Here is a 288358-nt window from a genome sequence, read left to right as displayed (position 1 = left end):
ATAACATATTCTCCATTGCATCATCCAAGTAACAATCTGTTTGAAGAAGTTCGAGTACTAAAATTTTCCGCCCTACGCGACTATAAAATCTCCCTTCTAGTAAACTGCATGTTAACAACTAACTCTCCACTCCCGATGAGCTTATTCACTTTGCCTGTTCGCAACACAAGACATGCTGCTAATGGTAATTTTAATCTTCCGATCCATCACAACACATACGGTGAGAGATTAATCGAGTTCATTGGGACGAAAGTCTGGAATACATTGCCATTGGAAATAAAGCTTGCCAGAAATTTTAAACTATCTTCTAAATTATATTTCTTGCATAATCAAGTAATCATGTGATTTCCTTTTTGTGTTTCTGTGTTTCTTAAAATGCCGGTGTATGTATACCTTCCTTGTACGTTTGCCAAAATGCCTTGTTTTTGCATGCGATCGGACACTGGATGCTATTGCTGTGTTAATTCGCTGTTTTCATTTTTTTTTTCACTTTACATATTGAAGTGGTTGCCTAAATGCCTAAATGACTTGATTTGTATTGGACCGGACACTAGCCATGTAGGCTATCGGTCCAAATATTTTGTACAATTTTTTTGTGAATTATGAAATAAAGCTTCCTTTGATTGATTGATTGAGAGGTAATATTTGAGACAGCAGTTTATTCTGCAGACTTCCTAATAAGAATCACTGGCCCTTGCGTCTTGAAACTGCTTCCAATAATCACGTGCCTAATATTAGTAAAGCAAATTTTGTTTATGATCAGGCGTTCTTTGAAATTCGAGCAAAGCTCAGAATTTTTTTCTATTAGGGATGCGCGATTCGTGAAAAAAAAACTGATGAGATTATCTTAGTTCCCACAGGCGCTTTCCTCTTGCAATGTGCATTTCAACATAAAACTCGTAACAGAACTTCGCAAAATTAAAAATAAACCGTCATGTGCTATGTGAACTTATGACTTCACTTATAATATTTTTCTACAAGGGCCAACGGGAAAGGAATAACAAAAATACGTTGCTATACTTTAGGACTTACAGGATACATAGCATACAGGCCGATGCACGTACTCGCCCCGCTCTGGTGAGCAGCATGGCAGACCAACCACGCTTTCCGGCTAACTTAAGTTTGGAGCTGCGCGAACTGTAGGCAGTCCCCTCCTTCCGGCGCCTAGTTTGGAAACTGTACGTTAAGCTTTGATTACGCAGGCTAATTTATCAGCGCGTGTTAACGCGGGGAACGGAGTGTGTAAAGAACTGTAAGCATGAATTTCAGGTTGTGTTTTGATACCTTATGGTTCAGAGCAATGACCCTCTCAAAACCTCGGTGTCAGTTAACGGCTCCATATTTTTGCAGCCCTATTGCCTGTAGTATGGTATGTGTCGATAATTGCTCAGACCATGCGCAGTAAGTCCCCTGCCGCATTCAGCTGGATAGGGGCGTTGCGCAGACAATTGCCGGCCACATGTCTCTGGCGTATTTTTCAGAGCGAGGACACCGTAAATATATATACCTGCTCTCAACACAACTTCTTCCCGATTCTTCGTACGGGTTGCAAAAACTTAGCGCGTTCTGGGTTAACTCAAAAGGCGTAGCGTATAAAAGCGCAATGAACTAAGGACGGAGTGAGCATCAAGAACAGTATATATCTATATGTATTGTCACGTGACAGCTAACCGATTGTGAGATGAGATGACATTTGGCTACAGAATGATTTTAGTGGCAGACGGTCTGGCGCGAACACTCGTCGTCTTCTGCTCCGTCACACCACCTGGGACATCCTGGGGATCGGCCCGATCGCGAGCGTGAATTTCGTCACGGAAGATTAAATGTTGTTGATGACGATGGGCTTGAAAATTGGTTGAATATAGAAGAAGGAGGTGAAGGGCTTGCCGCTACGGTGGATGAGACGGTCGGCGAATGAGTCCCGGTCCACGAAGCATGTTGGCCGCAGGTTTGCCAGGAGCCGAAGGCCGAGGTCCTTGGACGCACAGAATGGCAGGGGCAGGGGGGGGGGGCGGTGGCCTAATGTTTGGGCAGCGTCTCAGGTCGGTCAGGTCTTATGTTCCAGTCGCGGCAGCGCCGATATTTGGTTGTATCTGGTGGTCGGGGTGGCGCACGGGGCTAGAGTGAACGGTGAGTTCTGTTCAGGTCTGGTTGGCTGGGACACAGCCGGGCGGGGCAGATCAGGTACCCATGACCGATGACCGCGGCAGGCGCAGGACGCTGAAGCTCGGGGACCTGGATTGCGATGAAGGGACCCCAGCACCTCACACCAAATGTTAAGTGACGTGGTAAAAGAATGCAGCGCGAAAAAAACAAGGACGAACAGAAGTGGACAGGACAGGGCAAGCAGATGAATGTGATGATTATCTACTTTGTCACAATTTGTATATGTATGAAGATACAAATATATATATATATATATATATATATATATATATATATATATATATATATATATATATATATATATATATTTATTAAAATGGGGAAGACGACTTTGCGTCACCATCGACGACGATGAAGACGTTCAGCCGGCCTCGGCGACTGGCTGCCGCGCGCGTTGGAGAGCTCGTGCTCGCTCTGGAAATCCGTACTGGTGCCGCCGCTGCTGAGTCAGTTTGTGCAACGGCTACGCCGTCAGACCTCACAGCTCTACAATAAACCGCTTTTCACATGGTGGACGTTTGCTTTCCCGTCCTCGTACCGCTCTGGACGTCCCGCAACCGCACGCTACCGACCCCGTTATACCCGCTCAGCCCGAAGCCAACCACCAACCGTGCAGGTGGGCTCCCCCGTCATCTGCTCCGGTGCCATCCGGCAGCGAGACCTCATAGATTTCAACGGGCACTGCGATCAAGATGTTGAAGACTGGCTGGTCTCGTACGAGCGGGTGAGCCGCCATAACAACGGGGACGACAGCATGAAACTCAACAACGTCATATTTCACCCGAGTGACGTCGCCAACCTCTGGTTTCTTACCACGAGGCTGAGATTCCAACCTGGGATAATTTCAAGACGACGTTTGCAGAAGTTTTTGGCCGTCCCGCAGTACGGAAACTTCGCGCTGAGCAATGTTTGTGCGCGTTCGGGTTCGCATGCGGGGGAGAGCTTCACCGTCTACATCGAAGATGTTGGCGATCCCTGCAAACGTGTCGACCCTTCTATGCTTGAGGCCGACAAGATCAAGCATATTATGAAGGGAATTGACGACGACGCTTTCCACATGCTGGTGGAGAAAGGTCTAACTATAGTCGCTTCCGTGTACAACCTCTGTAAGGGCTGCGATCAGTTGCGAAAGCTATACGCCTTGGCTCTCGTCGCTCACCCGTCGTACCTGGCGAGTCCATATCCGGCTTGGACGTCAACAGTGACCTGCTCGGTCCAATCAAAGGCTTCGTTCGCGATGAAGTGGCCCGGCAGTTTTCACTCCTCTCGGGCACACGCACTTCGCCCACGGTCATGACTCCTGAGTTGCGGCACACCATCGCCCAGGAGGTAGCCGATGCACTTCCAGCTCGTCGGCAGCCGGTTGCCGTAGCTCCTCAAGTGAACCTTCTCGAGATGCATCCCGGTCCTGTTGCTGCACCTTTGGGCTACGGTGGAACCGCTGCGATGCCTCTTGTCCCCATGGCTGGGCTTCTCACATATGCCTTAGTCGTCGCACGTCCATCGCAGCCGCAGGCCTTGTCCTACATTCCCGCACCAGTGCCTCCGCCTGCTGCTCCCCGACTCGACCCAGCGCCAGCTGCGCACAATCCTTGGCGCACGCCTGATAACCGGCCGATTTTCTACGCTTGCGGTCTACCGGGCCATGTCGCGCGCCTCTGTCGCCGTACTCTGCCTGCCCCTGTGCCACATCAGCCGGCCTACACCCAGTCCTGCCGCACCTTTCGCCCACCTTCAGGACCACCACCCCCAGTGTCCCCTTCTCACCCTATTCCCGGCCTCCAGCCATTCGCTTCGCAACGCTCACCTTCCCCTCGCCGTCGCTCCTTGTCACCCATGTGGCGACACAGCGCTCCCGCGGAACCGGAAAACTAGGTTGTCGCAGTTCCTGGGGCACGAACGGCGCACACTTCGACCAGCTCAAGTCCTCGCCTTTCCCCACCGAGCTTTTTATATGTGTTAGCTGGCGCCGTTCGAGCTCTTGCGCTTGTGGACACAGGTGCTACCGTTTCTGTTATATCCAAAAACTTCTGTCGTTCGTGGCGTTAAGTCAACAAAACACCGTCGGGACTATCTCTTTGCACAGCTAGCGCCGAGACTTTTCGTCCTTCCGCTCCTTGCACAGCACGTGTCCTGATCGTGGATGTTTTGTATGTCGTCGAATTCTTAGTACTCAGATCTTCTTCTCATGACCCCATCCTTGGCTGTGATTTTCTATCCCGCCATCATGCCGTCATAGACGGTGCCCGTGCTCATGTGGCATTCTTCGTTATCCCTGATACGCTCGCCGACAAACCGCCGTCTTTCTCTGCTACCAAACTTCTTGCTCGCGACATCGCATCCTTCCTCCTCCATCATTTCATCCTGCGTCACGGCGTCCCCGGAAACTTCTCTACGACCGCGGCCGTGTTTTCTTATCTGACGTCGTTCATAACCTACTGCATGCGAGCCACACCGTTCATCGCAAGAGCACTGCCTACCAACCAAAAACGAATGGCCTCGCCGAACGCTTCAACCGGACTCTTGGAGATGTGCTTGCCATGCAGATTTCCTGCAACGCCTGCAATTGAGATCAAGTACTTTCATTCGTCACTTATGCTTAGAATACTGCCTCTCAAGCCACAACCGGTTTTTCTCCGTTCTTTCTTTTATATGTCCGTGAACCTTCTTAATTTTCTACTGGATACCATCCTTCCCTACTACCACGCCAGGTCGGAATGCAGTTTTCTCTCTAACGTTGCCCGTCATGCTGAGCATTGGCGCCAGCTGGCTCGCGCGTTGACGAGTACCACTCAAGGCCTCTGCACATATGCGAGTGACCACGGCCAGACCGCCCATGACTTCCCCTCTGACTCGCTCGTTTGGTTGTCTGAGCCGGCAGCCTCAAATTTTGAAGTTTAGACCTGCCGTCACCCGGAAGTGGCCTCAGCTCTGCGATTTGCTTCCGCAGCCAGAGTGTCCGATATGTAAACACGAGGAGATTGACGCCGATTTTAATTGCTTGGTGTGGGACTGCCCAACTCTCAAGCCGACAAGTATCCGGCACCTGAATGTAGCGGGTCTTCCAACAAGCAACCCTGCTTCATACATTGCCTGAATGCAGGGACCGTACCATCTTTCTCTACTGGACTTCATCAAATCAGCTAGCCTTTTTTCATATCATTTAATCTCTACTAGATATCTCATCACACCTTCACCTAATATTTATGGCCTGCGGCAATAAATTTCGCTAAAAAGTACCTCTGCCCTTACCGTGTCTTGGAGCGCACGTCACCTATGAACTACACCGTTGAGTTATTTACCCCCTCTTCGGATTACCGCTGTCGAGGCCGCGAAATTTTATGAGTCAGCCGGCTAAAGCCTTACTACGACCCCCTTGTCATCTCTTCGCCCTGAGCCGCTAGGATAGCTTCCTTTTGTTGCCGAGGGAGTAGCAATTAAGACGATGACAGCGCGCTACCATCGACGACGATGAAAAGTTTCGGCCGTACTCGGCGACCGGCTGCCGCGCGCGTTGGAGAGCTCGAGCGCACTCTGTGAGCCCGTACTGGAGCCACCGGTGCTGGGCCAGTTTGTGCAATGGTAATGCCACCAGCGCTTTCAGCTCTACAATAAACCGGTCTTCAATATATATATATATTGTGATTCCGAGCAACAAAGATGAAGTAAAGATCGGAGGCGCGGAGAGAAGAGGACAAGGAAGTGACATTAAATACCAGGCATTCGAGTGAAAGGCCGTGTCTCAGCTTCAGTCCTTTACAATGGCGCAGTCGCCTCAGGGAGGGCCTGACCCGGACCACCCCGACCCGCTCCACCTTCGCAGCGGCCGGGTAGTCACACACCGGGCTCACTCGGCACCTGAGGCCTCTCTCCTGTCCGAGAACGGCGTCCACGCCACCTCGGCGGATTGGGCTCTAGCCCTCCTTCCCGACGCCATCATCACCATCCGGGAGTTATCCGCCTCTTTCACTGCAGCGCTTGGCCTCGCTTCGCTGTACCCTGGGGACCCACTACCGTGAGTACACCTTCCGGAGTTTCGTGGTTTTTCTGATGACGCTGAAGCTTGGATCCAAGTTGTCGACGTTCTTTCCCGGCGGTCTGGCTTGTCTTTCGCCAACGCGCTCGCCGTCGCGGAAGACCATCTCCGTGGTGCCGCCCGCGCCTAGCACCTCTACGAAGGCCGCCGCAACACCACTTGGTCGACCTGGACAGCTGCCCTTCTTTCCGCCTTTCCACTCCTGGTCACTGCTCATGACGTCAAATTCACGACGATGAAATCGCGGCGACAGGGTCCAGATGAAGACGTCGCCCTGTACATTTACGACTAGGTCCGTCTTTTTCAGGTCTGCAATATCGATTGGCCCATGTCCGCTGCTAATCAGTGCGTCTTCGAAGGGCGTTAAGATACCACCCACGCATCAGCTATGTCGACGCTGGACATCGACAGCCTCTCCATCGTTGACCACCGGGCGGCCGCCTTGCACGACACCGCCAGTCGTCGCGAGATTCTTGCTGCCGCCGCGACATCTTCCGCAGCACCACAACAGCGCCACGGTTGCTTTTCGTGCACACGACTTGGCCACATGTACAAGGATTGCTACCCGGCCGTGCATTCATTTCCAGAACCATCCCCTTTCTTTCCTTCCGATGCTTGTCTACGGCATCGGGGAGTTGACCGCACTGGTTGATACCGGTGCCCAGCGAACAGCCTTGCTCCAAGAGCATGCACCGGTCCCTCTTAGTCAATGGAGCTCGTCTCCACTGCAAGGCTTGGGGGTAAGCGCCGTTCCCGTTGGTGCAGTCGATCTCTGCATTACGCACTGAGGCCGGGAGCAAGGTCCTGCTGGGCGTCCCGGTGTTTGCGAACTTGTCTGTCAGCCTCATCTTGTGTGCGGACTACCTCATGTCCGGGGACGTGTCTCTTTTCAAGGAAAACAGCGAAGTGCAGCTCCGCTCGTGCCTTACCGCCCCTAGCTCACCCGTGGACGAGCACCCTCAAGGTGAGACTTCCAGTCCTCAAAACTTGAGTTCCCTGCTGCAACCGTACGGTGCCATTTACGCGGAGACTAGTGCCAGCTTCCTGGCACTGACTTGATTGTTCACCGCATACCAACCGCCAATCACTCGCCCATAACTAGACCGCTGCGGAGCTATGCAGGGCGCGAGCAAGCGGTCAACGCTGACCAGGTATGCGGCATGCTGGTGTCGTAAGACCCTCATCGAGCCCTTGGGTAGCCACTGTTGTACTCGCGCGCAAGAAAAAAGGCACCTTGGGGTTTTCCGTTGACTCCAGAGAGCTCAATAAGCACAGAATACAAGACACTTACCCGCTTCCCCGCATCGACGACGCCATTGACGCCGTGCGACACATAAAATACTTTTCACCTCTCGACGATTCGGGTATTAGCAACGTCGCCGAAGAGGATAACCACAAGACTACATTTCGCACCCCTACTGGGCTATACGCCTGTATGCCTTTCCTGCTGCGTACAGCTCAAAGCGCTTTCCAGTGTGCCATGAACATGATTCTCGGTTCTCTCAAAGATCACGCCTGTATGGTCTACCTCGATGACATTTTGGTCGTCGGTGGCAGCGAAGGTGAGCATCTCCGAAATCTAGATAACGTTCTGGCCAGGCTATACCGAGCTGGCTTCCGTCTGAACCACGAGAAAAGTAAGTTTTGTCTGTCGGTGATCTCCTACCTCGGTTACAAAATTTCTGCGAAGGACATTCACCCGCTGCCAGAGCGGATAGCGGCCATCACGAATTACCCCACACCAGACAGTGCGAAGCAGCTACAAACATTCCTTGGCATGGCTTCGTATTTACGGAAATTTGTCGCCAATTCTGCCACCACACCAGCTGCCCTCAAGAGTTTGTTGACGAGAGAGAACTTCATATGGGGTGAACGGTAGCCACGAGCGTTTCAAGCGCTCAAAGATCAACTGACTCAGCGACTGGTACTTAGTCACTTTAGCGAAGACTGGCACACTGAAGTGCACACTGACGCCAGCCATGTCTGCCGAGGGTCGGTCCTGCTCCGGCGCGACTCGGGGTGCTCAGCATGTCGGTGCGTACGCTAGCCGCAAACTGTTGGATGCCGAAAGCCGTTACCACTCCAACTAGTTGGAATGTCTGGCGGTGGTCTGGTGTTTCGGCGACAAATTTCGCCACTACGTCTCCGAACGGAAATTCAACATTGTAGCGGATAATTCCGCAGTCGCCTGGATGTTCATGAAGCGGCACCTGAAGCACAAGTTCGCTCGCTGGATAATTACTTTTCAAGAATACCCATATGATGTGCGGCATCAGGCCGGGGCTCTTAACCGCATTTCAGACGAATTGTCGCGACACCCCAGTGGTGACGGCTGCTCTCGACCTCGGTTCAACGAGAGTTGGCTCTTATTTAGTCAGCAGGATTTAAAAAAGGCCCAAACCGATGACCGCAATTTGGCGGCTATCATGGCTTCCCTTGGAGACACCGGGAGCAACTCCAAGTTTGTCCCGCCGACTACGTTGTCCCGCCGACACTGGCTCGAAAACAGCAAGAGCAGCATCTCCTCGTACTTCCTTCTGCTCTGCGCACGCAGGTGCTCCGCGCCATTCACGACTGCCCCACAGTAGGGCACATTGGCCAGCGAGAAACGTTGCGAAAGGCGCAGGAATGCTTCTGGTGGCCCAATGTGGGCAGCAACATCCGTACATACTTTGCCAGCTGAAGTCTTTCAGCAGTACAACCGTCATCCAGGATGCTGACCCGGGATTTTCGCGCCCACCTCTTTGCCTAAGAAAGTATTTAACACTATAGGTTTTGACCACTTTGAACATCTGCCAACATCAGCAGTGGGAAACAGGTATATATTAGTGGCTGTAGATTATTTGTCAAAATTTGTGGAGGGTGCCGCTGTGCCCTCCCTCGCTGCACACTTCGTCGTTTACGTTTTACAAGACCTGTTCGAATAGCGGGACGGGCTTCTCCAAAAACTAACATCGGGCCGGTCGACCACCTTCTTAGGAGTCGCGAAATCCGTGCCTACCTGCGCCGGGCGGGGGTTGAGCACCACTTTGCATCGGTGTACCACCCTCAAGCGAATGGACTGAACGAGCAGACGGATCAGACCGTACAATCGCGACTCACTCCCTTCTGCATGAATAACAAAACAGGCGAGGCAGACTGGCACCAGCACCTCCGAGCGGCAGCCTTCGCTGTCAACACTTCTGTGCAAAGTTCTGCAGGAACAACGGCTTACAAAATTGTGTACGGACAAGAGCCTCAACTGAATGGAACGTGTAACTTTGAAACATGTATAAACATCAGGACCCCTGTGCCAGGATGGGCAGCTTGTCAGCGCATCAGGTCGGAAGCACGGAAAAGAGCGTCCTGTGTACAGCACGCGCAAAAGGGCAACTTCGACCGCCGACAGCGACCAGCTCCTTCCTATAAAGTTCTAGACGAGGTCTGGCTGCGACGCGGCCTACAGTCGGCAGGGCGTAAACTGACCGCGAAATACGATGTGCCCTTCGTCAGCACTTAACGGTTAGGTGACAATACGTGGCGTGTGTGTACTGCAACGTTCCAGGCAAATTCGGACAGGCGGAGGAGAAACAATTTCGCAGTGCACGTGCCCCGGTTGAAGCAAAGGGTCGTTCGTGTGCAAGACTGAGTATGTTGTGGACAGAACAAGTTATGGTGCCTCTTGCAACTACCATGGCCGCCAGAGCTGAAGCGAAAGTGTTCGCATGGTTCGCTTAACGTTGTTGTTCAGCGCAACTGTCATTTCGGTCGCAGTCGTTTGCAGTGCTTATACGATCTCTGTGCGTCGATATGATTGTCCCCTGTTGCCTTCGGGCTTTCACACACGTTCGTTGAGTCCTCCCCGTAATAAAGCGCAGTATTCGTAAAGGACTGTGGTGTTGTCTCTTCCTTTCAGGTCTGCAGTCGTGTCCGATTGTGATGCCGGGACAAGAAAGACGAACTAAAGTTCGGAGGCTCGGGGAGAAGAGGACAATGAAGTGACATAAAAGGCTAGGCTTTCAAGCGGGCGGCCGCGTAGCAGCTTGTCTTTTACAATATATATATATATATATATATATATATATATATATATATATATATATATATATATATATATATATATATATATATATATATATATATATATATATATATATATATATATATATATATAGGTTTAAGGAAAGTGGGAATTTCTAGAGAGACACATTTATTTGTCAACGTATCGGCCTCGGTGCGGTCTTCTTCAGGTCTGTAGTGGTCTCGCGTCAGATGGACGTTTTAAGTTTGTCAGCTGCAGAGGAAAAAGGAGAAAGGAGTGTAACAAGAAAGTATCAACAAGAGTTGAAAAAATTGAACAAAAAAATAAAAATGGGGGTGCGGGCAGCTGGTAGGGACAAGATTGGGGGAGGAAGCACAAAATAGAAAGAAAAGAAAAAATGGGGGAACTAGTATGGTAAGGAAGGATGGGGTAAAAAAGGAGATGGCGAAACGAGAGAAAGGGAGTGGAAGACGGTGCGGGGGACATAGGCAGCGCGAGAACCACAGTCGTACGTAAGCAAAACGTGCAAACAAAACAAACAAACAAAATGCACAAAAAAAAAGATGGGCGCCGCTGCAGATCGGTGGACAAAGAGGCGCCGCTAAGACAATGACACTGGCAGCGGCGAACAGGCCAAACCAGGTGCCTTTAGGGGGGTCTCACTAATTTCCGGTGATCCGAAGGCTAGAACGTTAAGGAAGGAGTGGGCTATGTTGTAACGAGCACATGAGTAAGATCTTACACAGGGGATCTGGGTTTCACTGAACAGTGCATCCCTCTCCCTGGTCGGGTCGTTGAACCGACTTCGTCGTTATTTCTCTAGTGGGACTCTGAAATCAACACAGACGCTGCTCCACGCTAGCACTCGTATATGGCTGCGGTCAAATCACACCTGTTCAGAAACGAACGACACTTGATCCCCTACCTCTATTTTTTCTTACTATTGCTCTCCCTTTCTCTCCCTCTCAATGTCCACTTATTGCCGCTAGTCGCAACTAACGTGCTTCAGGTTTTAATGGCAGATACCGCGGCTGGCAACATCCTCCCTTCCATTGCTACTTTATTAAAGCTTCAGCTTTACTGGCCGCGAACTTGCGATTTTACCGTGGCGGTGCTCCGAGGAGGCACATGACGTCACAACGCGCGCCTCGCCGCAGATAATTCTCTCCCCTTTCCTCAAAATCCAGCTTTCAATCCTCTCTTTCTTCTTTCCCTCCCTTCTTTATTCCTTTCTTTACGCCGCGATATGGGTGTCTACCGAGATATTGGAGACGGTTGCTTTGCCATTTCCTTTCCTCAAAAACAAAACAAAACAAAGGGCTGAAGGCGTTCATAGAGTTCCTTGGCGTTGACAAATTTGCAAAGGCCGTTTATTTCTACGAAACGAAAGCGCGCAACCGGCTCCCTGGGTTAGTGGAGACCCCATTCTCGCTTTTATGTGCGTGGCGTTGGTGTCCAACCGCAAAAGTCATCTTTAATTGCGTTCCGCACAATGGTTAGGCAGTGCGCCCTCCCTGCCGCCCTTAGAGGTGGTATGCAGTTAATGGTTGACCGCGAGAGATTGGTCACCAAATGAACGCTGCCACCTACCCATTGCTGCAGTTCGGCATGTCAGCCCCAACGCTGGTATGCTAATGCATTTAGGCCACATCTCTCTCTCACCACCGCCGCATGCATCAAAGCACGAATGAGGCGCCCTATTAAGAAGGGAGCCAGTTATGCGCCCTTCGTTTACTGAAAGCCATCGCCGTCTAGGACATTGACAATGAAAACGCCAATGAACACAGTGAACGCCATCTTTCGCTTTGTGTATCCTGTATTAGCTGAACTAATCGACATTATAATTTTCAATAAATAGCCACTAACAACCACTACGACGCGGAAAGGTCGCCTACGCTCACGCCATCTGCCTCGCCAGCGCCATGCATGGCGAGGCGGGGGGGGGGGGGGGCGTGTTGTGGGTGCTACACGATGGCTATATGACAGCACGCCAAACACGGAGGAAATTTACTGGAAACGCACGGTACTCGCTTAATTCGAACATCTGTAATTTGCATGCTCGTAATTATCTATGTACTCAAGTACAGATCTCGAAGCTACGTTTCTAAGAAAACCGTGCATTCACTAGACGCGTAGTTATTCACGTTCAAACGTCGAGCCGTCGTGGCAGAATGGAAGCATACCGGTAACGAACGCCAAAGGGCCTGGTTGGGAAAATTTCAGGGAGGAACTTTGTTGACCCAAAGTGAGGTGAGGCGAAAGCCTTTAGCGTGGTGCTGCTGCTTGTGTCGCTGATGTGTCGTGATGTTGATTAATACTACAATTGGTCGATTCACGACACTTTCGCTGGCGTTAATTAGAGCGCACATGGTTGCTCGCTGGAAACACAGGAGAGCGTTTAGGCGGCATCCTTGAAATATTTTTGGGGGAGGTGGAGGGGAGGGGAAGGAAATGACACAGTATCTGTTTCAAATATAGGTGGGCACCTGAACTGCGCCGTAAGGGAAGGGTCAAAATAGGTACTCAGAGAATAAAGGCAGAAAGTAGCCGATTCGGAGTTCCCGGGTTCGAATCCGACCGCGGCGGTTGCGTTTTTATAGAGGAAAAATGTTAAGGCGCCCGTGTGCTGTGCGATGTCAGTGCACGTTAAAGATCCCCAGGTGGTCGAAATTATTCCAAAGCCCTCCACTATGGCACGTCTTTCTTCCTTTCTTTTTTCACTGCCTACCCTTCGCTTACGGCGCGCTTCAGGTGTCCAACGATATGTGAGACAAATACAGCGCCATTTCCTTTCCCCAAAAACCAATTGTTGTCGTGAGGCGTCCTCCAGCTTTTTTTTTGTCCACTGTGCATTTCCAGAATTTTAAGCTTTAATTTCTATATATTCTGTATTTTATATATCAACATTTTTTTTTCTGATTTAACACCTTTGCGCAAAATACGCAATGCAACGTTTTGTTCTAACTTGGCACACATTATTGCGAAACGAGTTCTATAGAAAGAGGCGATATTTTATTCGAGCTAGTCTACGATATGACGCCCTGTGTGGTCACTACAAATTTTTTTAATCTGAAATAGCGGCTCCATTTGCAGTAGGGAAGCTCCACCAATCATTCATTGAACTATCGAGAACCGGGGCAAGGTTATGAACTTGTGCAAGAGATGAACAGTGATTAAATTTATTATTCAACAAAAAACTTTCTTATGGTTTTCCTCCGGTTAAATCTAGTGTGTACGCGATACCTTACCTGACGAAAACGCGGCTTCTCTTGCGGATTATCAATGTCGTTTCTTGACGCCGTCGTTTCGCGAGCCGTTCCTCTCTTCGTTCCGGCGTCTTGGCCGTGTGCATGGCATTCCTCACTTATTGGGCTCGTTAGTTGTCTTCAGAGGTAAGCTATAGGTTGAAGTAGCCTTGCTTAGTCTGCCGGCTATTGCCTCAACGTAGCCTCACTTATATGTTAATAACAACCTAAACCCTGTCGGATCAACCCCGCTATGAGCACAGTGTCTTAGAATAGTACATATTTCATTCTCGCAGTCAGCATCTATGCACACAATTACTCACAGCAGAACAAAGTCCACTCGAAAAGTCACCACCTATGCACATGTTAAGTAACAGTAGAACATAGTCCATTGCAGTGCCACCATCCAAGCACGCATCCCCTCCCAGTATAGCATTGTCCACTCTAGAAGACACCACCTACGCACACATTCATCCGCATACCATAGTAGACAATAGTCCGTTCTTGCTGTCACAAAATTAGAGACGAGAACAATGTCCTGCAGAAATGTTAAAAGAAGGCGTGATTTTTTACGCGTTGTTGACTCGACTTATACCACGCCACAACTTCGGGATGCGTCGACGTGTCTTCCCGCGGTCACCGTTGATGTCGGTCGCAGTATACACGCCGACTTTCCGCTTCTTATCATTTGTAAAGGTTTAGCCCGTAAAGCCAATTCCTACTCTCTGTTGTGAATACTCATCAATAAATGTTTTCCACCACCGCCACGATCTTTACCCATGGTTCCTCTGAAGAACGAGCGTTTCGCAGCTTCTGTTTATAAAGCGGCCAAGACACGACGCGCCTTATTGCCCAACTCCGCATGCGTAGCGCGCCTGTAGCTACTGCGCATGCGCGACGCACACAGCAACGCAGCGGAATCCGCGGCGGCAACGACGACGGCGGGGGTACTGTCCCTGCACCTCTTTCATTTCATTTCTCCATTCTGTGTGCTATCCTTTATTTCCGCTACCCCAGCTCTGGTGCTTCAGTATCGATGGCAGATGCCGGGGCTAGGAAAAACCTTTTCCTTCGTTTTTTTATTATTTTATTATTTTAATAAAAAACACTACTACAACGACGACCGCGCAACTCTGTCACCACGTGCGCCGCACTTGTTGCTCGGCGCAACAATATAGCGGAGCCGGCGGCGGCACAACTCTGACGTCACGCGCGGCGCACTTTTTGCTCGACGCATGCGCATTAACGGCACCCGCTGGGCCCGATGACCGCTTCAAAAATTAGGCAAAGGTTTAACCCTGTAAATCTCAGCAACCAAAACGAAAGGTTTGAAAGTTAAGCTTGGCTAGACTTGGTTGTTGCTTGGCGGTAATATCTGAAGTTTAGCAACGGTTTACCAAGCTCAACTTGAAAGCTTTCGCTAAGGTTACTCACTTCGTTTCTGTAGGGCAGCCTTTGGACGAGCTACGTCCACTGGATAATCGGATATAGCCGGTCGTCTTCTCAACTTCTGAGATGCAGGCAGTTAACGAGGCGTCTCGCCAGGATCATGCATGACGACTGCAGCCGTTAAATTGTTGGGGCCTGTTGCACTCCGTTGGTACCTGCTGACTGGCAGCGGAGGCTGTCTAGACAGGAAGGGACGCTGGATGGCGGCTGAAATAAGCGGATGTGCGTCGCATTTTTACCGCAATTTTTGAACAATTTTGACCGGACCAACTCTTCATTAACACCGGATTTTATTCAGAACGAAAAGATCGCAAGTGCTGGATCCAGTCGGTAACACCTTTCAAGCGGTAGGGGCAATTTCCGGCTTTCTACTATACTTGATGTTTTCAAAGGGGGCGCCAGGCCGCTAACCCTGACGGTGCGCCCAGCTCGACATCGGGAGTGCATGGGTTGCTCGGTCTATCGACGACGCCAACGTCTAGCATCGACGCCGCTTAGAAGACGGATCATACAACGTGGCCCAACCAAGCCAAGGATGGGTCGCTTCAACCACTTTGCAAATGTTCTACTTAAGGAATTCCAAGAGATGGATGACGCTGACTTAGGAGACGCTGACGAAGGAATCCCATCCGGCTCCTCGTCGGAGACATCCGGGTACAACAATGATGCCAGCTGGGAGCTTGTACAATCCAAGCGCAAAGAAAACTTCAAACGCAAGGACAATAGAAAGGCACGGGAACGGGCCAGGCCGCCCAAACTCACGTTGGAAAATCACCATTCGATGCGACCGGCTGCAGCATAACTGGACCGAGGGAGGGAGCAGAATAGGCCTAAGCGAAGAATGCCGCCACTCCCCAGAGGTCACTTCAAAAATCATTATTCGACCTGCGTAAGGACTCACTGTGAAATCACTCATCACTCACCAAGTAGCGCGCGCCATCGCCGCAGCGTGCGACCAACAATGCAAGGACGAGGACTTCCTTGTACGGGTATTGCTTCGCACCGGATCCAACAATACTATCGTTAGCACACTGCACAAGGAAACGGGTCAGATAGTGCGGCACATTAGCCATCTCAAGTTCGCCGGAACGGCTTTTGATGTAAACGATTACGTGGCAGCTCCGTAAGACATCTTCCGCGGCGTAATCCACGGTGTAGAGCCAGACACGTATCCCGAAGAGATCAAAGCACGCCTACGAGTCAGAGCTCAAGGAGTGACCATACTCCAGGCGAAGATGCCCGGGAAATCCAAGACGGCAGTGATCACGCCCGACTGCACGATCTTGACGAAATTCACGTACTATGCAGGTGAAGAATCGTGCTAGCAGCATTGCCCCACGAGGCAAGCGTACCACGTCTGCTTCCAGCCAGGAGACCGCTCCGACGTGTGCCCGCACGAAAATTACTGTGTGCGGCCTGTGGGGAGTGCAAAACCCGTCCGGCGACCACGTGTGTGCGCCCAAGTGTGGAATATGCGGTGAGGCACACCACACCGAATCAAAAGGGGTTGCGGGACCGACTGTAAAAAGCAACTCAAAAAATTTCTAGGACGCTTAAGTTTCGCCTTTATGAGCAGGACGCGAGCAGGACCGTATTGCCGCATTTCGAAGGAATCCAAGGAGCGCCATCCTCCATCGGTGCGACCCCTTGCCCGGACAATTTAAGGAAAGGAAACACATCTTGGTGTCCACCTGAACCGCGCGGTAAGAGAAGGAAAATGAAAATCAAATTTTTTAAAGAAAGGAAAGGATGCCTGTCTCTCATATCTCGGTGGACACCCGAACCGGGCCGTAAGGGAAGGAAAATCCCTTCCCTTACGGCGCGGTTCAGGTGTCCACCAAGATGCACCATTTTTCTCTCGTGGCAAAAGACGCCGACGACACCGGCTTTTCTGCGACACGAGCTCAACGCTGTGGCGATAAAACCCACCGGAGGTGGACGCAGCGACCAACGCGGGTGACCGCACAAGCGATAGCTTAGCTCAGAGGGCGGGACATCGAGGAGCTGATCGAGGTCTCCTGCCCGCCTCGGCCCCCAGCCGACCCACAGGAGGGGAACAAACAAGAGCAGATGATAAAGAATCTACCTTGGCCAGAGAGAGAGAGAGAAAAACTTTATTTGGTCCATTAAGTGTTTAGCGTTCGGTCTTCGTCGGCATCGCTGCAGACTCTTGACCTTCATAGCAGGGTTGGACCCCTAGTCTAGGTATCCACTGAGTCGCGCTGCTTCACTTGCGTGCTGCACCATTGCCCTTTGGGCGACGAGCTCGCAGCTGGTGAGCCGGTTCTCCCACTGCTCCGCACTCGGGGCTTTTTGTTGGTGAAACGTGTAGTTTCTCTTAAACTCCCAGGTTATATGAAAAAGCGTGGCGATTGCCCCAATTCCCTCACGTCGGTATGTGCCATGTTTGTTGAGGTGATGAAGAAGAGGAAGAACAAAGTGGCAGCAAGCTAACAAATATCTTTCGCATGTCCAAAAAAGGCTAGATTGATTCTATTCCGGATGACTCATACCTCTTGATTTCATTTTGTTTTTCCATTTTTTTTCTTGATTCAGTTTTCTGACGTTTCCTTCCCCGCGCAAATGCTTCATTGACATTCTACTCTATACCTTGGCCAATCCCCCCACGTGGGTATGTGCCATATTATTTGAGGAGAAGAAGAAGAGGCTAAGCTTGGCTTCTACCAGTGCTTCGCACTCGGTAGGAAAGGGTAGTAACACAAACCACACAAATACAAACAACACAGGTAATCTTGCAACAGAAACGAAATAGGCGAATAGCGATGAGCTCAGACTCTAGAAAGAGCTCGCTTGAACTAAAAAAAATGAGCTCGAACACAAAGTGAAGGAACTCACAAGAACACTAAAAGAACAGCGGGAACTCGACACGACTAGAGCCCTTCCAAAAAGACAACGGGCGTCCAACGAGGGAAGCCTTGAATCACGAATGCAACAGATGATGCAGCAAATGATGCAGGATATGATGCAGCAGATCCAATCGCAAATACAACAGATGGAAACACATTTCCCAGGGCAGATCTCAGATATCAAAAGCGCAGTCCGAAAGCAAAGGCATCGAAATCACTAGGGAAAGAAAATACAGCCGTCCAGCGCTAACGGATTTCTCTAGTGAACATGACAGCACCAGCAACATGTAAACATGACGAACACGCGTCAGCAAGAACAAGAATATTTAGGTATTTCACAATGGAACTGCAGAGGCTACCCCACAAGCAGCGTCTCATAAACCAATATCTAAACACAGAACTCACCCACCTCCCCGATGTAATCGCGCTCCAAGAAAATGGTACGTGAAGCTAAAGCGGCTGGCCTTGTCACAAAAGCCATCACCGCCATCAGGCGCGATACCATCGCCGTCACCGATATAGAGCACGCGCTTGTAGAAATCATTCCGAGAAAGCGATAGGGAGGGAGGATATCGGTAGGAATGTACACACACCGCCGAGATAAAGAAAAGCCAAATTTGTCGAAATCCTTCTCCGAGCGCACAAGGTGGCCAAAGAAAATACACTCATCTTCGTAGTATATCTCAATGCCATGGGCAGGAGTTCGGGATACCAGAAACAAGACATCAAGGGAAGAACATTCGTGGATGTAGTGGAATACTTTGGCTGCAGTCTAATCACAGATCCTGCGAAACCCACGGTAATCTGGAATACTGTGGTCATGGACACTTGCCCGGACGTCACCTTCGTAAGGAAGACCAGAGATTCGCATTGGGAGAACACGACGGAAAACATAGGCAGTGATCACCTTACCCTCCGGAAGCGAATAGCATCGGACAAGATAAGGCGCCAGACTCGACATGCAAAAATCACAGACGCGTTTCGTGGGGAGGGCAACTGATCTGAACGCGATATCGAATCACTGGAGGAATAAAGCGGCATGCTTGAGAAGCACGGGAAAAATACAAAAATATAAGAACTACAACAAAGCTTCAAGTAAACGGGTACCTCTTCAGATCCTCATTATATGGAAAGCCAGACGCAGTCCCACCAAAAGAAGGCTGAAGCAAAGGAACGACAGGAAACCAAAACTAGAGACGCAGTCCCACCAAAAGAAGACTGAAGCAAAGGCACGAGAGGAAACCAAAACTACAGTACTCCCTCCCTTATCCCTTCCCTTACGGCGCGGTTCAGGTGTCCAAAGATATATGAGACAGATACTGCGCCATTTTCTTTCCCCCAAATCCAATTATATATATATATATATATATATATATATATATATATATATATATATATATATATATATATATATATATATATATATATATATATATATATATATATATATATATATATATACATATATATATATAGACAACAGAAATCTCGGCAAAAGCTAAAGAATACGCGACGCAACTGGCGAAGCAAAGGTGGGAAAAACTTAGCTACTTGCTTAGGGGAAGTCTAGGCACGGCCAGAACCTGGAGACGCCTAAGAGCACTATTCGATCCGACCAAACGCAAATCGAAAAACAAAAAAGCTATCCAGAAGTTCATCCACTCCTTCGAGGGATTTTACACCGCCCTCCTAGAGAAGGCAGGAGCAAAATGTTTCGGCGATTACAACCTCCCCGTGAGAGCAAGGAACGTATCGGGGAACCAAGAACCAGGGACACGACAGCCTCTTAACTGTGGAAAAAGCTTACGCGGCCATAAGGAACCGGACCAGAATCACTGCAGCAGGAGCGGACACACTCGACAGCGCCTTCATCCGCAACCTGAGTGACGACCTCGCAGAAGAGCCCGTAACTTTCTTAAACACTGGTCGGCGGAAACGCTTCCCGAAGATGGAAAACGCGTCGAATAATGATACCTAAACCTCGTAAAAGCTCCAAATTTAAACTCACAGGCCCATTCCGCTCACGTGGCGCCTTGGCAAGCTTTACTAGCGGGTGGGGACGCTTAGACTGCAAAAATATCATGGAATAGAATGACCGCGTACCCCAACCACGTTCGGCATCAGAGCAAAACATTCGGCATAAGACGTGCTCCTTCAAATACAAGATCTACTCCGAAACGTGCCTCGAACTCTTTAAAATATCATAACAGCCCTGGACATCAAGGGGGATTCGATAACGTTAGCCACGAAGCGTTCCTAACGGGCCTAGGTGATCTGGACTGTGGAGGCGGTTTCCACGGCAACGTCAAAGTCTTCCTCTTCGATAGAATTGCCACCATCGGCATGGGAGCCCTTCAATCGGACAAAATTCACAGGCCAAGCAAGAGAACACCCAAAGGGTCAGCCATTTCATCCATTCTTTTCAACATTGCCATAATGAGCCTAGCTCGAAGACTAGGGTAGATCGAAGGCATCAGGCACGCAGTGTATGCCGACAACAGTAGAGTCTGGACAAACACCGGCTCTCTTAGGGAGAAGGAAGACAGGCTACAGGAAGCGGCCACCCGTGTTGATACATCTCGTAGAAAGAGCACTTGCATGCTCTACAGAGAGGTCGGAACTGCTGCGAGTCTAGAGAGGCAAGCAAAACCGGACCATCCTTACCAGTGAGGACCTGAAACTCAATGTGTGCCATAAAGGAACGCCTATACTGGAAGAGACAACAATACGATTCTCGGCCATGTAGGTTGAATCCAACCAAGCAGTACTCACTTTCACCTTGCTCAAAGCACCAAGGCTACAAGTCACACGCATGAAGTCTTGCATCGCAAACAGGTAATATGGCATGCCCGAATAGGACACAATAAAACTACTCAGACACCTGAAAGTTTGCCGAATCGCGTATAGCCTACCCTACCAGTGCATGAACAAGAGCTAAATAGAACACGCGGAGGACCTGCTATGCAAAGCGTATTAAAGCGCTCCGACTTTCACGCAACACGTCTAAAGAAAATACCATGGGCCTGGGATTGCAAAACAGCTTCGAAGAGCTACGGGAGGCGCAGCTTGAGTCGAAAAAACTCGTACTGCTGCATACGACTGAAAGAGCGCTTTTACAGAAACCAGAATGCCGCGAGCAGATACTATAAATGAAGACGGAAACCATCCCCGACGAGCTTTGCAAATCCCTCTAGGTAGCAATGAACAATTGGACAATGGCAATGGGACATGGACTCCAACCTCCAGCAAAGGAGAAGAGAAGCGAGGGCAGAATTTATTCAGAAAATATACGCTCCTCACGACATGACCGTGTATGCAGACTGGTAACCGAGAGCAGGAGGCACCAAAATTGCAGCGGCCACGGTAGTCGATTCATCTGCGTGAAATGACCAGCGCACCTATGCGAAAGAGCACGGTAGCAGAGGCCAAGGAAGTAGCCGTTCCTCTAGCGGTGGCGGAGCGCTATATAACCCGGCAGGTTACTAAGAGTACTCACGGACTCTCAAACAGCCTTCCGACATTACACAATGGCAGTGTAGGTCGTCACGCACTCCGTATACTCCTCACAGCGAGGGACACAATTAGAAATCACGAAGAAAAGGAATAGAGCAAACTCAAAATCGTGGGGTACCGGGACACATGGTGGTGGTAGGGAACCAAGAGGCTGTCAGGATAGCTCGATGATACACTGTTTTCCGAGCATCCGCCGAGACCGTGGAACTCTGCCAGCACCCAAGGAATACTGGGCCATAATCCAAAACTATTTAAGGGAGAAGAATCTGATATCCGCCGCCGCACAAATCTCTCATCAGAGAGGAAGCTCTCACTTGGAGAGAATTATAGACAGTTTGTTACAAAAACCGACACATACTTAACAAAATTCCCCCTACGGTATAGCGGGCAAATGTCTCGGGTGCGACGAAAACCCCACACTATATCACATCACGTGGGCCTGTCAAAACTTAGACGTGGTACCAAAAATACAAAACCATCCGCCGCGGTGGCTGAGTGGTCATGGAGCTCGGCTGCTGGCCCCAGAGACGCGGGCTCGATTCCGGCCGCGGTGGTGTTGGGATTCAGGCAGCGTGACTGGGCCGGAAAAGAGACGAGGACGATCGAAGCAAGAAAACGTGGAAAACTTTGCACAGACTATTTACATAATGTACGAGTAAGGGCAAGTGAGAGTACCGCACAGTAAAGGGAGCTTCTTAGCGGTCGAGAGTCTCTCCCAGCAAAGGGTAGCTCTCTAGAGGGGGGCTCCCTTCTGGTACCAAACCAGCAGCTCGTTAAATACTCTTCGTACATTTCGAAGAATGATGTTCAATCAAACGATGGCACTGATGGTACCACCCACGGCAGGGCGGTCCTTATGTTCACTCGCAGCTCGGTCGATGGAATGGGAACAGGACCCGGTCACGTTGTCGTCCACGCGGCTTCCAGGTGGGCGCGCACGTGAGTCCGGACTGCGCCCATGTGGACCCGGAAGGCGCCTGCGTGACACAGTAATGCGGGCTGTCTCCCAGCAGGGGTTGAAAGATCTTGTACTTCGTCGTCTGATGACCAAAACGCGGAACCTCTGTCGAAGGCGCAGCTCTCGGGCAATTGTTCAACCCCAGCGTGACTGTAGAGGATAACACTCGGTTCGTCGACGCGATGGCATGTTCGAACATGTGGGGACGCTATTATCGTCTAAGCTTCCAACATTCCCGCAGCCACGTTTCTTCCAGAGGGCTCATTCACCTTCGCGGTGGTTTTCAGGGAATCCTCCCCATGTCCAAATTCGCCGAACTCAACAGCAGGAAGGGAGCGCGAGCACAACAGCACCCCCGCTGCCAGATTGATTACAAACGTCTTTATTTCTTCAATGTTCTCCGAACATGTGGGTGGACCGCCTAGTCCGGTAGTCCACTGGCTGCTGCTGCTGCGCTGGCCCTCCCCACCAGCCAGTGCTGACGGTCAGGATCATCGCTGAGCAGAATAGCCTCCCACTGCTCCTCCGAGGGGTTGGGAATGGGGTCAACTAAGGGATTATATTGGCATGCCCACACCATATGGTAGAGGTTAGCTACCGCTCCACAATGTGGACACTGTGGAGAGTATAGTGTAGGGTACCACTGGTGTAATTTAGCTGGTGTTGGGTAGGTGTTGGTTTGTAGTCTCCTAAGGGTGTTCTCTTCTAACTTGTTGAGGGATTTGTGTGGTGTTGGGTACTCCTTTCTGGCTGTTCTGTATGGCGCAAGATTGTCAGCATACACTGCTAAGCCTATTAGGTCGCGGCACCCTTCATGGTCATCAGGGGGAAACGTCCGGTATAGAAGAGCTCGGGCATGCCTGTGGGCGGCTTCGTTTCCTCCTGGTAGTTCCAGGTGACCGGGGAACCAGATTACTGAGACCTGGTTGGGTGGATGCTTAGTCAGCAATGACAACCCTGACTTGTGAATTAATCCGTTATTGAAGTTTCGACAGGCGTTCTGGGAATCAGTGAGCACAACGGCGTTGGGGTTAGATGCTACAGCTAATGCAATAGCTGCCTCCTCTGCGTGAGTGGGGTTAGATGTTTTCACCGAGGCGCAGTTCACCATCGACCCTGAAGGCGTTGAGACCACAATAGTCATGACTCCATTATTTGGTCCTGCTGCGTCCACGTAAAGGGTATTAATTTGCTTGTCCCATTTCTTCTGCAGGGATTCACCTCTTGCTTTCCTCCTCTCGGTGTTATATGCGGGATGCATATTCCGCGGAATGGGGTGCACGTTTATGCGTCTTCTCACATCGCGTGGGACCTCTTCCCTTTGGTCAATTGTATAGGGCAGATTAACATGGATTTTATCGAGCAGTTCTCTGCCGGGTTTTGTGAGTGCGAGCCGATTCAGTTGTGAGAACCATTGTGCTTCCCACATCTCTTTGAGGGTATTATGTACTCCTAGAGCCATGAGCTTTGCTGTTGGCGTGGAGTTTGGTAGCCCCAGTGCCGTCTTGTAGGCTTTCCTGATGAGTACCTCCAACTTTTCAATTTCCGACCTGGAGAGGTTAAGGAATGCCGTCCCGTACATTATCCGAGAGATCACGAAAGCTTGCACTAAGCGGATGGTGTCCCTTTCCTTAATGCCATGGTGTTTATTTCGGATACGATGTATCATGCGGAGGATTTGCTCGGTGGATGTTGTAAGCTTCTTCATAGTGGTGGTGTTCTGTCGCCCCTGCGGGATATACTGCCCTAGTATCTTGATCTCCGTGGGTTTCTGTACTGGGTGGTTCTCTATATACACCGAGATGTTCTGCGCTAGGGGTGTCCTCGGGTTCCTCAGGATTAGCAACTCGGACTTTTCCGGCGCACACTGGAGACCTCTCTCCCTGGCGTACCGGTCCACCGTGTCGGCTGCTGCTTGAAGACGCTCCTCGATATCGGCGTCACTCCCCGAGTTGCACCAGACAGTGATATCATCCGCATATAATGTGTGTTTGACGCCGGGGATTTCGGAAAGAAGGCCTGGTAGATCTTTCATAGCCAAATTGAACAAGAGGGGTGACAGTACCGCCCCTTGCGGAGTTCCCCTCGGGCCTAGAGTGATGGGATCTGATTTTATTCCACCGAAGTTTATAGTGGCTTGCCTGACTGATAAGAAGTTTTTGATATAGTTGTAGGTTCTTGCGCCACAGTTGGTATCGGCGAGGCTTTGCAGGATGTTTTTATGTAGAACGTTATCGAACGCTCCTTTCAAATCAAGTGCCAGGATGGCCCTTGTCTGTGACTTGGGAGGTGTCTCAAGGAGGTCTTTGTACAGGTACAAGAGGGCGTCCTGTGTCGATAGGTGAGGGCGAAAGCCGAATTGAGTATTAGGTAGGAGGTTGTTTTCTTCTAAGTATCTACTCAGTCTCGTGTTGATGACCCTCTCTATGAGCTTCCCCAAACACGAGGTCAGCGATATCGGTCGTAGATTATCCAGTTTAAGGGGTTTGTTCGCCTTCGGAATGAACCGAACCTCGGCTGTCTTCCAGGAATTTGGTAACGTTCCTGTAGCCCAATGCTGCTCGTTGAAGCATTCCACCAGCGCGGTGATGGTGTCATCGCTGAGGTTAAATAAGAGCTTCGCTGTTATTTGATCTGGACCTGGAGCTGCATTTTTTCTCATGGCCGCGATTTCTGCTTTGATTTCTTCTTTCGTGAGTGGGAGGTCCAGCTTGGGATTTGGCAGTCCAGGATACTCCGGCTGTTCCACGACTTGGTCCGTGCACAGATACCTGGTCTTGAGCTTTTCGATCAACTCTGTGTCCGTACCCGGGGTGGTGTGTACGATCTTCGTGAGCCTGTCTTTAGTGGCCGAATTGCTGCTGCTGGGGTCGATTAGGACACGTAGGAGCTTCCAAGTCTTTGACACACCTAGCTTCCCCTGAATACCATCGCAGAGCGAATGCCAGTTCTGTCTGGTTAAGGATATGGCATAGGATTCTGCCTTTTTGTTTATCTCCTCTATTTTTTTCTTGAGTTTGCGGTTAAGCCGTTGTCTGCGCCATCTCTTTGTCAATGAGTGCCTCGCTTCCCATAAATGTAGAAGGTGCGGATCGACCGCTGGGCAATCTTCTGTCGTGCAGACCTCTTTTGTAAAGGCTTTCAAAGAGTGCACCTCATCTTTAACCCATTCCTCTAGGTCGGTAATAGTATTTGCAGTAGATGCCTGGGCCTTTCTCCACCTGTCCCAGTTCGTAACTCTTGCGATACCTATTTTGCGCTTGCACGCGTTTGTGCTTATCTCCAGAGAGAGTATGAAGTGATCGCTTCCAAGGTGCTGTTCGGTATTCTTCCAAATGGCGTTTTGTATGTTCTTGGTGAACGTCAGGTCAGGACATGTATCTCTACTGACACTGTTTCCCAGCCTCGTAGGGTAAGTGGGATCGGTGAGGATCGATAACCCCTCTTGCGCCACTACTTCTTCTAGTTTTCTGCCTTTCGGTGTCGCCGCCGGGTAGCCCCATGAAGGGTGTGGTGCGTTGAAGTCGCCTCCAATCACGCAGGGGGCATGGCCCGCTAAGGTCAGAAATTTCTTTATGAGGGAACCCAATTTTGCGTTCCTGTCTTTTGGAGGGCTGTATACATTCAATACGTGCGTGCTTGCCGCTCCTCTCTGGAGAGGAAGAATAGTTATATAGCAGTGCGCAACATCCGGCTCGAAAGTGTCGTGCAATATGGCAGTGTATAATTTGTGCACTAACGTGGCAGTTAACTGGTCGTGCTGATAAGTCACATAGTCTTGGAGCTTCATAGGCATTAGGTGGGGTTCTTGAATTAGGATAGCTGCCGGTGGGTCAGATTTCTGAGATAGAAGGAGATTAAGAGCAGCCTGCTTTCTCCTGTATCCCCGGCAGTTCCACTGCCAGATCTTTACTCTAGGTTTGGCTGGCATGTTGAATCCGTATCGGATGGTTCGTCCACGTGCATTGTACGAGCGAATTTCGACTTATGCCTTTTATACGCAGGTTCCTTCCGAAGTCCAGAAATTGCCGTCTCCGTGTATCGTCGGTTGTTTGCAATCTGATTTCGAATGTCTTGGAATTGAGCGTTCACATAAATTGGAAAAGCTTGAAACTCCTCCTTGAAGGACCTCAGTTCTTGGATGATTTGTTGGTAGACCTCGCCTAAGGCAGGCTGGGAGCTAGGTACTGCCTGCTGTTTTTGGTTTTCAGGAGTCGGCTGAGCTACCGGCGTTATTGCGTTAGTAGTTGCTCGCTTAAGCTCTTGGTTTTGGATTGTTAAAGCGGTCACTTGTTTTTTCAGACTTTCTATCTCGTTTTTGAGTGCTGCTAACTCCGTGTTATTCTGAGGGGAGGAGGAGGGAAGGGGAGGCCATTCTGCAAAGCTCACCTTCGAATCTGAAAGCTGGCCCGAGGACGTCTTCTTCAGCGCCCCGATGGGCTTGTTGAGGTTCTCCTGCCCTTGTTCTTTACCCGCCTCCACTTGACTGGCGTTCTGGTTGGAGCCTGTTGCCCGGCGTCTTGAGCTCGAACGGCCGCGAGAGGCGGAACGAGAGTGGGAGACTGATGACGACACTCCTCGCCGTCGCGATGTAGGCTGCCTCTTCTGCCTCGTCCTGCTCCTGCCTTCTTGATCTTCAAGTTTTGTTGTTGATGACGCGTTTGATGACGCGGTACTAGTGTTCTTGTTCAGCGGTCTCTGGAATTTCTCCTTGCAGTCTTTTGCGTAAGTCTTGTGTGGACCCTTGCACAGCGCGCAAACGGGTGTACACTCGTGCGTCTCATCTGGACTCGGCGTTCCACAGGTTTGGCAAGCAGCCCCCTTGGGTTTCGGGCAGACGTCTGCTCGGTGACCTGGCGTTCCACAGTTGATACAAGCAGCCGTCGTTTTACGGTAGATGTAGCAGCGGCGCTCTGACCACCCGTAGTTGACCGTGAAGGGAACCTTCTGCCCGGCGAAGACGATGACTGCCGACGTAGTCTTGCCCAGTCGGCGCGCTCCCAGGATTGTATGGCTGGGTGAGGAGACGTCTTGGAAGATAGAGTCATTACTCACTTCAGGCTTGATATTATGTATTACACCCCTGCAAACATCCTCTGGCAAGGCAACGTAGGCGGTGATCGTTATACTCTTGCCGTCGAGGTACAGACAATTAAGCTTGGCGAGACGGAACGTGTCTTCCTCACAGTGAGTACACACCATTATAATGTTCTGCTGGCTAACAACGCGCAGCGTTGGCTTTTCTTGTAGAGGGGTGTTGAGGGCTGCTTGGATCCCTAATTCGAGATCGTAGGAGCGTGGAGCCACAGATTGCAGATCCACCGTGGTTTTAGGTCGGATGATGACTTTGTATGGAAAATTCTTGAGACTCGGTAGACGCGGAGGTCTCGGTGCAGGAGGCTCTCGGCGTTCTTTCTTCTCCTGCTCTTCCTTGGGAGGTGTGGATTTAGCTTGCGCCGCTCTGTCGTTGTTGCGCCGGGACCATATGTTCCAGCCATGGCTGTTGTCGTCCTTCGGAGATCCTGCGGGGGCATCAGCTGCTGCTGGGATGTTGGTACATGACTGAAGTCCATCTCCGTCGGGTCGTAGCCTCTTAGAGAATTCATCGTGGTCGTGGCAGTCCTGGATGAAGCGGGAGCACTCACTGGCGAGCGTCGTTAGACCCGCGTTGCGCGAACGCTATGCCGCGCATCCGCGGGCGCACCGGCGTCTCCGCGGCGATAAGGCACCCCAACCCCTTGGCCGTTAGGGTTAGCGCTCCTCACGGGGTGACGAGAAGTAGACAGGCTGTAGCGCCGAAAATGTGGCACTCACAGGCTCACTGGTGGTACCAGGCCGTGTCAGGCGTTGAAGGCAACTCGTGGATGATAAATATATGGTGATCCAATATTCTAATCCGCCACAATCGAAGATTGTCAACGGAGCCCATGAATCGCACGTCCGCTCGTGACGAACGCTTGCAGCGCCCCCCCCCCCCCCCCCCCCCCCCCCGCTGCCAGATATTGCGCCCTGAAGATGAACTGCTCGCACGTAGCTCGGCTGACTGGGTGTGCCAGGAACCACATGCTCACTGCGAGTCTTCGGGTGACCTTCAGTGCCGAAGCTCGGCATCGCTTCCCCTCGTCAGATGGCCGTTTTGGGAAATTCTCTGCAATGCTAGCCAAAAGGGGTCACAGACGCCAAACCACTCTTGACAAAAGCGAGCGCCCTCAGAACCCACTCATCCCGCCAGACCAACACTCGGGGCGAAAACTGCATTTAGCTAAAAAACTTCAACTAAACTTGAAGAGATCAAATTTTTTGCCTGAATGAACACATGGTGTCTCCCGATGAAGAGTTTAGACATGGTACCTGTCCAAGGCTGTGCGCTCCCGCTCAAGTGCACTCGGAAGGAAAAAATATTGCTAATGAAATCAGGTTTGTGCTTAGGGGGCACGCGGGTACGGGAATAGGTGACAGGTTTTTGCCGACGTGCGTTAATTTTTGCCCGCGCCAATACCTCAAAGTAAAGGTACGTTACACCACTCGATCTTGCTTATCTTTGGCCGAAATAAGGAAAACCTACTCCTAGGTATGTTACCTGATTTTGAACTTTACTGCAAATAAAGTGGGAGATATACGCTCTTCATTAAGAAGAGACCATGAAATAAATCTTCAAAACTAAAAACTTCGGCGACATCCCCTTTTGGTAAAATCTTTACCAGGTAAAAGGCTCGGCTTAGCCAGTCGGCATTTGTGTGGAGCTTGCCTTTCTTGTAGCGAACTTCGAAACTGTGGTGCTGGAGTGCCAGGCTCCACCTCAGTAGACGACCATTTTTGGGCGACATATTTTGCAGCCAAGTCAAAAGGCAATGGTCCGCTTCTACAGTGAAACGGGACCCGGAGACGTAGCATGCCAGTTTGTCAATAGCCCGAACGAGGCACGCGCATTCTTTTTCAGACGTGCTATACGCCTGTTCCCGCATGCTGAGCTTGCGGCTCAAGTAAAGAACAGGCCGCGTGTGCCTGCCATTGCTTTCCTCGCAAAGAATACTGCCTAACAAGCGGTCGCTGGCATCACAGGGTTTCGATAAAGGGTTTCGAGAAATCGCGCTGCCAGTATTGGGCGCTGGCTTAGGGCCGTTTTCGGACTCTGAAATGCCTTCTGTTTCTTTTGGTCTCAAGAAAGATTGGTAGGCTCCCTTTGTCTCCGCGCGTCGGTCAGGGGGCTGGCTAAATTGTAGTAGTCCTTTACATAATGTTGATAATAGCCTGCTAGGCCAAGAAAAGCCCTGAGGTTCGATTTTGTGGTTGGGCGCCGGTACTCAACCACGGCTGCCACTTTAAGCTCTGCGGGTCTGCGTTGGCCTTGTCCAACCACGTGCCCAAGATAGTTCACTTCGGCGCACCCCAGGTGGCTTTTTCGCGTCCTTACGGTTAAACCCGCCTCTAGCAGTCGGCCCAACACAATACGCAGGTGTTCAATGTGCTCCTCCCTGTTTTGTGAGAAAACGGTCACGTCGTCAAGGTAGGGGAGAGCGATATCTGTAAGTCCCCGCAGCACTTGGTTCATTATCCTTAACTTTGAAAAACAGTACGCAGCATTTTCAAGCCGGAGCTCAACATTACAGGGCGAAACATGCCCGCGGGTGACACGAATGCTTATACCTTCTGGCGCGCTCAGTGCGTGGCACCTGCCAGTAACCACGAACTAAATCCAGTGTGGATACATATTCTGATTTAGCGACTGTTTCAACCCTCTCCTCAATGTTCGGAATGGGGTAGGTCTGGTCCACTATGATTAAATTCAGTCTCCGGTAGTCCACGCAAAGTCTCGGATCCTTGCCTGGAACCTCTAAAATAATGATTGGTGATGTATAGTGACATTCTCAGGGCACTATGACGCCAAGTTCACACATACGGCGGATCTCCGTCCAACGATTTGCTTTTGACTTGGAGGGACAAGGTACGGTTTGCTCCTGATCAGTTGTTCTCTGGACAGCTGAATGTCGTGTTCGATGAGGGTTGTTTTTCCTGGCTTGTTTGAAAACACCGGCTCCAAGTCGCGGACGACGTTTTTCATGTCTCCTCGTTGACTTGATATCAAACATGGCTCTCTGTCGATTGAAATAAGCAGCTCATTCGTTGCTTGCTCGTCCTCATGTGGGAAAGTTATGTCTGAGATATCTTCCTCTGGCATGTTCAGCGCCATGTTAACCATGGCCTGACGCTGTACATAAGGCTTCATCAAATTACTGTGGATTATCGGATTGTGTTTCTTCTTAAATTTTACCTCATAGTTGGTGTCCGAAAGCTTAGACACCTCCTTAGCTGATCCTTCCCATTGCACCTCAAGCTTGTTCCTTTTTGACGGACGCAGCAACTTCACCTGGTCGCCAAGTGGAAAGGCTCGCTTGCGTGCCGATTTGTCGTCGAACACTTTAGACAGTGACTGCGCTGCTCTGACATTTGCTTCCACGAAGTCTGTGGTTTTGGCAAGTCTTTCCAGTAGCTTTACAACGTATTCCACTACACAGGGATCCTCTCCTTAACCCTTCCATGACTCCCTCTGCATACGCAACGGGGTCCTCAAGTCACGCCCGCAGACTAGTTCAGCGGGGCTAAATCCTGTGCTTTCGTGGGGGACGGATCTGTTTGCAAAGAGTGCTGCTGGAATGCACCCTTCCCAATCTCCCTTATGCTCAAAACACAGAGACCTAAGTATCCGCTTTAGCATTGAGTGCGTGCGCTCGACTGTATTGGCCTGAGGGTGGTGAATGGAACTACAGATTATTTTAATTCCACACTGTTCGAAGAACGTTGTTGACAAGCAGCTTGTGAACATGCTCCCGTTATTGCTTTGTATCTCTGCAGGGAACCCAACGCGAGAGAAAATTGTCAAAAGGGCACCTGCAAACATGAGGAACTTAGCTCCTTCAAGGGAACGGCCTCGGGAAATTTGGTTGCCACGCACAGTGAGGTCAGAATTTAGCGACAACCAGAGTTGGACGCTGGCAGCGGGCCGACAGTATCTATTACAAGACACCGAAAGGGCTCTGTAATGATGGGAACTAGTATCATGGGCGCTTTCCATTTATCCGTCGACTTGCCGACCAGCTGGCAGGTGTCGCAAGATCTAACAAGCTGTTCCACATCCTCCTTCCAGCAGCCAGGCCAGTAATATTCGAAGGCTAATCTAGCTTTTGTTTTCTTTATGCCCAGGTGGCCCGCCCATGCATTTCCGTGTGCGAGCTCTACAAGCTGCCGCGGGTACTTCTCAGGTGCCAGGAGTTGCTCATATGCATGTCCCTTTGAGTCGCAGTATTTCCGGTACTGAAGGCCTGATTTTTCATGAAATGTGATGTTCTTTCTGGCGACTCTCATTCTCACATTATTGCTTACAGCTCTTAATGATGGGTCGCTTTTCTGCTTTGCAATGAGTGCTTTGCTATCAACCTTAGTCAACTCCTACCAACAAGTCGAAGCAGGTGTTAATATCGAATCCTTCGCGTTGGTTCCTGTTGCCCCATTCTCTACGGAATCGGCAGTACCTTGGATTTCATGAGCTACCGCTGGTTCGGGAACACCTTCTTGGTCATGCTCATGCGGTTTACACGGATCAGTTTTCCTGCAAGAATCCCCCGGCTGCTCGGGAGGATGGTTCGGTACATACTCATTTATCGGAGCGCAGTCGAGCTTCTTTGTGAGCTCTCGCGCGCGATAACGCGTTAGCGCCATGCAAGCCAAGCCTGAGGTGAAAGAGAGACCTTTCTCTTTCAGCAGCTGCTCGGATTTATTCGAAAACAGGTAGGGCAAGTGTGTCGGCAAGTTTGCGCTAACTGCCGCTTCTGTGTCTAGCCTGCCAAAAGTAACATCTAGGGTCACCTTCGCTATAGGCAAGCATGCACTCTGTTCTTCGGCGACCTGCTTAATCCAGGAGCATTCGCCGGTGTAGTCCGTGGAGGAAACACAGGGCGGGTGAGCAACATTTATGGTAGCCGCTGAATCACGCAGTGCCCTGAATTTCTTGCCATTTATAACCACGTCCCGCATGTATGGCTCCAGAAATTTAAGGTTTTCCTCCTACTCTCGCATGCACGCGAAACCCATCTTTTGCTGTTTTCAGTTCACTGAGATGTGACCCTCCTTGTTGCAATTATAGCAATGGGCTTTCGCGCTTCAAACGCGCGAGCTGCTGGTGCCTGCTGTTTCGGCGAATTGGTTGATTTGGGTGACTCAATCTTTTTTTCGCTACCTCCTCCTTTTGATCCCGCATCCTCTGTCCGGTTATCCCGGTGTGCTGGTGGCACACTTCGGTCGGGGATTCTCTTTAAGTAGGTCTCTCGCTTTCCTAATTTGTTGTCGTACCCTGCCTTGCTTTGGAGGTTTCGGCGAACGTAATATTCGTCTGCGAGCTGTGCCGCTTTGTCTAGGTCTATATCTGTTAGCCAGTCTTGCAGCCATATCCTCAGAACTTCTGGAATCGCGCTATAGTACTGCTCTAGTGTGATGCACTCCAGTACCTTGTCTTGACTTTCGTGCACCTCAGCGGTCTTAAGCCACATGTTTAAGTTGACTTTAAGCCGGCACGCGAAGTCAGTATGCAACTCTCCGCCTTTATTTGCCTGCCGGAATCGCTGCCTAAAGGCTTTAGCAGAAAGGCGGTACTTTCTAAGCAGTGCGCTCTTTACCTTCTCGTAGTCATCACACTCTTCCTGTGAAAGGCGAGCCACCACTTCGGCCGCTTCGCACGGGAGGATAGGAAGTAACTTCTCCGACCATGCGCTCTTGTCGATGTGCACCTTGCCCCATGCACGTTCGAAATTTACTGAAAAGAGTGAAATATCGCACGGTATGGTGAGACGAGATCCTGCAATCTCTGCCTCCCTTGCTCCTCTTCCGAAGCTACAGGGCTAAGACGCGCCATATTCCCTCCGTTCGACGCGATTTCATGCTCCTTAATTTTTTCGAGCATGTTCTCTAGCTTTTTCCTCTGCCTCACGGACCTACCGTCTATTTTTAGCCAACCGAAGCTCTTCTTTTTCTTTCTGCTTGAACGACATCCGTCTTTCTTTAAGCAAAACGAAGATCTTCTTTTTCTTTCTGCTCGCACAACTTCTGCATTTTCTGCTCCTCTTTGCGTCCAACAATCGTTTCCCAAGCGTCTTCGACCTCCTCAACAGTCACCTCCTCTTGCCGCATAACCTCGAGAATTTCGTTTTTCTTTTCGCAGAACGTAGCAAAATCCCCAGTTCCTGGCATATTTCGAGCAGCTCCTGCACATTTAACTTCTCCATCATGAGTTCCATTATGCGTTAGCAAGCACACTGAATCAGAAGCCTTAGCTTGAAGTGAACAGAACAGTTTCCCTAAATCAAATCCCAGACAACAGGAATCCGCACCTTGCATCTGCCTGTGCTAGTACGGTCTGGCGAAATGAACGGAAAACATTGGGCACTCACCCTGCCAAGGTATAGCTGACGCCCGTCAGTCCTGTCTCTGCCGAGGTCCGTTGGAGCCGGTAACTTCACACGGACGTCCCACAGCTACCATCCAGTTGTTGGGATTCTGGTAGCGTGACTGGGCCGGAAGAATAAAATTGGGAAAACTTTATACAAAGACTATTTACATAATGTACAAGTAAGGGCGGCTCAGAGTGCCTCTAAGTAAAGGGAGCTTTTTAGCGGTCGGGAATCTCTCCCAGCAAGGGGTATCTCTCAAGAAGGGTGCTTCCTTCTAGTACCAAACCAGCAGCTCTTTAAATACTCTTCGCATTCCCCAGATCCCTAGCTGGGGAATACATTTCAAGAACGATGTCCAATCAAACGATGGAACTAATGGTACCACCCACGGCAGGGCGGTCCTGGTGTTCTCTCGCAGCTCGGTCGATAAAAAGGGAACAGAACCTGGTCACGTTGTCGTACACGCGGCCTCCAGGTGGGCGCGCACGTGGGTCCGGACTGCGCCCATGTGGAACAGGAAGGCGCCTGCATGACACAGGAATGCGAGCTGTCTCCTAGCAGGGGTTGAAAGATCTTGAACTTCGTCGTCTGATCATCGGAACGTGGAACCTCTGTTGAAGGCGCAGCTCTCGGGCAATTGTTCAACCCCAGCGTGACTGAAGAGGAGAACACTCCGGACGTCGACCCAATGGCATGACCGAATACGTGGGGACGCCATTGTCGTCGCTGCTTCCGACATTCCTGCAGCCACAAGGCCTCATTCTCCTTCGCAGTGGTTCTCAGGGAATCCTCCCCATGTCCAAATTCGACGAACTCAACAGCAGTAAGAGAGCGCGAGCACAACAGTGGTCGAATTTCAATGGAGGCGAAATTCTAGAGGCCCGTGTACTCTGCGATTTCAGTGCGCGTTAACGAACCCCAGTTGGTCGAAATTTCCGGAGGCCTTAACTACGGCGTCTCTCATAGCCTGAGTCGCTTCGGGATGTTAAACCCCCATAAACCAAACCAAGATACAAAAACCTGAGTGCGGAGCTATGGGAGACTCTGCTGTCCAGCTACCGCTGTGAAGACCAACAAGGTCTGGTACAGCGAGTGCAACGGGCGGCAGTGGCCAGCAGAGCCCTGAAAATTCCCCAAAACTGCAGAGCACCTCAAGTTTTTTCCTCTTTTCCTCCTATTCTAGACAGTGCGAGATCACGGCTCTACCGTAGCTGCAGTTGAGTGATGTCATGGTTGTCACGTGACTAGGCAGACGCGAGTGCCGAGTTTCAGCGGCAGCGGCCGCAACTGGTGGACGTCATAGCTGTCACGTCGTTTCTCCTCGGTTGAGGAAATTGAAAATTGGTTTTTCAGGAAAGGAAATGGTGCAATATTTGTCTCACATATATCGGTGAATACCCGAACCGTTGCGTAAGAGAAGAGAGAAGGTGAGAGCGAAAGACGAAAAAGGATCTGTAGTGAAGGGCTCCGGAATAATTTCGACCACCCGGGGATTTTTAACGTACACTTCAATCGCACAGTGCACGGGCGCCTTCGCGTTTCGCCTCCATCGAAATACTGCTGTCGCGGTCGGGATCGAAGCGGCTCATTAGCGGAGCGCCCTAAGCACTGAGCTACCGCGGCTACTTAGGTTCAAGATCAAGGCTCGCGCACACGGCGCACCCGGCGAAGAAGCTACGGATGAGTGTAGGAAAAGCTTCCGCGTGTAAAAAACTCCGCCAAAACTGTCTCTAGTGTTCGCCATAAGAGTATCGCCGATTTGTTTTATCCTTTCTAATTTACATAGAGCGCCATTTATTTCATAGATTTTTCACTACAAATGTTATTTACAGCCACCTCGCTTTATCCGGTAAATTTCCTCGTTATATCAGTTCACTACGATGTCCCTCATAGCCTGAGTCGCTTTGCGACGTTAAACCCAAATGAACCATAAGCAAAATAAAAGAGCACAACTTCACTAGGTACACTGGGTCCCCTTTACATTCACTAGGTGCACTTTTTATTCAGCTAGTACAAACCAACGAGCCACCATGGCGTGTCATGGCTTATGGCGTGCTACGGAGGCTCGTTGGTTTGTATGACATTTTTTTTAATCATCGAACACGACTGCATTGTGAAAGTAATTTAGAAAGGGGGTAAAATGGCTTATAGGAGCTGTAGTACGAATTTGGTTGTTAACCGAGACCTCACAGGCAGAATTGCCGTGAGAGCATCCGCACGGCAAGGCTGCCCATTGCCACCCCTAGTTTTCGCTCTGTACCTTGAGGCACATTGCCGGAATGTAATAATTAACATCTCTATTCGTGGTTTGAACTAGAAGCATGTGAAATTAAAGTATTGGCTTATGCCGATGATGTGGCAGTTTTTTGTAGTGGCAACAGCCGCATAGAACATACGATTTCGGTTGATCGCAGGCATTATGATGTAACCAATAGCGTTGTTAATCTGGACAAACGTGCGAGCCTTTTGCATGGGAACTGGACATCGGCGCCTTCGTTTGATACAAGTGAAAAATGGTCACACGACCCTTCCAAATACCGATGAGCTCCTGTAGAAAAGTATCCTGATAACGAGCCGCGGTGGCTCAGTAGTTATGGCGCTGGGCTGCTGGCTCGAAAGACGCGGGTTCGATCCCGGCTGCGGTTGTCGAATTCCGATGAAGGCGAAATTATAGAGGTCCGTGTGCTGTGTGATGTCACTGCGCGGCAAAGAACACCAGGTGGTCGATATTTCCTGAGCCCTTTACTACGGCGTCTCTCATAGCCTGAGACGCTTTAGGACGTTAAACGCTTATAAACCAAATCAAGATAACGATGACTTTTGGAGGGAGCAAATTCAACAACTGTCCACGCGTACACAGAAATGGTCGGGAAAAGAACTGTCCAAATTTGCGCTCGCAAACATACGTAGTGTATACCTGGTTTCAAAAGTGTGCTATTACTTGGAGGTTCTTTCGTGCAGTTTCATTGTCTCTTCGCAGTTTTTGTTTCGCAATCCTCATGGGAGAGGCCTTAAAGTGATCATTTATTTCTGCGTTTGGGAAAACGGGGTGTTTTCCTAGCCACACATGTTGCTGAGGAAAGTCGGTGTCAAGATTTATGTTTCTTCAAGATCAATGCAACCCTTTCTCGTGGACATTTATTCAATTGGTGCTTTCTTAGGCTTTGCCATACTATCTTATTTCCACTGTAGACGAAAAGAGATACAGTGCAACTAGATTTCTGAATGAAGTGAGCTTTGCTTTCTGGTTTCTAAATGCTCGGTTTACTTTGGAATAGCTTTCAAATGTCACGCGTAAGAAATTGCTATAAGATTTGCTTGACTGTGTCTTCCCTGAGACAATATATCGATCTAGGTATCGATCTAGGAAGCCAGTGAGGAAATGTTTTAAAAAGAGTCAGAAAAATCGTGGTGCTAGCGGGCGTGATGACGGTTTTCTTCAAGTTGCACACTGGTACGTTGCCGCTTAAAACATAGATGGAGGAGAAGAAATTGTTTTTACCATGTTGTGCTGACTGCTTCTTATGTCACAAACCAGAGTCAATAGAACACTTCGTTATTGATTGCTGGGATTCGTTGCTCTTTTGGGGCATTTGGCGAAGCAGGATGGCTGTACGACAATGCAATGAAAATGCGCAGTCTGTACGAGATAACTTCAAAGAAAAAATGTTTAAGCTGCGTGAAGTGTACAAGGAGCTACGTTTTGGAAATTAAGTTATCCAGTTGATCGGACAGTTCTGTTCGTTGAAACAGTTTTAATTTTCTCACGTCAGTGAAACGCAGGTCCGCTCTTGATGTTTGAGAATGTAGCACAGACCATGTATGTGATCTGTTGTGAACGGTCGAAACAGGCAATTAAAGACAAAAAAGAGCTGGCGTGGCAGAGTGGTTAGCGTGCTCTTCTCGCAATTCGGATGGCCTGGTTCGATTCCCCAACTCAGCCAATTTCTCTCCCGGTTGTATTTATTAACGCTTCTGGGATTTTTCGCTCACAGCCAACGCCGCAGACGCCGCGAAGACACTGGCTATTCTGCCACACGGGGCCCTTAATGCTATCAAATTAAAAATTGTTTTTCGCGTAAATAAATGGCCTAGTATCTGTCTCACATATCGGCGGTTTATTTCTGAACTCACTCCCCGCTCACCCGGCAGCGCCATGTAGAGTTGATATGGATGCCGGCGTACTCAGGTATTCCCTGATATGAGGCCGCCAATGACCACGCCAGGACGCATGCTCACCACGCGGTGGTGGTCTCCGAGCTGGGCTCTTCCCGGAAATGCGTGCAAACCTTCAGCGAGCTGACGCAAGCCTATAGAGGCGGGTTTGAGTTCTACCCCAATCAAACCCCTTCCTGGCTAAATACACCACCCGCCGCAGTGGCTCAGTGGTTAGGGCGCTCGACTACTGATCCGGAGTTCCCGTGTTCGAGCCCGACCGCGGCGGCTGCGTTTTTATGGAGGAAAAACGCCAAGGCGCCCGTGTGCTGTGCGATGTCAGTGCACGTTAAAGATCCCCAGGTGGTCGAAATTATTCCGGAGCCCTCCACTACGGCACCTCTCTCTTCCTTTCTTCTTTCACTCTCTCCTTTACCCTTCCCTTACGGCGCGGTTCAGGTGTCCAACTATATATGGGACAGATACTGCGCCATTTCCTTTCCCCCCAAAACCAATTAATATTATTATTAATATTATGAATACACCAGCTCCTGAGGAGACTTCTTCAGAGCCGCACCTCCCCAACCCCCTATAACCTCGCCCGGATCCACCCGGGAACCACATGCCCACCTGTTCTCTCTGCACCCTCCCACTCACCACACTCTCATCCTCTTTCAGTGCCTGGCGCATGGGGCTGTACATGCCCTAAACTCCCTTCGGCGTTATAAAGTTCGCCCTCCATTCCTCCCCAGGTGATCTAAATTTGTTCGGAGGCATCCACTATGGCACCCCTTTCTCGCTTTCTTCTTTCACTCCCACCTTCGTTATTTCCCTTACGACGCTGTTCGGTTGCCCACCGAGATGGGAGGCAAGTACTGCGACGTTTCTTTTCCTCAAAAGCCAATTTTCAAGCCAATTTCATTACTGTTTTGGGGGAAAGGAAATGGCGCAGTATCAATCTCATATATCGTTGGACACCTGAACCACGCCGTAAGGGGAGGGATGAAGGAGGGAGTAAAAGAAGAAACAGGTGCTGTAGTGGAGGGCTCCGGAATTAATTTCGACCACCTGGGGATCTTTAACGTGCACTGACATCGCACAGCACACGGGCGCCTTAGCGTTTTTCCTAAATAAAAACGCAGCCGCCACGGACGGGTTCGAACCCAGCTGCGTTTTATTCCGGCGCCCTCCACTACGGCACCTCTTCTTTCACTTCCTCTTTCATCCTTCCCCTTACGGCGCGGTTCAGGTGTCCAACGATATATGAGACAGATACTGCGCCATTTCCTTTCCCTCAAAACCAATTATTATTATTATCTACGCCATTTTTCTTGTTGTACACGTGCCTATCATGCCTGCGTTGCACAACACAAAATAACAAAAGGAAATAGTTAAGTAGGCTAATAGATATTTACATGACGGATTTAATTACTTTAGCAAATATACTTGATCCAACAAATTAAAAACTAATAAATTAGGTTAGCAAAAGCTTTCTTTGGCCTGATGCTCAGCTTATTAAGGGTGAAAGGCTTGGAAATGGGTCTTTGACCTCACCTTAAACAAATGAAAATACCTTGTGCAATGGCATTGTTTGGCTGCATAAGCTCTTGCGCCTTCAAAATTCACTATCATCATCAGGTTAGCGAAAGCACTATTTCTTACTATACAAACAACTATGCGATAATGTGTAGCACGATGAACACACGCACTCTTCATAAAAGCTGACGCTGGCGGACGCATTTATCGCACATTCGTGGCCGAAACAAAAAATGTCACACGTTGATCGATCATGAACAGTGAGGTTATTTCTGGACGGCGAATACAGTTATAGTTTATTGTTCTATTATACCTTCCCTCATTGAGTCGCATTATTCTTTTAATTTGCTTGAGGAAATGAAGGGAGCCCACGCGACAGTAACAACAAAATTATGCCATGCCAATGAACAAATACCGCACCTAGTCCTCAAAAGCACAGGCCGAAAGAGGGGCACTGAACAGAGGAGGTAAACAGAAGGAACTGTTGACAGGAAGCTGGGGGGAGGAGGGGGTAGTGGTCAAAAAGCCCCAGGGAATATGCCACTGATATCTCTTAGTTCAGTAGCGTGCGAATGCAGTTAGGCGGGAGCTGGAATTCTCTGAATGCCCTCAGGTGCCAGTTTGCCCTCCAGTCAGGCCTCGACGCTCAGCTGCATTGGTTATTGCTTGAGTTTTTCATTTTCTTGGGCAGTTCTTCCAGGGAGCCCAAACTTGTTAGAAAAACTCGGCTTCTGTACAGCGCTGCCTCGGGACACGCATCTGAGTGTACTCGCGGAGGTTGGAAGGCCGGGAAGTGTGCCGAAACCGAACTGGACAACTTGATGTCAGCAGGTAAGCGACGGCGTAAGCAATGCAGGAATAAAGTAGTAATTAAGCAATCCGGGTTAGAGACCATTGCAAGAGAAGCAAGAGAGACAATTGAATCTGTTTGTACAGATGACCAACGGAGATAAACATCGCTTTCTGCGAAAGTGTGCAGTGAGACTTTCTGAGAAAGTGTGCAGTGAGACCATAGGGGCCTGTTACTCTGCAGAAAACTAGGAGTGCCAAAACCAATGTCACATTCAGGCCGACTAGTTAGCGAGATAACAAGAAAAAGCTCCATAAAATATCACAGTGACGATCGTGAATTAGGGTTTCTTCAAAACAAAGAAAACATTGTTAACGATAACTTGTGGGCCTTGACTATTTGTGATATTATAGAAATAGTCATAATAAAAGCAGATATGTATCAGGAAGTACAAAATCTGGCATTTTGTTGATAAATTTGTTGCATAGCGTACTGAAGGATGAAGTATGCGCACAGTCAGGAACAACGCGGTGATGACACTTTCACAAATGTCTTGGAATTGAACGCAAGTTTACTTCCGTACACCAAGCATCTCGGCATCCACTTTTCGGCACCATTGGCATGGATTTCTAAAACCGTCCATATCCACGGAGGTTGATGCCGTAATGTACCAACAAAAATGTATCCTATGCGCCCATGCGCACCAGATAGGCAAATATAGAGTGCGCGAATATAACATGTAAACAGCGCATTTGAGCAATGATTTCTGCAACCTGTCCTGACCGAATTCTACTAATGTACGAACCTTGCTTAGGCGAAACGATTCTCACAGGTGGTTCAGCTATCATTGCATCTAGCAGTATAGCTTTTACGACTGTTCTACAAGGTACATGTAGAGTGGTACCACTGCTTGCATAGAAACCCATACGTTCAAAACATGGCTGCTTATTGTGCAGAGCCAGCGACATTTTGAAAAGGTGGGGTGTACTGAACTATCACGTCATAACTAAAAGCCAAAATTTCATGTCATGAGAAAGATTTTTAAAGGTAAAAAAAACAATATACCCGTCGCGGTGGCTCAGTGGTTAGGGCGCTCGGCTACTGATCCGGAGTTCCCGGGTTCGAACACGACCGCGGCGTCTGCGTTTTTATGGAGCAAAAACGCTAAGGCGCCCGTGTGCTGTACGATGTCAGTGCACGTTAAAGATCCCCAGGTGGTCGAAATTATTCCGGAGCCCTCCACTACGGACCTATTTGTTCCTTTCTTCTTTCACTCCCTCCTTTATTCCTTCCCTTACGGCGCGGCTCAGGTGTCCAAAGATATATAAGACAGATACTGCGCCATTTCCTTTCCCCTAAAAACCAATTATTAGTATTATTAAAGGTAAAAATAAATATTCAAATACGTCGCGGTTCCTTCCGACAAACGACACAAGGGCGAAAAAGACAATAATAATAATAATAATTGGTTTTTGGTGGAAAGGAAGCTGTGAAGTATTGAGAAGTATATCGAAAGGAGTAATGGTGCGATGTCTTCCATTGTGGCAACGCAGTTTTTTGCCTAAATGCAGAAGCTCAGTCGAGGAAGGAAATCGGTCAGAGAGCTTTGGAAATAGTACAATTTTAAGAAACAAATAATCGTCCCACCTTGATGGCGGCTTACAAAACTCCGTTTCGAAGGGGACATTTCTAACAACCATCCATTCATCTATCTTGCGTAGAAAGCTACGTTCATATACAATGGTGCCATCCCCTTCCCAGAAATCAGCGAACTTCGGCATCCGCATTTAGGCCCGCGTAAAAACCACAGACCATATTCACAGTTCTTTTGAATAAGCATTTTCAACAAAATCATTTAAAAGCACTTTTGTCTTTTTTCCGTTTTCAGCTTTGTCTTTTCCCCCGTAAGCAACCACTCAACCCCCCCCCCCCGCCCCCGCCTCCACACAGGCCAAAGATCCCCAGGTGTTAAAATTGATTCCGACGTCCATTCTTGTGTGATGTCAGTGCACGTTAAAGATTCCCAGGTGGTCGAAACCTGTCCGGAGCCCTCCACTGCGGCACCTTTCATTTGCGGTCTTCTTTCACTCTCTCCTTATCCCTTCCCTTTTGGCGGGGTTCAGGTATCCTCTATATGTGACATATACTATGCTATTTCCTTTCCCCAAAATTTTTTTCAATTTTCTCCACTGCGGAGGTTGTTTATTCCTTTCTGCAGTCCCTCCTTTATTTCTCCCCTTACGACGCGGTTCGGGTGTACACTGGCATATGCGAGAGAGTTAATGCACCGTTTCTTTTCCTGAACCAAAACCGGAATTTTGACCTTTAAATCCGTTCAAGTCTACCTTTACACTGTCTCTTTTTAATATCTCGGTGGAAAGATTGCAGTGCAACTATATTTTGATCTGACACAGTGTATTGGTCATACAACTGTGCAAGAAAAACAAGTGTCTTTCATTGAACCCAGCCCCATGTACACTTCCCTGAAGAGGAACAAATTGCTTCATTTTGACGCACTGGCTTCTTCCCACTGTTGGTATGTCTTGTTCCGGAGCACAAGGAATTTCTTTTCTCCTGAGTGGCGTGGAGAAAGATGCCCACACGGGCTGTCAATCATGATGTTTATGGTAAATAAAACAAAAAGATGTTGATTAAGCATCAATTTATGAGCAAAATGATTATAATAAAAAGCATAAATGAAAAAATTTATTCGTAAAACAAAGGAAAAATATATAACATAAACAAAATGACAAAACTGAATGAATAAAAAACGCAGGTGGCTTAGCTAGGCAGCGAGAGGTCCGCTCTAAAAAATGGTAGTTGTAGTTACTAACTTTCAGGGTAGTAACCGCTTGTCACATATGTTACTACCTATGTAGTAACTGTAGGTGGTAACTACAAGGTATTAACGGTTACTACCTCTGAGAGGTAGAAGCAGGAACCACCTTGAGTAACGTTTGCTGCCCTTGGGGTAGTGTCTTCAACTATCCTTGACTGCATTTAGCACCTCAAAAACTTAGGAAGAGCAACGACGTTTAATTCCAATTACTACAATCGGTGGCAGTTAGAGGAACTACCTTTAGTATCATTTGCTACATCTGAATGTAGTAATAGGGTCTACAGTTAATTTCATTTAATTTCTTTGAAAGCAGTTACAGGAGCAACCAATAGTAACGTTTACCTCTAGATAGCAGCAACAGCATCCCCTAATCAGAAGTTTTTCGGTGTTTCTTTTTTGTTTATAAGCGAAGAGTGAGAGATAAAAACTTTATTATTGGAGAGAAAGTCGGGGCACGCCCCTGGGTCTCCGCACGACCCCACTGCACTCAAGTGTTTATGTCCCCTAAGGTCCATAACACTGGCAGCCCGGCCGGTGGCGATTGTCTGCACGGCCGGGTCCTCCGAGCGCAGCAGGGTCTCCCAGTCCTCCCAGGTCTTGAGGTCCTCTAGGCTGCGCGGGGGAGGGTCCGCCGGGCAGAGGGAGAGGATGTGGAGGGAAGAGGCGAATGGTTCTGGGCACAAGGTGCAGGCAGGAGTGGGGAAGGAGGGGTGATAGTGGGCTCGTGTCAGAGGTGAGGGGAGTGTGTGTGTCCGTAGTTTGCGCCAGAATGTTGCGTATTTGTTATCTAGGGAGAGGTGGGGTGGGTGGTAGAGCTGGCGTGAGGCTCTGTAGGCCTGCGTCATCTCGCTGAACGAGTGCATTCGCTCCCTCGCGAATCCAAGATCCGAGGCCACCTGAACCCGGTTTAAAACACCTACGTGCTAGAAGGTTGGCGGCCTCGTTTCCGGGATCCCCGGAGTGCGCAGGCAGCCATATAAGCTCTACATGGCGGGGTGGGGGTGCATCGGGCGATCCCGGTGTGCCAAAAGCAGGGACGGGGACTCGGATTCGCGCAAAATTTAAAATTGCAGTTTTAGTCTGTTAAAATGTACTGGGCTTATGTGCGGGTGATGGCAATTGAGATGGCGACTTCCTCTGCAGCCTCTGGGGTGGTGTCAGGGGGGAGATGTAGTGTGAGGAGGGCGGATGAAGAGCTGTCCACCACGGCTGCGGTTGCTTCGTCACCCGTGCAGGCGGCGTCCACCCATACGGCGTCCGGCTCGGAGCCGTACACTCGGTGCAGTGCCTTCGCACGGGCTCTGCGGCGCTGTTCATGGTGGTAGGGGTGCATATTTTTTTGGCAGTGGCTTGATGACCAGCTCTCGGTAAAGGGATCGAGGAATGGGGAGGAGGGTTGGGTGGTTGGCCGATATTCTGATTCCGAGGGAGTCCAGGATATACCGGCCTGTGGAGGTTTGTGTAAGCCTTATGTATTGTGCCTGTCGATGGGCCTTTACGAGTTCCCCGATCGTGTTGTGGAGGCCCAGGCCTAGTAATCTGTCTGGGGGGGTGTTCAGGGGAAGATGAAGTGCGACTTTGAATGCGTTGCGGATCAAGGCATCCAAGGTATTTATGTCGTGTTTGGATAGTTCTAGGTATGGGGTAGGGCAGAGCACACGGCTGAGGACAAAGGCATGAATTAGGCGACAGAGGTCGCGCTCCTTCATGCCTTTATGATGGCCCGAAACTCCGGGGATGAGATGCGATATCGCGCCTGCTACCTGCTTGAGTTTCTTGAGGGTGGTGGTGTTTTTGCATCGTTCAGGATATGCAGGCCCAATACGCGGAGGGTGTAAACCTCCGGTACCGGGTCCCCATTCAGTTCGATGACAATGGGGAAGCGGGGGGAGCGTTGGTTCTTAGGTCGGATGAGGAGCAGTTCGGACTTCTCTGGGGAACAAGACAGTCCGATGTTCTGTGCATAAGTTTGGGTGAGGGTGGCTGCTTCCTGTAAGGTGTCCTCTATGTCGCCGTCACTGCCATGGGTGGTCCACAGTGTGATGTCGTCGGCATAAAGAGTGTGCTTAAGGTGGGGAATAGTTGCCAATTTTCGGGCGAGGGAGACGAGGGTGATGTTAAAGAGGAAGGGGGAGAGGACGGACCCTTGAGGGGTTCCGATACTCTGAAGCGTGTACGAAGGGAAAGAGAGAGGTCCAAAATGAAACTCAGCCATGCGGTCAGTGAGAAATGTTTGAATGTAGGCGCACGTGCGCGCACCCACATTCAATGGAGATAGGGCAGTCACGATCGCCTGATGTTCGATGCGATCAAAAGCTTTGTAGAGATCCAAAGCTAAGACTATCTTTGTCTGACCAGGCAGAAGCGGGTCGAAAATGTCATGTGTGAGTTGCAGCATGGCGTCCTGTGCGGACTGATGGGGGCGGAATCCCACAATGCTATGCGGGTATACATTTTTCTCCGAAAGGCGGTGTGTCTTGCTAACACAACATGCTCCAAGAGCTTTCCGAGGCATGAGGTTAGAGAAATCGGGCGAACATTCCGAATTGTAAGTTATTTGTTGGGTTTGGGTATGAATATTACCTTCGCGTGGCGCCAGGACTGCGGGGGGATACCCTCCCTCCAACACTGGTTGAAGTATTGCGTAATTTGGGTGATCGATTGGTCGTCCAGATTACGGAGCATGGAGTTCGTGATTTCGTCTGCACCAGGTGCGGAGTTGGTTCGGAGAGTCAGGAGGGCTGCTCTGACTTCCGTCTCAGTGATGTCTGTGTCGAGTGTTGGATTGGATGGTCCTGTGTAGGTGGGTAGAGGTGTGGGGGCACCCGGATAGGTGTATGTGTAATGAAGTGTGTTTATGAGGGCCTCGTGATTGTCGATTTGTAGGTGTGTGAGAATTGTCACGTGTAGTTGTGTTGATGATTTGGTGTTTGTGGGGTCGATGAGGTGTCGGAGGAATTGCCATGCGCGTTTGCTGGACAGGTTTCCGGCAATGCCGTCACATATCTGTCCCCAGTTGGATCGGCAGAGCTCCTCCGAGTTTTGTTGGATTTTTGTGTGCAGCGCGGCCAGCCGCTTTTTAAGTGTCTTGTTATATTTATTGCCTTTCCAGCGTTCCAGAAGGCTGTGATAAGCCTCCCAGAGGTGGGCTAGGTGTGTGTCCAGGGTAGGGGTTTCGGTGGTCGTTTCAATGTGTTGCGTGTTGTGGTGAACGTCATGCTTGAGTGATTGCACCCAGGTGTCGATCTCTGTGGTAGGAGTGTCTGGGTGGGCGGTGCGTGCACGAGAAGTGCGTCCCAGGTAACCAGTTTATGTGTTGTATAGGAGTGAAGGGGTGGTTTGTACGGGACAGTGATTTGTATAATGTAATGATCACTGCCCAATGTATGTTGAGTTCTCTTCCAGGTAACACCGTGGATGTAGCGGCTCAGAGTCAGGTCCGCACTGGTGTCCAGGCTGACACTGTTGCCGATCCGCGTGGGCATCTGAAACGTGTTGTGAACAGTGAGCTGGAGGTTCTGCAGGAGCAGCCACAGCCTGCAACCTCGATGTGTGGTGGTTGTGTATCCCCAGTCAGTATGCTGACTATAGAAGTCCCCACCAATTAGTAGAGGATATTTCCCTGCTAGGTGGTGTAGCTCTCACAGAAGTGATTCTAACGAGGCCATCGGCTGGGACGGGGGGTGGTATATATTTGCTATAAAGATTGAAGGAAGTGTATGTGTGTTATGTATAAGTTCAGTGATCTCGCAGGGTGTCTCAGACGTGTTGTGATGAGTTTTATAGGTGAGGTTGCGGTAGATGAGTGTGGACTCCCTGGGTTTGCTAGTGGTGTCTGAGTGTGTAGAGGTGTAGCTGGGGAGGTTGCCCGGTGTGCAGCCTCCTGGAGAAGAAGTATATGGGTAGTGGGCGTGAGGGTGGGAAGGCGAAGTTGCAGAGGTGCGCGCTTGGCCCGGAAACCGTGGCAGTTCCAAGTTAAAATAGGGAGAAAATTAGTGTTCCGCCCCGCCATATTGGAGAGTCGGGGGGTTGAGGAAGCCAGTGAGACGGGTGTGAATTGGTACGTGTTCAGCAAGATGGGTTTGTGCTTGCGGAGGTAGGGGGGAAGAATGGAGGTGGTCTGAATTTTTTTGAAGCGATGGGTAAGGTTATGTTCCATGAACTCCATCATCTTGGTAAGCATAGCGTCCATGCCCTGCTCAAGTTTTTCGGTGAGGGTGGCGGCAAGGTGATTGAATCTGGCCTCAATGCGGGTGTCTAGCTCTTTTAGTTTGTGGTCAAATTTGGCATCCAGTGCAGCGAATTTAGCGTCTATTTCTAGGGCTATGGGAGGCAGTGTGGCGTTTGAGGTGCGCTGCTTCTCTGCAGGAGGGCTGCTCGAAGTGTCTGTGGAGGGGGAGGTCGGGTTAACGAGAGGGGGTGCGGGTTGTGTAGGCAGAGAAGGGGTGGGGCTGCTTAAAAGAGAGGAGAGACGGCTTACCTCGTCGCGCAAGGCCCGGAGTTCCTGGTCTCTCGAATCTTCTTGGGAGGACTGGGGTGGCGGGGGATGACGGGTGGCGTTGCCGGAAACGCGGTCTGCCCTAGTGAGACGTGAGGTGTTTTTGCTGCTGTTCTGTCGGTTTCTGGAACTTGACCGGGAAGCCGTCGAGCTGCGTCCGTTGGTTGTGCTTTGTTGATTACGGCGAGACAGCCGCTATTTAGTCGGAGGAGAGAGAGCGTTCCTCGGGGACGGTAGTTTACGGCCCCGTGCATTGCAGTTCCCGGTTCCGGTCATATGTGGGCCCCCACAGAGAATGCAGCGGGGGGTACATGATGGCACATCTTCTTTGGGATGGGATTTCCCGCAGCAGGGACCTTTATGAGATCTTGCCTGGACACACACATCCGCTTGGTGGCCTGGGACTCGGCAGTGCGTGCAGGGGTCTATATGGCTTCGGTACGGTGTACACCTGTGGAAGGCTCCTCCATAAAGAATGTCGCGTGGCACAGGCCCAGCACGAAAGGTGACTAGAATGGAACGCGTGGCCCCCATTCGGCGGGCGTCCACGATGGGGGCTTCCGGGTTGCCGGTGATGAGGTCCTGGAGAAGAGCTGTCGGGGTCTAATTCCAGTATGCATTGGAGATTACTCCGCGTACCGCTCCGTCCGGTGGCGCTATATAAGCTGCGACTGTGAAGTCCTTTGCTTGATGGGGAATTTGGGTTACGCAAACCAGCGCGAGTGCGTCAGCTTTTAGGGGCGTGCTTACTGTGCACGTGTTGTTGACTGGGTGAACCCTGATTTGGGTACGCGTTGGTTCTTGAAGCTGGGACGTCGCTCGGAGGATTGTTTCCCGTAGTAGTGGGGGCGTAAGCAGGTTCAGCTGCAGCCCGCCTCGAGACTTGAAGATGATCTTGTAGTCAGGAGTCGGGAGCGGCGGCTGCTGCCGCAAACGCTTCGCAGCTGCGCGCGTTGCTTGCAGGTGCGACTTGTCAGGGCCTGCAGTAGGTGAGATGGCGGCACCGCTTGCAGACGGTTCGGTTTCCTGGTTTGCTGACATACAGCGGTCCCTGGAGCGGGCAGGCACACTAAGGATATGAGTCCGGTCCGTTGGGACGTAGTCGCGGAGGTGAAGAATCTCTCCCTGCACCTGCACCTCCATGGTGGTGCGTTCACGGGGGCGCGACTACGAGCGAGCGCGGACACAGGAAGAGGAGTCGTTGGCGCAGCGCGCTTGTAATCCCTATAAACAAAATAATTACAAAGATTTCTTTATTTTGTCGTCTCCTATCACACGCCAATAAATCATTAATCTCTACCACCTCAAATTAGCAAGACGCATTTTTTTTTGCGCAACGCGCGTCTATTGCCTACACGTGCTGCTAACTATGCCGACGGCTTTACGACCGAATGAGCTGTATACGCCTATCTCGTATAATCACGGAATCATGTAGCTTCCATGAAAAAGCCTTCGCCTTGGAAAGGGTGTTTCGAACAAGCCTTGACGAAGACGGCACCTCGAAGAAACAGTGGAGACCGCTCTTACAGTGAGCCTCGGCATAGTCGCCATGTGTCTGCGTTATCAGGCATACTGATGTGCATGTTGGCGAGTTGTTCTGGTGTGAATAATACTGCATAAACTGGGAACGTAAAACTGCTAAACCCTGGGCTACACTTAAGGCACTTCGAAACAAAAATATTGCAGAGCGCTTCAAAAGTTAAGCTACACTACTCTCACCCGTAAGTACAGTTTCCGGGCAGCTACCCATTTACAAATCCTCGATAATCAGCGCTGTGATATACAAGAAATTCTGTTTTGTTTCAGGAATATTATTATTTGTGGATTGTTGTACTTGTCAGCCAATTCGATGAACAGTTCTATTTTGAACAAATAAAATGCATGTGCTGTTTCCGCGGTTAGACTTTTTTTTCTGAGAAAGGAAGTAAACTAGGATTTTTAAAGGAATGGATATTCTTCCGTAATAAATGTACTCTCAGTGATAGACAAAGACAAGATATCGGGTTTCAGCCCAAAATGGCTGTAGATGGCGTCATCATTCAAGTTTGTGAGCCTTTCCTGCAAGCATTTTATGACAGCTGCACACTTTAAATGCCTTGCAAAGGCTATAGTGGCTTAGGTATAGTCTTTTTAATGATTTTATGGCTTTATGTTTTACAGTTGACGCTACAGGGGGTGAGGCAAGAAATTCTATTTGATGACAACCTAGTCGAGATCAAGATAAAGAAATGGGCTTGATCAGGGTATGTATTCGAAGGAAGGATAACCGCCGGTCCTTAACGGTAACGGAGTGGATTCAAAGAAAAAGTGAGTGTAGCAGAGGGCGCAGGAATTTAGGTGGACGGATGAGATTAAGACATTTGCGGGATACGGTGGCCGCAGTAGTCAGAGGAAAGGGTTAACTGGAGACACATTGAAGAGGCATTTGCCCTGCAGAGGTCATAGTCAGGCTGATGATGATGATGACGCAGCGTTCTCTGTCAACGCCGCGTTAGATGAAAGCTCGCTCTCTGCAAAATCTGCGACGAGGACGCCACTTTAACTTCCCAGGCGTGTCGTGGTATATGCGTGCAAGCTGTTCGTGAGGCGTGAGCAGCGCAGCACTATAGGCGCCATTACGCTATGAGGCATGAGCATGCATTCCAAGGCACGCGTGATACTTAAGTCTGTGTCCAATTTTTGTAAAATATTAGGTACGGAAATCAGCGACTTCAAGATTGGCATAACTGCATATAATCTGGTTAGTACTTGTTGAGGCGAAGGAGACTGCATGTGGTTCATTTTAGGCGCATATAAGCTAGCTTTGCTGATATTTTACGTTTCCAATTACCTAGTGCTCAAGTTTCAACGATATGAGTACCCAAGCTGTTAGGATTATATCAGCATAAGGTATGGGTAATCGAAGCAAAGATGTACTAGTGAAAGTATGGAGAGAATACTTTGGCGAAAAGGCGAGATGTCGTGATATTTAAACGAATAATTATGTAATTACAATAGCTGTGCAGTGCTGAGAAGTTCATGGAAAGGAGTAATGGTTTGAAGTCTTCAATTGTGGCAATGCAGTTTTATGCCTAATTGCAAAAGCTGAGTCGAGGAAAGAGAGCTTTGTGAGAATTAGCGCTATGCGCTCAAAGCAAAGCCACTAATGAGGTAGTACAGTGAAATGTCGGCTGCACATTGTTTGAACCATCGGAAACTCTGAGTTATTTGGCTGATCATGATGGCGAGCTAAGGTACATAGATACTTGTGCAGAAAGAATATTCGTTCACAGTAAGCAGAATGCATAGAGAAAATTTGAGGGACGACATGAACTCTAAATGCCGTTTACAAATTCTAAGTATATAAGAACTGAACAAATTCAATGAAGAAAACTCACAGGACGGTAAAAAAATTGTAATCCGAATGTGTGAGTCCTAGCTTTGCTGAGAGCGTTAAAATTTTTCCAGATATCCATTCTTTTTCTCGTATTGTGAGACTGCCAGAGGTGAATTCCGAGTTGCTCAATTTTGAAGCAATGCTCTGAAATCATTTTTTGTTCATAGATAGCTTGCAGTACTGATAGTCCATCTCTACCCCTGTTTACTCAGGCTTGCTAGAGCACGTCAACTTGAATCCCCCGTGAACGCAGTAACACAAACCACCTCTACAGGCCAAGGTTTAACTAACTGGTCTTGCCCCCTAAAGGGCACATCCGGGTTTTCGAAACCTATGGCAGCCACACACCCGTGAGAATGTCGGGCACCGAGCATTCGTATCGAAGCACCGACCCCTACCAATCAAGGAGGAGGAGGAGGATAAACATTATTTTTGTCGGAAAGGGTAGCAGTTCGTGTGGGGTTATAGCCCCGTCAAGTGGCCACGAGTCCGAGGCCTTCGGCGACTTCTAGGGCTCTTGTCACACCCGGATCTGTGTGTCCGTGTTGGAATTGAGCAATGCGGCCTCACACTGGTCGGGATTCGAGAGCTGCAAACCTCGCGGAGAGGAGTCTTCAGGGCAAGCCCTGAGTATGTGGGATAGAGTGGCATGGGGGCCACATTGTTTACAGGAGGGAAAGTAGACCCCAGGTTATATGCGGGCTTATATCGCGGATTTGGGGAATGTATTCGTTTGGAGTTGCCGCCATGCAGCCTCTTAGGGTTTGGTTTGAGAAATATGTGCTGAGGGATATAAAAGTCAACCTAAGCGGCAGTAAATGGTTATGTCATGAAATGTAACCATACGATTTCTTGCCATCCGCAGCACGGGCGACAACATATCTCGGTCGACGAATCCTCGGGGATGATTGTGGGCCGCCTCGTTCCCTGGATGGGATGAGTGCGCACAGATCCAGATCAATTGGATCGGCAGGAGTTTTTCCTTGGTAGAGCGGATGAGACATAGGGTGATGGGGGAAACCCGGCCTTTGGCGAAATTACGAATCGAAGATTTAGAGTCGCCGAATATGGTTTCTGCAGAGGTGAAGACCACCGCCAAGGCTATGGCCGCCTCCTCAGCCTCTTCAGAAGATCTGATGAAAATGGAGCACGCAACAAAGCTAAAGAGCCAAAGCTAATTTTAGCTGTACAAACCGAGAGCAAGGTGCGTATATACTCGTAGGTAGGTGACCAGAATTTATAAAAGATAGGTTAGCGAGAATAGCTCCGTGCGAGACATTGTCATATGCTTTAGTTAAATCGAGCCCTATAAAAGCCTTTGTGCCCACTCTGGTATAGGGACATAGTATCTCGCTAGAGATCTGGAGCACAATTTCGTGCGTAGAGAGATTTGAGTGGAAGCGAAACATGGTACGAGGTGGGAAATCATTATCTTCAACATAGTGATTCAGACAGTTGTGAATGACGCGTTCATTCAGTTTCCCAGCAGAGGAAGTGGGGGAGAAGGGGCGGAAATGTTCGAGACTAGTCGTTTGCGTGGCTTGGGTAAGAAAGTTACGTGTGCATTTTTCCATGCTGAAGGAAATTAACCCTCTCTCCATCAATCATTCATGATGACATTTAAAAACTCAATGGCGGGGTCATCTAAATTACGGGGAGTTTTGTTGGAAATGCCGTCCGGTCCCGGGGCATATTAGGGCAGAACTGAATGAGAGCGAATCTTGCCTGAGCCTCCGAAATCTCCGCATCAAGGGTAGGGTTGGCACAACCCATGCAGGGGGGAGAGGGTCTAGGGAAGCAGCATTGATACACCGGACACGAAGTTCATCGAGCGATCCTGGCCTGAGCTGGGGCGTTGATGGACTATGCGGGAAATGCTGTCTCGTTGTGATGCTTTGCAACCGTAAGGGTCTAAAACGCATCGGAGAAGGTGCCAGGTGCGCCTTGGCCCGACCTGGCCACGCATGTTGTCACAAACATGACCCATTTCTGGGTAGCCAATGAGAGAGTGTGCGCCTCGATCTGTTTGTCTATCTGAGCTATTCGATGCCGAAGCGTTCTATTGGGGCGTTGTGTTTTGCAGTGGTCTTGCGTGCTTTCGCGGGCTTGCAATAGGTGGTGGAGGCGGCTGTCTATACTGGATTGATCAGCCGTGGCAGGTGATTCCTGAGTACTTTCACAGACATCTCCCTGGAGATTGGAGATACACTCGTCGAAGTTATTAATCCGGGTGGGGGCGTTCTGAGCGCATAGGGAACGAAACTTCTCCTAATCTGTGATTAGGCTCGGGCGACCTTTCCGTAGGTACAGAGACGTGCTGAGGGTGGTCGCAAGGATATAGTGGTCACTGCCATGGGTATATCCTGTGCTGCGCCAATGATCGATCAGCACGTTTTCACGGAATATTAGGTCAGATGAAGTGTCAACAGACACGCTGCTTCCTACGTGGGTGGGAGTTTGAGGGTCAGTAACAAGGGTGAAGCCCAGTTCCTGCGCCCGTAACCAGAGCTTGTTACAGTTTTGGTTGGCGGAGCGGTAACCCCGCTTGGGCATTGTAATCTCCTACAAAGAGGAGACCTGAATGGTGCGCGAGCTTGTTGATACGCCAAAGAAGAGAGGTGAAGTCGAGTCTTTGGTCTTTTGGGGAGATATAAACGTTAAGAATGAAGAGGCTTTCGTCACCCCTTTTACGAGGGATGAGTTCGAGCAAGACGCTGTCTACGCCAACGTCGTGCAATGATTGTTGGACGGCCGGCAGATTGCGTAGAATCAAAATCACGGCGTCGGAAGCGGTGACTTCTAGGGCGGAGTATGATTTATAGCCAGGTAGGTTCATTGGGCTATGAGTTTGCGGGAGGGCGATGATATCAGGGGGATCTCCGAATTTTGGACGTACTGCTGCAGTATGCTTCGCTTGCGACGAAACCCCCTGCATTTCCATTACCACACGTTAATTAGGTGGCGGGGCGCCATGGAGAAGTGTGGTTGAAGATAAGATGCGTTTGGGGCCAGGAGCGGGAAGCAAGTGATCGTGTGGTTTAACCCGTGTCGTGAGGAGGGCGGCCGCTGCGTCTACCTTAGCTTCAAGACCTGTGACGCGTGTCTGGAATTGTTGAATGAGGGTTTTAATTTGTTGAAACTGGTGCATTTGCGGTTGGATTTGTCGGGAGAACTCAGCATATTTCGCTTCGAGCTTAGCATCAATTTTATCCTCTAATTTGTCTTCTAGGTGAGCCTCAAATTCCTCGAGGTCGGAAAAATTAACGTATCATTCAGAGCGGGAGGTAGCTTTCCGCTAAGAGGGAGGACTCGAGATAGTATCTTTTGATTGCGGTGGAGTAGATGTGGGCGCCTGAGGCGAGGTCGTGGGAATAGGTTGAAGTGGTATAGTAGGATTTGTTTGAGATGGTGGATCGGGTGCAAAGGGTGGATGCTTTAAAGAAGCATTTTCTTTTTTTTGCTCTTGTCTATTGTTGCTATCTTTAAGGGCTGTTACCTCGTCGCTCAGGGCTTGCAGTTTTGAATCGCGAGACTGAGACGCCTGAGAGTGAGATGCCGCGACTGCCGAGCTCACCTGATTTTTTGTGGAGGACTCTCGGCGAGGAGGCAATCCGTAGTCCAGGGGTAGGAAGGACTATGAGAGACTCCGGATGGAGCACCGGTAAAAGAAAGAGGAGCGGTCGGAATCCATTTTGGCCGAGGTGTTCTCAGCCCCTTGTCGACGGATTCGTGTTCGGGAACGATGGAAAGAGGAGGAACTGTCTGAGTTCGCAGCGTGCAGCTTGCGTTGCAGTACGACAGGAGGCACTCTGTAGCGTCGTTTACACTTGGAGGAAACAGCCTGGTGAGGACCAGAACAAACTACACAAGTAGGGGTGCATTCACGGGCCTGGCCAGGGTCGCGAGCTCCACAGTGAGGACACTTGGAGAGCTTAGCAGACGGGCAAACGTCTTCTCGGTGTACCGTTTTGCGACAGTTAAGGCAGGCTTCCACCTTGTTCTGGAAGATGTAGCAGCACACAGCGCAGCTGGCGAAGGAGACTTGTCAGGGGACCTTGGTCCCTGCGAAAGTGATGACAATAGATTGGGTCTTGCCTAAACGGCGGGCGTATAGAATGCAGTGTAATGAATTCTGGGGTATGAAGTACTCCATGATTTCTTCCTTCGTCTTATCCATGTATTGGTGGTGAATGATACCAAGGGCGTCTGCGCCTGGTGGGGCCAAATAGGTGGCAACTGGGTAGCTTGTCCGACCCAGGATGATCTCGGTCCTGGTTCGGGGTGCTGAAGTTGAGGTTGTTGTGAAGTTTCCTCCCAATCAAGGAAAACGCCCAAATTACTGGACTACCGATCAACCTCCTTTTTTATTTTACTAACCAACGTTCCTTCCTCACCGCATTCATAAAATTTAAGAGGGGGTTTGTCTCTGTCCGCTTGTTCACCCTTCGTCTCACAACCGTTCACTCTCTTTCCCCTCTCACTTTGCCTCCCCACTAAAATTGGCAAGGGTGATTTTCCTGCCTCCCCTTTTCCACCTGAGGCAGGACGCCGATGACAACGGCGCGATACTGAGGAATGAGGTAATAAGAGCTAACGCTCTAAACACAGACTACACAGCTTCAGATAAACTGCAAAAACGCAAATTGTAATGCACGAAATAATTATTCCAGAGTCTGTGCCTCACTATGTGAAGCAAGATCATTGACTCTTATAAAGTGCTACAGCATAAATTTATTTACTTCGAACATTTTTTCATGTGCAGTGGGTCATGAATCTGGTCGGTTTCGTTTGTGGGGGTTTGAAGTCCCAAAGCGACTCAGTCTATGATGGCCGCCGTAGTGGAAGGCTCCGGACAATTTAGTCCACCTGGGGTTATTTAGCGTGCATTGACATCGCACAATAAACGGAGCTCTAGCATTTTGACTCCTTTGAAGTGCGAGCGCCGTTGTCGGGATTGAACAAACATGCTTCTTTTGGGTCGTGTATATGCAAACTCCACCGCGGCGGCGTGGTCGTGAATCTGACACGAAATTGCTCATATTTTACTAAAATGTGACAGTATGCCGCCTGCGGATGAGATAAACTTTTCTTAATCTCACTGAGGCAATTTAGCTTTAGAGGGTGTTCGAACATGCTAGTTGGTAATTCATGCTTAGAAAGAACCACGCCAAACCACCAACAACTTTTTGCTGTGGTGCGTTACCTTCACACTCTTTCTCACAGGCTAAAAAGAATCGGGCGAAAAGCAGGTGTCAGTGGTGAGTTCTCATAGCCAGAACAGCTCTAAAAGCTTGATCGCAGAGTTGCCGCGTAAGCTCTGCGACAGCCAACCTGCCCTGTTAAACACCAGGCACCTTTCGTTCCTTGCGAAGTTGGTTTGGTCTACAAAATTCCTTTGAGATGTAACAAGGTCTATGCGGGGAAAACCGGGCGGCTCCTCAATGAGCGTATTGTGGAGCATTCCAATAATGTGTACAACACTGTAAAAAGAAACCTGCGAGAGCACTGCCTAAAGTGCTCCTCCCTTTCCTGTCAGCCCTTCCTGCATGAATGCGCTGTCATTGCGAGAAATGCGCAACAGCTCACACGTGAAACGACAGAAGCCGCCCACATTACCAAAACAGGAGAGGATTGGGTAAGAACACCGTCGATAGGTCTAACAAGACAGGAATTAAACTATTTGAGCCAAGCTTCCTTAGGGTAATTAAGTTGCCCTGCCCTAACTTCGAAATTTTATGGTTTCTGAATTCACCTTTAGCTCATTTTGCTTTTAAGGCCATTATTGTTATTTTACTGCTTCTTGTTGTTTTTATTTCATGTAATTGCACTTTGGAACTGGTTATTTTCGTCCTTCTGCTTTTAACAACTTTTTCGGCTATTTTATTGCATTTTATTATCATTCTTTTTTACGGACTTTTGCCTATTTATCCCTTTTTTTCTTTCATGTTGTTGCTCTGTTATTGCCTACCGGCGTCTTCCGTTTACCGTCCATCCAATTTTAGTCTGTTCCCAGGTGTATCTCGTGTCTTTTCTTACCTCGTGTCTTTTCGCGTGCATGACCGGCAGCTGTTCCTCTGTTTTCCCGCCCACTTTCTTATATAAACCGTGTCGGTCTGCAATAAAAGATCTACTTGGCAGCGCTGTGTAGTCCTATTTTTCTCAGTACATATGTTAAGTTTGCAGTGTTTTCTTTCCAAACATACGCTTAGTGATATGCGGTGGATGCTACCAAAGAGACATTCGAAGATTGGTGGCTGAAAAACAGAACAATGAGTTAACAGTACAATTTCAAGAACAAAACCGCCACATCCGCCTTAAACGGCTAGATCCGACGATGACCTTTTCAGTTCCTCGCGGAATACCTCGCCCTATTGCATGCGTTATCCGTAGACTACGTTTAAACGTGGCATTCACGCGCAAATACTTGCACTTAATAGGACCAGCGGACTCCCCGGAATGTACCACATGTGGCGTGCTAGAGACTATAGAACATGTTTTAGTGGCGTGCCCAGCGTATGCACGTGAAAGACTCATACTCGCATCTGCTCTGAAGCCTATGGACACATCGCTCCTCTCTGAGGATTTGATCCTCGGTGCTTGGCCAGATAGTTTTAGAACTGTAAAGGCAATGCGAGCGCTCTCACGCTTTTTGAGCGACACAGACCTTGTCTCGCGTTTGTGATGTCAGAAAGTGTGCCTCGTTTTTTTTTTTTTCAAGTAGTTTTTCATCTGCCTGCTCCCATCATCATCGTCCCCCATCGTCACCTTCTTTTATCTCCCCTTCCCGTCCCACAGAGCAGAGTAGCAGGCCAGATATTTATTTTTCAGGCCAACCTCTCTGCCTTTTCCTATCAATAAACCCCCTCTCTCTCAAGAACAAAAATCCGTACCACCTTGATGGCAGTTGCCAAAACCCCGTTTTGAAGGGGACAATTCTAACAGCAATTCATTCATCTATCTAGCGTAGAAGGGCACGTTTAAATACAATGATACCATACACTTTCCAGATATCTGCGAACTTCGGCGTCTGCATTTAACCATGTGTAAAGAAGACAGGCACAATCACAGTTCTTTTGAAGCAGCATTTTCAACAAAATGACCCCAAAGCAGTTTTGTCCTTTTTCCGCTTAAAGGAACTTTCCGTTTTGAGAGAAAAAGCTCTACTTCATTACAAAGCCTGCAAAAGCCGGGCTATCGCTGTAGTCTTGACCTTGATCATTCATGAATAAATAAAAAAAAATACGGCTGTGACTGGGATTCGAATCGTCTGCGGCGCGAACAGTTCTGATCAGCTTAACCTCGATAGAGCTTAACCGGAGTCTAATATCGTAGCCTGACGTGCCGATGACTCAGCATAACAAAACCATGAGCCAAATTGATTAACATGCTTTCGCATGCCTACTCGGTTTGACGGCCTTTAAACGTTACCATATTTTGTGCGCCTAGTTGAGTACAAACTTGCTACGAGCAACAGAAAATAAGCTTTAGAGTGCGTACTGAGAGGTCCGCTTATAATCACGGGAAATGCATCGAAAAGAAAACGAGTACTATATCGAAGAAACTTTGACCACAGGACACAAGTGAACAGCGCATGCCTTGTGATTCATGCTCCTTCAATTTCGTCCTCGTTTCCTACACTGCCATTTTCATGATAATTAACCGATTATCCCATACAAAGGTTATTTATCTATTTATACTGCTGTAGCAAGCTGCCCGCTGAACACAACAAAGGTAAGTGCGAGAAGACTTTATGGAAGAAGCAGCCCTGCAGCAGCCCATACCTCGCTATGATTCTAGCTTCTACGCTATAATTCGCGTCATCAGTATTTTGTTTTCGTTGGACACTTGAGATGGTGCATACCCACAGCAGAGGATTGACCCGGGTTTAATGCAGTCAAAGTCTAAAACAGGACGTGGAACGTCACTACTCAGTTTACATAGGAGCACTAAATACATTAATGAAGAACTTAGTATTAACTGAAATGTTATCAGTGTGCCAATGCTATTTAGTCCTATGCTTCTCTTCTTCCTCGCGATGACTCCTCACGATCAGCAAGTTTAGCTTTCGGAGCCCTGCACTGGGGTGCCCTCATACCTTGAGACGCTTTTGGACATTAATCCTCCGTAAAACCAACTAACCAGTTTTAATTGAGACGCAACCGTGCAAAATTGTAAGATAAACTTATAGTTACAAAGTTGGGAATGGCCTAATATGGCTATGCCTAGCAAGGTGTTGCTTTTAAAGGTGGTCCTTCGCTAGCTCAAAATAGATAAAACTGGTTTTCAAAATCAGTGCGGTGCATTTTTCAAATTATACAGCAGAAAGAACAACCATCCTGAAGATGGATCTGCGGATTATGAATCGATATTGCGCAATCATTTGATACGCGAAAAAATTGTGCTTTAGAATAAGTTCCTTTGAAACAAGTGCCCTTTTTCAGCATATACAGCATGCTTCAGGCGCAAAGAAAGTGAAAGCTAGTTTAGAGCTATAGCCAAAAAATCTTTCAAACTTTTTCTCATCTTGCTTTGAACGACAGCGGCACGTCTGAGAAAGCATAGAGCAAATGGGAAATTAAAACGTAGTGGAGGTTCGCTTTGAAGCTTGAAAGTAAAAAAATTCAGTTCACCGCAGATAAAGTGTTGAATATGGAAATGATAATGGTAAACAACATTTTAAATTAACCGAATGAGAGTGGAAGTCATAGGTAATATTTGGGACAGCAGCTTATTCTGCAGACCTCCTAATGAGAATTCCTGGCCCTTGCGTTTTGAAACTGCGATGAATAATCACGTGCCTAATATTAGTAAAACAAATTTTTTTTATGAGCAAGCGTTCTTTGAAATTCGAGCAAATCTCAGAATTTTTTTTCTATTAGCGATGCGTAATTCATGGAAAAAAAAACTGATGAGATTATCTTAGTTCCCACAGGTGCTTTCCTCTTGCAATGGGCATTTCAACATAAAACTCGTAACAGAACTTCGCAAAATTAAAAATAAACCGTCAAGTGCTATGTGAACCTATGAATTCGCTTATAATATTTTTCTACCAGAGCCAACGGGAAAGGAATAACAAAAATGCGTTGCTAAACCAAGCACGCTTTCCGGCTAACTTAATTTCGGAGCTGCGCGAACTGTAGGCAGTCCTCTCCTTCCGACGCCTAGTTTGGAAACTGTACGTTAAGCTTTATTACGCAGGCTAATTTATCAACGCGCGTTAACGCGGGGAACGGTGCGTGTAAAGAACTGTAAGCATGAATTTCAGGTTGTGTTTTGATACCATATGGTTCAGAGCAATGACCCTCTCAAAACCTCGGTGTCATTTTACGGCTCCATATTTTTGCAGCCCTATTGTCTGTAGTATGGTGTTTGTCGTTAATTGCTCAGAGCATGCGCAGTAATTCCGATCCCTCATTCAGCTGGATAGCGGCGTTGCGCAGATAACAATTGCCGGCCACATGCCTCTGGTGTATTTTGCAGAGTGACGACACCGTATTTATATATACCTGCTCGCAACACAACGCGTTCCCGATTCTTCGTACGGGTTGCAAAAACTTAGCGCGTTCTGGGTTAACTCAAAAGGTGTAGCGTATAAAAGCGCAATGAACTAAAGACGGAGTGAGCATCAAGAACAGTATATATCTATATGTATTGCCACGTGACAGCTAGCCGATTGTGAGCTGAGATGACATTTGGCTACAGAATGATTTCTGTGGCAAACGGTCTGGCGCGAACACTCGTCTTCTTCTGCTCCGTCACACCACCTGGGACCTCCTGGGGATCGGCCCGATTGCGAACGAGAATTTCGCCACGGATGATTAAATGTTGATGACGATGGGCTTGAAAATTGGTTGAATATAGAAGAAGGAGGTGAAGGGCTTGCCGCTACGGTGGATGAGACGGTCGGCGGATGAGTCCCGGTCCATGAAGCATGTTGGCCGCAGGTTTGCCAGGAGCCGAAGGCCGAGGTACTTGGACGCACCGAACGGCAGAGGCGGGGGGGGGGGGGGGCGGTGTCCTCAAGTTTGGGCAGCGTCTCGGGTCGGTCAGGTCATATGTTCCAGTCGCGGCAGCGCCGATATTTGGTTGTGTCTTGTGGTCGGGGTGGCACACGGGGCTGGAGTGAACGGTGAGTTCGGTTCAGGTCTTGCTGGCTGGGACACAGCCGGGCGGGGCAGATCAGGTACCCATGGCCGATGATCGCGACAGGCGCAGGACGCTGAAGCTCGGGGACCTGGATGGCGATGAACGGGCCCCAGCACCTCACACCAAATGTTAAGTGACGGCAAGCAGATGAATGTGATGATTATCTACTTTGTCACAATTTATATATGTATGAAGATACAAATATATATATATATATATATATATATATATATATATATATATATATATATATATATATATTAAAATGGGGAAGACGACATTGCGCCACCATCGACGACGATGAAGACGTTCGGCCGGCCTCGGCGACCGGCTGCCGCGCGCGTTGGAGAGCTCGTGCTCGCTCTGGAAATCCGTACTGGTGCCGCCGCTGCTGAGTCAGTTTGTGCAACGGCTACGCCGTCAGACCTTACAGCTCTACAATAAACCGCTTTTCACATGGTGGACGTTTGCTTTCCCGTCCTCGTACCGCTCTGGACGTCCCGCAACCGCACGCTACCGACCCCGTTATACCCGCTAAATCCGAAGCCAACCATCAACCGTGCAGGTGGGCTCCCCCGTCATCTGCTCCGGTGCCATCCGGCAGCGAAACCTCATAGCTTTCAACGGGCACTGCGATCAAGATGTTGAAGACTGGCTGGTCTCGTACGAGCGGGTGAGCCGCCATAACAACGGGGACGACAGCATGAAACTCAACAACGTCATATTTCACCCGAGTGACGTCGCCAACCTCTGGTTTCATACCACGAGGCTGAGATTCCAACCTGGGATAATTTCAAGACGACGTTTGCAGAAGTTTTTGGCCGTCCCGCAGTACGGAAACTTCGCGCTGAGCAATGTTTGTGCGTTCGGGTTCGCATGCGGGTGAGAGCTTCACCGTCTACATAGAAGATGTTGGTGATCTCTGCAAACGTGTCGACCTTTCTATGCTTGAGGCCGCCAAGATCAAGCATATTATGAAGGGAATTGACGACGACGCTTTTCACATGCTGTTGGCGAAATGTCCAACTACAGTCGCTTCCGTATACAAGCTCTGTAAGGGCTATGATCAGTTGCGGAAGATATACGCCTTGGCTCTCGTCGCTTACCCGTCGTACCTGGCGAGTCCATATCCGGCTTGGACGTCAACAGTGACCTGCTCGGTCCAATCAAAGGCTTCGTTCGCGATGAAGTGGCCCGGCAGTTTTCACTCCTCTCGGGCACACGCACTTCGCCCCCGGTCATGACTCCTGAGTTGCGGCACACCAACGCCCAGGAGGTAGCCGATGCACTTTCAGCTCGTCGGCAGCCGGTTGCCGTAGCTCCTCAGGTGAACCTTCTCGAGATGCAGCCCGGTCTTGTTGCTGCACCTTTGGGCTACGGTGGAACCGCTGCGATGCCTCCTGTCCCCATGCCTGGGCCTCTCACATATGCCTTAGTCGTCACACGTCCATCGCAGCCGCAGGCCTGGTCCTACGTTCCCGCACCAGTGCCTCCGCCTGCTGCTCCCCGACTCGACCCAGCGCCAGATGCTCACAATCCTTGGCGCACGCCTGATAACCGGCCGATTTGCTACGCTTGCGGTCTACCGGGCCATGTCGCACGCCTCTGTCGCCGCACTCTGCCTGCCCCTGTGCCACATCTGCCGACCTACACCCAGTCCTACCGCACCTTTCGCCCACCTTCAGGACCACCACCCCCAGTGTCCCCTTCTCACCCTGTTCCCGGCCTCCAGCCATTCGCTTCGCAACGCTCATCTTCCCCTCTCCGTCGCTCCTTGTCACCCATGTGGCGACGCAGCGCTCCCGCGGAACCGCAAAACTAGGTTGTCGCAGTTCCTGGGGCACGAACGGCGCACACTTCGACCAGCTCAACTCCTCGCCTTTCCCCACCGAGCTTTTTATATGTGTTAGCTGGCGCCGTTCGAGCTCTTGCGCTTGTGGACACAGGTGCTACCGTTTCTGTTATATCCGCAAACTTCTGTCGTTCGTGGCGTTAAGTCAACAAAACACCTTCGGGACTATCTCTTTGCACCGCTAGCGCCGAGACTTTTCATCCTTCCGCTCCTTGCAGAGCACGTGTCCTGATCGTGGATGTTTTGTATGTCGTCGAATTCTTAGTACTCAGATCTTCTTCTCATGACCCCATCCTTGGCTGTGATTTTCTATCCCGAAATCATGCCGTCATAGACGGTGCCCGTGCTCATGTGGCATTCTTCCTTATCCCTGATACGCTCGCCGACAAACCGCCGTCTTTCTCTGCTACCAAACTTCTTGCTCGCGACATCGCATCCTTCCTCCTCCATCATTTCATCCTGCGTCACGGCGTACCCGGAAACTTCTCTGCGACCGCGGCCGTGTTTTCTTATCTGACGTCGTTCACAACCTACTGCATGCGTGCCACACCGTTCATCGCAAGAGCACTGCCTACCAGCCAAAAACGAACGGCCTCGCCGAACGCTTCAACCGGACTCTTGCAGATGTGCTTGCCATGCCGATTTCCTGCAACGCCTGCAATTAAGATCAAGTACTTTCATTCGTCACTTATGCTTAGAATACTGCCTCTCAAGCCACAACCGGTTTTTCTCCGTTCTTTCTTTTATATGTCCGTCAACCTTCTTAATTTTCTAGTGGATACCATCCTTCCCTACTACCACGCCAGGTCGGAATGCAGTTTTCTCTCTAACGTTGCCCGTCATGCTGAGCAGTGGCGCTAGCTGGCTCGCTCGTTGACGAGTACCACTCAAGGCCTCTGAACATATGCGAGTGACCACGGCCAGACCGCCCTTGACTTTCCCTCTGATTCGCTCGTTTGGTTGTCTGAGCCGGCAGCCTCAAATTTTGAAGTTTAGACCTGCCGTCACCCGGAAGTGGCCTCAGCTCTGCGATTTGTTTCCGCAGCCAGAGTGTCCGATATGTAAACACGAGGAGATTGTCGCCGATTTTAATTGCTTGGTGTGGGACTGCCCAACTCTCAAGCCGACAAGTATCCGGCACCTGAATGTAGCGGGTCTTTCAACAAGCAACCCTGCTCCATACATTGCCTGAATGCAGGGACCGTACCATCGTTCTCTACTGGACTTCATCAAATCAGCTAGCCTTTTTTCATATCATTTAATCTCTACTAGATATCTCATCACATCTTCACCTAATATTTATGCCCTGCGGCAATAAATTTCGTTAAAAAGTACCTCTGCCCTTACCGTGTCTTGGAGCGCACGTCACCTATGAACTACACCGTCGAGTCAATGACCCCCTCTTCGGATTACCGCTGTCGAGGCCGCGAAATTTTATGAGTCAGCCGGCTAAAGCCTTACTACGATCCCCTTGTCATCTCTTCGCCCTGAGCCGCTAGGATAGCTCCCTTTTGTTGCCGAGGGAGTAGCAATTAAGACGATGACAGCGCGCTACCATCGACGACGATGAAAAGTTTCGGCCGTACTCGGCGACCGGCTCCCGCGCGCGTTGGAGAGCTCGAGCGCGCTCTGTGAGCCGTACTGGAGCCGCCGGTGCTGGGCCAGTTTGTGTACCATATATATATATATATATATATATATTGTGATTCCGAGCAACAAAGATGAAGTAAAGATTGGAGGCGCGGAGAGAAGAGGACAAGGAAGTGACATTAAATACCAGGCATTCGAGTGAAAGGCCGTGTCTCAGCTTCAGTCCTTTACAATGGCGCAGTCGCCTAAGGTAGGGCCTGACCCGGACCACCCCGACCCGCTCCACCTTCGCAGCGGCCGGGTAGTCACACACCGGGCTCACTCGGCACCTGAGGCCTCTCTCCTGTCCGAGAACGGCGTCCACGCCACCTCGGCGGATTGGGCTCTAGCCCTCCTTCCCGACGCTATCATCACCATCCGGGAGTTATCCGCCTCTTTCACTGCAGCGCTTGGCCTCGCTTCGCTGTACCCTGGGGACCCACTACCGTGAGTACACCTTCCGGAGTTTCGTGGTTTTTCTATTGACGCTGAAGCTTGGATCCAAGTTGTCGACGTTCTTTCCCGGCTGTCTGGCTTGTCTTTCGCCAACGCGCTCGCCGTCGCGGAAGACCATCTCCGTGGTGCCGCCCGCGCCTAGCACCTGTACGAAGGCCGCCGCAACAACACTTGATCGACCTGGACAGCTGCCCTTCTTGCTGCCTTTCCACTCCTGGTCACTGCGCATGACGTCAAATTCACGATGATGAAATCGCGGCGACAGGGTCCAGATGAAGACGTCGCCCTGTACATTTACGACTAGGTCCGTCTTTTTCAGGTCTGCAATATCGATTGGCCCATGTCCGCTGCTAATCAGTGCGTCTTCGAAGGGCGTTAAGATACCACCCACGCATCAGCTATGTCCACGCTGGACATCGACAGCCTCTCCATTGTTGACCACCGGGCGGCCGCCTTGCACGACACCGCCAGTCGTCGCGAGATTCTTGCTGCCGCCGCGACATCTTCCGCAGCACCACAACAGCGCCATGGTTGCTTTTCGTGCACACGACTTGGCCACATGTACAAGGATTGCTACCCGGCCGTGCATTCATTTCCAGAACCATCCCCTTTCTTTCCTTCCGATGCATGTCTACGGCATCGGGGAGTTGACTGCACTGGTTGATCCTGGCGCCCAGCGAACAGCCTTGCTCCAAGAGCATGCACCGGTCCCTCTTAGTCAATGGAGCTCGTCTCCACTGCAAGGCTTGGGGGTAAGCGCCGTTCCCGTTGGTGCTGTCGATCTCTGCATCCGCACTGAGGCCGGGAGCAAGGTCCTGCTGGGCGTCCCGGTGTTTGCGAACTTGTCTGTCAGCCTCATCTTGGGTGCGGACTACCTCATGTCCGGGGACGTGTCTCTTTTCAAGGAAAACAGCGAAGTGCAGCTCCGCTCGTGCCTTACCGCCCCTAGCTCACCCGTGGACGAGCACCCCCAAGGTGAGGCTTCCAGTGCTCAAAACTTGAGTGCCCTGCTGCAACGGTACGGTGCCATTTACGCGGAGACTAGTGCCCAGCCCCCTGGCACTGACTTGATTGTTCACCGCATACGAACCGCCAATCACTCGCCCATAACTAGACCGCTGCGGAGCTATGCAGGACGCGAGCAAGCGGTCAACGCTTACCATGTATGCGGCATGCTGGTGTCGTAATACCCTCATCGAGCCCTTGGGTAGCCACTGTTGTACTCGCGCCCAAGAAAAAAGGCACCTTGGGGTTTTCCGTTGACTACAGAGAGCTCAATAAGCACACGATACACGACACTTACCCGCTTCCCCGCATCGACGACGCCATTGACGCCGTGCGACACATAAAATACTTTTCACCTCTCGACGATTCGGGTATTAGCAACGTCGCCGAAGAGGATAACCACAAGACTACATTTCGCACCCCTACTGGGCTGTACGCCTGTATGCCTTTCCTGCTGCGTACAGCTCAAAGCGCTTTCCAGTGTGCCATGAACATGATGCTCGGTTCTCTCAAAGATCACGCCTGTATTGTCTACCTCGATGACATTTTGGTCGTCGGTGGCAGCGAAGGTGAGCATCTCCGAAATCTAGATAATGTTCTGGCGAGGTTATACCAAGCTGGCTTCCGTCTGAACCACGAGAAAAGTAAGTTTCGGCTGTCGGTGATCTCCTACCTCGGTTACAAAATTTCTGCGGAGGACATTCACCCGCTGCCAGAGCGGATAGCGGCCGTCACGAATTACCCCACACCAGACAGTGTGAAGCAGCTACAAACATTCCTTGGCATGGCTTCGTATTTACGGAAATTTGTCGCCAATTCTGCCACCACACCCGCTGCCCTCAAGAGTTTGTTGACGAGAGAGAACTTCATATGGGGTGAACGGTAGCCACGAGCGTTTCAAGCGCTCAAAGATCAACTGACTCAGCGACTGGTACTTAGTCACTTTCGCGAAGACTGGCACACTGAAGTGCACACTGACGCCAGCCATGTCTGCCGAGGGTCGGTCCTGCTCCGGCGCGTCTCGGGGTGCTCAGCATGTCGGTGCGTACGCTAGCCGCAAACTGTTGGATGCCAAAAGCCGTTACCACTCCAACTAGTTGGAATGTCTGGCGGTGGTCTGGTGTTTCGGCGACAAGTTTCGCCACTACATCTCCGAACGGAAATTCACCATTGTAGCGGATAATTCCGCAGTCGCCTGGATGTTCACGAAGCGGCACCTCAAGCACAAGTTCGCTCGCTGGATAATTAGTTTTCAAGAATACCCATATGATGTGCGGCATGACGCCGGGGCTCTTAACCGCATTTCAGATGAATCGTCGCAACACCCCAGTGGTGACGGCTGCTCTCAACCTCGGTTCAACGAGAGTTGGCTCTTATTTAGTCAGCAGGATTTAAAAAAAACGCCCAAACCGATGACCGCTATTTGGCGGCTATCATGGCTTCTCTTGGGGACACCGGGAGCAACTCCAAGTTTGTCCCGCCGACTACGTTGTCCCGCCGACACTGGCTCGAAAACAGCAAGAGCAGCATCTCCTCGTACTTCCTTCTGCTCTGCGCGCGCAGGTGCTCCACGCCATTCACGACTGCCCCACAGTAGGGCACATTGGCCAGCGAGCCACGTTGCGAAATGCGCAGGAATGCTTCTGGTGGCCCAATGTGGGCAGCAACATCCGCACGTACGTTGTCAGCTGAAGTCTTTCAGCAGTACAACCGTCATCCAGGATGCTGACCCGGGTTTTTCGCGCCCACCTCTTTGCCTAAGAAAGTATTTGACACTATAGGTTTTGACCACATTGAACCTCTGCCAACATCAGCAGTGGGAAACAGGTATATATTAGTGGCTGTAGATTATTTGTCCAAATTTGTGGAGGTTGCCGCTGTGCCCTCCCTCGCTGCACACTTCGTCATTGACGTTTTACAAGACCTGTTCGAATAGCGGGACGGGCTTCTCCAAAAACTAACATCGGACTGGTCGACCACCTTCATAGGAGTCGCGAAATCCGTGCCTGCCTGCGCCGGGCGGTGGTTGAGCACCACTTTGCATCGGTGTACCACCCTCAAGCGAATGGTCTGAACGAGCAGACGGATCAGACCGTACAATCGCGACTCACTCCCTTCTGCATGAATAACAAAACAGGCGAGGCAGACTGGCACCAGTACCAGGCTTTTGGTTAAGACATTCTTGAGTAGTATTAAACTTCTGGATAAAATAGGAATCACGCTGTTCATGTTCTCGCCTGTTTTTGAAGCCCAATTGAATAATAGTTACTTTTAGTTGGTCAAATTGGTGTCCTTCTGAGTTTACATGCTTGGATAGAGGAAGATTTGGGAGACACTTGGTGTGTGCAGCTGCAGCTCACAAACTTAAAACGTCCATCTGACGCGAGCGAGACCTCTACAGTCCTGAAGACCTCTACAGTTCTAAACGTTGATAAATAAATTTGTCTCTGTAGGAGTGCCCACTTCTCTTAAACCTTAATCCTGCGGAGCCAACGCAAACTACGTTCTTAATATGCATATATATACATACATATATATATATATATACATATATATATATATATATATATATATATATATATATATATATATATATATATATATATATATATATATATATATATATATATATAAACGCAATAGAGTGGGAGCACGGTGGAAAAAGTAACAATCTTTATTCTAACGTTTCGACAAGGGTCAGGCCTTCGTCAGCGTATATGATACAGGCGAAAGACACAGCTTTTATAAGTACACGGACGTGGTGATGGAAACATTCCGGTTGGCAGATAGCAGCGGCAAACATCTCAATGTGAGTCGGCAGTGAAAGAAAAAGTGTTAGTAAGCACAGTCAAAGATGGTTAATGAATCGCGAAGGATGATTGCAATCAGATCTTTGCAGAAGAATTGGTGGTGTGCTCAAATGCACCAGAAAAGGCGAACAACAACAGAAAAAAAAACAGATAGGTGAAAGTACAGATGAATACCATTGTTTGAACAACATCTAGTGAAAAACTATGGGGTAAGGTGCTGAGATGTGATATCATTCCAGCGATAGATGAAAAGAGTGCAAAACTGTGAGGAAAAAATGATCAGCGTAAATGAAACGTCGCATGATGCCGTTAAGACGCAAGGCAAGTCAGCTTTCCAACATTTTCATTCAGACCGCAAGAGACAGTGTTGAACTTGTGTATGAGAAATGATTGGCGAACTTCGCGTTCATGGCGGGCCTTGCAGCCCGATTCCAGTAAAGCTACTTGAATTTTTTTCAAAAGGGTGCTTAGTATCGTTCACGTGTTTAGAGATAGGAAGGTTAGGCACTGTCTTGCAATTAGCTTTATGATTATCGAAACGATATCGGAACGATGTTTCTGTTTGGCCAATATATTGAATCTTACATATTGAACATTCAAGCATATAGATTAAGTTGCATGTGCCACATGAATAGTTACCTCGAATTTTCACACTAAAGTATGATGCTGCGCTGAAAGCCATTGCTGATGTCGTAATCTGCGCGCAGACGTTGCAATGCGATTTTTTGCATCGGTGACAGCCGATTGGCACACTTTTGCTTGTTTTGGAAGAAGTGAGAATGTCACTGAGGTTTTTGCCACGGCGGTAGACAACAGGGGGTGCTTGATGAAAAATGTGCTTGAGTCGATCACTTTGCATTAGGATGACATGGTGTTTTTTCAAAATGCCTCCGACGTTTGGAATCGATGACGAGTGAGTAAGCATCAGGTTGTTTATGATTGACTAGATGATTGGTCTTCTGCTTTGAGGAGTGCCTCGCGGTCAAGAAGGCCTGCGCGTTCTACGCATCGTTTATTAGTCGCGCTGGGTATTTCCGCTTAATCAGGGCGTCTTGGAGGTTGGTACAGTTTCTTTCGAAGTCGTGCTCGTGAGAGCATATCCGTTTAAAGCGGACGGCTTTTCCATATGGGATGCTAGTTTTCCAGTGTTTAAGATGGCTGCTTTCGAAGTGTAAGTATTGAGTTCTGTCGCTAGGTTTCCGGTATACATCAGAGATAAATTTGCCATTCCTTAATGATACTGTTACATCTTGAAACGTAATTGTGGTTGGCGAGTAAGAATGAGAGAAAGTAATGGCCTCATGCGCATTATTAAGACTAGAGATGAATGATAAAAGTTCTGCTTCACCATGCCGCCAAATGAGAAAATTGTCGTCAATGAATCGCTTGCAGTAGACGGGTTTTAATGGATGTGTAGCAGGAAACTGGTCTTCTAATGAACCCATAAATATGTTGGTATAGTTAGGACCAATCCACGTACCCAGTGATGTTCCGTTTATCTGAACATAGTGTCTGCTATCAAATTCGAAGTTGTTAAGTTCCAGTATTAATTTTTACAGTATAGCTAGCGTGGGGTCATCAACATTAGAACTTAAGTTTTGTTTCTCAAAAAACTGCACAATTGACCGGATGCCATCGGAGTGAAGAATGTTGGTATAGAGGGACGCAACATCAAGGGTTAAAATCAAGGCAACCCGGGGGATGTTGAGTTCGGCTATGACGTATAGGAAATGTCCTGTGTCCCGTATGAAGGACTGAAATGTAGCAGGAGTTTTATTGATGATGGTGGCAACGTAGATCGACAGCCTTTAAGTTACGGTTCCTATTTTGGAAATGATTGGTCGGCCAGGGTTGTTGGGTTCGTAAATTTTGTGCAGTAAGTAAAATCTGCTTGCTACAGGGCTGAGTGGAATTATTGAATTGACTGTACTTTTGTCTGGTTTATTACCCAGAATGAGATTGGATAGCGTCTCTTCCAAAACAATTTTAAACTTGGCAGTTGGGTCGCAGCCTAGGAGACGGTAAAATGAGCTATCTGTGAGCTGAATTTTGGCTTCAGCCCTCCACTTTGGCATCTCTTTCTTCCTTTCTTCTCTCAGTCTCTCATTTACTCATTTCCTTGCGGCGTGGTACAGGTGTCTCCCGAGATGTGAGACAGATACTGCGCCATCTCAGTTCCCAAAAACCAATTTTCAACTCGCATTTTTTTTCTTTAACGTGCCCTGACATTACACAGCACACGGCTGCCTTAACGTTTCGCCTCCATCGAAACACAGCTGCCACGGTCGGGTTCGAACCCGAGACGGTGAGGTTTCCGGGTGGTCAAATTTATTCCCGAGGCCTCCACTGTGGCACCTCTTTCTCTCTTTCTTCTCTCAGTCCCTCCTTTGCCTGTTCCCTTGTGGCGAGGTTCAGTCGTCCGCCGAAATGTGAGACGGATACTGCGCCAGTTGCTTTCCCCCAAACCCAATTTTAAGTTTTTTCTTTATTCGTCATCTGCAGCATAGTCTACCCCTGCCACTACTGTCACGTGCGCCGCAAGCACGACGAAGCTGTGAACAGCATTTTAACTTCAGCGTACACAGCAGCACTGGCGCTGCCCCACTGCGACAACACACATCTCCTCCAACTTGGCATATACAACGCTCTCTCAGAACTCATAGGGGCACACAAGACCGCCCTAATCGACCGCCTCTCCCGTCTCCATGTAAACCCCTCACGCGACCGCCACCGCACGGCCCCCCTTTCGGCAGGATTTCATAGCCGCCTTGTCGTCAAACCAGTTCCCTGCAAAGTGGCTGTGGTTCAACTCAGCTAAGTTGAACTCAGCTGTGGTTCAGCTCAGGATACACAGTTTAGCTTTCTTTCATCTTTGTTGTTTCAACACTTCAGCGAGCTTAAATTGTTTCGAGAGCTAATCACGTGTACATCACGCGTCACAAGTGCGATAGCGAGCGTCCAATGCGGCGCTCCGCGCCGCGACGGACGTGACAGCCAAGCACAAGGGTGAATCACGTGTCACAACATATTCCACAACTAGCGAGGAGGAGCAGCAGAGTCGCAGCCAGCGCAGCGCCGGACGTGGCTGCCAAGCACGCAGCTGTGGCGACGAAGGTGAAAATGAAGAACGCCTTCCACGAGCGATTTTGCACATGCGGCGCGCCTCCCGTTAGAGGTCAAATCTAAGAGCCAGATCTGCTTCAGGCTCAGCATGGGAAGAGTAGGGCTTTTCGCTCTAAAAATGATTCATGTGTGTTGGTGTGTGCCTCTCTGACAGTACACTGCTGGATCATTTAACGACCTTGACGACCAGGAGCAGTCGAGAATGAAATGGCTGCGGCTTAGCTCAGCTGAGCATAGTTATGCAAGATAAAAGCTTAACCGTTCACAGCTGCTGCGCACAAATCCAGACGGATTACACGTGAAGTCACTTTCTTAGGCTGTCGTGGCCCTGATAGACGGATCACTTGGCTCGTTGTGCCTCCCGCACTGCGAGAGTTCACTTCCAGCGGCTCCTCAGTCTCCGCCTTGTCTGCTTCCAAGGCTCGTCGCGGTCTTCTTTCGGCACATTTCCCTCTCCTTTCAGCCAGCGAGACTCTCGCTCTTCGTCGGTTTTGGCTCCCCGTTTAGCGCATTTAGGCTCCCTATCGATTGCTAAGTCCTCTCTCGCACGGTTGGCAATGTTGAAGGGATTATCAGACTCGGCCCGATGTGTGCCAGTACCCGCTCTCGAGAACGCCGGCACCGGCTGCCTTGGTTCGTCCATAGCGAGACACTGGATAGGCAGAGAGCAGCGGCCGCTGCGAGTCACGTGGCTACGCAGCGCCGCTCCTCCTGTTTCAGTCATTCGTGCAGACGCAGCCAAATTGACGCCGCTAGGTTAATAAAGCTTTTGCTTTGAAGTCAGCCGACGCCGAGGCAACGATCGAATATCGAGCGTTAATATGCCTTGCCTAGTACGCCAGTTCGAATCACTGCAGCGTGCTATAATCTAACTTAACTATTAAGTTTTCTCGTGCTTCAGTATCGATGGCAGATGCCGGGGCTAGCAAAAATCTTTTCCTTCCTCTTTACTATTATTTTTAATAAAACCACTACCACCAACTATTAAGTTTATGCTGCACGAAACGCGAAATCGCGTGCCACGACCCCGAACGCTCTAGAACAAACGGTTGAGGCCCAATGTTCATATTATTATTGGTTAAGGCGTGGAATTGGGGTGTGGAATTGGGTTTATTGGTTCGAAACCCTGTCAGGAGCTAGTCTCTAACTTAACTAGCATGCATATGCTGTAAAAATGCTTAATCGTATTACGCCATCTGGAGCATTCTGCGGCAAACGCTTGGCGCATAATTATTACACGAATGTCGGGACTGAGTGGCCCCACTCCGACACCTGCCAGGCACGCATATATATATATATATATATATATATATATATATATATATATATATATATATATATATATATATATATATATATATATATATATATATATATATATATATATATATATTTTTATATATATATATATATATATATATATATATATATATATATATATATATATATATATATATATATATATATATATATATATATATATATATATAATTTAAGGAACCACCTCAGTAACCTTAGCAACCACTGGGATACATTGTGAGAATGCCACCAGTAGAGATAAGGCAAAAAAATTGCTTTCAAAAAGGCTTTTCTCCAGACTTCACTACGTGCGTCAAGGCATACGAGGGGAATGGGTTTTGAATGGGAATGGGAATGAAACAAGGCGAATGGCTGCCTAAAAGAATGAATATTTGCTGAACAAACGAAGGTTAAAAGCAATTGATCATGCGGTCCGTGCGCGTAACGACCGTAGGATGAAGAACTGTCTGGCCAAAGGTCTTTGCGGCCAGATACTGGATTCTTGTCTATTTTTCAGCTGGGCTGGCCCACAGTTTTCAATTGGTAGCAAGGTGTTGGAAGTGGTAAGGAAAAAAATCTACTTAAGGCAGGTAGTGACCGCAGATCCTTATCACGACAGCCAAATAAGTACTTCATAAATTTGCAATAGCGCAACGCAACGAGGACAAGAGCGAGAAATGAGACAAAGGTGGGTCGCTGATCTTACAACTATGCTTGATTGGAAAAACATGCATCAATTTATACATTGCGAAAACATCTATGCACATGCGCATCGTCAGTCAAAGCATAACATCCAGAAGCGTTTATCACGGATTAAGTGTGTAACTTCTCGCTATTGTCCTTGTTGTGTTGCGCTGATGGAAAAAAATGATGAAGCAGTACCAACTTGTTCAAACTTCCGTTCTTCTAAGAAATAACTAGAGAATGGTTGGTGTGGAGTGCATAGAGCAGGTTCTCTCAGATGACGAATGGCAGTTTACCGCTATCTCTCACGAGAAAAGTATATTACAGCTATACCTTACCAGTAATCACCTGTGGGGCAGAAGCTGGAAACTAATGAAAAGGGTTCCGCTTAAATTAAGGACAACGCAGCGAGCCATGGAAAGAAAAATGATAGGTGTAACGTTAAGAGGCGGCAAGCGGGCAGAGCGAGTAAAAGAACAAACCCGGGTTAAGGACATCCTGGTCGAAACCAAGAGGAAGAACTAGGTTCGGGTACGGCATTCGATGCGAAGGCATTAAGGGTAACGGAGTGGTTTCCAAGAGAAGGCAACTAGCGTATCAGGTTGCGGCAGAAAGTTAGGTGGGCGGATGAGATTAAGAAGTTTCGTGGACAGGGTGGCTGCAGGTGTAAGTGGGTAGGGTTGATTGCAGAGATGTGGCAGAGCTTCTCGTCCTTTGAGTGGGCGTAGTCAGGCTGACGATAATTGTGATCCCAAGCACATGGTGAAAGTCGGCTGTGATTAGTATACTGGGCGCCGGAGGAGGGTAAACAAGCCTCGGAAGTGAAGTGGTCACGTACGACTACCAAAGTGAGTGCAACCCCGACTCTTATAGTCCGAAGCGGAATCTCCTCTTCTAGGGTGAGGCCGCGAGTGTGGGTTACGGCCTCCGGAAAGACATGCGCCTCGACGGAGATATCTTTCGAAGTCATTAAGGCCGTTGGCGGCTCTCAGATTCAGGAGTGGAGGCAGCATAGAGAACGGGATGCATAGGCGGCCCACCTTGCCTGATTTTGTTTGCGAACTCTGGCGGTCCAGAGAAAACCACAGAAATCTATTGACTGCAAATGTGAGCGGCCGTGCGATATATACTTGGGAAAATTACGGGTCTGCTCTTCACGCATCGGGATAGGCGTATCCATCGCATTAAGGACCAGAGCTAAAAACACACAGAGAGGACGAGACGAGACACACATGTCTTTTCGTGTGTCTCGTCTTGTCCTCTGTGTGTGTTTTTTAGCACTGGTTCTCATTGCGACGGATCACAACCAACTCGCCCAATCATCAGTTCTTCTGCAGTAGGCGTATCAATGAAGAACGCCGGTGAGGATAAAAATGCGTGCCCTTGGAGGCAAGGTAAGTAAGGCCTCAAGAGTAAACGACTCCTATACACCTATCAGCTAAACACAAAAGGAGAGAGGAGTGTCCACTCGTGTGACCCTTTACGCCTTGTGATAAATAGGCTTGCAAGCCCAGTGCACTGCTTTTGTTATTACACGGCCTATTGTGCTGGCATCCGCATAGAAAAAGACGAAACCATTGGCAGAGGTCTTTAGCTCAGAACTGCGGTCGAGAAAAATTTGACGCCGCGTGTCCGCATACAGGTTGGTCCGAAATCAGGAGCTTCTCTAACAAGGTGCGAGCTATTGTACTTATAGCGCAACCTTAAATAGAAGCTTACTGGCAGCAGTCGTGCTTTCAACTGAATAATTCATTCACAGTGCGGTTCTTACTGGCTGCTCGATCCTAGCCTGATGACGCGCACTAAGCTAAACGCCGAGCGACGATTAGGAAACCCCGAGAGCACGAAAGCCGTGATATGATTTTCGGAAACCAGGCTCAATAATGAAAGTTCACTTTCTTCTTTGTTGTATTCCAGGTTCAACCTTCAATTCGTGATGAGGAACGAAACATTTTTTTCTTTCGTGCTTACCTTCGCGGAAGGAAATTCTGCGCACTCTTTCGTGCCCCCTCTCAATATATGGTCTTTTTATATACGCTGGTCAGGGATGAAGTGAAGAAGGAAACAGCACCTATAAGACGTATAGTTGAGATGCACTGAACACGATGATAAATCGATCGATTCCAATGCGCTACGCCTCAGATCGATTCCTGGTCAGGAAACCGGTGGTGCAATGATACCACTTCCTGAAAAATAAAGACCCCGAACGCCAGCACATACCTTCCTTGCTTGTGTGCCTCTGCATCAAGAAGAAATATAAGAGGCGTATGAATCTACTCTTCTCATTTTGTGAACAGTCAGAGTGAAGTAGGACGATTGAGCGCTAAAAAGGCGGTGTTCCAGTTGGTGGCCAAGGAAAGGACGCTGCTACGACGGGGTCACATTTAGCACTGCAAGACACAAAGCAAGCAACAGAAACGCACGAAATGTCAACAGCTCCTTGGCTCTTGGTTCTGCCTGATCGACACAAAACGTATTAGAAAAGCATCTCTATGGTTGGCCATATTATGGCAATCATTCACTGATTTATTACAGACAGCTAAATTTTACAGCTTTTGTAAAGAATAATTTATTATATTTTGACTTCTATGGATGCGTAACTATCCTCAGTAGTTAATTATCAAAACCCTCTAATCATCTAGCTTGTCGAAAGTAATACAATATTGCATTATATAACCTATACCAGGTGTTTCCAATTTTATTAAATAAGCTTTTGCAAGTATGAAGGCGGCTTCTGCGGCACAATGATACCTGCATCAACATACATCAGAAAACATGGAAATAATGTTGACTTTTTAGAAGCTTAACTAATTTATGATAATTACTTTGTTACCCTCCAACATTTAGGCTACTGGTTGCAATTAGCGACTCGTAGCCGGCTCTTAGTAATAGGCATATCAATGTGAAGAATTTCTATAACGAGATTACCCTGGCCGCTGTAGCTCGAAAAATTTGGCTGCATATTGCGAAAAAACATGCTCTTTCGAAAGCATTGAGGCAAAGTAAACCCTCCAGTGCACGCAAGTAGTAAAAAAAATTCAAACCTTGTAGAACCAAAGCGGCTGACATAATCGCATTCTCGAAATTCTAAATACTGATATGGCTATTACTGACGGCCGCCTAAAAATCTCTATTTGCAATCATTAGCCTAACTTTTATAGTAAAAAAGTTAATTATCAGAAATTAGTTAACCGGCTAACAAGTGAACATTATTTACATTTTGTCTGATATCTGCCAACGCAGTTGTTATAGCGCCGCAGAAGCCACCTTCATACTTGAAAAAGACTACTGAAAAAAATGTTTGTTCACTTAAAGCCGAAACACACGGTATACTAAATGTCCTGAGCTTTGACGGGTAAGACCTGAAAAGACTTACAAATTAGGCCGCAAGCTACATAATGGGCGGATCTGAACTGGACCTGAAAGTGGGAATATTCCACACCATGATCATTGTTGGCAAACTATCAAGATTAGCTTTGATGTCGCCTACCAAACGAGAGCGTTGGGTTAGTGTTACAGCGGTCGCATGGACTTGGTGCTGCGCTGCACGATTGGTCTGAGGGAAATATTTGCCGTATTCATCCACTTAAATAAGAGCTTTGTGGAGGCATTGTCTATAAATACACCTGTCCTTACGTTGACAAAGGCTTGTTACATTCACCGCGAAAAGTTTAATTCGTTTTTCTGGAAGACATAAAGGCTAGTACTACTCAACTAGACACTAAAATATACGAATCAAGATCGGACATACGCGTAAAAAGGTGGGTTCTGAAAACTTAGAACAAATTGTTGAACATTGATGCGCGCACTATTAAGTCTACAAGAAACATTGGTGTGGAGCCTTAGGTCCCCCCTGTCATTCACGAACTTCAGATTACTCACTTCTGCCTGCTCTTTAAGAGCATACCTTCACGAACACAGCTAAAGCCGGAGGTACGCGCCTCTACCCGTTACTTTAACCGAGCGGAGATTAATGAAATGAAACCGATAAAATGGGTCCGGGAGCTGTTACTTTCAAAGAGAGAGGTGGGGCTTGGAACTGTTTGGAATAAGTGGAGGTAAAATTCTCCCGCTTCATTTGGTGTTCATAACACGCGGGCAAAAAAGACTCCGCGTAATAATGAGAACTTTGCTCCTCATTGGAAATCGAAAGAAACAGTAGACTCTGCCTTTGCAAGCGTTTGTGCGTGAAATATGTATGGTTACCCGTCGATATCTTCCATTGAACTGCAACAATAACCATTGATTCACCCTGGACTAATCATTGCGTTTCCAGCTCAGCAGAACAGACTGGGAACTAGTGAATATCTCGTTTTATTTAATGCGCAAAAGATTTTTTCAATAAGCGTAAATTGCAATGAGGTCCATCGATTTTATACGAAATTTTTATTGCTTATCCACCTAAAATTTCGTTCATGAACACACTCTGTGCTTAAACATTTATTAAATGCTTTTTGAACTACTCATGGGCCACTTGTTTTCTTCGATAGCAAGCTATGTTTTCCTCCAAGAAGGATTTTGTCCCCCGTAGTCGCACCAGCGTCAACTTGCATTTTATTACCTGTTTAAATATTTATATATTTTTATTCCACTTTATACTTGACTGCACTTTTCTTTTGCATGGAACACTTTTTGTTTCCTTTATACCAGGTTTTTATAGCGCACTTCTGGTTCTCGATGAAATATGTGTTGATATGCTTCAGAACCAAGTGTCATATAACCACGTTTATGCTCTTTATCTAAAGGATTTCTTGCACGGAACAATGCATGCGGACAGTGTGTATGCTTTTTCCCTTTACTTAAGAACGTTAAGAAAAACATTTACTCTTTTTTCTCTTACATAACAGAACTCACGAGGATGCATCCAGAACAAATTAGATATATTTCCTATTTTATGGTTAAAAAGAGTACCGAGGAAAAGCCAGCAATTTTTATTAGGCAATCCCTTTTTGCGAGTGTAATGTAGAGGTAGACTTCGCACTGACCAATTGAAGTCATCACAACCTGATCACCGTGGCTACACGTGCATTTCCTCGACGCTTTACAGAGAATCCGTTCGGCGGTGTGTGTGGCGTTTGTGAACGTCGTCATGCGAAAAAAATTCTCTCTTCTCACCAAGGTTAATCAAAGTTTAGGCTATAGCTAATTTTTGTGCCTATTTACTGACACATTATATTTGATAATTTAGAGTAAATCCACGAAGAATGGTTTTCATTAAAAAGAGCAAAGAAAGAGAGCGAGAAAATCCTGAATTTAAATTTTTGAAATTACATGAACGCCGCAAGAGAACGGACTGGACGAATGGAATAATGGACAATGTAGCAGCCTTCATTGCAGCAATTGTAAGAGCAGTAGTTGCCGACATGGGGCATGCAGTGGCCGCCACGAAAGCCCCTTCTAAAGGCCCGAAAGTACAACTTGAAGACAGTTGCATAGTGCATTCATGTATCCGCCGACATATTCGCCAGGCAAGTGGTGAAGACTTCGAGACATTTTGAAGGAAACTTCGAGCACGCGAAGGTGAAAGTGCGTCCAGAGTGCCAGTACACGATGCCCGCTTAGGTCACTTTGCTGGCGTTTTCGGTTGCAGAACTGCGCACAGGCAGTCATAAGCCTTGTCGTAAAGGGTCTTTGACCCAATCTTGAGTAAAAGAAAAAAATTGTGGCTGCAGTCCACGCTGCGATGGTGGTTGGAAAGCGAAGCTGTAAAACGACACCTAATTACCCACTGCGCACGTCACTTAAACATTCACACAAGTGGCTCTAAAAAAGAGTGAAACCAGAGACAAGCTAAATGTACTTATATTACCCTTTATTGCATGACAAACGACTTTCACGATGACTTTATGATCAGTATGTGATACAGCGAGATTTTCAGTTATAAATTTAGAGATTTTCTTTGCTAAGGTTAAATCAGTGCATGAACTATGAACGGTGGCTGGCTGAGTTGCCTTTGTGAAACGGTGTTCTCTTTGTCCACACGCGCCCTATCATCGCTGTGAAGGTGGTCGCACAGCGAAGCTGTAAAACGACGCCCAATTACCCACTGTGACGTGAATTCAAAATTCACACACGAGGCACTACAAAGAATAACAAAGAGTTTGAATAAGCTAAGACATGTTTTTCAATGGAGTATATTTTCCGGTTGCTTTTTTATTATAATTTATTTTGTGTACGCTTCGTTCCTTATTGTTTTTTCTAATGCTGTCCTAATTAACCGTTGTTCCCAACCATTGTTTTTATTTTTGCCTGCTTCTGGTGTCTGTAATTTGCATGTTGCCTGCCGCACTGCTATGTAGGGGCTGAGGGGCATGTCTAGCCACAATTTCTGCCGCTTTTCTCGGCACTCAGCATGTGTATATGGGAAAAATAAATTGAATTGAAGATGAATTTAATTGAAATCAGAGGCAAAATAAATGTACTTAATTACCCATTATTACTCCACAACGACATTCACGGCTGTGTTATGATCGGTATGATATACACTGCTATGAACCATGAGCGGTGGTTTAGTTTCGTTTGTAAAACGGTGTTCCCATTGTTCACACGCACCTTATCATCCATCATGTGGTCTAGAGGCTTGTTTTGTATTTTTGCAGTGATAGCTACATTAAGATAGCATATAGAGCCTTCAGCTTAATAGCACCGTGGCGGTGGCGGTGCCGCTACCGCCACGTGGGGCGGAGCAGCTGCCACCGGCGCGGTGCCGTGGATGGTCACGTGGTTCGTCACGTGGTTGGTCACACGGTCTGGAGCAGCTGCTCCTGTTGGCGGGGCGGCGCGCCGGCGAAACCAAGCTGCAACAGCTGTGCGCATGCGCCGTGTCAAGTGGGACGAAGATGAAGAAGGAACGCCCAGAGAATCGGAGCGGTGAAAGACTGACTTTGCAATTAAACTGAGCAAACTCCACTCGGCCAGCTGTAGCTATTGCGTCGCTCCAGGTTTAACCAGAGCTAAACCAACGCCATTTCTTTTTCTGAATGTACACGGAGTACTAAGTTGTATGCAGTATGCCGGTTTTGAAAGTTTTACCATTTAAATATATATATATATATATATATATATATATATATATATATATATATATATATATATATATATATATATATATATATATATATGTATCTTTTTATTTTTTGTTTTTATTTTTTCAGTTTTTTAAAATAAAAATTCCATCTTAATGTATATATGCATATAAATTTAAATATTTTTAACTTTTTATTTACAATGTTTTTATATTTCAGTCTTCATTGTTGGGTAATTTTTCACTCGGAGTAACATTCAATTTTCTGCATGGCGTATATTGCTGACGACGCCAACGGCCCGAAAATATCCTTGGACGATACAGGTATACAGCTTCGATGTAAATATACCTTGTGCCATGGCACTCTTTGGCGCAGAATACGTTGTGCCATAAAAATCCATTCTCATCAGGAGTTGCACCGAGACAATGGTGTACCGCCGCTGCGCCGCACCTCGCCTTTCCTCAGAACCTGCCGCGGTGGCTCAGTGGTTAGAGCGCTCGGCTACTGCTCTGGGACTTCCGGGTTTGAAACCGACCGCGGCGCCTGCGTTTTTATGCAGGCAAAACGCTAAGGCGCCCGTGTGCTGTGCGATGTCAGTACAAGTTAAAGATCCCCAGGGGGTTGAAATTATTCCGGAGCTCTCTACTACGCACCTCTTCTTTCAGTAAAGCAGAAACTTGGGCTAGTTGGAAATTGTTTGAACTCATATTTTCTAGCGCTTAGAGAACACAAGGGACAAAAACACAAATACACAGAATGTACGCTAGTCCTAGGTACGTCCTGTGTATTTGTATTCTTGTCCCTTGTGTTCACTAACCTCTTCTTTCCTATCTTCGTTCACTCCCTCCTTTATCCCTTCCCTTACGGAGCGGTTCAGGTGTCGAACGATATATGGGACAGATACTGGGCCATTTGCTTTCCCTAAAAACCAATTATTGTTATTATTATTTCCCCAATACAATAATAATAACTGGTTTTTTGGGGAAAGGAAATGACGCTGTATCTGTCTCATATATCGACGGACACCTGAGCCGCGCTGTAACAGAAGGGATAAGGAGGGAGTGAAAGAAGAAAGGAAGAAAAAGGTGCCGTAGTGGAAGGCTCCGGTATAATTTCGACCAGCTGGGGATCTTTAACGTCCACTTACATCGCACAGCACACCGATGCTTTAGCGTTTGGCCTCCATAAAAACGCAGTCACTGCGGTCGGGTTCGATTCCTGGAACTCGGAATCAAAAGACACCTGCCACGGCGGCTCAGTGGTTATGGCGCTCGACTGTGATATGGAGATCCCGGGTTGGAACCCAACTGCGGCCGCTGCGTTTTTATGGAGGAAAAACGTTAAGGCACCCGTGCGCTGTGCGATGTCAGTGCACGTTAAAAATCCCCACGTGGTCAAAATTATTGCGGAGCCCTCCACTACGATACCTCTTTCTTCCATTCTTCTTCCACTCCCTCCTTTATCCCTTTCCTTACGGCACAGTTCAGGTGTTCAACTATATAGGAGACCGATACTGCGCCATTTTCTTTCCCCAAAAACCAATTATTATTATTATTGTTATTATTATTGTCTAGGGGGACTCTGAAATCAACACAGACGTTGCTCCACACTAGCTCTCGTATATGGCTGTGGTGAAATCACACGTGTTCAGAAACGAACGACACTTGATCCCCTACCCCTATTTTTTTTGCTATCGCTCTGCCTTTCTGTCCCTTTCCCTGTCCACTTATTGCCGCTAGCCACAACTAACGTTCTTCAGGTTTTAATGGCAGATACCGCAGCTGGAAACATTTTTCCTTCCATGGCTACTTTATTAAAGCGTAAGCTTTACTGGTCGCATACTTGCGATTTTACCGTGGCGGTGCTCCGAGGAGGCACATGACGTCACATCGCGCGCCTCGCCGCAGATATTTCTCTCCACTTTCCTCGAAATCCAGCTTTAAATTCTCTGTTTCTTCTTTCCCTCTCTCTTTTATCCCTTTCTTTACGGCGCGATTCGGGTGTCCACCGAGTTATTGGAGATGGTTTCTGTGCCATTTCCTTTCCTCAAAAACCGAACAAAACAAATGAGCTGAAGGCGTTCATAGAGTTCGTTGGCGTTGACAACTTTGCAAAGGCCGTTTATTTTCACGAGACGAAAGCGCGCAACCGGCCCCCTGGGTCAGTGAAGACCTCGTTCTCGCATCCAAGTCCATGGCGTTGGTGTCCAACTGCAAAAGTCTGCTTTGATTGCGTTCCGCACAATGGTTAGGCAGTGCGCCCTCCCTGCCGCCCTGAGAGGTGGTATGCAGTTAATGGTTGACCGCGAGAGATTGGTCACCATATGAACGCTGCGACCTAGATATTGCTGCAGTTCGGTATGTCAGCCCCAACGCTGTCACGCTAATGCACTCAGGCCACATCTCTCTCTCACCACCGCCACATCTATCAAAGCACGAATGAGGCGCCCTAATAAGCAGGGAGCCAGTTATGCGCCCTTCGTTTACTGAAAGCCATCGTCGTCTAGAACATTGACAACGAAAACGCCAATGAACACAGTGCACGCCATCTTTCGCTTTGTATATCGTGGATTAGCCGAGCTAATGCACATTAATTTTCAATAAATAGCCACTCACAACTACAACGCGGAAAGGTCGCCTACGCGCACGCCATCTGCGGTGCCAGCGCCATGCATGGCGAAGAGGGGGTGGGGTTGTGGGTGCCACACGATGGCTATATAACTGCATGCCAAACACGGAGGAAATTTACTGGAAACGCACGGTATTCTCTTAATTCCAACATCTCTAATTTGCATGCTCGTAATTATTCATGTACTGCAGTGCATATCTCGAAGGTACGTTTCTAAGAAACCCGTGCATTCACTATACGCGCCTTTATTCACGTTCAAACGTCGAGGCGTCGTGGCGGAATGGAAGCATACCGGTAACGAACGCCAAAGGCCCTGGTTGGGAAAACTTCAGGGAGGAACTTTGTTGACTCAAAGTGAGGTGAGGCGAAAGCCTTTAGCGTGGGGCTGCTGCTTGTGTCGCTGATGTGTCGTGATGTTGATTAAATACTACAATTGGTCGCTTCACGGCACTTTCGCTGGGGTTAATTAGAGCGCACACGGTTGCTGGCTGGAAACACAGGAGAGCGTTTAGGCGGCATCCTTGAAAAATGTTTTTGGGAGGGGGAGGGGAGGTGAAGGAAATGACACTATTTCACATATAGGTGGGCACCTGAACTGCGCCGTAAGGGAATGGTCAAAATAAGTACACAGAGAATAAAGGCAGAAAGTAGCCGGGTCGGAGTTCCCGCGATCAAATCCGACCGCGGCGGCTACGTTTTTATAGAGGAAAAACGCTAAGGTGCCCGTGTGGTGTGCGATGTCAGTGCACGTTAAAGATCCCCAGGTGGTCGAAATTATTCCGAAGCCCTCCACTACGGCACGTCTTTCTTCCTTTCTTTTTTCACTGCCTACCCTTCGCTTACGGCGCGCTTCAGGTGTCCAACGATATGTGAGACAAATACAGCGCCATTTCCTTTCCCCAAAAACCAATTGTTGTTGTCGTTAGGCGTCCACATTTTGTGTTGTGTCCACTGTGAATTTCCAGAATTTTAAGCTTTAATTTCTATATATTCTATCTTTTGTACATCAACATTTTTTTTCTGATTTAACATCTTTGCGCAAAATATGCAATGCAACGTTTTGTTCTAACTTGGCACACATTATTGCGAAACGAGTTCTATAGAAAGAGGCGATATTTTATTCAAGCTAGTCTACGATATGACGCCCTGTGTGGTCACTACAAATTTTTTAATATGAAATAGCGGCTCCATTTGCAGTCCGGAAGCTTCAGACGTCATTCATTGAACAATCGAGAACAGGGGCAAGGTTATGAACTTGTGCAAGAGATGAACAGTGACTAAATTTTTTATTCAACAAAAAACAACTTTCTTATGGTTTTCCTCCGGTTGAATCTAGTGTGTACGCGATACCTTACCCGACGAAAACGCGGCTTCTCTTGCGGATTATCAATGTCGTTTCTTGACGCCGTCGTTTCGCGAGCCGTTCCTCTCTTCGTTCCAACGTCTCGGCCGCGCGCTTGGCATTCCTCACTTTTTTGGCTCGCTAAGTTTAGAGATGTATTCTACAAGTTCGAATTAGCCTTGCTTAGTCTACCGGCTATTGCCTCAACGTAGCCTCACTTATATGTTAATAACAACCTTAAACCTGTCGGATCTGCCCCGCTATGAGCACAGTCTCTTATAATAGTACATATTCTATTCTCGCAGTCAGCATCTAAGATCACATTAACTCACAGCAGAACAAAGTCCACTCGAAAAGTTCTGCAGAAATGTTAAAAGAAGGCGTGCTTTTGTACCCGTTGTTGACTCGCCTTATACCACGCCGCAACTTCGGGATGCGTCGACGTGTCTTCCCACAGTCGCCTTTGATGTCGGTCGCAGTATACACGTAGAGTTTCCGCTTCTTATCATTTGCAAGGGTTGGCCCGTAAAGCCAGTTCCTACTCTCTGTTGTGAATACTCATCAATAAATGTTTTCCACCACCGCCAAGATCTTCACCCATGGTTCATCTGAAGAACGAGCGTTTCGCAGCCTCTGTTTATAAAGTGGCCGAGACACGACGCGCATTATTGTCCAACTCCGCATGCGTAGCGCGCCTGTAGCTACGGCGCATGCGCGACGCACACAGCAAAGCCGCGGAATCGTCGGCGGCAACGACGATGGCGGGGGTACTGTTCCTTCACCTTATTTGGGAAAGGAGAGGTTGCAATCAAATACACAAAGAGAACAAACGCGACCACCCTCTCCCACGGCTCCCACGGCACAGGGGTTACCACTTTCCTAACATGTTTTCTCCTTCGCACACGCGACAAACATGCCGACGAGACGAACGCTCAAGTTGTTTACAGACCACACCGAAAGAGAAGACAGTCGTTACGGTAATAATAGTTTTCGGGTCACTAGGCGAATACTCAGCCGTATCTCTTGCATTCCCGAAACTTCGGCGACCCCTTTACAACGCACACATGTCGACACCTGTACATGGTTAGCGTTTTTCCCGGCGGGTCACCCCCGTGACTGTGCGGCGTAAACGAGGAGGTCCGCCGCACGAAGGGGAGGCATGGACGGGACGGGCCCCTTTTTTGGCGACTTCCGACCCCACTGGAGCGGCCCTCGTTTCGAACACAAGACCAACGAGTTCGCGTAAAGGTCAGCGAACTCCACAGATGGCATCATCATTCAAGCTTGTGAACCTTTCCAGCACAAATTTTATGAGAGCTGTACTCTTTAATGCCTTGCAAAGGCTATAGTGATTAAGGTATAGTCTTTTTTAAAGGTTTTATGGCATGATGACTTACAGTTGACACTACAGGTGGTGGGGAAAAACGCTATTTAATGACATCCTAGTCGAAATCAAGAGTAAGAAATGGGCTTGATCAGGGTATGTATGCGAAGGAAGGACAACCGCTGGTCCCTAACGGTAACGGAGTGGATTCAAAGAAAAGGCTAGCATAGCACGGGGCGCAGGAATTTAGGTGGACGGATGAGATTAAGAATTTTGCGCGGATACGATGGCCGCGGCTGGCACAAGGAGAGGGGTCAATTGAAGACACATTGAAGAGGCATTTCCCCTGCAGTGGGCGTGGTCACGCTGATGATGATGATGATGATGCAGCGTTCTCGGTCAACGCCGCGGTTCAATCTTCACCTTGACTCCAGTTTTTCCTATTTTATGGGGTATCCTCACTGAACCCTGGCCAATCGCCCGTCGTGGGTATGTGCCATGAGACGAAGGCAACAACAACAACAACGCCGCGTTAGATGAAAGTTCGCTGGCCGCGACATCTGCGACGATGACGCCACTTTAATCTCCCAGGTGTGTGATGGTACATGCGTGCGAGCTAATCGTGGTGGTACATGCGTGAGAGCTAATCGTGAGGCGTGAGCAGCGCAGCTCTATAGGCGCCATTGCGCTATGAGGCATCAGCACGCATCCCATCGCGCGCGTGATGCTTAAGTCTCTGCCCTTTTTTTAAACATTAGGTATGAAAATCAGTCACGTCAAGATTGGCATAATTGCTTATAATCTAGATAGTACTAGCTGAGACGAAGAGACCGTCTGTGCTTCATTTTGATCACATATAAGCTAGCTTTGATGATATTCTACAGTCCCAATGACCTGGTGCTCTCATTAAAAGGATTTTGATACCCACGCTGGTAGGATATTATTTTCATAAAGTATGGCTAATCGAGCCAAATATGTACTAGGGAAGTATGGAGAGAATACTTTGGTGAAACCGCTAGAAGATCCCGTGATAATTAAATGAAAAATTATGTAATTACAATAGCTGTGAAGTATTGAGAAGTATATCGAAAGGAGTAATGGTGCGATGTCTTTCATTGTGGCAACGCAGTTTTTTGCCTAAATGCAGAAGCTCAGTCGAGGAAGGAAATCGGTCAGAGAGATTTGGAAATAGTACAATTTTAAGAAACAAATAATCGTCCCACCTTGATGGCGGCTGACAAAACTCCGTTTCGAAGGGGACATTTCTAACAACCATCCATTCATCTATCTTGCGTAGAAAGCTACGTTCATATACAATTGTACCATCCGCTTCCCAGATATCAGCGAACTTCGGCATCCGCATTTAGGCCCGCGTAAAAACCACAGACCATATTCACAGTTCTTTTGAATCAGCATTTTCAACAAAATCATTTAAAAGCACTTTTGTCTTTTTTCCGCTTTCAGCTTTGTCTTTTCCCCCGGAAGCAACCACTCAACACCCCCCCCCCCCCCCTCCACACAGGCCAAAGATCCCCAGGTGTTAAAATTGATTCCGACGTCCATTCTTGGCTAATGCGCCCGTGTGCTGTGCGATATCAGTGCACGTTAAAGATCCCCAGGTGGTCGAAATTATTCCGGAGCCCTCCACTACGGCACCCATTCTTCCTTTCTTCTTTCACTCCCTCCTTTATCCCTTCCCTTACGGCGCGGTTCAGGTGTCCAAAGATATATGTGACAGATACTGCGCCATTTCCTTTCCCAAAAAAACCAATTAAAGATTAAAATTAAAAATACGTCCATTTTTGTGCGATGTCAGTGCACGTTAAAGATTCCCAGGTGGTCGAAACCTGTCCGGAACTTTCCACAGCGGCAACTTTTCTTTGCGTTCTTCTTTCACTCTCTCGTTATCCCTTCCCTTTTGGCGGGGTTCAGGTGTCCTCTATATGTGACATATACTATGCTATTTCCATTCCCTAAAACATTTTTCAATTTTCTCACTGCGGAGGCTGTTTATTCCTTTCTGCAGTCCCTCCTCTATTTCTCCCCTTAAGGCGCGGTTCGGGTGTCCACTCGCATATGCGAGAGAGTTAATGCACCATTTCTTTTCCTGAACGAAAACCGAATTTACATTTAAATCCGTTCAATTCTACTTTTACACTGTCTCTTTTTATATCGGTGGAAAGATTGCAGTGAAACTATATTTTGATCTGACACAGTGTATTGGTCATACAACTGTGCAAGAAAAACAAGTGTCTTTCATTGAACCCAGCCCCATTGCTTCATTCTGACGCACTGGCTCCTTCCCACTGTTGGTATGTCTTCTTCCGGAGCGCAAGCCATTCCTTGGCTCCTTAGTGGCGTGGACGAATTTGACCACACGAGCTGTCAATCATGATTGTTATGGTAATTATGACAAAAACATGTTGATTAGGCATCAATTTATGAGCAAAATAAATGTAATAAAAAGAATAAGTGAAAAACTTTATTAGTAAAACAAAGGAAAGATATATAACATAAACAAAATGACAAAACTGAATGAATAAAAAATACAGGTGGCTTAGCTAGGCAGCGAGAGGTCCGCCCTAAAAAATGGTAGTTGTAGTAACTAACTTTCAAAGTAGTAACCGCTTGTCACATATGTTACTACCTATGTAGTAACCGTAGGTGGTAACTACAAGGTATTAACGGTTACTGCCACTGAGAGGTAGAAGCAGGAACCACCTTGAGTAACGTTTACTGCCCTTGGCATAGTGTCTTCAATTATCCTTGACTGCATTTACTACCTCAAAAACTTAGGAACAGCAACGACGTTTAATTTCAAAAACTACATTCGGTGGCAGTTAGAGGAACTACCTTTAGTATCATTTACTACTTCTGAATGTAGTAACAGGGACTAAATTTAATTTCATTTAATTCCTTCGAAAGCAGTTACAGGAGCTACCAATAGTAACGTTTAGCAACAGCATCCCCTAATCAGAAGTTTTTTCAGTGTTTCCTTTTGTGATTATAAACAGAAAGAGAGAGAGAGAGAAAAACTTTATTTTTAAAGAGAAAGTCGGGCCACGCCCTTCGGTCTCCGCACGACCCCACTGCACTCGTGTTTATGTCCCTAAGGTCCATAACACTGGCAGCCCGGCCGGCGGCGATTGTCTGCACGGCCGGGTCCTCCGAGCGCAGCAGGGTCTCCCGGTCCTCCCAGGTCTTGAGGTCCTCTAGACTGCGCGGGGGGGGGGGGTCCGCCTGGCAGAGGGAGAGGATGTGGAAGGAAGAGGCGAATGGTTCTGGGCACAAGGTGCAGGCAGGAGTGGGGAAGGAGGGGTGATAGTGGGCTAGGGTCAGGGGTGAGGCGAGTGTGTGTGTCGGTAGTTTACGCCAGAGTGTTGGGTGTTTGTTATCTAGGGAGCGGTGGGGCAAGGGGAAGAGCTGGCGCGAGGCTCTGTAGGCCTGCGTCATCTGGCTGAACGAGTGCATTCGCTTCCTCACGAATCCCCGATCCGAGGCCACCTGAACGCGGTTTAAAGAACCTCGGGCTAGAAGGTTAGCGGCCTCGTTTCCGGGATTCCCGGAGTGCGCAGGCACCCATATAAGCTCTACATGGCGGGGTGGGGGTGCATCGGGCGAGACCAGTATGCCAAAAGCAGGGACGTGGACTCGGACGTGGACAAAATTTAGAATTGCAGTTTTAGAGTCGCCCCGCCACGGTGGCTCAGTGGTTAGGGCGCTCGACTACTGATCCGGAGTTCCCGGGTTCGAACCCGACCGCGGCGGCAGCGTTTTTATGGAGGAAAAACGCTAAGGCACCCGTGTGCTGTGCGATGTCAGTGCACGTTAAAGATCCCAGGTGGTCGAAATTATTCCGGAGCCCTCCACTACGGCACCTCTCTCTTCCTTTCTTCTTTCACTCCCTCCTTTACCCTTCCCGTACGGTGCGGTTCAGGTGTCCAACGTTATATGAGACAGATACTGCACCATTTCCTTTCCCTTCAAAACCAATTATTATTATTAGAGTCTGTTAAAATGTACTGGGCTTCCGTGCGGGTGATGGCAATTGCGATGGTGGCTTCCTCTGCAGCCGATGGGGTGGTGTCAGGGGGGAGAGGTAGTGTGAGGAGGGCGAATGAAGAGCAGTCCACCACAGCTGCGGTTGCTTCGTCACCCGTGCAGGCGGCGTCCACCCATACCGCGTCCGGCTCTGAGCCGTACACTCGGTGGAGTGCCTTCGCAAGGGCTCTGCGACGCTGCTCATGGTGGGAGGGGTGCATATTTTTTGGCAGTGGCTTGATGACCAGCTCTCGGTGAAGGGATCGAGGAATGGGGGGGAGGGTTGTATCCTTGGCCGGTATTCTGATTCCGAGAGAGTCCAGGATATACCGCTCTGTGGAGGTTTATGTGCGCCTTATGTATTTGGCCTGTCGATGGGCCTCCATGAGTTCCCTGATCGTGTTGTGGAGGCCCAGGCCAAGTAATCTGTATGTGGGGGTGTTCAGGGGAAGATGAAATGCGACTTTGAATGACTTGCGGATCAAGGCATCCAAAGTATTTATGTCGTGTTTGGATAGTTCTAGGTTTGGGGTAGTGTAGAGCACACTGCTGAGGACAAAGGCATGAAAGAGGTGACAGAGGTCGCGCTCCTTCATGCCTCTATGATGGCCCGAAACTCTGCGGATGAGATGCGATATCGCGCCTGCAACCTGCTTGAGTTTCTTGGGGGTAGTGGTGTTTTTGCCATCGTTCTGGATATACAGGCCCAATACGTGGAGGGTGTCAACCTCCGTTACCGGGTCACCATTCAGTTCGATGACAATGGGGGAGCGCGGGGAGAGTTGGCTCTTAGGCCGGATGAGGAGCAGTTCGGACTTCTCTTGGGAACAAGACAGTCCGATGTTCTGTGTATAAGTTTGGGTGAGGGCGGCTGCTTCCTGTAAGGTGTTTTCTATGTCGCCGTCACTGCCGTGGGTGGTCGGCAGTGTGATGTCATCGGCATAAAGAGTGTGCTTAAGGCGGGGAATAGTTGCAAATTTTCGGGCGAGGGGGATGAGGGTGATGTTAAAGAGGAAGGGGGAGAGGATGGACCCTTGAGGGGTTCCGATACTCTGAATCGTGTAGGAGGGGGAAGAGAGAGGTCCAAAATGTATCTCAGCCGTGCGGTCAGTGAAAATTGCTTGAATGTAGGCGTACGTGAGGGCACCCACATTCAATGGAGATAGCGCAGTCATGATCGCCTGATGTTCGATGCGATCAAAAGCTTTGGAGAGATCCAAACCTAAGACTGCCTTTGTGTGACCAGGCTGAAGCGGGTCGAAAATGTCATGTGTCAGTTGCAGCATTTGCGTCCTGTGCGGGCAGATGGGGGCGGAATCCCACCATGCTATGCGGGTATAGATTGTTGTCCGCCATGTGCGTTGTGAGTCTCGCTAACACAACATGCTCGAAGAGCTTTCCGAGGCATGAGGTTAGAGAAATCGGGCGAAGGTTTTGAAGTGTAAGTGTTTTGTTGGGTTTGGGTATGAATATTACCTTCGCGTGGCGCCAGGACTGCAGGAGGATACCCTCCCTCCAGCACTGGTTGAAGTATTGCGTAGTTTGGTTGATCTATTGGTCGTCCAGATTACGGAGCATAGAGTTTGTGATTTGATCTGCACCAGGTGCGGAGTTGGTTTCGTAGAGTCAGGAGGGCCGCTCTGACTTCCGTCTCAGTGATGTCTGAGTCGAGTGTTGGATTGGCTGGTCCTGTGTAGGTGGGTAGAGGTGTGGGGGCACCCGGAGAGGTGTATGTGTTCTGAAGTGTGTTTATGAGGGCCTCGGGATGGTCAATATGTTGGTGTGTCAGGCGTGTCACGTGGTGTTGTGTTGATGATTTGGTGTTTGTGGGGTCGATGAGGTGTCGGAGGAGTTGCCATGCGCGTTTGCTGGACAGGTATCCGGCGATGCCGCCACATATCTGTCCCCAGTTGGATCGGCAAAGCTCCTCCGAGTGTTGTTGGAATTTGTCTGCAGCGCGGCCAGCCGCTTTTTAATTGTCTTGTTATATTTATTGCCTTTCCAGTGGTCCAGGTGGCTGTCATAAGCCTCCCAGAGGTGGGTTAGGTGTGTGTCCAGGGTAGGGGTGTCGGTAACCGTTTCAATGTGTTGCGTGTTGTGGTGAACGTCATGCTTGAGTGATTGCACCCAGGCGTCGATCTCAGTGATAGGAGTGTCTGGGTGGGCGGTGCGTGGAGCGCGAAGTGCATCCCAGTTAACCAGTTTATGTGTTGTATAGGAGTGAAGGGGTGGTTTGTACGGGACAGTGATTTGTATAATGTAATGATCACTGCCCAATGTATGTTGAGTTCTGTTCCAGGTAACACCGTGGATGTAGCGGCTCAGAGTCAGGTCCAGACTGGTGTCCATGCTGACACTGTTGCCGATCCGCGTGGGCATCTGAAACGTGTTGTGAACAGTGAGCTCGAGGTTCTGCAGGAGCAGCCACAGCCTGCAACCTCGATGTGTCGTGGTTGTGTATCCCCAGTCAGTATGCTGACTGTTGAAGTCCCCACCAATTAGTAGAGGATGTTTCCCTGCTAGGTGGTGTAGCTCTCGCAGAAGTGATTCTAACGAGGCCATCGGCTGGGACGGGGGGTGGTATATATTTGCTTTAAAGATTAAAGGAAGTGTATGTGTGTTATGTATAAGTTCAGTGATCACGCAGGGTGTCTCCGACGTGATGTGATAAAATTTATAGGTGAGGCTGCGGTGGATGAGTGTGGACGCCCTGGGTTTGCTAGTGGTGTATGAGTGTGTATATGTGTTGCTGGGGAGGGTTGCCCGGTGTGCAGTCTCCTGGAGAAGAAGTATATGGGGAGTGGGCGTGAGAGTGGGTATGAGAAGTTGCAGAGGTGCGCGCTTGGCCCGGAAACCGCGGCAGTTCCAAGTTAAAATAGGGAGAGAATTAGTGTTCCCCCGTTATATGGGAGAGTCGTAGGGTTGAGGAGGGGAGTGAGAATGGTGTCTATTGGTATGTGTTCAGCAAAGTGCGTTTGGGCTTGCGGAGGTAGGGGGTAGGAGTGGAGGTGGTCTGAATTTGGGTGAAGCGATGGGTAAGGTTATGTTCCATGAACTCGATCATCTTGGTAAGCATAGCGTCCATGCGCTGCTGAAGTTTTTCAGTGAGGGTGGCGGCAAGGTGATTGAATCTGGCCTCAAGGCGGGCGTCTAGCTCTTTTAGTTTGTGGTCAAACTTGGCATCCAGTGCAGCGAATTTAGCGTCTATTTCTAGGGGTATGGGAGGCGGTGTGGCGTCTAAGGTGCGCTGCTTCTTTGCAGGAGGGGTGCTCGAAGTGTCTGTGGATGGGGAGGTTGGGTTAACGAGAGGGGGTGCGGGTTGAGTAGGCAGAGAAGTGGTGGGGCTGCTCAAAAGAGAGAAGAGATGGCTTACCTCGTCGCGCAAGGCCCGGCGTTCCTGGTCTCTCGAATCTTCTTGGGAGGACTGGGGTGGCGGGGGATGACTGGTGGCGTTGCCGGAAACGCGGTCTGCCCAAGTGAGACGTGAGGAGTTTTTGCTGCTGTTCTGCCGGTTTCTGGAACTTGACCGGGAAGCCGTCAAGCTGCGTCTGTTGGTTGTGCTTTGTTGATCACGGCGAAACAGCCGCGATTTAGACAGAGGAGGGAGAGCGTTCCTCGGGGACGCTAGTTTACGGCCCCGTGCATTTAAGTTCCCAGTTCCGGTCATATGTGGACCCCCACAGAGAATGCAGCAGGGGGTCCCTGATGGCACATCTTCTTTGGGTTGGGATTTCCCGCAGCGGGGACATTTATAAGATCTTGGGTGAACACACACATCCGCCCGGTGGCCTGGGACGCGGCAGTTCGTGCAGGCGTCTATATGGCCTCGGTACGGTGTGGAGGGCTCCTCCATATAGAATGTCTTGTGGCACAGGTTCAGCACGAAAGGTGACTAGAATGGAACGCGTGGCCACCTTTCGGCGGGCGTCCACGATGGGGGCTTCCGGGTTGCCGGTGATGAGGTCCTGGACAAGAGCTGTCGGGGTCTCATTCCAGTGTGTTTGGAGATTACACTCCGCGTACCGCTCCATCCGGTGGCGCTATATAAGCTGCGACTGTGAAGTCATTTGCTTGATGTTGGATCTGGGTTACGCGAGCCAGCGCGAGTGCGTCAGCTTTTAGGGGCGTGCTTACTGTGCACGTGTTGTTGACTGGGTGAACCCTGATTTGGGTACGCGTTGGTTCTTGAAGCTGGGAGGCCGCTCGGAGGATGGTTTCCCGTAGTAGTTTGGGCGGAAGCAGGTTCAGCTGCAGCCCGCCTCGAGACCTGAAGATGATCTTGTAGCCAGCAGCCGGGAGCGGTGGCTGCTGCCGCAAACGCTGCGCAGCTGCACGCGTTGCTTGCAGGTGCGACTTGTCAGGGCCTGCAGTAGGTGAGATGGCGGCACCGCTTGCAGACGCTGCGGTTTCCTGGCTTGTTGACGTACAGCGGTCCCTGGAGCGGGCAGGCAGACTATAGATGTGAGTCCAGTCACTTGGGCCATAGTCGCGCGGGTGAAGAATCTCTCCCTGCACCTGCACCTCCATGGTGGTGCGTTCACGGGGGCGCGACCGCGAGCGAGCGCGGACACAGGAAGAGGAGTCGTTGGCGCAGCGCGTATGTAATCCCTATAAACGAAATAATTACAGATTTCTTTATTTTGTCGTCTCCTATAACACGCCAATAAATCATTAATCTCTAGAACCACAAATTACTATGATGCATTTTTGTTGCGCAACGCGCGTCTATTGCCTGCACGTGCTGCTAACTATGCCGACGGCTTTACGACCGAATGAGCTGTATACGCCTATCTCGTATATTCACGGAATCACATAGCTTCCATGAAAAAGCCTTCGCCTTGGAAACGGTGTTTCGGACAAGCCTTGACGAAGACGGCACCTCGAAGAAACAGTGGAGACCGCTCTTACAGTGAGCCTCGGCATCGTCGTCATGTGTCTGCGTTATCAGGCATACTGATGTGCATGTTGGCGAGTTGTTCTGGTGTGAATAATACTGCATAAACTGGGAACGTAAAACTGCTAAACCCTGGGCTACACTTAAGGCACTTCGAAACAAAAATATTGCAGAGCGCTTCAAAAGTTAAGCTACACTACTCTCACCCGTAAGTACAGTTTCCGGGCAGCTACCCATTTACAAATCCTCGATAATCAGCGCTGTGATATACAAGAAATTCTGTTTTGTTTCAGGAATATTATTATTTGTGGATTGTTGTCCTTGTCAGCCAATTCGATGAACAGTTCTATTTTGAACAAATAAAATGCATGTGCTGTTTCCGCGGTTAGACTTTTTTTTCTGAGAAAGGAAGTAAACTAGGATTTTTAAAGGAATGGATATTCTTCCGTAATAAATGTACTCTCAGTGATAGACAAAGACAAGATATCGGGTTTCAGCCCAAAATGGCTGTAGATGGCGTCATCATTCAAGTTTGTGAGCCTTTCCTGCAAGCATTTTATGACAGCTGCACACTTTAAATGCCTTGCAAAGGCTATAGTGGCTTAGGTATAGTCTTTTTAATGATTTTATGGCTTTATGTTTTACAGTTGACGCTACAGGGGGTGAGGCAAGAAATTCTATTTGATGACAACCTAGTCGAGATCAAGATAAAGAAATGGGCTTGATCAGGGTATGTATTCGAAGGAAGGATAACCGCCGGTCCTTAACGGTAACGGAGTGGATTCAAAGAAAAAGTGAGTGTAGCAGAGGGCGCAGGAATTTAGGTGGACGGATGAGATTAAGACATTTGCGGGATACGGTGGCCGCAGTAGTCAGAGGAAAGGGTTAACTGGAGGCACATTGAAGAGGCATTTGCCCTGCAGAGGTCATAGTCAGGCTGATGATGATGATGACGCAGCGTTCTCTGTCAACGCCGCGTTAGATGAAAGCTCGCTCTCTGCAAAATCTGCGACGAGGACGCCACTTTAACTTCCCAGGCGTGTCGTGGTATATGCGTGCAAGCTGTTCGTGAGGCGTGAGCAGCGCAGCACTATAGGCGCCATTACGCTATGAGGCATGAGCATGCATTCCAAGGCACGCGTGATACTTAAGTCTGTGTCCAATTTTTGTAAAATATTAGGTACGGAAATCAGCGACTTCAAGATTGGCATAACTGCATATAATCTGGTTAGTACTTGTTGAGGCGAAGGAGACTGCATGTGGTTCATTTTAGGCGCATATAAGCTAGCTTTGCTGATATTTTACGTTTCCAATTACCTAGTGCTCAAATTTCAAGGATATGAAGGCCTAAGCTGATAGGATTATATTATCATAAGGTATGGGTAATCGAAGCAAAGATGTACTAGGGAAAGTAGGGAGAGAATACTTTGACGAAAAGGCGATATCTCGTGATAATAAACGAATCATTATGTAATTACAATGGCTGTGCAGTGCTGAGAAGTTCATGGAAAGGAGTAATGGTGCACAGTCTTCCATTGTGGCAATGCAGTTTTATCCTAATTGCAAAAGCTGAGTCGAGGAAAGAAATCACTTAGAGAGCTTTGTGAGAATTAGCGTTATGCGCTCAAAGCAAAGCCACTAATGAGGTAGTACAGTGAAATGTCGGCTGCACATTGTTTGAAGCATCGGAAACTCTGAGTTATTTGGCCGATCATGATGGCGAGCTAAGGTACATAGATACTTGTGCAGAAAGAATATTCGTTCACAGTAAGCAGAATGCATACATAAAATTTGAGGGACGACATGAACTCTAAACGCCGTTTACAAATTCGAAGTATGTAAGAACTAGACAAGTTCAATGAACAAAACTCAAAGGACGGTAAAATATTTGTAATCCGAATGTTTGAGTCATAGCTGTGCTGACAGTGTAAGCTTTTTTCCAGACATCCTTTCTTTTTCTCGCATTTTGAGACAGCCAGAGGTGAATTCCGACTTGCCAGTTTTGGAGCTATGCTCTGAAATGAAATTCTTTTTTCATATATAGCTTGCAGTACTGATAGTCCATCTCTACCCCTGTTTACTCCGTCTTGCTAGAGCACATCAACTTGAATCCCCCTGTGAACACTGTAACACAAACCACCTCTGCAGGCCAAAGTTTAACAAACTAGTCTTGCCCCGAAAGGGCACATCCGGGCTTTGGGAACCTATTGCTGCCACACACCCGTGAGAATGCCGGGCACCGAGCAGTTCGTATCGAAGCGCCGACTCCTCCCAATCAAGAAAGAGGAGGATAAACTTTATTTTTGTCGAAAAGGGTAGGAGTTCGTGTGGGATTATAGCCCCATCACGTGGACATGAGCCCGTGGCCCTCGGCGACTTCTAGGGTTTTTTGTCAGACCCGGTCTGTGTGTACGAGTTCGAATTGAGCAATGCTGCCTCACACTGGTCGGGATTTGAAAGCTGTAAACCTCATGGAGGGGAGTCTTGAGGGTAAGCCCAGAGTATGTGGGATAGAGTGCCATGCTGGCCACATTGTTGACAGGAGTGAGAGTAAACCCCAGGTTATATGCGGGTTTATATCGCGGGTTTGGGGATTGTGTTTGTTTGGAGTTGCCTCCACGCAACCTCTTGGGGTTTGGTTAGAGAAATATGTGCTGAGGTATATAGAAGTCTACCGAAGCGGCAGTAAATGGTTATGTCATGAAATGTAACCATACGATTTCTTGCCATCCGCAGCACGGGCGACAACATATCTCGGTCGACGAATCCTCGGGGATGAGTGTGGGCCGCCTCGTTCCCTGGATGGGATGAGTGCGCAGGGATCCAGATCAATTGGATTGGCCGGAGTTGGTCCTTGGTGGAGCGGATGAGACATAGGGTGACGGGGGAGACCCGGCCTTTGGCGAAATTACGAATCGCAGATTTACAGTCGCCAAAGATGGTTTCTGCAGAGGTGAAGACCATCGCCAATGCTATGGCCGCATCCTCGGCCTTTTCAGAGTATCTGATGAGAATGGAGCACGCAACAAACGGTCGTCCACAGTAGCTTACAACCGTGAGCGAAAAACCATCGCGATCATAGTATTCGGCGGCGTCGATGTAGACCGCTGTCTGATCTGTTAAATACTTTTTATGCAGACTTAGCCCTGTCCTTGTGGCGAGCGACATGATACTCTGGGTGCATATTTTCGGGAGAGGGGTAACGATAAGGTTGCTGTGAATTAGGTACGGAAGCGGGGCCTTGTCGGCGACGGTCGTTTCGAAGCTTATTCCAAGCTTGTCGAGTATGTGACGTGCCATGGAGGTTTGGGTGAGACGCTCGTACTGAGCGGTGAGATGAGCTTCCCAGAGTTCCGTCACAGTCTTGTAGATCCATAATGCCAGTACTTTATACGTGGGGGTAAGGTGGGAGAGATGAAGAGCGGCCTTGTATACCTGTCTAATAAAGCAGTCAACGTGGTCCCGTTCTTGCCAGCTAAGCTAGAGGTCAGGGAGGTTATATGTTAGGTTACTGATAAGAAACACGTGAAAAGACGTCGAAGGTCAGCCTCTCGCATGCCTTTATGTTTATTAACAATGCGACGAATTAGACGAATGATCTGCGAGAGAGAGACTGTGAGTTTAGCCAGATCGTCGGTGTTTCTCCGATTGCTCTGGATGAGAAACCCCTATACCCTAATGGGGGATACTTTGCGTATGGGTTGATCACTAGCAGTAATGCATATGGCAAGATGGCAGTGGAGACCGGGATGACATCGAATGAGCAGCAGCTTGGACTTCTGAGGTGAACACGAGAGGTCGGCTCAGACTGCGTGGCGCTCAATGACATCCACCACTTGTTGAAGTGCAGATTCAACCTCAGCATCGTTGCCTGTTGAAACCCAGAGGGTAATGTAGTCTGCGTATAAGGTATTGAATGGCCGGGAAATAACGTCTAATTTTGAAGGTCGCGTGAGCAAGGCGACATTGAAAAGAAAGGAGGAGAGAACGGATCCTTTGGGGGTGCCATTGCTACCGCAGGTTATAGGATAAGAGAGGAGGGAGCCAAAGCTAACTTTAGCTGTACAAACAGAGAGGAAGGTGCGTATATACTCGTAGGTAGGTGACTAGAATTTATTAGGGATAGGTTAACGAGAATAGCTCCGTGCGAGATATTGTCATATGCTTTAGTTAAATCGAGCCCTAAAAAAGCCTTTGTGCCCGCTCTGGTAGAGGGCCATAGTATCTCGCTAGAGATCTGGAGCACAATGTCGTGCGTAGAGAGATTTTAGTGGAAGCGAAACATAGTACGAGGTGGGAAATCATTATCTTCAACATAGTGATTCAGACAGTTGTGAATGACGCGTTCATTCAGTTTCCCAGCACAGGAAGTGGGGGAGATGAGGCGAAGGTGTCCGAGAGTTAGTCGTTTGCCTGGCTTAGGTATGAAAGTCACGTGTGCATTTTTCCATGCTGCAGTAATTTCACCCTCTCTGCAGCAATTATTCATTATGTCAGTGAGCGCCTCAATGGCCTGGTCATCTAAATTACGGAGAGTTTTGTTGGAAATGCCTTCCGGTCCCGGGGCATAGTTAGGGCGGAACTGAGTGACAGCGAATCTTGCCTCACCCTCTGAAATCTCCGCATCGAGGGCAGGGTTGGCACTACCCATGCAGGGGGGAGAGGGCCTGGGGAAGTAGTATTGAGACACCGGACACGAAGTTCATCGAGAGATCCTGGCTTGAGCCGGGGCGTTGATGGACTATGCGGGAAATGCTGTCTCGTTGGGATGCTTTGAAACCGTAAGGGTCTAAAGCTTTGAAACCGTAAAGGTCTAAAACGCATCGGAGAAGGTGTCAGGTGCGGCTTAGCCCAACCTGGCCACGCATGTTGTCACAAACTTGACCCCATTGCTGGGTAGCCAATGAGAGACTTTGCGCCTCGATCTGTTCGTCTATTTGAGCTATTCAATGCCGAAGCGTTCTATTGTGGCGTTGTGATTTCCAGCGGTTTTGCATGCTTTCGCGGGACTACCATAGGTGGAGGAGGCGGCCGTCTAAACTGGATTTATCAGCCGTGTCAGGTCACTTCTGAGTAATTGCAGAGACATCTTCCTGGAGATTGGAGATCCACTCGTCGAGGTTATTAATTCGGGTGGGCGCGTTTTGAGCACATAGGGAACAAAACATCTCCTGATCTGTGATTAGGCTCGGGCGACGTTTCCGAAGGTACGGCGACGTGCTGAGAGTGGTCGCAAAGATATAGTGGTCGATGCCACTGGTATTTCCTGTGTTGCATCATCGATCGACAGCACGTTTTCGCAGAATATTAGGTCAGATGAAGTGTCAACAGACAAGCTGCTTAACACGCGGAAGTAACACGGCGGCTTGGGCTAGTTGGTTGCAGTTCATAATAGAGACAAGTTTCGCAGCATGAATAAAACGCACACAGAAGGCAAGGAACAAACAAGCACAGTCCTTTCTTTGCAGCACAGCCCTGTCTTGTTTTTTCCTTGTCTTCTGTGCGCGTTTTATTCATGCTGCGAAACTTGTGTCCATTATTAACACGCGGGTGGGAGTTTGAGGTTCAGTAACAAAGGTGAAGCCCAGTTCCTGCGCCAGTAACGAGAGATTGTTGCCCTTTTGGTTGGCGGAGCGGTAACCCCAAGCGGGGTGGTGGGCATTGTAATCTCCTACAATGAGGAGACCTGAATGGTGCGCGAGCTTGTTGACGCGGCAAAGAAGAGGGGTGAAGTCGCGTCCTTGGTCTTTTGGGGGGCTATAAAGGTTACGAACGAAGAGGCTTTCGTCGCCACTTTTACGAGGGATGAGTTCGAGCAAGACGCTGTCTACGCCAACGTCGTCTAATGATTGTTAGACGGCCGGAGTTGCGTAAAATCAAAATAGCGGAGTCGGGAGCGGTGACATCTAGGGCGAAGTATGGTTTATAGCCAGGTAGGTTCATTGGGCCATGAGTTTGCGGGAGGGCGATGATATCAGGGGAATTTCCGAATTTTGGATGTACTGCTGCAGTACGTTTCGCTTGCGACGAAACCCCCTGCAGTTCCATTACCACACGTTAATTAGTTGGCGGGGCGCCATGGAGAAGTGTGATTGAAGATAAGATGGGTTTTGGGCCTGGAGCAGAAGGCAAGTGATCGTATGGTTTAACCCGTGTCGTGGGGAGGGCGGCCGGTGCGTCTCCCTTAGCTTCAAGAGCTGTGACGCGTGTCTGGAATTGTTGAATGAGGGTGTTAGGTGTTTTTCGGACTTGCTGCTATATTTTTTGTTAGAACTGATGAAGTTGCTGTTGGATGTGTCGGGAGAACTCAGCATATTTCGCTTCGAGCTTGGCATCAATTTTATCCTCTAATTTGTCTTCTAGTGAGCCTCAAATTTCTCGAGGTCGGCAAAACTAAACTATCGTTCTGAGCGGGAGGTAGCTTTCCGCTTAGAGGGAGGACTCGATGTAGTATCATTTGGTTGCGGTGGAATAGATGTGGGCGCCTGAGGCGACGTGGTGGGAACAGGTTGAAGGGGTAGAGTAGCATTAGTTTGAGATTGTTTGAGATGGTGGATCGGGTGCAAAGGGTGGACGATTTAAAGAAGCATTTTCTTGTTTTCTTGTAGTGGTCTATTGTTGCCATCTTTAAGGGCTGTTATCTCGTCACGCAGGGCTTGCAGCTTTGAATCGCGAGACTGAGACTGCTGAGAGTGAGATGCCGCGATTGCCGAGCTCGCCTGATTTTTTTGTGGAGGACTCTCGGCGAGGAGAGAACCCGGAGTCCAGGGGCAGGAAGGACTGTGAGAGACTCCGGCTGGAGCGCCGGTAAAAGGCGGAGGAGCGGTCGGAATCCATTTTGGCCGTGGTGTTCTAAGCCCCTTGTCGACGGGTCCGGGTTCGGGAACGATGGGAGGTGGAGGAACTGTCTGAGTTCGCAGCGTGTAGCTGGCGTTGCACTACGACAGGAGGCACTTTGTAGCGGCGTTTACACTTGGAAGAACCAGTCTGGTGAGGACCAGAACAAACTACACAATAGGGGTGCATTCATGGGCCTGGCCAGGGTCGCGAGCTCCGTAGTGAGGAAACTTGGAGAGCTTGGCAGATGGGCAAACGTCCTCTCGGTGTCTCGTTTGGCGACAGTAAAGGCAGGCTTCCACCTTGTTCTTGAAGATGTAGCAGCGCACAGTACTGCCGGCGAAGGAGACTTGGCTGGGGACCTTGGTCCCTGCGAAAGTGATGACAATAGATTGGGTCTTGACTAAACGTAAGGCGCAGAGAATGCAGGGCTCTGAATTCTGGGGTATCAAGCACTCCATGATTTCTTCCTTCGTCTCATCCATGTATTGGTGGTGAAGGTTACCTCGGGCGTATGCGCCTGGTGGGGCCAAATAGGTGACAACTGGGTAGCTTTTCCGACCCATGATGATCTCGGTCCCTGTTCGGGGTGCTAAAGGTGAGGGTGTTGTGAAGTTCGTTCCCAGTCAAGGAAAAAGCCCAAATTAAGGCCACCGATACACCACCTTTTTTATTTCACTAACATACGTTCCATCCTCATCGCATTCATAAAAGTTAAGAGGGGGTTTGTCTCTGTCCGCTTGTTCACCCTTCGTCTCACAACCGTTCTCTCTCTTTCCCCTCTCACTTTGCCTGCCCACTAAAATTGGCGAAGGTGATTTTCCTGCCTCCCCTATTCCACCTGAGGCAGGACGCCGATGACGATGGCGCGAAACTGAGGAATGAGATAACAAGAGCTAACGCTCTAAACACAGACTACAGAGCTTCAACTAAACTGCAAAAAGGCAAATTGGAATGAACGAAATAATTATTCCGGAGTCAGTGCCTCACTCTGTGAAGCAAGATCAGGGACTCTTATAAAGTGCTACCGCATAAATTTATTTATTTCGGACATTGGTCCATGTGCAGTGGGTCATGAATCTGGTCGGTTTCGTTTGGGGGTTTGAATTCCCAAAGCGACTCAGTCTATGATGGGCGGCGTAGTGGAAGCCACCGGAGAATTTGGTCCGCCTGGGGTCTTTAGCTTTGAATGACATCGCACAGTAGACGGAGCCCTAGCAATTTGACTCCATTGAAGTGCGAGCGCCGTTGTCTGGATTGAACAAACCTGCATCTCTCTCAGTCAAAGGTCAGCCAAGGGCAAACACTCTCAAAACATGGCCATCAATGTGTAGACATCACCAATCTATCTCTACAACCGCTCACAGAGTATCAGCGAGCCATCCAATATAGAGGGCTGACTTTTTGCCCCCGCAGAGGCAAATACAATGAATTCCAACACCTGAAAAATCTTGACGACTTCGCCAGAAAACGTCTCCTGAGAGAATACTTCTTCGATAAGCCCGAAAACCCCCACCAAAACTTGGACTTCCACCCAGCAAACCAAAATCGGACTCCCAACCTCTGGCGGGAAAAACACTTGGATATGTATATTAAGGCAGTTTAAAATGACATTATTAAAATTTTTAAACCCACAGGCTAGGACCAGGCAATCTTCCTAAAAGAGAACGTACTGCTCTAGCGGCGCTCAGCAACCGTACCGACATCGTTATAAAGCCAGCTGATAAGGATGGAGGCATTGTTATTTTGAACAGGGATTTTGATATAGCAGAAGGCATCCGAGAGCTTTCTGCAATAATTTTTATGAACAACTTCATGGCGACCCCACCGACGAGCACTCAAAAGCTATATCTGATATCCTCCTCCACCTCACAAAACGCAATGAAATCTCCCCGGAACTATGCAAGGCACTCAGGGCTACCCATCCTTCTCCTGGGCGTTTTTACATGCTCCCTGAATTAAATAAAGCCGGTATTCCTGGACGGCCAATAATTTCAGGAATTGGCACCATCACAGAACTAATATCAAAGTACATTGACACTTTAATTAGCCACATTCCAGCCACACATCTATTATACATCAAAGAAACAAACCACTTTCTCCGCCAGATAGACAATATAACATTACCTGAAGGAGCCGTTCTTGCGACCATAGATGTAACATCCGTATACGTAAATATTCCCCATGCCGACGGCATTGCAGCCCTTTTAGAATCTTATGAACAGCAGAGACCTCATAAATCTCCAAGCCCAAACGACTTAGGAAGAATAGCCAAAATTGCGTTAGAATATAACACCTTCAAATTTGATCTTCAATATTATCTACAAGTGGCACCGCTATGGGAACAACAATGACGCCCAAAATTATGCAAACATATTTATGCATCATATAGAGTCAAAATTTCTTCTTGTCCAGTTCAGCCATACTTGAACAAGCGCAAATTTGATGATATTTTTATAATATAGACAAACACAGAACCAAAACCTATCCATTTCATTGACAGTTTCAACTCCGTGCACCCAAACATCAAGTTTACGGACACCTACTCAACCATTCAAATCAATTTTACTGATGTGGACATTATGTTGGACAAGGGGCCAGTTCGTACAACCGTTTATAGAAAACCAACCGACTCTCAAAAATATCTACATTCTCAAAGCGCCCATCCCCTGCACTGCAAAACCAGCATCCCTTATTCGCAAGCCCCTCGTTTTCGAAGAATCTCTTTTAACGACCTAGACTATCATGACAACTTCGAACACATGCGCAATGTGCTCTTAACACAGGGCTATCCACGTTCCCTTATTCATGACTCCAAAGCAGAGCTTCAAATCTGAGCCGTAGTCAAATACTCCAGGGACACTCAGTAGTTATGGCACTCGGCTACTGATCCGGAGTTCCCGGTTTCGAGCCCGACCGTGGCTGCTGCGTTTTTATGGAGCCAAATGCTAAGGCGCCCGTGTGCTGTGCGATGTCACTGCACGCTAAAGATCCCCTGGTGGTCTAAATTATCCCGAAGCCCTCCACTACGGCACATCTTTCTTCCTTTCTTCTTTCACTCCCACCTTCATCCCTTCCTTTACGGCGCGGTTCAGGTGTCCAACGATATATGAGACAGATACTCGGGCATGTCTTTTCTCCTAAAACCAATTATTATTATTATTATTAATAATTTAGACCACCAGGCGAGAATAAGAGGTGCACTGACATCGCACAACATCGCGAATCGCACGTTCGCCTATTAGCGTGAGAATTGAAATAGAAATCTGGTTTTGGGGAAAGGAAATGGAGCAGTATCTGCCTCATATATCGCAGATATCTGAACCGCGCTGGAATGGAAGAGATTAATGAGGGACTAAGAGACTAAAGAGGCGCTGCAGTGGAGGGCTCCCGAATGATTTCGACCACCTGGTGATCTTTAACGAGCAGGCAAATCGCACAGCACAGGGAAGATTTAGCGTTTCGTTTGCATCTAAACACGGCTGCTTCGATGCGATTGGCACCTGGGTACTCCGTATAGCACCTAGCGACAAATCATTAATACAACTGCCACCTGTCAAAGTGGGCAGTTCACTCACAATCTAGTGAGCAGTTTGAGATTACGGCGCGAGATCACGTGTCCAAGCTCTCCCACTTACCCCCTCGGTTGCTTAGAATTTTTCGAGGATTTTCTCCTCACGGCCAACGACAGAGATGGCGACGCCGTGTTTTCTGTGATATGAGCACCCTAACGCTATCGCGGTAGTATGTAAACAATGATTGATTACGTTTAGATAGTGCTCACCATACATTTTTCAATGTCTAGGCGAAGCCCATAGACGGTGTTAATACCCACACCTATGCACCACCATCCCCCACCTCGCCGTTATAAGCCATTCCCAATATTATTGTCCATTCGCTCAAAAAGAAAGCCTTCGCAGAAGCCTGGGGTTCGTTTTGAACGAAACGACATGTTCATTTCATGTCCCAGCTTAACGGTAAAATTACGCGGAGCCGCTGGCTTCGCCTCTGGTTGCGGCAAACTAGAACACCAATATCCGCGACAGCAACTGCCTCATAGCACGAGCAACAGCGCAATCAAATAAGGCATGGCGCATAATCTCGGTAGCATCACAGTTGAGGCACTACGACTTACCCAGGTGAGATGAAGCCTAACCAGATTGGTGAGAGCTCCTACATACCAGCCCCACATGGTCAGGAAGTCACAGCTGAAACCTTTCATTCACAAACACACACACACACACACACACACACACACACACACACACACACACACACACACACACACACACACACACACACACACACACACACACACACACACACACACACACACACACACACACACACACACACACACACACACACACACACACACACACACACACACACACACACACACACACACACACACACACACACACACACACACACACACACACACAAACACACTCACTAACACAAACACACACACACACGTTTAAGATTCCCAGTTGCTCAAATTTATTCCGACCTCCATTGCTGTGGGATGTCAGTGCAAGTTCAAGATCCCTAGGTGTTCGAAATTATTCCGCAGCCCCCACTACGGCACCTCTTTGTTCGTTCACTTCCTCCTTTATTCCTTCGCTTACTTCGCGGTTCAGGTGTCGCCAATATAGGAGAGACATACTGTGCCTCTTCCTTTGCCTAAAAACCAGTTTTCTAATTTTATAGACGGCGGCACCTGTTTATTCCTTTTTTCTTTAACTCCCTCCTTTAGGCCTCCCCTTAAGGTGCGGTTCGGGTGTCCAAGACACATATGAGACAGATATTGCGCCATTTCCTTTCCGAAACCAAAATCGTAACTTTTACCTTTAAATCTGTTACGTTATGTCTTTACACTTTCTCTTTTTTTAATTACTTGGAGCAAACATTGCAGTGCAACATTCTTTTGATCTTGACATAGTGTGCTCACACAACTGTGCAAGAAAAACAAGTGTGTTTCATTGAACCTAGTCCCATGTACACTGCCCTGAAGAGGAACAAAAAATTCCTTCATTTTGAAGCACCGGCTCCAACCGCAATCGCTAGTCGGGACAATACAACTGTGGAGTGCTGACTGTAAGTCTTTCTTTCTTGAGTGGCGTGGACAGAAGTTGTCCACACGAGCTGTCAATCATACATTTTATGGCACAATATCAATAAAACGAAACGAAAATAAGAAAAACAAAACGTGCGACTCCTGCAGAAATAAAAAAATTGCCGGTGGCTTGGCGCGGCTAATCCAGTATATATGTAGCCGGAGGTGAACACTAAAAAAAGGTTGTAGTTACTTTCAGGGTAGTAACTGCTTGTCACATATGTTACTACCTTGGTAGTAACTGTAGGCGGTAAATACAAAATAGTAACGGTACTACATCCGAGAGGTAGCAGGAAGAACTACCTTGAGTAATATTTACTACCGTTGGGGTAGTGTTCTGAGCTATTATTAGCATTTAATACATCAAAAACGTTGTAACAGCAAAGGCGTTTGATATCAATTAGCACATTCTGTGGCTATTACAGGTTCTACCTTTAATAGCATTTACTACCTCTGAAGGTAGTAACAGCGACTACCTTCAATTTCATTTAATACGTTAGAATGCAGTTACAAGAACTACCAATGGCAACGTTTACCTCTAGATAGCAGTAAGAGCAACATCTAACCAGAATGCTGGCTAAGACGCAGGCAATACCCCATCGCTTGCACTGCCCCATCTGCGCCGAAGCGCTCACCGCACCTGCTGCTCCTCTCCGGTTGCCATGGTAAGGCGTCTGCGCACAACTGGATTCAAAGCAAAATTCTCGACTTTTAGCCAAGTGTAGCTCTCGCTACAATACACTAAAGAAAGAAAGCAATAAAAATTAAAGAACATTTATTCAATCAAAATGGGGGAGAACAAGAGGAATGGAGAGAGAGAGAAACTTTATCTCGGCGAGGAATTTTCTGGTCGCCGCACGACCCAACTGCACTCAAGTGTTTATGTCCCTGAGGTCCATGACACTGGCAGCCTGGACGGTGGTGATGGTCTCAACGGCCGGGTCCTCCAAGCGCAGCATACCCTGCTACTTCTCCCAGGTCTTTGGGGCCTCTAGGCCGCGCGGGGAAGGGTCAACAGTGCCGAGGGAGCTGTTGTGGAAGGAAGAGGAGAAGGATTCTGAGCACAGGGTGCAGGCAGGAGTTTGGAAAAAATAGGATAGTGGAATATTGTCACAGGTGAGGTGAGAGAGTGTGTCGGTAGTTTCTGCTAGAGTGTTGCGTGCTTGTTACCTAGGGAGGGCTGGGGCGGGGGGTAGAGCTGGCGTGAGGCTCTGTAGGCCTGCGTGATCTCACTGAACGAGTGCATTCGCACCCTCACCAATCCCCGGATACGATGCCACCTGAGTCCGGTTTAAGGAGCCTCGGGCTGAAAGGTTGGCGGTCTCATTTCCGGAATTTCTGGAGTGCGCAGGCGGCCATATAAGCTCGACATGGCGGCGCAGGGGTGCGTCGGGCGAGTCCAGTATGCCAAACCTGTACTCGGCCTCGTGCAAAATTTGTAATTGCAGTTTTAGAGTCTGTTAAAATGCACCTGGCTTCTGTGTTGGTGATGGAAATTGCGATGGCGGCTTCCTCTGCAGCCTCTGGGGCGGTGTCTGGGGAGGGAGGTAGTGTTAGGAGGGCGGATGAAGAGGAGTTAACCACGGCTGCGGTTGCTTCATCACCCGTACAGGCAGCGTCCGCCCAAACGGCGTCCTGCTCGGAACCGTACGCTCGGTGGAGTGTCTTCGCACGGGCTCTGCGGCGCTGCTCATGGTGGGAGCCCTTCAATACATGAGGCTTACGCAAAACTCCACAGGCCGGTATATCGTGGACTGCTTCGGAATCAGTATACCGGTCAACGACGCAACCCTCCTCCCCATTCCTCGACCCCTTCACCGAGAGCTGGTCATCAAGCCGCTGCCGAGAAATAGGACAGGGAAGGGCTTTTGCATTTCCTCTCTTAAGCAGAGTTAAGCGCAATCCTGTAAGTTTCAATTATTCTTAAATGTAGTGTCCAGCAAAATCCATTCACTGAGACTTAAGCTGGTGCATATCGAGCATCGCAAAATATGACAAAATTGGATAGACAGAAAAGCTTTGAACTCAAGTGTTGTATAATTTGTGAACATTATAATTCTACAGTGAAATCGTAAATTCTGGAAACCGTTGTGAAGAAATTGCGAAGAGTAGGAAGAGTTGGTAAAGAGCCAAGAAAGGCCAACACCTTCAATATTTCCTGCCGACACTGTCTCAGTTTGCTACTTAAGAGTGTTAGCTGCGGGGGCTTCTTGTGTTAGCTAAGGTTTAGCGATTAGTTTAGCAATGCTTTCATAAATTTGTCAACAAGGAATCCTTACTCGCAGCGCCACCCCTCGCGCGTGAGTATTGCTATATTTGCTTTCCAATTATTTCAAATCTCCTGCTTTCAGCACGAAATAGCGATTGTGCCTCAATTTTAGCCAGTGGGCAGGCCCGTGCTCTTTCTTTTTCACTCTTCCCAACTGCAGCGAATCGAAGCGTAGAAGCGGATCTATCAGTTGAGGCGGGCGCCTGCTATTGCTTAGTGATATAGTGCGGTTACGAGCTATTTTGTTCGATTTGACCTCAGTTGCACCCGCCAAGGTGGCTTGGCTGAGTGGTTAAGGCACTGGTCTACTCAGCTGGAGTACCTGGTTACGAAACCCACCGCGGCGGCCGCGTTTCAATTGATGCGAAACGCAAAAGCCGCCCGTGCGCTGCGCGATGTGTGTGCACGTTAAAACTCCCCACGTGGTTGAAATTATCCGGAGACCTAGACTTCTGCAGCTCTTTATTGCTTTATTTTTTAACTCAGTGCTTTATCTTTTACGGTGCGGTTCGGGGGTACACGGAGATATGCGAGACCGTCGCTGCGTCATTCCTTTCCTCAAATAAAAGTCACCGAATTCCCTTCATTGAAGACAAACGCGCCTTGGGCAAACGTCAGTAGTAAGAGATAATGCCCTTAAAAATTAGCTGCGGTTCAACAACTGCTAAACCTGGTTAGAGAGCGAAAGCTGAGATTTATCGTTCAAATAGACCAGGCTCGGCGCCTGTAACTTTGAGAGGGTTCCGCACATTGGATAGGCGGTGTGCCCATCATGCCACCCTGGTTTTTTAAAGAATGGTACTGGCGCAGTAATGGTCTCAGATATCTCGATAGACTCCTGAACCGCACAGTTAGGCAAGGTTTACAGGAGAGAGTGAAAGAAGAAAGGCAGAAATATATGCCGTAGCGGAAGTCACCTCTAAAATTTCGACCATCCGGGGATCTTTCACGTGCACTTGCATCGCACAGCACACGGGCTCATTTTGCGTTTCACAAAACCCTATCCTTTCCTCAAAACACATGCTTTCGGTTTCCTCCATGTAAGCAGACTTAAAAAAGTGTAGATACCAAATTTTCATTGCATGTTTTTTCACTATAAGAGTGTGGTGCCGGTGGTGCGCGAATATAGCCGGTCTATTTCCACGTGTTTCCAATGCGGCGCCATCGGTCACCGCGTGGACTTATGCACGAATCCTTAAGACAAGCGCTGTGGACACTGCGGCCGAACGGTTGCAGTCCTCGAAGATGGCAACAAGGCGTCCTACGAGTGCAATTCCTCCTCCATCGTCTGCGGTGGCGCCCGTCTTACGGGGTCGCAAGAAAGCAAAGCCAAATTTTGGCGGCTTCAACAACCGTCGAACACGACCGGTCATAGAAAACAACCTCAGAGTGCAGTGGCCCCACGTCCTGGCTCCACTCCAAAAGTCCCCCGCCTGGAAACAAGATATTTCAAGGCACAGTTGGACAAGCGATACCGGTGGGCGCCTTGCCAGGGCGTGCCACCAAGCCTCCTCGATCAAGTAATCAGAGGGCGTCACGTAATCCAGGCACCCCCACATAACAAAATGGGGATTCTTCGGCGCTTATTGGCCGTCAGTCTGGCGCGCCAGCGAAGACATCACAGCCCTAGGTAGGCAGACGCGATCGGCCTCCTCCTCACCCCCCTCTCGACCTCTTTACCTCAGATGTCGCTAACATCCGCCGCGAGCTCGAGAGTGTCCGGGCACAAAATGCTCAACTCCACGCCAAAATTCCTGCGACAGAAGCGGCTCGGTCCTCACCGCCCACTGCCCAGGTAGGTCCGGAACCAATGCAAGAAGTGCCAGCGGACCCGACACACTCTGGCTCTGACGTGCGTTTCATCGCCCTTGAAAATACGCTCGCTCAATTAACGACTCAGACGTCTTATTTAGGCCAAATCCGAGAAAACCTGCTCAAAGCAGTCTAGACCAAAGTTACGGCCTCCGTGACAGTCAACATGAAGACGTGGCTAGAGTCAAACCCTCGGCTTCTCGGCCGAATGGGACCGCTCAAAGACGCGAACCGCTCATGATTATTCAACCGACCAATTGATCTAACCGAACTCGCGGAGGAGCCGGAACCGCTCCCGCCGCATTTGACGGAACCCATTTCGGATGTCTAGTAATAATGATAATAATCATGATCATAATAATTGGTTTTTGGGGAAAGGAAATGACGCTGTATCTGTCTCATATATCCTTGGACACCTGAACCGCCCCGTAAAGGAAGGGATGAAGGAGAGAGTGAAGAAGAAAGGAAGAAAGAGGTGCCGTAGTGCAGGGCTCTGGACTAATTTCGACCAGCTGGGGATCTTTAACGTGCACTGACATCGCACAGCACACGGGCGCCTTACCGTTTTGCTTCCATAAAAACGCAGCCGCCGCGGTCGGGTTGGAACCCGGGAACTCCGGATCAGTAGCCAAGCGCCCTAACCACTGAGCAACCGCGGCGGGTACTCACCAAGGCAATCTCCCTTCAAATCAGCATGGCTGCGTCACTTCCAAGCCAACACTATAGAGGGCGCCGCCTCCCCACAACGGCAGCAAGCTCTTTCAATTGTACAGTGGAACTGTCGGGGTTTCGAACGCAGGACCATACCTGCCAAATTAAGGGCATACATTGACAACCTCAAAAACCCCGCCGCAATCCTTGCTTTGCAAGAAACCGGGCATGCGGACAAGCTGCAGGGCTATAGTACTTGTCTACGAGACCCGTTCACCTGTCTCCTAGTCAATAACGCCTACACAGTGCAGGGGGTTAACTCGACCTAAATCTGGAAAATTAGTACGGGATGGTCTCTGTCCTCCCTCTACGGCGAACAGCTTGACCAACACATCCTTAACATCCTCCACCCCCTGAAAGTCAGAAACATCAGTTTTTCTAACATCTTTAGCGCAGCGCTGAAGATCGCGGGTAGCGTCCCGCTCGTGATAGTGGGCGATTTTAACGCCCCCTGTCCCAATGGGGCTATCGCAAGGAAGTGCCACGTGGTCGTAAGTTGGCGGAACTTAGATCTTCGCTGGGTATCATTCTTGCAACTGACCCTGCCCAGCCGACACGTGTAGGGAAGTCCGTCTCTCGAGGCACCTGACCCCACCTTACCATCACGAAACGCATCCAACACGCAGAGTGGGTCAACACTGAGGACACCCTCGGTAGAGACCCTTGCATACTGAAGACTGTCATTTACAATCGACCCTTACATCTCCCCCTTGAAGAAGCCAAACTTCCAGACTGGAATGCTTTCCGCCAGGCCCTCCGAGTAACTTCTCTCTTGGAGCAAGACCACTCCACTTGGGCACATGGACTCATGCAAACACTCCCTTTACATGAAAAGCAGATCCAGCTTACGGAGTGTGCATCAGACGTTGATAACCACCGGATGCACCTCAGTGAAACTCGCGACAGCATCACTAAACGATGGTGGTGGCAGAAACACAATCGTCATCTTCGCGCTCGCATCTCTGACCTCATCCTGCAAGCTGCCGAGTATGCTGCCCCGCTCGCTGACATCTGGGTACATAGATGCAGCAGCGCTACAAGACAGATGTCAAACCGCATCATTTGGCGACTCTTTGGGAGTCTCATAGACCTTACACAAACACGCTCGGAAAACAAGAAACACCTCACTCGCACGGAACGTAGTATTCAGGGAAACACAGAGAAGCTAGCCAACGTCTTACGCATACAATACCTTAATCAGGATGAAGATCCGCGTGGACAGGACTATTTTTATGCAGGCAGAGATAATGCGGAACTGGATTAGCTTTACCAGCTTCACGAGTTTCGCGCAGCTCTTGCCAAATGCGCAGGGGGACGGCGCCCGGTTGAGATAAGGTCACAGTCGAACTGGTAGGAAACCTCCTCGATCGGGCATACGAAACACTCCTTGAATATATTGGCGCCATTTGGACCGTGGACACTTCGTTGGCACCCGGTTGGAAGACGTCATGAAACCCTTTATCCCGAAGGCGGGGAAACCGGTAAACACAGAAAACAACCTCCGGCCGTTCTCTCTCACTTCATGCGCCGGGAAACTAATGGAAACGATGGCGCATGACTGTGTCTCGGAATATCTCAAAAGCAAGAGCCCCTTCGCCGACACCATGTTCGGATTACGCAATCAAAGGTCCGCACAAGACATCATTTTAAAGCTTTATAGCGGGGTTCTCCAACCATTAGGACACCATTAGAATGAAAAGATAGTCGTAGCATTTGATGCTGAAGGATGTGTTTGACAATGTTAAAGGCGGCTTCATATTGAAATATCTTAGCGCGATCAACTGCGGTCCTCGTGCATTAAACTACATTTTCGAAAGTCTACGTGGCCTATATACGCATACAAGACACGGAGTACGGCCCGTGTGAGATGGGAACGCGAGGCACACCACACGGCGCTGTGTTGTTCTCGCTTCTCTTTAATATTGCTATGATGCACCTCCCGGCACAGCTAGCAGGTGTCTGCGGTGTTCAGCACGCAATGTATGCCAATTACATCACCACCTGGGTTGCTACGGGAAACATAGGAGAGACGGAGGAATGACTGCAAGCAGCGGCGAGCACAGTAGAACATTATGCTACGTAGTGCGGCCTCCAGTGTTCCCCGTCCAAGTTTGAATTCGTGCATATTCGACATTCTCTGAAATTCCAAATCTCCGTTCAGCTTTTTGCCCCGCCGCGGTGGCTCAGTGGTTAGGGCGCTCGACTACTGATCCGGAGTTCCCGGGTTCGAACCCGACCGCGGCGGCTGCGTTTTTATGGAGCCAAATGCTAAGGCGGCCGTGTGCTGTGCGATGTCAGTGCACGTTAAAGATCCCCAGGTGGTCGAAATTATTCCGGAGCCCTCCACTACGGACCTATTTGTTCCTCTCTTCTTTTACTCCCTCCTTTATCCCTTCCCTTACGGCGCGGTTCAGGTGTCCAACGATATATGTGACAGATACTGCGCCATTTTCTTTCCACCAAAAACCAATTATTATTATTATTATTATTATTATTATATTCAACTTTTTCTTGTCAGCGGCCCATCCGTTAAGCGCAGGACCTCCGAATACTCGGTCTCTTCATTAATCAGGATCGCAAGGTAGACACAACCCTTGCAAAACTCCGCAAAGTCGGCGACCAGGTTGGCCGTATGGTTGGCCACGTTTCCAACAAGCGAGGAGGGTTGCGAAGTAAGGATGCCGTACTGCTAGCCCATGCCTTCGTAACTGGTCGAATACTGTACAAGACTCTTTACCTTCGCTTATGGAAACATGACGAACAATGCTTGGAGGTTGTACTCCGCAAAATTTTCAATGGAGCCCATGACCTCCCACACTCCACTTCCAACGCGCGACTGCTCGCGTTGGGGGATGTAAACACCTATCAGGAACTACGCGAAGCGCATCTCGGTAAGCAATACACGCATCTCGCCCAAATCATGTCCGGTCGCTGCCTCTTGGACCGGTTACATATAAAAAATGACCACCTTATTATGGAAAGGGTTCTAGCGCCGGAACTGTGGTGACGCGCCCTCTACGTTAGACCCCTTCCGACTAAGATGAACAAAGAGGACCATAATGGCCGGCGCCAGGCGTGGGCGGATGCCCTGCACCTCAACTTGTTGTTGCCTTCGGACATGCCAAATACCCACGATGGGTGATTGGCCAGGTTACAGTGGGGAGACGCCAAAGGAAAGCGTAAACTATTGCCAAGGTAGAGATTATGCCTTGGGTGTAAGCTGGCGAATGAAATCTCCTTAGGCCCTTTACAAACAGCTTGCTGTGCCTGACGGGTCTCATGCACCGCCATTATGGCTCAAAGAAACACGTCTTCTACGTCGACATTGCAGGCCCCTACCACTCCAAGGGGGAATGATACAAGGCTGCAGTGATACACTAGGGAAAACACGTGGACGGCCTCTAGTTCAGAGCGCCCAGCTCAACTCATGCGGAGTTGGTAGCGATCGTCGTCGGAGCCTCCCAATCCCGACTCTAAATTCAACCTCACAGAGTCCCGCGGAACCTGTCGTATCTTTGAGTTCTGTTGGATCACTCCACTTGCTCTCCAAATTCTTCACCGCAGTATTCGCGACTGCGATTCAACTGATCGCTCAATCATATGGGTTCCTTGCCACCAAGCCATGACAGGTAACGAAGCCGCTCATGAGGCAGCCTGCGCACTCGCTTACCGGGCACCAGGCATACATTCCCGGCTATCCGGATCCCTATGAAGGCGCATAGTAAGGCTGGCGAACTAACTTTCTTACGCTCTTTACAAACACCCTCCTGTGCCCGGCGGTTTTCAAGCACCTTGATTCTTCTTTTGACGGCCATTGCTCTTTCTGTGGGGAGGTGGCCGAGACCTTTCACATATTTTGGACATGCAGGCAAAATCCTCTCTCCCCTATCACCCCTTCCCCTACCCAAGAGGACTGGGGGGCGGATCTGCTCGGCTGCCAGGAACTATTGGCCCAACAGGCCCTAGTTCGCCGCACCTGCGCAGCGGGCAGGACCAACAGGGACCCAAAATGAGGGACCCTGCCTTCTATTGCAGGGGCGAGACTCTCTAGGGCCTCTCCCTGAGCAATGCTTTTCATCGCAACCACCTTCTCCTGCACGGTCAAGATATCTGACGTCACGGAGGGAGTAGGCAGCACACCTGGGATGCCTTGTTTCTTTCTGTCCGCTACGCCGCGATGGAGCACACATCTGCCGCTCTCCACGGTAGGTGCCGCATCGATCACACCTAGCTTAGTTCACACTTAGTCGGCAGCAAAGCTTTGCCTTAACCACGGGACCGGCACCAGCGGGAAAAGTCAAACTCGCTCGACCAAGCCTTCCATCAATCAAGTGGCCGCTTGGCGAGTCATTCCAGCTCTTCTGTGGTCTCCGACGCTCGCTTGACTTTCCTCGCTTCATTCTCTCTCTGCCGGACGGCCTTGTACCACGCGACGACTTGTTGGTCGGAACACTCAATTTCTCCAAGCCTCTACTGCTGCCGTGACGAGCATGGCCGCTCTCCTTCCATGGTGTGCGTCTGAGGAGCGAGCTCATCGCCTAAACCGGCGCCACGCGGAGCATCCGCAATAAGGTGCGTAGCTAAGTCACGACGTGACGTGCAGCTCAGCGGCGGCGCGCATTACGTCATGCGCAGCCCAGCTGAGGAGTCAGCGCAGCAGCTGCGGCGGAACCACGAAATGGGCTCCTGCTAGCCTTGTGTGACACGCCGCGGTGGCTCAGTGGTTAGAGCGCTCGGCTACTGATCCGGAGTTCCCGGGTTCGAACCCGACCGCGGCGGCTGCGTTTTTATGGAGGAAAAACGCTAAGGCACCCGTGTGCTGTGCGATGTCAGTGCACGTTAAAGATCCTTAGGTGGTCGAAATGATTCCGGAGCCCTCCACTACGGCACCTTATTCTTCCTTTCTTTCATTCCCTCCTTTACCCCTTCTCTCAAGGTGCCGTTCAGGTGTCCAACGATATATGAGACAGATAATGCGCCACTTCCTTTCCCAAAAACCAATTATAATGATATATTATATCCTTGTGTAACTTTCACTAAAAAAATTGGCTGTGGCTTATCTAAGGTTAAGTCTGGATATCTCGAAGTGAAAAGGCTTGGTGATTCTTACGGTTTAGCTTATGGTTATGCTTTATGATTTCGCCTACGGTTATGCTTACGGTTTACCTTATTGTTATGTTTATGATTTAGCTTATGGATATGCTTACGGTTTAACCTATGGATTTCTTTATGGTTTAACTTGTGGATATGCTTACGGTATAGGTTTCTCCATCTTGGCTACTCTCAGCTGACATTGCCGAACATCGCTGTTCAGCTTCCTCTTCACGCCGTTTAGCGAGACGTGCCTGTCGTACTTCTGGCGTTTCGGACTTGGCTTTGCTGCGTCGTTTAGTGAGATGTTCTTTCGTTGTTCGGGTGTCTCGGACGCTCGTTAAGCTTTCAGCCTTTCATTTCTTCGCTCCTTTTCAGCCAACTGCCATGGTAGCACTTCTGTATCGGTAGTATCACTCTCTTCTCCTTCGATGTTGAATGCGCACGCCTATTCTCTGGGAAGCAGTTATATAGGCAGCCTCCGCGGTAAACACGCGCTTGCGGCGAACGTCGAACGATGACGCATAGAACGCAGCAGTTTCCACCTACGCCGCGCGTGACGTCCCGCGCGGCAGCGGCGAAATGTACGGCGACAGAGTCGGCAGAGGCCACCTACGCCGGCATGACATCATTCGTGCTCCGACATACGCCTGCTCGCGCGAAACGCGGCGTTAACTAGCGTAGTGAAGCTTTTCGCTTCAAAAGGCGCGCGTGTGCTCTGCGATGTCACCCGCCTGGGCGGCACAGTGGTTAGGCGTTCGGCTACTGATCCGGAGCACCCGCGTTTGAACCCGACTGCAGTGGCAGCGTTTGGCTGAGGCGAAACGCAAAAAAATATTCTTGGGAGGGGGAACTTTGTTGATCTAAAGTGCGGTTCTGCGAAAGCCTTTAGCGCCATGTTGCTGCTTGTGTCAGTCGTTCATTAGCGCACGCACACTCGGTTGCTGAAGACAGGAGAGCGTTTATGCGGCGTCCTTCCTGATAAGCGTTCAGGAGACGTCTGGTAGGAAACCAAATGACGCTGTAGCTCTCAGATCTTGACATGTCGATGGACACCTCAACCGCGCCTTAAAGCGTGCAGCTGAAGGTGCACATGTCTTTGGTCCAAACCACTGCATAGCTATATGAAAAGAGAAATGCTAAGACACCGCTCAGAATACAGTACGAACTGTTTCTCAAGATTTTGGTGATATTTTTCGGGTATGGACCTCCTTCACCCCGCGACGTCACGAAAATGCGGTGGCGCTGATGTTAGCAGCGACTTTCGCATGGTAGGCAAAACAGGTTCCGCTTGCCCGTGCCTACCGCACCTGCCGCAGTTACCGGCGGCTGCTTCAAGCCTGTGCACTGCAGAAGCAGCATGTATTGACCAGCTGCGTCACTGCTGGATCCGCGTAGTAACATAGAAAATATTAAATTAGCCTCGATAGGTTTCTCGCGCATAAATGCCGCATTCGGAAACTGGCTAACATGCATTGGGCCACGGTAGTAAAGCGCGAAGTCTGGGAGTCGATAGGCACTGCCACTCAATGCACTTAATAGCATGCAAGTTACTGCGTTCATTCACCTGAACGTCAGGATACTAGGCTGATAATTGCTCAAGGAAAAAAAAAAGACATGTAGCTGCACGCGTACTTATCACCTTGAGCCGGAGTGCACGGGGCGCCGACAGGTTCACTCGCCCCCAAGGAATGCGTTTTTTTGTTAATAGCGCACCATGTTTAAATGGCGCGTTTTGTGACATTTAATAGTTACTTGAAACTGTTTCTTGATATGACGACGTAATTATTTCATTCGAGTAGAAAGAACTCTGGTAAGTTGTGTCAATCTTGCGCGATCGCGTTGGTGTTCTTAGAATAGCGTACCTTAAGTGTGCTAAACGCCATATGCTTTTTCATTGCATCATGCATGTGTCATGTTTCATGAGGTAATACATGATCGCGAAGCTTGTTTGGAAAGAAGCAGCCGCAGGCGTGCTACTAACAGACACGTGGCGAGATTGAGAGGGGACGCGGCATGAAAAGTGTTTTCGTTATTCATGCATGCGATATGTAACTAAACTTGGTGCAAATATGAAATTCCTACGCCAGTTTCAGTCATTCCTTTTATTTATAGCTATACCTGGCGCAGTTCTGGGTAATTATAATTAACACCGTCGTCAAGTCCTCCCAAGCTAGGTCTCAAATATTTGAGTAGATAGTGCGCAGTTTTTTTTATGCCAGCATGTGCATAAAGCCCTGTTCTGTATGATGACGCGATTAGTTGTTTTTCTATATGATCAGTACTTATGCATGGATAGTTACATGAAAACGTTTCTTACAAAAAATAACTAACACAATACTGCACGTGTAGGGAAAAAATCGAGAGATTTATTACGCTCCTCAACGTCTCAGGAATAGTTTACGACAAATGGAATCATTTGATTTTCATGCGAATTACGAAGGTGAGTGATCCAGTCGCAGAAAATGTGAGAGGTCAGAAAACGAACCTTAAAGTTTATTCCCTCGTTTATGGCATCTTCGCTTTCGCTTTGGTCAAAGAAATGCGGCACTGAAATCAAAGAAATTACCTCACAATTTTTGACGACCACACTTCTAAAAAGCGTAATTTATAAATTTGTACTCAATATTTTGCTATAATTTTTTATCACGAAACTAGACTTCAGGGCTAGGAAAGGAAATAATTTCATGAATCAAAAATTTTCACCAAATCGACCAGCTTAACAAGAGGACAAGTCGGCCTGGCTGGTGCGTGGTCATGCGGCTAAAAACAGCGCTAAGCGAGACAGGAGATCGGGGACACGACTCTGTCCCCACTTTTCGCACAGCGCGACACGTACGTATGTCAGCAGACGATGAGCGCATGTCTGCTCCGACGAAACAACGCCAGCACTTCCCCTCACTACTGTCCCAAAGTAAAATCATTCCGGCTAGTGCAGAGTGTCAAAACTTGTTTTATTCAATGCCTAACGCGTAAATAAATGGCAGGAACGCTTTCTACATGTTTACTACTAACCATATATACAATACACAGTGGCAAACTATTTCTCTTTATAGGCAGCACGTGGACAACGCGAGCTCGTGTACTTCGACAAATTACTATGTTGGAAGCATCGACCATTGCTGTGATTCGCAGAAACTGAAAACGCGCCTACAAGCCTTGAAAACCCGCGCACAACACCTATCCCCGACGCCACTCCCCGACCTTTTGCCTACCACGAGCTCGCTAGCGACTGCAGCGCCACCTCGTTTGTTTACAAACCTGCAGGAGGTCCATACTACCTCCACATTGAGGTCAACTAGTTACGGCATTGTTCAGATTTCATGTGCACTTCCGATATCCGTTGCTCAAGCCAGACTCGGTGCTTTGGCAGACACAGTTTTGCCGCCGCGCCACTGTTTCCATTGTTGAACTTATTATGAGGATTTGGCTCATTTTGGAATTAATCATCGATGTGGCATGACTTGAGAATGGAAAAGATCACGGCCGCAAGTATAGGCCATGAGAGGCTTTCGCCGTAAAAGGCGCCCGTGTGCTTTGACATGTCGCCCGCCGCGGTGGCTCAGTGGTTAGGGCCCTCAGCTACTGATCCGGAGTACCCGGGTTCGAACCCGACCGTGGCGGCCGCGTTTCGATGGAGGCGAAACCCAAAGGCGCCCATGCGCAGTGCGATGTCAGTGCACGTTAAAGATGCCCGGGTGGTCGAAATAATTTCGGAACCCAACTCTCCACTACGGCACTTCTTTCTTCCTTTATTCTCTCAGTCCTTCCTTTACCCCTTCCCTTACGGTAACGTTGTCCGCCGAGATGGGACACACCTACTGCGGTGGGCACCCGAAACGCGTTGTAAGGGAAGGGATAAAGGAGCCATGTAGAGAAAGAAGAAAAGAAGAGGTACCACAGTGGGGGTCTCCGGAATGAATGAATTAGCTGTTTATTTATAAACGGAGGCTCAAGGCCGTTGGTTGAGGAAATGGGACATATTCGACTACCTTGGGATCTTTAATGTGACCGTGGCGGCCGTATCCGACGTAGCCGAAACGTAAAAGGCACCCATGTGCTGTGCGATATCAGTGCACGTTAAATATCGCGAGGTGGCCCTAATTATTCCGGAGCTCTCCACTACGGCACCTCTTTTGTCCTTTCTACTTTCAATCCCTCCTTTGTTCCTTCTCTTAGGCGCGGTACAGGTGTCAGTTGATATGTGACAGATACTGCGCCATTTCCTTTCAACAAAAACCAGTATTCATTTTTTCTTTTACCTCTGTGGTTGTGGGAGGGGTTTCGGTGGGGGCTTCTCGGCCCTACGGAACATGGATGTAGGAGCTCGCAAACACACACACGCAAATGTTCAGATTAAAAAAAATTGAAAATCCATTTTTGATAATTGGTTTTTTGGGGAAAGGAAATGGCGCAGTATCTGTCTCATATATCTTTGGACACCTGAAGCGCGCCGTTAGGGAAGGGATAAAGGAGGGAGTGAAAGAAGAAAGGAAGAATAGGTGCCGTAGTGGAGGGCTCCGGAATAATTTCGAAAACCTAGGGATCTTTAACGTGCACTGACATCGCACAGCACACGGGCGCCTTAGCGTTTTTCCTCCATAAAAACGCAGCCGTCGCTGTCGGGTTCCGTTTTTATGGAGGAAAAACGCTAAGGCGCCCCCTTACAGTGCCCTCCAAAAGGAACAACAAGTTCCTTCATGTTGAAATATTGACTACATTGGCAATGAATAATACAGGTGTTGCATTCGAGGGCTTGTCCTCTTAAGACCGATTCACACGACGGTCCGTTCGGCCGTGGCCCGCGCATCACGTGTTCATGCGCCACGAAAAATTATTGTAGATAAGCCCAGCTTATCCAGGATATATCAAGCGAAAGCGAGATTAAGGTTTCCAGTGGCCCACGGAGCCGGTTGTGTGCCTTTCCTTTCCTGAAAATGAACGGTCATTGCAAAGTTGTCAGCGACAATGAACTCTATGAACGCCTTTGGCTCACTTACTTGTTTTGTTTGGCTTTTGAGGAAAGGGCATGGCACTGTAACAGTCTCACATATGTCGGTGGACACCCGAAGCGCGCCGTAAAGGAAGGGATAAAGGAGGGAAAGAAAGAGGAAAGAGAAACCTGAAAATCGAAAGTTGGATTTTGAGGAAAGGCGCGGCATTGCGCAGCGGCGGAACACCTGTGGCTCGGTGCTACTAGTGGCGCATGAGCACTATTGATTCGGGTGCGAGAGATTGAAACTGAACCGTGCGTTACGTGACTCGTGCTCCGGCATACGCCGACTCGCGCGAAGCGCGGTGTTGACAAGCGTAGTGAAGCTCTTCGCTTCAAAAACGTGCCTGCGATGCGATGAAGTCAAGCGGATGCGACGGACCAAACGAGCAGACGACGCGCTGGGTGTACCACCGCTGCCAGATTATTTTAAAGTGTTTTGCAACGCTGGTCAAACTGTTTTTCTTCCCGATCCATGAAAGCGATTGGATGGTGCAGGTGCGGCCCTTTGTACAATTCCTCAATGGCCTGGGAGCTCTTGTTAGTCCAGTAGATCGGTTTGTCATAGTGGCGAACGCAGTGCAACTTTTCAGAACAGCGCGCAAGCTCAACGTCAGTGACCGAAATGCGGCAGCCGAATTATTAGCAAAGCGGTGGTTGCCCGAGCTAACCTTCGCGGGCCGCCACTAATTTCCGCTTTGGGAGAGACACTTCAACTTCCTTGGTTGTTTCGTTGTCCTGTACGCGGGCCTACAGCACGCCTCTCAATTTGGTGACGCACGAACACATGATGCGCGGGCCGAGGGCGAACTGTCCGTCGTGTGAATCGGCCTTTAGGGACACCTGTGTTCGGTGTGATTGTGTAAGCCTTTCTTGGCTCATGTGTGGCGTGAACGGAAGTTGCCCACTTTGTGAATAACGGTTTACTAAGAAGATACATGTAATGAGATAAAAATCAGGAAAAAAAAACAAGAAAAACAAATAACAGAAACAAAACTTCCGAGGACGCTTAAGCTGCGTCTTTATGAGAGACGCGACAGCGTGCTGCAGCGCTGGCAAGGCGTCCACGGAACGCCAACGCCCGTTCGGTGCGACGCGTGGCCCGTTGGACAATTTAAATAAAGGATGCCTGTCTCACACATCTCGGTGGACAACCGAACCAAGCCGTAAGGGAAGGAATTCGAAATGAAATTTGTTTTAATTTAACGGAAGGAAATTACGCCTGTCTCACAATTCTCGCTTACACCCGTACCGCGCCGTAAGGGGATGAAAATCCCTTCCCTTACGACACGGTTCAGGTGTCCACTCAGATGCGCCATTTTTCGCTCACGGCCAAAGACGCCGACGACACCTGCTTTTCTGCGACACGCGCTCCTTAACACTGCGGCGTTGAAACTAAATAAACAATTAAAAATAGGAAACAAGATAATAAAAAGAACATTTAAAAATGTAAAGTGGAGGGAGAAAGAGAGGAGAGGCGCTTTCGGATTTCCGCTCTTAAGCAGAGAAAAGAAATCCTGTACTTATCATTTATGTTTAACTGCAGCGTTCCGGAAAATCAGTTCACTGAGACTCAAGCTGGTGCGTATCGAACAGCGCGACATGTGGCAAAATTGGACGTACAAAAAAAGCTTTGAACTCAAAGGTTCTCTAATTTTTGAACATTATAACACTATAGATTGATCGTTGATGTTAGAAACCGTAAGTGAAGAAATATTGAAGAGTACGAGGACTTGATGAAGAGCCAAGAAAGCCCTCCCCTAACGGCACCTCTTTCTTCTTTCAGTCCCTCCTTTATTCCTTCCCTTAGGGCTCCATACGGCGCCACTTCCTTTCCCCAATAACAAAATGTGAGTTCAATTTGCTTGCCTTACGCGCGTGGTTCTGGTGTCCACCCAGATAGTCAGACAGGCGTCATTTTCTTCTTTGACCTCTACCTACATTCAAGGTGCAACATGTGGCCCCAATGACGGCTCGAAAAGCTGGCGTAGTGAAGCTTTTCGCTTCAAAAAAAGACAAAGAGGAGCCGAAATGATGAGTTCCTGATTAATTTCCACCAACTTTGGATCTTTAATCTGCACTAACATTGTACAGCACACTGAAGCCTTTGCGCTTCGCCTGCATCGAAACGCGGCCGCCGTAATCGGGTTCGATCACGTATCTCCCGCTCAATATCCGAGCGCACTAACCACTGCGCCACCTTGGCGAGCATCACAATTTTGATACAAAAAGGGGTTTCTGATGAAAAGAAATGCCAAGTAACTGGGTCCCATCTCAGTCGAGACCTGAAATGGGCACTAAAAAAAGAGGCAAAGAGTCCTGGAAGACATACAATTGAAGGTGAACATACCGTCGGTTACAGTTCCTGCTGGAAGTTTCTCTCCGACTTGACTAGAAAATAAAATTGGTGTTTGGGGAAACGAAATGGCGTAATATTTGACTAGTCCATATAAGCGATATGAAATGAGAAATCGTGCGAAACCACCCTGAACACTTTACTGCAAACCTGCTCACAAATGCGTAAAAAGTTACGTAGCACTGACGTCAACGAACTTATATCCATATGTTTTTTCTCCTCTCAGCGCTTTTCCTTAGTCCCGGGTTCGAACCCTACTGCGAGGGCCGCTTTTTAATGGAGGCGAAACACAAAGGCGCCCCTGTGCTGAGTAATATCAGTGCACGGTAAAGATCTCCAGGTGGTCGGAATTATTACGCAGTCCTCCGCTGCGGCAACTTTTTCTTGGTTTGTTCTCTCAGTCCCTCCTTTATCTCTTCTCTTGTGGTGCGGTTCAGTCGTCCGAAGAGATGTGAGACAGTTACTGCGCCAGTTCGTTTCCTCCAAACCCAATTTTCATTTTTTTCTTTATTCTTCATCAGCAATATAGTCTACCCCTACCACTACTGTCACTTGCGCCACAAGCACGAGGAAGTTGTGAACAGCTTTATAAGTTCAGCGTACGAAGCAGCACTGGGGCTGCCCCACTACGACAACTCACATCTCCTCCAACACAAGACCGCCAGAATCGACCGCTTCTCCCGCACCAAACACGGCCGGCTAATACTTGACCATCTCCACGTAACCCATCACGCGACATCCACCCCACGGCCCTATTTCCGACAAGAATCCATAGCCGCCGTGTCATCAAAACAGTCCCCTGAAAAGTGGCAGTGGTTGAACTCAGCTGAGCCAGGATACACGGCTTAGTTTTAATACGTCTTCGTTGTTTCAACATTTCAGCGTGCGCAAATTGTTTCGAGAGGTAATCACGTGTACATCAAGTGTCACAATTGCGTTAGCGAGCGTCCAGAGCGGCGCTCGGCGCCGCGACGGACGTGGCAGCCAAGCACAAGAGTGAACCACGTGACACATCAAATTCCCAACTCGCGAGGAGGAGCTGCACAGTCGCAGCCAGCGCAGCGCCGGACGTGGCTGCCAAGCACGCAGCGGTGGCGACGAAGGTGAAGATGAAGAACTCCTTCCACGAGCAATTTTGCACATCCGGCGCGCCTGCAGTTACGGGTCAAATCTAACAGCCAGATGAGCTTCAAGGTGAGCATGGGAAGAATAGGGCTTTTCGCACTAAAAGTGATTCAGGTGTGTTAGTTTGTGTGCCTCTCTGAAGGGAGACTGCTGGATCTTTTAACGACCTTGACGACCAGGAGAAGTCGAGAATGAAATGGCTGAGGCTTAACTCAGCTAACCGTAGTTATGAAAGCTAAAGATTAACCGTTCACAGGTGCTGCACACAAATCCAGATGGATTACATGTGAAGTCACTTTCGGAGGCTGTCGTGGCCCTCATAGACGCATCACGTGACTCGTCGTGCCTCCCGCACTGCGAGAGCTCACTTCCAGCGGCTCCCCACTCTACGCCTCGGCTGCTTCCAAGGCTCGTCAATGTCTTCTTTCGGCACATTTCGCTCTCCTTTCAGCCAGCGAGACTCCCGCTCTTCGTCGGTTTTGGCTCCCCGTTTAGCGCGTTCACGCTCCCTATCGATTGCTAAGTCCTCCCTCGCACGGTTGGCATAGTTGACCAGATGATCAGACTCGGCCCGATGTCTGCTATTACCCAATCTCGAGAACGCCGGCACCGGCTGCCTTGGTTCGTCCATAGCGAGACACTGAATATACAGAGAGGAGCGGCTGCGGCGACGGCGGAGTACGCTGCTGCAGCTGCGGCGAGTCACGTGGTGTCTCAGCTCCGCTCTTCCGGTTTCGGTCATTCGTGCAGGCACAGCGAAAGTGGCGCCTCTAGACTAATAGCAATTTTGCTTTAAACTGAGGCGACGCCGAGGCAACGACCGAATATCGAGCGTTAACATACCTCGCCTAGTATGTCAGTTCGAATGCCTGCAGCGCACTAGAATCTAACTTAACTAGCCAGTTTATACTGCACGAAACGTGAAATCACGTGCCACCACCCCGAACACACTACGACTTGTAACATGTCGTCCACCTTTTGCAAGTTGCACAAATTGTGCAAAAAATGGATTGGGGTGGCTGTACTGGTAATGAAACTTTTATAACGTCAATGTCATTCTGAGATTGAATTGTAGGTTGTTCTGGCAGGAAGATTGCGAAAAGTATTTATTGGGCTTAGTAAAGACACGTTTACGTCGTCCAGCAGGAGCTATCCGTCCTGTGCGCTTCTGCTCAGACTGCCGTCAACCTGGACCGAAACTGAAAGTTGCGCTCATCCTCCAGGTTCTAGTCGGAGAGCGCAGTTTTTCCTTTGGGCAGGGGTGGGTGTTGGGAGTAGGGGACGATCAGATTCAGTTAGCACGCCTAGGTTTTATGCTATGGGGCTGCGTTTCAATTCAGTGTGGGTATATGCTATGATTGAGTATGGGGTGTAGTTTGTGTAGAAAATTCATATTAGTGTGCATCAGCTCTCATTGGTTCCTCCGAAAAGCGCAGTCACGTTAATAAGAGGACAATAAAGAACGCACCGCAACATACGCACGTGAAGCTATGGCACTGCAGTTCGTGTTTAGCCTCGATCTATATCTGACACACTTTTCGCTTCGCGTCGGAGCCTTGCGCCCACGAGCATATTTATTGGTAAAGAAACAAAATCTACATATTTGACCATTGCCGTTCGGTAGCTTCCTCCCTTTTGTGATATCAAGGCATATAAGAATTGTTTTTTATAGTTTTCAAGTAGCGTTCCAGGACGCACTTCATTAGCGCGCCGTGAAAGTTGGTTGTACTGCAGCCCATTAGAAACTGTCCCCTCATTGTAAGCGTGCAGTAGACATGACTAGCATTAGGTGCTCGTTCTTCTGAGAAATGTGTTTCAGACACAAGATTGTATGAATCAAATAATTAAATTGCGGCATTGAGCTACTTGTGTTCGTCCTCAGCAAGTTGAGGGCAGGTTCAGAGCTTTAAAAATAAGGTTTCAATACAGGCTGACCAAAGTACTGACGTTTAGACATGGCACTACACATCAAATAGTGCGGATCATTCGCCCTGGCACTAATTTTTCGCCATATGAATAAAAAATCAACCATTCTTAGCTATTCTGGACTATAGGAACATTCGTCTTGTGTGACCACCAGGAACGAATACCATGTGTCGGAGACGGTGCTTTGAACTTGCAATTTGACGGAAACTAGGGAGTACTGAGAAATTCCGGGAGAACATTGTGATTATCACTTCAGCCTAGGAAGCATTTTATGGGTAACATTCTGGAGCGAGAAGAAAGAACTTGAGCAAGAGCAAGAGGGAAGGAACAGACATTGATTCCGACGGCAATACAAAACATGTGGATTTACCAATCATTCACAATTCCCGCGTTGATATTTAGTATTCTGTGGCCAACGCCAAGTGCTGGCCCCTGTGGAAGCTTGAAATGTATGTTCTGATTTCCTGGGTTTGTCACGCCTGCTTGACAACGCCATTTTGGTGGGCGTGAGGTGCAGTTGGAAAGCTTCAAAGGTGAAAAGTGAATTCCAAACACCTTATAATCACTGAAGAGGATTGCTGGGTTCCTCGCTTTTATTTTGAGAATAAACAAGCAATCAAAAAGTAGCGGCATCCACTATCGCCGAAAATGCTTTTTAGAAGAGCATCTTCGGCTCACAAATTTATGCTGTCGAATATACACTAAGGACAAGCCAGCACAGACTGAGGTAGGTTTTGAACTCCCAGCGCTGCATGAACGGCGCCTACCTCTTCGTCGAGGGGTGCCTAGCGTCAGGCGAGTTCTGCGCTGCGAGCTGAGTGAGGCAGAAAGTGAGCCACAGGGCTCTTTTGTTGAGTGCGAGCCACAGGAGCAATGTTTGGCGGCAGTGGTAATGAGTGATAATGCCCGGATAAAATAGACGCTCGAAGATCGTGCGGGCCTGCCGGTGAAATAGACAATTCTTTAGCGGCCATCCAGGGCGAACACGTACGCCATGAGGGACGTTGACGGTGTTATAAGCCACACGAGCCAGAAAATGGCGGTGCAAGAACGCTAGGCCGAAAGGTTAGCTGGCACAAAGGAATCATTTTTCGGAGTGAGCGAGACCTTGAGGGCGTGCACTACAGTCAGTGGCTCAGGATTTAGAAGTTAACGATACGCCGTCAGATTTGCCACATTGGCGGCTGGAACGTTGTGATTGCTTGCTCTTCGACGGCGCTTAAACTGTAGACGGCGCCAGGAATGCTTAGCAACATTGTACAAGGAGGTTCCAAAAAGCACCTCGTGGCATTCGTGGGACGATAATGTTGTTTGAGGTTATTTCTGTGCCAATATGAGGTTCGTGGAGAAGACAGCCCATATGATGGCTACCTGAGCTATCTGTCATTAAGAAGTAGAAGTAACACGAGGACGCACACACACGAAAAAAGAAATAAAGAACGCCTTGCTTAAAGGCTCCCAAGAGAGTTGATTAGCAGCTTATGATCGTATTTGAGGCAACAACAGCATATGCGCCACGCCCAAAAGACAACCATTCTAAATGAGCGAGCCTTTTCTGCGAAGGCAATGCTTCGCATTTTACAATTACTAAAAAATCAGCCGTGTAAAGATAAAAGTTTATTTGCGTGCCTTAAAGCAACGAGGAGAAAGACTATGGAGAATTCTTCTAGCGTGAGCTGGCTGAATTCCAGTGGAGGTTTTCGTTCTCTCTTCTGCGAAAATTGGACTACAAATACATAAATGTCTTGCTTTCTTCAAAAATTTCAGAAACAAAAGCAAACAAGAGCCGTGCGCCAAATGAAAAAGAATGTAGGGTGCACGAAACTTTCCTTGCAGTTCACGGCTCACAAGAAGAGTCCTGTACCACGGAAAATACCCTGACTTCCACGATACCATCTTAGAATGCTTAAAAGCATATGATAAAAATGCAAAATACATTAGAATCAATCTCACGTACGGAGCACAATGCGAAGGAGACACTTCGCGGTAGGCATGGAGCAGGAATTTTTCGGCGCTTTGCACTCAAAGGAAACTACGGTACACGGCTGAAAGAAAAGCCCCATGAAGAACACCACTGACGGGAAAGTTGGCAACGAATTCTGGGAAGTAAAAGTAAAGAAAGAAGACATTGAATCATAAAAAACCCAATCCTTACGTCGTTTCATTTTTAGTATTTTCGTTTAGTGCGCCGTTTTTCCAGCCTTTTAGCTCGGAGGAGAGCTAAGCAATTCTTTTGAGCTGCACTTCCCCAGGAATAGTTTTCAGTTGGTTCGGGAAGTATAGGCTGCAATTTTTTTGCTCTTCTTAACTTCAGTCTGCTTTATCTTGTTCTCTGTATGATGTGATAAGGAATTCGGTAATTTTCAAGTAAAAAAAAATGCGCAAGGAATAAATAAGGGTTTTCTACATTTGTCCCTTTCAAACGGGTGCAAGAAGAAGCCCTAAATGAATTCATTACGATGTGCCTATTTTGGTGAGCAAAAGTTATATCGCTATACCCGTTCATTTATGTTTTCGTTGAGTCTGACAAAACAGAAGTCTCAAGAAGTCAGGTAGTCTTTTTTTACCGTAACATGCTGTAAAGGATGATTACACTCGAGAAGACCCTTTAAAAAACCGTTTAAATTTACCGTAAAGATGTTTGAGACGTAAGAAAACGTAAGAAAATAGCTCGAAAAAAGCAGTTGCATGATTGCGACACTTACTTGGGGGGGGGGGGGAATAGTGGAGACGTTCAATGAATAGGGTGTTCCACGTTTATCATTGCGAGAATGTTTTAATATTTTTTTCAGACGGAACTGAGCAAACAGATTGTATAAATTAACAGAAAAATGCTAAACATAGTTAGACCTAAAGTTTTATTTGTTAGGATTAAAAATAAGGCAGGTAAAACATGCCCTACTCTGAAGCGCATTCAACCGAGAACTTCAAGCAAGTGGTGAGAAATAATACCGACAATACTATCCCTGCGCGTCACATGTGCTCAATTCATGCTGATCATGGGATTGATTAGCCTACTAACCTTCGTCAATGCTTGTTTAATGTACCTGTGTTTCCGGTGCGTTGTTTATCACTAACCAATGGCCAGTGAACGAATGCAAACGGCAATATTACCATTGAAATCACTACCGGACGTCCTTATGAGGGCTGTCCTGAGTTTCTCATCGCAGAAAATTTATTTTCTTGTGATTGCACCAATACTCATCTTTGCGGTTTCGGACGTGAATCTTGAGATCGACAGAAATGAAGCCGTTCTCTGAACGAAAGTATACAAAAACTAATATTAAACAACATACAATCAACCGTATGTACAAGGTTGTTATCAAAGTTTTTCTTATCCTCAGAGCATAGTTCGTTTTTATTTTTGCTTTTCAGTAACCCCACGGGTGCTCGGAGGATGCAGTGATGGACTCTTAAGCCGAAGCTTCTGACGTTCGTTCCAGGCAATTCATTATTATAAATAGTAAAGAAATGCCACTCATGACAAAAGAAAATCCGAGGTGGTTCGTATTATAGCGGCATCCTCCACTACGGCGCTCCTGAGAGCCATTTTACTCTTTCCAGGTTGAAAAATTGATTCTAACAATAAACAATATTTCAACTGCCGCTGAGTCCTTCAACCTATTTTTTTTGTCAGCAATACTCTTCGATGTGCAAGGATTTTACTGTTCACACGCATGCTTTAGCTTTCCATGCTTTCGTTCATTCGAAATGTATATCGCAATGTTAACTTCGCGAAATGTATATCGCAATGTTAACTTCGCAAAAAAATTCTCTCAAATCTGCAGTGAGACGGGCCTGTAAGCTATCAAATTTGAAGCAATTTTATTATGCTGTTGCTTTCATAACTGTCCCTGCAAAAAGAACCATTTAGAAAATCGGCCAGAAGAAAAGAATAAACTCAGTGTAAATAACGGGTGGAGGAAGGAGTGTATTTACCTCGGCGTTTCGTAGCCAACATTTCATGAATTGCAGTAATGTATGGTCTATGTATTGAGTTCAAGTATGAAAACACTTCCACCGAACATTGAAGGCAATAAATGGAAATAAAGAGAACTTGTCTTCTGTTTGTTTAATATTTTATTATTTATTTATTTATTTATTTATTTATTTATTTATTTATTTATTTATTTATTTATTTATATCATTGCCATTAAGGGCAAACGCCATAGAGAGGGGAACGGGTAGCATGACATTGTTGAGGGGCAAAGAGCCGGCAATATTGGCAGAACCATAATGAGCGATAACCAAGAACAAAAGCCGCAATGATAATAGCGAAAAAACGTGTGTGGTTCGAAATAACAGGAACCACCGTAAAGGCGAATGCAGAAGAAAGAAGCAGAAATTTGAAATCGGTAAGTTGAGATTCGATACGGCAATTTTGAAAACAATCAAGTCAGTTACGTCTACTACTTCAAGAAGAAAATTGTTCAATGTTGAGGAGCTTCTGCGAAAAATCAATAAAATTATCTTGATAGCGGCTTTCAAATTGGGATCGAGGTGGAGGCGAGAAATGTGAACAACGTTCGTGCTTACGTGCCTAAGAAAAATATGTCTATACTCCGACGCACCAGTTTGGTGTATAAGGCTTTGCAGTGGTGAAAATTACCTCCCAGCTTTCAATCCGGCAACGGGGTTTCGCTTCGGAAACCGAAGTACGGAACGACCGGCTTCTGGAATTTTAATCCCAGATAAAATAAAGCGCCGGTTGTCAAGAGTGACAAACTCCCCTGGAAGGTATGCTTTTTAGTCACATTACCTTCGGCAGGCAATAACTAATAACTGTAAGGACGGACGGACGGACGGACGGACGGACGGACGGACGGACGGATGGATGGTGAACGTTAGTAGCGTGTTTATTGAAACAAGACTCTTGGGGGTTCCACTACTGTCATTTTTTCTTAGATGTGCCTAAACGATCTGTCCAGTTTAGGTTGCAAACTAAAAACTTTTTCCTGTAAAACAACAAGAATTTTTAACGCTACTGTGGTAAGGCTTCCAGCTTGCAGAAAATCTGGTGTCGTCATCGGCGTCGGTGCCAGCACTGTGAGTGAAAAGCCCCTGGAGATGCAACCTAGGTGGGCAACCTAGGTGGCGGGACGTTGTGGCGTCATCACAATTTGCCGACCGTATGTGAGCAAACTGCCCACCATGGCAGATGGCTGGAGAAATTAGTGATTGGTCACAGGAAGTTTCCAAGGCGATGCAACCTGGGCTACACCAGCCCCACCGACGGGAGCACCTTACATCGCAGGCCCGCAGCTTCAGCGCTTCACCACTCCACCAAGATTCGTATGCGGCCCCCCAGAGATCTGTTAATGTAAAATAGAGAATGACTCATTGCGCATAAATTGGCGTTAACCCATTAAACATGTCGCGTCATTCTGTTAAGGTGGAGCTTGTCTATTCCTATTCATATTCACATTTCGGCTACGCCAGCTTTGAAATCTGGCCTTTCTTTACGTAGCTGCCCTGGCTTTGAGCCAAGAATCTTATAATCGTTTTCTCTAAAGCCAACCGCAGATTGAATAAGGTAGACTGTTTTTCTCTATATATTGAAGCCTCATATGAAGTGACTGCACCCACGTCGATATCAGGGCGGAGACTGAACTTTTCTAACAAAATACCTGCAATGGTTTTAACACATTTTCCACGCACAGGAAGTCTGCCATCAACAATGTTATTATTCTTTTTGTAGCCTCGCACCCCAACAGGCGCCAGTTTTGCTTCATAACAGCAGCCTATTTTCTCTTGAAATCTTATCGAACAGATCCTTCAATTACGGCAGTTCTCATTTTATATGGATGTCCCTATTGTTCTTTTTTAATTTGATATATTTCAGCTTTCAGGCTTTGCTTTTCTTATCCGGCGCTTAATTGCTCCTTACTTCTCCAGTCTGGTTTCACGCGTACTCGTCTGTTTTCTAGATTTTATGATCACTATTGAGTCAATCCTAATATCGCACAAGCATTGAACGACTTAAATGCGAATCGCCTACCTCACAGTTTCCTCTGGCGTCTTTCATATGATATTTTATTGTCGCAACCTGCACTCAAATCCTCCCTCATCCGTAACCCATTACTGCCTGATTAGTGGCTTTGCTATCAGGACTTAAGGCATACCTTCCAACAGCTCTCCGTTTTATTTCTAGGCCCCAGTGAGTTTGTACCCTGAGGCAAACTACCACAATCCGAAAAAAAAATCTGTAGCACATTTTTTTCGTTTTTTAATACCTACTAGTACTAAACACATGTTCTACCCAAATAATGCTCTATTCTTTATTTACAACGGCATCGCTTGACAACATTTCTTTAGTAGTTTGTCCATGCTTTTTGATCAACATTTCTTCTTTTACCCATACCAAGAAGCATTTGTTTTCTGCCATCCTGGGTATCTGATTGTCTTACAGGAAGCGCGTTATCTTTCGTATCGTGAGTATCTTCAAAGCTGATATATTTGAACCCAAAGGAAATCTCAGGTGATGTCGTTCGCTTTCAGAAATATTCAGCTTTGTTTGTAAATCTCGCCGGCAAATATTACAAAATGATCTGTACACATTAAGGTCTGGGGCATTGCTCAATAATCGTCAAGCCTAATTTTTTTCAATCATTATAGCCGAAACTATTTTATAGCCGAAACTTCTTTGCCCATATGTCAATTATGTCACCAATCATAACAATGACAACGAAAAATCCTACCTTAATCAACTCTCTTCCACTAGTGGTGGTCGCACCCCTCATGCCTTCCTATGCAGCTTGGATTCTGTTACCTCTGTTACTTCCTTCTGTATTTCTGCAACCTGACCGTCGACATCTTCATCTTTAACTACGCTCTACATGAATTCCTGTTTACAGCGTCATTCCTACTGCGGGTAACAAGGAAGGCTGGATCCAGAAGTCTGTTCTATGACTTAACTATAGTTATGCACTGTGTAAGCCCAGGCTGGCTATCATCTCAGAGCCTACCACTTTTGAACCAGTTCTTAAGTTCTCCTAAAATCCAGTTACTTGCTTCCCTTTTGTCATTTTTGAATTTTGCTGCATGCATTGCCAGCCTATACGAAACTGACGTTATCACCTTCGGTCTCAAAGATTTTACAATCGCCCTATCGCCTTTTCCCCAACAGACGAAATACACTCTACTCTATCAGCCCGTTTCCGGAATTTATTTGAATGATAAGACTGCCCGACGCTTGTATTTCCCTTCGCGTGCAATCTTTATGGTGCTCTACCCCGCTGAGGCAGCGGTGTGATTAGTTTGCTCCACAGTTATGATAGACAATTGCTACGACGTTTATTGCGGAGTGGGCACCGCAAACAACTAACAATTCATCGATAGCAACTTATGGGGGAAAAACCTGGCATTGTGTGGGTACTATGAGAGCAGCAGGCAATGGAAACTCAGCAGAGGACATCGAAACACAATTCAGATCATATAAGCTGTACCCTAAACTTTTTTATGCTCTGCACTGTGGAGAAAATAAAGTTTCTTTGAGATAAAACTTCTCAGAACTTGGTTGGCTGCACGCGCTGACGAGCGTCCCGTCAGACGGCTGTAGAAGATTTCATGCTTGTATGCTTCCAGGGAGAACAGATGAGCGCTGTTGCATTCATTAGCCACCACTAAAGCGAAAATGTAGCAAGATTACCGTGGGCAGTTTAAAAGAGGCTAATGGTTTTGAAACGATGCTTTCCGGGTTAAGAGCGCTTAACCGCATAGACAAGTGCGTTGAAGTAGACGAAACCGACAGAGAAGCTGATAACTGCTCATTGATGGCTTGAGTGTCAGCAATGAAAGATGGGTTTGCAAACTCTAAATGATTGTTTAATTGTACGCGACGACTTTGGTTCAGCCTTAATTAGAAAAGTGGGCTTGTTTTTTTTGGAGCTAGCATTGCAAAAAAGTGTAGTGGTAACCAGACACTAACAACAGCACTGCCGTAACCCGTTCATAATATTTTTGCTATTACACTTGGTATTAACTTACAGAGCCGGACGACGGAAAATAAAATCAATACCTGCCAACAGTGCTGCATAGACATTCCAAAATGAGGACGTGGTTCAGTAATTAGAACACATACAGTTCAACTCGCAAACAGCACGGAAGCCTGCGTCATTCAGCTGAACATTAATCGAAAACACCTTTACTTCGAATCTCTAAAAATTAGTGCGCAGATAATTTAACGACATAATGTGTTAAATGCTAGAATAAGGAGTGTTCGGGACATAAAGTAGGATAAAAATGCATATCTTTCAACAGGAGCATCACCCTGAAAAAGTGCGTCTAAATACCTCACAGCCAAGTATTATATTCCTAACTTGAGGTTCTGAAAGTTTTGATTAACATGGCCTCTTTATGACACAAGACAAATGGCACCTTAGACCCCGTCGTGCGACTTTACCTTTGGTGGAGTGCAAGCGAGTGCGTTCAAACGTGCACTAGACTACATGACCGGCACGTTGATAAGCAGGAAGCGCCCCGACCAGGCGACTTAGCGTGGTGGTGATACGCTCGATAACGGTTCAGCATAAATAGGGGAGTTCGATACTTGTTCTCCTGTATCCCTGTTGAGCTCTGCTTGACAAACTCGATTTCAGCAGGACGGGCTTCTAGAACGTAACTCGAACAGGGACGCTATGCCTAACTTGATCGACACGATAAACCGCCAGCATGTCCCGAATAGCAGACCGAAATAGTATCTGGCATTCATGGCTTCGGCCACTGCTGTCCTGAGCGCATCTACAACCTTTATCCGTAAAGTTTCGAGAGCGATTCTTTTTCTTCTCTAGAAACAATTCCCCAAAACAAATGTTGGTGCCATGTGCAGGGTCATCTTATCGGGCTAACCTGAGCTCTTTTTGTTAATTACTGTGGCAGCCGCTAGATGGCACTACATGTAGAAAAATACGTTGTCAGTCGTCTGCGCATTCAACTGTGAGTTAATGTGGAGACGGACGTCCACCTCGAACAGCGTGTAAAAATAAAATTTTCTGTGAAGCTTGGCAAGACAGCCACACAAACGTATGAGCTCCTTCGTGACACTTACGGCAACGAGACATTATTGTGGCCGCGAGTTTTCGAGTCGCACAAGAGGTTCGTTTTGGGGAGGACTGCGGTGGAAGAAGACACAAGGCAGGGGCGCCCTTCAACCTCACGGAAATAAAACAACGTGGCTCGGATCAGGGAAATCGTACAGCAAGACCGCACCATTATAGTCCGCATGCTCTAAGATGCTCTCGACTTTAGTAAGACAACATGCCACAAAATTCTACTTGAGAACTTAGGCAAACGAAAGCTGAATGCCAGACTTGTGCCGCACTGTATCACAGAAGAAAAGAAGGACACTTGGGCATCAGTGAGCGCTTATTTGCTCAACGAGGCTGAGGCGGATGCTGCATTCATGGGCAGCATCGTTGCTGAAGACGAAACATGTTGTTTTGAATACGATCCTCAAACAAAGAGGCAGAGCGCCGAATAGCGGTCTACAAGTTCTCCGTCGTCGAGAAAGGTGCGGCGACAGAAGACCAAAACAAAGACGATGCTTCTAGCTTTTTCTATGCCAGAAGTGTCATACACCACAAGTTCGTCCCACGAGGGCACAAGGTGAATTAAGAATTTTATAACACATGCGTTATGCATCGCGATGCCGTCGCCTTGATTTATGGGCATCTTGATAACGGAGCGTGGAGGCCATTCAAGACGCCACGAGAAAGTAGCTGACAGCCCTGCCAATAACAGCTTTTATAACTGTTTCCCAGACCTCAAGAAGCGTTGGAAGCTGTGTATAGACTGTAAGGGAGACTATACTGAAGGGGTGTTGCACAAATGATTTCAATTTTAGACGCATTTTTTTTAATGGACTCAGTCTCGGAACATTACGAGAAATGGTTGTAGCTAAACTTAGCGTCCCTTTTTTTTTAATGCGACAGTATTTATGTTGTCTTGCAAAAATGGCCGCCTTCCACCAAAACAAAATTCTCTGATTGGTCAAGAAAGTCGCGACGTCATCAGCAGTTTAAAATATAAAATCAGAAGGATAGAATGTTCAAGCACCTTCGGTTGAATAATCATGTGCAATTATAATAGCCTGATTTAGTCTTCGACCTTAATCAACCAACTATGTCACATGAAGCTACAACTAATCCCAACTAACGTACCCTAACCCACGTGATAATATACCTGAATCCACCCATTAGTCTATCTTAATGTATTTTATGGTGTAGTCCTGCTTCCAATGTATGAGGGTACTTTGGTGTGCTTGAGCGTTTATGGTTTATGGGGGTTTAACGTCGCAAAGCGACTCAGGCTATGAGAGCCGCCGTAGTGAAGGGCTCCGGAAATTTCGACCACCTGGGGTTCTTTAACATGCAGCGGCATCGCACATTACATGGGCCTCTAGAATTTTGCCGCCATCGAAATTCGACCACCGCGGCCGGGATCGAACCCGCGTCTTTCGGGCCTACAGCCGAGCGCTATAACCACTCAGCCAACTATGGTTGGGTGTGGGTCGGCTTCCAAATAATAATAATAACAATACTTGGCTTTTGGGAAACGGAAATGGCGCAGTATCTGTCTCATATATCGTTGGACACCTGAACCGCGCCGTAAGGGAAGAGATAAAGGAGGGAGTGAAAGAAGAAAGAAAAAAAGAGGTTCCTTAGTGGAGGGCTCCGGAATAATTTCGACCACCTGGGGATCTTTAACGTGCGCTGACATCGCACAGCACACGGGCGCCTTAGCGTTTTACCTCCATTAAAACGCAGCCGCCGCGGTCGGGTTCGAACCCGGGAACTCCGGATCAGTAGCCGAGCGCCCTAACCACTGAGCCACCGCGGCGGGTAAACAAAAGTGGTTTTGGGGGAATCGAAAAGGCGCAGGAACTGGCTCATTTTAGGTAGACACCTCAACGATGCCCTTAGGGAAGAGAGGAAGGTAGGAATGAACAAACAAAGAGAGAAATAGGTGCCGTAATGACGGTCTCCGGAATAATTGTGACTATCTGGGACCTTTAATGTGCACTTACATTGCAGAGCACACGAGCGAGCTCTGCGTTTCGCCTGCATCGAAACACTCCCACCGCGGCCGGGTCCGAGCCCGGGTACAAAGACTCAGTAGCCAAGCGGCTTAACAAAGACCTACCGTGGCAGGTAAATCGTATTCATAATTTTTAGGAATGCGGTTAAGAATGCTCATGTCTTTTTCCAGTGTTGCCCTGATCTTCTTTGTGTTCTGGCTCCGACGTCTGCAACCGTTTTGCTCCTTCTTTTTCGAGTTGAGGGTAGATTGCCGTTATGCTGGAGCAACCCCAATATTTAGTGCACTCTACCTTTCGCATGGGTGGGCTAAAATCCCTGGCATTAGCACAGCGTTACGGCGGCGGGCGTACACTGTTGGCTGAGTGGTTGTGTCACGTCATTTTGAAGCTGTACACTGAAATCTCGTTGAAATACCAGCAATGGGCCAGTGTTACAATGCACGCCAGCGCAGCCAGATCACAAACATTGTGCACATTGACTTTGTATGTTCCCAGTGATAGTTTCACAAGAGAAGTTGCAGAACCTTGTCCTATATGAAGGAAACAAGTGGCTGTATTAGCCAGACTTCGGTAGCCTTGTCTCCACAAGGGAGAGAATCGATGGTAGACTCACGTGCGTCATGAGGCGATTTTAATCAGTGACAAATGTAGCCTTTTGACAATGCGTTTGCGCACTTGCGTGTGGTTTTACTATAAAAATCATGCGCGTTTTCGAATAAACGCAGTTGAATGTTAAGCGCAGTGCGGGTCCTCTTGTTTTCCGTGCCTCACCTCTGGTAGTGCAGTTCTTCTACAAAGACATAGACGTCTCGCTGCAAAGCGTATTCTATTTGTTTAAAAATGTGCCGCCCAAGTTTTCACAAGTGTCTCCATTCAGAGAGTCCTTACGATTCTTAATCGAGCAAATCCGTTATGCTCACAAATTCCCTCTGCAACGACTACCAGCATCAAATTTCCTACTCTATAAAGCTGTAACGCAAACGTCGTACTATTTACTCTCCCTCCAGCAATCCCAAACTGTATGGCTGTCAGTACTGCATATAAGCAGTTCGTCTTCATTCGAGGCACAGTAAATAAAGAGAGCGTGGCGAGAGTGCAAGATGTCGAAACACATCTCATCTTGTCCAGATGTAAAAGTCTCAGCAACCAGATCGAAAATTCACAAATGCGTCTCGCCGCTCATAACACCAGAGTCAAAGCACATCTGCCGAAGCAGGTGGCAGCCGCGGTGTCAGTTTGCTTGACATATGAAATAAAGCATCGCCATAAAAGCGCAAGTAAGGGCGCGCAGATATTCAAACATGCCTATACAAAAATGCCCGACATCTATCGATTTTCGTCTCCTCAGCTGTTGGATCATTTGCTTCCTTTTATGTGATCCGCGTCGCGCACGGTACACTCATGCTCGTTCTTTCTCCACAATGATTGATGGCTCCCCATGGTTACCTAACTATGGCGCATACCCTCTCCTACCCACGCGCACGAGGGCAAGGATTCCGTGGCGAACAAGGGCAATTAGGCCCGATGATTTATTTCTTTCCAGGATGGCGTGTAATTTGATCTACTGGCGTATGCTGCAGGGCGCATTTTGGTGGTATTTTAGGTATATTCTAAAGCGTTTCCGCTGATGAAGCTCGATCGCAGCCGCCGCGGAGGCTCAGTGGCTATGGTACTCAGCTGCTGATCCGAAAGACGCGGGCTCGATTCGGGCCTCAGTGGTTGCATTTCGGTAGAGGCGAACATCTAGAGACCCGTGTAAGGGCGGTGTCTGTGCACGAGGACCAAATTTACTGGAGCGCTCCCCTACTGCGTCTCTCATAGCCTGAGTCACTTTGGGACGTTAAACGCCATCCAGTTTTACTGCCTCCAGCATTCCAAGTTTAAATGGATCAACTAAAGAAATACAGGGTTTGTGGGAACAAAAATAGAGCATAGAAAAAAAAAAGAGCAGCGTGCTCCATGTCTGCGTCAGGCTTATCCTTGGGCAGTGCTGAGTGGAGGGGAGAGGCGATAGCCGGAACTACGAATGAATGCGGAACTGCAGAGGATATGCTATGAAACAAGCGTAAAAAGAGACTTCGAACACTAATAGAACATTTCTCCTGTACGTTTGGTATTACCATGAACAAACCTTCGTCATTTTGTTTACATTTGAAGTTTATTCCTACTGGGAAGAAAAGTAGAAATGGCAAAATAATGTAGTGTGATTGACTCAGTAGATGCGAAAAAAAGTCGCACAAATCTCACTGTTTCGATTTCATCTTTCTTGTGCTTCTCGTTTGCGTTGATTATTGGGTAAGGGGCAAAAATGTGGGCGGAATACTGTGGCATGAGCACAAAAACAGAGTAGGAACACCTTGGGAACATTCAAGAAAGTGCAGGCTTTTGGCCCTTCATCAGGCGGAACAATTTCGAGCGAGTTTTACGGACTCCTACCTCATCATAACGAGCCTAAACACTATTTTACCAGAGTGGCTTATATGACCTCAGGTGGAAACTTTCTTTGCGGCAATAGAGAAACATGCCAGCTTTCGGTTTATGCAGATACGGCACTGCAGATGTTGCCATTCTTTCATTGAAAAGTGCCTACAACAATCGCTTTGGCATTCAGATATGAGTGGCACAAATCAGAATCTGGCTAACAAGGGAGCAAATTCAAAATTCATGTGCCTTGCCGACGCTGCTACTGAAGTTTCAGATTATAAAAGATTTCATCTCCGCCTCTTAGACTGAATAGTTATTCTGTGACCGTAGCGTATCGAAAGTCTTTTATTACCTCTGACGCCTTGAGTTATGAACATGACAACTACGTTTCCGTTTTGAAGACTCTATCCACTGCTATTTTAGCACTGTGCGCTGTGCATAGTGCAAAGCTATTCAATAATCGTGGAAAGTCCAGCAAACAAAACTACAGTAATTCCTCATTCCACTTAAGAATAAATGTAGAGTCATAGGGAGAGCTTTTAAGCTGCTGTTTCGTTGAAAAAAAATATTTCTATGTGCTAGGCAAATCAAGCAATATGAAAAGTGCAGGAACAAGAAGGAATATGCGTGTTTTAATACGGAAATAAGCACCAGCGGCCAGGTGCCACTGAATACCACAAAATTATTTTCCGCGAATCCCGACTTTGTAAAATTTTGCCAATGGCTCCATTTTTGACGGACATGCTAGCCTGTTTTGATAACGTATTTTTTTTTATTAGAATGTATGCTTATCATATATTGCTCTGAAATAGCTTATTTTGAACAAATTAAGTGCCTTTTTATTACTTGAAAGAAGATGTGCGCTACTGGGTACGGTTATTCAACACCGCATGACTGTCCCTGACGGCTGGTAAAAGTAAAAGTCTATGGCCTCTCATGCGCAAGGATAACACGTAGTCACAACGATGGAAAGCAACGGTAGGAGGATTAGAGTGGAGAGTACGATGGAAAAAAGAGATGAAATATAGGCTGAAAGACGCATGATTTTATAATCGAATGAAAACATTTAGCATGCTTTTGCTGGTTTTCGCGACATAAATAGCAGAGTGAAAGCTTAGTTTATGTTGTGGTTTCATGCACTCCCCTTGAACAACCTTATCTCTCCTCTAGACAGTCCTGTGTCATGCTCCTGACGTTACACCTCTTTACCCCTCTCCTTTATCTTTCCGCCGACTGCCCTCAGCAAACCTCAACTCCTAGGTTTTTCATGTTCATAGAACATTCTGCCTGACGAGCACCCTGCCGGGAACCCGGACTTTCTGACGTCACTATGAAAGGCTTTTATCAAAAATATGACTTCGAATAATGTCCTTATATCAGAATATATGAACTTGCCATCTAGACAAAAGCTTCAACATCCTGATTTACTTCTGTTTTATAGGTATGTAAAAATTACAATTGTTCATCAACATTGGTGTCAGTTTGGAGGCGATAGCTGCGGCTGTGCCCTTTGAGGCTTCTATTTAACCCACCAGGACGCATACTAAACTGACCGCCTGAACGTTACTGATTGCTCTTCGGTAAAACTCTTTAATTCTTCATACTTCACGCTCCCGGCTGTTCTCTTTTTTGCGATTAATTTAAACATTCCCTGGTATTCGAATATATATTCGTGCAATAATTATTCTGCGCAAGTTTGATTTTATTCTGCATTAGAGGTGCAAATCGTGATATTTAATTTTCGTTATACACCATTCAAAAGAGAGCGTAATGACAATAGCCATAATAAGGCTACACTAAATGGGTACTGTTATGCGCATCGAGACGGTTCTCAACTGTACTGTGCAAATGCCATCAGCCCCAACATCCGACTATAAAACCGAAATTCCGGCACAGTTACCATGATGTGCATTTTACCTAAGACAAAGCGCAACAAGAGCGTGTGATAGGTCAAGACCGGTCGCGGCAGTGTACTATTTAAAGCAAAAGCAGTGCTTCAATGTGAGAAACCAGTTCACCGAGTTTGTGTTAAGCTGCGCTTTGAAGATGAACTTGGCCAAAGCTTAAATATGTAAATATACAAATAAAATAATACCCATGTACCTGGCTCAGTAGTTACGGCATTCAGCTACTGGTCCGCATTACCTGGGTTCGAACCCGACCACAGCGGCCGCGTTGCGATGGAGGCGAAGCGCTAAAGGCGCCCGTGTGCTGTGCGTTGTCAGTCCACGTTAAAGATTCCCAGGTGGTCGAAGTTATTCCGGAGACCTCCACAACGGCACCTTTCTTCCTTTCTTCTCTTAGTCCCGACATACATTTTAGCCTCTATGCTGACGACATCACTATCTGGGCTAATCGAGGCAGTGATGCCGACATGGAACACAACCTACAGTCCCTCAACATCATCGACTCATACGCTCGCGCGCGCGGCCTAGCCTGCTTCCTTTGTAAATCAGAACTCTTCTTCTACCGCCCCAGGCCGCACGACCCTGGCAACCCTCCATGTCACTCACTCTAGGAAACCACCCCATTCCCCTGGTGTCCAAGATTCGCATCCTGGGCCTCGTCCTTCACTCCCACGGCGCGCATGGCAACGCCATCCAAACTCTCAAGACACAAGCCCAGCAAGCCACCTATCTCATTCGGCGCGTAGCGAACCGGCGCGCGGGTCTGCGAGAGCGGAACACTCTCCGCCTCACCCAAGCCTACATCACGAGCCGCACGGCGTACTCACTCCCCTACCTCCTCCTAAAGCAGAAGGAGCGGGACGGCATCAACGCGCTCCTCAGGAGCTGCACGAAGGTTGCCCTCCGCCTACCCCCCAGCACCTGTACTACCCGGCTGCTCAACCTCGGTACCGACAACACATTTGAGGATCTGGCAGAAGCAACCCTAACAGCACAGCTGACTCGCCTGTAGAGTACCGCTGCAGGCCACACTCTACTCTGTCAGCTAGGCAACACCCCGATCACCCATCCTACCGAGGGGGTTCCCATAGCTCCAGACCTACACTCCCATCTCATCATGCTTCCAATCCCTAAGAACATGCACCCCGAGCACGACGGAGAACGCAGGACAGCCCGCGCCAAAGCCTTGCGCAAGCTCTATGGCAACAGTCCCGAGGTAACCTACGTGGACGCGGCAGCGTACTCGTCGGGCTCCCGAATGGTTCTCGCCGTCGCTAATTCTCAGGCCCGACTAATCGTATCAGGATCCGTCACCACACACTCATCGAAAATCACAGAGAAAGCGGCCATTGCACTCGCTCTTGCCTCCACCTCTGCCAACGAAATTATCTCCGACTCAAAATCCGCCCTATCCAATATCGCCAAAGGCCTGATATCCTGCACCGCGGCTCGGCTTCTACGCTTCTGGCACCCCACCCACCCCGTAAAGCTTATCAGGACCCCCGCACACGCAGGCCTCCCGGGTAATGAGGAGGCCCACTCCCTTGCCCGAAGTCTCACTTTCCGGGCCGGAGTTGGACCTCCTCCGCCTTTCCGAGAGCGTCTGCTTACGTTTAAAGATATTCTTGCCTACTACCGAGATACCCGGCGCATCTACGCACCGCTGGCTCCCTCCCTAACCTTAATCGAGGCCTCCCACTGGCACCGACTCCAGACCCGAACTGCTCCCTACCCTATTCTCCTTCATGCCCGCTATCCCGATCAATTCTTTTCTTCTTGTAAGCTCTGCGGGAAAGCGGGAGACTTCCTTCATGTCCTCCTCACATGTCCTGCCTTCCCAAACCCTCCATTCCCCACCACGGCGGAGTCATCCTGGGAGACTCTTCTGGCCAGCTCCGCTGCTGCTGACCAGCGCCGGATAATTACCGACGCCCTGAAGCGGATAGCCCTCCAAGGGCTGTCCTTTGACCTGTGAGGGCAGCCCCTTAAGGGTTGCCTCGTGCCATGTTATAGGTTTGCTCCCCTACGTATTTGGCAATAAAGGTTTCCACTACCACCACCTCCTCATTTATCCCTTCTATTACTGCGTGCTTGCAGTGTCCACCGAGATGTGAGACATATACAGCGCCTATTGATTTCCCCAAACACCAATATGTTTTTAATTTGAATAAATACCGCCGTGACAGATTCGAGCCCAGAACGGCGAGAACAGATCAGCTTATCTGGCCACTGCACGATAACAGTAAGTTTTCTTCACTGCTTCGTATTAATTGCACCGGACTCGCACATCGTCGTCCTCATCAACTAACTCTACTACTGAACTAATATACACACTCTTACTCTGTGCTGTTGCATCTCGTCGTCTTCATCAAGTAACACTACTATCGAACGCCACATGTGTCGCCGACCAAGCGAAGCAAAACCATGAGCGAACCCAGCTGAACACAAGTTTTCGCACGTCCACTCGGTTTAACTACGTTAAAACTTTACCAGTTTTTCTCGTCCATTGCTTTCTTTTCTTCTTTGCTTGCTCAAGAAGAGCTTCGGCTCTTTAACCTCTATGCCTCCTTATTCTTGCCCTATTCTCTAGTGTGGGTGCGCGCAATGTTTCGTTTGGATCAAAAAGAACAGACAAAGCTCGACAGTGACACTCCTGTATTGGGCGCGGCTATTGTACGTGTCCGGCGCTCGACGGCACATTGGCAGATCTCGCTACATATCAACCACTTAGTTAAAGAAATATGCTTAGCCAGTTTAGGTCAATCTGGTGTCTGCCCGGCCAACCCTTTTGTGATCAATTAGTTGAATTAGTCTAAATCTCTTCTAACGCACCACATTCACAACGATTTCGTTCGTACTCCTGCCTGGATATTTAAAACAGGACTAACATCGCTCCGTTGCGTTCTACATGTGATAGGTGCGGTGATTTAGACGATTATTTTATGTGGTGACCAGGATGCAACTCAGAGAGATGGGTCCCGCCCGCGTCTGTGAAGCGGGCAGTAGCATGACATAGCTGTGTGCATGATGCATGGTAGTGTTTATCCACGTGGAAAACGTACATTAAGGAGCGAGGCTTCCCGACTTACAAACCTTGTCGGGGCACTGAGCACGATTAAAATGGCTTCAGTGGCAGTTGACTAGTTCGAGTGCGTCTGTGCGTGCTGGCAGTGAGGCTCGAGTTTGATTAATGTGTGAATCTCGCTTCGGGAGAGCCATTGCTGTCATAATAATTCGATCGCTGACGCCAATTGTGGCTTACTGTAACCTCAAACTCAGCACCGACATCCAACATACATTTGCCGGTTAGAGTTCGTTCCTCACCCCGACTTCACACTAACTGCCAACGCCCGTGCCTCCACTGAGGTAACTTGAAAAAAAAACAGTCACAAAAGACAAGGGACTAGAGAAGGAGTGTACACGCCACAACGACTGTCTTTTGTGACTGGTTATTTTTTTTCAAGTTACTATGAACCAACTGGCTCGCATTTCAACCCTTCTCCGCTGAGGTCTTGTTCTTCACCGCGGTTCGGACGAGGCGGGCGTCCTACATAAGTAGTGTGGGATGGTTCTTCGCTCGGCGTTTGATTATGTTCCATTTCAGCACATCAGAAAAGTTCTCTACGCAGCAGGTGCTGGAAAAACAATTACGAGGGACTCCCACTGCACCGTGAACGTCCCAATTGCCTTTCCTTGTCCTTTCGTTGTTGCGCTAAAGACCCTTGTAATTATATATAGTTAGTTATACCTTTCGCATGCCTTACTGACGTCCGCAGCTCCATGTTTTGTACTTCTAAGGGTCATTTTGTTTCATGTCTACTCGATTACTGTACCCATTTTGATCTCTGCATCTTTTCTCTTTGCCTCTGGCTGCTTAATACACCTGGGCCCACTATCCGCATAAAGAGTGGAGGGGCCGATCGGCTAGTCGTATCCATGATATGTTAATAATGAAAAAAAAGAACAAAGTCTGCTCAGGATACTCACCTACGAGGTAAATGCGCACTATGGCCAGATGCGTTGCGCAAATCATAGCCGTCATGACAGCCGCGCATTGATTCTCTCTGGATCGGTCCAGATTGTATGTGGCGATGGTTGATGATGTTCTGAAAGCAGATCAATACCTCTGGGGGAAACGGAGTGCGATACTGAAATATATCTGCTTTTCATAGTTTATTTCAGTTCTCGAGAAAGACATGGTCTGCTAGACGTTCATTGAAACTGCACCGAGTAAGAAATAGAGATCGTGAAACGCTGCAAGAACTGCCAAGAAAGCACAAAGACACACATATGTGGTGAAATTGTTTAGAGCTAACGAAAAAAAAAGTCTCTTTCACCAAGCTGTTGCGCCGGTGATGTCCCGTTTTTTTCTTGTTCGCACAACTGTGCTAATTCAAGTGGGGAATTAAACCGAGATAGTTGTTCACGGACCGATATTAGTCTCCCTGTTTATGTTCTCAGGCGGATGTTAATGCGGTGTAGTAGAGAAGAAGGTGGCAGAAAGGGGAGATGTCTTAAGTTACTGAAACCAGAGCAAGTAGTTGATGATTAATCTTACTGAACATTTTCCAAGGAAACAAAATACATTTGGTGACTACTTAGCAGCAAAGAGAACAAAATAAATGGAGAACTGACGCTTAGTTATGGGGAAGTCATAACAGTGCTTGCAACTTTTGAAACATTACCGTTCATGTTCGCGGATTAATTTGACACTTTTATTACAATTATTAATCCCCGTAAACATAAGACTCTTATCAAATCAGCCGCTAGAAATGATGAGCATAAAGATTAATTTGAAGGCTTCCGGGGACTAATGGGTTTTACTTTCGCATTAAGTAGCCATGGTAAGGCGTTTATAAGGGGAGGACTCTAACTTTAGAGAAGAGGTAGAACCAATTTAGTGTCATTTCCCTCTTGACAGAAAAGCCTCAAGAACGTTACGCAAAAAATAGGTAGTAACTATGATTGCTTCGAAAAGGAAATGATAATTTCAGGAAACCGGTTCTCCAGGCCCCGTATAATCTACACATTGATCATGCCGACCAAAAATGTGTTGAAAAGGAAACAATACTCAAAAGTTACGTTATGAACTCAGTATGCCGAGCAAATACAAATCTCGCACGGAAAAACTGCGCCAAAAAGAAACGGCGAAAATATATATATATATATATATATATATATATATATATATATATATATATATATTAGCAGAAAAGGCAAATGATATTCAAACGAGGGGCTCGTTTGAAAAACATATGAAGGAGGCCAACAGTCACCAAAACTAATACGCGCAGGGGAATGTTTCTATTTTTTAAATTTGTTGCACCAATCAATGGGAGAATAATGCTTCGATTAATCTGAAATGAGGGCTCGTTTTGACAAACATATGAAGGAAGCCAACGGTCATCGAAAGCAATATGTATAGGGGAATGTTTGTAATTTTTTTTTAAATTTGTAGTGCCAATCAATGGGAGAACAATACTTCGGTTAATCTTTCGATTAAAAAAAATTGCTTCTAAAGCAGCAGAAAAACAACTATGCCGCTTGTGGTAGCCAAACCCACAACCTCTGAATATCGCGCCCGGTGCTCTACCACCTAAGCTATGGCGACGGCTGTCCGATCTGCTGATTTCGCAGGAATTTATATTTTTGCGCTATATATATATATATATATATATATATATATATATATATATATATATATATATATATATATATATATATATATATATATATATATATATATATATATATATATACATGTGTGTGTGTGTTACGAATGTAGGTTCCGTTGGTGGCTCCGCAGAATAAATATTTAAGAGAAGTGGGCACTTCTACAGAGACACGTTTATTTATCAACGTTTCGACCGGGGTGGGGTCTTCTTCAGTCCTGAAGACCGCACCGCGGTCGAAACGCTGATAGATATATATATATATATATATATATATATATATATATATATATATATATATATATATATATATATATATATATATATATATATATATATATATATATATATATATATATATATATATATATATATATATATATATATATATATATATTTAAGAGAGGTGGGCACTTCTACAGAGACAAATTTATTTATCAGCGTTTCGATTATATATATATATAAATGTATATATATATCTGTGGATGAAGCCAACAGTCACCGAAACTAAGGTTCATAGGGTAATGTTTTCTATTTATTTATTTTTATTTGTGGTGCCAATCAATGGTAGAATAAGTTATTCCGCCATTGATTGGCACTACAAATAAAAAATAAATAGAAAACATTTGTTTGTATGTGTGTGTGTGTGTAATGCGTTTTTCGAATTAATGTATAAATTTACTCGCCAGTCACAGGTAATACTTCCAGTACCACGCACCTTCCACGCACATATTGGAAGACGATTGATAAAACTGTTCTGGTTTAGTTTCAAACGAGTGTAGATTTCACTGAAATGAAAAACACTTTTTTTCGGTTAAATATGTGATACCAGCACGACGTGAAAGGCATTCCGTAGAACTTAGCAGAAACATTCTCGCAATCTTGTGCTAAACACTGATATGAATACCAGGGCAGACAACAGACCCACAGCGAAAACCTGGCCTCAAACAGTGGCTAACCGAAAATGCACTGTGACAGCATTCTGATGAAACTGCTTTTTGTGATCAGCCGGCCATCCATTTCTTTGAAGAAATAATGACCGAACAAAATCATCTGACTATCCTGCACCACTTCCTGCTAATTCCTAGAACTGGCCCATAAAGTTTGCAGTTCTTTAATTTCTGGCACTTGGCACTAGGCAGCGGAAGTGGCGTTGTCATTTAAACTTTTGAATAAAAGACAAGTACACGGAACTCTCTGCACATAGAAGCACCATCATCATCATCAGCCTGACTGCACCCACTGCAGGGCAAAGGCCCCTCCCACGTCTCTGTAATTAACTTTGTCCTTGGCTAGGTGCGCCCACCCTATGTCTGCAAACTTTCTAATGTCTTCCACACACCTAACCTTCTGCCCCTGGCTGCTACGCTTGCCTTGTCTTGGAATCCACTCCGTTACCCTTAAGGACCAACGGTAATCTTGCCTTCGCATTACATGCCCTGCCCAAGTCCATTTCTTCCACCTAATTTCGACTAAAATGTCAATAACCCGAGTTTGTTCCCTCACCCACTCTGCCCGCTTACGGTCTCTTATCGTTACACCTATATTTTCTCTTTCCGTGGCTGTCTGCGTTGTCGCTGCAATTAGTTATACAGACAGAGCAGAACGGTGGGTCTAAAAGTTAACATGCAGAAAACCAAAGTATTGTTGAACAGTCTAGCAAGGGAACAGCAGTTCACAAATGGCAGCGAGGTGCTGTAAGTGGTAAAGGAATACGTCTATTTCGGGCAGGTAGTGACACCTTCTCCTTATCATGAGAGGGAAGTAACCAGATGGATAAGAATAGGATGAAGCGTATATGGCATGTTTTCTAAGAACATGAATGGCTGTTTACCAATATCCCTCAAGAGAAAAGTGTTCAACAGCTGTAACTTACCGGTACTCGCCTATGGGGAAGAAACGTGGAAGCTAACGAAAAGGGTTCAGCTTACCTTAAAGATATAAGCATAGCACGCCCTCAAACATCCTGAGTAGCCGTCTAAAACTACACACACGCAGAACACTTGGATAATCTTGCCCTATGAATCCATGATGTTCATCATCTTTGTTGTATTTTAGCGATAGGCGCAAACGTGACAGTTCTCCTGGGGCGCAATTCCTTACCCTAATTGGCACTATATAGCATAGCGGAGAGCTGGGTAGTAACTCAAAAAAGGCACTCTTGGCAGCTAGGGTTGAAAAATATTCGAGTGTAATGAGGAACACGTTTCTGAAACGACAAAGCAGTTTTCCGCTGACCGATTTTGTAGGAATGAAGATTGCAGGACGAAGAACGTGTTAACGGCTGTTGCCCTTCGTTGCCTGCTCGCTAGTCCTGGCTTTCCTCATCCGGTATTCATTTAGAGTGACGCAGCATCTCTACTTCAATCCAGCACCTTCTGAAACCTGTTAAGGTTTCATTCAGTAATAATGGAGTTTAAGATGTCTGTAACAATTCTATAGCTAACTCATTATTTGGCTATAACTTTGTAAGTTTTTATCTGTGACGTCTGGCGTAATAGAAAATAACCAATGCCACACATCGAATGCTTTTCTCTAGCTGAGTTATTAATCTCAGTGATGGAAAAGAATGGTCGGGAAAAAGTGCTAAGAAACTGCTGTTCGTAGCGGCTACGTTTTTACCTTTTCTTATGAAAACATACTGACCTTGTACCGCAGGAGATTATTGCTTGTATTCACAAAACACGGTATCAAACATGAGAAATAAGTATCAAGTTCTTCAACCACACTTAGTAGCAGCTGCCACTCCGAAAAATTTGAAAGTTGCCAGTTACGGTTTGGACAGTAGAGATGCCAAATTCTCTCTATTTCAAGATTCCACAGCTGAGCATTGCATTAGTGTTGAGAAAACAAAAATACAACCAATAAAATGATATGGTGGAAATTGTTTATAGAAAGTAATGTGGAAGAATTTGTTTATATCCCTAGTTTTTCTTTCATAAATTTTAGCTTACTATTGATTAGCATAAATGCAATCTTCTTAATTCATAATAATAATAATTGGTTTTTGGAGGGAAAGGAAATGGCGCAGTATCTGTCTCATATATCGTTGGACAGCTGAACCGCGCCGTAAGGGAAGGGTAAAGGAGGGAGTGAAAGAAGAAAGGAAGAGAGAGGTGCCGTAGTGGAGGGCTCCGGAATAATTTCGACCACCTGAGGATCTTTAACGTGCACTGACATCGCACAGCACACGGGCGCCTTAGCGTTTTTCCTCCATAAAAACGCAGCCGCCGCGGTTGGGTTCGAACCCGGGAACTCCAGATCAGTAGTCGGGCGCCCTAACCACTGTGCCCCCGCGGCGGGGCTTCTTAATTCATCTCTTTAGAATTCATGGCGTTTTTTATCAAACTTAAAATAACAAGGCACAAACCTATATTTTGTTCTTGGTTTTGGAAGCAGCCTCTGAGTGCACAACTTATCTACCTCAATAGCTAAAATCCCCGTCCTCAAACATTTATATTATTTGTGATTAACATTTATAATCTCAAAAACACGTGATTAACATTTATAATCTCATTGCGCACGTTGCCTCCAGGTTTTTGTCCCAGCCAGTATTGTATCAAAAGAAACAAACTGTGAAGACGTGTACTGCGTAGATATCAGAGTTGTTTCCACAAAATTCTGAGGGGTTCTTATACACTTTCTGAAGATAAAATAAATACAACCGGAGCGTAGAAAACCACCGTAAATTATGATCAGGTAAGCAATAAGGTAAAGGAAACAGCCACAGATAACTTTCGCCATCAAGAGCATAAAATATCGTTGTGTAGAAGTTATGAATATATATTAGCTCAAATGTTGAGTCCCGCAATGTGTCTGTGTATCCAGAAATACGGCTGCGGCTACCCTTCCGAGAGTGCGTTGGTACAAATGTTTCCTCGGTGCTGCATATGTGAATGCACTTCCGTCTCCCAGAAACCTGATAGACGCGACACACGCGCGTCGCATACGGACATAGTGCGCGAGAAATATTCACATTATATTATTATGATAATTCACGGTATTCTGGGCGCCATAAGAGATGATCTTCTTTGTACCTAATCTCGACACAATGACTGTTTTATACAACTTTTTTGCAATTCCCAAACAACACAGCAAAGAGAGTGGCGACAGAGTAATAAGCTCGGGCTCTTCAGAGAAACATCTAGACTGAGAGAGCTGTTCCTTATACTCGAACTGCGCCGCAGCTGTAGTGGTCGAAAAAATTTAAGTTTTATATAGGAAAGGGCAAGGCCGATTAAAGTTAGGATGCTTTGGGTGACAAACCATGCAAGACGGTTGTTAATATCGAATAAGGCTGTTGCTGATAGTCTCTAACATTATATCTCTTTAGTCTGTAACGATAGGAGAAGCCGTCACTGTCCAATTATGCACAGAGAAATCGGAGAAACAAGGTGTAAGAAATATATCATAAGGACCACCTTCTGGCGAGATTGGATGGAATGCTTCGTTTACTAAATTAACAACTGTACACATGACACCATCATACCACGTTATATCATTCAAGAAAAAAATGTGGCGCTTAAGAGTACGGGGGCGTGAGGCCCTGAAGACAATTTTTCGCGGGGCAGCACCTTGTTAATGATGCATACTCCAGCTAACAGGCATTCATCGCGTATATCGCATTATCATACTAAACGACCAACTTTTATTGCTGGAAAAATAAAAGCATTGGGCTTCGGAAGAAATTATACTGCGTCTATATGCACCCATTAACGGACGATGAATAAACCGTTAATATGCTTCGAACGATACCTTTAGCACTAAGCCTTACACGCCTCATTTAAGTTGCTTGCTTTTTTTTCCAAATGGTGCGTTGAACGTTACAATGCACTGAGCAGAGGATGGTATTCGCATTCGAACACTAAATAATTTAAAACAGAATTTCTTCTTTTATGGCATAGCGTCCTGTATTCGATGAACCTAAGAATAATTCCGGTGGATAGGTGGCCTAGGTCACATGGGAAGCGAAAAAGTAGCAACATAAGCGCTGATGCATAGTTCTAATTTACTATATAGGTTAAATAAACCTGCGTCGACGCCTAAAACGACAACAAACAAGGTATTAACAGCAATTTTGCCTTTTCTGTGCTTCACGTCAGCAAAAGACTAATTACACGTCACAGCCATAGTCCGGTTGATTAAAGCGAAGGCAAAACAGCGTCAATACAAAATTTAATTATAAAATATTAGCGCTTGTAGGCGAATATCGCCGAGTAATTGGTGTATATAAATATATCATTAGAGGTAATAAACAAGCAAGCAAAACTATCTTCTCTCCCATTCTAAAACGCCAGCGAACTGGACTCAAAAAGCAACAAGAAATTATCTGTGATTCAAGATTACTCCGATTTGCCCTGACATTTATTCAATAAGTGCTGATTGAAGTTTAGGTTTGAGTAAGCGAAAGTTTTAACTTTAACACTTAGGGGAGAAGTGCGTTTGCATGATAGAAAAATACGAACTACCTGCATTAACGCGACCATTATATACTTTCTTACTATAAGGGAATGAAAGCTAAGACATTCCTTACTATAGGTGCGATGCACGATCCAGCATGGGGCTTAAAATATGAGCAAACAAATACAAAACCATTAGGAAATACTTTCTTCTGTGCAGAACGTCTCCGTCACAGCCACCAAAATACATGTCGTAACTGTCAGATTGATGAAAATTCGTGGTGGTCAGGGAGAGGCCACACATAAAGGGGAGAGAGAATCCGACAACACGATTAGTATTGAATCTTCAGGTGAAATGCCCAAATGAAGGTGGCGGGGGTGAAAGGTTCGGGAGGTTTTGTCTGCTCTAAGAATATTGACAAATTTAATAAACGCTGTATTGAAGCGCTTTACGTCCTGCTTCAAACAAGGTTAAGGGCAGGACGTCTTCTTTGCGAGTAAATTACGTCGGTACAAGGAAGAGCTTTCAAAGACGGCTGTCAGGACTCCAGTCTGAGTGACATCCCGAGGGCTTTCAGATAACGTCCGAATCTTGTCGCGCGCTTCGTTTCCACCGTTTGAAAGCTTCCTAGCTGTCAGTCGAGGCAGTCGCTTCTCTGGAGACTGTTCTTCACAAGAGAATCGAATGTGATCGATGCGGGTGCCACCCTTATCAAATTTAAGCGCTTGAGTGAGCTATATAGATGTGCTTCTCTGATCGGGCGAAACAAGTAGAGGAGAGGTTAAACCGTATTGGAAAGGGTCATTTACGGTGCTTGCCTGGCGTGGTCTGCTCCAGAGTTGGACTACTTACTCCGGCAAGATATCGGCGGTTTTCCGTGAAATGGACTGTGAAAGAAATATTTTGTAGACGCGTAAGTAAAACAGCTGCCTTTTAAGGAGACGCTTACAAAAGTTACGCTGTATCTGCGCTCAGTGAAGAAGCCAGCTGGTTTTGGGTGGAAAGCATTTCAGGATTCTCTTTCCAGAGAATCTAGGGAACGGTGCATTGCCAAGAGATGAAAAAGGTGAAAGTTGATTTTGCACAAGGGAAGATGATTCTCGCGGAAGGTTACCACATTCGAAAATGCAATCCGCCCGCGAAAACAATTACATAAAAAAGAAAGAAAATGTGGAGTACTAACGCTCCATCTCATAGATAATAGTGCCATCAGTACCAAATCTGCTAGAAAACATCATTCAACTGAACAAAAATCGCCATCACAGGCAACGTTTGGCAGCTTCCTGCTGTTCCGTGGCTTCATGAACAACCCCTCACAAAAATGGAATATAGACACTCAATAGACTTCTTATATACTCTGTTGCCTTCCTGTAGATATTTATTTTCGTCTATTCAGAGGACAAAGACTTTCTATTGACCACAGTCTACTAAAAGTGTATAGCATCAATGTATAGATTGTCTATGACAGTCTGTTGGATTTGTATTGCCTATAAACTGCTGTGTAGAGATAGTCTGTAGAGAGCGCATAGATTATATAGACAGAGGTCTATGGACCGTCTATAGACTACCTAAATAAATTTTTCTGAGGACGGGAGGTGGCAAAGGAGGATGTGGGCAAGAAGACATTTTAAAAACAATTTGTCTGCATTCTACTACCTCTATTTAAACAGCATCACAACTATCAAACAAGCCGGTGCTGGACGAAGCATCACTCATATTAGGCAAGAAGGATAGCCATTTAAAATTTATCTCAAGAATGTTTAATAAAAATCAAAACTATCTTTCTGTACGGGCACGTAGACTAGAACTGCCTTGAGTAGACAAAACTGTAACCCTCAAAACTCTGGCTTTAGGTGTATGGAAAAAAAGAGAGCTGGTTCTCGCTCCACTTGATCATGAATATTCTTTGCTTTGTTGCCTAACTAAATGGCGGTCAATGACGGTGCACGAGGTTTACAGAAGTACGCTGAAAGTCATTTCCTTAAATAGCACCTTAGGCTTGAGGCATGCGTCGGTAGCTGATTCATGCGATATTTTTTTTGCATTTTAAATTGCCATGTGGGGTTTAGATGAAATACTACACTTATTCTTCTCATGGCTGGTAGATGCTTTATGAGTCACTCTACTCAAAACAGGACAGGATAATGTGTCTTGAACGTTACTAGTAAGTTGATATAGTGTAAATGCCTTCTGAAGGCAGACAAATGCAAATAGCGTCGCAGATCTAGCAATATTACCTTCAATAATTGTATAGTAACTGTTTTTGAGCAAACTGCGGAGTTGTCAGTTGAAGCACTAAATTCTGCAAAACAGCACGCTCAAAACCAGAGTGCTATTCAGTTATACGCGACCTTAGCCATCTGCAATATAGGGGGATGAACTAGACGATGACAAACTTTCGGAAAAAGATTCAGCACAGAATCAGATAACAATAAATGTTACGAATGTCACACCTATAAAAACACAATTCGTTTACAGTAAGCATCACAAGTCGTAAAGGATTTTGTAATGCCCGCAACCCGAAAACCTACCTCTAAATGGCATGAGACAGGCCGAACGAGCCAAGCCCTGGTCTTTACTCGACCTCTGAACTCTCTGCGAATGTAAAACGTTCTGTGAGATCTGAACCCAACAATAAATGAACATTCTAACACCCGAGGCATGCTGCTAACTGCCACTACTGGAGCATCCAAAGAGCAGAAAATGAAGCGGTCAATTTTCGATCGGATCCCATTCGAAACAAGAAGGAAAATGGAGCTTTCACAAAAACAATTCTGAATCCCCCCCCCTTTCTTTTTTCTTGCCCGGAGCACTTCAACACCTTGTGGCCGTGAGCACCTTGTTATTATAACCTTGTGAGTCCGCATGTAATCGCTTCACCCCCTTCTTCGTTGTTAGCGTTCTGCTAGCGATAAACAAAATCGATGACGCGCTGACAGCGCAGTCGGAACCCCTGTAATGTTCTTTCAGCACGTTTACAATCGCTCGATGTTGTTTCGAGCCCCGAAGAATTTTCGCCAAGCATTGTGACATCTCTAACAGCTGGACAGCCACTATAGTACTCCCCAAACTCAGCAACGAATTTGTAATATATTAGGTTGTAAGTCAGGGATACAATCTCGCCATTGCCATTCACCGCGTCTTTACAGGGTGTGATTGAACCAGTTGCGGATAGTAGTTATTATGCGGCAGCTGATGAGACTGGCTTGGTGTGCCTTTCAGCGGATGAATTTGAAAGTATGATCATTGACTTAGACAAAAGAAATAAAGGGTGGATCTGACAATTAATACGTACAAAGCCAAAGTAATGTTCAACAGTCTAGGGAGGTAGCAGCCGTTTACAAATTGTAGTGAGGCACTGGAAGTGGTAAGGGAGTACGTCTACTTATGGTAGGTAGCGACTGCAGATGCGGATCGGGAGGGTGAAATAACTAGAGAAATCAGGGAGGAGCCCATTTGGCAGTTACTCTCAGATCATGAATGGCAGTTTACCAATATCATTCAAGGCAAAAGTATTTAAAGCCACCGCGCTAGCTCAGTGGTTAAGGCGCTCGCCTGCTGACCGGAAAGCATGGGGTCTTTTATTCGCTTAAACTTCGTCTGCTTTTGAAATTTAAGAAGAAAACTGCATGACATCTGGACGTGATACACCGGTCATTGAACACCACCCAAACGCTTAAAAGTCCCAGATCTCCTTGACCAGAAAGAGAATAAGTATATTATAAATTTGGATACACAAAAAGAGCTGAATCTGCTCAGCTATCTGGAATCTTCAATACGGGTTCCCACTTTTCTGATGAAGAAAGCGAGCAAACGGGAAGCAAATTCAAAATCTTTGGGGAACGTGGGAAACAAGCATAACCACGCTGTGGCGCAAACAAATGCGAAGATGTCTCTAATAAAACGCAGCAAAAAGGCGCTGAAACAGCACACAAAGCAACACTTATATTACAACCGAAAAATATTAGGAATTACGTGGCAGTTTCTAAACCCCTGGATCACTCACTACTTTAATTGTTGTCTCCGTCTTTGTTTCTTTTTATTTTCCGAACGGTCGAGAAAGTGCACGAGGTAGCTTCAGTAGGCTCGTGAGAGGGACAACGGAGGATGTCTTCAGTGCCAGAAAACAAGTTTTCAGCGGACCTTCAAGACTGTTCGCTCGCGCTGAACTGAATGCGTTCAGCAGCGCTTAATAATGCACGGAACAATTAGGCTCTACCTTGTACGCCGCAGGTCGATTTTCGTTTTCCACACATCTAAAGTGAAAAAGAAAACAAGTGCAATTTAGAGGTACGTGTCATCGTATTCATAATCATCAGCCTGACTACGCCCACTGCAGGGCAAAGTCCTCTCCCATGGTTCTCCAATTAATGCGGTTTTTGCCACCTGTGGCCACAGTATTCCAAAACATTTTTAACCTCGTTCTGTCCATCTCACCTTCTGCCGCCCCCTGCTACGATTGCCTTTTCTTGGAATTCACTCCGTTACCCTTAAAGACCCCAAGTTGTCTTGCCTAAGCACTGCATGTCATGCCCAAGCCCATTTCTTCCTCTTGATTTTGAGTAAGATGTCATTAATCCGCGTTTGTTTCCTAACTCACTGTGCCCGCTTCCGGCCTCATAACGTTACACCTATCATTTTTCCTTGCGTAGCTCGCTGCGTTGTTGTTAACTTAAGCTTAACCCTTTCCTTAGCCTATACGTTTCTACTCCTTAGGTGAGTACCGATAAGAAACCGTTTTATACTTTCCTCTTCGGTAACATTGGTAAACCGCCAGTCATGACCTTAGAGAGCCTGCCATATGTGCTCCACCCATTCCTGTTCTTCTAGTTGTTCCCCTCGCATAGGCTGTAAAGCATATCCGTGCTAATAACATTAACAATATGCAAAAAAAGCGTACATGTAAGGGTGCAGATCTCAAGAATTGAGGTTCCTGAATACTTCCTGTCCACCAAACTAAATCGGTTGCTGAGGAAATCAAAAAGGTAAATTGGTTTTTTGGGGAAAGGGAATGGCGCAGTATCTGTCTCACGTATCGGCGGACATCTGAAATTGCACACTGTGTTATGGTTTTGGTATTTACTTAAAGCGTAATGATCAGTTGATAAGTAACCGAAATGATAACAGGAAAAGAGTGCAACAAATATTAAAAAGTGGAATTAGTATATCACTGAGCAAGATAACTGAATTCGACAAGTGTTTTTTTTTTAGTTTTTCCCATCACAACTCTTTTTGTCGTTAGTATCACGCTGTCCGAAATTTATTTCCGTACGCTGGCAGAGTGGCAAACTGAACAAGAAGCGACGCCTCTCGATAAGCAAGACTACATAATGTTTGTTCACAGCAATGATAGTTCTCGTCGAAACCTGCAATGGACGACAAAACGACTGGTCCGGATGTTTCGAAAATTTTCAGGAACCCGCTTCGATGACCAGACAGGCGTGAAGATGCAAGTCGGTGGTATTCAGAAATAGTAAAAACAGCCAAAACACAAACTTCAGCATGAAAAATCACTCGAGGGGCATGAACTCAACTTCCGGGAAGGCCGCAAAGACAGTATTGCCGTTTTCATGACTTTGAATCGCTGAGAGCGACACTTCCTGGAAAAAGGGAGGTAAGAGCGGCGAAGCAGTTGGCTCAAGAGAGGAGAGAGCATGATGGCTTTCGGAAGGCGAATAGAATTTTAAAAAATGCACTTTTCTGACATGCTGTGGTAGATCGATCTAGTGCATCAAATAAAAATTCGCTGAACAGAGAGCTATATCGATTCGGTGCAAGTTGTCTAGAACAGAAAGCGCGAAGGCCTGAGACTTCTTTCAGAGAAAGAAAGAAAAGGAAGAAATGGAAGCACAAGACACTTCGTCTTACATCGGCAGAAGCGCAAGACGGCACACTCTATGAAAGTAATGTATATAATTTCAATAAAAACACAGCTAAAACAAAACCTTCGTTTTAAAGTCGAGAACGGCAGCGGGAACATACAGAGGTGCAAAAGGAAAAAGTCAAGGGAACCGCACGTGAAGCCGTATTTGCTTCAGTGCCATCGTTAAGAAGCGGCACGAGCACTGTACCAGCACCTTTGCAATGCGTGGCCTGTAAAGGCTTGCAAGCAAAGCTTGTTTAATGTGGTTCAATTATGTTAGTCTCGTCGAAGTTATTTTGGTTAGGTGTTCCCGAATCTGGAAAAAAAGAGGAGCGCTCGTACCTTTCTCCCAGCGCCTCAGCGCTTGTTAGCGCACGAAGCACTTTGCCAGCTGGTCATTGTTAGTAAGCGCCTGTTCCACACTGCCGTATAGTTAGCCAAGGAAAGCTTGGCACTTGCGCTTTTGAAGCGAAAACTTCACTATACTAAGTAGAGGCGCTCTTCGCGTGGCACTAAATTTGACCTTCACCGAGTTAGAGGTGACGCATGGCTATAAGTCGCACCACAGCTAACCCCGTCAGACTGACCTTTTGGACCATCTTGGTGTCGCACCACATTCTCATGACCTTTTACTTTGTCCTTTGACATTTATTATTATATTTGGCCTTACATTCACCTTGGACCTCTGGGTGACCTTTAAGTCTTGTGTTATGGAAAGCGGAGGAGGTTATGTGATTAGTCTCGTGGATGACGTCAGGTAACCATTACTGTGAATCTTTCACTGAGTACAGTGTTCAACTATGCTAATCCTCTGACATTTTTTTTTGTCCAAGCGACGGAATGCCATGCAGGAGCCAAAAAAATAGGCTGGTCACGTATATATTTTTCTTCGGACTTGGAGCTTGCTGAAGCATCGTTGAAAACTAGAAAACAAAAGATGGAGACAAAAAAACAATCTGAACTTTCTGTTTTAGTGTCGAAGGAGAAGGCTGTCGGACTTTACATCTATTGCCAATATTTGTCTTCGAATCATAGGGCTCCGGATATGCCGTGGGGAGCCAAAGTTTACTTTTCTTGTTTGCGTTGTACGCACGACCGCTCTCAAGTTGCGTTGTTTTATTATTCCTCTTCTTTTCCTTACGAATAATTCAAGTTCAAGCAGCGAACACTGAATACAGAGCTATGGCCATTCTATACGTACGTGAAAGGGGAAAATAAATTGTCAAAGCTAAACAAAAGTTGAATTAATCTTAACAATTTTAAAGACTCTGCAAACAACAAAAACAAAAATACTACGACAGTTCCCGTCGATCGCTGAACCGCAATACTAGCCTGAAAGCGAGCAGGGTGCGTTTGGACATGGCACGAGGCCAGATAACGCATCAAAGACCATTGCGCTATCATTTCAGAGAGGACAGAATAAGCCCACCCAGTACCTTCCAGTGTCTTCGGCATGTTTTCGGCAAAGTCAAGTGAACACGTTCTTGGGCAAGTTGGTTCATAGCTTGAGTGGATGAAGCGCACAAAAGACACGGCACATAGGCAAAGACGGACACGACACAGGCGCTACTTGCAACTGTTTATTGGATACACGCACGGCTTATTTATAGCCAAGAGGTAGGGGTGAAGGAAAAAAACACAAGCAAAGGGTAAAAGATACTGGCGATGGTATGGATACTGCATTGTAGGGAACAAAAGTGACTCAAATCTTTCTAAACTTATCTAAAAATATACTCTCATTCTTATGTATGACTAGCGATGGGGTGCTGATGCAGGAACTCCCGCCTTTTTTAATCCGGTGGGCTTCTAGCAGTTCTCGGGCAGTCTTATCTTTACTTCTGCAAAGGATTTGAGTTTCCTGGAGCTTTGGTTGACAATTCTTCTTCTCTTCTTTGCCGCAGTCCTTGCAGTAATGCGGAAAATGTGACCCGGTACCAACTCTTAGTGATCGTTTGTGCTCGGTTAAACGTGCATTAATACATCGGCCTGTCTGGCCGATGTACACCTTTCCACAGGTCAGCGGGATGCTATAAAGCACCCTCACAGCGCATTTCAGAAACGGGTTTACATGCTTAATTTCACATTCTGTTGATTTTGGTACTTTGTATTTTGCAGCAACACGCTTAAGATTATGAGCCACTTTGTGGGAGTATGGAATCACCACCGGTTTGATTTTCTTTTCAGATACTTCACCATCTTCGCTCTTTCTTTCTCTTTCTTTTTTTACTTTTTTTCAGTAATGCTTCCGTGACAGATCTAATCACCAGGGAAGGAAAGCCTGCCTATCTAAGCTTTTGTATCTGTATATCAAAGCTTTTCAGTACTTTACGACAGCACGATTTTTTGAGAGATGTTTCAAGGCACATGATGGCAATGGCACGTTTCACAGTTTTAGAGTGCGTCGAATCGTAGGGCAACAATTCTTTGCGGGCACGAGGTCGATACATCCAGCAAACGCCTTCGTCAGTAATGGTTATGTCAATATCTAAAAACTGTAACTTTTTTTCTTCCGCGAGTTCATAAGTAAAATCCAAACCCTTGCCATGTTGTTTAAAATCTAAAAGGATATCCTGCACAGTTTGCAAATAAGTCAAGGGTGATTGCTTAGTCAATATAATTAAAAAATCGTCAACGTACCTAAAGGTCTTGAGAACTTTGCTTGCGTCAAATGCCACCGATAAGGTTCTGTCAATGCCCGCAAGAAAGATGTTGCACAGTACGGGAGCGACGCACGAACAAATGCATATTCCTCTTTTTTGCAACAACATTTCACTTTGAAAAGAAACGCTTGTCGAAGACAAATAAAACTCTAAGAGTGCTAAAAAGTTATCTGCAGATATTCCGGCAGTATTTTGGAAAGCAATCAGGCCGCTTGTTTCAATGCAGATCAAGACAGATGCCATCAACTCTGCATGTGGTATAGAGTAAAAGAGATCAACCACATCTACAGAAAAAATACAACCTAGTGATGCGTTCTCCCGCAGCAATTGAATGATTTCCAGACTGTTCTTGACACCAAACGGATCTTCCACTACCAGGTTATTGAGTTGTTTTTGAAGGTAGCGGCTAACAAGATTTTGCCAGGAACCTCTTTCGCTCACTATTCACCTGAAAGGTACACCTTCCTTGTGTGTCTTCGCATTGAAAAACACATCCAAACTATTGCGCTTGCTGTCGTGAATACCTTTTGCGAGCTTCTGTAAACGGAGTTCTTCACATACGGAAATTGCCCTAATTTTTACCTTTCCAGGTTTCAATTTTGTAGTCTTGAAATTGTTGTGGATGGCCTGGACTGCTTTCTCGCTGACTGCGGCAAAGACTGCGGCAAAGACTGCGGCAAAGAAGAGAAGAAGAATTGTCAACCAAAGCTCCAGGAAACTCAAATTCTTTGCAGAAGTAAAGATAAGACTGCCCGAGAACTGCTAGAAGCCCACCGGATTAAAAAAGGCGGGAGTTCCTTCATCAGCACCCCATCGCTAGTCATACATAAGAATGAGAGTATATTTTTAGATAAGTTTAGAAAGATTTGAGTCACTTATGTTCCCTACAATGCAGTATCCATACCATCGCCAGTATCTTTTATCCTTTGCTTGTGTTTTTTTCCTTCACCCCTACCTCTTGCCTATAAATAAGCCGTGCATGTATCCAATAAACAGTTGCAAGTAGCGCCTGTGTCGTGTCCGTCTTTGCCTATGTGCCGTGTCTTTTGTGCGCTTCATCCACTCAAAGTCAAGTGCGCAACTTCCGACGTTTTACGACAAATTTCCTCCTGTTTATGCGCGAAACGCATCTTGTTTCCCGCAAGTCGATGACTTTGAAATTAAAACATTGTTGCGAAAAAACACCCAAACATATAACTATTGAAGCTCTCACCTGCTACCCAACTACCCCAGAAATAAGACATCCTATTGGCTATGAGAACAAGCAGACACCTGCAGTATCTGTTTATCTGCTCGCCGGCAGTTGTTACCGAAATATATCGACAATTAACGCGCTGAAATATAAAATTGTAATGTTAATTGATATATGGCTTACATTCTTGGGTTCCACTGGAAGCTGAAAGATGTAATTGTATAAAAATCAGGAGGAGGAGGAGGAAGAAGAAGAGGAAAAGCAGATAGGTTAACCGAATCTGGAAAAAAAGCGGAGCGCTCGCAATTTTCTCCCAGCGCCGCATCGCTTGTTAGTGCTACGAAGCACTTTGTCATTGTTAGCAAGCACCTGTTCCCCTGTGCCATATAGTTGGCTTGACAGTTGCGCTTTATGTCCAGGCGACGAAATGCCATGCATGTAATAAGCGTGGGAAACATGCCGTCGGATGTGCCTTAAGGGCTCCCGGACTGCCAAACCTGTACCGAATTTTGCAAGTTTTAGGCACATGTAGAAGGCAGTTGCTAATGAATGGGGTCACAAAGGACCTTAAAGCTGGAGCAAGAAAAGCTGAAAGTCATATCTTAATTCAAAGCAAGTAAGAAAGAAAATTACTACGGTGACCACAAGGGCATGTTCAATGGGCGCGCGCACGTAAACGTGTTTGCAAGTTGGCCTTTGATCAGAGATCGACGACACCCAAGAGCACTTCACGTACATAAAAAATCCCATAATTACTATACCCTGCTTAACAAGGCCTTGTTCATGTTTTTTTTTTACAGCAAAGAAAAGCACTGCGTTGCCTTTTATGCACATATCGGATCAAATGAGAGGAAGGGTGAATTGTTTGCTGGATACATACGGTGCCTTCTTTTGTGTTCTCATAGTTCATTCATTATATTGAATAGCGTAGCATTTGTGATGTTTATTCGGAAGGAAAAAGAAGAGTGAGCGTGAAAAAGAATTCATTGCTGGCTGTACATGTGTTCACTTTTGAGGACTACCGAAATATTTTAGTAGAAAGATGACTGACGCAAACCAGAATAATTTTTGAAGAACACGACGTTTCGGTACTGGCTCGGTCCCTTCTTCACGGTGTGACTACGGGCGAGGCGCAGCTTGGCTTTTTAAGCCCTCGTGTTGAATACCTCCGGATTAATGGCCGCAAACCATGGATATAAGACGAAGGAAGTGTCCCCAGGGATCGAGACAGACTTCTGTCAAATGTTTTCTTTTGAGTCTACCGAAATATTGTCCCACCATACTAAATCTCGCAGGCTCCTGCAATCATAACCTGGTAGAGGCGTATATGTCCTCAGGTCGATATCTACAAGAGCGCCTAGTTGAAAAGCTCTCGGCCTTCTTGCTATAAGTAGGTACTGTTAGCTATATGAAAAGCTCTCTTTAGATGGAAATAAATTTCAGTACTGATCGGATTCACTCTTCCACCAATTGCGATCAAAATTTCCTGGCCACAGTACGAACTAACAACAAATACGGAAGAAACCATAGAATGATACTTTCATATTGATTCATTTTAGTACGCTCAGATATTACTCAACTTTAACTAATGTGACCTTTGCTATATTGACTTCGCCGCCAGAAACGCTGGAAGAAGAGAGGAAAATTTATAATCTTGGACACAAGTATTCTGATATCCTTTCATAAAAACAATCTCTAAATATTTGACGAAATGCTCTCTCAGCCTACGCTGAATTTCAAGAACCGACGTGAAATCGATCACGTATAAGCTCGCGTTCTCTGGTTCACGAGCATTCTGGAAGTAAGGCAGAAATGTGGCATCTAGCGCATATAAAAAATGAATTTGAAAGATATAATGTTTTGCGCCACAAAGGAGCGCATCCTGATGATTCCTAGTTGTCGACCGTGTGTTCTTTTCGGCCACTAGATACAAAGCCTCACCTCGTCTTGATTTGTTCCCGCCGCCGCGGGTTCAATTGCGCTCGTGGATATTGAAATAATTTCTTTTTTACCTTTTTTACTTCAAAGATACAATGACCCGCACAGCAGCCAAAAATGACGAAATTCTTGGTCGGTGTTTGTGAGCGTATTAGTGCTTTAGCACAAATATTAGTACACTGATATTAGTACTAATATTAGCACTAATATTAGTACCACTTATTAATAGTGCTTTCGCACTAATACTAAGACTTATAAAAGCGGTGCCAGAACACAAAGGACTAAAACTTACTGCTTTTGGCGCAGTGATGCAGTGGTTAAGCGATGTGCCACTGCCATACGATGGCAGGTGGCGCCACCGATCTGGCTTGTGAGACCCAGCTTTCTCTTCCTGAGCAACATCTCGCATCGCATATTTAATTTAACAGCTACTTCCATTATGCGAAGTTTAGCCACAACTCGCTAGAGAGGCTGTGGTAATGCTACAATGTCACGTAACTTAGATACCTCACCTGCCACGTGGGTTGATTCTCTGCGAGTTTTCGTGGATTTTTCCCTTCGTGTCAACGCAGACAACACCGGCTATTTTTGCATCAGGGGACGCTTAACGATCTTGCGTTAAAATCAAGTGCTCATCTATCGTGTGCACTTGATCTTGACACTATATTTTCTCATACACGCCTTATAATCTCATACACACGTTTATGAGTTCTGTGCAATTTCGTTACTGCATTAAAAACTTGCCGCTTCGTTTATTAAAAATATCAGTTTTTTAATTACAGCGTTTGTTAGGGGCGCTGATGTCTCTCAAACACTCATGACGAAGCTTTTCATGCTTTCGAAGCTGTCTTTGGTGCAACGAGATGACAACCCAGGCCCTGCTGTTCCAAGTCTGAAGTAGATGATCGTTTTCTTTCAGAACGCCCTGGACCACAGACAAGAGATGAAGTACCGGCGGGATATTCTGTCAGAACAGTGTAGTGTAGAAAAAGAGGAGGTCTGCAACATAATTTGAGGCCATCGCTCGACTTTTCCTGCGCCTAAAACACTCTAAACAAGTTAGCAGTGCGAGTGCATTTTCCGGAGAAAACAGTCTGTTGGCAGGACCTAATGCAACAGCGCTCACTGAAAGAATACATACAAGCTAACTCCATTTCTTCAGGCCGCTTGCTGTTATTCTGGCCTCTATCGCCAACTTTTTGGTCCCTTGATTTGCTTCCTCTCTGTTGACACGTGTATGATGGAACAAGATATCCAAGGGGTTGTTTGGCAATACATGTACGTCAGTCTCTGCCGCCAGCAGAGCCTTTCAAATCAAGGTTCCAACGGATACGAATCCGTCATATCAAAAAGATCGATAAAACACACGACTAAAGAAGCAAACCGAAATATGGCAGTGCATAACCCAAGTATTTCAGATCTTTCTCCACGAAATTGCCTTTTCTACTCCATGTCTGACGTCGAGTTAGGCAGCAAAAAAGTGTCGTTGGCTGCCCCAGTCTTCAATAAAAGAAGGTTTCAAAATTGATAACATTGAGACGAAAACACGCAACGTCCCTGTTTTCTGCGCAATGGGTCCAATAAGAATACAGTAGCGCGCTCTCTTTCGAGCATTTCATGACATTATCCTGGCTTACTCGGAACTTGCCTAGCGTTCTTGCATAAAGCAAGGCAGCCTGCATCCACTCTGGCGCAAGTTTGTAAAATTGAAGAGTGTCTTTTTTTTATAAAACAAAATGACGCAGTAGCAGTCTCACGTATCTCGGCGGACGCGCGAACCGTGCCATAAGGAAAAGGATAAAGGTAGGAGTTTTGCAGAAAGCAGTATAGAATTTCTACCGTAATTATTTTTTACTAAAATCTCCCCCTTTTTAAAAAACAGTACGAAGACTGCACCGTTTGTAACTAAGGTTCTGTTCTTTCATTATTGAAAAGTTTTCGTATAATTGTGACCAACATTTTCATACAGTGATCGAAACATTCATAAAACTCTTACTTTTGTTGCATTGGCAAGACATGCCGTCAGTTTTTTTATTTCCTTTGTTACCTCTAAATGCTCCTCGTGTAATGCTTGGGAGATCATAAATTAATTTCATTTTAAGAAAAAAAAAACTGCTTTTCGCAAGCACATTAGGCGAAACTGTGTGATGTGACCGTGTGTAGTCTCCGCGCATCCTCCAATCAGGCCCGTAAAACACTGAAGTGCTGATACCATGTTTCCAACTTTTAAAGAAAGCTTTTTATCCCCGAATAAAATTTATTTTTTGTTTTCCAAAGAAACTGTTTCGCATTTCACAACTCATAAAGTGGCTTATTTTGCGTCCCAGTAATGACAAATAATCAAAAGACACACTACAATGTTATCAAAAGGGAACGTCGTGCTAGCATTCATAAATTTTTAAAACAGTAGATTTTCGAGCTCAGCTCGCGTCTATTCCCGTTTTCGTATGAAGTGACTCTCAAATGACTTTTTCGGAACCCATAATTTGTGCATGCACCTGTTTTTTGTTGCACAATATTCGCGTTAAAATATCAGGCGTGACATATATAGAATCACAAATGATACCGCAGGGATACCGGCCTACATTTTTTCTCTTTCAAAAGTTTTGGTATGACACTTTGCGGCTATATAGAAATGAGGAACTGCATTGTTCCTTTTTCGTCATTCTTCAACTTTCTATTTCTATTCAGGCGCAGCATGCATGAAAACAATAAATAATTGATAGAGCACCTATTTTAAAGAAATAGTGTGGAAAGTCTTTGCATTCCCTGAAGAAGAAAGGCCAAACCACATGCAACTTATTCACACATGAAATCCTGATGAAGGCGACGGTGCTGAAACAGTGATGAAAAATTTTAAAACAGGTGCTAGTTGGGCAATAAATTATCAGGCCTGGTTTGTGCATAAAAGGTCTAAAAACAATGAGACTTATGAAGGCCTCAAGCATATTCACTTTTTCTTGATTTCCTAGAAAAGAAGCTTGCACATATATGCGTTATTCTGTTGCAGCTTTAGAAGCGAAGTGTAGACAAATTTTAATGTTTACTTTCATCTCTCTAGAAGCATTGCGAGATGCAGCCGTGATGTGGTAATAATTTCCTTCCTGAGAAAACCCACTCCCCAGAAACCTGCAACCTAATTGATTTACAGATATAATCATCGCTACCATTGATAAAACACGAAATAGTAATGGCAATTATACTCACTTCAGGTGTGAAACAACTGCCAGTGGTTGGTCAAAAAAAGAATTTGCTCTCCATTTACAGCGCCTGCCACAAACCTTTTTCAATGAAATACGGGGGTGGCCATTGCGCCAAATGCGCCACGAGTTTCCGCGGATCACTTAAGAATTTCTTTATGCAGTGTAAGTTATCTATTTTTCTTTCTGCGAGGTGAAAAGCGACCAACTATTACGTATCTGAGTGATCAGAATTAATCAGTAAATTCAAAATATGAAATGAACAGCAGGATCTCTAGGTGTTTTATCACTATAACATTGTAAATTTAATAGGACACAGCAAGGCATTTCGAATCTCACCTCTGCCTATCGTTGTGGCGCTGCTGTATTCTGCTCAACAAGGAACCAAATGTTGTTGGTGTGTCAATAAGAAATTAAAATTGCCGATATTTGCTTACACATTCTTGAACACCTGTGTACATTCGCAGGCTATTGCTAAAAGCTGTTACAACGTGTGTTATCATATCTCGCTTTTAGTATACTTAGGCGCCTCCCTACCTGCGTTTTAGAACGATGTCTGATAACATAGCCCTGTCATAGAGTCGTGTGAACCTAACTTTTCGGAACGTTGTAAGTTAGTTAACATCTATAAACTCCATTTCGCGCACAAATGTTTATTACACCGTCTCACTTGCGTTGTCCAGTGCAGTTTGGTGATGAATGCATAAATCTATGCTTTTGTCTTAAAGGGTTACAGACACAAAGCTTTCGGGTGTCCATGTTTTTGTCTTGAAAGATGCTTACAAGCCCAGTTTTCGTGGGAAATGGATCAAAACGTCAGTGCGCCGCGTTATTATTTAATCACAATTGATTTTGTGCCGGCAGTTTTGGTTCGGCTGCCGCCAGCTATGGAGTGCAATTTAACGTCACGGTCGACCTGCCGTATTTCCCACTATTCTGGTAAGGTTGGCGCCACTCGCAAGCACTGGATTCAGTGACGTCACATTAACTGAGGCAAGCGCGCTTTAATGTTACTCGATGCGGGCGAAAATACCAAGCGGCTTCTTGGACAAAATTAAAAATTGCACTACACTGTGTTCCACTCAAGTCCGGCGACTACGGTTAACTAGACTGTCTCCTTGCGCCCAATAATAAAACCGTATAATTTGTTTGCGTTCGCAGTTTCCTGCCCGTACCCCTTTGAAGGGTACGGGCACTTAATGTGGAAAAGTTTTTCTGGAGCAAGTGTCGAGATCAAAGGGGGCTGAAGGCTTTGTAAAAAGTTTGTATATTGTGCATATAATACTGTTACGTAGCGACCAGCCGAAGAATGAGGCGAAATGAATGATGACAGTAAGATGAATTAAATGGCTCCTGGCCTATCGCCAGAGCTTCGTCCCGCGCAACTGCCAGCTTCGTTGTCTTCGTGAGAATAAGTCCCTTTTCTTCACCAAGGTGCACTCAGCTTAATCAACGCAGGAACTCCGACAGGTGTTCTAAATAGACGCGGTTGCATGGCTGCGCAGTAAGCTTTTTGTTTTCCTAAACAGGGCTCTCCTTCGGACGTAATTTCCTTTCAGGTTCGGCTTAAAAATTGCTGTGATTTTGGAAGCCTGTACAACAGAGATTCACGAGACTGGAAGTTTAAATATGCTTCAAGAGGTCAAATTTTAATATTGACTCGAAAGAGCATCTCTATCTGGGTCGCAAATCGTCAGCGCTGAAACTGACGCGACGTGCTTGTCATGAAAGACATCAGAACATTCTGAACCAACGAAATAATCAACGACTACGGCCGATTCACAGCCATCTTCACTTTTCTGCTGAATTTGATTATTTTTCTGGTTATGAGTTCAGCTTACAACGAATCGTAATTATCAAGAGCATCACTGAAAGCTTGCTCTATGCATGCTACTAAATCTCGCAATACTACAGTTCTGAGCAGTGGCTGTCCGTTCCTTCGGTGTACGTGCGGCTTCTGCCTTGCTTTCATGCAGCGTCATCAATGTAGAAGGCACAAGATTGGAGAAGAAAAGAAGGAACATATACGGTTGAAGCTCTAACTACCCGCTAGTGTTAGATTCAGTGAGTATTTAGGGCTTGTCTTTCTTTGTGCTATCCACATACCCGCGCCCATTTTCCTACAGTTTATTCCACACTGAATGCCGCGTAGTGCAAACACACACACTCTCCTACATGTTCACATAGATGCGCTAGGCAAAAAAGTTGGGCGTCCCATTTTCTGCGTCTGTTACCGTTGTGAAACAAAAGCAAGAAGCACAAACATGCGAAGACTCGCCGCAATATTCGAAAACTATGCTCCGGCTTTCGGCGAGGCGCCTGAGCGGGCGACGCCAGCGCATTTTCGGGAGCGCACGCTAACCGGCTAATAATTAACTGCGATTCGTATTAACTTTCTTCCGCAGCCTTTGCTCGCCCGCTCACTCGTTTCGCTCAAAACGTTGTCGTGCTCGCCAGCAAAACACACTCCGCTCCATTATTTTCCGGCTCCCATTCTCTTCACCACTGCGCTGCTGAGTCCTGGCCTGGTGGCGCCCGACTTCGCCATTAGCTGTAAAATATTGCTGACTGAGCTTGGCAAGTTTCAAGCATGGTCTCTCCGTCCCAATTTTTCTGCCGTGCACAGATATCGTCGAGCATGAATGTTTCCAGCCTTTCCATTTAAAATATTGGTTCTATCACCAGAAGCAGGTTTAGTTTGGAACGTTGATGCCAATTCCTTTTTTTAAATATCGTAACTACCCTTTTGACCTCAACTTTTATGATTGTGCGTGTATATGGCGCACGATGTCATGGTGCGGACGCCAGAAAGATGCCGATTACTGGCTTGCTCGAAAATAAACTGAAGACTCGAGAGCCGTGCCTGTGGGCACACGATATTTAGGGCATTCATTCAACGCGCATAGATAAACAGCAAAATACACACTAGCACGTGCCAGTATCTGGTACCGGTCGAGGCCGGTGATGTAGAGACGTGTGACGTCCCGTATTGCAAGGGGCTGTCAATTTAGAAGGCGCCCCAGGGTGCACCGGTTCAACAACAAATCAACAAAAAAGATGCTTTCCGCATATGGCCCGTCAAAAGCCATATGTTTTTATTGAATTTCCTAACTACCCTTCCACCAGAATGCATAAATGGAGCAGCAAAAGTTTGTCGCAGTATGCCTTTGAACAGTATCCTGTATTTTATTCAACGGATCGGAAACGAAGTCTCTCACCGCACCGCGCACATCGTATTCCTTTAGAATCAGATGGTTCTGGTTATTGTAGTGCGTCAAAATCGCGATCAGCAGAGGGATGTTTTCGCACCATTGTCCTAGGGGTACGTACAAAGACGCCGGTTTCTTTACTGTCTGCGTCCTTGTTCTTTTGTAGTGCGCTGTTTCCTGACGCCTTGCTCTCAAATCGAGTTAACTTTGTTCACCTTTGTCTCCGCGCTGCGATGGTACGCTGCACTGACCTCATGCTTTTGGTCAGTGCATACTGACGAATGAACTCGGCGGGTTTCATCAGCAGTTGCGGTGCAGACGCCAACGACTCCAACGACAGCGATGACGTCAAACCGTGGTCAGAGCTACAAAAAGGTAACGTAGTGAAATCACGCATCTCGGCAATTTTGTATAAGCCGCTGCAGCGCTAAACAATGATATCACGAAAAGTGAGTACCTCTTTATACTTCGCTCCTTTGAAATATTTCGGTTTGCAGTCGACTCTATCCTAATATTCAGCAAATGATGTAAACGCACGCAGTCAGCTTTGAAAAACTTTATTTTACAATTCTTTTTATAAATTTAATTGAGAGAGGAAATGGAATATACAGTAAAAAATCCTTGGCCTCGCCTGCCTGTAAGTTAGCGCGTACTGGCAGTGGTTTACTAGTTTTAGTTCTCATGGGTACAGCCTTTTAGAAGACAGCCGTTCGCTGCAGTTAGCTGATATGACAGGAAAAATTCGCATGAGTCTGAGAGGCGATTAACCTGGCTCAACCAGTCTTCCTGATTAGGCCGGTTATTAATTATAACGTCATATCTTCATCATTAGGTTGATGCAACCGGGACAGTAGATAGGCTAACAGGAATACTAAAAAAACAAGAAAAGAGGAGGATAATAAATATTTTCGGTACCTGTACGAAGTATATTTTTCCTAGCTGGGCTAATTATCTCTGTATTATCTTCCATCACTAGAAAACTAGCAAAATAACATTGTCCAAAAATGCATGCAGGCTATTGGCGCCTAGAATCGGTGGTTTTACTGCTGCCAGAACTCGCAGGTACAACGTTTCAGGAGAGAGCCATTGGTTGTAGTTTGCTGACATGACTTGAAAAGCATACGTGTCTCAGTGGCAGCGTATTTAACTCAACCAGTGTTTTTGCTTCAGGCCAGTTATTTCTTCTAACGTCATATCCCAATGAACATGTTAATTCAGCCTGGGCTTTATATTCTCTGCAAACAATTATAAAATATATAAATAAATAATTAAATAAGGAGCAAGATTATCAATACTCTCGGCACATCAGCATCATGTATATAGTACTCCCGCAGGGTCCGTTATCTCTGCATTATTTGATGAGCAAAGCCAGATAAGCTCCATTCTCCGAACTGCCATAGATCATTTTCTTTACAAAGAAAGAAGCATTCATTAAAATTGATGCAGACCTCTGGAACATTTTATGCCTTCCCTTGATAGCCACGGTTGCTTTCAAGGATACCCGTCTATGGAGCGTCTTAAGGATTAACGTTTGATAAATGGCCCTGCTCAGTTAACCAGCGCCCGTGATGCCTCTCAAACCAATAAAAAACTTCAAGAGAAAACAAAAAAGCAAAAACGAACAAACATGATGAGCTTAATTTTAAAGGCGGGCCTTTAAAGAGTCTCTTGGGAGGGAGGCTGTTTGAAAGACGCAGACTTTCAATGACATTGCAGCTTGAAAGCTTTGATGGTCATTTTGTTTACGGAAAGTAAGAAAACACTTATGCTGTCGTCTAGAGCCCCACCATTGGAGGCTTTTCCTCCTGACTTCAACTTCCTCATATGCCCGGCTTTATGCTTCCTGGAAGGTAATGAGTCTCACTAGCCACCTTTTATCACTATGAATGCGTTGAAAAGTGGAGAGCAGTTTTCAAGCACCCACAAACCTTAGCTAATGTCGACACGAAAGGAGCAAAAACCCTAAAGGCGAGCGTAAATACTGTCAGTTCATCACCGGTGCCTTTATAGGCGCACTGGGCTTAGCAAGGGCTTTGTCTTCGCTTTTGCAAGCAACGAATAAACCCGTCCCCGCCCGGCTTACCCTAAATGGCTTCAAGGATAGCGTTTATCTACAGTCATGCTCGAACAAAACATATTGAGAGTGCAGTGGAATGCCTGTCCGATCAAACATAGCTACAAAAACGACAACGCATTACTCTGGAGTCCGAAGTGCCCTTACTAATCAACTCAGCAGGTATCCTTACAATTGAAGCATTCTCCAGCGAAGAGCGAAATAGTTTCCAATCTTAAGTGCCATAAATATTTTTAAAAACATGATTGTTTTGATTTCTGTTGACGTATTATATACTGCAGGAGGAGGAGGAGGAGGAGGAAAGGCAGGGAGGTTAACCAGAAGACCAGCCGTTTTGCTACCCTGCACGGGGGGAAAGGGGTGAGGGGAGGAAAAATGAAGGAGAAAAGACAGTTGCAGGAAATTAAAGTCACTATGCAAAGTCACAGCGTTAAGTAAAATCACAGCCTGTCGTTCAGGTCAGAAGTCCTCAAAAAGTGGAGAAGTGCATTGGGGGCCTTCACCGCCGACGACCGCCGCGGCCAGTGGCCGAGAATCTTCGTTTCCGTCAGTGGGGGCAGCTCTAGATGCTCCAGTGCACGGCAGAGAGACTGCCTTTCGGCTCTGTAGAAAGGGCATTCACAAAAAGTGTGGGCTATAGTCTCATCACACCCGCAGTTGGCACATGCAGGGCTGTCAGCCATTGCTATTAAGAAGTAGTAGTGCATGGTGAAAGCTTTACCAAGCCACAGGCGACACAACAAACTTGCTTCACGTCGTGGTAGGCCGGATGGAAGCCGAAGCTTCAGATCTCGGTCCAAGGATTTTGTCCGCGAATGCGAGAATTGGCCTGATATCCACGTGGCAAGCCTGATGTCCCACGAGACTGGTCTAAGCCTACCCGCTGCGTCGGCTCTCGAGATGGGGATGGTTACACAATCGCCCTCATGATGAGCAGTTCGCGCAACCTCGTCGCGCCATGTACTGAAGTTTGTTTTATCGGTGTAAGCGGGAGGACAGTGAAAAATGAACAAACAATTGACTGGACGGTTACCACATGTTCACGCCAAATGCGGCGACAGCTGTTAACTCATTTATACTTTGAGAAATGTCGCAGAAAATGCGAGAGGGTGATTTCGCTCTGTAAAGGACATTCCGTGTTTCCTCGCACTATGCTAAGGTGTTGGCGAAATATTTTGGTTCATATCCAGATCAGAACATTTAATCCAAAGACTAAACAATCAGACGACAGCGTTTGTCGGAAAACGCAATCGATAGAAGACAAAAACCGTTTTCCAATCAGAGCAATGCAAATTAAGTGATGCGAGAGCTACAGCATAAAGTGCCGTCTGGACGAGAGGAAGGAGTGCTCATCTCTGTGGCAGATGGAGAAAGCGCAACGGAAGAAAGCTCTTGAAAGAGGACATGTGAGATATACAAACCAGGGCAGGAAAGGAAGGGTGTTGGTATCCAGCGAGAATAACTGCTGGGAGTACGCGGAGCACATGAACACAGGCCAGCTTCGTAAACCTTGCCGAGAAACTCTGATCGGCCGGAAGAACAAAATAGGGAATGTGGGAGATGGCGAGACGCTGTCTCAGCCTCCACCGCCTCTTCAAAGCACTTCCGCCGGGGGCTGCAAGGCAAGGCGGAAACTGATCGATTTGTTCCACTTTCCTGGAGTCAGCCGGCAACGGCGCAAAGGTGCGTCGCTCAAGCGAAAGGGGTAAGAGGAGCACCGTGCACGAATAACATGGAGAGGAAGAGACGCGGTCTTAGCGTTCCCGAAATCTGGGGAAGAAAGTACGGGAGAATCGTCGCTGGAGAGGAAAGAGTTTAAACCATAATATCTATGGCCCTGCTTGTCTTACGGGCTACGCCACGTAGAAAATATAGGCGACTGGTTCTACTGTAGCGACGGTGTCTATCTGCAAAGGATTATCGTAGCTTGGCAGTAATTTGGTTGAATCAAGAGCGTGGTGCTAACACACTAGCTGCTGAACGGTGAGTAATCTCTCTATCTCTATCAGGTGTGTACCGTGCACTGTAACCTGTTGCGCGATCTCTAAACAGGCGAATGAAAATTTCAATAATGTTCATGCTATTACAACTTGTTCGTCTGGTTTTTGCTGACCACGTTTGAGCGACGTTTCTTGTAAAACTTATGGATTGTGAAATGCTCCATGCTACTCTCTTGATATTCGAAACTAGCGCAATGAATTGTCGAGGATTTTAGATGCAGATATGGTATGTAGATATCAAAAAAATTATAAGGTACTTCATTCCGGAACTGAAAATAACTGGTGGCAATGCAAGACAACACAGAACTTTAGAGTTTAGGTAACTTAAATTTCTTTTCATAGATTTCAGTTTGTCAATATTATGTTCGACTCAGGCTGATGTCTGCGCCTTTTAATTTTTTTTGTCTTTCGCATGCTACACTAAGTTTTCTGCCTTTATCCGTCGGACTGCTTTAAGGAGATGATATTTTGAATATTTCTGGTCCACTCGTTAGTCTTGCAGTGTGACCAGAGAAAGGTGCAGAAAATTTTTTGAAAAATGCTAAATTTAGCTTGAGCAGTTTTCCCGGTGAATACACTTCTGTGTGCCTGCATAGTACCGCAATTGCCCGAACTCTCTTGCTTTTTTTCTGCTGAACCGTATTAACCTACCTAGCCCCGTCTGACGTGAAACAGATGCCGCCGCTTAACGTATAAGCTCCCGGCGGGAGTATGCCACCAATTACGAAGAATAATGAATTTCGTCGGCAGTCATTAAGTTTCAAAAAAAAAAACGAACGTCAAAAACGCCGGTGAGTGGGAGGACAACCGGGGAAAAATCGAGAAACCAGATATTGCAGACGCGTTGACATTATAGTTATACATTAAAACGAAGAAGCCTAAACATCCAGTACAATCTATAACCCTGCGTTCTCTAAGGAGGGGGCACCTTCCTGATATAGATATGTTAATGTGTGTGCTTTAATTTCCTTGCGCAAAACGCCCTCTCCGGCAGATAAGGTACTCGAATCTCCGCCATAGCTTCAGGAGGTTGCGTCATGCCCTTTCTATAGCGTCGAAAAGTAATAAAGCTAATGAGGAAGTCGTCGGAGTGGAGAGCGAGAGGTCCTCATGTCTATTTTTGCTTCTGAAACCGTTTTGAAAGCCCTTCAGTGATTCGCCAACAAGCTATAGTATCGGCATTGGCTTTCGAGCACTGAATCCTAGCACACGGCCAAAGAGAAAGCGCACTTTTTCTGAGATGTCGAAAAGCTTTCAGCCGTTGTATATCGCATATTCCACGAAGCCGAAGCTGACCAGTCGCAGCGCGCCATAAATGAGCGTCTCTGATGTAGGTGTCCTTTTGACTTTAATGCATTTGTGCCACTTTCTATCTCTGAGAAGACAAGGAAATAATTTTTTTGTGTGTATCACTACTTGCATGCTTACTGAAGTCTATGAATGAGAAATTGAACGGTGAAGCTGTCTTAACCACTTTGACGCTGGAAAGTTGAAGTTTATCTGCACTTGCTGGTACGTGACGGTAACCGCGTTCTGGAAGCACCTGCAAAAATTATGCAAACGTGCGCACTGCCATATTTGCAACGCATCTTGCCGTAACGATAAGATTGCTTTCGGAGCTCCGCTGAAATCTTTACAGCGCCTGCGATGACGCCGCATGTGCTCAACTGCATTCTAGGTAATTATCTGCCAGTTAAATGCAATAATATGTTCGGGAAGGCTTCTTCAGGTCGGCTACGCGTTCATGCCGCTGAAAGCTTGTCGTTTCCTGTGCGCTAAATACAAACCAGCCTCTGACGTCAGAGAAACTCAGTAGAGGTAGCGTAAGTAAATAGGTTGGTTGATTATGCCCGCTACGACGCATCGGAGTGAGACGCTTGGCGATTGCAACATCTCCGACGCTGTCTAGGCCAACCTAATCTGAATCTGAGTTGATGCGCAAACACAAGGCTCGCTCGGCTCGCTGTGGCGTATGAGCGTAGTAGGGCAGACACGCTAAGCCGTGCATGAACGGCATTGTCTTGAGATGTAATTCCCGAGCTGCCACTCCTCCCCGGCTCTCTCTTTCCTGGGATGTTACCTGGTATGTGGTTGCCACACTGAATGTGCCTTAATTGAAAGTGTACAAAGGCCCTGCATGTCGTCGCTACATTTGAAGAATCCCATCAACCTAAGCTTCGTTGTGGATACAATGGCGCAAAAGTTTTTCTCCACACCTGAAAGTAATTCCTGTAGCGAAAAGCCAGTTTATTTTATTCGTATTGCAGGAACCAATAAAAGCAATTTTCGCTTCCAATTTTTCGCATTTCAGTATCTTCCCCTTAATTCAATCTCTTTAAGACTCAGTCAGCAAGCAAAGCACTGAAATGGAACCAACGATTCTAACTGAATTTGTAAAATTAGCGGTAGTGCAAACCGGTTGATCCTTGTAAGACGTCGAAAAACTCTGTTGAGGTAAGCACGCTAACAGAAGCGCAAGTCACACGATTTTATACAGCGAACGGCGCGTCACACGATTTCCGGCAGTTTCGAGAGAGCCCACTGTTGGTCCTCGGCTATTGTAGCCTTCTCTAGATGTCCTATTCGAAGGTTCAGCGCACAACGGAGATCGCATTTCTATGAAAGAGAAACGCTCAAAAGAAGACATTTCTCACAACCACAAAAAACAACAGTCCTCCTCAGATGTCATTTACTGGAGGAGAATACATACGACACATATCCAACTCTTCACACTTTACCAGTCAGACCCACAGAATACCCAAATTAGTATCCTTGGTGCGGATCAAACCCCACGCTTTACCATACATCTTGGAAATGCCAGGACAAACCGCATAAAAAGTTAATTGTCCCGTACACTACACACCAGCAGTGGGAGGAGGCCCTGACCAGCGGCAACCTGGACCAGCAAGCCTGGGTCATCAAGCTTGTCCCGTCAGCTGCCACAGGCTCCTGCGAATTAATCACGTAAATAAAAAATTTCTTTCTGTCTCTAAACCTACCATTCAGTAAGGCTACGGTACAAGCTATATAGAACGGCATGTTCGAAATAGCGCAGATAAATTGCGCAGGTAAGTGAGCAACTGGGAAGTACCCTAGTGACTGCGAAGTTCAAATGCTTGCATCGCCATTGCCAAAAGTGTAAAAGTGTGGCGCCCGCATTGCCAATAGAGAGAAACAGCGATAAATTCATTGTGGAGGTGACCTGTCTGAGGCCTTCATGTACTTGTAGAGCAGTGTCCGCCACATAAGACAACTCATGGGGAACACGCATTGGTTGGTTTTTTTGGGTGTCACTGGGAGGTCATGGACATCTTAAAGGAACGAAGCCTGCGGTTTATAGGAAGGCAAGATCGAGGAAGCCAGTTCTCTTCCCGTCAAGCCGCAAAGCGTCGTTGTCTAAACACGAATAGTAACGACGCTGATCAATCAGCCACCCCTTGTAGGCTGGAAACTAAGAACACTTTCCATCCCACTCATAGACACTTCCCGAGCCAATCCACTCTACAGTTTATTCGGAAGTATCTTGTCGGTGCATCATGCGTTTCTGTTCCACTCTAAAATAAATTATGATTTGACAAACAGTTTTGTTCATATTATGTCCGCAGCTGTTCATAAAAGCGCGACCACAACAGAAATCAGTTTTCTTCTGAGTGCGTCCCTCTTCTTTTTAAGACCCATTTTCGCGTTCAGAGCTAAGCGGAGGATATACAATCGCCAACAATACACAGAAAGGTGAGCATCGCATCAACCTGAATAATTTATTTCCCTTAGCATATTGATTTATAAATATAAGGGCTATGTTATCAAAACAGGTACAAGAAAAACATTAAAGAAGACGAGAATATTGTACTGTTAGCTCGTGTCTTCAATCAAGATAGGATTGTAAACATTATTACCAGGCTCCAAGCTATCGACGCGCTACATTTCACCATGAAGCCATTGAAAATTACTCAACCTATGTGGAAAATATAATTAAAGAAGAAAAAAAAAATGTAGTACAAAGAATCGCTAAGCGGGCTAAACTGCCAACCAAGATGCCCTCGCAGACACGGCGCAGGCCCCTGGAGATTTTTGAGTTGGACGATGAAGGCTTCAGGATGCGCTTTTTAAGTTCGACGTCTTTGATGTTTTAGATGCCTCCTTTTATAGCCAGTTTTGCACATTAGCCTTGTCCCATTTGGGCGTTTTTATATATTGTTTATTTGTACAAGAAAGTGAAGAGGATGTGTCAGAATATATTGTGCAAATCTCTTGAACACATTTTGGTTGCTTTGGCGACCTGTATTTTTGTTAAATAAGTAAAACACTCTTGCACATGGACTAAATAAATAAACAGGGACAAAGGCCCGAAGCCAAATGCTTTCGACCACCCCTGAAGAAGCCGCCCAGCAGACACCCAAACGCCGAGATTTTTAAATCGTAAAGTTTTGCTTAGAAAAGGTGTCTCTCTCGCAGTTCACTATAAATTATCACATGCAGATAGGCAATTTCGTGGAAACGTTTAGTTTTATAACATGAACATAGCTCTGCTAAATGATTATATTTTGTCATTCTGATTTTTGTATATTTTGTGCTTTTTCTTCTTGTGTCTTCTAATTGCTTTGAATATTATCGCGAAAAGCCTTCTTTCTTTTGCTCTTCTGCAAATGTGAACCAGTATCGTTCGTGGAAAATTCGCCATAAAGGCGTTATTAGAGAATGTCTTAGACAGGTAACTCTGTTACGTTCAGATGCAAGATTTCCTATATTCAGACATGTCTCTGAGGGCAGAGATGCTTGCTGGGGCCTAAGAAGAAATAAAATAAAATGTCGCTTTCGGTGCCAAAAGTAACCGACAGTATTTTTGCGTAGATGTTTCAAGAAATATTCAGTGCTACTGCTTGCATCCTGGGTACTTGTTGGCTTTGCAGATAAAAATTTTATGTAACTTTTGCAGGCTTTCATGTACAAAAAAATTGGGCGCTTTGTATTCAGCTTGTCACAATCACGAGTTTTTCGTTTAAATCACCTATGGCACGAAATACGCAGAACAACTGGGTGTAAAACTTAAAGCAAGTCGCACACTAGGGACTCATAATTGTGATTTAGTGTGAATTTTCTGCATATATTATGCAGTGATGAAAAGCACAAAAAGCCGAGATAAATTGCAGTTTTTTTAATAGCCCTTGGGATCCTGGTACAATTTGGCTTACTTTTCGAACGGTCACTAGCGCGTTGTCGCATAGAAACTAAACTCCCAAAGGCGCACTCTTCGCTCGCGAAATGAAGAATGTCCCTCATTTAATCAGCGAAAAGGCAGCGAAACTTTTTTTCGCAACCAAATGACAGCAAAGTACTGCTGCAGTGGCGCCTGGAAGTCATTACAAGAATTCGCAACTTGCGGTAACAAGAATTCGCGACTACAAAACTTTCAAACTTCAATTCCATCTAGATAATAGAAGTAGGCCATATTGCGGTGGTTTCTTGACTCTGCATTTTTATTTTGAGAAAACTCTTGTAATCAGGAGGGCCTATAGACTTCTCGTCATGTAACTGTAATCTTCGACCTGCATTTTGATTTTTCTGTTTCAGCTCTATACCTCACCAGGGAAACTCCAAATTGCAAAGCGTCAACTCAGTCGTCAATCCAGAGGTAACTGTTTCATGTTTAGATGCAAGATTACATACCTTCAGCCATGTCTCTTAAGGCGGATATGCTTGCTGATGCCTAAGAAAAAATAAAATAAAATGTCACTTTCTCTGCACACTTTCCAAAACCATTTTTTGCGTAGATATTTCAAGAAATATTCCGTGCTACTGCTTGCATCAGGGGTACTTGCTAGCTTTGCAGATAATGATTTTATGCAACTATCGCCGGCTTATGGGCACAAAACAATTCGGTGCTTTGTATTCTGCTTGCCACGATTACGAATTTTCAGTTTAAGTTGCTTATGGCACGAAATACGCAGAATAACTTGGTGTAAAACTTAAAGCAAGTCGCACACAAGGGAATCATAATTTTGGTGTAGTTTGAATTTTATGCATATATCATGAAGTGATGACAAAGCAAAAAGACGAGATGAATTTTGGCTTTTTAATAGTCCTAGGGTTCCTGGTACAATTTCTTTTTCTTTCAGAACGGTCATTACTGAGTTGTCGCAGAGAAACTAAACTCCCAAAGACGCACTCGTCGCTCGCGCAATGATGAATGTCCCACATTTACTCAGAGAAAAAAGCAGCGAAGCTTTTTTTCCCAACCAGATGACAGCGAAGTACACTGCAGCTGCGCCTGGAAGTCATTATAAGAAATCGTTACTTGTGGTTTCCGGCCTTTGCTACAAAAATTTCAAACTTCTGTTCCATCTATATAATAGCAGTAGGCCACATTGTGGTGGTTTCTTGAAGCTGAATTTTTATTTTGAGAAAGCTCTTGTAATCCGGGGGGGGGGGGGGGGGGGCAATAGACGTCTCGTTCTGTAACTATAATCTTCGAGCTGCATTATGATCTTTCTGTTTCAGGTGTAAACCTCACCGCGGAAACTCCAAATTGGAAAGCGTCAACTCACTGGTCTCACAGCGAAGGCCCCCGTCGTCCGGACATAAATACTCCACATCGCAGTCACCGTAGGAAATGAAAGCGGACGTTCTGTGCTGTTGTCTACTTTTTTTGCAGTCTGTCGATAAGTGTCAGGATGATTGGAAACCGAAGTCAATTGCGAAATGACGGCCGGCGAGAAGATATATTTAAAAAATCCCAAATTTTGTCGTGGTACAAGAAGTTCGATAAGTTCTCAGTTTATATATTTATTTTTCCGGTATGCGGCGAAGCAAAAGAACTAGGCTGCTACGAGCAGTGCATACCTAAATGCCTAACGTTTTCATGGCAGTCTTTCTTGTCTTCATGGCCTTCAAATCACAACTTCGGTTAATGTGGGCCTAAGAAGCGCCCACAAAATGCAAATTCTGAAATCAAATCGAGCAATAAAGTTTTCCTATTAAGCAGCCTCGACACCAATGTTTATTTAATCGAGGGTTGTTTTCTTGCACTGAGCTGGAAGATATCAGAAAGCACACATCGCCGCGAGGAGTTCACATAGGGAATGTTCTCACACACGAGCAATCAGAAACGTTGCTGCTAAGCTTGCAGTGGGCTGTACAGAAGAAAGCCATCAGCTGGGGACGGGCAGCCGTCTATGTTAAGGAACATATTTAACCCCCAAATCCTCCGTAATTAGCAATATTAGCTTTCACTTCAACCACTGTCACCTTGGGAGGCTAAGTAATATCAACATAATTTTTCTCATGCGTAGTTTTGGTCACAACAGCGCCAATTTCGGCGGCTATAACAGCAATAATTACGTTTAGGTCGTTTGAATCCTAAAATTGCGCTTTAATTACTTATTGATACTTAGAGTCACAAAAACTCTAACCCGACTTGCCCTAAGAGCAAGTATAACAAAATATTTACAGGCAACTGTACATTTCAGCGCGAAACAAATGAATAATGACGAGATGCCTTACAAAAAATGTCCAAAGCACCACCATTGCACCCATGCAGTATTAAACAGTAGTGTGATGCTCGAGAGAGCCAAACGAGCGGGCTTGCCATAAAGTCCGGCAAGAAAAAAAGGCCGTGCATGTATCCTGTTAAGCAGAAAACAATAACGAGTGGAAGCGCACTGAGTACGGTTAGTTCCAATAATAAATGAAGCAGCCAGTTTGGACAAGAAAACGAGTCTTGCGGTTACTCCTATACTAAAGTTTAAAATGATCGTGGTTATATTCAACCCAGAGCAAGACTACTTAGAAGGGAAAAACAATCTGCTTCTACAACTTGCGCAGATTCATTTGGTTGAATGCAGACATTCGACCAAATAATTTTTGAACAGATATTCATTTCAAGTTACGTGTAAATGTGCGGATCACTTTGATTTATGCTATAATTTGTGTTCAATCTAAGCTTTTAAAGCGGAGCAAATTTGTGTGACGAAGAATCATTGTCACAAGGTGGTTTTGTTTACTCGTTGTGATTATTAAAGTATTGTGAAATTGGGAAAGAACGTTTATACTTGACATACTTTATATTTAGAATGAACAGAACGTTAAGGATATATTTGACTAGTTAAGTTATCGTGTGAGATGGTGGCGGTGTGCCATGGCTACAGCGCGACGAACAGGACAAGAAGAAAGAAACAGGCACCGCTGTGTTGTGTCCCTGCCTATTCCTCTCCTCTTGTCCTGTTCGCCGCGCTGGCGGAGCACCCTGGACATTTTTATTTTCTCTTTTTCTTGGCCATTATAATATACGTAGTCATGGAATAAATTGTTATTGCTTATTGTGAGGAAAGCTGTCATCAACAGTAGACGACCTATCTAGCCTATTACTATGAGATCATCTTAGCCGAAGCCTGTAGCCACCCAAGAACTACGGTAAGCGAAAGACTACAAGCGTCAAGAGAAATACAGCAGCACCCAACGCTTCCGTGCGAAAAGCCGAGCAGAAATCTTGCTTGAGCAATACTCGTTGCCGTAGCAACTGTGACGGCAGCGTTAAGCCTACGTAAAACAAAAGCGTGCATCCTGCTTGCGCATCGCTCGTTGCCATAGCAACCGTAATGCGAAACGGCAAGAATTTTTCCCGGGCTACTCCAGAAATTCTTCCTTAGCCAATTTGGACAAAAGTCTATGTCCGAATATACCTGATCTTGATCGACAGCCTTAATTTCGGCCCAAGCTATTGCCAAAATTTTGCCCGCTCTACCTTCGAAATTTGACCTTGGCCAAATTATACCTAAAGTCCATGTCCAACCATAACGGAGTGTGCCCGACAGGAGGGCTACCTCAAAATTTGACCCGCGTCATTAAATAAACTTGACCCGGGCCACCCCAGTAAAAACAGTTCATGGATTTGAGATTTGCGCCTACTGGTTGACATGGTGTCGCTTGTAGCGTCATCGTTTACGTCACCGCGATTTTTGCACCTCACAGATCGGTTCAAGCGGAGCTACAACCTTGCTAATTTTTTTTGTTCTTGTTGGTAGTGTCGAGAGATATCTGTAGAAATGCGAAATGACGCGGAAAAAAGACAATGAAAACCACAAGACAGGACTCTTCTCGTCTAGCGCTCTCACTGTTCTTCTCCACGGGACAGCTAGCGTTTCTACAAGAAGGCATACCAACACAGCCGCGCGGAGGAGACGCTTGAGAAGTTGTAAAAATGCGTCTATGCCCTTCACTTTAGCCGCGTATTTTGCCGCAGTTTCGTACTGCATTTCATATGGCGGGGATGTAAATCATACGAGAGCCCCATTTCACACGGCGAGTGTCGAAATGCGGCTGAACAAAAACACGTAAAAACAAACACGAAAGAGGAAAGCACGTTCTTGGTCACGCAACGTGTAGGCGTGGTCTGCATACGCAGAAAAACGTCTGTCGTCTGGTGGTGGGCTTTGAGCAGATTTACATAACAACACAAAGGATCCATGAGTCGCGTTTGACAAAAATGCATTCTGAACATCTCGGATGAGGCACTTCTGTTTCTTTTTTTACTTCTTAACATTTATAGAGCGAAAGTAGCTTGTCGTCCTCTCTTTCCAGAAAACCATCCAAGCTGGAATGAATCCCGAGAAGGGTAAAAGTAGAAATAACGAGGAATATATCTCCTCTTATTCACGCAAAAGCACAGAAATCGCAAGACCGAAAGGCCTCAATTTTAATGCAAATACTTGCACTGCGGCCGCGTGGTATTGTGTGGGTAGAAGGACTAAACAAATTTTTGTTAGTAGCGCATGACAAAGTGATCGATAAACCGCTCCGCAATTTTTAAATCTCCTCTGTTTTAAAGCGAGCTTTCCAGCCTCGAGCAGTTGGAAGCCCTGAAGAGCACGATAGTGAAAAGTTCTATGCTTTGGACAGTGGCCGCATCGCTCAATCAACACAGCTTGAAATATCTAGAATTGTTCGCTTCAGCAATTGCAGGCCTTCCACAAAAAGAAAAAAAGAGAGAGTAGACCAGCTGCATTAGTCTCTCTTAGCGCAATAAACACTGACTCTTTCCCCTAGCCTACCAGGTCTAGAAAAGCGTCCGCCACATGTGCTATATTTGCAAATGTTGTATTCACTATTTGAGTTGAGAATATGTGTTGTAAAATCCTTGCTACTCCTATGTTAAGCAAAATTGACGATATGAAGACCATGGGTACACAAAGAGCATAAGACATGAAAACATGACACATTTAAATTTTTCACAAGTTCGAAATTGCTCACTTTTATATGAGAAATTTTGAATCGGAGACCTCGAAAGTGTAGCCATAAAACAGGAAAAAATTCAGCTTTTGCACTTACATACGCATCAGTTTAGACTGCCAACTCATATATTTATAGAATGATTTCGTCACAGAAGCTCTTCTCTCTTTCCTATGCATTTAAAACCATGCTGTCTCAATTGATGGCACACAGAAGGACACTCAGTTGATTGTCCTTCCTATTGATAGGCTATTTTAAGCCAAACAAATAACAGGGCGCCAATAAAGACACCTCAAGCGATCTGAAGAAGGAAACGAATCAATCATGTGATGGGCAGGATACATAGGCTTATTTATTGTGAAAATCAAAATATTTTGTACACACTTGCTTATATAGACAGTACGTTTAACATATCTCTTATTGTACGAGTCACAACCTCAAATAAGAAAAGTAGGACCATGTCCCAGAATATAATTCAGCACTAACGTTTTTGTGCATTAAATAGCTACCGCCATTGCAAGCTTGCAACTATTTGCACAAAATTGACTTTTTTTTTCATGCAACAATGAAAACTTTCCTGAAGGAAGGAATGTCATTCTGCCATTTGATTGTGCATAGTAATGAACTTGTGAAGTCCACTTGAAACGCCTCAGTGCCTTCCTTAAATCGATTGTTTTGGACAAGCAGTGAGGCCACATCTCTAAGATTACAGAAGTGGCTCGGTAATGTTTACCTTGCGTCCAAAATTTTATACGCACCAGAGCCTTCGTCGCTGAGTTTTTTTTTTTTTACGTATTCCAGAAACATGTGCGTAGGAGGACTGATCAATTCTAGATTATATACAAAACTGACATGAAGTTGAGAGTACTAATACAACTTCTGCCTACTTCAAGGAAATTTTACAACGATTATTTTAGTTTTCAAGGAAATTATTGAATTAGGACAATATGCAACGGAGTAATAAGTTTACTTCAGATTTTTTTTGGTTTTGCCTATGCACAATTTTGTCAGGCATAAGCCACTTGATGAAAAACGAAAAACAGACAATGAACCCAAAAGCTTCATCTCAGCCTTAGTCTTAGCAGAGCTTTCCTTATGTCAAAACATACCACCGACAAGTGGATGGAAGGACAGGTGCAAGCAAAAACAATCGCGAATGCAAAATTAATTTATGCATTCGATATAACTAGGTGGTCGTAAATATGGCTTTGGAAAAGAACAATCAGTATACAAGGAATCAAACGCAGTGAGATGAGTCATGAATAGATGGATAGGTTGCTTACAATGCATTTTGGTAACGGAGATCATAAGTAATCTTAAAATATGGGCAGAATACTGGCTGTACTGTAGATCCTGTTTAGTGAGAGGCAAGGAATAAAAGCACAGACAGCAATGCGATGTGTTCCATACTCAATTCCAAACCTTTATCCAAGATCCATGCGCTGCGGTACCAAAGCGGAGCGAACATTCAGAGTGGTCTTGACAGCGGAAGAATTGAACAACTTAAGAAATTGATTTCTGCGTCATTCTTGACAACCACGCTTAATGCTCACACATAAAAATCTATTGTTGTTCCTGCAAGTACTTTTGTTTTGGGCATGTGGTTGACTTAACGGTGGACCTGTTGCCCTTCTTTTTTTCGTATATGAATCGGAAAGGACGTTGGCTAGCAGAACTATGCCCCGAGACCTGCTTGCATGTTTGAGAGAGGTACAATTGAGTGAATTCGTCCCTTCTAACAATAAAGCTTTAGAGAGTAAAGCAATTAAAAAAACAGAAAATTTATTGATCTAAACAATATCGGCAATTACAATCAGAGTTGAAAAAGGACACTTTTGGGTTTTATTTGTTTGCCTCTTGGAGAGTGCTAAAATAATGTAGCCCGTGTTTCGTGCGTAATCCTCTGTTTGGTTGAATATCATGATGCCTACACATAGCGCCAAAAATTCATGGCAGCTTTTAGGGCATGAAATTTATTGATGAAAAGTGCCAATTGAGGCTGGTAGCTTTATTAGGAAGGGGCAAAGCCTTGTAAATTAGACGGACGACTGCAGAACGGCAAACACAGGTCCTGACCACTAGCATCTGAAAAAGGTTTTATTTGCGTGTGCAACAAATACTGTCGAGAAATTTCAGAAATGTGGAAGATACCACGTGCTCGTGGGTAGTAGAAAAACAAAAGTGTCCTAAAAACATCTGACATAAAAGAACTGAGAGTTTAGAAAATCTAGTTCCATCTTGAAGAGCATGAGCAAAGGCATGCTTGCGCAAGTCTCTGCCCTCGTGTGAATGATGAAAGCTGCGCAGATTTATCTGGTTGTTTTCTGTTGATACCTTTGTAACTTGATTTCTTGATAAAGGCATCAGTATTTTCTAAAGAAGTCCACCAGTGTGCCGAGTGTGATTTTGCCCGAACTGAATTAAACGTTACAAGCAAGGTAAACATCAATTCAAGCATTCATTTTTATGGCGACGTTTTTGTACAGCCGACGGTTGCAAAAGCGTAGTAATCGCCGTCTCAAGTCCTTTGCCAATGTCCATGCCCGAATACAAAAAACGCCAAACAGGTATAAAACTGCCAAGTGCTGGTCGCTAAATACCGACGTCTGCGATAGGTTAAGCAACGTTAAAATGGAAATTCTGCCAAACGCCATTCAAGCATGGTGAGTGTAGCAGTCTACGAACGTATACGTCCCTCTCAGCTCGAGAAAATTTGAAGGCTTTTGGCCGGTCAGCAGGAACGCATAATTAGACGTTGTCGGGCGCGCGGCCGCATCCCATGCGAATGTAGCCGGAAGAAACGGCCGCCGCGGTTATGTGTGTGTACGCGCGGGTGATTCGGCGCTCCCAAGAAACAGCCGGCGCTTGGTGTTTTTATGTGTGTGCCTGCCGCTCACGACGGACGAGAGACCCCCCCTCCGCGAACAGCAGCTACGGGGGCATCACCCGATAAGATCAAGGTCTGCGCTTCGCCTCCGTAACGACCGTGGGATTAAGGGAGAGAGCTCACGATGCCTTCCCAGCGAGCCGACCGAAGGGAGCAGCGGGGAAGCAAGGACGAGGGAGAGCAAGCTGGAAAGGAGGACCGGGAAGAGTGGAGCGACGACCAAGAAGGACTGGACAGACGGGTTGTGGAGGCCGTGACGAGAGGTCGCATCCCGACGGCAGAGTGGTGTCTCCCTAATTGTGAATAGAACTCAATAAATTCGGCACTTTATAATCTCAAGTCTTCATGTGGTGTGGCTGAATCGGGAGAAGAAGAGAAAGGAGTGAAGGGAGGAGAGGAACCTGCCTGACTGTCGTTATTTTACTCAATTGTATGAGCCCCCTGATTTCTTTCGACCCGGAATTCCTGTGCATTTGATTTCCACGACTTTGCACTGCTAGGAACGAACAACCGTGCGGACAAAAATTTATGGGCCTGGGTTGGTGAAGATGTAGAGCCTACAGACGGCCCGCTTTGCATACTGCTTTCTAAGAAATCAGGCCTTTAAGCTGTGCAGCTATTGTGACACCAAAGTACCTGAAATATACCTGAACCAGAATATGTATTGCAGATGCCTTGATAGTGATTTCGACAATCTGACACCGTATGACAAATAATTTCACACTGCTTTTTTTTTAACCATCTTTTGTGGCTTAAGCGACTGTAAGAAAGAAATGCAATTCTTTTTAAGAGCTTCTCTCGCGTACATATGCCGAAGTGACGGAAACTTTATTGTTGAAAACTGACCAAATCTCCAAATTGCATGTCTCGTATACGCAGCGCATCGTATCACAGTTCGCAGCGATAGTACAGCGGAAGCCTTTTTAGAACTGCTTTGTTTTTTCCGGTCTTAAACCTTTTGTACAATGATGCTGGAAAATTTTCTAGCAAAAACAGGGTGTTTGCATCGGGTCTCGTGGAGGCTCGGTACTCAGTGGCATTTTTCTAGCGGAAGTAGACGTGACGATCAATGAAAACCGTTACGGCGGGCCTGCTTTTATGATACGCAGATGCGTAGATGACTAGCTTGCACTAGTAAATAAGGGAGGACACGCTAGGCGTGCGGTTTATGTGTTGATTATTCGTTAAGGTAACGTGTCCTATGGCTTCGGTAACAGCCTTGAGTGAAGAAAATGAAACCAGCACCTCTAGCGGCGGCGAGAGCAACTGGTGTTCAAAGCACGCCGGCCCACCTTTCTTCACCCAAGTCTGCCCTCTTTCTACTTTGTCCGGCGTCCGAAAGTCCGAAACTCGCTCACCCACCTCCACTCTCGATACGGCGTATATAACAGCCTTAAGTGGCGGCGGTGATGAGAAAGTTTAAATGGTACTCATTTTTTCCTCGCGTAATCAGGAAATGGAATGAGTTAGCTAATCATTAACAACGACAAATTCATTATCCAGGTTCGTTCCAGAGTCATAGCTTATCACAAAAAATTTTTAAGACCTTCTAATGTTTGTTCTAGATTCTCTTTTATGTAGCAGTCTCAATAAGTAGAACTGAAATGCAGTTGCTTATTTTTAATATTCACCGTTGTTGCTTATATCTATGACGTGCACCGCTGCTGTTCATTATTTTTCTACGTTGTTTTTTATTGTAATTTCGGACTACCTTATCGGTTGTATTTTTAAAGAATTGTGTTGTTTCTCTGTTTTTTCTGTGAATCACACGTATACTTGTACGCGAACAAGAAATCATTGTTCATGTCCTTCTGCCAGGCTATAGACTAAGAGCGGCAGTATTGTAAAATAAACAAGTAAATAAATAAAAATATGCCCGCCTAAAATAGGCAAAGTTACGCAGCAGATATGCCGCGACTATGCAATGCATATGTCATAGTCATAGGCGCATCGATAGATATGTCATATTGCATATAGGATATCCAATAGATATGACATATCTATTGCAATTTTCTAGTCCACCACGCTGCTCTTCCGGCCGGTGGTTCGTTGTGTAAGCTTTGGCAACAGACTGTACGTTACGTTTTTATACCAAAGCGATAGACTCCAACTCTATATATAGCATTGGTCTCTTTACAATGAGCGAAATTCGGATGCAACTGCTCTTTTATTCGATGTAAGACGACACGCGCAGGGATTTGAAATAAGACCGGAATTGCAAACGGCTGTCAGCTACCGAAGAACTCTTTCCCAGCGAGCGTCCAGCTGTCCTGCTGGAAGCGAAATGTAAGGTACGAATGAGCAACTTTGTCTCAGAAAAACGCCGGAGTGAAAGCGTTGACAGCTTTATTGTCCACTGCGGACGTGGCTCCAATAAAGTAACGGGATTTCGAACAATGCACTAGCGGAGACAAAACAGGATTTTCTTTTAAAAAGTGCTCTTTCGAAGAAACAGAATGCCGTCCGCATGACTCGCCGTGAAATTTCTATTAGGTTCGTTTACTCTGGAAGCAATTTCGTCACAGTTTTGGTGGAAAAACCGCGGGGAAGTTTCACTAATGGGAGCAGCGAGACAACAGAACGAGGTCAGCAGTCCGCTCTAACCTCTGTAACTCTAAAGTGCACAGGAAATGGAGCGAGTACGGGTCCACCTTCAATAGCGTTTTTCCGTTCCGCCTTAAACCATTTTTCTCTACGTGGTCGTGCTTCAGCGTCCCTGTTTTTTTTTGTGCTTTCCGTCTGCCTGAGCACAATGGTTACGCTGGGGACTTTTTCGGTCCCGTTCCCAATGCACAAACTCTAGTGGTATCAAGCGATTTTATGCCAGAACCAATAGTTTTCTTCCAAGAGCGTGGTGTTCAGTCCTTTTGAGAGGTGAATGTGTTTTTACTGACACTCTGAGATATTGTCTCTGCCATCCAGAGGCCAGGCTCACGCTTGTGCATGCTATCTAGAGAAAGAAATTCTCAGCTCTAAAGGTATGCGGAACATTTGAAAGATTGTTTCTGTTGGGAGAGATAGCGTTTGAGAATTACGAAGGAAGACAGCAATAAAGGAAAGGAGCTGAAGAAAACAGAAAAAAACCAGCGCTGACTAGCAACAGAATGTCTTTATTGCATTCAGAAGGGTAGAAGAAAGAAGTGGATAAGTGCGCACTGTGCGCTCTTAAGCCTTCGTGGTTTGAACCTCCGCTATATAGCATAATTAAAGCAGCATACAATGCTGGTAATCAGCTAAATGAATGCAAAACGAATTTAGATGGAGTTTTGAAAGGGTCCGGAGCTTATTCTACTGTGTATGAGACAGATTCGTGCCATTGGGTGACCTACGCTCAGCAACTGCCGATAGACAACTAGAAGATTCAGTCCGCTTGTACATAAACTCGACTGACAGTACCACCCCTGTCTCTAATTTCTTTGCGCGCTTTCGGCTAGGTAGCGAAAACGCGAATAAAACCAACATTATCTTGCGTGAATAGCTGATTCTGCAAGGCCTGCGCTGTAAATGTACCACGAGCAGCCTTAACACATTTTAATTGCCGCAGACTGGTCGTCACCAGTCAGATGACGCGACTATGACGATCTTATTTGCGGGAAAGAACACCCTGACTCTGGGAAACAAGCACTGAATAGGAAACCGTACTACAGTACCAAAGCATAAGAGCAGTTGATAGTTGCACCCTAACACTGCTGTGGGTCCGAGATCATAGCCATAACCTGTAATTACATTTCATCAGAACTTACATTAGCAATGGTACAGCACTGATTTGCCAAATCGTACATTGACGCTAATAAAGTTACTTACGAAGAAATAGCTACTGGGGCGATGAAAACGTCTCACGATGACTGTATGCGTTTCAAAGTGGGTCCGAGATCATAGCCATAACCTGTAACTACATTTCATCAGAACTTACATAGCAATGGTACAGCACTGATTCGCCAAATCATACATTGACGCTAATAAAGTTACTTACGAAGAAATAGCTACTGGGGCGACGAAAATGTCTCACGATGGTTGTATGCGTTGTTCAAAGAATTTTGGGGGGAATAATTTAGCATAATACCAGTTCTTAGTCGAGGACAGCCATGAGCAGTGCCACATATCAAAATGACGCACATATTGCCTTCGAAACCTTAACGTTTGCGGCAGACTCACGTACACTAAACATTTTTTCTGGATGAACCTCTAACGAAATAGAGCAAAAGGCGAACATTCGCTGCAATTCAGAAATTCATTTCACTACATCGAATCTTGGGGACGCTTTGCTAAGAACTTCAAAATTTGAACCGATTATAAGGTTTGCGTCATATCACGCAGATTGATATCGTAGCTGCTCCAGCCATAAATTGCTGAACAAAACACTGCCGTTTGATATTTTGCGTTACAACCAAGATTTCATTAATTAAAAGACGCGCATTTCATGGTATAAACCAAAGAACTGAAAACACCGTGTTGACAAATAATGCTGAGCTCACCTCGTACAGTGAAAATCTTTTTTGTCAGATTATGAGTATTAGAGGTCTGTTCGCTGTGCTACCCATAAACACACCAGAAGAATGTAAAAGAAAATGTGAAGTCACAACCTTTCCTGCACACTCAGCTGGAGGAAACATATAAGGGAGAGCCAGAGAGAGAGCGCAGTGTATGAGACAACAGCCAGAACAAAAGAACACGGAATGAAAGCGTTGCTCAGTGAGCACGGAATAGGAAAAGAAAACAAACTACTCTGTACTCTGGAGAGAGTCCGTCGATCACCCCTCTCTGTTCCCCTCTTCGGTGAACAGGGTCTACAATGACGTGAGAGGGATTGGACAGTGGCAACAAAAGGGCAACGCAGAGAAGTTATTGGAAATAATAAGAGCGAAGGGAGTAAAGCAAACAGCGCGCAACAAACAATTCTAGCAATAAAAAAAAAAAACCTGCAAGGCTTTACCGTCTCGCCAGACACGGGCAGAGGCCATTACCACTTCCACTGCGGAAGCCGTATCGGCGCTGCACTTACAGCACTCTGTCTACGTATTACCTCCTCCCACGGCACTGCATCCGCGACGATTGAGGCTTGTGTAGCGAATGTCGAGTATCTTTCGCGGTGTAACCAAACTGAGCGCGTAGTGTCGTGGTTTTTTTTACTCCGTTTCTTGGGATAGTGTATGAGAGGCACTTACTCAGTTCTGAAAAAATTGGGCAAGCTGCATGTCACAGCGTGAACATTTGGGACATGTCATCGTCAAGTGATCTTGAAGGTGTTTGCTTTTTCAAGAACAGAGTTTCCTACAGGAAACGTGCATTTCGAGACCACAGGAAGCGGTGTTTCTAGTCAGCGCTTGAGATAAATTTCGCAGCCCATTGATCAAAGCTTGTCAATAAAATTTTTCTCAGAGATTCTAAATACAATTTCAAATTCAGACATAGAAGCAAGTTCGTAGAAAAATGGATGAACCATAAAAAAATATCACTCGGATGCGTCCCAAAAAATCAGATCTTTTAACGAGAGAACATCTAGTAAATGTTCGTCACATTTATTCTGAACTTTCTGTTATGTGACTTTTTCACGTGGGAACTAAGACTACTGTTATAGCAGGAAACGTCACAAAAATCAGTATCGTATTTATGTTAAATTTTCCGCCTAGCCTCGGTAGGCAGAAAGTATTAAATTATTAAGAACACGGTGTGGCGTTGCTATAATACATCGTGTACTTGTATCTGCTGATATATTTATTTAATTACGGTCTCCAAATTCCCATTGTTCAGTTGTTAACTCCTGTTTTGATGCCTATCTTCCTAAGCACCACACTCACTTTATAAATATGACTGCAGTGCCCCAGTAGTAGTGGTGTATGCCTTCCAAGCCCAAGGCCGGTACATGAAATTGCGGTCAGGTTTTGATGAAACTGAAAGCCAAAAAAATCCGTATGCGAGGGAGAATCGGTGAGATGGGCCGTGATAAAAGTACATAAAAAATGAAGCCTCTATTTGTTTCATTAATTGTCCAATTCCGAAACCTCTGAAAAAAAAGCAGTCCCTTTAAAGCTGTTTTTGCCGCACATATTATGCATTATTCATCAGTCTTACGAAAACAACTCTAGTCGTCCTGGCTATAGAACAACTGGCGGGTGACCTCCTGAATTTTATTATCACTGCTTAGAGCAAGATCCTGAGCTATATAGAGCTGCACTACTCTTCAGAGGTGGTGGATATTTGATAGATACCGATTAATTGCACTTGAAAACACGTCAGGGTAAACAAAGACGATGCTTGTACCACTGTTCGAAGAGCTTTCTTATCCACTCGTGGAAGCTACATATGCTTATGTGATCTCATTACTTATTTATATTTTCTGTACGGACTGGAATATAAAAAGAAGGTGCTAAGCACCAACATAACTGATCAAATAATTCTCATTGGCCTTCTGCTCAGGTGCAGAATTTTGTCGTCTTTTTGTGTTTCTTTTAGGAGTAATCCTTTGACTCGATGGTCAAGAAAGTTAGCAAAAAAATATTTCAAGTGTGTTGCTTTCAATATTTTTCCTGAATGTACGTAGTACGGTACAATACTGGAACCAAGTAAGATAAAAATGTTATGTCGATAGTTGGCGCGGCATTGTTTACTCCTTTTGCACCAAAAGTTGCAAACCATGCCACTTTTATCACTGCTTTTTTGTGTGGGGCGTGGGAAGGCCGTAGAGCAGACGCTAGAGATGGCGTACGGGAACTGCTGACATTCACAGAGTTGCTCTCGGGATAATACGATACACAGAAAAACATACACGGAGCGTGTAAAGACGAAGCGCGTACTTTCAATCGAAAGTAGCTCCACTGCTAAGCATTAACTACCCGTCGTTCATGCCTTCTTACATTCATTTCACCACACAAACCCAAAACAACAGTTGTTTTGTACGAAAGGAGAATGATATTGCTGCACTTATCACAAGAAGCACCTGCAAAAAAACATGCTATATACTTTTTATGAGCATATAATTTTTAATTATGAATATATTACAAGTATACTCATAACTTTGTTTAGCGGCCACCTCCACCTTGAAGGTGGCTGCTAAACATTTGACGGGCGTTGTTCCTCTTGCCGCTTCGAGTTCTTAATGATTTCGATCTCGCCCTACCATATTCTAGCCATCCTGGCCAGCTATGTTGGTGAAGCAACTGCTCCGGTTTCGAAACCTGGATTAGGAAGAATTTTCCTTTTACAATGAAGGCGTAATAAAAGATATTTGTCTTTCATATGCAGCCATATGGCCAGGCTTTGTGGAGCGCTAATAATGTATTACTTTTCTTTTAGTTAAAAGCGCCCACCTAGGCGCAGCCATATAGCAACAAAGACAACCTCCGCTTGATTAGGAACTTTGAAGTTGAAAGTAATCCGCACCGGTCCAGGGATCGAGCTCGGGACCACTGCCCACAATGGACTGTCACTCTGGCCGCTTCGCTATCTAGGAGGGCTAGCACATAGCAAGGCGAGGCCGATCTTATCAACTTGTCGAAGCAAGTACCGTGTGAGCACAGTGTTTCTCCTTCTGGAATTGAATTGGCTTTTGGGGTAAGCAAATGGCGCAGTATCTGTCTCACAACTTGACGGACACCTGAACCGCGCAGTAAGGGAAGTGATAAAGGACGAACTGAGAGAAAACAGGAAGGGGTGCCGTAGTGGAGGGCTCCGGAATAACTTCGACCACCTGGTGTTCTTTAACGGGCACTGGCATCGCAAAGCACACGCGTGCCTTAGCGTTTCGCCTCCATCGAAACGCGGCCGCCATGGTCAGGTTGGAACCCGGGTACTCCGGATCAGTAGCCCGGTGCCCTAATGACTGAGCCACCGCGGTGAGTAATTCTGGAATTCTGTTTATCAAATTGGACGACAGAAACGCTCACGGAAGAAAATTCACATCAGCCCAGCTAGAGAAATCTGCGGGAGGTATTTCTGCTGTCCACATGCAGTACGGGAAATATATTTCGCTCGCCCACCCACTATTACAAATACGACTCGATATTAAAAGAATTTGGCAGTCATGCAGGTACTCCGTTACTGCTTCCATAGATTAGAGATTCTAACTGGTAGGAGTGGAAGAACGTTTGAAAAAGTAGCGTGAAATGGGAAAAGCTTTAACGCAATAAGAACAATAAGAAGCAACTGTTGTAATGCTTCTAACATCAACAGTGCACGGACTATAGTGTGTGGATTAGAGCAGCAAAACAAAGGATTGCAATGAAGAGGAACAGATAGAGCCCTGATTTTGAGTATCCTCTTAAACACATAGAATGATTGAGAAAGCTAGCTTACCACAGCTAGAAAAACATGCACACTTTGATTGGCTTGCTGTGCTGTGGCCTAAAAGCTTATCTCAATCTCTTGAATGACAAACACATTATTCTTCAGTGCCTACTATAGAGAATCGTTATACGCTTTCTGCACATGCGACACTGTGGTAGAACTTGTTTGTGGCCAGTCGCAGATGCATTCTCTGGTAGGGGAACGTTTACTGCTGTTCTCCACTTTCGTGCTGAAAGTGGCCAGGCAAAAACGAGGCGCAAGGGCTCTATGTCAAAACAGCTCCAGGACCGAAATCCTAGAATAATTTTCTGTTTTATGAAAGGGGAGTGTTTGGAGGAAGGTTATCACCCATTCCACTTCCTTAATTTACCTCGACCCACGAGCATCGGCATGTTAACACTGTTCTTTTGAGAAGTCTTACTGTTTCATGTGTGGTCTGACTCGATCTTCCGCATATGGTCATTGAAACTGTGGGTACAGAAGCGTTCCGCGGCGCTTGGTTTGAAGGCGAAGTTCGTTACAAAGTTCTCCTCGGGTCTGCCCGGAGTTGTTTTGTGAGCCCACGCAGATAGAGATATTCCCCAACTGTGACAATGTGAACCCCGACTCACCTCTTCACCTAATCGACACACTTCTGCATGTACAAGCAGCCTGCGCACGTGGAAGCGTACTTCTCGCGAATGACCGAGAGCAACGTTCTATAATTGTCAATTTCTTCTTTTAAACTCCTCAGTGCACGATGCTTGCTAATTCGGCTATACTCGAATGGACATCGCGAAGAGTGCTTCCATGTTCTATGGGCATCACTTATCCACGCTTCACTTCACAATAATACAGATAATACAACAAAATATGGAAAAATAACATTGACTTCTTGGTGGCCAATGACACTCCTCATGGTATATATTCGCTGTGCTGTAGTGAGAATATCTTTTTCATGACGAAGCTTTCTGGTGAAAATTCAAAATACATTCCAGGAGATAATCGCCAAGTTTCTGCTCTGTAATAAAAATTCAATACGGCCGAAAGGAATGGAGGTGGCATGATGAGGTTCTCGCAAAGGGATATCTTTGGAATTTATAATTTTGTACTACGAACGCTGCCGTAAGAAATAAGAAGAATAGTAAAACATGGTGTATTTAGCACGTTTTCAGGAAGGGCACGTACGGACACTGAATTTTTAACAGCGCTGCACAATACTCTGCCTGATCAATTTGATTATTTTTCTACTATCGTTAGCTCACTCTCTGCAATAAAGGAAAAATTCTTATATATATGCGGAATAAACTTTAACACAGTGAGTACGTATTTTTAATTATTTTCCTTTTTCCTACGCTCTGTAGGATATTATCCCTGAAACACAGCAACTATTTTCATAAAATTATTGGCATTATTTGTTCTTTTTCTCTCTACATTACAATATATAGAAATGCGTACAAGGCTATATCTTTGCAAACGTTTTCCAAGATATGCTACGGTTTTGCGAACGTTCTTAATTTCCCTAGAACGCACCTAAAAGCATCGTAACAAATAATTTATCTCGAATTATTTGGAGCCAGCAGCCCAAAACTGTTTCGTCTGAGTGCGAAAATTTCATGTATGTCTTGTATGGAGCTCATTCTTTTCTTATATTGCAAAGGGCTTTGACAAAAGAATCGCACTGACCAACCTACCAGTTGGATATATGTGTTTTATAATTGGAATATCGCTTGGGCAGACAATTATTTTAAACTATAGATGTGAAGTAAGGAAAGCCGCGGAAACCATCAGTCCGTGAGCGCATCAATTCTTTTTGCTTTCGCGATAAGTATTGATCGCTACTTTCGAGACTGCCTAATCCTTCTCTGTATATCCTTCTAGAACATACTTTCGAGCCTCACGCAGATAACGAGTTTTTGATAACTTCGCTAATTAGGGGCTTAGAGCACCGGTGCTAACCTGATGTTGACCACTTGACCGGCAGGGTTTGAGTTTCATTGAAAAGGAATGTATACAGGCAGAAATTATTAATATAAATACGCAAGATAAACATGAAAAACGGCGGAAGCTTAAACAGAAAAATTGGCCCAATTCTTTCATCACATCGCGAATGAGTTAAGTTGACGGTAGCCGTAGTGCTGTGACTTTCCTCTGTGTCAGTCCTGCTCTTTTACTTCCTCCGTGAATCTTTGTAGACTCTTGCAATGTGGCAGTATAATGTGTACACCCTAAAAAATCTTTACTGCGAAATATGACGACACTGAAGTCCTGACTAATGACTGCGTTAAAAAATGTTTCACGTATCAGACGAAACGAATTTACAACAATAAGAGCACATAGATTTCGGGACTAGTCGCCCTCGGAAAGGAGAGGATGGAAAGGTTTCTCAGGAAGTAAGAGTAAGCGTAAGCTTATTGAGAAAACTTCGTGAAGACTCTTCCGAACATAATAAGTATAAGAAAAATGCCTTTATGTAAAGAGCTTGACACAGTTCTTGAAAAAGGTGTTCTATATAGATTGTGAATTTTAGCATGTTTTCAAACAATCAGGCTACTACTGGGTACACCAACCGCATCGAAAGGCGGATGGAAGAGAATATTTCTATGCGAACAAAATCACTCTACGCAATTGTACTTCATATTAGGGCAAATACTTTTTCAGCGTTGATCGATACACAGAGTGCCTTTCCATCCCACTGTCCGAGGAAAGAGCGCCAGTCGACTGGCGAGAAGATCTCGTAAGAACATGAATCCCCCACACATATATTTTTGAGGCCCTCTGTTCAAAGCGGAGACGCTTATACAAGACCGTTCGTGTTGAGACTATTGCTTATATCATCACGCTACAGACAGCATCAGAAGCAACCACTTCAGATCTTGGAAGAAGGGGCTAGCTTTATTCTTTCTCAAGCTTCTTCTTGTTAAAGTTACTGTTTGCTGTGAAACGCTCATATGAAAGCAAACATAAAAATATTTGCAGGTATACAGACCAAGTTTTCCTTTCAAAATTACTGTCAAATCGGAGCTGCGAGGAAAACTTTTAGTAAATGACATGACCTCAGCTATTTCTCCCACCAGTTCAAATTGTAAGTTTAGTTTCGTTGCAGGAAATTTTCACGCCGATAAAATCAAACCAGAAACAACTTTGCCTATAGTGGTTCGGTCACTATCGCTATCAGTCTCTGTGTAGTGGAAATTATATAAACCTAACAACTACCTAGTCGGCGTGCCGCTGCTTTGGTGTAGGTTGAAGAAATGATTCTACTAGAAGTGTTCAAAATCCCCTTCAACTGGTGGCTCTCTCAGTTTGGGGATGTGGTCGGCTGAAAAGAAACCTACAAAATCATTATAAAATTATTCTGTAACTTTCATGAACAGAATGTTTTTTTGCAGCCTTGCTTTGCCTTTAGCATTTCTTGCTTCTCGCCCGTTATGGTGGAGCCTCTGAGTTCGTTACCGATACAACCTATTAATGTTATGAAGCAATTCGCCTTGGCTGCACATTTCACTTATGTATTCTGTACGCGAATTTCTTTCAAGGAGACATTAAGCCCGAGCGGGGAAAATATATCAAATAGGGTTCAACTGTTTTCAAAAAAAAATGAACGTGCGAATAATATACAGCCACTCACTGTAAAACAGCCTAAAATGCTTCGTTTTTAATAGCATCATGTTTCGATTTACTTTGTTGCGCGTTTTAAGGAGGCCCTTCGCAAAATTGAGTAAAGCTGAAATAAAAGAACAAGAACTCCATCTCTTTGTTCACTTCTCTAATGTTGAGGCGTAGAGAGAGAGAGAGAAAACTTTATTGGGAATATATATGGAGGAAGTATGAGAGGGCCCTGAAGAGACCCTCCCTTACAAACACTAGGTTGGCTCTTCGTTACAGGAGCCCATTCGCCTCCAGGGCTGCTCGGGCTCTGACGACTAGGGCCTTTTGGCTCGTTAGGTCGGAGCTGTTGAGCAGGGCTGCCTCCCAGTCCTCCGGGGTTGGGTTGGGTTTGGGGTCTAGGTTCGGGGTTGACTGGCATGCCCACACCATGTGGTAGATATCCGAGGACTTCTCCTCACAGTGTGGGCATTTTCCCGTGCAAGCGGGATCAAAGAATTTCAGAACTGCCGGGCACAGCAGAGTTTTGGTGAAGAGACGGAGGAGAATGTGTTCCTCCGTCTTAGTGAGGTCCTTGCATGGCTTGGGAAAGATTGAATGTTCAGATTGGTAAAGTTGTGTTATTTACTTAAAGGTAACGACGGGCTTGGGATCGGGTTCCGCTGCGGTAGGGTTAGAAGGCGTTTTTACCCGGAGAGTGAGTGCGCGGGCGGAGGCATGTGCCATTTCATTGCCTTCGAGTCCTAGATGAGCGGGAGCCCATACTATCGTTCGGGGAGCGGGGGCCCCGGGATAGTCACTGTTTTGAAAAATGCGGTAAGCTAGGAAATGAGTGTAATAATAATAATAATAATAATTATAATTGGTTTTTTGGGGAAAGGAAATGGCGCAGTATTTGTCTCATATATCGTTGGACACTTGAACCAGGCCGTAAGGGAAGGGTAAAGGAGGGAGTGAAAGAAGGAAGAGAGAGGTGCCGTATTGGAGGGCTCCGGAATAATTTCGACACCTCGGGATCTTTAACGTACACTGACATCGCACTGCACACGGGCGCCTTAGCGTTTTTCCTCCATAAAAACGCAGCCGCCGCGGTCGGGTTCGAACCCGGGAACTCCGGATCAGTAGTCGAGCGCCCTAACCACTGAGCCACCGCGGCGGGGAATGTATCCCTGTTCAATGTTTCTACAAGCCCCTCTCGAGTCAGTAATGATGACCCGCGAGTCCCGGTCTGCGGCGGCTAGCGCGATAGCGACCTCCTCCGCATGAGTTATGTTTTGAGCTCGGAACGTAAGTCCGTTCACCGTAGCTTTCTTGTGTACGACTGCGGCAGTGTACCACCCCCCACGGTGGGGGCCGGAGGAGTCCACGTAAAAGACTCCGTGTTTGTCACCGTACTGGTAGGCTAGAGATTCCGCCCGCGCGAGGCGTCTGCCACTATGGTCTTCATTTTCGCTCGCAGCGCAACACGAACGGGACACAAGACGAAGGACTAGCACAAACAGGCGCTGACTATCAACTGGTTTTTTATTGAAGAACGAAAAGCGTATAAATACAAACACTGAACTACTTATCAATCAACAAAAAGTTATCTGGAAGGCACGTGGGAGGTTAGATAGCTCAATTCCTTCTCGGACAACGTTATGGAAGGGCTGCTGATACATTTTGTGCCGTTGTGGTAAATATAAAAAGCTTTCATAACTTCGCGTGTTAATTTATTGTTATGTCGGAACAGGGCGCGAAAAAGACGCCACGTACTTCGGTTTGACATTTGCCTAGCTGCCGTGTTACAGCGATCTACCCAGTTCGAGTCGGCGAGTTGGGCCGCGTACTCTGCCGCTCGCTGGGTGAGCTCGGTGATCCGGGCTTTAGGTTTCCTGTTGTGTTTCTGTCGGCGCCATCTGCGGACCAGGCTGTGCCGCGCCTCCCAGAGGTGCAGGAGGTGGTTATCCACCTCCCGCGTGGCTTCCGAGAGTTGAATTTCTTTCTGTGTCGAACGAAGGTGTGTAACCACTTCCTGAGTCCGCGCGTGGTATCCTCGTTCGCGAATGGGGGTCGGGTTTGTGTAAGATTGCCTGAACTCATTCCAGTCGGGGAGTTGGGCTTGCGCGTGGGGTCTTGCCAACGGTTTAGTTCTAGCGGTGATTTGGATGAAGCAGTGGTCGCTGCCGAGGGTTTCCTTGGTGTTTGTCCACTCAGCATGTCTGATGTTCTTGGTGAAGGTAAGATCTGGACACGTGTCACGGGTCACGGAGTTACCCACTGGCCTTGGGTATCCAGGGTCTGTGTGGAGAGTTAGGCCTAGCGTGGACGCGAGGTCCGCCAGCTTGCGTCCTCGCTTCTCTTCGCGCACGTAACCCCAAAGCAAGCTGGGGGCGTTAAAGTCGCCCAGAATTACTAGGGGGTCCCTGCCTGCTGTTTTTAGGGCACGACTAAAGAGCGTCGCGAAAGTGGCATTTTTGAGCTTTGGGGGGCAGTAAACGTTGAGTATGTGGAGTGGTGCGTTTCTTTTCCTGAGCGGAAGGAGGGTCACCATCACGTACGAGAAATCGGTTTGGAGGTCGAGGTCGACTAAATTGGCCGTGTAACTTTTATGCACGCAGATGCAGGAAGAGGGGTCCTGCTGGAAGGTGATATAATTTGTAAGAGTTGCGCCACTCCCTGGCTCCTGGAGGGCAACCACTGCCGGAGAGAATCGAGGGTTGATAGGAAAAGTCTGGGGTCCGCCCGCTTAGCACGGGAGCGGAACCCGCGGCACTTCCATTGGCAATTTGGACAGGGGAGACCGAATTGGGTTTGGGGGGTTGTTTAGCCTTAGGGTTGTTGCAAGCCATGATTGTTGGTTATGTTAGTGAAAGGACGTAACGGTGCTATCCCGGGGCCAGTGCTGTCGGAGGTTTGAGTGTCCTCCGAGCCGGTGAGCGAACAGCTATCGTCCTCGTCTTCTGAAATAATGGTTTTGGTAGTAGTTTTGCGCCGTTCATTCGAGGCGATTTGTCGAGTAATCATCCCGGGGACCGTCTGGGCAAACTGGGTGATTTGCTGGGCGATCATCTCGGGAATTTGAGCAAATTGTTGGGTAACTTGCTCATGAAAAGTGGAGCAGGCTTGGACGAGCTTTGAAATTTGGTTCTCGATAGCGGTGAATCGTGCCTCGAAACGTGCTTCAATGGCGGTAAATCGTGCCTCGAAACGTGCTTCGAGACGGGCCTCGAGTGAGGTTTCTGCTTTTTGGGTCGCCTTAGGTGCCGCGGGCTCACTCTCCATAACCTCGACCGCAGGGGGAACTGAGAGAAGAGGAGGGGGAGTCTGATTCATTTTGGACTCTATTTCGGTGATTTTCTCTAACAGTAGCGCATTTTGGTTCAGCAGCTTATCATTTTGGGCCCAGAGTGCTGCCATTTCTTGGTTTTGCCCGACACTTTGTGTCTTAGGGAGGGGAGTGGAAGGAGAGGGGGAGGGAGAAGCAGCCCCGCTCGAACCGCTCACCTGGTGTCCGGTTTTGACGACGTTGGCCCAGGCCCTGGGGGCTCCGTCTTGCGTCTGCGTTTGCCGTTTCTTCTCCGGGCCGTTTTGTGTGGTGGCCCCTCCGGTGGTTGTTTTCCATCGGTGGTGAGATGCGGCTGTTTCTTGGTATTGGAGGTTCCCTGGCTGGCCTCTTCACCTCCTCCTCCGGGAGGACCCGAGGTGGCGGCTTTCCTCTTGGACGCCGTCTTGTTGCTCTTTGCCCCCATGAGGGCAGCCATTTTTGGTGTGCGGTATTTTGCCGCACATTCGCGAGAGTTGGTGACGTGGGCGCCACCGCACATGGAGCATCGCGGATTGCATTCATGAGGGGCCCGCACCCCCTCCACTAAAGGGACTGGGGTTCCACAGGTTCCGCAGATGTCCGGTCGCATGTTTGGACACGTGTCCGATCGATGCCCAACGATTCCACACTTGTCGCAGGCAGGGATGGTCTTGTAATAGTTTTGCACAGGTGTAAGGACGCTTTCGTAGTGCACGTATTGGGGCTTCTCCTTCCCTTCGAAAGTGATGCGTGCTTTGTTTGACTTGCCGAATTTTCGGATTTCTTTGATGGTACCGGTGCGCCATTGTACCTTATGTTGGAGGGTTTCGGAGGTGTCCTCGTTGAGGACCGTGATTACTCCGTGGCAGATGTCTTCGGAGTCCTGTTTTAGGTACCCGTAAAGTGGGACTGATCCATTGCTGGTTTCTAATACAAACTCCCCGATGAGTCGGCTCGCCGCCTTGACATTCGAGGTGTACACGACAGTGATGTTTTGGTCTTTCGAGGGTATGATGGTGCTGGCTTGGGCCAGTTCCGGTCCGAGGTGTGCCGGAAAAGGAGTAGAAGGCAAACGCGTTATGTATCGTCGCTCCATAGATTACGTAGCAAATCTGTCGGCGATCAGTTTTGACCTCACAGGTCCTATCACATTAGAGGCATTTTCGCCCTTCCAGCTGAACTGTACTAAGCGGGACAGAAGTTGTGACAAGTGAAAAAATTAAGGATTGATTTGCAAATGCGAAATCAATTGAAGAGCGGTAGCTCAATTGTTTTCACCTATGCTTTCGACAAATTTGCATAACAACCTGTAGATCACGAAACGATGATTTTTTGGTACGACCAGCAATCCTCTGGGACCACTGGTTCGCCCGCCACGGCCCTCCGAAGGTCGCCCCCAATTGCAGCTTCGAGGACCAAAAGTCGTCGGTACGAATCCCTCACACATACCAGGTTTGTACTCCGCTAACAACTTTGTGCGCCGAATCGAGCCAATTCGCTTGCCATACTCTAAATCCTTTGCGTCATATGTGTGGGCCGCAATTTTGTCAGCAATGGTGACGTCAAGTGGCACCAGTCTCGGCACCCGCTCAGACGCTACTTGTATAACGGAACGCCAGCACAGAGGGCGAACCGGCAGCCGTGCCGGTGCGACGACTGCGCGCGCGTGGTCACGGCACGAGAGGATGACATTCTGCGGACCCGAGATTCCCAGCAGCCATCTTGAAATTCGGACCGGCAAGAAACGTTCGAATGCTAGTAGTATAAACGCACTTAAAAATGGGGAGTGCTATAGGATACGAGATATGAGGCAGAAAAAAGAGCGAAAGTACTACAGCGGCGGAAATAAAAACAGCGCAGGAGACGCGCGACACGGTCATTCGGACAAGAAATGCAAGTGCGCGAACAGCCTCTTTTGTGGTGAGTCGCTTGTAAATGGGAACGCAACGAACAAGAAAAAATATTGATGGAGGTGCCGCGCTTGCAGTACGGTCGAAAGTAAGCGCCATCTGGCCTGGACAGCGGACAGGGCAGGGCCGTAGTTTGCAGAACGAATGACTTTGCAACTTCTTTGCTATTTGTCTCTCTTTTATTATTGTTTCTTTCTTCATTTAAATCTGTGCGCTTATGTCCTTGTTGCAGAGGAACACGATAAAGGTGTTTACCTGGGCAAGGCATGGACATTGTGCAATGCACGCAGGCTTTGAGAGGACGCTCAAAAAATGAGAAAACAGTTATAGTTGATGCGTCTCGGCATTGAGAACATGCCTCTGAGACAACAATTTGCGCTTGGACTTGTTACGCGATTTCGGGGCGTTCGTTTTGCCTTTCAATCTTGCTTGTATGCTACATTGTTTTCGGAATGCAAAATTCTGCTCAAACCATATCTTTGTCCTTCAGATTCCCTTTCATGTCCTCTGGTATATGTGTAATTTGGTGCCTATCACACAGTCGTTGTTTATTTATACTAAATTCTTTATTGTTTCCGCACCGTTGTTGATGCAGGCTGTGAGGCAATATTGTCGTAAACGTTAAAGAATGATAAACGCAAGTAATCTTTCTTCCCAATTTAATCCGCTATGTACGCAGTTTTGAGGCCTTACGTCTCATTTTGAACTATTTTATTGTTTTTTATATTCCCGAAGACCATGAAGGCCCAAGCAGTAGCGGGCTACAATACGGTTGACCAGGATTGCACAATGCGTAGCGGAAGGCTCTGTCCACTGGATCTTTGGGCAGTCACAACTAGCTAGAGAGTTTTCATTGTTTTCATTACTTAGTGAGAGCGCCTAACGTAAACTATAAAAAGAACTACCGAGAGGAAATGAACTGTTGCAACATGTGTGACACTACGCGTGACAGTCGCAACAATTATCTAGAAGTTAGCCGCTACGATTGCTACCAATACCTTATCAAAAGTCAACTAGCCAAGTAAATAAATCCCTGATTTCGCCATGCTTTTTAGTTTCGGTTCAATCTCCTAACGCGGCAGAGCGCGCGAATACATTTGAAAATACATCGTATCTTATGCATTTCGACCATTATATCGTCCATTATAATATATTATCGGCCATTATATGAAAGCAAGCTTCGCGTGGCCAACACTTAGAAATAGTCCAGTATTTGAGAGAGGGGAGTCCACGGTAGGAAAACCGAAAATAAAGCAATACTTCCGCTGGTGTACCAGACAAGACAGCTCGGAAACAACATCACCACGCTCGAAACCAGCCATAGACAACCTGGAGGCGCTCCTGTTGCCAGACTCAGCGTAGGACAAAGCTCAACCGTTCCGCGGTCTCATAGCCTTGGCCTTATTCTAAGCCAATGCCTTATTCTGCTGAGAGAAAAGCAGGTTCATTAGCGCTGGTATCCTGAGGAACAGACACAACACACGAGTTTCATGACCCAGAAAACTTTGACAGAAAGTGGACGCAGGGTGTGGGAAGAGAGGTTTAGTAAGAAAATAGGTAATAGAAATGAGCGATTAGGGGAACAACGAAAATATGTCGATGACAGCAGCGGTGCAGCGCTGAACAAGAACAATTGATATGGTACAGTGTCAACTAGGGGTGCCGACATAGGCAGAAAACCTGCAGCCCATATACATGGATGTACATTAGTACTCTGGATGGGGAAACACATTTTCTGCCAAGAACAAACAGCTAAACAACAAAATAGCTGAATAGGGTGCCAACGTTTACTCAAGTGACTCGTTCTGTAACCATTGCGCGGTTGGCGCACTGCGAGGCCAAAGCAATAGGCTTATCTAATTCCATATCTCAAGGTTATCTGAACACTAGTTACATTTACCGCAGCAGTACTGCGAGGTCAGTCAGTCCATAGCGGCCTGGAGGCAGGGAGCTGAAATGAGGCTTCAGAACACCTAGAGTTAAATATACAGCAATGCTTTCATGGATCAGCTAATATTTTTGGATACTTGGATTTCTGAAAATCCGCTACCTTCTTCATCAGCTTAACTACACCCAATTCCGGAAAAATAGCGGTCACATGCACCCCTTATTATAAGGATGTAAGTTCGGGTGAATTGGTTGCTCACAGTAACGATACCCACAGACGGAAAAGAAGAGCTCGCTTTCGTGTAACTTTTCCATACCCCTCATCTTGATTTGGTTTCGTCAAAAAGTGACTTATGGCCTTGACTAAAAGGATGAGTTCATAGTTAGTGCTGTCTGTGTTCAGTTCTTGTGTTCGTGCTGTCTACGTCGCGCTGTGACTACCCCTTTCCCCCCCTCCCAATTATATCTGTGAAATACAACGTGAGGCCGCTTAATCTTTGCAGAATTATTTACTTCATTCGCCCATCGAGCTCTCGGCCGATGGCACTACGTGTAATTTTCTATGATTTCATTTCGTTGTGGTAAAAAAACCATCCGTTATCTTATCTCCTTATTGCATTGACGCTCATCTTTTCCTCCTTATCTCGGCTAGCGCATATCTTCGCGCTCGTTCCGTAACCCACTCTGCTTTCTTCCCGCCTAGATCCTAACGTCATACGCACTATTTTTCTTTCTGTAGCTCGCTGTGTTGCCCCGCTTTCTTGTCCACCTTGCCTTTCATCTGGAAGTTTTCTTTCCTATGCGATCACTACCGAAATACCACCAATACATACTTCCTCAAGAATAATAGTATGCTGCCATTGATGACATAATGGTGCCTGCCAAATGCATTTCAGCATAGTCCTATTCTCCTAGTGTAAGAAAAATTGGCACACATTAATGAAACTAACGCATAGCAAAAGAAAATTTGAGCGCGTACTTTGTAGAAAGTACAAGCGCAACGGGAAACAATCCAGCGATAACCGGTGAAGAACGCGTAGCTTTGGCCGACTCCACTCGACTCGGAAGTGATGACATCTTGCGGAAAGCAATTACCTCACCCCTTCTAAAAGAATCCTCGGCGCTCGACCAATGGCGATGCGCTACCGGGTAGGACGAACACAGATCGTTCGGATGTTGCGTCGGTGCGCAACCCTGCCTTGCCGCGAATTACCCAACCACTGCTACGCGTCTATACGAGACGGATGTCTGGTGCCGGCGCTAGCCCATGCCGCAATTTGGTTGCTTGAAGAAAGCGCTACTGCCCGACTACCACGCTACAACACACATGCCCAGCTGTACACTAACATGGGAGAGCGCACCAGTCCTGCGATGGCCACTTCCATGAGCCTCCTCTTGTACGTCTGTCAAAGCGCCCCGATAAAACTTTTTTACTTGGATCCAGCTCATGTGCGTTAGTCCACTATTGTTTTAAGGCTTCTTTTGGTATCGTAGCCTTTGTGAAGCTCTTTTAGATGTGTTGCAATGTTTTGCAGAGGAAATGAAGGTGCTGTTATGAGCGATTGTGATTCCTCCGCAATGTAGTTGAGCCGACCAAAGTTCGTTGCTCACTAAACTATTGCCCCCATAATCTCCATCTTGCGGGCGGTGAGAGCTCCGTACCAAACTTCCACCCCCTTTGTGACCTAATATTTGGACATCCAGTTGGGTTTTTCTGGTTTAATCGAGGTCATCTTCTTTTAGACGCAGTATAAAGGTGTCTGGGTAAGCACACACGTGAGTAACGTGACACCTAGCGAATTCCCTTTAATCCAACCGGTGCACAGTCTGTTACTTTACGTACACAGATGCATTCCCGAGATGTTTTCAATGCCTTACCTCTCTTCGCAACATTTATTTCTTCTTGCACTGTTAAACATAAGCTTTTTCTCGGCAGTTCTTTGTCGTTTCGTTTTCGTTTCATTCTTAACGGCTACAATGATCCGATTGAATTTTTCTCCTAAGTTAGTTAGAAGCGAAGTGTCCATAATAAATCACAAAGTATTACACTGTTCTGCAGCTACTTTTATTCCGAAGTCGTTTCATTTTAACCAATTGAACACCCACTTGTAAACCAGTGCCACTATCAGCTTTACAACAAAGACGGCTCCCGTTTGAAGCGGGGAGAATTTACAGTGCTGAGACAGTGTTTCAGCGAAGCCAACTAACTCCGCAGAACAACTCGAAAAAAACGAGCTGATGAAAGCGTAAAGAACGCTTCTCCTCGCTTGAAAATATTCCCTAATTGCTATGTCATCTAGCCTTTGTGAAAGACATTAGTCGCTGCGGAATTTCAGTAAATTTTTTCTATGACCTTTACCTACATACACCTGCTCCATGCAAAACTGCACTGCGTCTGCATGAGAGTTTGTTTCGATAAATGAACAACTTTTCCTAACCTTTCAACGCTATAAGATAGGATGATTATGTCGCGTGTGGTCCTCAAAATCTTGGTGACCAGCAGCAGAACCTCATAAGGCGCAGAAACACTCAAAAAGATTTGTCCCATTCCCTACCATCTCCCTTCGAGCTTTTTTCATTCGCTGAATAGCCTAGCATTCTAAGGAGCCATGGTGAATAAGCCCACTTGTTATGCAGTTAAGAGCGCTCAAGAAGCGGTTGCAAACAGCTGAACCCCATGTCGCTTCGGCATTTGCTGACTTGAGCCTTAATCTATTTGTGTCACTTCTTACGGCAGTCTGAGTTTCCATCAGTTTTGCATGATCATGATTTTTATTTTTATCACTCACACTAATCAACTTATATCGCGTTTATCGTCAGTCATCTCAAGGTGTCGTTCTGCGCATGTTTCTGTAACTTGCCTATCTCATTTGTTATCCGCCTCATTTTGCACAGTGTTTGCGCTTTCTTTTCTGGATAATGAATGTATTGATCCTTCATCGCATGGCACTGCAGCCTTGACCAAACTCATCGATGTGAAGTAGATAGTGGTCTCGTGTATGCCACATGACGACGGCGCCATATAGAATGGCGCAGCAAGTCCTTCACATGAAAGAAGCCGCATCCTACTTGCAAACAATAACGACTTCAATACACCACTTCTTAGTTTGAGAAAAGGAGAGAGAACGAAAAACTACAGCCTATTTAGCTTACTTGGCTAAATGCGAAGTTGCGAAATGCGAAAAAAAAAACTGAAATACGCATGTGCATCGCTGTCTGAATGCGTTTTAAAATTTAGAAAACATCGGCACTCGATGGAGATAGAGCTACATTTTTGGTAGTTGTGGCCATGCAAGCAGATAGTACATTCAAAAAAGAAAGATGACATATTTTTTCTCACAACCCTGCAAGTTCTTTCATTATAACGTTGCAACGTCGCCAGGAATTCGCAAAGAATTGTGGCATGTCTTATTCTTCGGTGCTTACAGCAAGAACTCAATCTTAACGTGCACTCACGCACTCCTTTAATCGCACAAGTAAATCGACTCTGATAGCGCAAGTGAGTAAGACACCCAGTACTCCAGGGAGTACGTTCGCGTGCCGGCCAAAAAACATGCGGACGTCTCTGTTGCAACAGGTGACTAGCCTTTTCATGAGCTTACTGCAGTCGCTTTCATCCAGAAAGTCTGCAGGCAACAGCTCTTTCGTCACGGTACACTAATGTCTGATATACTGACCCGCTCATTCGCTCGCGAATCGGATAACCTTGCGTAATATACGTCCAAGAATGACACAGCAATACAATCTTTTTTAGAAACCGCGCTGCCAGCGTGGGGAATAGTAGGCAGCATGTCGTCGAGACCTCGCAGCAGCTTCGTTCGCCGCAGCTTCGTTAAGACCGGCTCTGCTTCATTTTGCAACCACAAATTAAATAAGAATGAATGACCAGAATCTTATCCTGCAGCAGTTTTATTCACGACGCACAAGGCAGTAAAAGCAATGACTGTTTTTGACAATCACCACAAGGAATGTGTTCGGACAACATCGCCGCAAATGATAAAATCCCAAGTATTCCATGGAGCCTATAACCTTTTTTTCTCAATACGCATTCTTTATTTTCTCGATACACTAGAATACAAGTAGATAGCCTTACATTTACATTTATAAAGTCATTGTTAGCTTTCACAGCGCATAATGTAAGGTTTTCACGACTTGTGTCAAAGGACTCTCTTTTTTGTGCTTCTCTATGAAGATCATTCAGATCATAAAAAGAATGATTGCTCAAAAAAGGAAAACGGAGCATATAACACGTGCAGAGAAGCACGAACGTGGCCTTGAAAATGGAATTAAAAAACCGCACTAAACAATTTCCTGCTCTTAACAAAATCGGCTATGCAGCACCTTCCTGATTATGTTAATGTTTTCTACGCAGCAAAACGCACAATTATTGCTGAGAACAAGTTGGCTTTGAAAACTGAACTTTTTTCCAACCCTTGAATAAAACTTGTACTGTCCATACCGGTAAGAAGTGCGCGATTGCAGGCTAGAAGGAAATAGCGGTGGAGACCGACGTTAAAAAACCGACGCTAAGATATCTATCTTGATTATTTTCTGTAAACACGGTTTGAGGGGTCGCTACCGGCACTTTTTCTCCCCTTTTCCTGCCTAGAAAGGGTGTTTTTTGTGCCAGTAGACTCTTTGCGTTGGGCCTCGGTTGGCTATGGAAGCCATCGTTAATTGGCCCCAATAAATCCTAACCACATTAGTGCATTTGCCAGAAAAAACTAACGGTGAGAACAAAAAAACGTATATAAATCAATGTAAAGAAGTGAGATTGCGATTGCTTTGTTGCTTTGCGGCTCCACTCCTGAGAGGATTATGATCAAAACGATCTGGTGGTCCAAAAAAGAATAATAATAATAATAATTGGCTTTTTGGGGAAAGGAAATGGCGCAGTATCTGTCTCATATATGGTTGTACACCTAAACCGCGCCGTAAGGGAAGGGATAAGGGAGGGAGTGAAAGAAGAAAGGAAGAAATGTGCTGTAGTGGAGGGCTCCGGAATAATTTCGACCACCTGGGGATCTTTAACGTGCACTGACATCGCACAGCACACGGGCGCCTTAGCGTTTTTCCTCCGTAAAAACGCAGCCGCCGCGGTCGGGTTCGAACCCGGGAACTCCGGATCAGTAGTCGAGCGCCCTAACCACTGAGCCACCGCGGCGAGTACTCACCAAGGCAATCTCCCTTCAAATCAGCATGGCTGCGTCACCTCCAAGCCAACACCATAGAGGGCGACGCCTTCCCACAACGGCATCAAGCTCTTTCCCTTGTACAGTGGAACTGTCGGGGTCCCACGTAATTATCTATCGATCCGGCCGAAAGAAAGAAAGACAGCAATTCAATCAAATGGAAAGTGGAGGCGCCGGCCAGATCCTGCCGAGATAAAAGTTAGGACCGAGAGGTGGTCACTATCCCACCGTATTCACATTCAGAGTTTAGAACAGACCTCTGTGTCCATCAGTATAAAGAAGCCACAGTCACCGTCGACGAAGGCTCCCATTACCATAACGCAGCGCTGCAAACCAAAAGAGTTCAGATCCTCACAAAGGAGCGGCCTTTTTTGAAACAAACTATTCATGAGGCTGGGTTTTCCGCTTACCAATCGACACTGAATAGACTTGGCATGTGGTGCTTAATACAAGAAAAAAAAGGAAGCACAAGAAAGTTTTTGGTTTTATATGAGTTATACTTTTTGTATTCACAAGAAACAGGAGATGCCAGAAAGTGTAAGGCATTGTCCTCCGGAGCCTGCCTACAAGACCCGGCGTACATTAAGCTATGCACTGATCCAAATATGGGTGTACATGGGCTTTCGCTTTTCAATGGCAACGTTATCCTGAGGTGCGGCCAGGGAGGCAGTAGTAAGCCCCTTGGGTGCTGTTCTATTACTGCGGGAGTATTGTTGTATGCAGCCTTAGTCGCTGTTTTATTATTGCTGTTCAGGCAGCACTGAAGACCGCCGCGGACGAGTTGGAAAGGGCAATTGTTTCTACTCCTAAACCAAAAATGTTCCGCGCATGTTGCTAATGGAATGGCGGGCTCATGTGACTTTTTCATCATTGTGGTTCTACAGAGAGTCGAAGTTAGGAAGATGTGATGCCAATGAGAAACGATAGAATGGCAGTTTGAGCGCGTTGCTGTGATCCAGTGATGCACACACGTCATCCTACATGTTCACGTGAGGCCGGTCAGAAGGGATGTTCAGCTCGTGATCAAGTTTCTGTCGTTGTGGCCTCCAAACTTAAAAGACGATTCCCCGTCGCATAGCTTCCCTCGTCACCATACCTTTTTGCCCGCTAGCTTCAGCAGAATTTCGATCTCCTGAGCTGCAGTCGCCTTCTTTCACGTGTTTTTTCTTGTTTTCGGCTTCTTTATTCACGAGGCATATACGCCCTTCTGCAGTTGAATGGCTGTATGATTTGCTTTGACACATTTTAAGTGTGATTACATTTTACGACGTGAACTATTGCGCGGATTTAGTTCGTTGATTTGGTCGTCCGAAGACACATTAACAATGGTTTAGAAAACTCAGTCCGGTGATCAGCCAGAAGGTTTTCCTTGAGTGCATCGGCAAAATATTCACACCAATATGTTAATATGAGAAATACTTTGGATTGAAACTCGTTTGCACAGCATTTATAATGGTCTCTTTGATATGAAACTTGAGAGAAGAGATAGGTCAGAGCGCGTGAGTTTGGCGAAGGCAGTGCATAAAGGTTCATCTGCGTGAAAATCTCGAACGACCTACTCTGTTTTCGCTAACAGGCTTTGACCACAGTCGTGGAAATCTTACGCGTCGGTATGGTGCTGTGCAGCTTTTTGTGATCGGAAAATATCGCACAATGTACGTACGCATCAGCTCTCATTCAGAGCAACAAAATTACTCCTGCGTGCAAAAGTTTCCGGGACGCGAGTTCTGGGGAAAATGTTCGTTGCAGATTCACCTCGCTGCCCTGTCGCCTTATATTGTGTACATAAGGCAGCGTTCAATTGAAGTTATTCAAGGTTGATTTGGGGAGCACGCACTCGCAAGTGGCATGTACAATGGCTTCCACTGCCGCTGAAATTTTCTCTGGTTGGGCCAACTTAGGTCTAAATTTCCTAAGTATCTGGAGTTGGTATACAATCTCGTTTTTTATTTAAAAAATGATTTTGAATTTCTAACGTTTTTTTTCAACATCAACTTTACAATAAATAAATGATTCTCTTTTCCATTCTCACTGGAGCTGGAGATAAATAAAAAAGTTACGTCTCAACAAAGCTGTCCCAGCTTGCACAAAATTCAATATTTGAGCACGGGTGTCTGACAGCATGTTTTTTGGAGCGAAAATCACTCAACCTGGTCAGTTTGTCGGCACTTATTCTTGTTGTCGCTCGCGGACAATGAGAGAAAAGAGTTAGAGGAAAGGCTGGGTGGTTAAGCGGAAGGGTGTTCAAGTCGGCTTCCCTGGACTGGGAGAGAGGGACGTGGAGGAGAATAAGGAAAAGAGAATATAGAGAAATGAGGTCCGGAACAATCATAGCAAGCAAAGACGTGCACGCTGAAAGTTACAGGCCGCCGCAGCAGTGGCCTGCACACATTGAGAGCTGCTGAGCGCTGCGATCTCAGTACAAAGCGCCCGTCCCTCGTCGCCAAACACAAGGCAGGCACACAGCGCAGACGTTCAACCGCAAAGCAAGGCTGTTTGACGCTACGGTCGGTAATGTGAACCCAACCTTGTTCTCCTTGGAACGAAGTTACGAAAGGTAATCGCTATCAGTACGGTATCCGAGAAAATAAAAAAATGGCTGTTGAGCACGTTTAATAGCGTCCGTCGCCTGTGATCATTGGAGTGGAAGCTATTCGAGAACACAGTGAGACCATATCGACTTTGGCTTAGCGCATACTTGGTGCTTTCCGTGTTCTGATTACTTACTGCAGCCGAACTGTTGTCGGAGTTCCACATTTACGGATGTCCCGCCTTTGCACATTTGCCTTTATTGATAACATAAATTCTCGTCAAGTGTAACATCAGTCAATGTCTGCACGTATGATTACTTAATTTCACCTCGGTTGAAAACTAGCCGGCTCCCTCTCCTCCTAGTTAAAGGAACCGCCGAGCTGAAGAAAACTTCACGTTTATCTTTGAGGAACGCCTAAATAACAGAGCGAAAGACGGGTCAATAAGGAAGAGAGACAAACACGAACGCTGGTTCCTTTCTTATTGTCCCATCGGTCACGTTGTTATTTGTGTGTCATGAACCAAGTGGCCCGGATAATTCTACTCCTGGACACTTGTGGAAATTTGCGCATACCTCGAACTTCTACGAAAACGTTGCGCTCATGATATTTACATGCAATGAACAGCCCACATTTATTACAGGTATTTGTAATATCTTACGAAAGCGCTTTAAAGGTGCCATCACGTTCTAGAAACGAATTGAGATAGTAGTGTTGAAACGAAAGCAATAATTTTCGTGAAAAGGTAAATGCTAATAAATAAAAGCAAAATATCGAAACAAGGCTCATCTACCCAATCTGACGCGCTTTTCTTGTCTAGACGGAGGTTTTAAGCGTCAGTACGGGCAACGTGCGCCCCCAAGCGCGTCTATCGTCGGCGTTGCGGTAAGCGCCACGAAAGGCCAGTTTTGCGTCCCGGGTGAGATTGCTCCCTCCCCGCAGCAGGTGACATGGAGGAAAAATGGCAGACGGTTCCGCGCCGATGCGGCGTCAGGCCCCTGCGCGCCGCTACTTACAGGAGCGGTGTTTCAGCTGCTAAATACCCTGACAAGTTACTTCGAGGTGGAAACTTTACCAAGGTTTTAGGCTTTTTGAATTCAGCCAAATTCTTGACGTGACAGAACTTTTGTATTAACATGGTTGTCGAGTAGAAACGCTGTCTGCCACAGGCCGATGAAAAACCAGCCATGGGAAACGAAAGGACGAGGGTAATATTTAGACATATCAGTGAACTCCAAGAGCTCATGGAACAAGAAAGTAGTGTGTTACAGTTCTTATAAGACAACACAAGCGCATGAAAATAGTTAAGCAGAAAGGATATAACAAGACCTCATTTCTCACGGCGATGGAATTCAAGCCAGCATTATCTCTTACGGTAAGCCTGTTGCCTACGTTGCCTCAAAAAACACTGACCGTTGTTCCCCACAAATTTGGATGTTACGTTGCAGCCAACAGCACAGCCGTTAAAGTAACTCTTTTCGGGTCAAATGGGGCTCGAAAGAAACTCTTCAGCGAACCACAAGATGCTGTTCAACTATTACGCAAATAGAGTTAATGTCGCCATGCACCTCCTGAAGCACGTTCCAATTCACTTTTAGATTGCACGAAACCAAAAGCCTAGAAAAACAATCAATGAGCGTCCAATCCTTACGTTCGCATCGCATTCACATTTATGTCGTATCTTCATTCCATGGATAAAAGACTCAAATCGTCTGTTATATTTCGTGTTCAGAGCATCCTTTATTCGCAATTATGGCCGCAGCTTTTCCAAGCTGCTGCTGTGCACCTTTTCCAAGCTGCTGCTGTGCACCTTTTTATCCTGTCTCTTATTGTCACCACGTTATTTGGTGAAATAAATTATCTTGATTAATTTAAGTATTCAGGTTTTCATCTGCGTGATAGGAAATTCTCAAACAAAACCTATAAAGCCTGGAAATATTGTTGTTTGCTTTTGCTGTTTATTCTTCTCAGTACTTATTTTAAGAGTCACACATAACTAAATCAGGGCGCCTATTTTGTGGACTTTGGCTTCTCATGTTTTACATTTCGTACGAAGCTCTTTAGCATTTTTCCTCTGTCCGTAGCTTTGTTTATTTCGGCTGTTCCTTTGTCAATGAATTTATTACACATAACCTGCAAGACTGCTCCATGTTCCTCTCATTGTAATTACTTTGATAAGACATGAAGCGTGTATGTAAGAGCTCATTGTGTATTGACGAATTTTCCCAAACTGATTCATTGCATGCATTGACTGAATAGTTTATTTGTTTAGAAATCTGAGCAGAATTATGGCTTGTGAAGAGTGGTTTATTGTAGAGCTGAAACGGCTGGTGGCGTAACCGTTGCACAAACTGACCCAGCAGCAGCGGCACCAGAACAGACTTCCAGAGCGAGTTAGAGCTCTCCAACGGGCCCGTCGGCCGGTCGCCGAGGCCGGCCGAACCTCTTCATTGTCGTCGATGATGGCGCAATGTCGTCTTCATTGTAACTGCCCGGCGACAAGAGGGAGCCACCCTGGCGACTCAGGGCGAAGAGACGACAAGGGGGTCATAATACGGCTTTAGCCGGCTGACATGAGCAATTTCGCGGCCCCGACAGCGATGATCCGAAGAGGTGGTCACTGGCTCGACGGTATAGTTCATAGGTGACGTGCGCTCCAAAACACGGTATGGGCCGAAGTACTTAACTGCAAACTTGGAGGCAGTCGGCACAGACCACCAGACGAGCGAGTCAGTGGGAAAATCATGGGCGGACTGGCCGCGGTCACTCGCATATTTGCGGAGGCCTTGAGTGGTGGTCCTATGTACAAATGTTAGCGCAAAAATAAGAGGCAATCACAAGAAAGGTGGACAAGACAACGCGCTAGTGGTACTCGTCAACGAGCGAGCCAGCTGGCGGCACTGTTCGGCATGACGGGCAACGTCGGAGAGAAAAGTGCATTCCGAGCTGTCGGGGTGGTACGGAAGGATGGTATAGAAGAGACAAGGAGGTTCGCGGCCATATAAAAGAAAGAACTGAGAAAAACCGGTTGTGGCTTGAGGCAGTATTGTAAGCATAAGTGACGAATGGAAGCACTTGATCCCAATTGGAGGCGTTGGAGGAAATGTACATGGCAAGCATGTCTCCTAGAGTGCGGTTAAAGCGTTCAGTGAGGCCGTTCGTTTGGGGATGGTAGGCAGTGGTCTTGCGATGAATGGTGTGGCACGCATCCAGTAGCTCGTGAACGACGTCACATAAGAAAGCACGGCCGCGGTCGCTGAGAAGTTCCCGAGGGGCGCCGTGACACAGGATGAAATGGTGGAGGAGCAAGGATGCGACGTCGCGAGCAGTAGCAGAGGGCAGGGCTCCCGTCTCCGCATACCTAGTTAGGTGGTCCACGGCAACTATAATCCACCGATTCCCGGCAGGCGTAGACGGCAGGGGACCAAACTGATCGATGCCCACGCGATCGAAGGGTCGAGCTGGACAAGGCAATGGCTATAACAGCCGGGGGAGGGGCGAGGAGCGGACCTGCGCTTCTGACAGGCAATGCAGGAGCGTATATAACGGCAAAAAAATTGTACATTCCACGCCAGTAGTATTGCTGCCGCAGAAGTTCGTAGGTTTTCAGCAAGCCTGCATGAGCGCTTTGTGGGTCGGAATGGTGATGAGCACAAAATTCAGAGCGAAGCTGGCGAGGAATAACCAAGAGCCATTTGCGGCCATCCGGGTGATAGTTGCGGCGATATGGTAGAGTCGCGAATCGTGAAATGAGAAGCTTGACGGCGAAGGGCCCGAGGTAACGAAGCCGTAGTCAGCGCATTGAAGGCATCTAGGACCGAAGAAATCCATGGATCTCGACGCTGTTCCATGGGGAGGTCCTTGGCAGTGAGCCCGGCCAGCGCCGAGGCGGACAAGGACGAAGAAAGCGTAGGAGATTGCAGGGGTGCGCGCCAAGGTGTCAGTGTCGGAATGTTTGCGGCCCGACCGATATACGACGTTAATGTCGTATTCCTGAAGACGAGGACCCTCGCAGCCGAGGGCATGGTGGTCAGTAACGACGTCGATGGGGCGGCCATAAAGGTAGGGGCGAAATTTTGTGAGTGCCCAGACTATGGCGAGGCACTTCTTTTCCGTGACGGTGTAGTTAGATTCGGCTTTCGTGAGCGTACGACTGGCGTAAGCAACAACGTATTCGGAAAAGCCTGCCTCACGCTGTTGAAGGACGGCTCCGAGGCCTACGCCGCTGGCGTCGGTGTGCAACTCGGTTGGCGCACTGGGGTCGTAATGGCGCAGGATCGGTGGTGAAGTCAGAAGACGACGGAGGGTAGCGAACGCAGCGTCAAAGGGAGAGTTCCAAGCAGACAGATCGGTGGGCCCATTCAGGAGCTTCGTAAGCGGGGCGATGATAGAGGCGAAGTTGAGCACAAAGCGGCGAAAATATGAGCATAGGCCCACGAAGCGTCGGAGCTCCTAAACAGAAGTCGGTTTGGGAAAGTTTGGGACAGCACGAAGCTTCTCCAGATCGGGCAGAATGCCATCTTTGGAGACGACATGGCCGAGGATGGTCACTTGGCGGGCACCAAATCGATATTTCTTGAGGTTCAGTTGCAGACCAGCGTAAGTGAGACAGCGCAGTATCTTGTGCAAGCGCTCGAGATGTGTCGGAAAATCAGGGGAAAAAACGACAACAATGTCTAAATAGCATAAGCAAATATGCCATTTGAAGCCACGCAAGATGTCCATCATGCGCTCAAATGTTGCAGGAGCGTTACAGAGGCCGAATGGCGTCACGTTGAATTCATAGAGGCCGTCAGGGGTGACAAAAGCTGTTTTCGTGCGGTCAGATTCAGCCATGGAGACTTGCCAATAGCCGGAACGGAGATCGAGGGAGTACAACTCGGCTCCTTGCAAACAGTCGAGGGCGTCATCAATACGGGGTAGTGGGTAAACGTCTTTGCGCGAATTTTGTTTAGGCGACGATAATCAACACAGAACCTAATCGGACCATCCTTCTTTTTGACGAGCACGACGGGCGAAGACCATGGACTAGTAGAGTGCTGGATAACGCCGCGGTGCAGCATGTCGTCAAACTGTTCAGCGATGACGCGGCGCTCTGGAGGCGACACACGGTAGGGGCGCTGGTGGAGAGGGGTGTGAGGGCCTGTATCATTGCGGTGAACGACGGTGGTCGCACGGCCAAAAGAAGTTGTCTGGGGATCGAAAGAAGAGCGGAACTTGTGAAGCAGGGCAAGGAGCTTCTCGCGGTGAGCTGGGTCGAGGTCGCTAGCCACTGAACGGTGAAACATTTCCTTGGAGATCACGTCGGAGACATCACTAGGTGGTGTGAGAGCGACGACGCAGGTACCACCGCAAAGAGTTTCATCATCGAAGGGCATGAGCAGGTCAAGCTGTTCAATGTGTCCAAGACATTCTCCACTGAGTAAGGTGAACTTATAGGGCGAGGGATTCGAGACGACGAGTTCGGTTGCACCGTGGCGTATGTCCAGGACGGCGAATGTAAGAGGTAAGTGTCGGCGACAAGCGAGGACGGGCGAAGGCGTGAGGAGTACAGTCTTGTTGGACCCAGACGTGGCGGACACGGGAACGGGAACGGCACTGGCGGGGGGGAACATTGGTGTCCGCGGCAACAACAGGTTTGGTACCAGAGCAAGACGGAGGGTCGTCGGCGAGCGTATCAGGGAGCACGGATAATGCCGCATGAGCACGGGCAGAGTCTATGACGGCATGATGGCGGGATAGAAATTCCCAGCCAAGGATGAGGTCATGGGAGCAAGAACTGATAACTAAAAATTCGATGACATAGAAAACGTCCGCAATGAGGACACGTCCTGTGCAAGCAGCGGAAAGATGAACAGTCTCGGCGCTAGCGGTGGAAAGAGATTGTCCCGAAGGTGTGGTGGTGACTTTACGCAGCGAACGACAGAAGTTTTAGGATATAACAGAAACGGTAGCACCTGTGTCCACAAGCGGGTGTGCTCGAACGCCGCCAACTAACACATCTAAAAAGTTCGGTGGGGAAAGGCGAGGACTTGAGCTGATCGAAGTGTGCGCAGTTCGCGCCCCAGGAACTGCGGCTGCTAATTTTCCTGTTCTGCGGGAATGCTGCGACGGCGCATTGGTGACAGGAATCGACGGCGACGGGAAGGTGAGCGGTGCGAAACGAATCGCTGGCGGCCGGGAGCAGGGTCAGAAGAGGGCGCGGGGGGTGGTGTTCCTGAAGGTGAGTGAAAGGTGCGGTAGGACTTTGTGTAGGCCGGCAGAAGTGGCACAGGGACAGGCAGAGAACGGCGACAGAGGCGCACGACATGGCCCGGTAGACCACAAGCGTAGCAAATCGGCCGGTTATCAGCCGTGCGCCAAGGGTTATGAGCAGCCGGCGCTGGGTGGAGAGTCGGGTAGCAACAAGCGTAGGCACTGGTGCAGGAACGTGGGCCAAGGCCTGTGGCTGCGATGGACGTGCGACAACTTCGGCATATGTGAGAGGCCCAGGCATGGGGGCAGGAGGCATCGCAACGGTTGCACCATAGCCCAAAGGTGCAGCAACGGGAGCGGGCTGCATCTCGAGAAGTTTGACTTGAGGAGCTACGGGAACCGGCTGGCGACGAGCTGGAAGTGCATCGGCTACCTCCTGGGCGATGGTGTGCCGCAACTCCGGAGTCAGGACCGGTGGCGAAGAGTGTGTGCCCGAGAGGAGCGAAAGCTGCCGGGCCACCTCATCGCGTACGAAGTCTTTGATTTGACCCAACAGGTCACTGTTGACAGCCAACCCGGATATGGACTCGCCAGGCACGACGGATGAGCGACGAGCGCCAAGGCGTAGCTTGCGCAATTCATAGCCCTGGCAGAGGTTTTACACGGAAGCGATGGTAGTTTGACTTTTCTCCACCAGCATGTGCAAAGCGTCGTCGTCAATTCCCTTCATAATATGCTTAATCCTGTCGGCCTCAGCCATAGACGGGTCGACACGTTTGCAGAGATCGACCACATCTTCTGTGTAGGCGGTGAAGCTCTCACCTGCAGTCTGAGCCCAAACGCGCAAACATTGCTCAGCGCGAAGTTTCCGTACTGCGGGGCGGCCAAAAATTTCTGCAAACGTCGCCTTGAAGTTAGCAGAGGTTCGAATATCAGCTTGGTGGTTCCGGAAGCAGAGGTTGGCGACGTCACTGAGATAAAATATGACGTTGTTGAGTTTCATGCGGTCGTCCCAGTTGTTATGGCGACTCACCCGTTCGTACGAGACCAGCCAGTCTTCAACATCTTGATCGCAGTGCCCGCTGCAAACGACGGGGTCTTGCTGTCGGACGGCACCGGAGCAGATGACGGGGGATCCCACCTGCACGGCTTGGTGGTGGGCTTCGGGCTGAGCGGGCATAACGGAGGCCGGTATCGTGCTGTTGCGGAGGTCCAGGGCGGTACGAGGACGGGGAACCAAACCTCCACCAAGTGACGATTGGTGGCGCATTGCCGTCTTCTCCATTGCACTTGAACAAAATTTAATGTAGCGCCAGATCTCTTGAGTTAGCAATAATGTAAAAAATATTTATATTTCTTAGGTCTTCCCGCCAATTTTGAGGGCACATTTGCACTTCTAAGATGGTCTAGAGCACTGGACATAAGTATTTTGCCTATCCATCTTCCTAATACTTTTTCTATATATTGCTTGGTTTAACGTCCTGAAGCGGCACATGAACTATACGCGATACCGTAGTGGAGGCCTGAGTAATGGTTTAGAACATCTAGACTTGTACAACATGCGCTGGCTTTGCACAGCGCACGGGCACATTTCAAGCTTTGCCTCCATCGAAGCAAAGCCGCCATTGGCTTGAACTGAGCCCCTGTCATCTGGCTCAGTAACCCAAACACCGTACCCACTGAGCCATCACAGCGGGCTTCTCTTTCTATTTATCTTGTTGTAAATAGGGTCACAAGTATTCGAAGCAGAGCACATTTATTGTTCTCCAGGAAGTCATTTGGTACTGTTCCTACGTCTGTCGGAGAATGCGGGCTCGGGAAAATAGAGTGAATGCTAATATATATCTTGTCCGCGACTAATTGATGTTAATTTTGCGTACCTGCTTCGCGAAAAAGTGACGCGCACCTGTGACATCTTCTTTTCAGACGCTGGGGAAGACAGGCTGAAGTAACATAGGTTAGGCACAAAATCTCTTTCATTGATTAGAACATCTAGAAATAGACAATAGAGGTGCTCTCAATAGCCTGCCCAAAAGAAAGCGCAGTCAGCCGAGCACGCTCATAGAAAGAAGGCAGGCAAGTGGAAATAGATGTCTTAACATGAATCTCTGTGGCTTCCACTGACCTCTCGGAAATAAGTTCGCGGTGAGGACAAAATGATAAGTAAAGGAACACGATGGGCACAATGTAAAGGTAGACAGGAGGGGCCAAAGCCTTTCGAAATCTCCGTGCGTAATGGTCTGTTTGGCCATGATATCGCAAGGAGGAGGAAGAAAGAAACAAGCCGCACATTTGAAAAGAGCAGAGTGAGCCTGCAGAGGGTCCCACCATGCTGAGACCACCGTTGCCCGTCTGTGTCGTTCTTCGTAGGGTATCTTCAAATACATTCTTGGTTTTTGCCCGCAGGCTCCGTTTTCAATCGGCACGCCATCTCCATTAATCTCGCGGACCCGGGTCGTCGATTGGTTCCTTACGAGTTTGTGGAGAAGCGCGAGAGACCTGCGACAGGGAACACCTCTATCTAGATGCTTTTTTTCTTTTTCTCATCGACCCACAGCCATTTACAGCTCGTGCACGCTCATACAAAGCAGGGTGGATGCAGTATAAAGTAGAGACAAGTGCACTTAGAACAGAGTTCGCAGCATAATAGTTAGCATTAGAACGTATCATCATCATCATCAGCCTTATTTCACCCACTGCACGGAAAAGGCATCTGTCGTGTCTCTCCAATTAACCCTGTCTTTTTCCAGCTGCATCCACCCTTTGCCTGCAAACTTCTAATCTTCTTCGTCTTGATTTCCACTAGGATATCATTAACCTGCGTTTGTTTCCTTACCCACTCTGCCCGCTTCCGGTCTCCTAACGTAACACCCATCTTTTTTCTTTCCATGGCTCGCTGCGTTGTCCTTAACTTAAGCTGAACTCTTTTCGTTAGCCTCCACGCTTACGCCCTGTAGGTGAGTACAGGTAAGATACAGCTTTTGTACACTTTTCTGTTGAGGGAAATTGGTAAACTGCCACTCATGACCTGAGAGAACCTGTCATATACGCTCCACCCTATTCTTATCCTTCTAGTTATCTGAATCTCATGATCCGGATCAGCTGTCACTACCCGCCCTAAGTAGACGTATTCCTTTACAACTTCCAGGCTCTCGCTGCCAATTGTGAACTGCTGTTCTCTTGCTAGACTGTTGAATATTACCTTGGTTTTCTGCATGTTATTTTTAGATCCAGCGTTCTGCTCTGCCTGTCTAACTCATTGACCATGATTTGCAGTTCACCTCCTGAGTGACTCAGCAAGGCAATGTCATCAAGAAATCGCAGAATATTTAGGTATTCTTTATTTACTCTTATTCCCAACTGTTCCCAATTCATGCCTCGGAATACCGCCTATAAACAGGCGGTGAATAGCATTGGCGAGGTCGAGTTTCCTTGCCTCACGCCCTTCCTTATTGGAATTTTATTGTTGAATTTATGGAGGACTATAGTAGCTGTGCAGTTGCTATATATATATATACCAGTATTTTCACATAAGGCTCTTCTACCCCCTAATAACGCAATGCCTGTATGACTGCTGAGGTTTCCACTGAGTCGAAAGCTTTCTCGTAATCAATGAAGGCTACATATAGAGCTTGGTTGTATTCTGCGCATTTCTCTATCACCTGATTGATAGTGTGAATATCATCTATTGTGGAATATCCTTTACAAAAGCTTGTCTGATCCTTTTGTTGATTAAAGTCTAAGGTTTGCCTTACTCTATTGTCGAATACCTTAGTAAATACTTTGTAGGAAGTGGATAGTAAGCTGATCGGTCTAATTTTTCAAGTCCTTGGCGTCTCCCTTCTTATGAATTGATATAGTGTTTGCATTCTTCCAAGCTTCTGGTACAGTTGAGGTATAAGGCATTGCGTATACAGAACATATACCTCAATATAAAGCATAAAGATGTCGACAGAGACACTTAAGACTGCTCAGGTGTGGAAGTCCGAAAGCATTGGGGCATTGACCCCCACCCTTACACACACCACGCACACGAACTGACGAACGGATAACATAGCTACAAAAGGTTTGGTCAGAATTTTGATAGAAAAGTCCGGAAAACTCGCTCCGCATTGTGGCCGGCCAGGGGCGGGTATACTATATTTACGAACGACATGTTTAGGTAAGGTGAAGTGGCGGTGCTCGGCTTGCGGTGTGCGTCATACGACCGCCAGATCACGTCATCCAATTTTACTTACCATCGCTTGGAATTTTGAACCGTCCGCAAGTGCACATACCCACACAAGCTGCCGGTTGTTCTCGTATTGAACTAGTAATGCTTTCCTGTTAAGTATGGAGGGCCCACGTAAGCGCCACCTTAAGGGTATGACGCAATGGCTTCAATTATATGCATAATTAGTCAATCTAGACTTTAAATTCATAGATCTCTGGGAGTCTTCCCATCACTCCTGGCGCAGTGATGCAGCGGTGAAGTGATGCGCCACTTCGCCGTAATGGAAGGTGCTTGCGCGATCCAGTTACTCCTCCCGAGCAGCCTCTCGCGACCAGTTAATAATTTCACTTCTGCCACTGTGCGCAGTTTTCTGACAACACTGTGCGGGATTTTCAATGTCGCATAATCTACGCTGATTACATGCTACCTAGGTTTCTTCTCTGGGCGTTTTTTCTGGGTTTTCCAGTCAAGGCGAACACCTACGCTGGCATTTCTGTGTCAAGAACCCTTAGGTCTATCGCTCTAAAACAAAATGTGCCGCCTCTTCTCACGCATTAAGAGCAAGCCTCTCTGTTTCTAGCGAATGAAATTTGTGAAATGTGTGTGTTGTGTTAGGTTTTAATGGCACATAGGCGACTCAGGCCATCATGCGCCAAAATCAAGGTAAGGAAAATTGTTCTCCGCAGAATTTTTTGTACAATAATTATCGGTGCCGTAGAGGAGAGGGCGTATACCTTGTATTATATTTCCTAATGACAAAAGAAGAAAAATTTTCTGAATGGGTAATAATAAAAGCTTTAAATAAGGTTAGATAACCTCACGAGGCATCCTTGGCTGCGCAAGGATGTTGAGCCTCCTAACCATTAAAACATAACTTCTGCCCTCTTCTCAGGAATGAGAAGGTGGCTGAGCTATATCAAAAAATGAAGGGAATTAGGGAGTAAAATTTAGAGTTTAAAGAGAAAACCTCCTTCTCTTAAAAACCTAAACACACAGGATATATCCAATATTGCATCTTCTCCCAAAAGCAACTTTGGGTTAAATGAATGTGTTCATTATTTAACAGAGGAAAGTATTTTTTCCTCAGTTTTTCGAGTTTCAGGTGTACTTGCTCTTGAGCTAGTCATAAAGTTAAATGGCGCAAGGGAACGAACACAGGAAGACACAGAGACAGAAAGAGCGCCTAAGTATGCATGAGTACAAAATGTGATTTACTGCTAACTCTCAGTTCCGCATTTTTTACATACAGGGTTGTCATCTTTTGTCAATAGAAATTTGTGTATGATGTGTATGGCTTATATGGAGACGACATAAAATACTAACATATTTCAAACATACTTCTATTCACCTAACATTATTCACCTAACGTGAAGTTTCCTATTGACTTCGTTTTTCCATCTGAACTGCCATTTTTCTTTTACAGTGCTCCGAACTAAGTTAATGCATTCTTTAAACGGCCTATTTACTTTAATATGTCATGAATTTGAGCAGCGCAGAAATCAGCTCTCTCTTTCCCTGTTATTCCGACATGACTCGGGACCCAGCAAAGTTTTATGATTTGTCCTTGAGCTGTGGCTGTAGAGTATTGTGCATGATGCAAGCAAGCTTAGGAGTGATTGCATTTATAGCGCGGAGAGCAGTAAGAAATCTTAGGGAGTCTGTGTAATTAACACTCTCTGTGAGGTTCTCGTTTAGTATTTGATCAATGGCTACAGCAACGACTTAACATTCCGCAGTGAAGTTTGATGAACACTGTGGAAACCTTATGATTTTATTGCAATACCCTTTTACCACTGCACTTCCAACGTAAAAAATGTTTTTGAGCCACCTGTTAAAAAAGCCGTGCAATTACTGTATTTTCCCTCAAGTGCTATAACTTCTTGTGTTATATGCTGTTGTGGATTGTTCTTTACGGAAATATGTAAGAGTATAATCGCAAATTGTAGTAAAATGATCCCATGGAGGCAGTGCATCTCGTCTTTGAGCAATGTGAGGTAATGTGTCCAGTAGGTCGAGGTTTGGCACATCTCTTCAAAACGTAATAGCAGTGGCCTGGTAGTCTGCGGTTTGTTGTTAAATAGTGTTCTAGATGGGAACTTTCCTACTATTTGGCGACAGAAGTGTTTAGGTAGTGAAGAGGTTTTTAGAAGGTATGAACACGTGAGTATCTTCTGCATGTAAGTGATGCTTCGTTGGTTTCTACATACAGGCTGTTGATGGGTGACGTCCTATATGTACCAGTCGAAAGAAGCAAACCTAACTTTTGTATTGGAGCCAGTCGTTTAAGGTACGATGGCTTCGTTGACCCATAAACTATACTTCCGTAATCTAGTGAAGAACGAAGAGCAAACCGATAAATTTGTAAAAGGCATGTCCCATCAGAACCCCACTGTTTTCGGGAAAGTGCTTTAAGTATGTGCAAGGATAGGGCGGCTTTCTTTTTAAGAGCATTAATGTGAACTAGGAATGACAGCTGTTTGTCAAATGTAATCACCAGAAATTTTGCTTCAATTTTTTTAGGCAGTTCGATTTTGTTTAGATGTAAGCTGGGGTTGGATTGTATACCTCGTTTTAGTGAGAAAAGCATGCCCACTGTTCGCTGTGTGGAGAACTAGAATACATTTTTGTCAGCCCATGTCTCTAGTTTGTTTATTGCTAACTGAGTTAGTATCTCGCATGTTGCTACATTTGAGCATGTACAAGCTATTTGAAGGTCGTCTACATAGGCTGAATACACCATGGGCTACGAAACTATTTTGTTAATTGAGTTCATATTTACAATAAACAGTGTTATGCTTTAAACACAACCCCGAGGAACCCCGTTCTCTTGAACGAAGTTCCTTGACAGGGTGGATGCCAAGCGAACTTGAAATGAGCGGTTCGACAGGAAATAATTTAGACATCCTACCGCGGATGCCAAGTTCAGCAAGGGCGCGAAGAACCCCAAATCTCTACGTTGTGTCGTGTACTTTTTCCAGATAAAAAAAACACCAAGGCACTGTATTATATGTATAAAAGATTCTCTGTGTTTTCAGGACGAACTATATGGTCAGTTGTTGAGCATGCCTTTTTAAATCCGCATTAATGAATGTCAAGAAGATTGTGAGCTTCAAGGACAAATGTTAAACTTATATTCATAACACTTTCAAAAGATTTGGCGAGACAGCTTGTAAGGGCTATTTTCCTATTGCGGTTAGGGGAGGTTGTAAGCTTTGAATGTGTCAGAAATGGTACTATAAGGGCTCTTTTCCTTTCGTTGGCATTTTTCCTTCTTTTAATATTTTCTTAGACAAATTCAAGAGTGCTTTTACGGCAGGCTGGGAAAGATGGGCAAGCATTTTGTTGTGTATCTGGTCATGTCCTGGAGCAGTTTTTTGCCGGCATGCAGTACATTATTGATTTCTTGGAGGGCAATTATACAAGTGCCGCCAATATTTGCAGTGTTTGTTCGTTTTTCAAATCTGCCGCGACACCACCTTATCGCTTTGTTTGCGACGCATGACGCGACTAGATTTATCTCGATTTCAGGCAAAGCTGATTCTACGTTGTTCCGGAATGTTCTAGTAACTTTGCGCCCTTTATCTCGAATGTTCGCTATCAGCTTTAAATTGAGCACGGCCGACAGCGGCGGGCATTCTGTTCGACGACCGCCGAGCACGCTTGTCGCTTCGCCGCCGCCGACTGATTCAGTCCATTTTGGGTGCAAGTCAGCCCAATAAACAGTTCTTTTAGAAGACCCTTTCGTCCGTCTTCATCGCTGCTTTGACTTCCGTCACCACTACGTGACATCTGGTGAAGGTGCGGGGTGTCGATCCCCGTACCTCTCGCATGCCAAGCGAGAGGTACGGGGATCGCACCTCCACATGTTGAGAGCCTATGTTTTTCGGCTGTCCTTTTGTATTTTAGAAATGAGTGGCTATCTTGTAAATAAATTGAAACTGCAGCAAAGTGCTCCACCAATATGGCTGTCTGTTCCCCTATATTTCTTTGTGTACTTGTTGTTATCTAAAAATTAACAGTGAAAGTTGAGTAGCTACCATTAATTTTCCAACTTGCTCCCACATCATCTTCGATGGTGTTGAACTGTTCATAGAAGACACGAAAGCTCTCCGCGATATTTTTTTTTGGAAATGCCCAGAATATACCATGCTTGCGCTCTCGCCTTTTTCAAAAGGATAAGGTTCTCTTGTGTTGGCTATCTGCGAAAGACTGCGCACGCTTCATTTCGTCGTTTTTTTGCCTCCTCGTATTCACCTGTGTACCACACTTTGTGGTTTTAACGGACCACTCCTGAAGATTTTGGGATATAAAAGTGTGCGGCAGTAACGATGCATGTTATGAACGTTTCATTTACTTCGTCTAAGCCGAGATTTTCTAAAGAAACCTTCTCTAACCTGGCCTTTTCTCTAATGAATTTCCAGTCAGGTAAATGTAACTTCAAGTGTCATAGTTTTATCGGCATGACTGTTGCTGAGGACGACAGGCTTTATTTAACAGGAAGGTGATCGCTCCTATACAGGTTGTCAAGAACCAACCATTTAAAATCGGTGTGGACACTTGGTGAACAAAAAGATAAATCTAGGCAGCTCAGTTTCCCATTGCTTGGAGAACAGTAAGTTTGCTTGCTCGGGTTTAGGAGGCTGACATTCTTGCAGAGAATAAAATATTATGCAATCCGGCCACTGACGTCCGTTTGTTCACTTCCCCAAAAAGAGGAAAGAGCATTAAAATCCGTAACTAAAAGATATGGCTCTGGCAGTTGCAATAAAAGTCATTCTAAATCGTGAATTTTAATGGTTAGGTGACGCTCAATGTATATGGAACATATTCTTATTATTTTAAAATCGAAAACCGTCACAGCAGATGCGTCATATGAGGTATTTAGGTCAATTTTTTTAGTTGAAACACCACATAAGCACCACCTCCAGAGAGCCTGCTTGAGTTCTCTCGGTCACAGCGAAAGACTAGGCACTTTTTAAGAATGATTTTTTTCTTCTGTGATCCTAGGTTAGTGTCGTGGAGAAACAGTGCTACCGGCAAGAGTGAAGTTAAAATATCTGTTACGTCAGTGTAGTTGTTTAGAATTCCACGACAGTTCCAGTGAACTAGAAATGCCATGTTTGTAGACTTGCTGGCGGTAAATTTTTAAAACTAAGTTGTTGTGTCTTTTGGATTGGCTATAGGGACTTTATCTTTTTTTGCGCTCGAGAGCTTTGCCACCGCTGCAGTGGGGGCGAGAGAGGAGTTGTGCCGATCACTTCACGAGACGTGCTGGAGGACCGCGGAGAAGCCGCGGCTGTGTGCGTTTCAGACCTCCCCGACCAGGGGAAGTCCTGCGGGATGCCGACCCGTGGAACGGCGCTCTCTGCTTTGGAGGTGGCAGAGTTGCCTTCGCTGTTCCTGCCTGGGGCGTATATGGCCCTGCCATCGACTCGGTGAAAGCGGCCTCGGCAAGTGCCGAAGTGCTGTGTGGTGCACCGCCCCTGCGCAACAAATCAGCGAAGCTGGATTTTGCTGTGAAAACAATGTGTTTGTAAGAGCAAATCACCAGTCGCTTCTGTAAATGAAATGTTTTCCTTGGTCTTTGTGGTGATTATGTTTATTTCCTTTTTTCAGGAGAGACAGGCCCTGGAGTAGGCAGCGCGGTCTCCTTCGCAGTTAGCGCAGCACAGGGCTGTGTCACATACCTCAGCAACGTGATCCTTCGAAACGCATTTCGCGCACGTTTTGCGGCCGCCGCAGCTCTCTGAGCCGCGGCCAAACCTCTGACAATTGAAGCATCTTCGTAGGTTCAGAATATAGTGCCTGACATTTAATTTAAGGTATCCTACTTCGATCGTTTCAGGAAATGTACTTATGTTTAGTGTGTGAACCAATTGTTTTTATCTATGTCTTTGTTGTCTTTCCACATTTTGATCTTGTACAGATCTGTGATATTTTGGCAGGAGAGGTCTTCCAGCTTTTCTTTTTCGGTACGTGTATGAGATCATTTTCAGAGATGACGCCACAGACGGACTTTACGGATCGGCGTGCTGTTATGGAGACTGGGATGTCCCCAATGGCTGCAAAATGTTTGCGATTTTTGAGTTCTGGACATTGTCAAGGAGTTCTAACAGTAAGTCTCTATTGGCCATTTTTGATTCCTTGTAGCCAGGGCCCACGGTATCTGTTTGCAATTTCGACACAATTAATCGGTGTATAATTCTGGCTTGCTTCTCAGCTATTTGGCTGTAGAGGACATTGAATTTACTCAATGTTGCCCTTTTTCGGAAAAAGATATGTTACCTCGTTCCGCACTCTTTCCAGAGCGCGATCCTGTTTGTATAGGAAGCGAGCCATAAAGAGTATATATTTTTCGGCCACTGTGCCAGCCATGGCGATCTGTGGAAACCGCCAGTCGCTCGACCACAAACATAGCCAGGGAGATGCAGCTTTTCGCATTGGGCTTAACAAAAGGTAAAACACAAGTAATTTTTTATTTATTAATCCTTTCAAGAATTTTCGCTCCAGGCCAACTCTTTCAATGCCGCGAGAACCTGATGCTGCTGATGTTACATACGGTGAAACGGACGCGCAGAGCGGCGAACCACGTAGAAGCGCTGCCAGGCGCCTTGCCGAAACTCGCAGAAATAATTTTTTATTTCTTAATCCTTCCGAGATTTTTCGCTCCAGGCCAACTCTTTCAATGCCGCGAGAACCTGATGCTGCTGATGTTACATACGGTGAAACGGACGCGCAGAGCGGCGAACCACGTAGAAGCGCTGTTAGGCGCCTTGCCGAAACTCGCAGAAATAATTTTTTATTTCTTAATCCTTCCGAGATTTTTCGCTCCAGGCCAACTCTTTCGATGCCATGAGAACCTGATGCTGCTGATGTTACATACGATGAAACGGACGCGCGGAGCGGCGAACCGCGTAGAAGCGCTGCCAGGCGCCTTGCCTAAACTCGCAGAACTCGCAGTCGTAGTTCGTAGGCACATCGTTCTTGACATATCCGATGCCACGAACGCTAGCATTGCTTCCGCGCCGAACGAACGGGCAGCAAGCCTCAAGCTTCGGGGTGAACGCGCCTTAGATGTGCGCTGCGTTGTTTGCAGCTCACCGCGTGATTATTTCCTCCCCGCACAGCCCCACTGCGCCCGAACGAGACGAGCGGGAGGCGCTGCCGTCGCACACTATCTGTTATGGCAGTGGCGTACATATCGCGGAGGAGAAGGAGGAAGTGGTTTTAGTGGGAGCCGCTTGATGGCGCTGCGTGTGCACCAAGCGAAGAGGAAAAGTAGCGGAAATGTACTTTGCTACTCGCTTAAGTGCGACTTCTGTATATTCATGCTCATAATTACTAATAAACACCACACTACATATCTCTAAAGCACTCTCCTATGACAACGCTGTATTCACCAGACGCGCCTTTGTTCATTCCAAACATCGAGCTGGCGTGGCAGAGTGGTTAGCGTGCTCGTCTTGCACTCCGGAGGCCCTGCATCGATTCCCTAACAGGACAAAGTTCCTACTCGGTTTTAATGCGACAGCGTTAAGGAGCTCGTGTCGCAGAAAAGCGGGTGTCGTCGGCCGTGAGCAAAAAATCCCTCCTCCTCCTCCTCCTCGCAATGTACGCCACTGCCCCAACAGACAGCGAGCGACGGCAGCGCAAGGAAAGGAACGGACGCCTGTCACATATTTCGGTGTACAGCTCGGACCGCGCAGCAAAAAAAAATGAAAATTGATTTTAAGGAAAGGAAGTGACGCGTCTGACATATCTCGTTCGGGCGCAGTGGGGCCGTGCGGGCACACAGGAATAACGCGGTGAGCGGCGAACAACGCAGCGCACATCCAAAGCGCGTGTTCACCACGCAGCTTGCGGCTTGCTGCCTGTTCGTTCGGCGCTGAAGCTATGCTGGCATTCGTGACATCGGGTTTGTCGAGTACGATGTGCCGATGAACTACGACTGCAACTTGTGTCCCGCGCGTTTCGGCAAGGCGCCTGGCAGCGCTTCTATGTAGTTGGCTGCTCCTCGCGTCCGTTTCACCGTACATAAAAGAGCGATTTGTCTAACACAGGATGGCGTTCCGAGGACTCCCAGGCAGTACTGTCCCACTCTTAAAGCCGAAGCTTAAGCGTCCTCTGTTTATTTATTAATGCTTCTGAGATTTTTCGCTCGAGGCCACCAACGAAGGCACCGCTGTCGCGCTAAAATTCAACCGCGAGGTAAGAATCCTGTAATTCTCTACAATAAGAGGAAAAAAGATTCTTCCTAAACCCGTTATGCAATCAGTCTGGCGACCGCATAGCGCATTTTAATGCGTAAGGAATTGAACGCATTTCGAAAAATTGGTGGTGGTGGTAGTGGTTTTTCTATTAAAATAGCATAAAAGAAGGAAAAGATGTTTGCTAGCCCCGGCATCTACCAACGATACTGAAGAACCTGAGCTGGGGCAGCGGAAATAAATGATAGCAGGCAGAATGCAGAAATGAAATGAAAGAAGTGAGGGGACCGGAAGAGAGGATAGGGGGAGAAGTATTATACACACAATATTTGCACAATAAGAAATGTGTCCAGGTTGTGCGCGTGATTAGTTCATTTTAGAGGAAGGAAAACACACGCGCACAGCACTGTGTTGGCTACAACTGGTGTGGGGCGTCCAGTTATTAATCGTTCAAAGTAGACCTCGTGGAGCGTTCGGTCCCTGCGTGTAACTACCTGACGGAGAACAGACGGGACGTCAAGCCCGTGTGTTCGAGGAACAGACAGAGGCTCACCAAAGTTCGCTCACGAGTGCGCGCACTGCCCTGCGGACACAATAGCGCCTTGATGGAGTCTGGTAGTATGCCCTGCGCCCTATATGCCGCATGCATATCGCGACAAGCATCGGCGAACGCGGAGCAGCGAAGGAGCAGGTGTTCTGGTGTTTTCATTGCACCGCATCTGTCACACACATCACTCGTCAAGATTCCGTGATGCACCCGTCGTTCCCCGGGCTACATGCAGCCAATGCGCGCGCGGAGGATCATTACACGTTGTGACCGTGTAAGTGCGCGACAGCCGGTGATGCTGTCTATGCGCTCACCTCCTTCTATGTGTTGGTCGGGGCGCTGTAAATTTTCGCACGCATGTCCTCCAGCGCAAGGGGCAGATCGCTGGCAGGTAGTTGGTGTGCAGCGGTCGCGAGGTCGTCAGCTTCTTCGTTGTCTGCGATGCCGCAGTGGCCGGGCACCCACTGTGCACGCACGGCACAACCTCTGTACGCGATGCGCTCTATGCGCGAGCGAATTTCCCGCACTAGTGGGGTACCGCGGCCGTTAGATTGCAGCCGGCTGAGGGCGGCGCGGGAGTCGCACAGCAGAGCACTCCTAGGCGGCGGCGAGCAGCAGGTCCAGCCCGAGCCGGTTCCCCATCAACTCCGCCGTGATGGAGGAGCCCAGGAAGGTTGCGTGTTGCTGGCTGTGCAGTCGCAGGGCGGGGATCGTAGCCGCCGCTGCAAGGGAGCGGCTGTCGCGGGCAACTGAGCCGTCGGTGTACACGAGGAGATGGTCCTGGAGCTCCTCGTGTATAACGGCTCTGGCCAGCTGCTGCGCAGCACAGAGGGTTGTGCTCCACTTTCCCGCAATGCCGACGATCTCACGCTCTACCTCCGAGGCAGCAGGCCAGGGCGCGCAGGAGCCGTAGGTGGGTGGGCCTTGTGTCAATTGCTCATACCCGAGCAGCGCCGCGCCCATTTGTAAGCGCGGGAATCAATTTGCGGGAATCGAACCGATTTGCGCCAAAGAATCGGAGTCCCATTCAGTAATTGTGGCGCAAAGTGCGCGCGCGAGCGCGAAACGCAGGCCATGGCCACCGATTTTCCCGCGCTCAGCGACAGACAAAGGCAGCGCAAGCTGGCATAGGGCTCCCTGTAGGCACCCCCGCACGCGGAACGCCTCGCCCGGTGATCCCAGGCACAACAGAGGTATGTCGTTTGCATATAAGGACATGTACAAATGGTGTCGGCCGCTCGTGGGGAGGGAGGCCGGCACCACCGATATGGCCACATTAAACAGAAATGGTGACAAGACAGAGCCCTGCGGCAGGCCCATGTCCACCAGGCAAGGCTTGGAGAGCTTACCCCCTACTCGTACGCGCATGGTGCGCCCGCTCAGGAAGGCATGAACGCATCGCAAAAGGCGCCCGCAGACACCGGCCCCCTCAATCACCGCGAGAATTGGTGCGCGATGAACGTTGTCAAAAACTCCCGAGACGTCCAGTAGTAGCAGCAGCGCAACCTGCCTGCCGCCCTGGCATGCTGCAGCGCTGTACCAACGTCCGATATAGAATCAGCCGTGCACCGCATCCCACGGAAACCCATCTGCCAATCGTCAAACAAATCACCCTTTGCAGCCCGCTCGTTCAGACGCCGCAACGTCATTTGCTCCATGAACTTACCTGCCGCCGATGTTAATGCCACTGGCCGGTATCCGATCAGCTCCGTAGGTAGGCGCCTGCCTTTTGGATGGGACAAACGACCGCGGTTCGCCCGTCCTCCGGTAGCTCCCCGCGCTCCCACACCAGGTAGATCTGCTGCAGGAGGTTCTGTCGTTGCCGCGCATTCAGGTTTCGCAGCATCTGGTATGTCACCCCGTCCGGTCCGGGCGCCGAGCGGTGGCGGCAGCGCTGCAGCGCTTTGTTCAATTCCGCCGCTGTGAACGGCGCATCACATGCACCTTCCGAGGCGACGGGCGAGGGACTTGCGTCGCTTCTGGGGCTCTCAGGAGCAGATATGTTAGCGGCGTTTGCGGGGCTGGGAGGCGCGAATCGATCGGCAAACCGCTCTGCCAACTCTTCAAAGCTGAGCCCGATGGAGATTGCGAGGGCGGCCAGCGGTTGACGGTTTGCCTGTGGTTCGGTGATGCGTCGCAGGGTGCAGGGTGTCAAACAGCCTCCGCGAGCTGACATCTTCCTCCAACTTTTGGCATAGTGAAGCCCACTGCCGGCGGTATAGCTTGTTGGCGTGGCGCGCGCTGCCGCGTCCAAGCGGTTGCAGACAGTCCAGTCGGCGGCTCTGTCCGTCCGTCGCGCCGTCGCTCTGCGCGATCTCTCTTCTCGCGCAGATTGAGCAGCTTCATACCAGGTGTGGGCTGCCCTGCCCTTACCTCTGCTCGTTGGGTGGCTGCGAGAGCGCTTCGGACTAGACTTGAAAAGAAATCTGCGATGTCCAAGCGGACAAGCCTCTTGGACATCGGTGCCATGGATGTGGCCATTAAAGTGGCCACGTGAATCTCTCGCTGCCACTGCGGACACGCTGGTTCAATGGCTGCGTGCCGCCCCCCGCAGTTAATGCAGCGGGGCTTGCTCGCGCAGGTACCAGGCTCCTGCGGCCCGCCGCAGCGCGTGCATCGGGCAGGTGCTCGACAAACCTCAGTGGCATGCCCCAGGCTGGCGCACTATCTTTCTATCCCATCTTTCAAGTCTCCTACTATCTGCACGTGGTAGCGTTTGTGGCTGGTCATGAGCCAGAGAGCAGGCCTGTGCACTTTCCTTTTCTTTCTTCGTGGCGACAACAACAAACAAACTTGGCACACTGGAGCGGCCGGGGACGGCAGGGGCGGACCGCGAGCCTGCGCTTGAATATAGTGATGAACGCCGGTGGTGTCGGCGCCGCAAAACAGAGAGCGAGTGCGCTGCCCGACAGAGACGCCGATACCTACGGCACCATTGACTCCGCCGCCGATAGCAGCTCCTCCGCCGTACTGCGCCCTTCCAAACCGATGACCAGGCCGGAGCTTTGGTTCCGAGGAGGAGATTCCTTGGCGCAGACCGGCACGCCGCGGATCACGGCTGTGGCCAGCAGGGCCTAGAGAGCATCGCTGCTCCCCGCGTCCACTGCCACCACATTCCGCCTCATGTTTACGCGGACGGCGAGGACGCCCGGACGGGATCCAACCTCCTCGGCCAAATCCCAGCCCTGTTCTCTGGTGAAGGCGGTGCTCCGGTTCGCCGGCCGAAACAGCACCGTCCCCACCAGGCTGTACGAGACCTCCACGGCAGCCGCGGCTCGCTCCAGGGCAGCTCTCCGACGCAGCTGCGCCTTGGTAGTGATGGTGCGCCACGGGAACAGGCTGGCCCCAGCATCAGCGTCGCCGCTGCCTGTGGCACATTACTGCGGCGCGCCCCGGAGTTGGGCGCGCTCACTGCCAGCAGACGAAGCCCCAGATGCTTCCTGGTCTCGTGCGGCGGTATTTGGCGAGGTCGCACATGGTATTCTTCCGGACGCCGTCGCCTCAGCAGCGACAGCATCAGCATCAGCAGCAGGCTGGAGGTGGGCTCCATGGGGCTCGTGCTGGGCAGGCCCTGCTCCTTCAAATGTGGAGGAAGAGGGATCAGTGAAGGTGGGGGGGGCTTCAAGCTTCCCGCTTGGCCATCGCGATTCCCCTGTTGGTGTACGAGTCCCTCCACTCGTCGGACCCCGTTGAGCGTCGCCGTTTCCGTAGAGAAGACTCGTCCATTAAGGTGCACATGCTCTCCTCGGCTGCAGTTGTCCGCGGTGAGCCCGCAGCAGCAGCATCAGGGGGAGACGGCATCTAGCCGGTTCCCCAGGAGTAGCAATGGCGGTATAAAGCGCAGAGGTGGCCCGAAATGGCGGGGAGGGAGCCGCCATTGAGTCTTGCTTCTGGTGAGCAAGCGCCATGGCGTCCCTCAAGGCTAGAACGCGTGGGTCTGCCGGCGACACGACCGAGATCCCGATGACGGACTAGAGGTTCTCTGAGGTGATGATGAGCGCCGCCGTCAGGCACCTCACCGTGTCCCGCAGATCAGCGATCTCGGCCTGCATTCGCCGAAAGGTGCTGGACGACCTTGCTCTGGATGGCGTTCGTCTCCGTGATCGTGAGCGTGAGCGGCCTGCCCTGCGTTGGTCATTGTCACCGCCGAACACAGGCTGTAGCTTGTTCACGGTGTCTGTGGCCTCCATGGGGAGACACCGCAGCGCCGCGCAGACTTAGGCCCAGCGTCCGAAGGAGCGGAGTGCTAAAAAACACGTCCGCCCGCTTCGAGCGCCCGCCGAAGAATCGCATTTCAAAAATTGAAAATTACTTTCTGGCACGGGAAATGGTTCAGGTTTCCGCCGATATGGGAGACAGATACTGCGCCATTTCCTGTCCCTAAAAACCAATTTTCAATTTTTTATCTGCCATCGATACTGAAACCCGCCACGGTTGATCAGTGATTAGGGCGCCCGGCTACTGGTCCGGAGTTCCCGGGTTCTAACCCGACCACGGCGGCCTTTTTTATGGAGGCAAAACGGTAAGGCGCCCGTGTTCTGTGCGATGTCAATGCACGTAAAAGAACCCCGGGTAATCGAAATTATTCCGGAGCCCTCAACTACAGCAACTCATTCTTCCTATCCTCTTTCACTCCCTCCTTTATCCCTTCCCTTACGGCGCGGCTCAGGCCTCCAACAATATATGAGACAGATACTGCGAAATTTCCTTTCCCCAAAAACCAATTAATAATTAAGAAAAAAGGAAAAAGCAAAGTATCTGTCTCATACATCGTTGGACACCTGAACCGCGCAGTAACGGAAGGGATACAGGAGGGAGTGAAAGAAGAACGGAAGACATTGGTGAAGTAGTAGAGGGTTCCGTAATAATTTCGACCAACTGGGGATCTTTAACATGCACTGATATCGCACAGCCCACGGGCGCCTTAGCGTTGTGCCTCCGTAGAAACGCAGCCGCCGCGGGCAAATTTTTTAAATTGTTTTTTGGGGAGAGGAAATGGCGCAGTATGTCTCGTATATCATTGGACACCTGAACCGCGCAGTAAGGGAAGGGATAAAGGAAAGAGTGAAAGAAGACAGGAAGAAAGAGGTACCGTAGTGGATGGCTCGGAATAATTTGGACCACCTGGGGATCTTTAACTTGCAATGAGATCGCACAGCCCACGGTTATGCGCTAATGAATTTTTCATTTCGACGCTGCGACATCCTGCGCGGCCTGCGCATGGGCAGTCAATGATGTTTCGGAATATATGCTCCTGAAGCAAGCAGAAACAATAGAACCTTTTCGTCTCATAGAATATCACGTGGTGCTTCCTGCTTCTTGATTCCTCCTCGTAGCAAATGCTGACATCCCAGTGGAGCCATTTCAACTTCCTGCGTTTTCAAGCGTGAAATCCGATATAATTTGATTTTACTCTGCGGTTCTTTAATTTAACTTAACATTTCGGCGCCAATCGCTTAGTGCACGATAACTAGGCACTTTAAAACCACATACCGTTCTCAAAACTAAGCAATATTTAGGGAGTCTTTCATGAAAACTAGTGTGCTATAGACTGTCGTGTGTAAGAACAACACTCCATCGCGTTATGCGAATAGCTCCGTTCTCAGTACAGTTACAGACCACGCGTTTCTGGTGCGACGCACCTCGAGGGGAGGTTGCATAATTTATATTCCGAATTGTGGTCAAATCGGCATCGAAATCTGTCACATGTTATTTTGTTCAAAGCTATAGAGACTGCATAACGTTCGGCAGTAATAATGTATGGGCAGTTTGGCATCCTAACTATTTTACTATTTTTTGCCAGTATCCTTTTACAACAATGCTTCCAATACAATCTGCTGTTTTCAGCAGTCTGTGTAAGATTATGTGTAGTTCACATATATTTCGTGTAGTGCTCGGTATTCCTGTAATATGTGCCCGTGTGGTGTTTATTTCCATAGAATGAGTACAAAGTCGAGCCAAAATATTCATATATTCGTGCTATTCATATAACCTTAGTATGTCATCATTAAAAGCAGAGGCAGGCTCACATCTCTAGCTTTCAGGCATCGTATCACTTGTATGTGCTTTTTTTATAAATTTTATTAATGCTCACTTCGTTATCCGCCCTACATCAATCCACCGGCACGCATTTCCTCCCGCATTGGTCATCCCCTTCAAGTTGCCCGGCCACGACGCGCACGACTACATTTACATTTACATTTACATTACGCGCACGACTACATTTGCATCGTCATCCTTTCCACGTTCAGCCACGGACATGGTGTTAGAATTTTACCACCATGGCCACGGACTAGAACAGCCTTCCACACGGCATCGCCGCAATCTCCTGTCCATCAACGTTTGTGAATTGTATAGCGTCTATATTTTACAGCGAATAATTTATGTAACTTACATGTTTTCTTTAATGTAATAAAGTGAAGTGAATTGAAGTGTTCTTCCTGAAAGGGTGTTAATGAAAAGTCAGACACAGCGGAAAGGATACACCATTGGCGCAGTGAGTCGTTCCTTAAAGCGACACCAGGAAAGGTATCCAGTATTTGCAAGTTGTAGAAAATATCCTGGAAGCGGAGAAGCAAAGGTCTGATTGACTGGGGTTTGTTGTTGAACAGTGTTCTGGAGGTGCACTTGGTAACTACGGGATAACAGAGGTGTTTCGGCAGTTAACCGATTTTCAGGACATATATGCATGTGAGCATAGTTCTTCTGTCTGTAAGGAAGGGTTCAACGATTTAGACATTGAGTCTCTTCATGGGGGAGGTTCTGTATGAGCCATTTTGGGAACGTAAACCAATGTTATGCACTGGGTCCAGTCGCTTTAAATATGATGGCCTCACAGACCCATTTACAACGCATGCATAGTCTAGGGTAGAACCCATTACAAACAGATATATTTGCATACGACAGGTCCTTCCAGATCCCCAGCTTCTTCGTGGCAATACTTTGAGTAAAATTAGGGATTTGCTTATTGACGATGCTTATGTATGGCAGGTATGTGCGTTTCTTGTCAGAAGTTACGCACAAAACGCTATTTTTCACTAAGCATGTCCTGCCTGGCATTTAGAAGTACAGGGCACTACGTACCTGTTCCTCCTTCCATAGCTCCTGAACAACTTATTAAGCCCATCAACACAGTGCTCGAGACACGAGACAATAGCCACACATTTCATGACTTCCATAGCTTTTCTATCAAGAAATTCATACATCAAATATTCTCGAGCGCCGAATGCGAGGCGCAGGTTTGCCTCAGCGCTAAGCTCAAGGATCGCTCAGTACCGTTGGGCTCGAAAACGCTAAGACTAACGTTTGTTCTGTTTTCTTCCGGTCACTCTTCTTTTGTTCTTTATTTAGTTAACGTCTTCGGCAAACCCAGCCAACGACGCTTCTCAATCGTTGGGAAGAGTGCCGCCTAATAAACGTGGCTCTATTTTATTTTCGTTCATTTCATGGTTTCGGGCGAGGGCATTTCCTCACTAAACATTGGGAGGGCGGATCTACGCTTCCATTTCCCCGCTTCCGCGAACCCGAACTTTTCTCTCACGCGTGCAAGACATCGTGCCTGCCTGTCTGCGTTTTTCTATTTACGTCCGCGTAGGAGTTCGGATGTTTTTGTTCTGTCTTGAAAGACGTGTTTTCATTCTGAAACTCGGAACACTTCTCAATGGTTAAGCTTTGGTCAAGGGTTCGCGCGATTTTAGCGGAAGTCACGTATATTGCGCCCGCAACAAAAATTTGAACAGCCAAAGGTCTGTAAAGATTTCTTAAGATTATTTTCTTCAATTTCTCCTTTGCTTAGTATCCGTTTTATATTCACGGCCTATGGTGCTTGTATGAAAAAAAATTGAACAAGACTTTTTCTCCAGCATCTTGTTCGAGAACACGCCCCCATTTGTCGCAAAGTTCTTTATTCCTCATTGGAATGAGGCTGTTGCTTTTCTGCGCTTACAGGGGGAAAAATAACAATTTATTTTCGCTTAAATAGAAGGCACGGCGCTATTACGCGGGCGTAAATATACGAGTGAATGGTACTGTGTTATCCCGGATGAGCTATACATAAAAAAACTACACTAATAAAGATAACTACGCCAACGTCCAGTGTCCTTTCGTTGACGTAACGTGAAACAGCATGATTATATGATGGGGGTAGCAGAAGTCGATTTGAAGCAGCGTGTTTGCATGCGTCGCATTTGCTCCTTTTGAGTATTGTTTTATTTTCATGTCTACACCAATGCAAGGGTAGTATTCCTGCTTCAGATGTGGAAGCAAATTATTGATTTACATTTATTTCATATAGGTTGCGTTATCAGGATAGTCTGTGGTGGTTAGATAGATATTGGACGTGGTTGATGTGCAGGGTAAACGTCACCGGTAGATTAGCAATATCGTGCGTTGATTTTGTTCCAAGTCACGTTGCCCTCAAAGCAGCAGTGAAAATAAGCGGAAACAAGCGCTGACTAGAACGCAGTATTTCTTGGGCTCAAGAAGTAATGAAACCATCCGAAGAGTTATTAATAGCAAGCGACACATATTAACATCTCAGTACTACGCGGAAGTATGTCTGGTTAAAATGCAGAATTAAGCGAAGAGTAAAGCCGTTTACTGAGATCATGATTAGTCTGGCTCAATATTGGCTATTACTTGCTTCTAAGAAGCTTCGCACTGGAGTGCAGGTTGCTTGGATCAGCTCGTGTTGCATGTACAGTCTTTGTCAAAACTACATAGCCAAAGGGGTTCGCTTCCAAGCCGTGTAGCAGGGCTCTTATTTAAGCAAATTTGACAGTCCTAAGCTTGGGATGGTTCATGACTTAAGTTCGTTACGCCTTCGGGAAACTAGGGTGCCTTTGTATGCAAGCGGAGCCGCTCTGGAGGGCTCGGAAGCAGACCCGTTGGGCGGTATACTTTTTACAAAGACTGTACAAAGCTTCGTGGTAGCGCGGAAGTTTCACTTAAACCAATAATTTCTTCGCGCTCTCCGGCGTGCTTTTTCTGTTTCAAGTTTGCAGAAAAACTTAATCACTACGCTCCAAATTCAAAACTTTTATGCGCGTTTTATATTACTTGTGGAAACTGGGGAGCCAGTATTAATATTCCGCGTTGCGGCTTACACCTACTTCTTAAGGGCCGAAAGCAAGGTGGCTCTACAGAACACTGCTCTCTGCTCCAGAGAGCAGAGCGTTGCCTTTAGTGAAATAATATAAATTTTGTCACTGTTGAAATAAGTAACCGCACATCGCACAATTCCAGAGGAGCTGCTTTGCCGTTTGAGTGAAAGCTTATGTGGCAGACTTAATTCGTAGACGTTTCTGTCGGTATTAGCATCTCTTCGCACTCACCATCATGCCGTTGTTTAGTTATGAAGGCATGGAACGCGACATATCTACATTAAAAAATCGGACATTAAATGGAAAACTTAGCAAAAGCTGTACACATGAGGTGAGAGAGCTTTCCTGAATTTAACTAGGCTATTGTTCTTACCATCCATTGATCCCCATTAGGTCAAACTTGAATCCAATGAAAACCCTGATTTCTTTAAACATTTTCGAAAGCATTTATTTTCAGAAAACAATGTTAGGGCGGCTTAATTGATACACGGTTGTTAGGAAGAATTTTCGTCAATTTATGGGTGAATAAAGCGTTGACAGTTGAGTGTCTATGCTAAAGAACGAATTCAAAAGAATATATTCTGAAGTTGATCTAGTATCTCTATTCTTCGGTACAATACAACTGTAGAGAACACAAACTTTTTGAGGGGAGAAAGCGTGGAAATAATTCTGCGGCCGCAGCTGCTCTTGTAATCGAAGTTTCACGATTTTGTACTCCGCGAAAAACAAATTTTTTGCCTTGAATTAAACTGATGTGTTATACAAAAAAGAAGAACTACACTTTCGTGCGCACTGCAAAAGAATGAGGAAGACGAAAGGCAGGGAGGTTAAACGGAAGAATAACCTGTTTGCTACCCTGCATGGGGGGGAATACGGTCAGGGATAAAAAGAAGGAGGGACGAGAATAGCACGGAAATCAAATCTGTACGCAAAGTCGGCAAGGTAAAGTCACAGCCTATCGTGCAGGCCAGACGTTCTCGAGAAGCGGAGCAGTGCCTTGGATGCCTTCACCGCCGATGATCGCCGCGGCCAATGACCGGGAATACTCATTTCCGTCAGTAGGGGCGGATCTAGACTCTCCAGCGCACAGCAGAGGGACTGCCTGTCGGCACTGTACGCATAGCATTCACAAAGATGTGGAATATTGTGCATTCTTATATAATCAAGCAAGGGGTTTCTAGACAATAAAAATCAGAGTACGAAATACGAAGCAGGGGATGTTGACAAAACAATTTTCACACTTACGTTAAACCGTTAAAGGCGGCGCTTTGAGTCTGCAAACTTATTTGTGAAACTGGTTTCTATCTTGAGCTGTTTCTTTTGAAAAAGAAAAAAGAAATACCGTCCACAAAATCTGCGCTCGTTTATGGCGGATTCTAAACGCAGTTGTTCTCTGAATCAGCAAACACATTTACACAAAAGGCATGTACAAGCACTTTTAAAAAATCAAAAAACAAAGCAGACGAAACGCGGCCAACATTTTGGATTCCTGTGCCTCGAAGAGCATAATGCATTGAGTTGTCGGATTAAGCATCGCGGCTTAGTGGCTAAACTACGAATCTGCTTTCTGTTGCCAAGACACGTCTCGAATTGAATGCTGCGGTCCTAGGTGTGATGTGCGCTTTCAACTAAACGTGATTTCAGCATCCTAATTTTTAGGTCAGATATAAAACCTTTGCAGTGGCTAAGCCGCTGCTTAACAGAAACAATTCAACCAAAAGCTGTCCCGCGGTTTTTGTTCCCGCGGCTGTTTGACATTACGAGCAAGCTGATCATCATTTAGTACACGCTCTGCAGGTGGCAGCTCCGTTGACGGTCCTGACATGGATGACGGGGCAGTTACTCCGAATACTACTTCTCTGTTGCGCTTATGATGCTCCCGAACGTAGGCTGCGTTCACCATACGAAAATGTTCGGTTTGACTTCGAAACTTTGCGCCTGACTTTCGGCACGATTTCGCCATTGCCGAAATTTCTCCTCAGGGTTGCGAGCACGCCCCATGTAGGCTGACAGAGGCTGGTCAGTCGATCCGGCTATGGCATAGTGTAGTGGCTACCTTCCTTCCTGGTCTTCACTTTGAGGCAAAAAGCAAAATTTCACAAGAACCGAATATGCAATTGCACTCTGTGTTAGCAATGTGGCTGCGTTAGAAGCTGTTAATGCCTTTAAATCGAGTTTTCAGTAATTCTTCGCCCGAATAACCAGTATGTATTGACAGTTTGATTATAGCCGAGCGCATGCAACGTTGGCTCGAATTGTGCCTTTCATCGTTGCCGGGAGTGCTTACTTTAATTAGGTAGAGAAAAGAGATACAGCTTATGCGCTCTCTCATCCGGAGTAAAGGCGCTCCAGTTTTGCGTCAGAAAAGATGATGTCGGCTGCACGTTATAATAATAATATTAATTGGTTTTTGGGGAAAGGAAATGGCACTGTATCTGTTTCATATACCATTGGACACCTGAACCACGCCGTAAGGGAAGGGCTAAAGAAGGGAGTGAAAGAAGAAAGGAAGAAACAGGTGCCGCAGTGGAAGAAGGCTCCGGAATAATTTCGACCACCTGGAGAGCCTTAACGTGCACTGAAATCGGACAGCACATGGGCGCCTTAGCGTTTTGCCTCCATAAAAACGCAGCCCTGGAGTAGGTAGCGTGGTCTCCTTCGCAGTTAGCGCAGCGCAGGGCTGCGTCACATACCTCAGAAACGTGATCCTTTAACCCGTCTGAACGAGCGGGCTGCGCAGGCTGATTTCTTTGACGAGCAGCAGACGAGTTTCCGTGGGATCGTGGGATGCGGTGCTCGGCTGGTTCTAAATCGGACATTGTTACAGCGCTTGAGAATGTCAGTGCGGCATGCCAGGTTCCGCTGCTGCTGCTACTGGACGTCCCGGGTGCTTTTTACAACGTTCACCGCGCACCAATTCTTGTGGTGCTTGAGTGGGCCGGTGTCAGCGGGCGCCTTTTGCGATACGTTCACGGCTTCCTGAGCGGGTGCACCATGCGCGTAGGAGTAGGGGATAAGCTCTCCAAGCCTCGCACGGTGGACATGGGCGTGCCGCCGGGATCTGTCTTATCACCATTTCTGTTTAATGTGGCCATGTCGGTGGTGCCGGCTTCCCTCCCCATGAGCGGCCGACACCATTTGTACATGTCCATATATGCAGACGACATAGCTCTGGGGTGCCAAAAACCAGCGGACGAGGCGCTCCGCGTGCGAGCGTGCCTTCAGGGAGCTCTGACCGCAATCGGTGCCAGTTTGCGCGGCCTTGGTCTTTCGCTGAGCGCGGACAAATCGGTGGTCATGGCCTGCGTTTCGCGCTCGCACCTTGCGCCACTGTCTCTGGACGGGACTCCGATTCCTTGGCGTAAATCGGTTCGGTACCTTGGCCTGCACATCGACTGGCGCCTTCCCTTCCGCCCCGTGGCCAGTAAGGCCTGTCTGCAGATGAAGATCACCGCATCCCTGCACAAGCTCACCGTTCGAGGCTAGGGCATCTCCCAGGAAGCCGCGCTGCGGCTATTCAATGCCGGAGCTTAAGGGGGCGCTGCTCTGTGCGCTACCGCTCGTCACGGTGCGCAAGCCGTGCTGGAAGAAACTCAGGCTCCAGCACCGCAACTCCCTGCGCGTGTGCCTAGGCCTGCCCAAACACTCGCAGTGCTCCGCAACGTTGGCCGATGCAGGAGCGTGGCCACTTGAGCTCCAGGCAGCGCGCAGGGCACTGATTCACATCGACCGGAGTCGAGTTGAGTTGAGTGGTTGTAAACTACCGGTGGAATTAGCCTTGCAGTTGCTGCCGGCAATTTCTCCACCGTAGCGACACTTAAATAGAAATCACAGAAACACTGTCCGCAAAAACCCAAATAGACACTCCTGAGGTCACCATGTGGAGGCCAAATCCGTGTCCTGCAGGTAAAGTAGAAGAAGGCGAGAAGCATCCCTTCTACTCGACTGGCTCCCGCGCAGGAAAACAATGTCCTGAAGAGAACTGTGAGGAACTCCTGCCTTCTTGAGGGATCCGAATAACACAGCCCGTTCCGCGTTGTACAAAGTACAGCACAAGAGGTAATGTTCTATGTCACCACACACACCACACGTTGAACACAATGGTGACAACGCTAGGCCAGTCTTATACATCCACTCCGGCGTACGAGCAGAATCCGTGCGAACGCGGTCAAGCTAAGTGGCTTGGTACCTTTTGAGACCCTTGGTCACACATGGCTGATGAGGAGTGCTCCACAAAGAACTGAAGTGGCACAACACCACATCTCTGAACATTTGCTTGACTTCATGAGGGGCTCCATGTACTGGAATCCCGGAGAGAGCTGTATGGGCGATGTTGTCTGCCATCTCGTTGCCTAAGACACCTATGTGCGAGGGCACCCATTGAAAGCGTATAGAGAAGCCTTTGCTATGTAGATTCTGCACCAAACGTAGGGATCTAAGACTCAAGGCATCAGTGGGGAACCCGTACTCTAACCTTTGAAGGGCAGATCTTGAATCCGTAATTATGACAGTAGATTGAGGCGCACAACACCGTAGCTTCTTTAGAGCGGCCTCAATGGCAACGGTTTCGGCCATTGTGGAGGACACGACATTAGTAAAACGAACAGACCAATCATACTTCAAAGACGGAATATGAAAAGCAGCTGCACTAGATCCTCTGACCTTGTCCACAGAGCCGTCTGTAAAAATTTGAAGATGACTGGCATATTCGGTCTCAAGATGTTCCAGTACGAGCGAACGCATTGCCGCTAAAGGAGAATTCCGCTTAGCACGAACGTGGGGAATTGTCAACGAACAATCGAGGCTCGGAAAGGACCAAGGTGGCTTCAACGTCTTAGGTCGATCTCGAAGGTCGAGACCCAGAGAACGAAGAGTATTTAAAGCCAAGTACTCCCTTGACTCAGATCTCTTTCGAAGGCGCCGTAGTAGCGCTCTCCCGGCAACAGTCTCTCTGAGGCGGCCAATTTGCAGCAAAAGTCTTTTTGAAGCGGCTAACCGAAGAGGTTTCGATTCAGACTCATGCACTACTGCATTGTTTGGAGCAGCCTACGGAATGCCGCGAGCCCTCCTTAGTCCCATTATGTGCAAAACCTCAAGGCGTTCCAGCTGCGATACCGAGGGGGAAATTAAAGGGAGCTGGTACATTATGCGACTTGTCACCAGGGCATCGCGAAGCCTGATCATCGAAGCAGGATGGTTTCCCCATTGCTCACAAGCAACTCTACGAAGCACATTGAGACGCGAAGATAGTGAAGCCACAATAGAGTCCACAGCTCGTCGCCACTGTAGACGTGAGTCAATAGTGACGCCCAAAAAACGTATGTGGTTAACCTGACGAAGGAAAGACTGATCAAGGTCTATGCTCAGCCGCGCATACCGTCGTCCCCTACCTGGAAACAGGACGAAGCCAGATTTTTCCACCGAGAGAGTCAACCCAACACCTTGAAGGTAACTCTTAACTGAAAGCACGGCCTGTCGCGCTAATAGAGCTAAGCGTTTGTGTTGATATCCGGTTAACCAAAGACAAATGTTGTCTGCATATATCTACATATGGACATGCCTACAATGTTTTTGCACTTTTGCGGGAAGACCAGCCAGGACAACATTAAAGAGCGTTGGGGACAGGACACTACCCTGAGGTACCCTTCGCGATACCGCGCCTTTCGGAGCTCATTGTACTGCCTAAACGCACTCGAAATTTACGATCACTGAGAAATGAGTGAATGAATCGCAGAAGATAGCCCTGTACGCCTATGACCTGCAGACTATTCAGTATTGAGCTCTGGAGGACGCTGTCATAAGCCTTTGATACGTCTAGGAAAATAGCTAGTGTTGAAAGTCCAAAAGCATTCTGATGTTCAATGTGGCCTATCAAGTCCAGGACTCTATCTTGCGCGCTTAAACCTGTGCGGAATCCAGTCATGCATGTTGGTAGTGCCCTTCTATCCTCAAGCCACCAAGACAAATGCTTACTTGCCATCTTCTCCATGAGCTTAGCCACACACGACGTCAGCGATACAGGACGATACGAGGCCGCGTCTGTCATCTCTTTGCTGGCCTTCAGCAGTGGGACTACACAAGCCACCTTCCATGAAGGGGGAACGTCACCAGACTCCCACACTTGATTGAGATAGGTTAGGAGCATCTTCCGGTGTTCCAGAGGCAGGTTCTGTAACATTTTATTGGTAATGCCGTCAGGCCCTGGTGCACAGTGACGCCGCAGGCTGCGTAGCGCTGTCTGTAGTTTTCGAAGTGTGAACGGGGCGTCCAGAACAGAAGGAGACGTAGCAGGCAGAGCACAGGGATGAGTGCCTGGTCTGGAATTTACAAATGCATCCGCAAATTCCTCTGCCAAGCACACGAGATGTTTCTGCATGCGCAATGCAAGCGCCTCGAAAGGTTTACTCGCACGAGAGCCACCAGCAAGACTGCCAACGACACGCCAAATTCTCGTTATCGGTGAGAAAACCGTCAAACTAGCGCAAAAGGATGCCCACTGCGACTTACAGAGCTTGTTCGCATGACGTCTAATGGCAGATTTGAGCCTGTTGAGAGTTGTCGTCAAGGCTCTGTCGTCCTTCTTCCGCAACAGTTGTGGCTCCGCCCTTCTGCGCGCTGCGCAGAGGTTCCTGAGTTTTAAATCCGGAGTCGGAAAATGATCAGGTAGCTTGGGCGCCGTGGTAGCAGCCATCTTAGCATAAATCATTTTGTCTGTCACATCACCGGAAACACAGGCTAAGTGCTCCCTGTATTTGTCCCAATTAACAACATGGCAAATTTTAGGACAACGCAGATGAAAGTCGGCAGTAAACACAAATATCGGGTAGTGATCACTTCCCATTCGGTCAGCTCTAGTTGACCACTGCACACGGACATCAGGTGAATCTAAGGTGAGGTCTATAGATGTGGGTGAGGTTGGAGGCCGAAAGAAAGTGGGACTTCCGTCATTGGCGACGCACAGGTCCAAACTGTCGATGACTTCTACAAGTTGGCGTCCGCGAGGATCTGTGTTCCTGTCACCCCAGGCAGGGTGGTGGGCGTTGAAGTCACCGCAGATGATTCTGGGTGCTGGGCAGCGGTCACAAAGTTGCTGGAGGAACAAAGCCATATCAACCTTCTTCCGCGGAGTAGTGGCTGTGAGGATTCGCCTTCCGAACTCTGTCCATTGCATCAGTATACGTGTCACATCGACCGGCTTCACCACGCACCCGACGGCGGATCGATGCTGCAGCGTATGCGCTCGGACCCGCGCTCACAAATGGGCGCGGCGCTGCTCCAGTATGAGCAATTGATTCAAGGCCCACCCCGCTGCGGCTCCTGCGCGCCCTGGCCTGCTACCTCGGAGGTACAGCGAGAGATCGTCGGCATCGCGGTAAAGCGGAGCACACCCCTCAGTGCTGTGCAGCAGGTGGCCAGAGCCGTCATACACAAGGAGCTCCAGGACCATCTCCTCGTGTACACCGAGAGCTCAGTGGCACGCGACAGCTGCTCCCTTGCAGCGGTGGCTACCATCTCCGCTCTGCGACTGCAGAGCCAGCAACACGCAACCTTTCTGGGCTCCTTCACCATGGCGGAATTGATGGGAATCCGGCTCGGGCTGGACCTGCTGCTCACCCTCGGCCCTCCGCCGCCCAGGAGTGCTCTGCTGTGCGACTCCCGCGCTGCCCTCAGCCGCCTACAATCTAACGGCCGCGGTACCCCACTAGTGCGAGAAATTCGCTCGCGTATCGAGCGCCTCGCGCAGAGAGGATGTGCCGTGCGTGCGCAGTGGGTTGCCGGTCACTGTGGCATCGCCGGCAACTAAGAAGCTGACGACCTCGAGACCGCTGCACATCAACTACCTGCCAGCGGTCTGCCCCTTACGCTTGAAGACTTGCGTGCGGCCATCCACGACCATCTCCGAAAGCAACACCACGACCCACGCATCGCAGGAGGTAGGTGCATCGACAGTATCACCGGCTGTCGCGCACTTAGACGGTCGCAACGTGCAGTGATCCTCCGCGCACGCATTGGCTGCGTGTGACCCGGGGAACGACGGGAGCGTCATGGAATTGCGACGAGTGATGTGTGTGACGGATGCGGTGCAGTGGAAACACTAGAACATCTGCTCTTTCACTGTACCGCGTTCACCGATGCTCGTCGCGATATGCTTGCGGCCTATAGGGCGCAGGGCATACTACCAGACTCCATCAAGACGCTATTGTGGCCGCAGGGCAGTGCGCGCATTCGTGAGCGAACTTTGGTGAGCCTCTGTGCATTCCTCGAACACACGGGATTGACGTCCAGTCTGTTCTTTGTCAGGTAGCTACACGCAGTGACCGAACGCTCCGAGAGCTCCACCTTGAAAAATTAATAACTGGACGCCCCACTCCAATTGTAGCCAGCACAGTGCTGTGCGCGTTTTAATTCCTCCGACATGAACTAATCTCGCGCAAAACCTGGACACGTTTGTTATTGTGTAAATAGTTTGTATATATTACTTCTCCCCTATTATCTCTTCCTATCCCCTCACCTCTTTCACTTCATATCTTCATTCTGCCTGCTATCCTTTATTTCTCTAATTGATGCAATGTTTGCGATTTACGAGTTCTGGATATTGTCAAGGTGTTCTAACAGTAAGTCTCTACTGGCCATTTTGAATACCCTGTAGCCAGGGCTCAGGCTATCTGTTTGGCATTTCGACACAATTAATGAGGATATAATTCTGACTTGCATCTCGGCTCCTTGGCTGTAGAAGACATAAAATTTGCTGAATGTCGCCATTTTTTGGAAAAAGGTCTGTTACCTCGTTCCGCACTTTTTCCAGAGCGCGATCCTGTTTAGATAGGAAGCGCGCCATAAAAAGTATATATGTTTCGGCCACGGTGCCAGCAACCCACCATGGAGCCCTACAAGGGGACAGGACAGGAACTTGCAAGCAAGTCCTGCCCACGCCAGCTCTACACCCCAACTATAACCAAATATGATGCAACTCAGAGTGGCCGGTCACACAAGATTAACCCTCGCCGCCAGGAAAAAAGAAAAACCAAGAGCTGAGTAGGATAGAGGAGAGTTGTGAGAAAGAGATAGGAAAGTGAAAGATGGAGAAATGATATGAAAAGGCAACTGCCGATTTCCGCGGGTCGGGTCAGGCCGGAGGAGCCTTCTACAGCAAGCTGGGGCCAAATTTGGGTGTTGTCTCCGCCGAAGGGCCTTACAGGTTCAAACGCTCGGCATCAGCTCAAACACCAGGATCCCCTTTTCCACGGACACGGCGATGGCACGCACGGCTCAGCGCGGGTGCTCATGTCCGTGGTGATGCACTGTTCACCAACATCCTCCTGCGGGGATGTCCCTGCGGATGCTCGGGAACCCGTGGTGTCGCCTCTCACCAACATCTGCCAGAAGCAGATGTCCCCATGCGGGGCGAATCTCCGAAGTGTGCTCTTGAATAATACCTATTTGAATGACAGGAGGCTTTTATGCCTGAGTGAAATAAGAGGCGCTGTGATGATCACGTAGCGAAGAAGGGCGGGAGGGCGGGAGTCAACAGCTGCTGGCATTAAAGTGAAGGTACAGATGTTTGCAACAGGTTGTAAATGCAGCTAGGATATATGTTTGCCGCTTCCTTAAAGAAGTAGTACCAAAAATCCGCGCAGCAAGCACTGGCGCGTCGTGAGCTAACAGCAAAGAACCATGCAGGGTAAACGGGGGTACTTGGCGGGTTCGCGCTACGTTTAACGTAGTTTCCGTGTGCGTGCGCAGTTCGGACCGACGAAGTAGCTACATTTTATATTAAACCACTGTGGTTGGATGTGCACTGTGAAACTGTCCACAAACGCAGGGGACCTGAGGTTAACCGACTTTGGCAGGCCAGAAAACTGAGAAGCAAAGCGGGTTAGAGAGAAGCGAGTAGTAGTAGTAGATCTGAGTGTAGTATTTGGAAAGCGTCTTCAGTGCGTTTTGTCGACTTGACCATACTCTTCAGTTCTCATTGCAGTATCATGCGTGCTCTCTAGCAGTAAATTATAAAATATGCAGGAGTATGTGTTGATGCAGTGTGAGTTTTTGTAGTCTTTCTGTAATATAACATGTAGTGCCTGCGGTCAAAAAGCTGTTTTACTAAAACATCAGGGAAATTTTGCTTGTTTGTGTAGTTCCATTAACAATATTTTTACACCTCATTCCTTCTATCTCTTGTGTCTCTACTTCACTCTAGATTTTGATCTCCATCGGCGATTCTTGAAGCAGGAGTAAAGGTATCGGGCTAGAATCTGCTATTTCTTTTCAAAAACGTCAGTTTATTAAAACCCGGCAATGCCACTGTTACCTTCAATTGATAAGAGGCAAATAAACTCAACTTCAAGAACGCGTCACGACAACATGTTAGCTCCAGTTTCTTTTCTTTTTGCACATTCTGTACTTCATTAAAACTGAGAAAAAAAAGAAAACTCGATTCAGTTTCATATCTCCACATACAAGGAGCAATAATAAAAATGTAAATATCAGCGAAGCTATATTAAATACATACTGCCTTATGTGACCGCCTTTAATGTAGTTTCGAAGAAAGCAAGATGTTTAACAAATAAAAAAAATACCTACTACTGTGTGTGTCAGTATGGCTATATGTGGAAACCCCCAGTCGCTCGACCACAAACATAGCCATAGAGATGCAGCTTTTTGCTTTGGGCTCAACCAGAGCTAAACCACGAGTACTTTTTAAGTTATAAATCCGTCCGGAATTTTTCACTTCGGGCCAACGGATTCGATGCCGCGAGAACCTGATGCTGCTGATGTTGCATACGGTAAAACGGACGTGCGGAGCGGCGAACCACGTAGAAGCTCTGCCAGGCGCCTTGCGAAACAGGCAGAAGTTGTAGGGCACATCATTCTCGACATACCCGATGCCAGGAACGCTAGCATAGCTTCCGCGCCGAACGAAAGGGCAACAAGCCTCAAGCTTCGTGGTGAACGCGCCTTGGATGGGCGCTGCATTGTTCACAGCTCACCGCGTGATTCCTTCCGCCTCGCACGGCCTACATGCACCCGAACGAGATGAGCGGGAAGCGCTGCCGTCGCACACTTTCTGTTGGGGCAGTGGCGTACATTGGGAGGAGGAGGACTAGGAAGTGGTTTTAGTGGGCGCCGCCTGATGGCGCCTCGTGCGCGCCAAGCGAAGAGGAAAAGTAACGGAAACCTACTTTGCTACTCGCTTAACTGCGACTTCTGTTTTTCTATGCTCATAATTACTAATATACACCACGATACATATCTCTAAACTACCCTTCTAAGACAGCTCAGTATCCACTTCATTCATTCCAAACATCGAGCTGGCGCGGCGCAGTGGTTAGCGTGCTGGTCTCGCACTCCGGAATCCCTGGCTCGATTCTCTAACAAGACAAATTTGCTACTCGGATTTAACGCGACAGCGTTAAGCAGCTCGTGTCGCAGAAAAGCCGGTGTCGTCGGCCGTGAGAGAAAATCCCTCCTCCTCGGAATGTAAGCTACTGCACCAACAGACAGCGCGCGACGGCGGCGCAAGAAAAGGAAGGGACGCCTGTCACATATTTCTGTGTACAACCCGAACCACGCCGCAAGGGAAGGAAAATGAAATGAAAATTCATTTTAAGGAAAGTAAGTGACGCGTCTGACTAATGTCTCGTTCGGGCGCAGTGGGGCCATGCGGGCACGCTGCAATAACGCGGCGAGCGGCGAACAACGCAGCGCTCATCCAAAGCGGAGTCACCACGAATCTTGCTGCTTGCTGCCAGTTCGTTCGGCGCGGAAGCTATGCTGGCATTCGTGCCATCGGGTTTGTCGAGATCGATGTGCCGACGAACTGCAACTGCAACTGCAACTTCAGTCTCGCGCGTTTCGGCAAGGCGCCTTGCAGCGCTTCTACATGGTTTTCCGCTCCGCGCGTCCGTTTCACCGTGCATAACAGAGTGATTTGTCTAACGGGCGATGGCGTTCCGTCGACTCCCTGGCAGTGCTATTTCACTCTTAAAGCCGAAGCTTAAGCGTCCACCAGTTTTCTTTATTAATGCTTCGAAAATGTTTTGCTCGCAGCCGGCAACGAACACACCGGGTTTTCTGCATCACAGGGCCCATAATGCTGTCGCGTTAGCATTCCACCTCCGCGTAAGAATCCTGCAATTCTCTAAAATAAGAGGAACAAAGATTCTTCCTAAACCCGGTATGCAGTCAGTTTGACGACCACATCGTGCAATTTAATGCGTAAGGAATTGAACGCATTTCGAAAATTGACAATTACTTTTGGGGAAAGGAAATGGTTCAGGTTTCCGCCAATATGCGAGACAGATACTTCGCCATTTCCACCCCCAAAAACAAATTTTAAATGTTTCATCTGCCATCGATACTGAAACGCGCCGCGATGGCTCAGTGGTTAGGTGGCTCGGGTACTGATCCGGAGTTCCCGGGTTCGAACCAGACCGCGGCGGCTACGTTTTTATGGATGCAAACCGCTAAGACGCCCATGTGCTGTGCTATGTCAGTGAACGTTAAAGATCCCCAGGTGGTCGAAATTATTCCGGAGCCCTCTACCACAGCACCTCTTTCTTCCTTTCCTCTACCACTCCCTCCTTTATCCCTTCTTTTAAGGCGAGGTTCAGGTGTCCAATGATATATGAGACAGATACTTGCCATTTCCTTTCCCCAAAAACGAATCAATAATTAATAAAAAGTTAACGGCGCAGTATGAGTCTCATACATAGTTGGACACCTGAACCGTGCCATAAGGAAAGGGATAAAGGAAGAAGCGAAAGAAGGGAAGACAGTGGTGCCGTAGTGGAGGGCTCCGTAATAATTTCGACCACCTGGGGATCGTTAACGTGCACTGACACCGCACAGCACACGGGCGCCTTAGCCTTTTGCCTCCGTGAAAACGCAGCCGCCGTGGTTGGGTTTGAGCCCGACCGAAATTTTTTTATAATAATAATTGGTTTTGGGGGAAAGGAAATGGCGCAGTATCTGTCTCATATATCGTTGGACACCTGAACTTCCCCGTATGGGAAGGGATAAGGGAGGGAGTGAAAGAAGAAAGGAAGAAATAGGTGCTGTAGTGGAGGGCTCCGGAATAATTTGGACCACCTGGGGATCTTTAAAGTGCACTGACATCGCACACCACACAAGCACCTTAGCGTTTTGAATCCGTGAAAACGCAGGCGCCGTGGTTGGGTTCGAGCCCGACCGCAATTTCTTTTTTAAATGGTTTTTTGGGGAGAGTAAATGGCGCAGTATCTGCCTCATATATCGTTGGACACCTGAACCGCGCCGTATGAGAAGGAATAAAGGAGGGAGTGAAAGAAGACGGGAAGGAAGAGGTACAATAGTGGAGGGCTGGGATTACAATGGACCACCTGGGGGTGATAAACTTGCACTGAGATCGCACAGCGCACGGTTGTATGCAAATAAATTTTTCAATTCGGCGCTGCGACATCCTGCGCGGCCTGCGCATGGGCTGTAAATGATGTTTCGGAATATATGCGCCTGAAGCAAGCAGAAAGAATGGAAACTTTTCGTCTCATGCTTATCACATGGTGCTTCCTGCTTCTTGCTGCCTCCTCGTACCAAATACTGACATCTCAGTGGAGGCATTTCAGCTTTCAGGATTTTCAATTTTCAAATCCGGTATAATTGGGATTTTACTCTATGGTTCTTTAATTTAACTTAACATTTCGGCGCCAATCGCTTAGTGCACAATCACTAGGCACTCTAAAAGCTCATACCATTCTCAAAACTAAGAAATATTATAGGGAGTCTTTCATGTAAACTAGTGTGCTGTAGACTGTTGTGTATGATAACAACACTGCATCACGTTGCGCAAACAACTCCGTTCTCAGTTGATCGATGGAAGCGCGCGTTTCTGGTGCGACGCACATCAGGTGGAGGTTGCATAATCGATATTCCGGATAGTGGTCAAAGCGGCATCGTAATCTGTCACATATTATTTTGGTTAAAGCTACAGAGACTGCATAACATTCGGCAGTGAATATGTGTGCACAGGTAGGCAGCCTTACTATTTTACTATTTTTTCCAGTTTCCTTTTACAACAATGCTTCCAATACATTCTGCTGTTTTCAGCCGTCGGTGTAAAATTATGTGTAGTTCACATATATTTCGTGTAGGGCTTGCTATTTTTGTAATATGTGCCCGTGTGGTGTTTATTGCCCTAGAATCGGTACAAAGTCGAGCCACAAGATTCATTTATTCGTGCTATTCATATAATGCTAATATATGATCATAAAAACAGAGGCAGGCTAAACATGTCTAGCTTGTAGACGTCGTACCACTAGTATGTGCTTGTTTTCATAAATTCTATTACAGCTCACTTCGTCATCCGCCCTACATTAATCCGCCGGCACGCATTTCCTCCAACATTGGTCATCCCCTTCAAGTTGCCCGGCCTTGTACGCACACTACAACATTTGCACCGTCCTTCTTTCCACGTTCAGCCACAGAGTAGAACGGCCTTCCACATGGCATCGCTGCAGTCACCTGTCCATCAACATTTGAGAATTGTTTAGCGACTATATTTAACAACCAATATTTATGTACCTTACGTGTTTTCTTTGTTTAATAAATCTAATTTATACATGTAACCCACCCCTTATGTAACACACCCAATCTTGGGAGCCATTAGTGTAATAAAGTGAAGTGAATTGAAGTGAAGTTTCTTTTTCCCGAAAGGGTGTTTATGAACAGTCAGATACAGCGGAAAGGATGCACCATTTGCGCAGTGGGTCGTGCCTTAAATCGACAACAGGAAAGGTATCCAGCATTTCCCAGTTGTAGCAAAAATCCTAGAAGCGGAGAAGCAAGGGTCTGATTGACTGGGGTTTTTTGTTGAACAGTGTTCTGTAGGTGCACTTGGTAACTACTTGATAACAGAGGTGTTTCGGCAGTGAACCGATATTCAGGACTTATGTGCATGTGAGCATGAATCTGCCTTTAAGAAAGGGTTCAATGATTTCAACATTGACTCTTTATGGGGGAGGTTCTGTATGAGCCATTTTGGGAACGTAAACTAATATTATGCACTGGGTCCAGTCGCTTTAAGTATGATGGACTCACAGGCCCATATACAACGCATGCATAGTCTAGGGTAGATCCCATTACATACAGATATATTTGCATACGACAGGTCCTTTCAGATCCCCAGCTTCCTCGTGGCAATAATTTGAGTAAAATGAGGGATTTGCTTATTGATGATGTTTATGTATGGCAGGAATGTCAGTTTCTTTTTAGATGTTACGCACAAAGCACTTTTCTTCACTGAGCATGTTCTGCGCTGGAATTTCGAAGTACAGTGCCCTACGTACTTGTTCCTCCTTCCATAGCTCCTGAACAATTTATTAAGCCCATTAACACAGTTCTCGAAACACGTGGCAATAGCCACACATTTCATGATTTCCTTTGCTTTTCTCTCAATAAATTCATACCTCAAAATTTCTTGAGCGCTGAAAGCGAGGCGCAAGTTAGCATCAGCGCTAGGCTCAAGGATCGCTCACTACCCTTGAGCTCGAAAACGCTAAGACTAACGTTTGTTCTGTTTTCATTCGGTCACTCTCCTTTTGTTATTTAGTTAACGTCTTCGCCAAATTTACCCAACGACGCTTCTCAATCGGCGTGAAGAGTGCCGGCTAATACACTTCGCTCTGTTTTATTTGCGTTCATTTCATGCATTCTGGCGAAGAAATTTCCTCAGTAAACATTGGGAGGTCGGATCTACGCTACCATTTCCCCGCTTCCGCTATCTCGAACATTTCTTTCACGCGTTCAGGACATCGTGCCTGTCTTTCTGTGCTTTTGTATTTACGTTCGCGTAGGAGTTCGGATATTGTTCTTTCGGTCTTGAAAGACGTGTTTTCATTCTGAAACTCGGAACACGTCTCAATGGTTAAACTTTGGTCAAGGCTTCGCGCGATTTTAGCGGTAGTCAAGTATATTGCGCCCGCAATAAAATGTTGAACAGCCAATGGTCTGTAAAGATTTCTTAGGATTATTTTCTTCAATTTGTCCTTTGCTTAGTATCAGTTTTATATTCACTGCCAATGGTGCTTGTGTGCAAAAAAATTGGACAAGACTTTTTCACCAACATCTTTTTCCAGACGACGCCCCAATTTGTCGCAAAGTTCTTTTTTATTCCTCATTGGGATGAGGCTGCTGTTTTTCTACGCTTACAAGGGGGAAAATAACAAATTATTTTCGCTTAGATAGAAGGCCCGGTGCTATTACGGGGGCATAAAAATACGAGTGAATGGTACAGTGTTATCCCGGAAGTACTATACATACAAAAAACTACTCTAATAAAGACAACTACGCCAACGCCCTGTGTCCTTTCGTTCACGTAACGTGAAACAGTATGATCATATGATGGCTTTAGCAGAAGTTGGTTTGAAGCAGGGTGTTTGCATACGTCGCATTTGCTGCTTTTGAGTACTGCTTTATTTTCATGTCTTTAGAACAGAAACAGTAGTATTCCTGCTTGAGATGTGGAAACAAAAAATACATGTACATTTAATTCATATAGGTTGCTTTATCAGGGCACTCTGTGGCGTTAAGATAGATAATAGACGTGGTGGATGTGCAGGCTTGACTTCACTGATAGATCAGTAATAGCGCGGGTTTATTTTGTTCCATGTCGCATTGCCCTCAAGGCAGCAGTGAAAATAAGCGGAAACAAGCCATGACTGGAACGCAGTATTTCCTGGGCTCAAGGAATAATAAAACCATCCGAAGAGTTAAAAGCAAGCGAAACCTACCACCATGTCAGTACTACGCGGAAGTTTGCCTGGATAAAATGCACAATTAATCGAAGAGTAAAACCGTTAACTGAGCTCATGATTAGTCTGGCTCAATATTGGCTCTTACTTGCTTCTAGGAAGCTTCGCACGCTACCATTTCCCCGCTTCCGCTATCTTGAACATTTCTTTCACGCGTTCAGGACATCGTGCCTGTCTTTCTGTGCTTTTGTATTTACGTTCGCGTAGGAGTTCGGATATTGTTCTTTCGGTCTTGAAAGACGTGTTTTCATTCTGAAACTCGGAACACGTCTCAATGGTTAAACTTTGGTCAAGGCTTCGCGCGATTTTAGCGGAAGTCAAGTATATTGCGCCCGCAATAAAATGTTGAACAGCCAATGGTCTGTAAAGATTTCTTAGGATTATTTTCTTCAATTTGTCCATTGCTTAGTATCAGTTTTATATTCACTGCCAATGGTGCTTGTGTGCAAAAAAATTGGACAAGACTTTTTCACCAACATCTTTTTCCAGACGACGCCCCCATTTGTCGCAAAGTTCTTTTTTATTCCTCATTGGGATGAGGCTGCTGTTTTTCTACGCTTACAAGGGGGAAAATAACAAATTATTTTCGCTTAGATAGAAGGCCCGGTGCTATTACGGGGGCATAAAAATACGAGTGAATGGTACAGTGTTATCCCGGAAGTACTATACATACAAAAAACTACTCTAATAAAGACAACTACGCCAACGCCCTGTGTCCTTTCGTTCACGTAACGTGAAACAGTATGATCATATGATGGCATTAGCAGAAGTTGGTTTGAAGCAGGGTGTTTGCATACGTCGCATTTGCTGCTTTTGAGTACTGCTTTATTTTCATGTCTTTAGAACAGAAACAGTAGTATTCCTGCTTGAGATGTGGAAACAAAAAATACATGTACATTTAATTCATATAGGTTGCTTTATCAGGGCACTCTGTGGCGTTAAGATAGATAATAGACGTGGTGGATGTGCGGGCTTGACTTCACTGATAGATCAGTAATAGCGCGGGTTTATTTTGTTCCATGTCGCATTGCCCTCAAGGCAGCAGTGAAAATAAGCGGAAACAAGCCATGACTGGAACGCAGTATTTCCTGGGCTCAAGGAATAATAAAACCATCCGAAGAGTTAAAAGCAAGCGAAACCTACCACCATGTCAGTACTACGCGGAAGTTTGCCTGGATAAAATGCACAATTAATCGAAGAGTAAAACCGTTAACTGAGCTCATGATTAGTCTGGCTCAATATTGGCTCTTACTTGCTTCTAGGAAGCTTCGCACAGAAGTTCAGGTTGCTTGGATAAGCTCGTGTTGCATGCACAGGATTCGTCAAACATATATAGCCAAAGGTATTTGCTTCCAAGCCGTGTAATAGGGCGCTTATGTAAGCAAATTTGACAGTCCTAAGCTTGGGATGGTTCATGACTTAAGTTCGTTCCGCCTTCGGGAAACTAGGGTGCCTAAGTATGCAAGCGGAGCCGGGCTGGTGGGCTCGGAAGCAGACCCCTTGGGCTGTATACTTTTTACAAAGACTGTACAAAGCTTCCTGGTAGCGCGTAAAGTTTAACTGAAACCAATAATTTCTTCGCGCTCTCCAGCGTGCTTTTTCTGTTTCAAGTTTGCAGAAAAACGTAACCACTGCGCTCCAAATTCAGTAACTTTTATGCGCGTTTTATATTCCTTGTGGAAACTGGGGAGCCAGTATTAATATTCCGCGTTGCGGCTTACACCTACTTCTTAAGGGCCGAATTCAAGGCGGCTCTACAGAACACTGCTCTCTGCTCCAGAGAGCAGAGCGTTGCCTTTAGTGAAATAATATAAATTTTGTCACCGTTGAAATAAGTAACCGCACATCGCACAATTCCAGAGGAGCTGCTTTGCCATTTGAGTGAAACTTATGGGGCAGACTTAATTCGTAGACGGTTTCTGTCGGTATTAGCATCTCTTCGCACTCATCATCATGCCGTTGTTTTGTTATGAAGGCATGGAACGCGACATATCTACAATAAAAAATCGGACATTAGCAAAGCTGTACACATGAGGTGAGAGAGGTTTCATGAATTCAACTAGGCTATTGTTCTTACCATCCATTGATCCCCATTAGGTTAAACTTGGATCCAATGAAAACCCTGATTTCTTTAAACATTTTCGAAAGCATTTAATTTCAGAAAACAATGTTAGGGCGGCTTAATTGATACACGGTTCTTAGGAAGAATTTTCGTCAATTTATGGGTGAATAAAGCGTTGACAGTTGAGTGTCTATGCTAAAGAACGAATTCAAAAGAATATATTCTGAAGTTGAGCTAGTATCTCTATTCTTCGGTACAATAAAACTGTAGAGAACACAAACTTTTTGAGTTGAGAAAGCGTGGAAATAATTCTGCGGCAGCAGCTGCTCTTGTAATCGAAGTTTCAAGGATTTTGTACTCCGCGGTAAACAATTATTTTTCCTTGAATTAAACTGATGTGTTATACAAAAACGAAGAACGACACTTTCGTGCGCACTGCAAGAGAATGAGGAAGTCGAAAGGCAGGGAGGTTGAACGGAAGAATAACCTGTTTGCTACCCTGCATGGGGGGGAAGGCGGTCAGGGATAAAAAGAAGAAGGAGGGAAGAGAATGGCACGGAAATCACATCTGTATGCAAAGTCGGCAAGGTGAAGTCACATCCTATCGTGCAGGCCAGACGTTCTCGAGAAGCGGAGCAGTGCCTTGGATGCCTTCACCGCCGATGATCGCCGCGGCCAATGACCGGGAATACTCATTTCCGTCAGTAGGGTCGAATCTCAACGCTCCAGCGCACCGAAGAGAGACTGCCTGTCGGCACTGTACGCATGGCATTCACAAAGTTGTGGAATATAGTGCATTCTTATAAAATCAAGCAAGGGGTTTCTAGACAATAAAAAATCAGAGTACGAAATACGAAGCAGGGGAGGTTGACAAAACAATTTTCACACTTGCGTTAAACCGTTAAAGGCGGCGCTTTGAATATGCAAACTTATTTGTGAAACTGATTTCTATCTTGAGCTGTTTCTTTTGAAAAAGATAAAAGGAATACCGTCCACAAAATCTGCGCTCGTTTATGGCGGATTCTAAACGCAGTTGTTCTCTGAATCAGCAAACACATTTACACAAAAGGCATGTACAAGCACTTTTAAAAAATCACAAAACAATGCAGACGAAACGCGGCCAACATTTTGGATTCCTGTGCCTCGAAGAGCATAATGCATTGAGTTGTCGGATTAAGCATCGCGGCTGAGTGGCTAAACTACGAATCTGCCTTCTGTTGCCAAGACACGTCTCGAATTGAATGCTGCGGTCCCAGGTGTGATATGCGCTTTCAACTAAATGTGATTTCAGCATCCTAATTTTTAGGTCAGATATAAAACCTTTGCAGTGGCTAAGCCGCTGCTTAACAGAAACAACTCAACTAAAAGCTGTCCCGCGGTTTTTGTTCCCGCGGCTGTTTGACATTACGAGCAAGCTGATCATCATTTAGTACACGCTCTGCAGGTGGCAGCTCCGTTGACGGTCCTGACATGGATGACGGGGCAGTTACTCCGAATACTACTTCTCTGTTGCGCTTATGATGCTCCCGAACGTAGGCTGCGTTCACCATACGAAAATGTGCGGTTTGACTTCGAAACTTTGCGCCTGACTTTCGGCAGGATTTCGCCATTGCCGAAATTTCTCCTCAGGGTTGCGAGCACGCCCCATGTAGGCTGACAGAGGCTGGTCAGTCGATCCGGCTATGGCATAGTGTAGTGGCTACTTTCCTTCCTGGTCTTCACTTTGAGGCAAAAAGCAAAATTTCACAAGAACCGAATATCCAATTGCACTCTGTGTTTGCAATGTGGCTGCGTTAGAAGCTGTTAATGCCTTTTAATCGAGTTTTCGGTAATTCTTCGCCCGAATAACCAGTATGTATTGACAGTTTGATTATAGCCGAGCGCATGCAACGTTGGCTCGAATTGTGCCTTTCATCGTTGCCGGGAGTGCTTACTTTAATTAGTTAGAGAAAAGAGATACAGCTTATGCGCTCTCTCATCCGGAGTAAAGGCGCTCCAGTTTTGCGTCAGAAAAGATGATGTCGGCTGCACGTTATAATAATAATATTAATTGGTTTTTGGGGAAAGGAAATGGCACTGTATCTGTTTCATATACCATTGGACACCTGAACCACGCCGTAAGGAAGGGCTAAAGAAGGGAGTGAAAGAAGAAAGGAAGAAACAGGTGCCGCAGTGGAAGAAGGCTCCGGAATAATTTCGACCACCTGGAGAGCCTTAACGTGCACTGAAATCGAACAGCACATGGGCGCCTTAGCGTTTTGCCTCCATAAAAACGCAGCCCTGGAGTAGGTAGCGTGGTCTCCTTCGCAGTTAGCACAGCGCAGGGCTGCGTCACATACCTCAGAAACGTGATCCTTTAACCCGTCTGAACGAGCGGGCTGCGCAGGCTGATTTCTTTGACGAGCAGCAGACGAGTTCCCGTGGGATCGTGGGATGCGGTGCACGGCTGGTTCTATATCGGACATTGTTACAGCGCTTGAGAATGTCAGGGCGGCATGCCAGGTTCCGCTGCTGCTGCTACTGGACGTCCCGGGTGCTTTTTACAACGTTCACCGCGCACCAATTCTTGCGGTGCTTGAGTGGGCCGGTGTCAGCGGGCTCCTTTTGCGATACGTTCACGGTTTCCTGAGCGGGTGCACCATGCGCGTAGGAGTAGGGGATAAGCTCTCCAAGCCTCGCACGGTGGACATGGGCGTGCCGCCGGGATCTGTCTTATCACCATTTCTGTTTAATGTGGCCATGTCGGTGGTGCGGGCTTCCCTCCCCATGAGCTGCCGACACCATTTGTACATGTCCATATATGCAGACGACATAGCTCTGTGGTGCCAAAAACCAGCGGACGAGGCGCTCCGCGTGCGAGGGTGCCTTCAGGGAGCTCTGACTGCAATCGGTGCCAGTTTGCGCGGCCTCGGTCTGTCGCTGAGAGCGGGAAAATCGGTGGTCATGGCCTGCGTTTCGCGCTCGCGCGCGCACCTTGCGCCACTGTCTCTGGACGGGACTCCGATTCCTTGGCGTAAATCGGTTCGGTACCTTGGCCTGCACATCGACTGGCGCCTTCCCTTTTGCTCCCCGGCAAGTAAGGCCTGTCTGCAGATGAAGATCACCGCATCCCTGCACAAGCTCACCGTTCGAGGCTAGGGCATCTCCCAGCAAGCCGCGCTGCGGCTATACAATGCCGCAGCTTAGAGGGCGCTGCTCTACGCGCTACCGCTCGTCACGGTGCGCAAGCCGTGCTGAAAGAAGCTCGAACTTCAGAACCGCAAGTCTCTGCGCGTGTGCCTAGGCCTGCCCAAAAACTCGCAGTGCGCCGCAACGTTGGCCGAGGCAGGAGCGCGGCCACTTGAGCTCCAGGCAGCGCGCAGGCACTGATTCACAACGACCGGCTTCATCGCGCACCGGACGGCGGCTCGCTGTTGCAGCGTATGCGCTCGCACCCGTGCTCACGAATGGCCGCGGCGCTGCTCGAGTATGAGCAATTGATTCAAGGCCCACCCCCCTACGGCTGCTGCCCGCCCTGGCCTGCTGCCTCGGAGGTACCGCGAGAGATCGTCGGCATCGCGGGAAAGCGGAGCATTCCCCTCAGTGCTGTGCAGAAGCTGGCCAGAGCCATCATATACGAGGAGCTCCAGGACAATCTCCTCGTGTACATCGACGGCTCAGTGGCCCGCGACAGCTGCTTCCTTGCAGCGGCGGCTACCATCTCCGTCCTGCGACTGCACAGCCAGCAACACGCAAACTTTCTGGGCTCTTCGACCACGGCGGAGTTGATGGGGATCCAGCTCAGGCTGGACCTACTGCTCACCCTCGTCCCTCCGCCGCCCATGAGTGCTCTGCTGTGCGACTCCAGCGCTGCCCTCAGCCGCCTACAATCTAACGGCAACGGTACCCCACTAGTGCGCGAAATTCGGTGGCGCATCGAGCGCCTCGCGCAGAGAAGATGTGCCGTGCTTGCACAGTGGATTCCCGGTCGCTGCGGCATCGCCGGCAACGAAGAAGCTGACGACCTCGAGACCGCTGCACATCAACTACCTGCCAGCGATCTGCCCCTTGCGCTGGAAGACGTGCGTGCGGCCATCCACGACCATCTCCGAAAGCAGCACCCCGACCCATGCATCTCAGGAGGATAGCGCATCGACAGTATAACCGGCTGTCGCGCACATACACGGTCGCAACGTGTAATGATCCTCCGCACACGCATTGGATGCGTGTGACTCGGGGAACGACGAGAGCGTCATGTAATCGCGACGAGTGATGTGTGTGGCGGATGCGGTGCAGTGGAAACACTAGAACACCTGCTGCTTCACTGTGCTGCGTTCGCCGATGCTCGTCGCGATATTCTTGCGGCCTATAGTGCGCTTGGCATACTACCAGACTCCCTCAAGACGCTATTGTGGCCGCAGGGCAGTGCGCGCACTCGTGAGCGAACCTTGGTGAGCCTCTGTGCATTCCTCGAACGCACGAGCTTGACGTCCCGTCTGTTCTCCGTCAGATAGTTACACGCAGTCACCGAACGCTCCGCGAGTTCTAACCTTGAACGATTATTAACTGGACGCCCCACTCCAGTTGTAACCAACACAGTGCTGAGAGCGTTTTTATTCCTCCAATATGAACTAATCACGCGCACAACAAGGACACATTTGTTATTGTGTAAATAGTTCGTATATATTACTCCTCCCCTATTCTCTCTTCCTGTCCCCTCACCTCTTTCACTTCATTTCTCCATTCTGCCTGCTATCCTTTATTTCTCTAATTTATACAATGTTTGCAATTTTCGAGTTCTCGACATTATGAAGGTGTTCTACCAGTAAGTCTCCACTGGCTCTTTTGAATACCCTGTAGCCAGGGCCCAGGGTATCTGTTTGACATTTCGACACAATTAATGAGGATATAATTCTGGCTTTCATTTCGGCTATTTTGATGTAGAGGACATAGAATTTGCTGAATGTTGCCCTTTTTTGGAAAAAGGTCTGTTACCTCCTTCCGCACTCTTTATAGAGCGCGAACCTGTTTAGATAGGAAGCGAGCCATAAAAAATATATATGTTTCGGCCACGGTGCCAGCCACCCACCACGGAGCCCTACAAGTGGACAGGACCGGAACTTTCAAGCAAGTCCTGCCCACGCCAGCTCTACACCCCAACTACAACCAAATATGATGCAACTCAGAGTGGCCGGTCTCACAAGGTTAACCCTCGCCGCCAGGAAAAACGAAAAACCAAGAGCTGAGTAGGATAGAGGAGAGTTCTGAGAAAGAGATAGGAAAGTGAAAGATGGAGAAATGATATGAAAAGGCAACAGCCGATTTCCGCGGGTCGGGTCAGGCCGGAGGAGCCGTCTACAGCAAGCTGGGGCCAAAGTTGGGTGTTGTCTCCACCGAAGGGCCATACAGGTTTAAACGCTCGGCATCAGCTCAAACACCAGGATCCCCTTTTCCACGGACACGGCGATGGCACGCACGGCTCAGCGCGGGTGCTCGGGTCCGTGGTGATGCACTGTTCACCAACATCCTCCTGCGGGGATGTCCCTGCGGATGCTAGGGAACCCGTGGTGTCGCCACTCACCAACATCTGCCAGAAGCAGATTTCAACATGCGGGGCGAATCTCCGAAATGTGCTCTTGAATAATACCTATTTGAATGACAGGAGGCTTTTATGCCTGAGTGAAATAAGAGGCGCTGTGATGATCACGTAGCGAAGAAGGGCGGGAGGGCGGGAGTCAACAGCTGCTGGCATTAAAGTGAAGGTACAGATGTTCGCAACAGGTTGTAAATGCAGCTAGGATATATGTTTGCCGCTTCCTAAATGAAGTAGTACCGAAATTCCGCGCAGCAAGCACTGGCGCATCGTGAGCTAACAGCAAAGAACCATGCAGGGTAAGCGGGGGTACTTGGCGGGTTTGCGCTACGTTTCACGCAGTTTCCGCGTGCGTGCGAAGTTCGAACCGACAAAGTAGATACATTTTATATTAAACCACTGTGGTTGGATGTGCAGTGTGAAACTGTCCACAAACGCAGGGGACCTGAGGTTAACCGACTTTGGCAGGCCAGAAAACTGAGAAGCAAAGCGGGTTAGGGAGAAGCGAGTAGCAACCTGGTCAACACAGGACGAGAGCTGCCGACGCCTGCAGGAGCGGTTGACAGAATGCTACATAAAGTTGACACGGCGACACCGACTACGTGTTGCGCAGATCTGAGTGTAGTATTTGGAAAGCGCCTTCGGTGCAGTTCTCATTGCAGTATCATGCGTGCTCTCTAGCAGTAAATTATAAAATATGCTGGAGTATGTGTTGATGCAGTGTGAGTTTGTGTAGCCTTTCTGTAATATAAAGTGTAGTTCCTGCGGTCAAAAAGCTGTTTTACTGAAACATCAGGGAAATTTTGTTTGTTTTGGTAGTTCTATTAACAAGATTTTTACATATCATTCCTTCTATCCCTTGTGTCTATACTGCGCTCTAGATTTTGATCTCCATCGGTGGTTCTTGAAGCAGGAGTAAAGGTATCGGGCTAGAATCTGCTATCTCTTTTCAAAAACGCCAGTTTATTAAAACCCGGCAGTGCCACTGTTACCTTCAATTGATAAGAGTCAAATAAACTCAACTTCAAGAACGCGTCACCACAACAGGTTAGCTCCAGTTTCTTTTCTTTTTGCACATTCTGTATTTCATCAAAATTGAAAAAAAAGAAAACTCGATTCAGTTTCATATCTCCGCATACAACGAGCAGTAATAAAATTGTAAATATCAGCGAAGCTATATCAAATACATACTGTCTTTTTTGACCGCCTTTAATGTAGTTTCGAAGAAAGCAAGATGTTTAACAAATAAAAAAATACATTCAACTTGGTGCGTGTCAGTATGGCTATCTGTGGAAACCCCCAGTCGCTCGACCACAAACATAGCCATAGAGATGCAGCTTTTTGCTTTTGGCTCCACCAGAGCTACACCACAAGTACTTTTTAATTTATAAATCCTTCCGGGATTTTTCGCTTCGGGCCAACGGCTTCGATGCCGCGAGAACCTGATGCTGCTGATGTTGCATACGGTAAAACGGATGTGCGGAGCGGCGAACCACGTAGAAGCTCTGCCAGGCGCCTTGCGAAACAGGCAGAAGTTGTAGGGCACATCATTCTCGACATACCCGATGCCACGAACGCTAGCATAGCTTCCGCGCCGAACGAAAGGGCAACAAGCCTCAAGCTTCGTGGTGAACGCGCCTTGGATAAGCGCTGCATTGTTCACAGCTCACCGCGTGATTCCTGCCGCCTCGCACGGCCCACATGCGCCCGAACGAGACGAGCGGGAAGCGTCGCCGTCGCACGCTATATGTCGGGGCAGTGGCGTACTTTGGGAGGAGAAGGACGAGGGAGTGGTTTTAGTGGGCGCCGCCTGATGGCGCTACGTGCGCGCCAAGCGAAGAGGAAAAGTAACGGAAACCTACTTTGCTACTCGCTTAACTGCGACTTCTGTTATTATATGCTCATAATTACTAATATACACCACGATACATATCTCTAAACTACCCTTCTAAGACAACACTATTCACTAGACGCGCCTTCGTTCATTCGAAACATCGAGCTGGCGTGGCGCAGTGGTTAGCATGCTGCTCTCGCACTCCGGAATCCCTGGCTCGATTCCCTAACAAGACAAATTTGCTACTCGGATTTAACGCGACAGTGTTAAGGAGCTGGTGTCGCAGAAAAGCCGGTGTCGTCGGCCGTGAGAGAAAAATCCCTCCTCCTCTCAATGTACGCCACTGCACCAACAGAAACCGCGCGACGGCGGCGCAAGAAAAGGAAGGGACGCCTGTCACATATTTCGGTGTACAACCCGCACCACGCCGCAAGGGAAGGAAAATGAAATGAAAATTCATTTTAAGGAAAGTAAGTGACGCGCAGTGGGGCCGTGCGGGCACGCTGGAATAACGCGGTGAGCGGCTAACAACGCAGCTCACATCCAAAGCGCGTTCACCACGAATCTTGCGGCTTGCTGCTAGTTCGTTCGGAGGAGGAGGAAAACTTTTATTTCTATTTACAGTGAGAGGTCGATGGGGCGAGCCGGAAGGGCCCGTCCCTTACAAACACTAGGAGGGAGCCCTAGTCCGGGATCCCTGTAGCTTCCGCAGCGGCTCGGGCTCTAGCTACCAATGCCTGTTGGGCATGGAGTTCGGAGCAGCCGCGCAGGGCAGCTTCCCAGGCCTCTCGAGTGGGGTGGAGGTGGGGTGGGTAGGCAGGATTGGAAGGGCATGCCCACACCATGTGGTTGGTGTCCGAAAACTCCTCCTCACAGTGTGGGCACGCGCCCGAGAAAGAAGAATTGAAGTGCTTAAGTACTGCCGGGCACAGTACAGTATTGGTATAGAGGCGGAGAAGCCAGCGCTCCTCCACCCTGGTGAGGCCTTTACAGGGAGGGGGATAGAGACCATGAAAATTTTGATAAAGAGAGGTGATCTCTTTAAAGGTGATGGCCGGATTGAAATTGAATTCCGGATCAGGCTGCGGATGAGGCGACGCCCGGTGAGTAAGCGCGCGGGCGGCAGCGTCGGCTGCCTCGTTCCCCTCAAGACCCGCATGAGCCGGAGCCCACACGACGGTACGATGGGTCGGAAACCCCGTGTAATCGCATGCGTGGAGAATTTTGAAAGCACGGTCTGGAATGTACCCTTGTTCAATATTGCGGCAGGCGCCCCTGGAGTCCGTAATAATGACTCGGGACTCTGGATCTGCGGCGGCCAGTGCAATGGCGATCTCTTCCGCAAATGTAATGTTTGGGGCACGGAAAGTAAGGCCCTGAACTGTAGTGTTTTGGTGGATGACGGCCGCCGTGTACCAACCCCCATGGTGCGGGCCGGCCGCATCCACATAGAAGACACCTGGCTTGTGGCCATATTGTTGAGAAATAGCCTCCGCCCGCGCGAGACGGCAAAAATCATGGGTGTCTGCAGTCATGTTCTTCGGAAGGGGTCGCACCTGGAGTGCAAAGCGCCAGGCTTCAGGGATGCGGACCCGTTCTTCTGTATGTGTTGCGTAGGAAATGTGTAAGCGGGTTAGAAGGCGGCTCCCCGCAGGTGTTTTGCTTAGGCGCAAGTATTGATTGTTAAGATGAGCTTCTCGTAACTCCCCAAAGGTGTTGGTCATCCCCAGACCGAGGATACGCTTGTTGGACGTCGTTATGGGGAGGTCGAGCGCTCTCTTATAAATCTTGCGGAGAACTACCTATAAGGCATTCTCATCGCATTTGCGTAGGTGGAGGTAGGGAGCCGAATATAAAATCCGGCTGCTCACGAATGCATTGGCCAGCCGCAGGGCATCTTTGCATCGTAGTCCCCCCCCTTTTATTGGACACCCGGCGGAGCATCCGACCCACCTGGTCCCCCACCTTACGTAACTTGTTTAGGGTAGTGTCTATCTTGCGCCTATATTGAATGAAAAGCCCCAGTACCCGGATCTCCGCGTGTTCAGGTATCGGTCCGCTAAGTAGGGAAAGGGCAATTTTGGTTGTGCACTTTGAGTTTGGGCGTATGTGCACAAATTCAGATTTGCTCGGGGAGCATTCAAGACCACAGCGACGAGCGTATTCGTCCACTATAGCTGCCGCTTGTTGCAGGTTGGTCTCGATGTCACCAACCGATTGTTGTGTTGCCCAGAGGGTGATGTCGTCCGCATACAGAGCGTGCTGCACACCGGCGACCTCCGCCAGCTGGGTAGGGAGCTTCATCATGGCCAGATTAAATAGTAATGGCGAGAGGACAGCTCCCTGTGTACCAAGTTGATATGGGCCATATTCTGTGTCTTGTAGCCGGATATAGGATTGGCGATCTGTAAGGAATTGTTTGATATAATTGAAAGTATTGCGCCCACAATGTGTTTGCGACAAGTGGGATAGGATGATCTCGTGGGTCACATTGTCGAAAGCCCCCCGCAGGTCAAGTGCGACGACTACTTTATCATTGCTGGTGTGCTCGACGGGGTCGAGAATCTCCTTGTGAAGTTGCAACAGGACATCTTGTGCGGACCGGTGTGGGCGGAAACCGTACATGGTGTCTGCGAAAATGTTTTGTTGTTCCAGGAAAGCCGACAATCTGTCGCGGACCATAGTCTCCATCAGCTTCCCCACACACGAAGTGAGGGAGATGGGCCGGAGGTTGTCGGTGTTAATGGCTTTACCTGGCTTGGGAATGAAAGTTACTAGTGCCGTTTTTCAATCTATGGGGAGTGGTGTGCCTCCAATCCAGATAGTGTTGAAGTAATCGAGGAGAGTTTCGTAGGCGGGATCTGGGAGGTTGGCAATAAGCTTTACCGTCACCTTGTCCCGGCCTGGTGCTGTACCTCGCTTCATTTTAGCCAGGGCCGCTTTTAGGTCATGGAGCTGGAACGGTTGATCCAAATCCGCGTTCTCAGAACCTGCATACGAGTACGCCTGACCACGGGGATCCTGGCGTATACTCAAATATTGGTCGCGGAGCGCATCGGCCAGTTTGGCCGTGTCTCCAGTGAAGTTATGTATAGCCCTTTGAAGCTGTTTTTGTGTCTCAGCACGGGTTTGTGCCGGATCAATAAGAGCGCGGAAGAGGCGCCACGTACTCCGACTCGACATTTGCCGAGCTGCAGTGTTGCATCGGTGCACCCAATTGGAGTCGGCGAGTTGGGCCGCGTATTGTGCCGCCTGTTGGGTGATATCCGCAATTCGAATTTTGAGTTTCCGATTGTGTTTTTGACGACGCCAGCGGCGGACTAGGCTGTGTCGTGCCTCCCAGAGGTGGAGGAGGTGGTTATCCACCGCCGGGCTCGCCTCTGAGAGTTGAACATTTTGCTCGACTGATTTCAAGTGGGATACTAGGTGTTGGGACCACGTTGAGTATCCTTGGTCCATTATCGATTGAGGATTGGTGTAACTGTTCCTAAATTTGGTCCAGTCGGGTAGTTTTGCATTGGCCTGTGGTCTTGTGAGTGGCTTGGTATGGATTGTAGTGGTAATTATGCAGTGGTCACTACCGAGGGATTCCTCGGTGTTCCTCCAATCTGCATAGCGAATATTTTTCGTAAAGGTGAGGTCCGGACACGTATCGCGTGTAACGGAGTTTCCTATACGAGTGGGTTGCGCGGGATCCGTGTGAAGAGTAAGGCCCAGTGTGGAAACAAGCTCCGCCAACTTGCGTCCGCGTTTCTCTTCACGTGTGTACCCCCATAAGGTGCTGGGAGCATTAAAGTCCCCTACGATTATGAGGGGATCCCGATTCGCGACCTTCAAAGCCCGGCTGAAGAGATCTGCGAATGTAACATTTGGTAGCTTTGGGGGACAGTAAATGTTGAGTATGTGCAATGGGGGGTCCTGTTTGCGTAGCGGAAGGATCGTCACCATTACATAGGAGAAAGTAGCGCTAAGATCCAGGTCAACCTGGGAGGCCGTGTAATTTTTATGTACGCAGAGGCAGCTATCCGCATCCTGCTGGTACACCGTGTAACTGGCAAGGGTGGCGCCATTTCCTGGCTCCTGAAGGGCCACCACAGCAGGTAATTCTGGGAACGTTGTAAGGAAAAGGCGTAGATCGGCTCGCTTTGTGCGTGCCTTGAATCCGCGACAGTTCCACTGTACAATTTGAATAGGGATCGAATTGCTTCGCGGATGCTTCCTATTTCTAGGGGCGCCCGCCATGATCAAGGGTAGAGTTGTGAGTTTGGAGAGAGGAGGCTTGAGAGCCAGTGGCTCCAAAGAGAGGAGCGTTCTCTATACTGAGGATGGCACAGGGGACCTCTTCTTCTCCGGCGATTCGACGCCTAGACGCTTTGAGCTGCCGGCCTGCGGAGGTTTTGAGCGGGCCAGCGCGCTTGGGAGCGCGGGTGAGTTGAGCGAACTGAGCGGTTATGAGGTTCGGGATAGATGCCGCAAGGTGGCTAATTTTGTTGAGTGCCGCCGTAAGTGTGGCATTGATTTGCGTTTCCAATGCGGATATTCTGTTGTTAACTTGAGTTTCGAGCGCGCTCACTCTCGCCTCGAGTGCCGTGAGGGCATGCGCAGCCTGTCCTGAAGGGGTTGCGTCGCTTTCCATTGCCTCTGCAGCGGGTGAGGCAGAGGTGTGGTTGGGGGAATTTTGGCGGGCCTCCGCTATTGCGAGGCGCTTTTGAAAATTTGCAACCTGCTCGCGGAGAGCAGATATTTCTTTTTGTTCGGCAGAGATTGGCCGTTGTTGGGATTGGGAAGGGGGAGCGAAGGGAGAAGCTGCCCTGCCGGCGCCGCTCACCTGGGAGTGTTGCTTGACAACGGTTGCCCACGTCTTGGAGCCGCCGTTTTGTGGAGGTCCGAGGGGCTTCGCTGCACCGGCTTGAGGCGGCGGTGGCGCAGCTGGAGGTTTCCCCAGCTGGCTCCCAGTAGAGGAATTCACAGGCTGGTCCATGGCGTGGTCGGCTGCCTTGGCCTTCAGCTTGTCCGGGCGACGCTTGCCACGCTTGCGTCGGTTTCGCTTCGATTTACGCCCGCGCTCGGCCTGCGTGGGCTGGATAGCGCGATATTTAGCAGTACACGCTGGGCCCCCCTGGCATGGGCCGCGCCGCACACTGAACACATTGGGTTGCACTGGTGAGGGGCCCGCTCCCCCTCAACGAGTAGAGCCTGCTGTCCGCACAGGCCGCACCGGTCCAGCCTCTGGCCGGGGCAGGCGTCCACGCGGTGGCCGACTTCACCGCAATGTCGGCAGGCTGGAATGGTTCGCTGGTAAGGCCTAACTTGTACAAGCTCCGAGTCGTAGTGCACGAAACGTGGCTTCTCTGTTCCGGCGATAGTCAGTCTCGCTTTGTTGGATGTCCCAAATTTTCGCACTTCCACTATGGTGCCGAAGCGCCATTGGAGCCTAGTACGGAGCGAGTCCGTAGTTTCAGAGTTACGGACGGTAATGACGCCGTAGCAGACGTCCTTGTCGTCTTGGCGCAGGTGCCCCACAAGGGGGACCTTCCCGTCGGGTCCATTAAGTTCAAATTCGCCGATGATACGGTCGGCTAGCTCAGGTTTCGCAGTGTGAACAATAATGAGGTTTTGTTCTCTTACCGGTATTATGGTAAGATCTGTTGCGGGTTGCGCGCCCAGGAGAGCCGTGAACGCCCGGCCGTAGCCGGTCTCCTGGAAAGTCTCGTACAACGAGACGCGGGTCCGGGGCTTGATGACGACGACGTAGTCGTCTGGAGCAGGCTTGGGAATAACAGGCGGTTTCCACTTCGTGAGCAGTCGCCGACTGCGGCCCGCCGCGCGCGGGGCGGGTGACTGCTGGTTTCCGGCGTGAACGCCGGCCGCGTCTACGGACGCCGGCTTTAAGGCTTGGTCTTGCGCTCGGCGCAGCACTGCGGCGTTCAACGCGGCGCTGCGAAATCTTGCCGAATCTGGGCCTCCGGGTGCCGCTGGGGTAACCGTTGCCGAAACTGGGCCTGCGGTTTCCGCTGGGTTAACCGTTGTCCAGTGCATGTTCTCGGGGTCGTAGCCTCGGCAGGAGATTTGCGTAGCAGCCATACTGGCGTCAGTGGCCAGAGGCCCCGATGTGCCGGGTACCGGTTCGGCCGTTAGGCCTAGCCGCGCCACCGGCCCGATCGGGCCATGTGTTGCCTGAAAAGGGGGTTTAACCGGGCCCACCTTGGAAAAAACTGGTGTCCAGATGTTCCCGACAGCTTTCGGTGCACGTTGGGGATGATCTTGCTAGGGTCAGGCGGAAACTTCCGCTGCTCCGGCTGAAAAATCGCCGGAGCCGACGACCAGCACGTCTGACTCCCCGTGCGAACGCCGAGCGAATCCCAGTTCGTTCGGCGCGAAAGCTATGCTAGCGTTCGAGCCATCGGGTTTGTCGAGATCGATGTGCCGACGAACTGCAACTGCAACTTGAGTCTCGCGCGTTTCGGCATGGCGCCTGGTAGCGCTTCTACATGGTTTGCCGCTCCGCGCGTCCGTTTCACCCTACATAACAGAGTGATTTGTCTAACGGGCGATGGCATTCCGTGGACTCCCTGGCAGTGCTATTTCACTCTTAAAGCCGAAGCTTAAGCGTCCTCCAGTTTTGTTTATTAATGCTTCGGAAATTTCTTGCTCGCAGCCGGCAACGAACACACCGGGTTTTCTGCATCACGGGGCTCTTAACGCTGTCGCGTTCAAATTCCACCTCCCCGTAAGAATCCTGCAATTTTCTAAAATAGGAGGAACAAAGATTCTTCCTAAACCCGGTATGCAGCCAGTTTGACGACCACATAGTGCATTTTAATGCGTAAGGAATAGAACGCATTTCGAAAATTGACAGTTACTTTTGGGGAAAGGAAATGGTTCAGGTTTCCGCCAGTATGGGAGACAGATACCTCGCCATTTCCACCCCCTAAAAACAAATTTTAAATGTTTCATCTGCCATCGATACTGAAACGCGCCGCGATGGCTCAGTGGTTAGGTGGCTCGGCTACTGATCCGGCGTTCCCGGGTTCGAACCAGGCCGCGGCGGCTACGTTTTTATGGATGCAAACCGCTAAGACGCCCGTGTGCTATGTCAGTGCACGTTAAAGATCCCCAGGTGGTCGAAATTATTCGAAATTATTCCAGAGCCCTCCACCACAGCACCTCTTTCTTCCTTTCCTCTTTCACTCCCTCCTTTATCCCTTCCCTTAAGGCGAGGTTCAGGTGTCCAATGATATACGAGACAGATACTTGCCATTTCCTTTCCCCAAAAACGAATCAATAATTAATAAAAAGTTAACGGCGCAGTATGAGTCTCATACATAGTTGGACACCTGAACCGTGCCATAAGGAGAGGGATAAAGGAAGAAGCGAAAGAAGGGAAGACAGTGGTGCCGTAGTGGAGGGCTCCGTAATAATTTCGACCACCTGGGGATCGTTAACGTGCACTGACACCGCACAGCACACGGGCGCCTTAGCCTTTTGCCGCCGTGAAAACGCAGCCGCCGTGGTTGGGCTCGATCGAGCCCGACCAAAATTTTTTTATAATAATAATTGGTTTTTGGGAAAGGAAGTGGCGCAGTATCTGTCTCATATATCGTTGGACACCTGAACCGCGCCGTAAGGCAAGAGATAAAGGAGGGAGTGAAAGAAGAAAGGAAGAAAGAGGTGCCGTAGTGGAGGGCTCCGGAATAATTTCGACCACCTGGGGATCTTGCACTGACATCGCACACCACACGGGCGCCTTAGTGTTTTGCCTCCGTGAAAACGCAGCCGCCGTGGTTGGGTTTGAGCCCGACCGAAATTTTTTTTATAATAATAATTGGTTTTGGGGGAAAGGAAATGGCGCAGTATCTGTCTCATATATCCTTGGACACCTGAACTTCCCCGTATGGGAAGGGATAAGGGAGGGAGTGAAAGAAGAAAGGAAGAAATAGGTGCCGTAGTGGAGGGCTCCGGAATAATTTGGACCACCTGGGGATCTTTAAAGTGCACTGACATCTTACACCACACAGGCACCTTAGCGTTTTGAATCCGTGAAAACGCAGGCGCCGTGGTTGGGTTCGAGCCCGACCGCAATTTTTTTTAAATGGTTTTTTGGGGAGAGTAAATGGCGCAGTATCTGCCCCATATATCGTTGGACACCTGAACCGCGCCGTATGAGAAGGAATAAAGGAGGGAGTGAAAGAAGACGGGAAGGAAGAGGTACAATAGTGGAGGGCTGGGATTACAATGGACCACCTGGGGGTGATAAACTTGCACTGAGATCGCACAGCGCACGGTTATATCCAAATAAATTTTTCAATTCGGCGCTGCGACATCCTGCGCGGCCTGCGCATGGGCTGTAAATGATGTTTCGGAATATATGCGCCTGAAGCAAGCAGAAAGAATGGAAACTTTTCGTCTCATGCTTATCACATGGTGCTTCCTGCTTCTTGCTGCCTCCTCGTACCAAATACTGACATCTCAGTGGAGGCATTTCAGCTTTCTGGATTTTCAATTTTCAAATCCGGTATAATTGGGATTTTACTCTATGGTTCTTTAATTTAACTTAACATTTCGGCGCCAATCGCTTAGTGCACAATCACTAGGCACTCTAAAAGCTCATACCATTCTCAAAACTAAGAAATATATAGGGAGTCTTTCATGTAAACTAGTGTGCTGTAGACTGTTGTGTATGAGAACAACACTGCATCACGTTGCGCTAACAACTCCGTTCTCAGTTGATCGATGGAAGCGCGCGTTTCTGGTGCGACGCACATCAGGTGGAGGTTGCATAATCGATATTCCGGATAGTGGTCAAAGCGGCATCGTAATCTGTCACATATTATTTTGGTTAAAGCTACAGAGACTGCATAACATTCGGCAGTGAATATGTGTGCACAGGTAGGCAGCCTTGCTATTTTACTATTTTTTCCAGTTTCCTTTTACAACAATGCTTCCAATACATTCTGCTGTTTTCAGCCGTCGGTGTAAAATTATGTGTAGTTCACATATATTTCGTGTAGGGCTCGGTATTTTTGTAACATGTGCCCGTGTGGTGTTTATTGCCCTTGAATCGGTACAAAGTCGAGCTACAAGATTCATTTATTCGTGCTATTCATATAATGCTAATATATGATCATAAAAACAGAGGCAGGCTAAACATGTCTAGCTTGTAGACGTCGTACCACTAGTATGTGCTTGTTTTCATAAATTCTATTACAGCTCACTTCGTCATCCGCCCTACATCATTTCCTCCAACATTGGTCATCCCCTTCAAGTTGCCCGGCCTTGTACGCGCACTACAACATTTGCACCGTCCTTCTTTCCACGTTCAGCCACAGACTAGAACGGCCTTCCACATGGCATCGCTGCAGTCACCTGTCCATCAACATTTGAGAATTGTTTAGCGACTATATTTAACAACCAATATTTATGTACCTTGCGTGTTTTCTTTGTTTATAAATCTAATTTATACATGTAACCCACCCCTTATGTAACACACCCAATCTTGGGAGCCTTTAGTGTAATAAAGTGAAGTGAATTGAAGTGAAGTTTCTTTTTCCCGAAAGGGTGTTTATGAACAGTCAGATACAGCGGAAAGGATGCACCATTTGCGCAGTGGGTCGTGCCTTAAAGCGACAACAGGAAAGGTATCCAGTATTTCCCAGTTGTAGCAAAAATCCTAGAAGCGGAGAAGCAAGGGTCTGATTGACTGGGGTTTTTTGTTGAGCAGTGTTCTGTAGGTGCACTTGGTAACTACTTGATGACAGAGGTGTTTCGGCAGTGAACCGATATTCAGGTCTTATGTGCATATGAGCATGATTCTGCCTTTAAGGAAATGTTCAATGATTTCAACCTAGAGACTTTATGGGGGAGGTTTTGTATGAGCCATTTTGGGAACGTAAACCAATATTATGCACTGGGTTCAGTCGCTTTATATATGATGGACTCACAGACCCATATACAACGCATGCATAGTTTAGGGTAGATCCCATTACATACAGATATATTTGCATACGACAGGTCCTTTCAGATCCCCAGCTTGCTCATGGCAATACTTTGAGTAAAATGAGGGAGTTGCTTATTGACGGTGTTTATGTATGGCAGGAATGTGAGTTTCTTTTTAGATGTTACGCACAAAGCACTTTTCTTCACTGAGCATGTTCTGCGCTGGAATTTAGAAGTACAGTGCCCTACGTACTTGTTCCTCCTTCTATAGCTCCTGAACAATTTATTAAGCCCATTAACACAGTTCTCGAAACACGTGGCAATAGCCACACATTTCATGATTTCCTTTGCTTTTCTCTCAATAAATTGATACCTCAAATTTTCTTGAGCGCTGATAGCGAGGCGCAAGTTAGCATCAGCGCTAGGCTCAAGGATCGCTCACTACCCTTGAGCTCGAAAACGCTAAGACTAACGTTTGTTCTGTTTTCATTCGGTCACTCTCCTTTTGTTATTTAGTTAACGTCTTCGCCAAATTTACCCAACGAAGCTTCTCAATCGGCGTTAAGAGTGCCGGCTAATACACTTCGCTCTGTTTTATTTGCGTTCATTTCATGCATTCTGGCGAAGAAATTTCCTCAGTAAACATTGGGAGGGCGGATCTACGCTACCATTTCCCCGCTTCCGCTATCTCGAACATTTCTTTCACGCGTTCAGGACATCGTGCCTGTCTTTCTGTGCTTTTGTATTTACGTTCGCGTAGGAGTTCGGATATTGTTCTTTCGGTCTTGAAAGACGTGTTTTCATTCTGAAACTCGGAACACGTCTCAATGGGTAAACTTTGGTCAAGGCTTCGCGCGATTTTAGCGGAAGTCAAGTATATTGCGCCCGCAATAAAATGTTTAACAGCCAATGGTCTGTAAAGATTTCTTATGATTATTTTCTTCAATTTGTCGTTTGCTTAGTATCAGTTTTATATTCACTGCCAATGGTGCTTGTGTGCAAAAAAATTGAACAAGACTTTTTCACCAACATCTTTTTCCAGACGACGCCCCAATTTTTCGCAAAGTTCTTTTTTATTCCTCATTGGGATAAGGCTGCTGTTTTTCTACGCTTACAAGGGGGAAAATAACAAATTATTTTCGCTTAGATAGAAGGCCCGGTGCTATTACGGGGGCATAAAAATACGAGTAAATGGTACAGTGTTATCCCGGATGTACTATACATACAAAAAACTACTCTAATAAAGACAACTACGCCAACGCCCTGTGTCCTTTCGTTCACGTAACGTGAAACAGTATGATCATATGATGGCTTTAGCAGAAGTTGGTTTGAAGCAGGGTGTTTGCATACGTCGCATTTGCTGCTTTTGAGTACTGCTTTATTTTCATGTCTTTAGAACAGAAACAGTAGTATTCCTGCTTGAGATGTGGAAACAAAAAATACATGTACATTTAATTCATATAGGTTGCTTTATCAGGGCCCTCTGTGGCGTTAAGATAGATAATAGACGTGGTGGATGTGCGGGCTTGACTTCACTGATAGATCAGTAATAGCGCGGGTTTATTTTGTTCCATGTCGCATTGCCCTCAAGGCAGCAGTGAAAATAAGCGGAAACAAGCCATGACTGGAACGCGGTATTTCCTGGGCTCAAGGAATAATAAAACCATCCGAAGAGTTAAAAGCAAGCGAAACCTACCACCATGTCAGTACTACGCGGAAGTTTGCCTGGATAAAATGCACAATTAATCGAAGAGTAAAACCGTTAACTGAGCTCATGATTAGTCTGGCTCAATATTGGCTCTTACTTGCTTCTAGGAAGCTTCGCACAGAAGTTCAGGTTGCTTGGATAAGCTCGTGTTGCATGCACAGGATTCGTCAAACATATATAGCCAAAGGTATTTGCTTCCAAGCCGTGTAATAGGGCTCTTATGTAAGCAAATTTGACAGTGCTAAGCTTGGGATGGTTCATGACTTAAGTTCGTTCCGCCTTCGGGAAACTAGGGTGCCTTAGTATGCAAGCGGAGCCGCGCTGGTGGGCTCGGAAGCAGACTCCTTGGGCTGTATACTTTTTACAAAGACTGTACAAAGCTTCGTGGTAGCGCGTAAAGTTTAACTGAAACCAATTATTTCTTCGCGCTCTCCAGCGTGCTTTTTCTGTTTCAAGTTTGCAGAAAAACTTAACCACTGCGCTCCAAATTCAGTAACTTTTATGCGCGTTTTATATTCCTTGTGGAAACTGGGGAGCCAGTATTAATATTCCGCGTTGCGGCTTACACCTACTTCTTAAGGGCCGAATTCAAGGCGGCTCTACAGAACACTGCTCTCTGCTCCAGAGAGCAGAGCGTTGCCTTTAGTGAAATAATATAAATTTTGTCACCGTTGAAATAAGTAACCGCACATCGCACAATTCCAGAGGAGCTGCTTTGCCATTTGAGTGAAACTTATGGGGCAGACTTAATTCGTAGACGGCTTCTTTCGGTATTAGCATCTCTTCGCACTGACCATCATGCCGTTGTTTAGTTATGAAGGCATGGAACGCGACATATCTACAATAAAAAATCGAACATTAGCAAAGCTGTACACATGAGGTGAGAGAGGTTTCATGAATTCAACTAGGCTATTGTTCTTACCATCCATTGATCCCCATTAGGTTAAACTTGGATCCAATGAAAACCCTGATTTCTTTAAACATTTTCGAAAGCATTTAATTTCAGAAAACAATGTTAGGGCGGCTTAATTGATACACGGTTCTTAGGAAGAATTTTCGTCAATTTATGGGTGAATAAAGCGTTGACAGTTGAGTGTCTATGCCAAAGAACGAATTCAAAAGAATATATTCTGAAGTTGAGCTAGTATCTCTATTCTTCGGTACAATAAAACTGTAGAGAACACAAACTTTTTGAGTTGAGAAAGCGTGGAAATAATTCTGCGGCAGCAGCTGCTCTTGTAATCGAAGTTTCAAGGATTTTGTACTCCGCGGTAAACAATTATTTTTCCTTGAATTAAACTGATGTGTTATACAAAAACGAAGAACGACACTTTCGTGCGCACTGCAAGAGAATGAGGAAGTCGAAAGGCAGGGAGGTTGAACGGAAGAATAACCTGTTTGCTACCCTGCATGGGGGGGAAGGCGGTCAGGGATAAAAAGAAGAAGGAGGGAAGAGAATGGCACGGAAATCACATCTGTATGCAAAGTCGGCAAGGTGAAGTCACATCCTATCGTGCAGGCCAGACGTTCTCGAGAAGCGGAGCAGTGCCTTGGATGCCTTCACCGCCGATGATCGCCGCGGCCAATGACCGGGAATACTCATTTCCGTCAGTAGGGTCGAATCTCAACGCTCCAGCGCACCGAAGAGAGACTGCCTGTCGGCACTGTACGCATGGCATTCACAAAGTTGTGGAATATAGTGCATTCTTATAAAATCAAGCAAGGGGTTTCTAGACAATAAAAAATCAGAGTACGAAATACGAAGCAGGGGAGGTTGACAAAACAATTTTCACACTTGCGTTAAACCGTTAAAGGCGGCGCTTTGAGTCTGCAAACTTATTTGTGAAACTGATTTCTATCTTGAGCTGTTTCTTTTGAAAAAGACAAAAGGAATACCGTCCACAAAATCTGCGCTCGTTTATGGCGGATTCTAAACGCAGTCGTTGTCTGAATCAGCAAACACATTTACACAAAAGGCATGTACAAGCACTTTTAAAAAATCACAAAACAAAGCAGACGAAACGCGGCCAACATCTTGGATTCCTGTGCCTCGAAGAGCATAATGCATTGAGTTGTCGGATTAAGCATCGCGGCTTAGTGGCTAAACTACGAATCTGCCTTCTGTTGCCAAGACACGTCTCGAATTGAATGCTGCGGTCCCAGGTGTGATGTGCGCTTTCAACTAAACGTGATTTCAGCATCCTAATTTTTAGGTCAGATATAAAAACTTTGCAGTGGCTAAGCCGCTGCTTAACAGAAACAACTCAACTAAAAGCTGTCCCGCGGTTTTTGTTCCCGCGGCTGTTTGACATTACGAGCAAGCTGATCATCATTTAGTACACGCTCTGCAGGTGGCAGCTCCGTTGACGGTCCTGACATGGATGACGGGGCAGTTACTCCGAATACTACTTCTCTGTTGCGCTTATGATGCTCCCGAACGTAGGCTGCGTTCACCTTACGAAAATGTTCGGTTTGACTTCGAAACTTTGCGCCTGACTTTCGGCAGGATTTCGCCATTGCCGAAATTTCTCCTCAGGGTTGCGAGCACGCCCCATGTAGGCTGACAGAGGCTGGTCAGTCGATCCGGCTATGGCATAGTGTAGTGGCTACTTTCCTTCCTGGTCTTCAATTTGAGGCAAAAAGCAAAATTTCACAAGAACCGAATATCTAATTGCACTCTGTGTTTGCAATGTGGCTGCGTTAGAAGCTGTTAATGCCTTTAAATCGAGTTTTCGGTAATTCTTTCACGGTTGTGTTTGCGGAGCCTCAGAAATCTTTGTGCACACAAATAGACATCCCTTCGGGCCTCATACGGTGATTACATGTTCACCCGAATGTGCCTAGAAGTGGTCGCACAGGCACAGGAAAGATATATTTAAACCTACAGTTGTCACATACTTCCAATATGATGACGTCATATCGGCTCTTAGGAATTATCCGACAGACGACGCAGTTATTCCTGATCAGCTTTCTACTTCCTTTACATTAGACAGGTTGACGGACGGGAAATGTGAGCTTGTCATAGTCACACGTTCATGCTGCAAAACCTTCGCATGCGACGGCGGTGAATCGGCAGACAAATCAACAAGCCTAGCCTCGCACGACTTCGCCTCTGAGCTCTGAAGAAGAGGACATGGCCACGGAGGAGCGTTGGCGCTTGTGCTGTATTTATGCTGGGTTGTTCAGTACTCGACGTTGTTAAAGTGGTTCAACTCTTGCTGAAATATTTGTGCTCTAATAGAACGCGGTTAGTCGCCTTTTATTACTTGGCCAGAATAACCAGTATGTATTGAGAGTTTGATTATAGCCGAACGCATGCAACGTTGGCTCGAATTGTGACTTTCATCGTTGCCAGAAGTGCTTACTTTAATTAAGTAGAGGAAAGAGATACAGCTTATGCGCGCTCTCATCCGGAGTAAAGGCGCTCTAGTTTTGCGTAAGAAAAGATGATTTCGGCTGCACGTTATAATAATAATATTGATTGGTTTTTGGGAAAAAGAAATGGCGCAGTATCGGTCTCATACACCGTTGGACACCTGAACCACGCCGTAAGAGAAGGGCTAAAGGATGGAGTGAAAGAAGAAAGAGGTGCCGTAGTGGAGGGCTCCGGAATAATTTCGACCACCAGGGGATCTTGAACGTGCACTGAAATCGCACAGCACACGGGCGCCTTAGCGTTTTGCCTCCATAAAAACGCAGCCGATGCGGTCGGGTTCGAAACCGGGAACTCCGGATCAGTAGCCGAGCGCACTAACCACTGAGCCACCGCGGCGGGTGCACGTTATGCCCATCTCGGAATCTTTTGCAACGCGGCAAATAAAGGAGAGGTAAAGATGCTCATATAGTATTATTGCTGTCTTTTTTAATATCAACACCGTTGCGCATATTAGTGCGAATTTGTTTACACTCTTTCTTTAGGCATTGCTGGGGGGCCAGCTGTGGAGAAAATATTTAAATGTGAAATGCTCCAGAAGTGCCTCCACCTCGTTCATATTTTTATGATGGCCCCTCCTTCACAGAAAACTATTCGTCTCGCTCTCCGACATACAATATTCACTATCTTTGCACTGTATGGTCTCAAACAGGCATGCACGTTTCTTTGTAGCCGTATTTGAGAGCAGTACTAGCTTAAGATCGTTTCACTGCGCCGCATCTACAACACGGCAAGAATTTAGAGGCAAAAATATGCCAAAAACAAGCAATTATGAGAAATAAAGCTAAGCTCCCTTTTCAATGGAGCCTTTCTTCTGAGATTTTTGGTCGCCGTGAAGAAAACCATTAACATTGCTCTGGCCATAAAATGTGCAGTTTTTGAGAAAAACAAGTGCATCGAGGAGCTGTTCCCAAACAAATGAACTGCAACTCTGTCATCAATGCAGGATAAAATGCGCCAGCTACCTTAGGAGCACTTGAAACTTTGTTGTTGTGGTTGTTACCTTCGTGACAGGGCACATATCTACGACAGGATTCTCGAAAAATGTGGGCGCTTAAATTGCGCGCAACCTAAAAAGTACAAAGTAGCTTTGTGACCAACGTAGGTAGCCAAAGCATTAAAGAATGGTTCCTGAATTTAAATGTAGGACATCCGCATAAGAAAGCTTAATTCAACTGTGTGTGAGGTACGCCGGCTTCACTGTCTTGCGCACCATAGCGCCAAATAATTTGAAGTTTAAGCTGCAGGGGGCCTATGGTTACAATCTTGGAGAATGTGATCGATTAGCTGAATAGCTTGCTGGCAAGTACGGTTTTAAAACGATTTACAACAATATATACATAAGCATGTACTTTAGCTATGAGATCAGTTACGACGCCTTTTATTCGTGCTTACTTTTCTGAAAAAAAGCCAGTAGAAATGTCACGCGACAATGATAAATATAAGGTAGCTTCACCTGACATCGCGGATGCAAATGATGACTTGGCAAAATTCCTAAACACAGTTAGAGCATGCTGACTTATCAAGAAGCCTATCAGAGCATTCCGCAGAAATGAAACCGTATAGCGCTCCTAACGCATCTTGGCCTGCAGTGCAGTACGAGGCCTGCATGAGCAATGGCACACTTAGGCTAGAGCTCACGAAAATAACAAAACAAAAGAAAGCAGCTACTAACGAAGAACAGTAACCCAGCCGGGATGAGAAGCAGAGAGCCGGAAAAGGAATGGGCACACTGTCGGGGGATCGATGGTTCTGGTTTTTCCCTTGATGGTGCGTGCCATTGCTCGTATCTTAAGATCTTTTCATCCCGCGGTTCCCTTCTCCAGAAAGAGATCGGGTCATCGCTGCCACTTCTTTTTCTTTCTGTACTTCGAGGTTCACATCCTTCTTGTTTTATCTCACTTTTCCGTCGCTTGTTCTCCCGGAACCATACCTCATGTGCTCCCTTTTGTTCTTCTTGGCATTGTCTTCAGCTTTGCTGCACGTGCAATTTTTGTTTATTTCAGCAGCCATCCGAAGTGGCAAACTGCATTCTTCATTGCGCCTTAATGGAGAGCACGCTGTCTACATGTTTTATATCAAAATATCATTTTCTACAGAAATTACTTGGTTACCTCCTGCAGCCATTACATGCGTCCCCTTGAACGGAACAAATAATTGTCAGATGCATTGATTTTTGTTTTTAAATAACTGGTACTTCCAGGCAGATAACTCAGATTCAACACTGTTAATTTCATGATATTCATACTATGAAGCCTAACATATTATAGAAGCGCCTAAGGGTTTCTTGAAAATTAATTTTTGAGAAAAGGAAATGGCGCAGTATCTGTCTCGCATATCGGCGAACACTTGAACCGCGCCGTAAGGAAATCGATAAAGGAGGGAGTGAAAGAATAAAGGAAGACAGAGGCGCCGTAGCAGAGGGCTCTGCAATAATTTCGACCACCTGCGGATGCAGTTTTCAATTTCCTATGAACTTTATCACCCACACTAAACCCTTTGACGCCAATAAATATCAGGTAACTGTCATAGGCGTGTCTGTTGGTACAACCCAAAAACAAGTGATGTCATCGACTTATTGCTGTGCAGGTGACTTGTAGTATTTCAATTAATACGAATTACATTGGCGATATATAGCGGTCCTTCTCAATTTACACTTGCTCTGTTATATTATTGGCTAACGACATGCATTTTTATTTCCTGTGGAGGTAACCTTTCCATTTACATTTTCTGCTGCCGTTGTGGCTGAGTGGTTTTGTCATTCGGCAGCGGACGCCATCATCGTAGGATGGAATTCAGGTTGTGGCGGCCACAGTTGAATGAAGGAGAAATGGAGAAACGGTCATGAACTGTGTGATATGCGCATGTTAAGAACCCCAGTTGGTGAAAATTTTAGTGCAGACTCCTCCTTTTTAATATTCTCGTAAGCCACGTGTCTTTTGTTGCCATTAAACTACACCGAGGTGCATTGTTGACCGGCCGCTAATTTTCGTAAAATGGCATAATTCTCAACGAAA

Source organism: Amblyomma americanum, chromosome 5, assembly GCF_052857255.1.
Source record: "Amblyomma americanum isolate KBUSLIRL-KWMA chromosome 5, ASM5285725v1, whole genome shotgun sequence".
Classification (NCBI taxonomy): Eukaryota; Metazoa; Arthropoda; class Arachnida; order Ixodida; family Ixodidae; genus Amblyomma; species Amblyomma americanum.
This window is presented reverse-complemented; position numbering follows the sequence as displayed.